This window comes from Primulina eburnea, chromosome 13, assembly GCF_022965805.1.
Source record: "Primulina eburnea isolate SZY01 chromosome 13, ASM2296580v1, whole genome shotgun sequence".
Taxonomy (NCBI): domain Eukaryota; kingdom Viridiplantae; phylum Streptophyta; class Magnoliopsida; order Lamiales; family Gesneriaceae; genus Primulina; species Primulina eburnea.
This window is the reverse complement of record NC_133113.1, coordinates 32564732-32823851: the sequence shown is the minus strand read 5'-3', so window position 1 is coordinate 32823851 and position 259120 is coordinate 32564732. Positions and strand designations below refer to the sequence as shown.

Sequence of the window (259120 nt, the reverse complement as noted above, 5' to 3'; positions counted from 1 at the left end):
GATTAATTTAGAATCATTATAAATTCAAAAACCGAGAAAATCCAGCAAAAAACAAAAACATTTTACTCGAATTCAATTTGAAATTTTGCCACATTATCTCAAACCTTTAATTATTAAAACCATTATTACCCTTGACAGATTGATTGGCAGATTGATTGGAAGCTGCCTGACCAATTTAATTTAAAATGGATGTTGATAAGGGTTTAGATACGATCATGAATTGATTGTGGTGGGGCAGTGGTTCCGGCCTCCGGGTGCGTTAGCTTGGTGCGTTTGACATCAAGGTTCGTTTAAAAGAGCGGAGTTAGCGACTACATGTCGTAGTATGGTTTTTTTTTTTTTTTTGAAGGGTTTTCCAATGTTTGTATATATTCGGACTCAATGGAAGCAGTGCAAGCTGTGCACAATCCTGGCTCTAGAAATCCAATGTATCCCGAACAAGCTCCATTTTTATCGCTCCATCACATGAAAAGGACGGAAAATGGGGCGGCTCATCTATTGGCAAGAAAAGCTCTTTCGTTGTCTTCTAATTTAGAATGGATGGATGGTCATTGCTCTGTGTGGCTTAATTCCATTGTAACTCGAGACTTATATTCCTAGTTCATCATGTGTTTTACTAAAAAGAATGAAAAATCTAACTAGCATTTCATTACTTGTAAAATATGAATAAAATTAACTAGACACGCACACTCCAAGCCACACGGTCATATATAGCCATTGTTCATCGCGTATTCACGTTTTTTTAAAAAACTATTCAATTTTTAGGCTATATTCACTCTGTATTAGCACATGCCGACAACTACCTGTTTTGAGAGGGTTTATCCTTTCAATTCAGAGCAGATAAATTGCTATATACGAGTCAAAACAGACAAACTATATACTGCTTCGCTCATGTATACTTGAACCAATAAATGTATATCATACTTATTATTTAGCATCTACTGTAAGATACAATGCCATGTAATGCTCATTAAAATTCACGAACAAGATACAGATCTTCACCTCGTAGCCCGAAATGAACTCAGAAATTAAGGGAAATATGTCAAAGAAAAGAAGATATGTTCGTCACAAGGAGAGTATAGGTGTGGCGGAGCTCATTCAGCAGCACCGTACATTGCATGTTATCAAAATTTCTCACCGTAGTAATAGGCTGTTCCCACCATTAGTGCGACTGTGGCACCTTGAGCAACCACACGAGCTCTCATTAGTTTCTGACCCAAATGAGAATTCCCCTGTCTGAAACTAATCAGACCAGCTGTAAGAACCCCTGCAGTTATAAATGCACCTGAAACACAAAAGCCCTCGATATTATAATGGATTGAAGAAAGTTCTGATATACGTTGAAAAAACAGTTCACAGGTTTAGTCATTAGTGTGTTCGCCTGTCAAAAGGCTTGCACCATTACCATGCTGGCAAATATGTACTTTCAGGCTATAAGGAAAGTTGATCCAAGAGATTGGTAAAATGATTGGGGGTTATTCGAAAATTGAACCCTTTGTTATTCTTTACACCCTTGGACCAAGCTTGCCACACGTGGCACCTTATAAGGCAGGTAACAAACACAATTCTGCATTAGTTCTTTCTTATTTCAACTTTCACTCCTGGGAAAGCTGTGAAACCAAGGATCCGTATAATCTCGTAGAGAGATGTGAGAAACCGCTTTTGCGGTTGAAGGAAGTTGTGTTGCTTGATTGCTTGAACCAGGTCACAGGGATGGATTTCTATTTAAAGCTAGTATGAGCTCAAAAAGAATGGAATCCGGATCCGGAGTCAATGTAGTTCGACTAAAGTAAAAGATCACAGAGGTATGAAGCCTAATGACAGAACAACCAAGCGCCTAATGGCACAGTATAATATTTTTTAAACAAAGAAGGTGGATAGCCCATCCATTTCACACCTAACTTCTTCTATCTACCACAAGGCTTGCATGATATACAACTTAATTTACAACTTAATTGCAGGAACAATTGTACTCCAAAAAAGCTATAACAAGCTGACACCGCTTTTCAAAAGGACATTTTACAACCACAATGACAGTAATAATTCGGCTTGCAGTGTATCAAGGTCACTTCATATGAAGACAAAAATAATTATCTAAAAACCATGTTCACCTCTCATCTGATTGCTAAGCAAAACATCTTATGCACATTCACAGCTCTTTCTCCATCTATAATAGTTAAAGTTCATCAGCAGTGTTCTTTGCAGGATTTATGAAATGGAATTTTACATGTACACACGGCTCCATAGCAAATCCTGGCGTGACATACAAGCTTGACAAATTAATACCTTGGGTTTGGATTCACCAATTAAACTATAGCTTAAATTTGATTTTCTATTAAGAATAGAATTACCAAAATGGATGAAACTACACAAAGCTATTAACAAATTAGAGTTGATGATGTGGTCTGCATTCTCAATATCAACTAGACCAAGATACATATATCAAATACCAATAGCGGCTTAAAGCTGTCGAGCGCTCCAAACAAACTATAAAGTGCTATATAAATGGGAATTTACCAATGGGGACAAAGGAGCATAAAGGACATCAACTTCACTTACTTACAGTTAACAAGTAAAGCTAATCGCATAATGAGAATGTTATGCATAAGCTCAAATGTACATATAAGCATAAACAAATTACAAAAGACTGACTGGAAGAGAAATTTACCAACTGGGACAAAGGGATTCCTAACACGCTTTTTCTCTTGGAACAGTTCTTCTAGTTCCGAATTGACTGTTCCCATCTGTTCAATATAGTTAGTTGAAAACTAGAGAAAAAAATGTCCAATCGACCAAAAAAGATGACATAAGGCGAAATTCCTATGAACTGTTCCAACCATGGAGCTAGAGAAAAAACATGTCCAATGGACCAACAAAATAGCATAAGGCGAAATGCCTATTAACTGTTCCAAGCACTGTACTTGGTGATATTTCTGCATTTCGATCTATCAACAAAATTCAACTAAACGTGATATTAACATCAGAATCCCTAATCCAAATTTAACTAAAGGGAATTCAATTAAAAGATAATAAACGCTAACCTAAAGAATATCTCGCTCTCCATTTTTTCTGCCTAACACAATTAACAAAATAAACTGAAACATCATACACTCACCTCGAAAGAAATAGCGCAAAATCTCAGGTGAAATTCGATTTCTAGAGAGAGTCGAAAGGGCAAAAATATATATTTCGGAAAATCTGGATTGTTATTGAGTTATTCAAAGCTGTAGCCTGTAGATGAAATTGAAACAGCTGTTTCGCATCGGAACCAGGCGAACCAAGAGAAATTGGGCTGGAACGATTTAATAACTTAATTAGACAGGATTTTCCGGCTGTTGAGCCCATTGTTTGTATTTGGGCTGTTGAGCCCATTGTTTGTCTTTGGGCTGTTGAGCCCATTGTTTGTTTCATTGTTACTTGTAACTCATTAGTCCATTTTAATGGAAAATATTATTTCCTCCATCCTCAGAAATGGAAAATATTATTTCCTAATTTGAAGCAAGTATTTCAAATTTCTACGGCACAAATTATATAATAATTATAATCTGGATAGAATCCTCGTATAATAAATATAAATTTTGACTATGTAATATGGTACTAGACGAATAAAATTTGAGAAATATTAAAAATTTCAATTTTAAATGATTTTCATATTAGATGAAGTTAACTTTTTTCACAAGTATTAATTTTTTTGAAGAAGTCATAAATTATTGATTTTAGTGGGGGTTAGCGTGTAAATGTAAATGTAAAATGCAACTTTTTCCTTATCGAATTTAATTGTTAAATTTATTTTTACATAAATATTTAGGGAACAAAATTTATGATATTTTGAAGATTATTTGAAAATTATAATATAAAGAGATCCCAAAAAGAAATGGGGAACGTTACGCCGCAGTGAAATGAGATAAACTCAAGAAAGATAAAAAGATAAATCTGCCGCGTACTAATGATATGGTCTCGTCAAAAAAAAATGATATATGCTAAAAACTGGCAGAATGCCACGTGTCGCATGAATATGACGAGTTATAGGTTACGTGGCATTTTTTTTATCTTCCCGCATTAATTAATTGCAGATTGAGATTTATAATGTCGATTCCAAAGATTTAAGATCTGCTCACAGAAAAAACTAATGAGAGAGCGAGGAAGGACAGTGATGAATATTTTGGCTTTGGGTCTTCTGATATTTGCGTCACAAGTAACATCAGCAGGGGTTCTTTCTCCAACTCGAGAGAAGCGGAATTCAGGAGAAGATGTTATAGTAAAAGAAGGGCATCGAGTAGTAGTTGTTGAATTTGAAAAGGATGCGGGAAATACCAAGATTTCGATATTACCTCATGCAATACACGACCAGGTTGATCATGAGAATTCGAAGGAGAAATTGTCCGGAACATCAATGGAGAATTCGAGAGAGAAACTAATGAAAGAAAACGGAGTACATCGTGGTCTTAGTCCGAAAGAGCTCGTGTGCGATGCTTATGGTAACTGCAAGCCCAAAATCGAGTGTGCCATGGGAAAAGCAAAGAAAGGGGTGGCGGGGAAGGTGCATGAGGCGGAGGTTATGTCTTGTGAGGTCGAGGAAGAGGCTAGAGAAGCGGCGAGTGAGGCCGTTTGCAAGATCGAAGATGCTGCTCACGAGGCCTATGATAAAGCACGGGAAGCAGCAGAAGGTACGAAGGATGCTGCAAGTGAAGCTACAAGTAAAGCAAAAGATATGTTACGTGAAAAGGCTGGTGGGGGAAAAGAAGGCGCAGAAGAAACGGTGGAAAACGCCTCGAAAAGAGCTAAGAAGGGTGCGCGAGAGGTCAAAGAAGAAGAGAAGAAAGAATTGAGCGACATTTCAAGGCGGGCCCGTGAAGTCGCTTTCGACATGTTTGAGTACGCGATGCCGCCTTTGAGTATGGTGTTCATTGCGCTGCATTTGCTGGGATTCGCGGTAGCCTATGGGACGAGTGTATGGGTCACATTTGCATCCAGTTATGTCTTGGCCTCTGCACTGCCTAGGAACCTGTTTGGTCTTGTGCAGAGCAAGATATATCCAGTGTATTTCAAGGCCATGGCATACAGCGTGGGGATGGCATTGCTGGGACATTTGATGAGTATTCAGACGAACGCGAAGGGCGTTGGGATTTTCCAAGCCTCAAATCTCATGATGTCTATCGTGATGATTTTGGTGAACTTGCTCTACTTGCAGCCTCGCGCGACCAAGGTAAAACTAATTCCTAAATTATGATTTGCATGTACGTAACACGAATGTAAAAGTTAACTAATTAATATTTAACGATAGGTGGTGTTGGAAAGAATGGAGGAGGAGAGGGAAGGAGGCGGCGGCGGAAAAGGAACAGCCGGAAGAAGCGTAACGAGGAAGAGCGAGATGCTGAATTCAACTTCGTCTTTCCTCAACTTTATGACTCTCATGTCCCTAACATGTCACCTCCTTCACTTAGGCCGGCGTATGCATACTACGACCTGTTAATTTCTGTTGTGATCTTTGTGTATCATTCAGTGTACAGTAAAACTAAAACATCTGTTTATAGGGTCGAGAGCTTGAAATTTATTTAAAAAGTTATTAATTAATCGATAAATTAATATTTTTTTATATTTTTATTAAGCAACACAAAATAAAAAAAAAAAAATTGATCTTACGAACAAACAATAATAAAATATGAGCAATGTAAATTAAATTACAAGATTGAAGTTGAAAAAAAAATTAATAATGTAATTATTTTATTAATCTTTAATGGTTATGTTCGTATTTTTATATAATTTATGGTATTGGCAGATTTTTATTTATATAAGTAGGTTTCTGAAAAATTATTATCTTATCAATTATATGAAAACTGTATTTTTAGTTATATATATTTTCAATTACTATCTATTAAGAATCATTCTAATAGAGATAAAAATATTGGTCTGTTTTTTTATTTCCCAAGTTTGCCCTTATTTTATATCACAATTACATTTTTCTTTTTATTTTTTTTAATTTCAAAAAACATTTATTTATTTTTTTTTTTAAATTACAACTATTCAAATAGCACTTAAGTCTTATGTCCCTCGATAATTTATCAAATTTCAGTTTAGTCTATAGATAATTATAAAAAAAAACTGTACACACACGCACCGCGTGTGCAAAGTATCTAGTATATATTTACAAATCTATGATTTTGATTATTTATATTATCAAATTTTATTAGTATATACATATTATCTTCACTGAGTACGGTAACAAGGTGCACTTCATCTATGAAGGATCCTTGACAAATTTATGAGCATTTGGTGTCCGGCTTCCCGAGCTTGATAAAATGGAAATCTTCGTGTGAGCTTTTTTCGGCTGGTTCTGGTGTTGCACTGAATAAGTTTACCTCCATAATGTTTTATCTGGACAAATAATCATTTTTTACTCATATTTCATGTACAACTTCTTCCATCTATCTTTTTTCCTTTAAGTTTTGATGTAACGTTAAAGCTCGGCTAAATGCATATCTTTTTATAAATTTTATAGATTAGTTGATGTTTTTTGTTTATTAGTTCAAGAATACCTAATAATTTTTTTACGTGTTCTGCACGCCATCTTTTATATATTTTAGGCTAAAATGTTGTTTCATGATCTTTTGGATCATATTGTGAGATATAGTTATTTGGATGAAGAAACCAGAAAAATATTCATGTGTTTCTTGTCGAAATATTTCTTATACAATTGTAATGTGTCTATGTGTCTCCATTATATATTTGTTGATTCGATACTTATTCTTTTTCATATATATTTTCGCCTAAAATAATATACTCAAACTGGTATATTTAAACTAGGTCTTGATAATAAATCGATTCTTCAATTTCTGGAATTGGTGCTAGGCGCCTTTGTAATAACTAAAATAAATATCACAATTTGTTGATTTAGTAATATGAAATTATTAAATAATTAATGGTTTTTAAAGAATGAAATATGACATATATTGGTCATGTAAAGTTCAAATGATTTGAAATTTGAATATAACATAGAAAACCCAAATATAGAAGTTTCATTTTTTGAGTTTTAGAAAATTTGATCGTTTGAACGATCCAAAAATATATATGAGTATTAAAATGTTAAATATTATATATTATATTACATTATATTATTAATAATATTTAAAAAAAGAAGATAAATTTGAAAACGTAGTTGAATTATTCAATTCATTCACATAAACTTTAAATAGAGAGGTGGAAAGAAAAAAGAGAACGAGATTTAGAATTTTTTTCGATCTTGTGATTTATTGGTTTATCTAATCGACGAACCAATTTTAATTTTGAGATTGCTGAAACAAGGTATTCGATTTGAGGTATAAATTTATATGTTAGTGATGTTTGAAATTCGTCGATTTCTGAAATAAATCCGATAAATTGTTAAATCATACCGAAATTAAAGCTTGTTGGATATTGTATGATTTTAACAAAGAATATATTATTATAGTGGTATTATTTGAATTATTTCTAATTTATTATAATTATGGATTTTATGATTTCAGCTATATTTTATGTTGTTAATATAACTGTTATATATTACGATGATGATTGTTGTGTATGCTCACCCTTTGGGGCTGTTTCTGTTAGATATGTTATAGGACTATGCTGTGAGACATGATAGAGTTAAAGGATTGGGTGTATCTAGTCAAACAGTCTTATAGTTGATAGTGTATAGAGACAATATATTATCTTGTTTGAGTTATGTGTATTTATTATACTCTTTCTGCTACACTAATGTAAATAGTGTGATGATTGCACTATTTTGTCGTATATGCATTATATTATTACGTCGTTGAAAAGAAAATTTTTATACATATGACGTCACATGTTGTATGATTACGTGACGAGGTTTGGAGCGCCACAGCCTATCTTTTTTGCTCGTTTTCTGTACAATTGGTTGAGATGTGTACTCTTGTTCCAATGTCTAATAATCGTAGTCTTTAAAACTTTCATCAGCTCTAAATTCTAATATGAGTTTTTCTGAAAATTTTTCTGGCTTGTGTTTGCTAATACTTAGAGATGAATTTGAGTCTTGAAATTAGATTGTATTTTTTAGTGATCCACTTTTTTGTTCAGATTTGTAAAGTCCATCCAATTCTTTGTTGAGAGAAAGAATTATTGCCATGATTTTCTTAACCAATGTTCAATCATATATTATATATTCTCTATTTTTTAAATCCAGTACATCAATGTACTAATTATGTAACCCCGTACAGATGTATTGGTTCTATTATTGTTTCGGAAAAATAACTATATATATAATATAATATATATATGTATATATATATATTAGGTAGTACACATTACGTAACCAACACAATTATTTAACATTTAATTAATGACAATGACTCATCGACAACAAATTTCAAACACAATTTCAATGCCAGTGACTCGCCAGTTGCTTGAAATTTCATAATCACATAATGTGAGCAGTCAGAAGTCTCGGCATATTTCTTCAACAACCCTCCCAAAAGAAAAATCTACCATTCCCACGTCAAATAAATGAAATAAAACAGAAGGCAGCCAACCGAGGCCAAAACATCAAGATTTACAGGTAAATCAAATTTCGCAGCAAAATCATGCCAAGAGGTATATAGGAGAAAGGCAAAATTGAGCCTTCTAGCCATTTTTGTTCCGTCCTTCGTTCATTTCTGTAAATAGATAAATTTTTTGGCGACTCTGCAGAACTGGCTGGCATTCCATGATCATGCAATGGGCAATTAACTTCCTGTAAAATAATGGCCAAACCCGAGTTCTCCTTTGCACATAACTAACATTAGTCACATTTGATGTTCCGGTAGATTCTCCTGACAAACAATCTAGAGCCCAGATATCCAACTGCGCCTGAAATTTCACAGCAGATAAAATACTTATTAACAAAGTCAAATACCAATAGGAAAGAACTTCTAACTGCAATGATAAAAGTAGCCCTTAATTTCATGCCTCGCAGAAGCGCGGGAAGAAGAGAACGAACAAACTTACCGCATAGTATTCCCAAACCAAGACAGAACATCAAAGTGTATCCGAAATAAAAGCTGGTCTGAAAGAAGCCGGACATCCTAGTCTTCACATGATAGTAATACACGGAATAGAGGTACACATAAAGAGCAGTAGAAGCAGCAGAAAAGAATGAGGTCCATTGCCAATGATAGTTCTCCGCATTCAGCAAGAAATAAGTCCCAACAATTGTAACACAAATAGTGACGATTATCAGAATTACAAACACAAGGAGCATGAAGCCATAGACATAATAAACCTGAAAACGAAACAGCAAAAAATTACACACGTTGCTCCCTCAATTACCAGATAGAGGATAATCCGTTTATGATCATCCTCAAGCTAAAACTCGACAATTCATGTCAAAAACTATAATTTTGTGACAGTTTATTCAAGAGTTAAATCTTCTAGCCACTCACTTCAAACGGCAACTCATATCCAATTGTCCAAATTTACCAAGAAATTCACTCGCTCAAGGCCAAAACTGATCACATTTTACAAATAATGTAACACAGCCCGTAACATTTGAGACTGTTTGGATCACCTTATAAATTGTTTCAAATATCTTATAAGATAGTTAATAACTTATAAGATGTTTGCAAGTGGTAGTTAATTTCTTTTAAAAAATCATATGGAAAATAAAAATAAGCTGTAAGGTCTCATTAAATCTTTTATAAAATATAAAACCCTGCCAATTTGTTTATGAAGATTACATATTTTTTGATCAAGATGACTTCAATACTCATCCCAAAATCCCAATTATTCTCTGAATTCTTTTCCCTCAGTATTTTCTTTCTTCTACTAACTTGATTTGTTGCAGTTCCCTCTCAATTTGTCTTCTTGAATGAAGGATTTTATCCAAACATTTTTAAGAGCTTACTTTTAAATAAACTATTAGAGCTTTATATGATCCATCAGTCTCAACCTATAAGAACTTACGACATCCAATTGTACTTTGTACTATAGATATGGAGCCAAAATAGATGCTCCGATGCATAATGAAACATAAATTACCTTGTAATTCCAGAAGGAAGTGAAGACAAAATACATTTCAATAAAAATGCTTCCAAATGGAAGCAGACCACCCATGAGAGAGATAACTGATGGCGTGAGATACCATTTCTTCTCAGGAATCGGACGAGGAATTGTCTTAACTCGGCAAGGGTTGTTTGGAGTACCACTCCAGTTTCTTCCAACAACAGTACCAAGAAGTGCCAATGGGAAAGAAATAAAACCCCATATGATGAAAACAACCACAATTGTACCAAAGGGTACGGCAGCTAGCGATCCATAAAATATGGCAACAGTATTCAAGAAAAACCCAATACCAAAGCACATGAAAGGAAACAGCGATGCAGTGAGGATCGTTGACTTTATCCATTTTTTACCTGAGTAATCATTTAGTTTTATAACATGTTAAAGGGGTGTAACAATTTATAGGTAAAGGAAAATTTAAGCTACATAAAACTATAGATGGCAAAGCCCCAAAGTTGTTAGGAGAGGAGAGTTGACAGTCAAAAAGAAACATACCCCCATTTCGAGAATACATGCCTCCACTCACATAACCAGCAATGAAAGAGGTGAATGCATAACAGATGATAAAGGTGGTGACAATTGCTCCTCTCCTGATATACAAGACAACAGCAGGTTATATCACTTGAAACAAGTCAGATTGAGTAAACAAAATAGTAAAATTCAGATTTCTTGGAGCAACTGACACCATGATAATGCTAAACATGGGAAGACGAATTTCATGTAGCCAAAAAAGAAGGAAAAACTGCTGACTCAAAACATAGGGAAAACGTAAAAAGTGTTTAAGAAACAGGAACTATGAGGCAATCATTGAGGGAGTTGAAAACTAATGAGCCTTACTAACATTTTGTAGGATCTGTAAATTACTAAAAATTATCTAGCTAGATAAAAATTTGTATTATAAAAATTTAGTCACTGCAAGTTGATGCAAAGTCATACAGAATGAAATCAACTATTTAATTCCCACTGTAGACAAAATAAAGGATAGATAACGCCACTGAAAATATATAAGTCACACAAGATTTCTATTGAACATGAAGAATTTTAATTTACAAATTCTTAATTTCATTATTTTCTTTCTTTCCCAAAAAGGTTAAGGAGGCACCGAAAGGAAAAATGTCAGACCACCCAAACTATAAGAAACTCACATAAACAAGAACGGACCCAATAACTTGGATTTGCCAACAAAGAATCAGATCCAAATTAAAAGCTACACTCGAAGAAACAGTTTGGATGTATATCAACTATTGTGTTTAGTTTAAATTTTCCAACCTCGGGTCGTTGTTAGATATGATCCCAATCGAAACATGCTAGATATACTGCTTAACTCATTTTAAAAGACTAGCGAGATCCAAAATCTCAAATATATGCCTTTGACATACCCTATGTATAACATCCCGATGATTGCCAAAATGATGACAAGAAGTACAAGATTTGCTAATTGAGCACCAGTGCCAACAACAGCTGAGAGAAGAGCCAGATTTTGGGGAGGCCGAAATACATCACCATGGACAAGTTTCCACCCGGACTCCTCACTCACATCCCGCTCCTATACAAGAAGAGTAAGAATTTAAAGGAAATTACTGCGTGGTGCAAGCAAATAAAGAGGCACGCAGCACAAAAAACCATTCAGCAACAAATTTCAGCATATTTTATGCAGGCAAAAAAATGTTCAGAAATCACTACCAGAGTCTCAAGATCATCATCTTCCCGAGCATATTTAGCGTAATCATTGCGAAGGGTGCGCATCAATATCATTGAAACAAGACCAGTAAGGAAAATCACCATCATGAAAGAATTAAAAACAGAGAACCAGTGAATCTGCAAAATGATCAATCTTGGATAAGATGACAAGGAGGAATAACATAAATCATTGGATCAACTGAATGGCTGTTATATGCTCCCCTATTTAATGGTATCTTCAAAGAAAAGTGATCAGTCATTGGGTAATACAATGTTACCAGAATAGTTGATATCATGTTTCAAGAAATAATTAAATACCTGATGCTCAAAAAAGGGGTAGTCTAGATAAACGTCAAAGCGGCGTGCAAACGTTATATTGGTTGCAACCCATTTGACAGAGTAAGTCATATCTAACACTCTTCCCTCTTCAAGTGGTTTAGGAACTTCTTGAGTGAGATTGACGTGAATGATCTGCAAGCACAAATATTCAATTTGAAATGTAAAATGTACTTGCACCAGGAACACAAAATAATTACTGTGTCAACAAGCAAAACATCTCATTGAAGCCACCTGGTTTTCATTGTATTTGATGATGAGATTCTTATGTGTAAAAAGCACATGCTTTATATCACGAGTTCTATCGGGAAGCACCTCACCGATAAAACCTTCACAGATGAAGTAAAGGTTAATCACAATATAACATAGCCAACCTATTATACGTATAAAGATATACAAACGTACCCCACAATGGCAAATCATCTTATTGCCAAAGAGCCATGCACACATACATAAACACAAGTTAGAAACAAAGAGTAAGAATGCAAAACAATAAAAACATTCAAAGATCTGAAAAAATAGAAAATAAAAAAAAAAATGCCTAGCCGCACCAGTGTGGTGTCATCTCATGTACAATCATGGGACACTTACCCATAAAAAATTCAAACCAGTATAAATTCTCTACAGCTTCTATGAATTGCTTAACCTTAACTGAGTCCAGTTCAATCTCACAAATTGTAGTCCTCTCTACATCTCCTGCAAAAAGATATTGTAGAATTAAATGTCCAAAATTCTGGGAGATAAAAATTGCAACTAGATAAAATTTGGTTAAAGAATATTACTCTTAAACTTTATATCAATTTGGCTATCTATAAGTTCATTCCCACCAAGAACCTCGCCAAGCCCACCCCACTTGTGAGCAGCATTTTCAGATGGCCGGCAAAATGGGAGGCTGTAATAATTGTAAGTTTCCTGGGGATTGTTAAATGGGCCGACCTTGTTTACCCATAGAGTGACGGGGTCACCTGCTTGATACTGCATATTTTACGATGTCAACGGTTAAAAAGGCATAACGTAAACAAATTAAGAAATTATATTTTCCAAAAATGAAACTCAAGAAAAAGGCAGAAACTTTATGATCAAATCGGACAGAGTATACATATGTGAGTGTTTGTATATAATATATAATCTAGCAATTTAAGAATCAAATTTACCAAAGAAAGCAATACAGTTAAACGTAAATCAACACAGAAATCAAAATTAGCAGAAAACTGCATGCATTCGAAGCACACTGAAGGAAACCTGTTGAACGTCAAGGTGACAACTAGCCCACGTCTCTTTACCCTAAAAAGGACAATTTTTTGGAAGAAAAAGGAGGAAAGGCTAATAGTCCGCTATTATTTATCAGTATTTAAAACTTTTTGTGCGACCTTCTCCACATTCATCGTGATTCTGGAGGTGGGGTGGGGGGAGACAACTCTGTTGCTTCCTTCTCCCGTACATACTAGATCAAATTCCTTTTCTCGCCGGATACATTACCAGTTGTACAGAACTACGAAACCCATCGACAATCAAATTCAACCAAAATCAGCATAGAAGTGATCAAAAACTACACACCCCCATAACCTAAAGAACAATTGTAGTAACAGGGTATGCAAACAGCAAAACAAATAAAGCTCATAAAACTAACATCTTCACCTTTCCAAGAGTGGAGGAAACAAGGAACGAGAACGAAATAAAAAAAATGCAGAGTGTTCGAACGGCGTCGCACATCGCTTGAATGAGATATTGCTGGATCTGAATCAATAATGCGCCAAGTGCGAAGATCAATTTTTCTTCAATTCTCAATTAAATTCCTGTGTAGAATTCAGATCTCAATAGGAACTGGATTTTCCGAGGATATATAACGCTTAGGATTAAACTTAATATCGCTACCCTTTTTTGGATCTGAGTAATATTCCCGTTATGTACACAACCGTGTCTAAAATAAATAAAGGCTAATATGTGAACATTTTAATTGTCACAACTCCTAATGTAAAATAAACAGGTTGATATGTCTTTTTTGATATTAGAACTTTTGTTCCATTTACTTTTGTAATGGATGTTGCGATAACACAAATATAATTATTTATCAATTTTTGGTTTTTTGTATGATTTAACTAAATTGTCTTTCTTTTCTCGAAAAAATATATTCATTCTACTTTGTCATTATTGAGATCGTTAAATTAAAGTAGTGGAGATACAAAAAACCAAACGTGAAGCACAACACTCGCCTCTATGTTTTTGCATTATTTCATCTAATATCCGAGTTGTGGTATCCATGAAAAAAAGTCGAAGGAAATACTTTACTATAGTTGTGTAAGGAACCAATGTGAGTTTTTCCATTGGTGCAAGCTTGTAAGCTACTGTTTGTTATCAAATGGAGGTGAATGGTGAATTAGTTGATGACATTAGTGCGAGTTACAACAGCTATGGTGGTGCGGAAAGATAACCTGAGAAGTGCGAGGTTATGTCGTACATCAGACAGAAAATGATTTAGTTGCAAACGAATATGTTTATGTAAGTTGGGTTGCTTGTGTATTTTTACTCTTGGTGCTCATGTTTTTGTTTTTGTTGTTCAAGTAAAGTTGATGTTTGTTTTTTGTGAACTTGGTTAGGCAGATGATCTTTTGTTATAATGTATATGTGATTCCTCTCATATTTTGTTGGTATGAATGAACAAGCTTTATCATGTTAATGAGTATTTTGGCAAAATACATAAGAAACAATATATTATATAAAAAATAAGTCAACAAATATTTAAAACAATTACATAAATAATAATCAGCTAGCTATTTTAAAGGGAAATATATATATCAAATTTGTATAATCCAGTTTTTGGATCGTTTTTTTGTCAATCAACAAAATGAGATAGTTAGCTCATTTAATCTATTTTGTGACATTATTGATCGAAAATAAGTGTTTATTAACTACAACTTCGATAAGCTTCTTTCGATAATCTTCTTTCTGCTTATGAACTATTACTAGGATAATTAACAAAATCTTATAGACAATATTGGTATTTGAGAATAAATTATTCAATTTTGTCAAACAATTAGCATATTAAAAAATTGTTGAAATTTTATACAATATTTCATCAAGCAAGTTAATGATTAATTCGTTAAATTCTTCAAACTTTTGTTCCTAGAGTTTTTTGATATTATTTAAATTATTCAAACTGAGCATGAGACAATGACCTCTTTCAGCTCGTAAAAAGTCCGGCCCCTACAGGCAGACAATCGATGCCCAAGGGACCCTCGCCCAGAAGCACCGGTAAGCTCGATTAACCCCTAAAGCATCATGGAACCATGCATCCATACAAGTGAAGCAAGCTGAGAGGACCCTTTCGTTGTGTAATGTAGATGGTTTATTATTTATAGAAATTTTACGAGTCAAGAACCCATAAAATTGATTTCCATTGATTCTCACCTGAACAAACAAACAAAATCTCGAAACCTTTTTCACATTTTAACCAAATTGTGTAGTGAAAAAGAAATACAGATAGCTGTGGAAATGGAAGTCAAATTTCATATGTTAAAACTCAATTAACAACACAATAACCACTCATTTTCTTTCACTGTCGTATTGTTGACTTTTTGTGTATTTACACATTAATTAATCAACACGGATTATCAAATGCCGTTGCATTTGAGTCCTCCGGCTATCCAAATATTCCACATTATCCCCATCAACACCGGCTTTCGTCCCCGCCAGCGTCTCCAAGTTGATGCACCGATCCAACCACTAGCAGGAGCTGGTCTTCCAGGTACCTCTGAAGCAAACCGACTTCATCCCCTCTTCCGTCAAGGCGGCGACGCCGACTTCGTCCTGCGTCCACCGTCACCTTCCGCCGCCTCTTGCGTATCCGGAAGCATACTTCCACAGCGCAAATAAAGGGACAGGTGGCGCAGAATAGGGGGAGAAGGAAAGGAAGAGCGATGATCAACAGCAAATACCTTGGTCTGCTGCGGCCGAGCCAAGAGCTCAAATCCATCGCTATGGCCGAGAAGGAAAAGGGTTGGTTGGAGAATATATCGTTATCTTCGTTTTGAACAGTCTTTCCGTTGTGATTTTGGTCGGCGAGTTGGAGTTTATCGGGGATGAGAGAGCGACACCAATGCGTGTGCGGGTCAGAACACATGAGGTTTCTGTTTATGATCGGGTTGTCTACTTTTCTTTTTGACTGTTCGCAGATGCGAGCGACGGTGACTCGGTTCTTTAAAAGAAAAATTTGAGAGCCAGCTGTCCTCTTCGGCCCTTTGCTACAAATCGGTTCGAATCGGTTTCGGTTTTTAATTACTCATATTCAGTGACAGTCCAACTCCAATCATCATTATTATATGGATTTATTCATTGGACTGTGAAGAAAATAACATTGAATGCACCATTTTCTTTAGGATTATTAATTTGTAATTAATTATGGATATTTTTGGCATAACCCAAACAAATGGGTGAAATTGGAATTGGAATTGCACCGAAACCATTAGTTACGATGAGAAATCCATAGTGATTATCTTTACGGTACAAGTGTACTTGATAAATTCATATAGCAGGTATTTTGTGAGGCGTTTTATCGGATCTTTATCTTTGAGACGGATCAATCATTGCTCCAAAAGATGAAATCGCTCACCTTAGGCGCCCCTCACCCCCGACCCGACAGGAATGTAAGAGGAGGTAAATCATGATGACTCAGCCAACCAGCTGCAGCTAGACCTTATGCTACGCCGCGTACAAGGAGCTCAGACGGATCAATCATGTTCAAATTTACAATTGTGAGTCATATTTTTTTTTTTTGCATAAAAAGTAATATTTTTTCATGAATGACTCAAATAAGATATCCATTTAACAAAATTGACCCGTGAAACCGTCTTATAATTTTTTTGGTAAAATCCAAATATATATAAATTTATTTCCTCTTAAAACAACTTGTTCCTAGGAAACAAGTTAAATCAATAACATGAAACACGAGGCGAAATGAAGGAACAGGGTAAATCAATAACATGAAACACGAGGCGAAATTTCATTTTCAATCATGTTAAATACCTGGAGAAATAGTGTTTTTTTATTAAATTCATTTTATCAATCAAACTTTTTACTTGTCCTTTTGCCAAAGTTTACTCGTCCTTTCTACATTTATCGTGATTTCAAGACATCTCAACTTTTTAAGATATTTTATTTATAAAATAAAAATAATTATTAATTTATTTTATCTATATAAATTGTATAAAATATAAAACTATTTTATTACTAGGTATTATATTTTTTATTTTTATAGTTTTATCAGTTAAATGTCAATCATTTGAACCGAGGGTGGCCCACACTACAATATTAATTTGGGTAAAGTAAAAAGGCCGCGAAGGGGAATTAGTTATCCAAAAAATCTCAACTACTTTTTAATGCTCAACGATCCGAATTTTTACCCCCAAATCCCAATCCCAAAAACCTTGTGGGAGAGAGAGAGAAAGTATGACCACCTCCACAGCCGCTGGGATCCATGTATCCGACGCCGAAGCTCCCCTGTTGAATGACGACGTCGATGGATCCGTTGACTACAAAGGCCGTCCCGCAACTCATTCCAAATCCGGTGGCTGGAAATCCGCTGCCTTCATCATTGGTATCTATGAATAATAGCTCTGCGAATTGTTTAACTAGCTGAAATTTTGTGTTATTTTAATGGTTTTTTGTTTTGCGTTTTAGGTGTGGAAGTGGCTGAGAGGTTTGCGTACTACGGAATAAGTTCGAATTTGATAAGCTTCTTGACGGGGCCCTTGGGGCAGTCCACCGCGAAAGCGGCGGAGAATGTGAACTTGTGGTCTGGAATGGCGTCGCTTTTGCCACTGTTGGGTGCCTTTATAGCCGACTCGTTTCTGGGTCGATACCGTATGATTATTGTCGCTTCTGGCCTCTATATTCTGGTATGCGCAAATTCTTCTTCATATTGATATCGTACAAGATTTTTTCGTTTCTTTTTATTTTCATGTTTCATCAATGTTGGTGTCTTTGTTCTCGTTTCTGCTAGTTTGTTTACTGAACTAACTGATCGTGGTTGCTTTTGGGCGGAGATGTTTAGGTTAATGTGATGTGACTGATGTAATGAAATCAAAGAGTGTTGATTATTGTTTAAGAATACAAATTTTATGTGTAACTAGAGAAATCTGACTTTGATTAGCATGAAGATATTTTGTTGACATACTTTTCTCGTATTCTTTTTCTTTGTCTGGAAAGGCTAATTATGTTATTTTCTCATTGGGATGGAATATAGGGACTTGGATTATTGTCTGCGTCGGCTTTCTTTTTTCCATTCGAAGATTCCGATTGCCAAAAAGCTTCAAATAACACAGCATGTTCTCCACCTCAGCTGCAAGTTATTCTATTTTTCTTCTCTTTGTATGTAGTAGCATTGGCCCAAGGTGGGCATAAACCATGTGTTCAAGCTTTCGGAGCTGACCAGTTTGATGAGCTAGATCCAATAGAGTGTAAAGCCAAAAGCTCATTCTTTAATTGGTGGTACTTTTCCTTTTGTGCTGGTGTTTTGGTGGCTCTCACCATTTTGAACTACATCCAAGACAATCTGGGCTGGGGCCTCGGCTTTGGGATCCCTTGTATTGTTATGTGCCTTGCCCTGATTATTTTTTTTCTGGGGACTAGGACATACCGATTTCGTACACCCAGTGATGATAGAAACCCATTTATCAGAATTGGTCAAGTATTTGTCAGAGCGGTAAGAAACTGGCATACTAAACCTGCAGCCATATCCACAGAGGAGGAAGCGCAGGGTGTTCTACCTCATGAGAGCATTCAGCAATTCAAGTGAGTAAAAAAATGTGTCCACTTAAATAATATTTTCACCAACACTAGAATGCAGGTGCTTTCTGCACATATTAACCTTTTAAAATTATGTCGATATGCAAAATGATAATGTGGATTATTTCAAGTTCTATAATTTAGTGGATTCCACTGCGTAACGGAAGAAATTCAAGAGTTGTAAGTTTATGTTACTCGTTATTGCCTTTTGTCATCTACCTTGAGTGAAAAAAATATAACGGGGGTTTCATCTTCAATGTTTTGAGTTTGTTGTAGATTTCTGAACAAAGCCTTGGTTATGCCTGATGGGTCAAAGAAAGATGACAGAGTTTGTAGCATTGATGACATTGAAGAGGCGAAGGCAGTTCTTAGGCTTTTTCCAATATGGGCAACATCTTTGGTCTATGCTATTGTGTTTTCACAGATGTCTACTTTATTTACCAAGCAAGGGGTTACAATGGACCGGAGAATCACTTCTAGCTTGCAAATACCAGCTGCTTCTCTTCAATCTTTTATAACCATAGCTATTCTCATTGTCCTTCCTATCTACGACCGTATATTGGTTCCAGTTGCTGGAGCCATAACCAGAAAACCTTCAGGCATATCGCTGCTTCAGCGCATCGGTATTGGAATATTTTTCGCAATGCTTTCCATGGTGGCTGCAGCCATAGTTGAAATTAAGCGTCTTGAAACTGCCATTGAACATGGGCTGATTGACACTCCAAAGGCCACAGTACCAATGAGTGTATGGTGGCTTATACCTCAATACTTATTTTTTGGAGTTGCTGATGTATTCACCATGGTTGGTCTCCAAGAGTTCTTCTACGACCAGGCTCCTGGGGAATTGAAAAGTGTGGGTCTTGCTCTATACCTGAGTATTTTTGGTATTGGGAGTTTCTTAAGTGGTTTTCTCATATCTGTGATTGAAAAGATCACGAGCAGAAATGGTCAGACTAGTTGGTTCGCGGACAACTTGAATCGGGCACACTTTGATTACTTCTATTGGCTACTGGCAGGGCTTACTGCTGCTTCACTCATTGCGTTTATCTACTTCTCGAGATCATATATTTACAACAGGAAACTTGTTATTTGATATGATCATATTGAAGGCTACAAGTTTCTTGGGAAAACAAACACAAATGCTATGCAGTTTGTTGAACTTGCTGCAAACTATACATTTTAGGATATATTCCAGTTTGGCCATTTGCATTTGCATTTGGGTGTTGGTTTGATGTAATTTTGTAACAAATCCTAAAGGACTGGTATACTGGTGATTAAGGAATTTCTGTGTCATGGCTTCGAGCTAGAAATATAATACTATGTTTGTACATTCATTGCGACCGGTACCGTTTCAGGTTTTACAATCACTGGATCATTTCATTGGGAAATATTTGCAAATTGAATAAAAAATTAATATGATTATTATTTTGTAATTTTACACTTTTTAGGTAACAACATTCAGCCGAGGTCACATTTTAATACCACAATTCAAATAATTTATATTTTCCATAGATAAGTGGAAAGACAAAAATGCATAATAAATAAATCTGTTATTTTTTCCAATGTCATTATATATAACGCACATTTACCCATTCTTTATCCAGTCTTAGGTGTATTTATTATTTTGCAATTTTGAATAGTATTTGCCCTTATGCGACAGGTACAATATGACCTTTATTAGATGTAACTGATTTAAAATTTAATGCCTAATTATTTAGAATAACGAATATTTTATAAGTCAATCTCACCGTCTATATGTATGAGATGGACTTGCTCGCTTCTTATTTGTATTGAAAAACAATACTTTTCGCCTAAAAAATATTATTTTCTCGTGATTTTGGTCGTCAGCTACTCGTCTCACAAAATTAACTCGTAAGATAATCTAACATGAGTTTTTTTTTTTTTTTTGAATTGTTAACTATTAGTATCTTAAAATAAACCAATTAAATGGGGATGTTACAACTATTGTTGTTTTCCCTAAATAATTTTACACAAAAATTCTTGCATGACATGTCTTCTATTTAGGTCACTAATGAAAAAATATAATTTTTTATGTAAAAAATATTACTTTTTATCTTAAATATAGACCGTTTTGACTCATATCACAAATAAAAATTCGTGAAATCTTCTAACAAGAGATATACTCATAATAGTATTGGTAGTCCTCCAAAAGAATTAATTCAATAATTAAACAAATAAAAAATACAACTATTAAGCATTTGTTCTCTAGGAAAATTTGTATTAGACTCGATTTATTATATTTAATATTAAAATATTTTGTTTGAAGTACAATATGTTAGATATATATTTAACTGAAGGGGATACTAATTAGAAAAAAAATACGAGATGAATTTTATTTGTCTAAACAAAGTGGCCAGCCTGTGACAAGTTGTTAATTAGCAATTAACAACTTTTTTGTTCGTTTCTTTTTTCAATGGTATTACACTTTTTTTTTTTAAAGTATGGTATTACATTATATATGTGAAAATGTTGTTTCTAATAATAATAAAAAAGGAGAAAGTTCTGCTCATAATGAATGACTATTTTTTTTAATAAAAAAAATTCAAACTAAATGATTGAATTCAAAAAATACTGCACTTACAAATTACAATTGAATGAAAGTCTTAAAATACTCCTAAATATATTTCACATAATATAACATAAATATGTCATAAATATTCAATCCATATGATTAACTTTTTAAAAATAACGAACGTAATTGTTGGAGTGGAGGAAAAATACAAATTATGTAATCCAAATATGACAAATTACAAGCTACGAAGAGCGGAATGTGACAAAAAATCCCATATATTTTTCTTTACATTTTTATATTTAGCATAATACGATGATATCTTTTCTTGTAAGTTTCTTTTCATATATTATACAATGATATTGAAGATAATTTAATTCTATAAAACTTAGTATAGTTTACATTTTTTTATATCATAATTTTTTTGTAGATAACGAGAATAAAAATATTATTGTTTCGATGGAAAGAAAAACCTGTGATTAGTTTTTTTTAATTAAGGTATTTTATGTCAATATGTAAAATAAAAAATGAAAGAAGTATGTAGGTTTTAAAAGGATATGTTATTTTAAAAACTTAATAATAAATATTTAATGATAATATCGTTTATTTATAAGATATTTTTTTTAAAAAATAAAACTGAAACGTGTATTATATATAATTTATTTAAGAATAATTATGAAAATAATAATGATTGGTCCAATGTGCATTGCAACAGCGGTAACGAGTTGGCAAATTCCAAGTATTTGACAGACTGTTCCTATTCACACACTAGTAGTAGTGACAATACATACATGAAATTTGCCACCCCATTTCTACGTATTCATCGCCTCCACGTTTAGGATTGCGAATCTTTTGCTTTCCTGATTTCCGTTCCATCTCTGGGCGATATCAATCAATGGCTGAGGAAACCAAGAATTCGATTCCAGAGTCGCCTTGTGCGGCGGCAGAAGAGGTCGCGCTGTCTGATGTTCCAGTAATTGAGAAGCCCGCAACCATGGTGGTGGATAAGCAGGTGGTGCAGCTACCTGAGCCTGAGAAAGTTGAAAACCCACTGGCGGAAGAGGTGGTAGAAGGGAAGAAGGAAAAAGACGAGGCGACGATTGAATCCGATTCGTTTAAAGAGGAAAGTAACAAAGTTGATGATCTAATTGACCCGCAGAAGAAAGCCTTGGATGAACTTAAACTGTTGATTCAGGAGGCACTCAACAAGCATGAATTTACCGCGCCGCAGCGTCCGGCAGAGGAGAAGAAAGAGGAAGAAAATAAAGCTGAAGAGAAGAAAGAAGAGCAAAAGACTGAAGCTTGCGAGGTATCTACTGAAGTTCCGCCGCCAGCTCCGCCAGCCAATGAGCCCGTTAAAACTGAACCCGAGGCTGCGGTCGAGAAGAAAAATGAAGAAGAAGAAACGATCCCACCTCTGCCTGTCGGAGAGAAAAAGGAAACGCCGTTTGAAACAGAGGTCGAAGAAGTCAAAGAAACTATAATTCATGAATTTAGCGCCCCTGCCCCGCCACCATGTGAGGGACTCACCATATCCCCGACAGAGGAGGCGAAGCCAAAGGAGGTACCTGTAACGGAGGAGGAAACAGTACCAGCGCTGCAGCCAGATGAAGTTTCTATATGGGGGATCCCACTTCTTGCTGATGAGAAGAGTGATGTAGTTCTCCTCAAATTCTTGAGGGCTCGAGATTTCAAGGTGAAAGATGCCTTCTCCATGCTGAAAAGTGTGGTGGCCTGGAGAAAAGAGTTCAAAATTGATGAGTTAATGGAAGATGAAGGAATGATTGAGGGACTTGAAAAGGTTGTTTACGTTCATGGAGTGGATAAAGAGGGGCACCCTGTTTGTTACAATGCTTTTGGAGAGTTTCAGGAAAAGGATTTGTACAGGAACACGTTTGCTGATTCCGAGAAGAGAACCAAATTCTTGAAGTGGTACATTCAGTTCTTGGAAAAGAATATCAGGAAACTTGATTTCAGCCCTGATGGAGCTTGCACTATCGTTCAGATCACTGATCTTCAGAATTCCCCTGGACTTAACTTGTTCAAGAAAGAAATGCGCCAAGCTACTAATCAAGCCCTTCAATTGCTGCAGGACAACTATCCAGAATATGTTGCGAAACAGGTATACAAACATTTCACGCACGTAAAACATTGATGATGCTAATTGGTAAAAATCCATCTATCCTTTTTTAGGTTTCTGCTTTTTTTTTTTTGGAGTAAAAGTTCCAATCTTTCCTCTTATAAACCACTTCTTCTAAAAGTTCAAGCTCATGACATTAACATTCCATCATGCCGGAGATCAGGAAATGGATATATTTCGGGAGGTGCAACTACACATGCATGTTGATCGCACATATAAAATATGTGAGGTGCACCACGGATTTTGAACTGTTATTCTGTAACTCCAGTATGATATAATGTTAGAGATCACTTTTTGGAGAACTTCGGCCGATACGGGTTGGCCCAACAAAATTATTCATACTTTTCGGTTCTAAGGGCTACATTTTTCTTCTTGTTAGTTTGAATTTTATGTTTTTCGGTTGGTTCTAATTAAATGTTCAGCATTATGTTCGCATTTCTTTTTATTGATTGTGCTGGTATTTAATGGTTGGTGCAAAGGTGTTCATCAATGTTCCATGGTGGTATGTGGCTTACAATAGGATGATCAGTCCGTTCCTGTCTCAAAGAACCAAGAGCAAGTTTGTCTTCGCAGGCCCTACCAAGACTACTGAGATCCTCTTCAAGTCGGTTATTTTTATGAGTTTTTTGTTCCATTATTTGCTAATAGTTTATAGTAATTAGGTGTCATCATTTTTTTTATCTAAATGTATCAGATACTTAGCACCTGAGCAAGTACCAGTTCAGTATGGTGGACTTAGCAAGGATGGTGAGCAGGACTTCGCCTCTGCTGATGTTGCAATCGAAGAAACTATTAAGCCCACAAGCAAGCACACTATCGAACTGCCAATCACCGAGGTGGACTCGTTTTTCTAATTTATCCATGAAAGAAAGAAGTGGGAGTTTGATATTTACAAATTATAAAGTTCTATTATGACGTGATTTTGCAGGCGTGCGTTTTGGTTTGGGAGTTGAGGGTGGTGGGCTGGGATGTTGCCTATGGAGCTGAGTTTGTGCCAAGTTCTGAGGGTGGATACACATGGATTGTACAAAAACCAAGAAAGATTGGACCAACTGATGAGCAAGTAATCAGCTACACCTTCAAAGTCGGTGAAGCGGGTAAGGTGGTTCTGACATTTCATAATCAAACTTCTAAGAAGAAGCAGCTTGTATACAGGTCCAAGATCAAGCCCTCTGATTGAAAATTATGATTACAAACAGATGCAGAATGCAAAAGGGTTTTCTTCTTGCACATCGATTTTGTATCTTATTTTTATCAAACTAATCTTTTGGATAAAGATGTGAGGGTGTTCTTGTTTCATAGTTTCTTTTTTTTTTTTTTTTTTGTTTTTTATTAAAGTTTTGTGGCTGGTGTGTTTAAATGTCTGGTGAACTTATCTTGTGTTTATTTGTGATAAAAACCATGTTCAGAGATTCTCTCAGTTTCTGTTTACAATCATTTTCCCTACATACTCAATCAAAAAAGTAGTTTATCACTCTCAGTCCACCATTAACTATCGCGTGAAGTTGCGGTACGGAGTAAAAACCCCACTAATAGTCTGTACCACAGATATAAGATTAGTATACGGTTTGCCAGATTCTTGAATTTATTTTGTCGTTTAAAAAAAGACGTAAATAAGAATATAGGTATGTCGCGGTCTCACGAATCTTTATCTGTGAGACGGATCAACTCTACCGATATTCACAATAAAAAGTAATACTCTTAATATAAAAAATAATACTTTTTTCATGAATGACCCAAATAAGAGATTTGTCTCATAAAATACGATATGTGATACCGTCTCACATAATTTTTATCATAAAATAAAACGAGTGATTAAAATATATCTCAATTACAATGCGGAAATTGTTGCTTGACCCATAATTGGAAAACTAATTTTGGGCAAACTGTCATCCCAAAAATAATAATAACTTATTAATCTCCACACGTTATGCGTTTGTGTACAATTTTTTTTTGTCATTAGTGATAGATTAAAGTGAGATTCGACAAATTATGGAAGCACTAAATTGATATTGAATTGTTGAAATAAATAAATAAAAATAAAATTGTGTGTTGAAATTTTTATTTTTAAAAAAATGTAAATTGATGTCATTTCTAAGTGGATATTGTTATGTTTTCGATTTTAATAAAATAATATAGATTAATTAAAAATAAATTTACTTGGAATTTTGAAGTATTAAAACTTATTGGGCGTCCAAGAGGCGAGTTTGGGCTTAGATCAAGATGGTTGTGGACTAATAAAGTAAAAGGCCCAAGCAAACAAAGAGGGACCAGAACTGAAAGTACAGAAGAATCTCCAAAAACGCCATTTATTTACAGGCGCAAAACGATTCACTCGGCTGAAGCAGGAGCAAGTTCCATAATCGATAGAGTTGGAAAACCTAATCAATCAGGCTAAACTTTTCGAGGTGATAAGCACAAAAAATGGCGGAAGAAAACAAGGCTGATATTCCAGCTCGATACGATTTGAATGCAAAATGGGACGCCTGCCTCGATTTGGGCCTTCGCCGCTTTGTTTACTCTTCGTTCGCCGGCGCTTTTACCGGGCTGCTGTTATTCCGTGAGTATTTCTTCTTTCCTATATTTCGTTGCCCCACTTTTTCCGGGATTCTAAGTATGGGTGATTAGATCGTAATGCTTGGTGTGTCCCTTTTTCTGTGTGTTATGAACTCGATATGAATTATCTTGTTTTGGATGATCGATCCGTTTTATTGTTTTCAGTTTATGTGTATTGGGCTTCTTAACAGCATGGCTAAATGCAATCCCTGCACTGTTACATGAGTATGGAAAAGGGGAACGTGGAGTTACTGCCCAAGAACGTTTTTACACTGAAAAGTGTATATCGTGTCCCTCGAAAAGGATGTGCTACAGTTGTGCTATGTCAGCGCTGGGTTGTTGATTGCCTGTCCTTGTATTTGCTTTCTTTCTTGCTGATTTTGAATTCCATTGTTATTATCCTTCTCATATGGAGATGGATGAGGATGGTAGCAGTTTTTATTGTCCTATTGAGTTCTTTCCATGTTATTGCATCTATTTTTGATGCGGTTTTCCTTTAGAAACACGATATTTTATGAAGAAAAGTATCAATCAAAGTTAAACTTGCATAGAACTCACAATTTACTCGCTCTGGGCTTTATGCCAAAGGTAATAGCTTCAAGCCTACTCTACAAATTTTTCTTCTGTCTGCGAAAAGGATGTAGTGTTTCTTAGATTTTCTGTCGCTGGCTATATTTTAGAGAATTAATTGTCATCATAGTTTTATGTCATTTCCATGAAAAGCATGTCAAAATTTGTTATATTCATGCTTTTCATGTATGCCACCATCCTAAGCTTTAAGTGTTGCTCTCATCAAGCCATTATATTAATCACTTATACTGTTTGTTGTGTTAGGGAGTCCAGTTACACGCTGGGCATCTGTAGCTTTTGGTGCTGGAGTCGGGATTGGCTCTGCATACTCGGAGTGCTCTTATAAATTTGATGGATCTCCACCAAAATTGACTCCCAGCCTTTCTGATTCCCCTCCATCTAAGGTAAATATGATCTTAGTAATACTTATTTTACTTCATTTATTGGTTATGGGATGAGTGTTATTAAGTATATTTTTGCCGTTTGTATTCTCCCAAACACGCATACGTTTGGTCTTACATGAATGAATATGAGAAGTATATGTGGTCTTTCTTGAAGTGTGAGTTTTAGAAGTTAACTTTATTTCTACCTCTGAATTTCTGGTGAAGGTCATTTAAAAATGTTATACTGGCTTTGCTTTTTGGAATAGTTATTTTGGCAATAAAGCCTAAAGGTTGTCTGGGTTCTGTAAAATATAGATCTCTCGGGGGCATTTCCCAGAACAGCTAGAGCTTCTGAGATTTGTCTCAAGTAAGAATTAGTTAGGAAGGAATTTGTGAAGTTCCATGTGAAAGAACAACATCCAGTAATCGAGATGCACTTTTATCTGGATGACCCCAACCAGTATTTCATAGGTATAAAAACTGAGTTGTCCGATGTTTGCATCATCTGTTGATTAGGAGGCTTCTATCTCGTGTTTGTATCAGTTTTGTGTCGTAGTTGTTATTTTAGGCATGTCTTCACCAGCCCTGTCTCTGTTGTCACCATTACATACGTCCCTAGAAAATCTGCCATGTGCTCAAGGATGTGATTTGTTGAAGATTATGTTTTGATACAATGCAGGCTGAGGAATGAAGCCATTATTGCTTGGCAAGTTTTACATAAGTCAGTTCTTTCATCTTGTTTGCAATTGTTTTTCCTCAAAGATGTAGTTTTGAACAGTTGATCACCAACTGCTATTGTATTTTCACAATTTTCATGAATACTATCGAGTTGGAGTTAAATAGGGAAAACAGATTCTGATCATTGTTTTTCGTTGGATGTGACTGATCCGTGGCTGCATGTGATGTGATGAGTTTCACTGATGCATGGTGAATGTTTGTTTATCTGCTGCACATTCCATATTTAACGGACTGGATTTAGGAACCGAAACAAATCGGGCTGATTGGGTGTCTACTATCGGGTCGAGATGACAAAAACTAACCCGGGTGAAAACCGGTTCGGATTATCCGTTTTATTATATCTTAAATGTTTTAATTTAAAAAATGATAAATGCTTTGAAAATTTTGAAAAACTGAATTATAAAAAAGTAATTTTAGTTCCGCTATATGAATGTATATATAAAAAAACCCAATAAAAAACCGAATGTTGAATATAGTAGAATGAGATTTCATATGTTTGGACTGAATTTTTGGGTTTCCAATATTGATTGCCAGTCCCATCTGAGTTAGTAATCATCTTAGGTTGTGAAATTGGAAAATAAAATAATTTTAAAAATTTAAGGTGAAAGTACATTTTCCTATATTAATGCAAGAAAAATCTATTAAAAAAAGTGTAGACATCAGATGGTGCTAACCAAACTTAGATCGCCAATATCTAATATTGTATATTCGTCCTGAAAAAATAAAATTGTATATTCCTTTAAACACGTGATAATCTCATCCTTTAAACGGATTTTTGTTATTTTTCCAACTGGTTAGCCCAGCAGTGGATCAGGATTTGTCAGAGGCCCAACTATAGATTTATTTTGGCCCGAAGAAAACAGAACTTTGAGACGAGCCCATTTTATAAGTCCACGACAATGAGCGCTTTTACACTACACTACACTACACTACACCAGGGTTTTACATTCAGGCTTACCAGTCACTGTAAGATCTCTCCCGAGTTCTCGCAAGCGAACGTTTTCAATGGCGACCAAAGCTCCGAGAGTGACCCGCAATCCGGAGCTGATCCGTGGGATCCAATAGGTTAACGTGTAAAAGCAAGTAGACGGAGGCGTAACGGCGTAAGGATATATGAAAAGTCGTCAATACGTCAAAAGAGAGTTTTCGAATGGCTGAAATATTAGAGTGATACCATAACATTTAAACAAGTACTGGTTCCGTACTTCATAAAGTTATAATACTCCATTAACATTAATTTCACAAACAGTGAGATTTCTACTTTTTTAGTCCAAACCATTAGAAATCATAACCGCATCTAAGTGGTTCGGTTCTGATTTTACTTTGCATTGAATAGGAACTATCAGTTCCAGAACTACAACAGTGGTATTTTAAATCGTGGTCAGGCTTATCAAGAAAAAATCTCTAATTGTAATAGTACATTAGTACTTGTAACAATATTTTTCTTTACGGATTGTTTGATATCTGGGCGAGACCTCCGTAGAGTAGGATAATTGTTCAAACCACAATCTTTATCTACTTCAATCAATCGCTTCATTTAAATTTCAATTACAACAAAATACGATATCTATGTTCTAAAATTTCTAAAAAAATAAATTACAATGATCTCATTTAGTATATTAATAGGAATTAATATTAACACTTCAAAGTATGTGCATGTGAAATGAAGAATTAGTCCAACCAATGATGTAAAGCTTGCAACATTGTTCGAAATAATTAATTTTCACCAAAACAAATTGCTTCCACGTACAACACACATATTTTTTTCTAGTTACAAAGAAAAATAAAATTTATAAATAATAAAAAGATTAAAGATGGAACAATTAAAGTAGTTAATAACAATTAAATTTGATCCAGATCAAGACCACTTATCTATTTATTGGTGTCGGAGAAAAATTGAAATATTTTACCTCTTTACCTTCCAAACTGGACCACAATATAACAGATACTGATTATAGGACTTAAAATGAATTCATCGTCCTCGTTGTAGCACATTATATTATCAATTGTAGGTCTCTTGTGATACCATCTCACGAATCTTTATTTGTGAGACGAGTTAACCCTATCGATATTCACAATAAAAAGTAATATTTTTTCATAGATGACTCAAATAAGAGATCCGTCTCATAAAATACCAACCGTGAGAATGTCTCACACAAATTTTTGTCTCTTATCAAATACTTTATTGTTTGTAGAATATAGAGGGTTAAATGTTTGTATCATCGTTTATAGTTTATTCTTACATGATTATTGCTCATTATGAATAACAAAGTGACAACAAAAGGTCTAAAGTGATCTCATCATTTTGCAATTTTTAATTTAGTAAACTGTAAGAAATGGGTTGGTCAGCCACCACACAAAATATTGAAATAAATCATTGACCTAATAAACAAGAATAATTATCCTAGAGTGACCTGTGATTGATTATTTTAACTGCTAAAGATACCATGCTCTTCTTAGATAAAAGGGAAATATATAATCATCTCTAGTTCCTAGAATGTAAAATCTATTAGATGAATGCAAAAAAATAAGCTTATTACTAACAATAGTATGCATTCAAAAAATTATTGGCTATCAAGTTGAAATACCTAATAAAATTCAAAATCATAAATAAAATAAATAACAGCACCAAGAAACCAACTTTTAGGTCCAGATGAAAAAAAACTCTCTTGATCAGCAGAAAAAAAGTATGCAAAAATATCATACAATAAAGATATGATTTCAAAAATGAATCTTCAAATGAGCTGCTTTAATTTTTCATCACGACCTTTGTGTTTAGATGCTTTTGCACCACCCGCAACCATAGTAGAATCAGACGTCTCAATTTTAGAAATCTTATGATTAATCATTCGAATCTTCCTCTCCAATAGGCAAAGCATCTCACGCAAATCATCTGAATTGGCCACATCCACCCCAACATTGTGTAGACACCTAGCTAAGAGTAGTTCCTTTTCCAAGGACTCAATTTTCTCACTCTCTTTGCCCAAATTTTTCTCTAGCCTAGCCAAGTTTTGCATAAGAAACCCTTCTTGATTTACCATGTTGGTTTTTTGTAAAGAAGAAGGTAAATTTTTGAACTTCTGAACTACACGGGATGCTTCATCAAGGGAGGGCCAAGTTTCGGGCTGAGTTCCATCTCCATTGTAGACAACTGCACAAGCTTCAATATCACATAGTGTTTTCAACTCATTTAGTTTTTTAAATAAACCCGGTTTCCTTTTCCTAAACGTCTCACGTCGGGCACGTTCATCAGCAATTAACTCGTATCTTATCTTTGAACGAACCATGCTGATATTCCTTAAACTACAAAAAAAATTGAAGGATAGTCAAGCTTATCTGGTGTAGAAAATGCACGAATGATAATTAATGGATTACACATGGTTTAATCTAAGTTATTATGGTAAAATTATAATTAGTGGATGCATGACAGTGAAACAAGAAACACTTGTTTATATCATGTAATTCTAATTCTATGCCGTCTTCACTTAAACAGATGGCCGATTAAAATTATTTTTGAGACTTTTAAGCGCAGTCCGCAACACATAATGTGAAGTTGCGTTTCCACATAAACCTGTACGAGAGTTGAATTCATCGCATTTGAAATCAATATTTCATGTTTGCGCCAAAGTTTTGATGATTGGCTATAATAATTGTGATCGTCAACACCAAGAGATGACCAACAAGATAATGTTTTGAAAATTTTTGAATTGACACTTGATTTGTGAGCACTGATTTTCTGGTAAAAACTTGCGGTCAAGTATTTCATACACAATTTTGTAAACTTCACTTTCTACACACTAATGATATTTTCTTCCTTTGCATCACACATTAATCAAGAAGATGACTTTGTTACTGAAAAAAGGTGGCAGCAAAGGAAGATGCTTTATCTGATCGATTGTATGTTTATTTGTAATTATAATTCTTTTTGTGCATAAACAATTCTTATTCTCAACATATAATGATCACAATTTTCAGTTGTTCTATCAAGAAACTCACTAATCTCACAAGAAACCACTCACAACACATGTCACCTCACATGAAAATGAAGGTGACTTACGTCATACAGGCATCCCTACTGCCAAAATTTTATAGCTTAACAAAGAGAAGCAGTATCTACTTTACCTTCAAGATTTTAGTTAACTGCAAGACCTCGCTTCCTGCAAACTAAGATCATAATTTTTACTTCATAGAAAAAGTTAAACTTAAGCATGGAAAAACACAACACGGCCATCAATGGATTTCAAAGACCCAAGTCAGTGTTTACAGAAGAAAATGTTTTAGAAGTTACTTGAGAACTCAACTCATCATGACACGTATTTAAGAATGCGAAATGATGACTTGTTTAAAACCCAATATTTTTACACGGCCTACACCCCTTATCGAGACTAAGGCTCCAATTTGGATTTGTTCAACCTATGATGCAAATAAGAGAGTATCAGCTAAGTGATAACTTAATACTAAGATACAAACTGCCAAGCAGAGAAGCTTAATTACTTTCTCTGTTAGGACCAAACAATCATATCTAGCAGCAAATGACCCTTCTATAGACGTGCCACCAAAAACAATTGGATCCAACACGAAGTGCACGAATACTTTGTTAAGCAAAGACTGCAACAATGTACATGACATGATAAAAATATAACGAAAATTGGAAAAAATAGGTCAATTCTACACAAACAAGAGAGAAAATTATAAATGCATCACTAAAAATGTTGGTGGTAGGCGGAATCAATTTCCCAAAAAACGATGAAAAAATTCAGGTTATATTTTCTCTCTTTTAATAAAAACGCATGCATTAAAAGATAAAAGAACTATTAGGCTTAGCAGTACTCTGTAGAATTGTAGTTGAAAATCTTCGACACCGAACAAGTTGGTATCATGCTTTGATTTCCAAGAGAGAATTTTCTTTTTAATATTTTTACAACTGACTGGTTCGTAAAATATCTAAAAATCAATTACTATAAGCTTGTGTTGAAATCAAATAATGCAAGGTGAACTAATTATTCTTGTTCCACCACTAATAGGTCCATGCCAAAGAATGCAGAGGGACAACAAAATTATGTGCAATTCCAAAAAGGCAAGCTAAGAAATTTTTCTACATCCTCTAGCAGCGCAAGCACCTATACATTGATGAACAGAAGTATAAAAAAAAACATAGTAAAGAATAGAAATTGTCCTTTGGTCCCTGATATGTGATGATTTAGGAAAACCACAGATGCATCCGTTGCCTAGCATAGGATTTGGTGTAATCCATTATCATGTTGAATAAACATGTAAACAAAAGGAAATAAATTCAATACATTCATCCTCTATGATGAAGTCTGAACGAGCGACATGCCACAACCCACAAAACTAAATGGATTTTCACACCAAAGAAATGTAGCCTTGATTCTTTTACACAATATGACCAATAATTCCCCTGTTTCTACACAACCATACTCCATACATCCTAATAATCAGATTACTTTTCCGAAATTCAAAAGGAAACTTTTTAAATGGAAAAAAAACGTCGAAATCATCATAAACTCAGCCATAGCATTAAACCTGTTGGATTGGAAGGGGAGGAGCGGAAGCACCCAAGAGGATGCTTGAATCCTGCGTCTCCGAGTGAATTTCACTCGAATTTTGGGGTAAATAGAGGATAGGGGATTGTTTATATATATATATATTGGTGAGATTACAGGAGAATTAAATGCTCCTGGTCTGGAGATTATATAAATCATATTCGATTATGTTAATCCTACTGGATTTCTCAGGCTGTAAATCTGAACGTAATCTCAATGGATTCTCAACTTAAATGCCATCTTTTAACGGTTACTTTCTGTAAAGAACTGAAGAAGTCGAGTGTAGCTCCCTGAGGGATTGTTTCACCTTGCTGCCTGCACGGCTGCCCGAATCACTCCACATGAGTGAATCAGGACCATCTCTCTGTAAAAAAAAAAAATTGACTCGGACGTTGGATCGACCCTTGCGGGTACTCCTGTAGGAGTAGGGATGAGTTAACCCTCACTGAGCTATAAATCATATTTCAGTTATTTAACCAATTGCTGTACAAAGCTTATACACAATATGTGAAAGTAGGCATGTTGAGTACAATTAGCACTTTCATCCTCGCAATAAATTATATTTACGAAGTGGGATTTCCAAAAATAAAAGGAGAGATGAATATAACTCTTTTTAATTATTATTTTTGGATTACTTATATTTTAAAATTGGAAATTTGGTGATAATAAAAAACTCTTCAATAATTTTCAAACATTTATTAAATTAACATCTTTCTAATTACATTTATGAATTATCGAATTTCAATTATATATAAATGGATATAAATATTTTTGTTCAAATATCAAATTAAACAAAGTCATGATTATTACTTTATGTAGAACATAAAATTGGGCTAGAAATTGGATTCGGGAATATTTTGCTGTTTATATATTTTTATTATAATAAATTTTTTATTTGATAAGATTAATTGAAATAATTTGAATTTTTAATTAAAAAATATAGAAAAATTATTAATAAATACATGTCAAGAAAGTTACAAATAAATATTATATTATAAATGATAAAATTGTAAAAAAATGTTTGATGCTATATTGATGTATTAACATGAGTTAATATGAGGTGGTCATGTATAATAATATAATATATGTTTACAAAATAGCTTTATTAAAGATAAAATTCAAAATAATGAAATTTACGGGTATAGATAAATTTAGGGAAATTGATAGACAAATTTTCTGATCGACCCCTGAAATTCCTGGAATTTGAGGGCATAAAATAAGATAAATTTAGGGAAATTGATAGACAAATTAAGTTCTCTGATCGAACCCTGAAATTCCTGGAATTCTACGATTACGAAATAATCCCACGAAATCGAGTATTACCAAATAGTCAACTGCTGAAAATCTAGCGAGCTAAGTTTTCCGCTGCTAGTGTCTCCCAAACTGCATAGAGAAGAGAAACGGAGAGGAGAAAGAAATGGATGGGCCACTGGAAAATGATATCTGCTCGATATGTCACTCCAATTTCAATACCCCTTGCCAAGCCAATTGCTCCCATTGGTTTTGCGGTGCGTTATTTTACGTACTCACACACATCACACCACCATGAATGCCAAGATTTTGGTGTAGGGTTTTATCTGGTTGATGGGCCCTTTCAATTTGGGAAATTTAGCATTATATTTATATGGGAGTCCGCTGTTATAGAATTTACCAGTTTCTGATTAATAGATTTCAAGTCTGCAGCGTAATGCAATTAAGGGAAATCACGAAATGATTTGCGATATTGACAAACAACAAATTTATGAATTCAGCTTTAAACTTGTTATTTGATAAAGTCTCGTTATAGGAATTGAATTTCCTCGTGCTTTATTGGCATAATGATTAAATATACATAATCAAAATATTTTGTTTGGGTGATGGGATTGGAGCTTTGGTTCAGGGCCCCGATCCTTTATTACCTAGTAAACCCTCAAAGTACTAATGCGAGGCGTGAGTATGACATTGTCATTGCGTCCATTCAGCAGAAATTTGAGGCCAGGAGTTTATGCTGTTTGTTCACCTTCTGTTACAGTTTATGCTAGTGATAAACTAGTTAACATTTAATTGGTTGTTTTCTATATTAGGTAGTTGTATATTACAAGTTTGGGATCATGGACCCGCCTTTCACCCCTGTAAATGTCCCCTATGCCGACGCGAAATCACCTTGCTGGTTCCCAGCGAAGCATCATCAAGGCAATGCAACACGGTCAACACCGCGGAGATCTTTCCAAGAATTGAAAGATATAACCGTCGATTTGGTGAACAGTCAAATGGTCTCATGCAGGTTGTAATTTTCTCCAATATTCCTGGCAAGATTTGATGGTCGATCTTTTGAATGATAATATCTGTATCTTTCTATTCATGTTAGAGTTTGCTTACTTTGTCTTTATCTATCTGTATAAGTTCTCCTGCTCCGGCAATCCTTTTTTTTCTCTTCCTGTTCTTTCTTTTTTCTTTTGATAACATACTCTGGAGTATATTTTTAGGACAAAATTAGAAGAGTACATGGAATATGTGCAACGCATTTCCGATTTGCATTCAAGTCTTCTCGTGGTATCCCTTATGGTTGCAATTCTGTGAAGCTGTGAAGGATTTATTTTGAACTGGCTGATTACATGAAACCGTTCTTTTTTTTTCCCCAGAGAATGCAAGACCTACCCTTTCTTCTCAGGAGACTGTTACGAGATATTAGAGATCCACAAAGAACACTTCCACTTTTTATCAGGGCACGTGTTTACTTGGCAGTTAAGTTCTCCTCCTCTTTGCCTCTGATGATACTAAAGGTCATGTTCTGCTGTTGTAATTGTACTATATGTTGCAGTAACTTGTGTTAAGCTTCCAATTAGATGCTATCGTCATGCATGTTACCAATTCTGCATGTCTTTCAATGTTCCAAATTGTCAAGCCATTGATTTCTGGAAAGTTTTTCAGAGCTAAAATTGTGATTTGCTACGATGCTGAAATGTTGTAACAACATGAATACGAAGTATTTGAACTATAATACTGGTAAAATGGGAACCTGAATTAACGTTTCTCGAAGAAAATGATCGTGCATTCCAGAAATCACCCCTTGTTTTCATTGAGAATTATAACTTCGATCTGAGCAGATGGCTCTCTTTCTACGGAAGAAGAGAGTTCCTCTCCCAACCCTTTGTTCATGGCTGAATTGTAAGTTTAATTGTTTAGCGAATAATTGGATGATGTGAAATATATCCCGTGAAATGTTGTATGCCTTCTTATATGCTGTTACTTCACAAAGTCAGGTAAAGAGAGCGTCATGGTTACGTTATTGTATTTTTGTACTCACATCATCTGCCCAATTTTTTGGAACTCTGAACAAAATTGTGTTTTTCCCGCCACATTCTATTTTATGCAGTGGCAGCTTCCGTAGTGCCATCTGAATAAAAATTTTGCAGCTCTCTGGATGGTTTTTAATTGCCTCATGTAGATTAATCGGCATCACTTATTAAACCTGATACTAATTGTGCTCCATGTCCATTAAGTAGTTGCATATTTTTTCAAGTCATTTTGCACGCTATTGGTTTTGGATTGATATTTCGATGTCTCTGATATGCAGATGGTTGCTAGTGCTATATATGTTCTTAGCCCAGTGGACATTATTCCTGAAGGTACTACTCTATCAATGTTATGATATTCTTAATTGTGTGTTGTGAGCTACTTTTTTGGTTTTAACATTTTCCATTTTTTCTCATAGGACTGCTAGGTATAATTGGCTTTGTGGATGATTTGATTATCATACTCATGTGCTTCCTGCATGTTGCTGCCCTGTATCGAGCTGTTCTCCTTTCTCGGCATGGAGGTTCATAAATTGAGGTGGATGTTTAGAGAACATCCGGAAGAAAGAAGCAAAATCTTTTTGTTGTTGTTGTCAAAATTTACTGCCTCACTGGCTTGCACTGAACTGAAAAGCGACTGATAGCCTACTTAGAATTCGTATCTTGTGTCTTTACTTCATATGGAAACTTGTACACGGTATTGTTGACCTCCTTCTGAATCTATGATCCAAATGAGTGTAATGTTGCTCCTTGGTGGCTGGGAGTTATGCAATCGTTTATCTTCCAATGACTGCAACTTAAATTTGTTTCTTGCTGGTTCTGGAAAAGAACGGATTTTCTATTCTTGTTTTTCATTGTTCTTAGAGGGCGTGATTGGTACTAGTTTTAAATTGAAAAGGAGACACCGGCTTAATAGCAGTTCACTTTTATGGCACACCAAGTAAGTGGATTGTACTAACACAGGCGGAGAGAGCGTGCTTCTTTTAATTGAATATAATCTTACGGCACTTGATCAATCTCGATCTATTATAATTTATAACGTTACATGAAACTTTTGATGTACTTCAGAATATGTACATCTGTGGAAACTCGTATATCCTTCTCAAGATGGAAACTATATAACACGATATTTTTAAATGTCTACTGAGCGTATTCTAAAGCAAAGTATGGAATCCGTAAGTCCAAATGGCTTCCAAGCAATATCATACTGTATCGTACTCTATTTATACAATAATATCATAACGTATGCTCATAATTCTGTATGGATGATATGTTCTCTGCTATTTTGGTGGCTGCTGTCAGTTTCTTTTTCCTGAAGGATACTTGTGTCCTTGTCTGAAGATGATAGGCATTCTGCTGAAGGCTGAACATATCCGTAACCAAAGCCTGCAGCAGAGTTGCAGTAGGTTTCCACAGTTCCATCCATGCTCTGTAAGTTGATGTTGTTTAGAACTATGTGGGTGCAGGGGACTGTGTCACTGCATGCAAATTTCATGGCCTTTTGGGTTTTTGAAGTCCCCGTAATATTCCGGTACATTACTTGGCTTATTTCCACAGCTGAAGTCTAAAATATTGAAGTAAAAACAAGCTTAAACATTATTGTTGTCACAGTGAAAGGCTTATGAAGTGTAAATAGATTCATACATTATAGAGTTGATGGGAAATGGGATGTTCTTTTGTTGCTTTACCTGATTTTGACAAGTAGTTGGTGAATCACAATAGAATTGGTCTATGATAATTGGATTGGAGACATTATCCATCCTCACATCTTGATAACGTATGGATCGCACATAACCAGAACCCCCCTACGAAAACAGGACTTTTCATTTTCATAGTCAACTGAACTAACATACCAAAATTATGCAAAAAATCTCTAGTGAAGTGATCAAATGTAACTTCTTTGCTGAATCTTCAGTTTTTATGCTTTGAGTATATTTATTATTTAAGAACATGAGAGTTCACCTGCCAAGTCTTGATCCTAAGGCCATTTGTTGTACCTCGAATGAATGCATTATCCAGTACAACCTGCTCGACTATACCGGTGGAGTTGTCTTTCCCAAGACTACCTATGCTGTGACGAGGGAACGAAAATGTAAGTATTCATTCAACAAATTCGAACTCAATCTCGATATATTTAATTCTTGGCTTTAAATTTTTGACTTCACTAGCAGCATGGTCTTACTCTGATGGCAATTTTTATATGTTTATACGTATATAGATTACCTAATTCCATGACCAGGTCCACAATATATATTCTTCATCTTGATTCTGGAGCTAGCGTTAACAATTGAGATGCAATCGTCACCTATTTGTCAACAAACAAATTCATAATGTTTGATTCTTTACGTTAAATTCCTCTAAGAGAAGTGCATCATCTTGCAAGTCTGACTGAAATTCAAACGATTGAATATATATTAAGAATAAAATTAAAGAACCTGTTCCGATTTTGCAGTTCTGCAAAACAACATTGGTGGATCCAGTGATATGGATTCCATCGGTATTGGGACTATCTTCAGGAGATGAAACTTTCACACCAGTCACACGGACCGAATCAGAACGTGAAATCACAAAGTTCATCTGTTGGCTGTTCTGAATGGTGAGTCCTTTGACTCTTACAGCGGAGCTTGAATCTATAGTTAAAGCCTGCAGCAGCGTTTATGCAATTTTTTCATATCTAAATTCTCCTTTTGGCTCATTTATCTTACAATTCGAGAAGTTTGGCGTGATAAGTTGACGAATTATAAACGTCGTAGAACCTCACCGTTGGTGCTCCTTTGCATGGCTGAGGGAGAAAGAGGATACAAGAAAACAAGTAAAAGATTACAGATTAGTAACACTATATCTTTTCGCTTACGATAAACTATGACGACACGATTTTGTTTAAGATTTACGTTGGACTTGTTCTTTTTGCAAGATTCAGCCCACCATTTGCTGCCTGATCCATCAATAACTCCATTTCCTTGGAAAATGGCCTTGTTTATATTGTAAAAATCAAGCCACATTCTGGGGTTCTTTGGATCCCAATTCTTTGGCTCATCGGGTGCTACAATAGTTCCTTCAATCTGCACACGGATCAAATCCCTTCATTGATGTGCATAACATATTCCATTTGATAGACTTCAAAATTTAGATAATCTTGTTCATCTTTCCTCTCTAAGTGTAGAACTAATTAACGCTATAATCATGTTCATATACTGTATATGAGATATGCATAAAGTATACCTGGATTACTATCTTATCAGCACAAGGCCCTCTAAATCTTGTGGCATTGACAAGATAGCGTCTCCCTTCAGGAACCAAAAAGACTGATTTTGTTGGTGAAGAACAAGCTTGCTTCCAAGCATTTACAAAGGCCTGATATTATACACCAGCAATTATTTTTAAAATAATAATAAACTAAATGAAATATTTTCTCAATATGCTCTTGAGGATCGAGGAAAATGTGATCAAGAAAGAGCATTGACAACATTTTCACCTGAGTATCATCCGATACTCCATCCCCAACCGCACCAAATGCGTCTACATTAACAAGAATCTTGTTCCGGCCATGCCCACTTCTCCAAGATGGAAACTCCAACATCTCATCAAATTCGTCGCCTTCATCTTCTTCCACCTCCCATTCCTCTATATCTTCAAAAATCGCAAACTTTTTTGGAAAAACCCCGTCTTCACATTTAATGGGCACTATAAGCAAAACAAGAAAGCAAAGATATGTTAACTTGTTCATTGTTTTTTAAGGGTACTTGATTAGATGCAGTTGATTTTCATAAATCAAACATAACACAATGGGGTATTAATTTATAATAAGCATGGATTCAGTTTTGAAAATGGAATATGGCTTGGCTTGAAAGGACATGAAGGTGTTGCATTTTTCTTCATATGCCTACACTTGAAGGGTAAGAATATATAATGTTTGAGAACTTTGCTTTACTCTTCAGTCTTCAAACTAGTGTCCCACACCACTATATCTCACCTTTCCTGCAAGTCAAAACTGATATCATGACCAAAATAAACAATTTTAGAGCCCCAAAAAAATAAAATACTGACATATAGCTCCACTTCCAGTTTTTACATGGGTCAGGTCAAACACTGTGTAAGGTTTATTTTAAATGTTTGGAGAGATGGCCTACACTTGGAAAGGGCAAGAAGTCCTTTGAAATATAACATAATTTCACTCATAATTTTATAGTTTCTTTGTGAGTACGTCAAGACCATGTTTGTCTCACTACATGTTGAAATACAATCATATACACAACCATATAACTGATGTAGCGATGTTTCTTGGATACATGGGCAGTTGTCAATGGTAGTAATTGTAATGATTTCCACTCCGTTGGGACGAAGAACATTCGATACAGACCTTTACGCATAATAGATACTTGTGATAATACACACGCACACACATAAGTGTGTGTACATTAATATACGTCTTGTATTGTTTATTTAAAATTAATTGAGCATATACAAGCTGTGAATCTTTTTAAATATATAAAAATATATATTTATTATACGATTATTCATGTAAGAAGTGTTTTTTTTTTTTGAAAAAAAAGACTAAAAAAGCGGCATGAGATTGAGGCACTTATGCAAGAAAGATTTTTTTTCTTGGAGTACTATACAAGAAAGATTTCACATCATTATTAGATGGTCGTCTATAAAATTATATATATATATATATAGTAAATGTAATTATATAGGCGCATAAAAGCATTATTCAATAAATTACTGTATAACAACAGTGTATTAAATAATTATTAACATATTTAAAATAAAAGAAATTATATTCAACACTCAAATTTATAGGAACACCACGAATATTAGTTTATTTAAAAATTGGAGGTTCAGAAAAAGTATAAAATTAAAGATAATTTAAAATGACACGAAATTCCACTTTTTAATTTTTTATTATCTTAAAAACCCATCAAGATAAATAAAATCTCTTGAAAAAAGCATTAATAAGTATCCAAATAATAGTATCTATTTTTAACTTTAAGATTGAAAAGATTATTCATAAGTATAAAAAAACTCCAATCTCATCACCATAGAAACTAAATATATCGTCCCCCTCATCAGCCCAAAGGCCCATTTACTCTTTTGTAGACAAATGCCAAATATATTAAAAATTTTGTAAGCTATATTAATATTTAATTATGAAACAAAATTACGTCCCAATTTGAGTTTCATAGTATACGGCAAACGAAGGCTGATGTGTGAGAGTATGTTTATCGTGAGACGATCTTATGAATTTTTATATACGAGATATGCCAATCCTATCGATATTCACAATAAAAATTAATTTTTTTAACATAAAAATAATATTTTTTTATAAATAACTCAAATAAAAAATCTTTCTCACAAAATACGAACTATGAAATCGTCTCACACATATTTATACGAGGTCTTTAATCCCTATTTCTATCATATGCCACGTGGTATATGGGTTGGGTGTTGGGGGTTAGGGGGAGGGGTGTTTTTATAGAGAATAGTAATGTTGTTTTCATAGATTTTGCTGAAGTACTATTGTGCCTTTTTTAATCGTTGTGGAGCATCGCCCTTTGTGGTTCATTGATGGATATGGAGCCTCCGAGGATTCACCGCCTTGATGAGGCGGTAGTGAACAGGATTTCCGCTGGAGAGGTTATTCAACGGCCACTTTCTGCCGTGAAAGAGCTCGTGGAGAACAGCCTCGACGCGGGTTCCACCTCTATCTCAGTAACTCTCAAGGACGGTGGCCTCAAACTTATCCAAGTCTCCGACGATGGACATGGCATTCGAGTACGTGTGATAAATTTTATATAGTGGTTTGTTTTTTGCTTCACATGCTGATAAAGTATTTGATTTTTGCTTTGCTCCTTCCTGTTTCTGCACAGTACGAAGATCTGCCGATTCTTTGTGAAAGGCACACAACCTCGAAACTGAGTAAATTTGAGGACTTACAGTGCATTAAGTCGATGGGGTTTAGAGGGGAGGCTTTGGCAAGTATGACCTATGTTGGTCATGTCACAGTTACGACTATTACCGAGGGTCAGTTGCACGGTTACAGGTGACGATGACGCACTGTCACTTTATTTCGTAAAAGTTAAAACGTAAAGTGCTTGGATTATTGTGATGTATACTTAACCTGTGCATGCATTTCTGAATCTAGTGTTTGGGTTAGGGCAGTTTAATAGGTTATTCTTAAATCTGCCAATTTGATTCAGTTTGATTCAGAGCTGGCGAGAAGCATTCTATTCTACAAAACCGTTCCCTTTGTGTGTCCGCATGTAAAATTGAATTCAAAGAAGCAACTGGTCCTACTCATTGTTCCTATCGTACTGAATATTCTTCCCTATTTTCTTTTGTTTTTCCTCATTCTTTTGTTTATCGTCTTCTTGTCATGGGCTATAAATTCACTAGTTTGTAAGTCTACAGGCAGCATCTCTGTCTCTTAGGCTCTCTGCTAGCTGTTGGAAATTAACTAATTCTTTTTCTGGTTTCCTTGACCCGCGCATTACATCTAGAAAATGAGAAGTTTTTTTTTTTATACAAGTCAATTTATTGACTAGGTTAATTTATATTATATATGCGGATGGTCAGGACTACATATAGAGATGGTTTGATGGAGCATGAACCCAAGCCTTGTGCAGCTGTTAAAGGTACCCAAATCATGGTATGTTTTCTAATGGTTTAGTCCTGTGCTCTTTAGTTATCCTTTGACTTAAAGCACGTATTTCACACCTCTCAGATTCAAGTTTAGGTACTGACTTAGAAAATGAAAACATAAAGAGAAAAATGTGAGACAAGAAATATTGAAATAATTTATCTCTTCACTTTAATGGAGAAGAAAGAGAAAACTGGGGATGCGATTTAGTTTTTGTGTCAAAGCTATGACAGTAGAGATGTACGATACTTTCTTGGCTTGTTTTGTCTGTTGATCTGTCTGAAATTAATCATCATTCATAATTTTGTTTGCCTGAAATTTTTATTTTATAAAATTTTCGATAACCTCATTGCTCTTTTGCTTGATTTGCATCTCTCGAAGATCGAAAATTTATTTTACAACATGACTGCCCGGAGGAAAACGCTACAGAATTCTGCTGATGACTATCCCAAAATAGTGGACTTAATCTGTAGGTTTGCAATCCATCACAAAAGTGTAAGCTTCTCTTGTAGAAAGGTTAGTCTGTTGTAAAAATTGAGATTATCTATGGCTGCTTACACTTCCCTTTCATCTGATTCCACCTCGACCAAGAGTTGTGTATTTTGGATTACAAGCGTTCTCTTTACTCAGCATGGAGCTGCTAGAGCTGATGTTCACTCAGTTGCTACATCTTCAAGGCTTGACGCAATCAGGTCTGTTTACGGGTTGTCAGTTGCTCAACAGCTGATGATTGTAGAAGCTTCTGATGACGATCCATCGAGTTCGATTTTCAAAATGGAAGGTTTGATATCAAATTTTAATTACATAGCAAAGAAGGCAACTGTGGTGCTTTTTATCAATGGTAAGTATACGTTCCTTGGTTTTTTAGTAAATAATCATAATGTCAAGAGGCACATTTGACTAAAGCGAGAAGTTTGAGTGTTATCCAATTGTAAAAGTCTTACATACTGCTTGTGTATTGTATTTTGTGTGCTAATCATTTACCTTTTTTAAATGTGGAAACGTTAGTTTTTTGTTTGATATTCTTTAATGATAAATAGTTGGAATTTTCCAGTTTCATCCCGCAATTACTATTTTCTAATTTATACCCCTTAGTCTCTTTCAATATACACGGGCATGAATGCTTCTTGTATTCTAGCAGGACTCAAGAACCAAATCTTATTTCAAAAGATTTCTGCATGTTGTCTGCTGTTAAATAGTGAGCCCTTGTTTCTCTCACCTATTCCTCTTGTGAGCAGATAGACTTGTGGAGTGTGGTGCTTTAAAGAGGGCAATTGAAATTGTTTATGCTGCAACATTGCCGAAAGCATCGAAACCATTCATTTACTTGTCAATCAAATTGCCGCCTGAGCACATTGATGTGAACGTGCATCCAACAAAGAAAGAGGTGCATACAAAAATTGGCAACTAGAAAAGCCATGTTGATCCTATTGAGGTTTTATTGCATTGATGATGTTGTATCATATGCAGGTAAGCCTACTGAAACAAGAAGTTATAATTGAGAAGATACAGTCTGTCATAGAATCCAAACTAAGGAACTCTAACGAGTCACGGACATTTCAAGAGCAGGTATTTAGGCAAACTTAGGCTTGACATTTGGCTGCTTGATTACTCATCGCGGTATCCAAATGTTGTTTTATACTTGCTAATTAATCTTATGCCCCAAATCTGTTACTGCATCAAAGGAAATGAATAGATGCTCTGATAGGTTGTCAACTCCAGTATCATGTTGAAGGAATGAAGATATGCTTTGACATGCCACAAACTCCATGTGGAGGATGCACTTTCTGACATCCCCTTTGATGTGATATGGAATTTGTGGGATGTCAAAGAATGTATTTGTCCCTTTGACAAGATTATTTCAAATGACTTTTGACGACAACTTCATATTCTTCCCTATGCTTTAGTTTCTTTATTTTTATTGTTTTGGTAACCTTTTAATACTTTTTGTTGTATTTTTCTAAAGTATCCTTGTGTTAAATGTTGTAAATACTTAAACCAATGCATCCCATAATTTTGCAAGCAATAACATTTTTCAGCCCTGTCCTTCAAATGTTGTGTTATCGCCATCAACCAAGTTATAATACCAGAAATTATTAGCTACCACATCTATTTTTGATTAAAGTCAAATTGTTTCCCGAGAAAGTTGTGCCTATAATGCTTATAGTTATGTCCCTTAAAAATTGTTCTTTTTTACTTGGAATTAATTGGGGTTATAAATTATTCATAGGTATGAAATTGAGGAATCCAAATCTTAACGCTTCTATGGTGTTGCTCTTGCATAATGTAAAGGAAGTAGATTAGTGGTTTTCGTTGTGAAAATTGAATCCTGCATACTTTTTGACTTTGAGATAATTTACTGAAAGTTTGGTCTGAAGCCAATTTTGAAAGAAATTTATTTTGGAGCCTCTGGATATAACTGAGATGAGAACAATTCTATTGTGATTTGATTTGTTGGATATCAATATGGAGTTTTCAATGCAGCAGAGAATGGATTCGACATCTTCTGTTTCTATGACTGAGAGCAAAGATTCTCCTAGTCACCCTTCACCTTCTGGTATGCTTAACAAAATTGTTCTTTGGCCTTTTGTAGGGTTCTCAAAGGTGTTGTGTTATTATTACTTTTTTCATTATTAAGCTGTCTTCTAAAGATTTAATTTTATACATTAGGTTCAAAGTCGCAAAAGGTTCCAGTGCACAAAATGGTACGGACGGATTCGCAGGATCCTGCTGGAAGGTTGCACGCATACTTGCAAATTAAACCTTGTAGCAATCTTGCAGGAAGTTCTCTCTTGACCTCTGTGAGGTTGTTGCCATTGGCTCTTTATCCATCCATATCTATAATATGTTTCATATGATACAGGAAACTCCATTCGCGAGCATTGTAATTAAAAAGATATATGATAAAGGCGCCATGGTTAAATGATTGGGGAAAAATTATTGGCATCTGTTCTGAACTTGTAGGATTTCTTTTGAATGTGGTTGAGTTTCTGATATCTTACCTTCTGTGCACTTTCAATATTATGATGTGGTGAATCTGTGCATTCTTGTTTAAAAAAAAAATTCGAATGGCTTTGTATATTGAGCCATGCATCTTTTCATTTCCTCATACTGTCCATATTTAATCTGTCACTTCAGGTCTTCTGTCAGGCAAAGGAGGAACCCCAGGGAAACTGCAGATCTTTCTAGCATTCAGGAACTTACTAAAGAGATTGATTCTGGTTGTCACTCTGGTACAAGTCAAATCCTATATAATTAGTTAACTCTCACCAAACTAATGAATGACGCCCTCCACTGACTAGTTGCCATAGAGTTGCAGGATATTGTTGGTCATTGTACATATATTGGGATGGCTGATGATGTATTTGCACTGCTTCAGCACAATACACACCTTTATCTCGTTAATGTGGTAAACTTGAGGTGATTTTCTTTCCTATTCATGTTGTTACTCAGAGGAAATGGTGAAAATTGTACTTAACTGAAACATATGCGCTGAGGAACTTTATCACACTGGACCTAACTTCTCATGCCCTGTGTTTGTTTGTTCCTTGTTATGCTAACAGAGGAATGCAGGCGGTTGGTTAAACCATTTCACCAAGCCATTCTAGATTATGATAAATAACTGTGGTTACACGTCCACTATATTTAGATGAAGATATCTTTCCCTCTTCAAGAACTTTTCCTAGCTTCTCATCTGCACACCTGAAAAGATGAGCCATTCACTTTTTGTGTTTTGCATCTTCTCCTGCTAAACCTTGACCTGTTGACTGCTCCCTGAACAGAAATGTTGGACTAATAGCATTCAGGCCCTTATAAAATTCCTATATAGCACAAAACCCCTTATAAAATATAAAATATTAATTAGCTGTTAAGTCTTCAAAAAATAAGCTAAAAAACCCTGCTCCAGAAGTTGTAGTAACATGTGCCTGAAATGCTGGTCATATTTTTTTGACTTTTTATTAATCCAAATGACATAAATGCCTACGAATTTTTAATATAATATTTGTTAATGGGTTTTTCCTTTACCAATTATTAAACATATTATTTTTGAGTTGTGTTATTTTAAAATTTTAAATATTATACAGTGGGAAAAGACAACTGAGAGTAATAAATTCACCAACTTGCTAACCAATATATAACTCACACACGTATAAATATATATTATATATATTTAAAACACTGTACAAAATAAGAGCATTAAATTAAAAATCAAATCAATTTGAGTAAAACCGATATATTAATAAAAAAATGTATAATTTTGAAATTGTTAGAAAGAAATTAAAATTTGTATTATTAAAAATAATTTTTTTTAGCTTACTTTTTTGGTTGGTTTAGAAGAGTTGGTGACTTAAACAAAAATTAACACTCTTTTTGGCAGCAAAGAAGGATCTAACAAGTAGTTGCTAGTAACCATGAATAAACCTAGTGCGGAAAGTTTTCCTTGGTTTCGTTACTGGAATTTATATTCAAGCATAGACTGCTTTAGCTTGTTTCTGAGAAGGTTGCATTTTAAAGATGTTTCAATTACTAGTAAGTGACAGAATTATAAGTGGATCAAAATATAGAGTAACCTAGGATGATTGTTGGCCAAATGTGGTTTAGGCAGACATAATTCAGCTTTTATGGCAAATGTTTGTTAGGTTGCAGGGTACTAATGGTTGTCCTTCACAAATATTGAAGCGGTTAACTTTCTATGTCCATAACCATGGAATGCCTTTATCAGTGCAGTGTAGCTCATATAAACAGTATTTGTGTTAGGTTTAATGATCCACTAACATGATTGATTGCAAAATTTCAATAAAACAGCATTGTATCATAATAAATATGGTGTTCTCCTTTTGCCACCTGAGATTCGTTGATATGCCCTGCAGCAAAGAACTTATTTACCAGCAAGTCTTACGGCGGTTTGCCCATTTTACTGCAATTCAACTGAGCAATCCGGCTCCATTGCCAGAACTGATAATGCTTGCACTGAAAGAGGAGGATTTGGATCCAGAAGGCAATGAAGATGCTGAACTAAAGGAAAAGATTGCTGAAGTAATGTGTCATATCACTTTTTGCATATTCTGTAAATTAGAAGGGTTATTTTACTTCGTCAATCCATTTTATCACCTTTTCAACTTTCCCTGCTCTTGCTCAACCCAAAGAAACTGTTTCGTCATGGCACTTTTACAGTTTTACCCAGTTCTTATGTTTCCTTTGTTAATTATTTACCTTTGTTGGCTCTGCATTGAGTTAGGACTTTTTTACAATGATTTGAAACATAATGCTTGTGTTATTTATGCACTCGTTAGATATATCTCCATGACTTGAGGTCTATAAACAATTAAAATCTCATGTCAAAATATTAGAAATCTTCTTTATGGTTTTCATTTTTAAATCTAAGACGGCAAAAAGTTCATTTTTTCTTTCCTTATTTTTCTTGTTTTAGACATCAACATATGAAGTTTTATACATTTTGGATTTTGAGCACGATGAGGTGACTTTTTACACCATGATTGGATGATCACCTGTGAGCAGATTGTCATCTTTTGGAGTTAACTGGATGAATTGCTCGACTTACTGATTCTTAATTCTAACATAGAGTTTCATATTGATAGCAAATATTTTTATTTGATTCTACCTTAGTGCACACTAAAAAAATGTGTACGGAATGCGTGACATAGGTTCAGTATCCACATCATGCTCTGTTCTCCATGTGTTGATATACTTGGATACCTCTATAACCCTGAATTAGAGGACTTCTACTGTGATCTGGTGGCAAGCTATTGTTTTGAGTTTGAGCAATATGTTTACAATGCTTGGGGCTTGAGATGGTACTGGTGAAAACCGTATCTTTCCACCTCTTAGTTCTTGAATGAAATTTTCTTTCATGCCATGCGCGGCTGTTCATTTTCCTTCCTAAGTTTTCATTTATTTTGCTTGCTAGATGAATACGGAACTACTTAAGCAAAAGGCTGAATTGCTGGAGGAGTATTTTGGCATTCATATTGATTCAAGTGGTAATTTGTCCAGGCTTCCAATTGTACTTGACCAGTACACTCCAGACATGGACCGTGTTCCGGAGTTCATTCTTTGTCTGGGCAATGATGTGAGTTTTATATGTTATATCATTTCCAGGTGTACACTCAGTTATTTAATCTTAACCTGATTTCCATGTGTGTATATATTATAGATGTAATTTATTCTCCACTTTCAGTTACTGTAGTCATTCACACCAGTTAGCCTCTCCCTGTCCTTTCCGTAGCTCTCTGACGTCGAAAGCAATTTAGAACATCAAGTGAGAGTTAGGAGTTGAAATTTTTTGAAATAAATTATCGAAAACCAGCAAAACAAAGCTGAAAATTTCATTCACTAAAAGCATTGATTGATTGAGTGGCTGGCAGGGTTTTGGTTTCGGTTTGGTTGTTTAATGTGTATTGTGATGGAATATGTGGAGTGACGATGTATGCATTTCTCTTTTGAAGGTAGAGGAAAGTTAAAAAAAAAAAAGAGTAAAAGCACATGGATGATGATGTGGTGAAACATGATGGGATGATTTCTGCATAAGAACTAAAAAATGAATAGGGGGCAAAGTTGTCGGAGAAATGTCAGTGTGGAAGAAAAGAGCATCCCACATAATAAGAATAATTGGTTGCTTTTCAAGGATATTCTTTTATTATAATCTCGTGAACAAGATGGTCAATGTCAAACATACAAGTATTAATATGAATTAAGCTAGAAACTTATTAAAATTTTAGCCATGCAGTATCGAGGTTCACTTCACAGAAGATATTTCTCTCTGATGTATTAAATTATGAAAAGAGTTGTAAATGGTGATGCAAATCAGTTGGAGCATTTCTTTATTCATGACCAAAACTTGAAGTACGGATTTAATATTGTTGTGTCAGACTGTATGTGCAACAATATTTTATAAATATTCTGATTTTCTCGTTTATGTAGGTTGAATGGGAAGACGAGAGAACTTGTTTTCAAACAATCGCTGCTGCTATTGGGAATTTCTATGCCTTTCATCCTCCGCTGTTGCCTAATCCATCAGACAATGGCTTGAAGTTTTACAAGAGAGATCCCTCTGATGGTCATGAAATGAGAGATACCGCAAAAAATTCTGGTATGACCAGTAATGCCAGCACGATGAAACTCTCACTTGAACTGTTCTTAGGCTGAAATCTGAATAATGTGCAAATGAAATGAGCTTTAATCTCCTTTTTCATTCCGAGAAACAAAAATGAGCAGGGTTCAATTTGATATAATCCACAGATTAGCTTATGTATCAGCAAATCATTAAGCGTAATGGTGGATTATCAATATCACCGGAGGCATAGGTCCTAGTTTGGGTTATGCTGGCTGTGCGCATGGGTGAAACTGAAAGAAAATATTCTTTGAGATTATTTAATCGATTAGGCTTAGGAAGAGGCAAAAGCGAGTTTACCATATAACCAGGACATCCTCATGCATGCATCATTTTTATTTTTTATGTAGAGTTGTGCTGCACTAAAAATGCGTGCTTCGATTTTCATGCTTGGTATATTTACTTGTGAATATTAAATCCTTGAGGCAATCCCATAGATAATCACATTTGACTCATAAATTGGTGTAAGAGTTAAATTGAGGAGCCTGTGGGGATTCCAAAAGACACCTTGCATTGATGTATTATTTGAATTTACGTCACAGAGGACATTGTCAGGTTTTTTGGATAAAGGTGGGGTTCTAAAAATTCGATGATTTGAGACAACAATTTATTTCCCTGAGAAACACGAAAGCTAAATATAAATCATAGAATGAACGCATCAAGACACTCGTATTAATGGTCATATGTTTGGTCTTTCTAGATACATTTATTCTCGATGTTACAATTTCTACGTATATCACAGAAATTTATATCTTTTGACACCTTTTTTTTGAGAAGAATATCTTTTGACACCTTTTCAATCTTCAAATTAACAATGCTATCTTTTAATCAGATAGTGTGAAGGAAGACATTGACCATGAACTACTTTCGGAGGCCGAGAACGCTTGGGCTCAGCGTGAATGGTCAATTCAACATGTTTTATTTCCCTCCATGAGACTTTTTCTGAAGCCTCCTACTTCAATGGCTACAAATGGAACATTTGTCAAGGTATTAAAACATTCTTTAGTAAATTTTTCCCAATTTTACTTCTGTTCGATGTTTCTTTTTTTTTAACTTCTGTTCGTTGTTGTAAGTTAATCCCGATGGCATCTGTCATAACATTTATGTCACTGTATATCAACTGCATATTCTTCAAAACCAATCACACTTTTTCCTTTCACGGGCAAGCGTTAGCAACTGGAGTGTTAATTTGTGATTCATAGAATTTTTTCCTGACTCACGCTTGAAAAGAAGTTCAAAATGTATCCATTAAAGTCAGTTGTCATCAATAGGACGAATGACTAATAATTTTAATGTTTGACTTTTGTCTTTTTTCCCTTGAAACTTAAGTCAAACCAGGTGGTAAATTTTTTTCCCTCTCCCCTTTTCCTTTCACACTTTTTTGTTCCCCCGGTTTTAATTTTACCATGCTTTTATACGTTAGGTACATACATACATTATGTGCATGTATGTATGTACCTTTCCAGCTGATCTTACTGATCAGATGTATAGGTATCATTCTGTTGTTTTGCGTGTAAGTATTCTTTTTCATTTTAATGCAATGTTAAAGTTTTATTTTATGTTGATCAGCATATAATTAATTTCCAGGTGGCTTCACTGGAGAAGCTTTATAAAATTTTTGAAAGATGCTAACAGCTAGCTAACCAGAACTGTAGTCTTTTCGCTACATGGAGATGTTTTTGGAATTTTGTTTTTGTGGATCCATTATGTCAGGCTATTATGGATATGGTCTCGTTTTAATCATGTAAATATTGATTCGAATGCGAAATATTGCGACTGTAATAACAGTTACGGAAATACTGTGGTTTCTAAAGCCCGTTCTTGATAAGATAGGAGTTTTTCTTGAAATTAAAAATAACTAGGTGTCTTTAAAATTTGTATTAGCAAATTATGATTAGCGTGTATATATATATATATACACACACACACACACACACACACATATATAAATATGTGTGTGTGTGTGTGCGCGTGCGCACGCGTGTTTCTGAATCCCTAGAGTTGTAACTATTTCACATTTATATTTATACAAATCTCATCTCCAACATATGAAGTATTTATAGACGTCCGTGTGCGTGTGTTTCTGAACCCCTAGAGTTGTAACTATTTAACGTTCATATTTATACAAACTTCATCTCCAACTCCAACACATGAAGGTCAATCTTTATAGAATATTTTTGGGACAATCCTTATTACATATTTTATTTACAACAAATGTTTTAATTCATTAAATATTTATATGTATTCAGTAACATATCAGATATTATTTTATATTTAAATAGTTTAAAGAATTATTTAGTTTTTAAATTGATTAATATAATATCACGTTATTTATAGGAATTAAATTAATTAATTGATTGAATATTATATTTATATACTTTGTTTAAGAATTGCGTGTTTGAGATAAATAGTTGAATAATATATTTTGCTGTTGAAATAATCTAAGGGCTCTAAGAAATAGTAATTTTATTTTTTACATTTTTTTAAATATGATTTTTTTACCAAATAGGATTTTTTAGAGGTGAAGTTTTTTATTAGGTAAGTGAAAATCCCCAAATTATCCTTTGATATCCTATATAAGCCCAACCTGTAACCCTAAAACTTCATCTTTATGTACATCACTTTCTCGTACTCTGCCGCGGAGTACCCGGATCTCTCTCTCTCAACCGGTAAACCAATTCACTCTTCCTGTCTTCTAACCCATTCGATCTATAATATAATTACGTTTTCTGTACAGTTTTACTGCTGTGGAGCTTTCCCATTCGGAAAATTTTCTGTTCGTTGAAAAGATTTATAATTGCTGTGTTTTCAGATTTTTTACTTATTTAAAGAGTGAAGAGTTTATCCAGTTTAATCCATGGCTCTGGTGAGTTGATTATTTGTTTATTTCATGTTTTTTCATAGACATTTGTTGCAGATCTTTTATTTCTTTCACGAGTACCCGATGTTTGCTTTTTTATTTCAGATATTCGGTATCATGTAGTTTTAGGGACCTTGATTTGCATGTATACCCTTTTTCCGTCAAAAAATATGAATTAGTGTATCTACACGACATTTTAATTGAAACTTGTGTTAATTGTGGCGTTTCAACATCTTATGGGTTCAGTCCTTATTTTTGTTCCACATATCCAATTTTTGACTCTGATGTATTGCGTCTTACACAATTTTTTACTTTGTTGTATTTGATGATACTGTGTCTTACATTGTAAATTCTAAGGTCCGCCAACTGAAATGGTTTTTTAAGAACGAAGCCTTTTTATTTTCCTGGGTGTTTTGATTGCATCAGTTTCGCAAGCAATTGTAAGGTGACATTAAAGCTTGAGGCTTTTCCTGGACTTATGGCCTAATGCTCATTGTTTAAGTTTTTGGGTCTTTGAATCCCTAGTAATGCAACTCATTTGCATGCTAACCCACGCCTTATTATTTATATAGCAAAAAATGTGATAGTAACACTTCTTTGCATGTTACATCCTCACTTTATTGGTCCCTCTTGGTAAAGCTGATAGTTTAAACACTTAATAAGCCACATATACTCAATATATTGACGATTTCTGGCATGGTTACTGGAAGTATGATCTACAAAGTCTTATTTATCCCCTTATCTCAGTTGACTGAATATCTTATTCTTTAGCTTAAATCTATTATGGATTAGTATTTGTTAGGACTTGATTCTGTTGGTCAACTTCTTTTGGTCTTCCATTCAGGTTTTGCATGCCACTAGCACAAACAAAAATGCCTTTAAGGCATTAATTGCGGCAGAGTATACTGGGGTGAAGGTGGAACTGGCAAAGGATTTTGAGATGGGTGTGTCTAATAAGACTTCCGAGTTTCTTAAGATGAATCCTATAGGAAAGGTATGCAAAGGGAAAGTGAATTTACCTTATACCTCAAGTGTGAAAGTCAGCAGTGTTTCTGATGTTCAAGTTCTTTTCTAGGTTCCTGTGCTTGAAACACCTGATGGAGCAATATTCGAAAGCAATGCAATTGCTCGCTATGGTGAGACTATTTTTGCATCTAAATTTGATACATTGATTGATACTGCCTTGGTTTGTATAACATGTTAATTAGTTTAATTTTGCAGTTGCTCGTTTGAAGCCTGATAACCCTTTGTGTGGCTCTTCTCTAATTGATTATGTAAGGACATAGTTTTTGTAGACAGAAATTTTATGTTGTGAGGTTAAAGTATTTGGAAAGATTTAGTAATGTCTTGGTTACACTTTTTTATCCTCTTATTTTTGCTTTTGGATTTGGTAGGGACACATTGAGCAGTGGATTGATTTTGCTGCTACCGAGATTGACGCGAATATTTCACGCTGGTTGTACCCAAGACTTGGTTTTGTACAGTATATTCCACCTGTAAGTTGAGCTCACTTAATTTCACACTCAAATATTATTTATTTAGCTGTTTCCCACCCCTCCAGCTCTACGACAGTCATTTTTTGAATCTAATTACTTTGCTTTTTACGCAGTCCGAGGAAATCGCAGTTTCAGCATTGAAAAGAGCTTTGGGAGCTCTGAACACCCATCTTGCCACTAATACCTACTTGGTTGGGCATGGTGTCACACTGGCTGACATTGTTGTGATATGTAACCTATTTTTGGGATTTAAGTTGATCATGACCAAGAGCTTTACCTCGGAATTCCCACATGTGGAAAGGCACTTTTGGACCTTGGTTAATCAGCAAAATTTTAAGAAGTTTTTGGGTGACGTGAAACAAGCTGAATCTATTCCACCGGTTACATCCAAAAAGCCTTCACAACCAAAGGAACCTGCAAAACCCAAGGCAAAGGAGGAACCAAAGAAGGAGATTAAGAGAGAAGAAGTGAAGCCTAAAGAAGTAGCCGAGGAAGAAGAAGCACCAAAGCCAAAACCAAAGAATCCTTTGGATCTTTTGCCTCCAAGTAAGATGATACTTGATGAATGGAAGAGGCTTTACTCAAACACCAAGACTAACTTCCGTGAGGTTGCCATCAAAGGTGATTTCTTTAATCTTTTTGATTTTTGATAAAAATAGCTTTTTTTTCGAAATGAACACCATCTTTCTTGCTCTATGTGTCTCTCTGTCATTTGGTATTGTTTCTTTTTCCGGATAATTGATTATTCAGCTCTGAAATCATTAATTTATGCTTGCATACTGTGTGTAAACTCTCTGATGGGCTGCATATTTCTTTGAGTTTTCAGCTTTAGCTAAAAAAAATTACCTTTTATGTTATCTCGTTATGATTGTTGAGTTGTGTTGGTCAACCATGATAACCGTAAGTTAATTGATTAATGTAGCTGCCCTAGATAGTAAGACCCCTCCTCCGCTGGGGAAAAAAATTGAATTGTAAAGTTGACAGGAAGTAAGAATGAAAGCTGGTATTTCTGTATTGATAGCGCAAAATTATCTTTGCATCCTTTTTAGCCATGCTTGTTAGTTTGAATTTAACAGTTCGTAACTTCCCATATTCTCCATCAGTTCATTTTAATTTCTGATAAAAAATTTACCTTCTTTCTTGTTATCGTCACATTGTCTTCTGGTGATAGTTCGTTGACATGAATACTTCACTTACTGTTCTGTGGTTGCTTGTGAACTTTGTTATGTCAACAATAATTAGCGAGCATCCCAGTACTAATCGATAGTGAGATCAAGGCATCCTCCCAATGCTAACTTTCAAATGTATAAACTAGCCTCCGACCTGCAACCTTGAACACTGCCTGCAATAGTATGCAACTGAAATTCTTTAGCTTTGTGGGCTCATATTTTTCATGGTCTGCAGGGTTTTGGGACATGTATGATCCAGAGGGATACTCTCTTTGGTTCTGTGACTACAAATACAACGATGAAAACACAGTCTCATTTGTTACGTTGAACAAGGTGAGTGGGTTTCTTCAGCGAATGGATTTGGCTCGCAAGTACGCCTTTGGGAAGATGTTAATCATTGGTTCCGGCGGCCCATTCAAGGTGAAGGGACTTTGGCTTTTCCGTGGTACAGAAATTCCTCAGTTTGTTCTGGATGAGTGTTATGATATGGAACTGTATGATTGGGCTAAGGTAGATATAAGCGATGAAGCTCAAAAGGAACGTGTGAGTCAGATGATTGAAGATGCCGAACCTTTTGAAGGCGAGCCTCTGTTGGATGCGAAGTGCTTCAAGTGAGAATCTTTTGCGGGAGTTGCAGTTTGAGGTTGTAGTCTCATCTTAATTTTGTTCTTCAACACAAGTGATCTTCTTGCTATCAGGACCTCAATCGAATTTTGCAGGTGTGTGTGACAATTTTGGGTTAATGTCGAGTTGTACTTTCTCACCATTTGGTCCTCTTCCGTTGCCTGATTTCTCTTCATGTTATTGTTCTTGTTTATCATGGATTCATACATTTATATACACTAGCATTCTCGATTTTGGCGTAATGTTGACAAAGATGGTGTACGTATCATGCATTTTACGGCTGAAACGAACAATTTAATATTTAAGGAAATGTTAAAAATTTCTGGGACCCTTGAATTGGTTTTTTATTTGGGTTAAATCTTTAGGTGGTTTCAACGTTAAGCTCCTATATTGATTCTGTTACCGTGCTTGATGAAAACTCAAATTTCTCTCAATGTAAAATTCAATGTCAATATTGTAATAGCGTCCCTCCAGTCGATTAAAAGCATGATTTTCTATTTCTATACATCGCTTTATATTTAGTTTTTTACTATTATTATTCATTTTATCATCCTGTTGTAATATAACACACCAAAATCTCTGTTATCTATTAAATAAATTATATGAGGCAAATAAATTTTTTTCCGCTAATTATTCAAATTTGAAATTTTGTTTCACTAAATTTCAAAGTTAGTTTTTGATGTATTAATGTTGCACGTGACGTCGGAAAATGTTGAAGACATCGTAATAGATATGATATCAAAAATTGTTTACTTGTTGAATTGAAATTTTAAATTGATTCAATACATAGTTTATGCTATTAATTTAATTAGATAAACATAAATTCTAAATAATTTTATATGAAAACCCAATATTTTTTTTTTTAATTATGGAATTTCGAGTTATGATGTGTGTGTGAATTCTATCTATCTTCATAATAATAGATCATATATCATGTAACATACTCTTAAGTACTTTTACATTTGAAGTTTTATATTCGTATCCAGCAACAACACAGGTAGGTGATTAAACTACATATACCACATGTACAGATATCAACGATGTCCGGTTCCATGAAACAAAAATTGTTTCAGAAAGAAATATGACCTGACCCAATTAATTTAAGCAGCAAGTTATAAATAAATCTGGACTTCGTGCCCAGGTCTAAATAAGAATCAGTTCAGGGTGTTTGAGATAGAATAAATGAAATCCAAGAAACCAGTTCCCTTGAGCAGACCTTTACCGGTTAATAGTTCAAAATCCAACAGTACCAAAAAGCCGACTATGGCCGCCTTTCCATTTATCAATTCGTTCTTCCCCGTGAAACCAAAACCCTCAAGATCTTCATCAATCACCATCCTCACCTATGGAGTAACACATTGTCATTAACATCTTATTCCTGCTTGCGAGCAGCAATTAGATCTTTCATTTAATATATAAGATCAAGTTGTGTTATTATACGCAAAAATAAAAACGACGTTAATGGTATAACTCAAATTCTTTCAAAAGTTGTGGCATATAGACAGGCACACGGAATAACAAAAATTATTACTGTTTCCTGATGTAATATGTAGGATCATCGATGACTGAATTACCTCATCGACATTGACATCTGTGGCAGTGAAACCAGGCTGAGCCTTCCCGCTGAATACAATCTCAGTAGATGCATCTGACTTAATTCCTCCTAAGCTTATGAAGATATTTTCACCATCAGTTTTCACAGGATACACAAATAGAGCTCTCAGGGGCGGAGTCAAGACTCTAAGTACAGGATTCTTCGGATACCAGTCTTTGATCTCACCGGTTCGCAAATCAAATGTGCTATCCGTCGTCGGGCAAACAATACATCCATCCTGCAATGCATTGAACAAAATGTGCTTTAAGAATGAAACATGCTTTTATATATGTTTTGAGAGCATAAAAGGACTAACTACAAATTTTAACCGGGCTGAGAGCTCAGCAGCATTGAAATTTATGAGTAAAATATACTAGTTTCATCTTACCCATTGGTGTTACTGGTAAAACCTCAACACGTAAACAGTCATGAAAAGGCTTGGGGAGTGTAGGAGCGAACAGCTCATTTTCTAAAATAAGCTGGTAAATGCAGGAAAATACAAATAGTATTCTTGATGGTATTTGCAGTAACTCAATACAAAGACATAATTCCCATCTGTATAAAAACAATTACAAGAACCCAAATGCATAGATGACCCAAAGAAAGGAAGATAATACAACAGTGTAAAAAATATCCATTTAGGTAAAAGTGAAGCCTTCTATTGAGCTCAGTGTCAGCATTTCAAGGAAACTCCTAACTTCATAACTAAATGTTCAAAGCTTTATAACTTTTTTATTAATAGGTATTTTTCAATGTCAGATTCCAAAATGGATGGGGTTAAGACTTCATCATATCTCATTACTTCCAGAACTCTGAGTTGTGGTGCCTTACAGCAGATAAAACTCAATTTGCTTGGTCCAAGCATTAAGTAATATTTGATAGCACTTAACCATCCATCTTTGTGTAATCTCATACCATACTCATGTTCTTGATAAATTCTACATTTGAAAGACGTTTACACATTTAAAAATTTCAGCATGGCAATATGCAATCATCAGTTGGATCCATTGTTGATGCTAGTTAATATGCAAGTCAAATGTCAATTTCATCAACCAGGAACACCAAAACAAATTAGCAAGAGAATATAGTGAACCTGGGTGAGCTTAGCATTGAGCAAGCCTTCAGAATAAGCACCCTCGGCAGGAGACCTATTCTCTATAGCAAAAACATCGTCTTTGTACCACAACAGAAGTATGGTTTCATTATCCTGTATTATCACACGTCGCTCTCCCTTGGGCAGCGCAGACAGTGGCACCACCGGTACCCAGTTCTTCCCATCTTCGCCGCTGGAGGCCGAAGCCAATGAGGATGGCTGTGACACCTCAGTCGCCTTGCACGTGATTATGTCAACACTTCGTTGAGAGGTTGTCAGAGGCATCTTAAACGTGGGTTTCGTGGTGAGAGGCGAAAGGATGTGGTGGTGATGGGGCGGTGATTGGCGCCGACGGGAGGGACGTGGAGCTGCGGAGAATGGGCTGTGGGCAGGTGTTGCACTGGCCATGGATAGAAAAGAGTGGTGTGTCCAATGTTTTGGATGGCCGTGAAGAGAGGTTGCGATTTCAATTACCACATACATAAAGTTGGATAAAGACAAGATGGATTTATGGAAATTGTAGTTTAAAAATCTCTCTTTCTTTATTTTATTTTTGATATTATTGACATTCAATTCGAGCTCTACCAATTATTTAATTTCTTTGACAGATCTTGGAAACCCTATCCTATTAACTTCATTTTTTTTATCAACCTTTTAAAAGGGAATCATGTACATACATGGGAAAAAGTGGTCTATTCTACATGTAGGGACACTACACACACCCACATGATAGAATCAAGGGTTCAAATTTAGCCACACATATACGGGATCTACTAATTTTTTTAAAATCACATATGTGTGTGAATCTTGTCCATCCAAATTATGTGGAGACAATGTGCCATATATAGCATCGATTTAACCGGAAAATGGGATATTATGCGGCATCCAAAGGCATAACGAATCACAACAGAGGAAGGGAATGTGCTGCCATCACGTGTATTACTAGTCAACGAAGATGAGAAGTTTTGGTTCAACAATGTATAGGATGACAAGAAGTTGAGAGGAAAGAACTGACAAATCGTAATAAACTTATGGCTGTTTTGAAATAATAATAATTAACCAAAATCATTAATGAGATTGAAATTTACGTTCTCGGTTATCTCAAACTAACAAAATACGTGTTTTGAAAAAAGACCTAACAAATATCACCATAGAACCACAATCCGCAAAACAAGAAAGAAGTTTCGCTAACAAAACATGAGAAACCAAAATAGTCTGAAAAGAAAAGCTCCATCCCAGACAAGCATATTGAGTATCCCTCAACGATTGGCCTTTGCCACTCTCTCGATCTCATCCTTCTTCTTGATTGCGTAGCTGCAAGTACACAAACTTGACGGCTAAGAAAAACGCTGAACCATATGTCAAACAATGGGAACAAGGATGATTTCCTGCTAATTGATCATTTTATTCAGGCAAGGGAATCATCCCGCTCTCACCTGTTAGATGACCCTTTGGCGGCATTGATGAGTTCATCAGCGAGGCATTCAGCTATGGTTTTAATATTCCTAAAAGCACTCTCCCTAGCACCAGTTGTAAGGAGATAAATGGCCTGATTAACACGACGGAGGGGTGAGATATCAACTGCTTGACGTCCGACGACACCAGCAGAACCAATCCTGGTCGCATCTTCTCTAGGTCCACTGCATCATGATAAAAATGACAATGTCAGAACCAAACGAGAATTTAGAAAAGCACAAGTTATGCCAATAACTATTCTGACAAGATGAGTTTGGCCCAACAAAAAAGCTTGAGTAAGATTCAATCAGTTTGGCCCAAAATTTTTCATCCAGCTGGTTCTATTATCCGCTTCATGAATGTATGCATATGGCTTGTATCAAAACGGGTTTGCAACTGCAACAGGTAGTCATTCAGCATGAAGCGGTGACATATTTTTGCAAGTCTTCCCTAGACAAGGCTAAAACATTTTCCTCCAAAAATAATATCAAATATCACATTAACACCGGGATACTGCAACTACAGTTGAAGCTCAAGTACCAAGATAATTAAGACAAGAAAGAAGTTATTTCAAATGCAACAAAAGAAAGTTTTTCTCCAAACCCGTTGATCACAGCATCAACAATAACTTGAATTGGGTTCTGATCTGTGAGCAAATGAATGATTTCCATGGTATGTTTCATGATTCTGACAGCCATTAGCTTCTTCCCATTATTACGCCCATGCATCATTAGTGAGTTGGTCAATCTTTCTACAATTGGGCACTGGGCCTTCCTGAATCGCTTAGCCTGGTACCTCCCAGCGGTATGAGGCATGTATGTAGGGTGCTTTGCAGCAGTGGCAGTGATATAATCTTCAACAGAAATGTCATTGATCTGCGAAGTTGTTAATTTAATTTCATTAATTAACATCTACTAGACAAGGATTCTAACAAATCCTACTAAAATCCGACATATAAATTGGTTATCATTTGTGAATAATATAATGACTTGACGCCTGTAAGTCTCTAATCACATGAGAACCACTTCCTCGATACAACTACGGGTTAGATTTGATAATAAACTTCAAAGTGAACCTACCCTGCCCCAGAAATAAAACCATCATAAAAATACATTGATGGAGGTATGTTGAAACGCTATCAAGTTGGTCAGTAAATTACAAAAGAAAAAAAAAATGAACTCACGATCAAGTGGCTAGAAATATCCTTATTCAAAGATGTAAATCACCTGGGATCTTTCAAACTTAAACCCCTAGTTCAAATTCATCACAGTACAAACAAGTTGAAAGAGCACAGAAATGTTAGCAAACTTCATGATTAGACGGGTAAGTGATGGACAAGCTGACTCTCTCATCGTCGTCTCAATAGTAGGAGAATGTACATCTCAACTTCTCAAATTTAAACATAGAAACCATCATAGGTAAAATTTAGAGATAAGAACTTTCTTTCAGACTAATATTTAATCTTCTGAAATGGCAATCAACCAAAGAAAGTAACGCATGGAAAATGTAAAATCTTAGACGAGAGCATGCAATGCTTATATGGACCTCCCAGATCCAATTTACCAAGATCAAAGAGAGAACCGTAATAAATTAAAGGCGACGAAGAATACATTAGCATGCTCCCGAGTTCATGACAGCGATTCAAATCAGTCGAAATTAAGAGGAAAAAAACCTGCACTTCAGCGTAGGACCATTAGTCGAAGAGCATGACATCATTGCGGAGCTTGTCTTGTTGCTGATCCTCGGTCGCCATTTTTGCTAGCTTACGGATGGGACGAGTTGCTGCGCAGAACTCCAACGATTCCTGGCCCGAAGGGATACGGAGAATAAAACACCCTAGCCTTTTCTTTAACCAAATTACTTCTCTGCCCCTCACCCAATTAATGGATCACATATTATTCTATGTTACATCTACAGTAATTCTCTGCTTATAATTGTAAAATGTTAATATTTGAATTATTAATATATATGTCAATTTTCATAAAAACGTGAGAGACTCACCTAATCTAATGTTATTAAAATATGAAAGAAACACTCCCGATGTAGAAGTTTGACTGAATCAAAATTTTGTTAATCACGAACTAATTTTGTTTCTTTTTAAGAATAAACTGTAAATATAATTATCATAAAGTAATTAATATTTTGTGATTAAGATAATTATAAGGTGCAAATTATGATTAATCTTACTATTATCTAATTTATTTGATCATAATTAGTTTTAAAAAAAATAATATTCCAACACAGTTCAGAACACTGCACTTTTTTATTATAACTTTGGTGAGGGAGTTTTGTTATCGCATTGATAACATTTAGCAACTTCAGCCTCGCGCCAATACGAAGCCGCTCTTGTCTATATTCATTCGTACGGAATGTCAAGATGTTGCGTCTTCAGGATGTTGTTTCCCCTCCACAAATTCCACAAATATCAACTGTCCACCCACAATCTGAGAAGGCGTGAAATTTCGAAGATTAGAGAAATCGAGACATGACATTATCAAACACTCGTGGAATTGCAGTGAAGCAGAGTGTGATTTTGGTAAGAACTACAAAATTCTGGCACAAATCCATGTCTCTTAGTGGTCTCAACCGTCACCAACAACTTCTCTCGAAAGCGCTTCGAGTATGCATGCATGCAATAAATAAGTCACACTTGTAATAATCACCAGTGAAGCATAATTAAAGTGTAGTAAGCCACAGTTGGTACTCTGCCATTCATGGCCTTCAACGCATTCTGAGCTTCGATTTCTGACCCAAATTCAACGAAGCCAAAGCCTTTTATGGCCCTGAGTTCTTGGGTCTTTGGTAAGCCTCGCTGTATCAATCACCGATACACACAACGTTAGTATGGGTATTCCACAGTCCTGTTTCTGTATCCGTCAGTATGAAATCATGTGCCTCTTCTTCACATCGAATGTCAAGACTGGATTACAGAATGAGCTCCCCCTATTTTTATTTGAATAAAATTAAAGATGGTAAACCTACTTTGGAGCGGAGATGTATGAGGGTTTCGGTCGACCCGAAAATACCATCCTATTCTAATTTTATTGGGAAGAAATAGTACACTTGCTTGAGCACAATTGAGTAGGATATTTGTGTATTCGTATTTAATTTTACTTGCTAAAAATAGTTGATCGATTTGGAAACTGGTTGATAAAAAATGTATGGGATTAAATGTTAATAAATATTTCGAGCAAGGTTCGAGAAGTATATCTAGATACTCGAACTTGATGAAATATGACTCCGGTGGGGCTTTAACCAAATAATTCACAAACCGAGCTTTATAGTCTACCTAGCATATATGCAATTAATATTTAATCACAGAAATGGCTTTTAAGATTATGATATAGTTTTTAATTCGACTTTAAGACAATATTATACCAAATGAGACACTTGCAAACATTCGTAAAGCCATTTATCATATAAACTAGATTCATATATATTACTACCCTATGTTTTAATTCAGGCGTTTAATTAATTAAAATTAATTTTTTTTTAAATGTGAAATTGAAGAAATGATTTTGCCGTCCCTAGGTTAATGTTCCAGTGACCTAGGGTGGCAAGTATTTGATGAAAATAAAGCTTTACTCAGGAAGAGCGACTAGTGTTGGCAGACTAGGTACTCAACAAAACATTTAACACAGCGCAAGAACTAAAGCAGTATATCCTACAAAGTGTTTTAGGCCTACCGAGTTGGGAATACAAAGCTTAACAGGGAAAAAAGTTGCTACAAGTCAATAAGCAACGATCTCCAGCCCATCTCCCTCGATAATTGGTCTTATTTTGCACAATAAATTCTAACGATGCTGCGCAACATACGGCTGACTAGAGTCATATTGCTGTGGATATGCAGCTGCAGCTTGAGGTGACGTATTTTTGGCATAAGCAGCAGCCACAGGTGCAGTTCCATAACCACCTGACTGATCATAGGTGGGCTGAGTTTGAGATGGTTGAGCATAAGCGCCTACTTGCCCACCATAAGCAGCATCTGCTTGCCCTTGATATCCGTAACCGGTATTACTAACAGCAGGTTGTTCGGCATAACCAGTTTGAGCAACTGGATAAGAACCATAGCCTCCAGTAGGTCCTGTCTGAGGATATGCAGGAGGTTGTTGACCATACCCTGCAACAGGCTGCCCCCCTTGTGCAGGATAACCAGAAGCAGGTGCCATGGCAGGGGGTGCATGACTGTATCCATCACTAGAGACTGTAGAACCATAGGAAGGATAGTTTTGCTGCATTTGTCCACTTGACGGATACTGGTATGACTGTTGAGTTGGCACATTTTGACCATATGATTGGGCACCTTGATGAGGTATGGCTCCAGGTTGACTAGGCCTGGGTTGACCATATTGTGGAAGGGTTCCTTGGGGTGGCATGCCATAAATTGATGGCTTGCCGTATTGGTCTTGTGGACCATACCCCGATTGTGCGCCACCTTGAGCATATGGTGTTTGCTGTGGACCCATGTGCCCAAAATGCTGTGAAGCAGAATGATGATCGTATTTAACTTCATTGTACCCATGACCATAGGGTTGGGCAGGTGTTTGAGAATAAGATGGTGGATGACCGTAGTCAGGACCTTGTCCATAGTTGTAATTGCCCTGGCAAAGAAGGAATGGTTCAAAATAAAAGGGCCCAAATCAGGAGCAAATCGTGTGAACTAACCCTTGGCCATTGGCACAAAAAAATTAAACAAAACACCAACCTGGGGCGACGGCCCTCGTATTGATGCTTGGGGCCTTTGTTCCCAACTTGAACCAAAGTTGTTTCGAGGATCCTGTTGGGGTGGATAATTACCATATGCCTGAGGGGGATATTGTGAACTCTGAGATGGATATTGTCCTCGTTGTGGATATTCATAACCCGAGAATGGTCCATGCTGAGGACCACGAGATCCCCATTGTGAAGCAGCAGGTCCACGTGGACGAGAACTTTGCTGACCGTACCCACTAGAGTGAGGCGAGGGCCTTGAAGCCTGAACCAAGTAAATGAATTATATGAAAGGATTCAATATCCAGTACTAACAAAGACTCTGAATTAATAAACTGCAGGATCCAATGTTCAATCTGTAGTCAAATGCACCTCAGTGCACAAGATACCTGACCAAAAAAACATAGTTGAATACATCCCACAGCTACTATGTATTAATCAACATAGAACAAACAGCAGATATAAGTACAGAGCAAAAATATACTTCAAAGAATTCTGAAGCATGATGTGACATCACATATAATCAGTCAAAAATGTCTGCACCAAAAACATAAATCACAAAGATGTAACGAGAATACAGCTAGAAAAGCACATCTCAGTTTTGAACAAACATAAAATAAAAGCCAAAAGTCAAGAAACATCTCCAAGATCAAAACACAATCATAATGTTTAATATGTCAAAAATGAATCAGCGACAATCTGCCTATTCAGTTAAAAAAACAAAGCCCACAAAGTATGAGAGTTAACAGCAAATTCCAGAAGGAAACATCATATAAGTGCTATTAGAGAGAGAACTCTAGGCAAACAAAAGATACATTGTCTTCAGAAGAGCCATGTAGCAATTCCTCAATCATTTCACATCTAAAAATGATCCACTAGATTGGAGTTCTAAAAATCTTTTGCCTTATTCTGATAATTTCCTGCTGACTGGATGAAGGTTAATACACAGTAACTGGTTATTAAACTGTTAGATTATGTTTTCCACATATCTAGAAACATATTTCCAAAAATAGAATCGGAGAATATTAAATACGGCAGGTTAGATTTTTAGAATAAAATTTCTACTGAAAACGTCATTTCATGTCATGTAGTAAAGTTTTTGAACATTCAATTTTTCAATATTATGTGGTTACTTAAATTTTCAAAAAAAAATCATACATTCGTAAGAATATAAAATTATAACAGAATCATTCACTCCAAAGTTGAATTACAGTGATTCTAAGAGAACATCAACGTTGATATGAATATGAATTTTTTGGAAGAAAATGAACTCATACAGGGGTATTTTTTCGTGTTTCTGGAAATAAAAGAATATAGACAAATAAATCATTGGATAAGTCTTGTGTAACCTATATTTTCTGTTGTAAACAATATGGCCATGACAGTAGTGGCACTGCACGAATCAGTTATATGTGTCAAACAGTCTTGAAGTACTGAGGTAAAATACAGAAAAGAACATTCTATGACCTCACATAAAAATTTAAAAATCATGAATTCGTCAGAAAATAAAATTATAACAGAATAATTCACTCTAAAGTTGAATAATAATGATTCTAAGAGAACATCCACGTTGACATTAATATGTATTTTTTGGAAGAATTATGATATCATATAGGTGTATATTTTCGTGTTTCTGGAAATAAAATAATATAGACAAATAAACCATTGGATAAGTCTTGTGTGACCTGTACTTTTGTCGTAAACAATATGGCCATGTGGTGGCATTGCACGAATCGGTTATATGCGTCGAACAATCTTGAAGTACTAAGGTAAAATACAGAAAAGTAAAAATTTGCAGATGTTAAAAGTAACTGAATCAATCATTGAGTATTTTAAAGCCACCCCCTCTTGGCTTCAAAAGGAAAAGCACACAAATCGAACTTCAGAGCATAGAAAAATTATATCTACTTTATTCTCCGACCATGGCATGACATTAAATGATTTTGGGCATATAGAGCCAAACTACTTGTGTATAGATGATTTGACTAGACATGGCACCGCTTTCTAAAACGTCTCAAAGATATGATATCAGGCATGCCAGAGCCTTATTACTATTATCAGTTTCCAAGTCTTGAAGCAATCTTACCAACCATTAACATCCTGCACGGTCGAGGTCTAATGCTTGATACATCTCTTCTGTGGATGAGATTGAATAGTAGTTGTCTATTGATACACGAACAAGGCAATGCGAACCAGATGTGAAAGGTAAAGCCAAATCTGCATTTTTAAAGCCAACCAATTCGAAATCGGCACCTTCAAGATAAACAAATCATGCCAACCGACATTTCATTTGCATTTCAGATCTTCCTAACAGCATTCAAGATTCTTGATAGGCATGCGTAATCATTGGTATTCAGTTAAATATATCTGATCATGGGTCGCCATAAATAGGTGTTCTAGACTCAGAGAAGGCATCAGATGTTTGTATAACCCCACTATCATATTAGGTTAACCATGTTTAGATAAGGACAATGTGTCGTTGCTTCCACATATGAAGGTTGGCCGTTGAGTAAGCCATAGATCATCAGTACATAAATCAAAGAGCTACAGTAAACAAATTATTTATGATAAACAAAATTCATCAAACAACATGATCTTTAAATGTCATAATGGCATGGCATCAGAAATAACAAATATTCAAGAAAACCAGTAACTACTAATGCAGGTGGCAATATTTTTGTCATTAGTTAATATAACATCAAGAGGTATTCAAGTAACCGTATAAACCATGTCCTAATAAAAGCCAACAATCATCAATTCCTCAAGCTAACAGCAGATTTTATAGCTTAGCTGCACTGCAATGTTCAAGCTAATACATGATAACGAGTGTGCTTGTTAACAAGAGATAAGAGAGACAAAAGTTACAGAAATCAACAATATCAAGAAGAGTCAGAAAAAACAAGAATGTGAGTTTAACACCTAATTACACAAAGATCCTAGAGCAGGTGCTTTCAAACAAAATTTAAAAGTAAAAACTTGTAGAATACCATACATATGCTAACTAAAGGAGAAAAACCGGACAAACCTGATTCATTACGTCTTTTATCATATCCGTTGCAGTCTCAATCTGCTTTTTATTGCCAGAAACACGGACAGTTCTCTCCGTAGTTTGGTTTCCTTCAGAAAGATTTTGCTGTATCAGCTAGAAATATAAGATGAGCAAAATTGTCAGTACATTAGTGTTTAAAAACTTGGTTGTATTCATCTGAAGGCACGGTGACACGAATCTGCTACCTGAATGCGAGCACCAGATCTTGTCTGCAGGTTCCTAATTGTTTCCCCACCCTTTCCAATTATTATACCAACCTAAATCACTCGTTGAAATTCAAAATCCACAATGAGACCAAAGAAAATCTATACAACCAAAAAATAAAAAGACAACCAAAAAGAAGAGGTGCAGAGATAAAAAGATATTTTCTTAAAAAAAATTAAAAAAACCTTCTCAATTGGGACTTGTATTTCGAGTTGTTCTCCACCTCCAGCAGCCTGCACAGTGTTAAATCCCCGCGCAACAAGGGATGGAGAACCTCCAGCATCAGCCTAGAATACAGTACACCAGCAATTTCAATCAAAGCATACACATACCATGTGCAACAGGACAATAAATAACAGCTCGGTGAAGATAAAAGAAAAAGAATCTACTTCAGCAATTACGGCCTTTATCAACTTCTCAGCCCTGGTAATGTTTTCCAGGGTTCCAATCAGCTCCAAAGGCCGTGTGGTGGACTGTGGGTCCGCTTCAGCATCCTTCATGATCTGAATTTTGGCGCCAGAATTATCTTGGAGGGAGCGAATGGTATCTCCTGCCTTGCCAATCAGAACACCGACCTATAACAATGAAGAACAAAACAAGTAGTTATGATAAAATCTAGAGGGAAAAAGGAACCGTAGGATGTAGTTAGTTCAGTTTTCCATAAGCTGAGATAACGGGAGGAAGAGGAGCCTTTCCACCAAACCAGGAGTTTGTAGTTCACATGTAAAACAAATAAGAAGGGTCCTTATTAATTTAAACAAGTTGGGACAACATAGAAGTTGGAAATGGCTTTATCAATCCCTTTTTTAATTCACCTTGTCATTCGGAACCTCCATTTGGCGTGAAATAATTTGTGTCCCAGAGACTAACTGCAGCTCATCAGAAGGAACATCGTTCTCTTCAGGAACTTCCTTGGAAGATTCTTCGACATCAGCCTTTGATTGCTCAGGTTCCTCTGCATTTTCAGTCTCAGCATCCTCATTGATGACCCGTTCATCAGTTACAATCTCCAAGGATTCTTCGACAATCTCCAAGGATTCTTCGACAGGTTCGTGGGTATTCACAGTTACAATCTCCAAGGATTCTTCGATAGGTTCGTGGGCATTCACAGTTACAATCTCTGAGGATTCTTCGACAATCTCTGAGGATTCTTCGACAATCTCCAAGGATTCTTCGACAATCTCCAAGGATTCTTCGACAGGTTCGTGGGTATTCAACACCGACTCACCATTGCCAATTGCAGTCTCCGATTGCTCAATTTCGTCATCTTTCAGTTCACCACCCTTCTCCTCTTGGTGTCCATTCTGTGAAACTGCCACAAAAGCTAATTAGCAGCTTCAAAAAAAATTCATATCCTTTTTTCACGTTTTAAAAGTAAAAATCCAACAACACTCAGAACACCACATCCAAGGAAAATTAGATCAACTCCATACAGAATAATTATACAGCACCCAAAGACCTTCAAATTAATTGTTGCATCAGTCTTTAGCTAAAAAGAATCATTTCTCGTGCAAATACTGAGTGCTATGTAAAGTGCAAACGGTCAATAGGTAACATAAACTTTCTAACGAGGGTCACATAAATGAGAATACATATTATAAATTTTGATACATCCATTAACGCAAAACCTGTATAACCAAACAGAGCGGTAATGAATTCAAAATACCAAGGCCATCTGGCCCGTTGACATTACCCTCCAAACGCGGCCTCTTTGGCTCCAACTCATCGGCGCCGCCATTCTCTTCTTCCTCCGCGTCGTTCTTAGACGAATCAGAATCCGATACGGCTTTGGAAGGAGACTGAGCAGTTGATTCTGGCGCGGGCGCCTCCAAATCTTCTAGCTTTCTTTTGTGGTGATCGGTGAGTGTGGGGCTAGGTACGGATGACGTCACCAATTCCTCCTCCGCCATAGCTTTTCCGGATCAGATGAGTAACTAGGGTTTCCCAACAGGGTTACTATTCTCGTGTGCGCGTATGATTCTTTCAGGATGGGAAGAGATTGCAAATCAAATGGGATATTTATTTGTGTTAGGTTAACTGAGGGCGTGAAATGGCAAGCGGGCTAATATAGGTTTTTAAATTTATACATTTGCAACATAAGGCCCAAATGTAGTAAAATCCGTAGCCCAATCAATTTACAGGAGGAAACCCAACTAACACTAGAATAAAAAATCTGATTTTGATTTGGATTCGGAATGCAATGGATGGTGTTTTGATAAAAATCTAAAAATAATATGGATTTACATAAAAATTATATTACATGAAAAAAATTGAAGTGTAGGCTAAAAATGTAGAGTAGGTCTCTTGTGAGACGGTTTTACGAATCTTTATTTGTGAGACCGGTCAGCCCTACCGATATTCACAATAAAAAGTAATACTCTTAGCATAAAAAATAATATTTTTTCATGGATGACCCAAATAAGAGATGAGTCTCACAAAATACGACCCGTGAAACCGTCTCACACAAGTTTTTATCTAAAATGTATAAGTTATATAGATTTAACATTTGAAAAAATTATTTTGTCCATAACCTAAATCCCACGAAATCCTTTCGAGTTAATTTCATGGACTTCATTAAGTTAAATCTAATCCAATAAAAATTTCTCTTTTTTGTATGAATTTTCTGTAAGTCAAGTTCGGATTCGACATGCATAATAAACTATATTTATTATATACAATGTTAATTCAACCGAATAAGTGAATAATTTCGATCAAGAATATTTTCTTTGAAATAATTTCTATCTATTGTTATTATTATTATCAAAAAAATATTATTATTGGTGCTAACGGAATTAGAAATACCATTTTAAGCCATTGAATTATTTGACTTAATTTAATATAGAAGCATAAAAAACTAAATTAAGTTATATCCTTTATTTTTCATTAGCGAGCCTAATGAAGATTTATATTATCTAAATTATATCTTTATTATTCTATACTATACGATTCTATAAAAGGGAGTACCTTAGAATAATCACCTCGGCACGACACTTAAAAATTGCAACTGCCACCCGTATTTTATTTAGTTTACTGATTAAATTTTCCCGCTAAAAAAAATAATTATACAAGTATGCAACACGTGATCAATGTGTGTGTGTATATATATATATTGTGTGAAGGGGAACAAGATGATAGGTCGGGGACGTTGGTTCATACAGATAGTGTCTATTCTTGAAAAGGGACATACAGCTATAATTTTCACTAAAGATTTGCTCCTCAACGAGCCCCGTCTGTAGGCAAATGACGTGTGTGGAAAATGCCATTTAGGATGAATCAAGTTCACGTGGGATGCCTATCCACCCATGCCTTCGCATTCGTATTTTAGGGACCTTTTTTAACCCCCAGAATCAATTCTCTCCCGTAAATCGAATAGAATTGAGAAAGTTTTCAAATATTAATGTAGTGTGTGTGTAAATATGGTAGCTAGGAAAAACACTCTGCGTGAACTATTCAAGGTACTATACATTTCACATGCACGACATTTTCACTTATGGCATGCACCTGTAGACTATGATTAGGGATACTTATATACATAATATTGGCAGAATCGATCTACAATATGCCTACGATCGGATTTTATTTAGCAGTCTTTGTTAATGTACATATATACCTTTCTAGATAAGTACTCCAATCCATATTACTTTCAAACCAACAACAAAAGAAATAAAGAAAGAACCAACTCGTAGTACAAACAGCGCTTACAACTCATGCATGTTCTCTGAAACATAAAACTAATTACAAATTATACAAAACCACACTCATTTATGCATGTACATGATACATAATTCAACTCCTGCAGCTGGGAAATTTAGATGATGTCACGAACATGGAAGATATTAGGGTTCTTGATGACGATATCGTACATGTAGACAGAATTGAACTTGGAGAAGTCCCATGGCAAAGATATGAGATCTATGGAAGAACGCTTGTGGAACTGGAAGAGGTCGGGATCCCCGTCGTAGTATCTCTCCCAACCTAAACCAATCAGAATCTGCTCAAGAAAACCGTATGATGACACCATTTGGCCTGTCGGCAAGTGAACCAACACCTTCTTTTTCGAGCCGCGCCTCCCATCTGAATCATACTGATGATCTGATGCATTTTCGACTAGTTGTATTACTCCGTTGTTTTTGAATAACCAAACACCAGACATGATGATTAACTTTCTTGATATATAATTGGGGGAAATATGAAATCTATAATCAAGGAAGGAAAGGGATAAATATATTGGAAATGAGCTAGATTGTGTTTGTGGAGGAGATGGAGGAAGGCTGGAGGGGTATTTATATGAGTAATGGGGACAGAAAGAACAGAGTAAGAATACTCTTGCAATCACTATTGGTATAATCGCTAGTGGATAAAAAGAGAGCTATAGTATGATCATAATATTTATTTAAAATAAAATAAAACTTAAATCTTAATGTGTGGTTTAATTATAAACAAAAACTTGTGTGAGACGGTCTCACGGATCGTATTTTGTGATACATCTCTTTTATTTGGGTCATTCATGAAATTGTATTACTTTTTATGCTAAGAATGTTACTTTTTATTGTAAATATAGGTATGGTTGACTTGTCTCACAGATAAAAATTCGTGAGACTGTCTCACAAGAGACATATTCTTAATTATATTAAATAAATTTAAGTTTCATTCGTAGAATACATTGAAGCGTCTCTTTCTTCATCTCATCTCGCCAAATTTTCGATTGGTCCGTCCATTGGAATGTTTTTATGGATAGGACTAGGAATGGATAATTTTGTTCATATTTTTTTGTTAGATATAAGTATAAATAGATATCGTGGGATCCATTTGACATTTTCAATAATAGTAGTAATTCTTTCTTCTTCTTCTTTTTTTTAAAAAAATTTAAGTGGGCGACGATGAAAAGGGAGATGACGAAGAATCTCTGTGTTTTTAAACTTGATTTTCAATATGGGAGAATCTTGAGCTGTCTCGAGTACATATAATCTTTTAAAAAAATTATATGTTGAAAAGTCAAATATCTTAGATCACGTGCTCCCACGCTTCATGACAAATGATACATCGGACGAGAAGCTGGAAAGATGCAAAAATTGTCCATGAGGGGATCTTCATTGATGTTACGTACTCTTTATATTCACTTTATGCATCTAAAAATTAAATAATATTATAGAAACAATTGATTAATCAACCTGATATTTTTTTTAAAAAAATTTGTAATTATATATGATTGAATCTAGCCAACCATGCATAGCAAAGAATATAATGTAAATTATAACGTGGATTTATATATTATATAATAATTGAAACTTGCATACAAATAGATTCACGGGCAGCGGGAAATGTGAATCAAGATAACCAATTCCACCATTAAATGGACCACACCCTTAATTCGTAGCACTCTCTTTTCTTCTTCTTTTTCTGAAAATAAGTAGGCAGTATATATGAATATTGAGGAGAACAATCACATGCCATCACATGGAAAATGTGTGTTCTAATTCTAATGGTCCAATGTCTATAGCCTACGTCTCAAATTAAAAAAAAAAATTAAGAAAAAATAAATATTTTTAGATCTCTAATCAATAAAATTAAAATATTAAGAGGACCGCACCCAACCGCCCCGCCACCCTAGGCTTCGTCATGGACTAAAACTCAAACAATATTCAATATATACTCGTATACATATTAGTATTGCAAGCAGCCGATGGCGTGGGTGCACAAAATAGTAAATTTAATTTCTACAATCTAAACTAAATCGATTACAAAAATAGATATATTACGTGTAAATAAAATAAAATAACAAATTATGGATTATTATAAATAATTTCAAAAATAATTATAAAATTTACTTCAATACAGGATAGATAGCATGCAAGTAGAAGTCGTAGAAATTAATTTGACATGTGTACGCAAAAATTGCGTCCATTCGTCACAAGGGTGTATGTACATATTTCAGAGTTAGAAGAAAAAACAGTACATAAACCAACATGGGCTTTTCCCTTTAACTAAGTTTTTATTGTAGATAAATATAAGAGAGGCAGTGGAAATTTCCTTGATCAATTGAACTTTGATATGCATACAACCATCTAACTAACAATACCAGTACAAGGTATCTGCGATATACAATGAATTATGGTTTCGCCTCCATCCTTCACTCTATGTCTTTTATGGCATCCTGGATTCATATTGTACATTGAATAGAAGAGGAATCAGTCAACATATTTTTAGCTTCAAACGTTCTATGCATCAAAACTGTGTCCAGCCATTTATGTGTGAATACGTACCTTAGCTAGGCGTGTAACGTAGGTAGCAGCAATTGCTGTTGCTAACAGCCCTAATCCAAGCGTCAATAGCTGACCATTCCCTACACTCCCTAAACCGATTCCAGATTCTTCTTGCTGCAAATCAATCAAATCCGATACAAAAAAAAAGGGAACGTTAAGTACTACTCTGACTGCTGCTCAAAACTTTCAAGAATATCAGAATCTTTAATCGACGAAATTCTTCAGAGGAACAAGTGAAGTGAACTGACAATAACTGCTCTGCCAAATGCACCGGCACTCACATACGCCCATGTTCCTGGAAGCATACCTAACCAACTGCAAATACAAAACAACATCACGGAATCCAAATCATCTTATTTAATATTTACTGAAATGCGTGTACCATGTTCGTCGGCCATACAACTTCAATATGCTACATTTGTTTTCACACAAAGTAGAAACCTCAGGTTTTTTCTTTGAAAGAGAAAAATAGAGATATATGGTACTCGATGACATGCAACATACAAGGTTATGAAAAACAATAATAATCAGCTGGAGAACAAGTTCCAATTGAATATCATGTGCTTGCTACAACTGCAGCTTAGCTTGAGTACATAGGACAAATTCAGACAAGTTAAACGACAAGAAATATGTTCTACTGTCAAGGCATATGTGCTCTAGTAATTAAATGAATAGAGCATTCAAACTTATTATTGCTCAAATAACTATGTTGCAGCTTCGAAAAAATAAAAATAGAATTAATAAAAGAAAAAAGAAACTCTACTCACGATAATGAAAATCACAACAATTTAGATGTTCGTACAATCAACCCAATTGTTTAACTGGAACAGAACGAAAATTATAGAAAGAAAAGAGGATGATGCCAACCTTCCAAGCACATAGGGTACAAATCGGACAGATGTAAGTCCGTATAGATAATTCCCAAGAGAAAAAGGAAGCAACGGGCTCAATCGAAGAAGAGTAACAACCCTGAAACTATTTTCCCCAATAGCTTTGTCTATTGCAAGGAATTTTGGGTTTTCTTCAACTAGCTTAAGAATACGCTCGCGTGCAAAATATCTGGCAATAAGAAACGCGACACTTGCAGCAATCTGAAAGCGGAAGGAATGCAACATTAGCTATCTATTGCTATTATTATGGAAGATCGCCATATATATATATATATATATATATATATATATATATATATATATATATCACGAAAAAAAGCATACATAAATGTTTTTGATGAAACAAAGATATACAAACACAATATATTTTACAAAAAATAAAGTAACAGAACATACACGCATCGCCTGCAAGAATTGCTAGTAGATAGATTTTTTTTCACGCCGTTCTAGAATTGTAGATTGCAGACTTACCGTGCCACTGATTGAAACGATAATAGTCCCAGTAAAAGAACCAAACAGAAGACCAGCCGACAAAGTTAAGGGGATGGCTGGTATTGCCAGTATCTGCAAGGAAAAATAACATATTACTACATGATAGATTTGTAGTAGTGTTACACATACGAGAAAATTAAAAGGGTTACACCATTCAACTGAAGAAAGGGGCCTTTGGAAGCAATTCAACAAGAACTATGTCACAATCACAAGATGGCAGCTAATGCCATTTTGTGCATGGATCAAGTACAGGACTTGAAAGTGGAAATCTGTCGGTTATAGTAATTCAAACCAGTTTTCATGTTTTCACTTTCCAAATTAAACCCATCAAATCCAAATAAATGTGTTCCACACTGTTCTGCTATTATTGTCAACCAATTAAAAGTTCTTAGATAGAAACCGTGTTTGATGAAGAAAGATAAAGTAGCCAAAGATAGAAACTAAAAATAGAAATTATGGTAGGAATTCAATTCCCTAACAAGCAATTTTGAGCAGGCTGTAGGGATGAAGTGGGTGCATAACAGACTACTTCCAACTACATGATATGCCCAATAAGAGGAGTAGATTCTTACTTCTAATCCAGAATACACTGCAACAAAAAGAGCGTATCCAGCTGGCCCATAACCTGCAATAGAACAGTCCTACAGAAATTTGAGGACAGTTTTTCTTTCCACATTAACATATGAAAGAAACATATGTTTGTTCTTGTATTTCAAAGATGTGATTATCCAGAAGCTAATAAAAAAAAAGATACAGACTCGATCTAAGCAATGACTTCTGGTTGTGATTCATAAATGATTTCGAATAGATTCATTCATAAAACAAGTAGGAAGCATTTTATTTACTCCCGCAACTGACCATTCCCACTGAAAAATTAGATGAAGCAACTGAAGTTGGCAGTGATATTTCATCATCAGGTATTTAATACAAAGAAAAAGGACCTAGAAGTTGTGTACACTGGACCATGACTGTGAATTCCGATACAAAAGGATCAAAACCTTGGTTTGGTGGATTGAAGTTAGTTAGAACACCAAGCAGCATGCAAAATAAAATTAAAATAGACTCAAATTTCAAACTACAATTATCAAACAAAGATTTGCCAATTAAACCGGTATATATTTTTCTGTTATAATCTAGACTTGAGTTGTCTTTTTGTTTTTGCCATTAAAGATGCCAAATTGTGGAACAGAATTACCCCACCAAACAATGATATTGGCAGCTTGTTCGCCAATTTTATAAGTTAATTAAAACAAATTATGAAATATTCAACTTGTTTTTTAAGTCCATATAAGTTAAATTCAAATAATCTCAGTACTTATTTTTTTTGTGGGAGAACAAATATACTTATTCTAATATCATAAATTATTTACAAATCCATTTTTCTTCTCTATTTTCTTTCAACGATTAGATCATTTGATTTTTTTCACTACCCTCTCGTTTTATTTCATTCTAAGTAAACTTATCTTATCATCGTCTTTAAAGGCTTAGTTTTATGATATCTACAATGATACAAGCTTCAAAAGATACAGTTTTTGCTAGATTTAGCAATATTTTGTTTCCAAACAGAACAGCAATATTTTGTTTCGATATTCTCCCAAATTTCATCACTACAACAGGAATTGAAGCAAAAGTTAACTAATTTAGATACCCAGCAGAAGTGAATAAATAAATCAATCAGTTGCTGAAGGATATAGAGTGAACAAAGCAATCCACCAGTAATAGTTTTTCATCAATTCAGTAACATAAATATCCGAACCAAATGATCAAGCATAACCATAAAAAAAGACACAGTGAACAAAGCAAAAACCTTACCATCAATGATGCTAGAAAACTGGGTCAAGAAAGCATTGATCTGATCCTTGTAAATGTATCCCACAGCCCCAAATCCACCAACCACTCCCACAAGCAGGAGTCCTGCCAAGATTGTGCCTTTAACAGCAGCGCCTTCTCCGTCCGCGGTATCACCATTATTTTCTCCTTTTGGGTTAAAATTCAAGATTTTCCCCGGATTATCTGGAGGCTTCGAGTGGGTCTGTTGCCGTTTCTTGATCTGTTTGAGGGCGGAGTATGGCTTCAAGAAATGGAATCGACTGGGTTTGAGTCGGAACAATGGGAAGTATAGGCACAGGCTTTGTTGGAGAGTGATGGACGGAGAAAAGGAGGAAGAAGGGAAGGCGTGGCACGGTGGAAACGATGGTGCTGATGCAGTTCTAACTGAAGGGACGCTGAGCATTTTACACCGATCAGTGTGGAAGGATAAAGTCGCTTGTTGTTTGTCTAGTTTTCTCCTATCTAATACTTTTATTTTTATATTACCATGTTTTTTAAGTTGATTTTTTTGGATAGTTTTGAGCGGGTGTCATTTTAGTTTTATTTAAACACTAATGATCCCCCTATAAAGATCTTGGTCATTGATGACCCGAGTACCACGACTTTTCTCGAGTAATCACCAAGTAGACCGATCTCCCACTCGATCATCCGGACATTTCTCCTCTTCTCGGACAGTCATCATAACCCAAACTCTCATACAAATATCCTGGTAACCAACTACTCGGGTCACTTCGAGAATTGAACCACACTCGAGTATGATTGATACATGCAGTCTAATCTGTCAGAACAACTTAGGCTTAGAATGTCCTAAAAGTCATCAGAAGCTAGAGTATGGGCAACCGACTTGCCATACTTAGTAGGTGTCACTGGAATCGAGGTACCTACCCAATTTTTTTACTATAAATAGCAGGTATACTTCTCATTTAATGATTCTGAAATCTTTTAACTCTCAAGCATTACACATATTTTCTCTCAAATATTGTTTGTGTTCGCTTGAAAAACCTGCTGACTTAAGCATCAGAGTGGCTATACCGGACACCCCTCCAGCGCTCATTCACGAGTTACTTTCTTGTCTGCAGGTACTAATCTCAGCCATTATCTTCACTCAAAATTCTCAAACACTATAAATTGTTGAGTTGATCCGTCGGAGCTCCTTACTCGGCTCACCTGTTTCAGCGTGATCGCATCAACTAACATCATATATTCATCAAATCTTTGTTTAAAAACGAGTTGATAAAAATAAAAATCAGATGCGAAAAATAAAAAAATATACGACTGCATATATTATATCGAGCCAATTCATTTGCTACTTAGTTTGCAGTATTTGAATAATGTTGGATTGATACTTGGAGCCAAGAACCGAGCTTGTTCGATTATGGCTTGAACTACCTGGATTACATCTGTCTCAATAATCAGTTTGGATCATCCCTAGTTGATGGCCCTCTTCAACCTTTCCTCAACATCAATAAATTCTGCAATATGGGTAGATAAAGCTCCATGCAGAAACCATCCTTCAGCAAATATTAAAAGGTCATTGGTGTCGAGTCCCACAATCCCCATCCCGAAATGGCTCGTTGATTTAATCATTGTTGCGTCAACATTCACCTTATGAACTCCAGTAGGTGTTGGTTGCCAATATGTTTGTGAATTGGGTTGTATCCCATATCAGTTTGGTATCGTCGATAATAGACTATAGTTTTCTCCAATTCTTTGGGTCTTGCAAGAACATCATCCTAATCTTTAGATTTTTCTTGGAACAAAATTTGATTTTGTCCAGCGCATAAACTCCAACATATCAATACGAGGCTTTCAAAATCATTGCAATGGTCGTGGTCAACTACCCACTGAAATAAGTCCACAAACATGCTCTGTTGAAAACCAATCAATTGTGGACATAAATCTGACATCCTCCAAATTTTTCGAGTAAAGCTATAATACCATAAAGTGTGTGTGATGAGTTACAGGTTAGACATTTCACATCAACTACAACTCCTTTAACGATGAGATTGGCACGCACCGATATGGCATTGAAGAGCAAACACCAAACATGTATTTTGAAGAATCCGGTAGGAAAAACCTCATCTCGATACCTTACTATTCTCCTTAGTTGTCAATCCCAAGTTAATATAATTCTTTTAAATATCATTTGAGGGTTTTACACTAGTTAGTACTAGTAATAGGTGTTCGAATATTTTAAAACTCATTTTTGTACAAAGCTTATACCGGAAAGTTTCGATTTACACTTTAAAAATTCATAAAAATTAAAATACATGTCCAAATATCATCAAACTTTTCAAAAATTCCTAAAAATAGCGCAGAATCGTTTGGAAGTTGGACATTCATGAAAATCGTGGGTGCGTGGCCGAGCTCAAGCTTTCACACGCAACCAAAATTTTTATAGGAGATGAGTCTTGTATTCCTTTTTTTACAATTTTTGTGTTGAACACTTTTCAAAATTCGAAACAGATCAATAATAGATCTGGAAAAACAAGAATGAATGTCAAGCTTGTTTCGGATGGCCGAAAATAGTACTTGCGACGATTGTCAGGATGATCGACTGACACATATTTAAACTAGAAAACATTTTAAACAACTTTCATGTGAAACTGAAGTGAAAAACATAAAAAGAAGAAAGAGTAAATCGAGTTAAAAGTGGAAATTTATATGTTGGCTACGCCATCAAATGTTGAATAAGATTTGTCGGGGTTGAGATTCCCAAAATATCTGTAGAGGACTAACACTTCTGAATGATATATAGAAAATTTCTCACTAATTACCAAACAGGTTCAAAGCGAAAGGATTTCCATCGATGACCAAAGATCAAGTATTAACACTCGATCATCACATCCATAGAAATAATGATGTATAACTGTGTACTCTTTAAATAGAGATTTTTATGAGAAAGTGATCACTAATATATGGTCGCTTTTGTATATTAGAAAAATTTCTCATATTACTGACATGTTTGTATTATTTATATAAATTTTAATATCGAACATAATTTTCATATTTATTGTGAAGTATAATTATATTTGGAATAAATTTTAAAATTGTAAAATTTCAATTTATTTTTCTTAAAAGAAAAAGTATTATCGGGAATGAGATATGTTTTATGTGTTAGAAAAATTTGGTTTCAAAACATTTATAAGGCAAAGTACAGAACCACTTCGTCGCCCTTTACTAAACATAAGCCAGCGCGGTTTCATATCACGGAGAATGAGCGCAAGCGCGGGAAACCACTACAGAGAATCGGCGCATTCAAATTTATCGAATTCAGGTATGTTGCTGTTAATTCTTCGATTTGATTCTGTTTCTTTTTTGGCTATAATTTTATTTTGAAAGCTATCGATTATTTCTCTAGATCGATCTTCATCAAATATTGCCGTGACGTTTAATTTAGGATCGAGTCCTTTTGTTTTACGTTCATTGATTTCTATATGATAATGTGTTATCCAGTATGTATGTGAGTGCGTGGTACGTTCATGCACATACGATCGGGTGCGGAAACATTGTTTGAACTGAAAGTTATGTGAAATCTGATAGTTTCTATCGAATCATTTTCTACGAATTGTGAAATTTTTCGCTTGCCTGGAAATTATACTTCTCCCTAGCTTGCATGTGAATTATCGCTAACATAAGCTGTAATCAATTTTCAAGCTTATTGTTTTTCTTATATAATTCTAAAATAAAACCAAATCACTGTCTTTTATCTAGCAGCAAGCAACTCGCTATTTGTATATGAAATTTAAAGCGTGACTAAACGCAAAATGTAATTTTTTTGCAAATTTATAGTAGTTCAGCTTCCCATTTTATTATTACCTTTTAAGCTACAAAACAAAACATAATTTTAAGGATCATTTAATTCACAGTTCTTCTAACGGACTCTCTTGGTCCTGTCCATTTATTTTTTCTTGGTAGCAGAATTTGGCATACTGTTTGATAACATGGACAATGTATGTTGTCTAAAGTTAATGATGTAGGTGGAAGTTGATACAATTTTTACATTCTATCACTTTCTTATTTCGATTTGCAATTTGTTACTAATGCTCTACCGGTGTAAGAATGTTCTTGAAAATGATCATGTTTGGAAATTGACTGGGGCAGGAATTTGAATATGGTGTAGGTTGCAATGGGGTTTGCATCATGAGCACCACGTGGAAAGATGAGCAACACCCTTCCTTCATCAACTTTATCTCCTGCTTCCTCAATGAAAATTCTTGCCGTCTAAATTTTGTTTCAATTGATCCAGTAGCCACCCTTCCTATACAATATTCATTTCCAGTATGACATCCTTTTTAACTTTTAAAATATTATTCTTCGCAGGACTTCATTTTTAACTGTGGAGGTGTGTCTGCGGCTTTCATATTTGTGAGTAATTGGGATTCTAATGACAATGCGTCTATCTTCAGCCGGTAAATGCTGCATATCCACCCTTCACATTTCTGTTGCTGATATTTTTTCATCTTTATTTGTATGTTCTTTCATTCTTTGGTTCAGAGTTCAGAAGTTGAGGGGACAGTTTGCGAACTTGTACTTGGTTGTTACCCTCCCAACAAAGGATCAAAATGATTCTTTCGTTCGCTCTTATTTCAAGTGAGATAGGCCATTTATCCCTAACGATGCATTACTCCTAGCGTCATGCTTCATGAACTGAGTACTGGTTAACACGTGCCTTTCCAAAGATATGGCATGGAGCTTGGCAGGCCAGCATTCATGCCTGTAAAAGACTTGGAGATGGGATTTGAGAAAATTGTCAAGGTAGCACTTGCTCGAGGAGGTAAGATTACATTTCTCAAATCTAAAATTTATGAGGATCCTTGAACCATTTTTTTCGTATGGATTTACTGCAGCATGTAAGAAGCAGGATGTCGCAGCAAAATTGAGAGCAGAGGTTTTTTAGTTGAACCTTTTCTACATGTTTCGGTTATGTAGTTTTTCTTTGCAATTCATGACTAACAAATGTTAATGTGCTTATAGAGGGAAATGTCTGTGCAATCATTGAACCTCTATATCAAAGTGGTTACATCTATTCCTGGGATTGATAACCATGACGCCCATGCGGTAATAAGATATTTTCTGTTTCAGAAATCACACATTGACTGACTGACACACCTACATATTTTAATTTTTTAAAACGTTTTCTGGTGTTGAAACTTGACCACTTGATGTTGGTATTCTTCTTTTGTTAAAGTGCAACTTGCATGCTTTGAGCATGTTGAGCTCAATGTTGAAATTTACTAGTCAATTTTGAGCTCTACATTTTAATCAGGCCAAGATCGAGTAGTACACAATTTGGGCCCAACTCCATCATATGAATCTAATATGCAGGCTGCGCTGCCTACCTCCATGCAAGATGTAGCGGCATTGCTAAATACCAGCTGATTTTTTTATGATATAAAATTAAAATCTCAAAAAAAATACTCACATGTCAGGCTTCTTCGTTTCAGCTTAATCAAGCGATTGGTTCCATTGAAGCAATAGCAAAGGCTTCCAAGGAGTACATCATGGATAACACTGATCTTTCGGCTGAAAAAGCTGAACTGATTGCAAGGTTCTTCGGAGATCCGAAGTATTACCTTGGTCCCAAAATCAAATGAGTAATGACTTTTATGCTATTACATGTGGCTATCTCGTGTAACTTTGAACCTTACTAATGTTGCACCTTTTAGCGAACATTTCCCGTAGCATACCAAAACTGATTACTGCCAGGAAATCTTATGTTTGCTGCTGTTTCTGTTCTTCAAAACTAGCCAGTCATATCTTTTCGATTATTATTGCACATTCACGTCATATCATATCTAAAAACCAGGTAACAATTTCAAAAAACCCACAGGAAACGCTTTGAAGACTAAATGCAAGTCTAAGAATGTCGTGATTGCTGCTATGGACACCACACACACAGATTAATGTTGAAGAGTTGATTAGCGCACCCAGTTACACACCATTCAAACAATCGTTTGCAGTTGATAGCATAGCTGAAAAATGAAGGCTTTCTGTTTATTTTAACGATTTATTATTCTCTACTTCTTAGTGAAAAACCATAATCTGATAAATGGATGAATTTAAGTTGCAGGATCCAAAAAACTTGTAATCTAGGAAGAATGTACGAGCATTGTGTAGTTACATAATCACCAAAACTGCAAAATTCAAGGGGAACCTAGATACCTAGATAAATCGACGATAAAATTATCTCAAACTTGGACAGAGCAAGGCACACACGTAAGTGTTGAAAATTGACCCTTATGATGGGGGGCCAAGATAAGAGGCGAGACGCAAAATGTCACTGAATACTCCACCAGCCGTGACTTCAGCCCCAGCACCCGGACCACGCACAATCAGAGGTTGCTTAGCATACCTCTGTGTCGAGAATGCAATTATATTATCGAACCCAGATAGTTGTGCAAATGGATGTTCTTTCTTGTATCTTCGAAGTTCCACTGTTCCTTTCTGGTTCACAACATCCACTACCCCGACATATCTCAACACCTTTTTCATAATTCAACATGTTAGAAAATCAATAAACAGAAAATATAACTCTAGTGAAGTTCAAATTCAGCACTAAGGCCTGAAGGACACCGACTTCACCAGCATCTTCAGCCTCCTATCTTTGTTTTGCCCAGTCTACATTAAACTGAGACAGTTCCTGAAGGAACAACTTAGGTGATGCACTATCCTGAAATAAAAAAACATAGGAAATATCATTATCAAAGATTAAGCAGTGCCTCAGTCAAACAGCCTACTGGCTCGTCAATTTTTGACTTGCCTTTAATGGTTCTGGCACGAGGCTCTGAACTGGAATATCCGACAATTCCAGATTTAGTCCAAACTCTCTGGCTAGGATTATCACCTCTGCCACACAAACCATTCAACAGGTAAATTTGTTCCCCTTAGGAAAAATAAGGACTCAAAAAACAAAATCTGGGCTTCTTGTATGCCTGGTAAACAATTTCAGCCATGCCATGGTAACTGGCATTCTACCAACATGGATGCTAAAGGAAGAATAATGATGAAAACAAACTCCAGTCACACAAACTTTAGCCGGGAATAGGCATGCCCACAAGCTGACCATAATGCAAAGGAAAATGAACAATTATCAAGTCGCTTTTCAGAACAATCTCAGGGCAGCAAGAGAATTTCATTAAACCAATTTTCTTGCACAAAACGGCTAGGCGGACAGATCATAACACAAAATTATGAGACAATACCTTCCTGGCAACATCCATTCCAGACAAATCATCCCTCGGATCTGGTTCAGTGAAGCCTGCCTCTTTTGCCTCTTTCACCACTTCACTGAAAGCTCGGGCACCCACGAAGTTGTTAAATATATAGCTTAAGGTCCCACTGAATCAACACATACACTTGGTGAGCAGATAGATGAGTTATAACGTCCTGAAGCTTTTTTATTTTTGCCTATTCAGTTGGCAGCAGAACCTAAACTTATATTTTTAAAATTACACATAAAACATCCAAGATTGGGGTGGAGACATATTACCCCCTGGGTCCTCCCCTCCCCCGTGCATAATGATTCAAGGCAAAGAAAAAGAGCTAGTCATATTTCCTAAACGTGTGACTGAAGAGAAACACCAACCTAAAAATGCCTTCAATTCGCAGAATTTTATCCCCAGTCTCGAGAAGCCCTTGCAAAGTGCTAGTGATCGGTAAACCAGCTCCGACAGTTGCTTCGTAGAAATAATGTGTATAGGATTGACGTTTAAGAGTTCTCAATTTCAAGTACTGCACACATGACAATGTAAAAATCCAATCAAGCATGAAATATAGTTTAGACATTTTCACCAACTATGCATATAAAGCAGGTATTTTCCTAGCAGAACAAACACTTACATGCAGACATCAACACATAACATACATTTATGATGGGAGAGATGTAGCATTTAAATAAGCATATGGGAAAAGAGACAATTCATAACAAAAATCGACAATAATCAACTACTTTGGGTGTCACGTGTATGCATTTCTTTGTTACCTGATCAAGGGGACCTGAATTAGCTTTCTTATTTGGAGTGATCACATGTATGCCTCTGCACAACCAATCATGGTAATGGCTCGCCACATAAGAATCTGCGGTGCAATCTACTTCCCGTGCACATGCTGAACAAATTTCTGAATATCAGCCTTGTCTTTTTGAAGATCTCTCCATATTGACAAGTCAATCCCCCTAATTACCGTCGTGACATGTTAGGCTATTCAAATTCTAAAATTCAAGACACTTTGAATTTAAGGGCGTTTATTGATTTTGAGCGTCAATAGAATTAGGGAGCCAATAATATACAAATTATTTCATTAGTTATTTAAAATTAATTATTAGCATCCAAAATAAGAAGTCACGAGGTTAGAAGCTCTTTTAAGAAAAGAAGAGAAATTGTTTCAAGATCTTAGACTTCTTTTGTTTAGTGCATGAGATCACAGATCAATATCATATAGGCTCTAGTAGCTTTTCTCTTGAAAAGTAAAAAAAAAAAAATCTAAACTTCTCATGACTTCCAAAACAACTTATAGTATATAGGGGATCATAAAACTTTAAAGTTAGCTAATACCAAACAACACACTTGTTTTGAAAAATGAAAATGGATGAAAAAAAGATTATCTAACACCTAAAAGGATCTTTAGTCAACATAACCCCATTTTCTTTTTGCTTCATCCGTCAATTAAAAAAAATCATTCGATAATGGAAAACAACTGGTCATTTTTGTCGGATACGATCATAATGGCAACAGGTTGAATGAAGAAGCTTTCTTAAAACTCCCGAAACTTACGTATCACTTAATAGCATAGTCCTTGATCCCGCAATCCAATGTTGAACTTTTCCTTGAGGACTGCTGCCTGTACAGAGAATTGACAGACACATTAAACAAAATATAAAACATAATATGAAAATTACAATACTAAAAACGAATTGTTTCAAATGTACCGTAAGGAACCAAAACGTTGATCCCTGTTTAAGATTTCTTACACTACATATACTAAAACCACTTGAAAACTCTAGTAAGGATAACTTTGGCCAAATAACATAAAATCATACACCTGAACTACTGGAAAGTTGTGTTACTGTTGGAGTGGAACTTCACATCCAGAAAGGCCCTCACTCCAGAAGACATGATCCAATACAAAAGAAAGTCCAGAAATTCTTGCGCTGTGGAAAATAAATTTGAAACATCATTTGTACCTGGTCCCTAAGTTGGTCAAGCAATGTGCCACCAATCAATCCTGGTCCAATAATACCCATTGATATCGTAGTTCTTGATAGATAAAAACTCGAGTGCACAGCACGTAAAGCCTTTATGCAATCGTCTCTCTTGAGAACTACAGTAATATTATATTCAGAACAACCTTGAGCTATGGCGCGCACATTGATATTAGCCTGAAAATCGGTCCACTGAGTCAGGAAATATATGCTTACAACAAAAAAAGGTAAAAGGAGAATATTATTCTCTTGCAGATGGAAATACAATACTACGAGGGTGTTTATCAAGGACATTTCCAACATTTAATAATCTCATTAGATTTTAGGATGTTAGATCATAAAAATAAGTTGGAGCTTCATCAATGTCCTTCTCCAACCTATTTTTAAGGATCTTATAAGCTCCTACCATCTTATATTTTGGAGCACACCTGCTCCCATGCTAATTTTTTGCTATCTTTCAAATCGGAAACATCGTATTTCATGTTTGAAAGATCTTAGCTTTGTCAAACCTTATACTAGAAAAGGTTATGAATTCCTTTAATCCACATTATTGAACAGCAGACCAACTTGATTTTGCAGGAGTAATAGTTGAGTACTTTGTTAGAGTAGGTGCACGTCGAGCCAAGTGTTGGCCGACTGTTCACAATGAAACTCTTTGTATAAACGATCTTTATTTTAATAATATTTCAATTTATTAATTTGGCGCATCTTTATCTTTATACCCATGCTTGTTGCATAGATAAAGTCCTTGAATATACAAATAGTAGAAAGAATATGAGATGCTCATATGATGAGTATCATGAAACTCATATTTGGAATACTGTATATTCTAAACCGTTCCTAGTCGATTCAGCCGCCACTAAGAAGGATAAAGGCCGCTCGAGTTAGAGACTAGTATCTGCGATGTGAGTACCATGTTTCATTGGTAGGGGACATTGTGATGTCCGAGCATGCAGATAGGTGCTCCTGGTAGAGTGCACTGAACAACCCTCTAGAAAGGACTTTCCAAGTGGTTCTCACTTATCGAGTGGAAAAGTCCTAGTTTATGGTTGTACACCATTAGTCCTTATGACCCGGGACAACATTGAGACTCTATATGCTAGCGTTTCACTTTGACTTGTTTACCGACTCTTATGGGGTCATCAGGTGGCAAGGTTGGGTGTTACGGCGAAACATATAGGAGTCGATGCATTGTAGCCGGGGATTCACCGCTTACCTACGGGTATGGATATCCTATGTGTTTTTCATGTATGTGTGGGTTGAAATCTCTGATCAGAGTATGGTGGTAATTATGAAAGGGGTTTCATAGATTACACCATCGATGCAACCACAACATGACACATAGTATCGATTCATTGACAACTCTCGATAGACCAATAGTTGTCGAATCGGTCGGGATATATGAGTTGAAGGGACCGTACTGTACGCTAACCATAATTGAATGGTTCTTGCAGGCACTATCATGTGATACCTAGGGAATCACGTAAGCGATGCTGCTAGGCGTTTAACGTGATTGGTTGGGTACTATCAGACTTGAGTTCTGACGTTCTTACTATCAAGGAGTTGATAAGTAAGAATGGAGCAATTGGGGTATGCTCGAATAAGGACATGTTTAGTCCGAATCACATAGAGATGTGAACCCACGGCTAGTTGTATCAATGAACCATTGAGGGCCACACAAGTACTTGCTTTGTAAATCCCGATGAGAAGTAAAATAGTTCAATGTGTTGAACGGCTTATAAATGTGTTTATAAGCGTAAAGAAAATTAGAAGTATGACTTCTATGAGAGAAATATAAATTTTAATTTATGGAAGTGTTCCTAAGATTAAAATTTGGCCAAGTAAATAATGTAGTTGAAAATTGTGATTTTCATAAACATTGTTGTGGACTAAATTAAATTAATTCAAGTGTTGAATTAATTAAACACTAGTGGACCTAGTAGAGTCTAAATAATTAAATTAATTCAAGTGTTGAATTAATTAAATAATATTGAGTCTTGTAGAGCTCAATTTAAATAATTATTTAACTAGTGGGACTTGAGTAAATTCAAGTAGTATTTAATTAATCTCAAATGTGTTTGAGATAATTAAAATTTAGTCTATGGTTTTTAATGTGTTAAAAACTATATTATATGCATGTCATTCTAGGGTTTGCATGCTTTGGGGAGGTGAAGGGTTGGAGACTAGGCATGCAACTTTTTGTTGCTTTTGAGAGTTGCTTTTCTCACTACTTAGACTCAACTTCTCTCCCTCATTCTTACTCTCACCTTGGCCGAAACTCTAAGCTTTTCTCTCCTAAAAAAATTTTTCTTGTTTTGTTCTTCAATTTGTTGAGAACAAAATTTCTCTTTGAAAAATCTTCTTGCTTTTCTAGTGCAAAGTAAGAAGGGATTTACATAGCTAAGTGGTGGGCCTTATTCTTGAAGAGGAAGAAGGTGTGCTTGTAGATTTGTCTACCAAGAAGAGCTAAAGTATTCATACTTTAGTTGGAGCCATTACATCAACCTCAAGAGGTTGATAGGTAATTTTCTAAAACATCCTATGCATGTGTTTTTGTTTGATTTCGAAAATATTACACAAAGATTCCATGGTGGCCGAAATTTTCTTCATAAAAATTCGATTTTTGTGCTTCCGTTGCGTTTCCGGCCACCGTAACCGGTCCGCTTTCAAGTGGTATCCGAGCTATGGTTACGGTTTTTGTGTAATATTTGCATAATATTATGTTGAGATCGATTTCTAACCGTTTGAGATTTTTTTGTGCAATAAAACATCAAGGCCGAAATTTACAAAACAAAAAAAAAAAAAAATGTTTTTCGGGGCTGCCCGAAGGGGCTGCCCGAAAATTTCGGGCAGCCGAGGGGCAGCCCAAGGGGCTGCCCGAAATGTACAGTTTTTAAAATAAAAAAAAAAATTTTTGTTGCCGGAATCCGGCGACGGAGCTCCGGCGACGGCGATGACGGCTAGGGTTTCCAAAAGTGTTTTGGACAATCTTAGTGTCATGGGCCTTGAGTTGTTGGGCCATTAGATGGTCAACATAATTTTGTGAAATTTAAATGGGCCAAGCTATTTTTGGTGAAAAATGAGTTTTGGGCCCTTAAGTTTAAATTTACAATTGTTGCACATATTTTCTCATAAAATAAATAATTGAAGTAGGACTTTAATTATTTATAGTAAATTGTGATTTACAAGAAATTCGATTATAAATAAATTAATTTGAAAGTACACAAAGGTGTTTGTATACTTTGTTGATTTAATTTATAATTGTGGCGGTTAGTGATTGGATCAAGATATATAATATTGGATCAATTAATTATAGTGATAATTGATTGATGGTGTATGATATGTGATATTATGCATGAAGGATGATCAAAAGCCCAAGCCCAATTTGCTAGGTGTATGCTAGGATATTTGTGTTGTATGATTATAATAATTATCAATTTATAAAGTGGGCTTGGTTTATGGCCCGTTCCCACCCCATGAGATGTATCCCTATGTGCCATGGATATTTAATTGTAAATATTAGAATAGGGGAAGATCAAGATTGGAAGATGGTGGCCTTGGTGATTATGAAGATCGAAGACATGTAATATTGGATGCTAATGTAATAATTTAGTTGCATTGCATCCCTGCATTTACCCTAGGATTGGACCTAGGCCCGTGTTTGGCTCACACGGGCCATTAGTTTTGGGGCGATTGATCATCCTTGTACTGTTTTCTATTTATAATATATGCATGATATGTTATAAATAATGAGTATGTGCGTTATTATTATTATAATAACAAAGTTGCATGAATCCGGCAAACATACGATCAAACATGGCGAGCTTTTAAAATAAAATTAATGATGAGACCTTTCAAAATTAAAAACCCTCATTTTGAATAAGATTCAAAATTAATATCAAGTCCGAAAAGGGGAATTATAAATTTGTTTATAATTTCCTTGTCTTCCATCGACAATGGATGCATGATGAACGCTACCCGTACTCGGGGCTCGGCTCATATTATTGAGGGGGCCCTGGGTGCCGGAAAGTTGTGACATCCATTGACATGGTGATGTGAACTACGTGGAACTCCCATGATTTCGGCTCATATTATTGAGGGAACTCATGGCGACCGTCCATTAAGGTTCAATATCGATGGGTTAGGCTTGACACGTAAAGATGAACGACGTCATATTATTGGGTCCTAATCAAACGTGAGACAAAAGAATACGTAGAGGGTTGCATGGCGATGCAATTGGAAACTACCTTTTAGGAGTTGTGATGGCCGATATTATTCGGGATCACAATTCGCTAATTGGACCTTACGTACCTACTGAGGAAAGTGTTTCCCGTTTTCACTAGAGGGTAGTGAAAATGTCAAAACAGTGGGAGCGATTATTTATAAAGTAAAAGTCCAAACTTTATATCTTATTAAATATTTTAAAATAGTCATTAACATTTATCTGTTTTACTTTTCAGTACAATCTTTGACATGTCATCAATTCGCAACCCGTTTTCCGTCATTCTCGAAAAACACATTCTAACCGGACCAAACTATATCACTTGGCTAAGAAATTTAAAGATTGTCCTAAACTCGGAGAAGATCGCGTATACACTGACTGAGGCGCCCCCTGCTGAGGCTCCTATAGGCTGCACTCCTGAGGAATTGCAGACCTACAAGGAATGGTGTGACCATGACTTGAAGGCGAAGTGTTATATGCAGGCTTCAATGAACGATGAGCTGCAAAGGCGATTCGAGGATGCAAAGAATGCTGCTGACATTCATATGCACCTCAAGGAGCTCTTCGGAGAGCAGACTCGGCCTTTGAGGCATGCCACAGTAAAGGAGCTCATCACTTTACGCATGCGAGATGGGACTTCGGTCCATGAGCATGGCCTAAAGTTGATTGGGCTCGTGGACAAGCTCGTAGGCATGGATTTGGTGTTGCCTTCGGAGTTGACCACTGATGTGTTGCTGCTATCGCTGCCTAGCTCTTTCGATCCTTTCGTTGTGAACTTCAATATGAACAAGCTCGAGCCCAGCCTTGAAGAGTTGGTGAACATGCTTGTGACCTTTGAGTCCACAATCAAAAAGGAGAAGCAGGTTCTTTATGTGGGCTCTTCATCTGGCACGAAGACCGGTCCACCTGGGAAGGGAAAGAAGCGTTCTTTCCAGCGTACCAAGAAGAGCGTGCCCTTGAAGAGGCAGAGTCCGAGTCCCGTTGTGGCAGCCGCGCCAGTGAAGGCTGAAAAGACTGTTGACATCTGTCACCACTGCAAGAAGCCTGGACATTGGAGGCGTAACTGCAGGGAATATCTTGCGCAGAAGGGTTCTGGCAAAGGTATGTTCTTTATTGAAGTAAATATCTCGATTAACTCTACTTCTTGGGTATTGGATACCGGCTGTGGCTCACATCTCTGTAATGACTTGCAGGCGATGGGAAGAAGTAGGAGGCTCCGAGAGGGTGAGACCTTCTTAAGGATGGGCAATGGAGCAAGAGTTGCTGCCAAAGCCGTAGGAGATATTTGTTTAATTTTGAACAATGATTTTAAGTTTGTATTAAGAGATGTTTTGTTCGTACCAGACTTGATTAAAAACATTATTTCCATTCCTATGCTTGATATTGATGGATATTCTTGTTTATTTGGCAAAGGTGTTTGCAATATTTACAAGAATGAATGTTTAGTTGGTACCGGTGAACTTGAAAACAATCTCTACACCTTAAAATTAAAAGATATTCCACTTAACAATGTCCAAACGATAACAACGACAAATAAGCGCAAACAAGATACTCTTAATTCGGCACAATTATGGCATGCTCGATTAGGTCATATATCCCTAAGAAGGATGAACAAGTTAGTGGGAGTTGGCATGTTTGATATGTCCGATATTAATGCTCTCACGACTTGTGAATCCTGTCTAAAAGGAAAGATGACCAAAATTCCCTTTAAGGGCCATGCGGAGCGAGCCAAAGGGTTATTGGATTTGATCCATACCGATGTGTGCGGTCCGCTTAGCATCACCACTAAGCATGGACATGCCTACTTCATCACCTTTACCGATGACCATTCGAGGTATGGGTATGTGTATTTGATGAAATACAAGTCTGAAGCCTTTGAAAGGTTCAAAGAATTCAGAAGTGAAGTAGAGAAGCAATTGGGACGAAGCATCAAGACACTTCGATCGGATCGAGGTGGTGAGTACTTGAGTGCCGAGTTCCAAGAGTATCTTAGAGAGAATGGGATTCTCTCGCAGTGGACTCCGCCCGCTACACCACAGTTAAATGGTGTTTCGGAGCGTCGTAACCGGACTTTGATGGACATGGTTCGGTCTATGATGGGGTTCACGGAGTTGCCGCCATCCTTTTGGGGATATGCGCTTGAAACAGCGGCACTGTTGTTGAACAATGTCCATACAAAGGCAGTTGACAAGACTCCATATGAGATATGGATGGGTAAGCCTCCCAAGTATTCTTATCTTAGAATATGGGGGTGTCCTGCTTATGTGAAGCAGACAGTGGGAGATAAATTGGATAGTCGATCCATTTTATGCTACTTTGTGGGATACCCAAGAAATTCCATTGGATATTATTTCTATCATCCCCAAGAAACAAAGGTGTTTGTTTCTAGGAACGCAACCTTTTTGGAAAAGGAATTTCTATTAGATAGAAAAGGCGAGATGATAGAACTCGAAGAGGTTCGAGAGACACCCACAGTTATAGAACCCACACCCGAGAAGCCAAGTGAGGAGATACAAGCTCCTAGAAGAACCGAGAGAGTCTCGAGACCACCTGTGAGGTATGGTCTGCTTCTTGAAGAGGGCCATGATGAGCCTAACCTTGGATGTGATCCAAGGACTTTCAAGGAAGCGTTATCGGATGCCGATTCATCCAAGTGGCTTGAAGCAATGGAATCTGAGATGAATTCCATGCATTCGAACCAAGTGTGGAATCTCGTGGATCCACCTGAGGGAATTGTTCCCATAGGGTGTAAATGGATTTACAAGAGGAAACTTGGGGCGGATGGGAAGGTATTGACCTTCAAGGCGCGATTGGTAGCAAAAGGGTATACCCAAAGGCAAGGTGTTGACTATGAGGAAACCTTTTCTCCAGTTGCGATGTTCAAGTCCATTAGGATATTGCTAGCCATAGCTGCATGCTATGACTATGAGATATGGCAGATGGATGTTAAGACAGCCTTCCTTAATGGGGATATTAAGGAAGAAATTTACATGTCTCAACCTGAGGGTTTCACATCTATCGGAAGTGAGCATATGGTATGCAAACTTCAAAGATCTATTTATGGTCTTAAGCAGGCATCGAGGAGTTGGAACCTCAGATTCGATAGTACAATCAAAGAGTTTGGTTTTACTAAGAATCCTGAGGAACCCTGTGTGTATAAGAAGGTCAGTGGGAGTGCTGTGACATTCCTAGTTCTTTATGTTGATGACATTCTACTCATTGGGAATGATGTAGGAATGTTGCAATCAACTAAGATATGGTTAGCAAGTAAGTTCTCAATGCAGGACTTGGGTGAAGCATCTTTTGTATTGGGAATACAGATCTATAGAGATAGATCAAAAAGATTGCTTGGTCTCACCCAGTCCACATACATTGATACCATCGTGAAGCGGTTCTCGATGGATGAGTCCAAGAGAGGACATCTACCAATGTGTCATGGCGTGTCCCTATCCAAGTCTATGTCTCCCAAGACTGATGCAGAGATAACGGCGATGACACGAATTCCGTATGCTTCAGCCATTGGTAGTATCATGTATGGGATGATATCTACACGTCCTGACGTGGCATTTGCACTAAGTGTAGTGAGTAGATATCAATCCAACCCCGGTCTTCCACACTGGAAAGCTATGAAAGACATCCTCAAGTATTTGAGAAGGACCAATAAGTTGTTCTTGGTCTATGGGGGTAGAGAACTGAAATTGGAAGGCTATACCGACTCTAGCTTCCAAAGCGATGTTGATGACTCGAAGTCAACCTCCGGATTCATATTCATGCTCAATGGTGGTGCTGTCTCTTGGAAGAGTTCCAAGCAAGACAGTACTGCGGATTCCACCACTGAGGCAGAATACATTGCTGCATCGGCTGCAGCAAAGGAGGCTGTTTGGATTAGGAATTTCATCCAAGAGTTGGGCGTCATTCCAAATGGAGTTGCTCCTATCCCGGTGATGTGCGACAACACGGGAGCCATAGCTCAGGCGAAGGAGCCAAGGTCTCATCAGAAGTCCAAACACGTATTGAGAAAGTACCACATCCTCAGAGAGATCGTGGAAAGAGGAGATGTCGTGATTGACAAAGTCGGCTCCGCAGATAATGTTGCTGATCCACTAACTAAGCCTTTACCAGGACCATCGTTCGAGAAGCATCGCGAATCAATGGGTCTAAAGCATATAGGTAGTTGGCTCTAGTGCAAGTGGGAGATTGTTAGAGTAGGTGCACGTCGAGCCAAGTGTTGGCCGACTGTTCACAATGAAACTCTTTGTATAAACGATCTTTATTTTAATAATATTTCAATTTATTAATTTGGCGCATCTTTATCTTTATACCCATGCTTGTTGCATAGATAAAGTCCTTGAATATACAAATAGTAGAAAGAATATGAGATGCTCATATGATGAGTATCATGAAACTCATATTTGGAATACTGTATATTCTAAACCGTTCCTAGTCGATTCAGCCGCCACTAAGAAGGATAAAGGCCGCTCGAGTTAGAGACTAGTATCTGCGATGTGAGTACCATGTTTCATTGGTAGGGGACATTGTGATGTCCGAGCATGCAGATAGGTGCTCCTGGTAGAGTGCACTGAACAACCCTCTAGAAAGGACTTTCCAAGTGGTTCTCACTTATCGAGTGGAAAAGTCCTAGTTTATGGTTGTACACCATTAGTCCTTATGACCCGGGACAACATTGAGACTCTATATGCTAGCGTTTCACTTTGACTTGTTTACCGACTCTTATGGGGTCATCAGGTGGCAAGGTTGGGTGTTACGGCGAAACATATAGGAGTCGATGCATTGTAGCCGGGGATTCACCGCTTACCTACGGGTATGGATATCCTATGTGTTTTTCATGTATGTGTGGGTTGAAATCTCTGATCAGAGTATGGTGGTAATTATGAAAGGGGTTTCATAGATTACACCATCGATGCAACCACAACATGACACATAGTATCGATTCATTGACAACTCTCGATAGACCAATAGTTGTCGAATCGGTCGGGATATATGAGTTGAAGGGACCGTACTGTACGCTAACCATAATTGAATGGTTCTTGCAGGCACTATCATGTGATACCTAGGGAATCACGTAAGCGATGCTGCTAGGCGTTTAACGTGATTGGTTGGGTACTATCAGACTTGAGTTCTGACGTTCTTACTATCAAGGAGTTGATAAGTAAGAATGGAGCAATTGGGGTATGCTCGAATAAGGACATGTTTAGTCCGAATCACATAGAGATGTGAACCACGGCTAGTTGTATCAATGAACCATTGAGGGCCACACAAGTACTTGCTTTGTAAATCCCGATGAGAAGTAAAATAGTTCAATGTGTTGAACGGCTTATAAATGTGTTTATAAGCGTAAAGAAAATTAGAAGTATGACTTCTATGAGAGAAATATAAATTTTAATTTATGGAAGTGTTCCTAAGATTAAAATTTGGCCAAGTAAATAATGTAGTTGAAAATTGTGATTTTCATAAACATTGTTGTGGACTAAATTAAATTAATTCAAGTGTTGAATTAATTAAACACTAGTGGACCTAGTAGAGTCTAAATAATTAAATTAATTCAAGTGTTGAATTAATTAAATAATATTGAGTCTTGTAGAGCTCAATTTAAATAATTATTTAACTAGTGGGACTTGAGTAAATTCAAGTAGTATTTAATTAATCTCAAATGTGTTTGAGATAATTAAAATTTAGTCTATGGTTTTTAATGTGTTAAAAACTATATTATATGCATGTCATTCTAGGGTTTGCATGCTTTAGGGAGGTGAAGGGTTGGAGACTAGGCATGCAACTTTTTGTTGCTTTTGAGAGTTGCTTTTCTCACTACTTAGACTCAACTTCTCTCCCTCATTCTTACTCTCACCTTGGCCGAAACTCTAAGCTTTTCTCTCCTAAAAAAAATTTTTCTTGTTTTGTTCTTCAATTTGTTGAGAACAAAATTTCTCTTTGAAAAATCTTCTTGCTTTTCTAGTGCAAAGTAAGAAGGGATTTACATAGCTAAGTGGTGGGCCTTATTCTTGAAGAGGAAGAAGGTGTGCTTGTAGATTTGTCTACCAAGAAGAGCTAAAGTATTCATACTTTAGTTGGAGCCATTACATCAACCTCAAGAGGTTGATAGGTAATTTTCTAAAACATCCTATGCATGTGTTTTTGTTTGATTTCGAAAATATTACACAAAGATTCCATGGTGGCCGAAATTTTCTTCATAAAAATTCGATTTTTGTGCTTCCGTTGCGTTTCCGGCCACCGTAACCGGTCCGCTTTCATACTTGTGATTGTATGGAAGACATTAGAAAAATTATTCAACAGTTGTAAGTGTATTAACCTTGGCAAGAGCATTAAAGAGCGTCGCACTAACTCCAGGAGTACTTGCCATTTTTTGACCAACCGCTGCCAGAATGCTACAACTGGGAATAACAGAATCTGCAAACATTCAATAAGAATAACATAACACCACAAATCTCTTAGAAAAATGAGCAACATTGTTGTCAAACAGCAAACGCCAGTGGAAGAATAAATGATCAAGATACAGAGGCCATCAATTTTAATAAATTAGGTTTTAAATTATGCACTTGAGTAATATTCAAGTAGATCTTGTCTGCAAGGGAATAAGCTTGTATCTAAAGTTGTATTGGACCACTAACTCTTATAAGCGATAGGATGGCAGCTAGTATGCATGGGTAAATGAATTAAGAGTAATGGGTAGTCATATTGGTAATTGGATGGCTTAATAATAAGTTAAAATTATCAAGAAGGTTGAAGACAGAGTTATATCAGACAACATTGAAATCATGTTCTGATAAAGTAGCATCCCCTTCTTTTTGTTACAAAACAGTTCTAACATGCACATCATCCACAAATAAATGTCCTTAAAAAGCCCTCGGAGAGGCAGATTATCAAACCTACTGCATTGGCTAATTCTTTTCACCGTAAACTAAAGGGAAATTGTAGTTTGGAAGTAAATGGTTATTCAGAAAGTACAATCTGCAAGTAATCTTCATGGAAGCAACTCGCACAGTCAAATTCTCACATACTTCATATAGTATACTCTCACCGAAAAATGCTGATTTACTTCATCATACATATATACATATATGTGTGTGTGCATACAGAAAGCTCAGTCATGACTTGGCATGATAGCTCCAAAAACTTGGTTAAAGGCAAACAATCTGAGAGAGACGGCCAGCATCCAACGCCTGATGAAACCTAATTTCTAAAGCAGCAGCTACAGCCTTAACCTCCTTCTCAGGAACAGCAAAACAGAGTGCTCGCTACTAGCCTGCATTGAAATAAATAAAGTAAGAATCCCTATGAAAGTGATTATAAATTATAGTCAGAGAAGAAAACAGGTATACCTGGGATATCATGATTACATTAGCTCCAACATCCTTCACGGCTCTGAAAATGTCACTAGCAGTACCAGGAACACCAGCCATTCCAGTTCTGGAAAGAAAAAAATGTGAGCAATAGCTCAACCATGAGATTGGAAGAAAAAAACAAACACTGAATCACGCACCATAACTATTGTCATAATATAAATTGAAATCTCACCCTTCAACATTTACAAGGGCTAAATTGTCGATTGTAGCAAATCCTTTAACTGGAGAATCCACCCTATGGCAATCTTCAAATTCAAAATCAGCAGGACGACAGATTACTGTACCAGGTGCAGCCAGGTTGAAGATGTTCCTTATAACAATTGGAATGTCGTATTTCATGACAGGAATAATTGTACGAGGGTGTAAAACATTTGCTCCAAAGTATGACTGCGCATCTCCATAATGATCACTAATAAGCGAAATGTAAAGACATATTACCAAAGACATAGGAAATATAGAAAAGTTACCATTTCCCAAGCCTCCTGATATGACAACTGCTTCAATATCACAGCCTCGCTAACTGCCAAAAGAAAACATAAAGGTGAAAAATAGCAGAATGAATTGTCAATAATATCCCGAATGCTCACGGGATTGCTAAAAGAATAGATTAAGGAAAATAATCCTCAGTATTATTATTCAAAAGAATCAGGATAATTGAATAATATACAAAAAGAAGTTTTGATACCTTCCAACTGACACAGCACGAGAATGAGAGCAACAAACCTTTTCTGGGGTCCGCGCTGTATACACCATCAACGTCAGTCCAAATAGTGACTTGACGTGCTTTAAATAAAGCACCCATAATTGCAGCTGAAAAGTCACTTCCATCTCTTTTTAAAGTCGTAGGTATATTCTGAGGCGTACTGGCAATAAACCAAGTTGCGACAACTGTTTTAGCCAAATTTTGAGAGTACCACTTCAGCACTTCTCAAGCCTTCGGCCAGACTCCAAATAATCTGGATCAACTTGATTAGAACCCGTAGGATTTACAATAAGTACATCTCGCGTGTCCATAAAAGTGCACTCCACACCACTCTACAATGCCAGGTAAAGAAATGCTATGATCAAATTGTTTCACAAAACTAGATAAGTCGACATATTCATGCCCCTAAAACAAAAATGCGTCAAGATATCAAACACCTTTCTAACAACAGCTGACAGCAGTTGGGCGGACCATAGCTCACCATGTCCCACAACAAAGTCTGAAAAAGATTCTGTTGCATGACCAGCTGCAGTTCACGATGAATTTTGTAGGTCATTACAAAATAAAACAACATGCTTGTCACTCAACAAAGTATACTTTGTTGAGAAAGAAAAGAAAATCAATAGTTCATGTTCATGAGATTAATTTCAGGATACAAATATTAATAAGCGTATGTATTTGCTCACGGAAATGGTCTCAATAGATCCATTTTCTTTTTATAAATCCAGTTTATTGATTGTGAAACAATTAATTACTTGAATGTAACATAATTATTATTTTATTATTTCTCCTAATGACTATAATCAAAATCCGTTTTTAGGACAAAACATGAATACATTGGATAACGGACAAGTCCATAGGTACATAAGGAAGAATTAATAGGTTAGTCAAACTGAAGTCGGAATAGATAATCTTAGTAGAAACAGACTCCTGTCCGGAAACTGAGCTGGCGGTCAGTGCCATCATAGTGTAGGAACAGAAATTAAAGCCTACGGGGAATGATGTCCTTCGTTTTGGAGTCATTGGACAAAATTCACAGAAAAATGGATATGAAATACAGTTAAAGGTAGGTTTTGCCGATCCATTTACTCTTTCCGTTACTTGCTTAAGCAGATGTTCATGCCATATGGTAAGGATAATATTTCTTTTAAAAAACTTATTAAGCATTTCACATGCATGACATACCGATGTGTATTGCACGTAACATTGCCTTAAGGTTATTAATATCCTCATGCAATCGAACTAAGAAATTAGCCAGTTCATCCCCTTCCAGTAGATCAACAGCCGTCAACTTGTGTATTTGCAAAACAGCTTCTAATGCAATTACATAGGAATCATCCCGAGATTGTGCCTTGTATATGAGATCATACATCATGTCGGTCACCTTTGACATAGCAGACACGACAACTAATTTTCTCTCTGACTCTTCCTTAACAATAATGTTAGCAACATTTTGGATTCTTTCAGAATTTCCCACGCACGTGCCACCAATTTATGGATAGACCAAATGTCACCCTTCGGAAGTTGAGCTTTTCCAACAGCTTCATCCAGTAAAATATCTAGAAATATCATCACCATCCAGGAAAAATATAGTTTATTAGTGGCACTAAATTCAGCTATGAGTTTGAATCCATATGTAAAGATGGGGTAAAAACCTGCACTAGTAACTGATGCAAGTATATTGAGCTTATACGAATCCCTCCCTTGTAACCGCAAAAAATGACCTGTTCTGTAGATAAAAATAACATGAATCTTCAGCTAAGGCGTAAGAGAGAGTATAAATAGTTTAACAAACGTCCATAAAAAGAACTGCAATCCTACAGCTTCCAAAATAAAACTCTTTACAGATAAACAATGACATTAGATGTCTATTCTGGATGTAGCAATAAATGTCAAATGATGGACGCGGTAAAACTAGAAAATATAATGCAGCAAAACTAGATAAGCTATGACGATTCCAAAAGTAACTTTCGAGAGTTAAGTCAACGCTTTGCTAGTTCCAAAAGGTGGTTGTAGAAAATATGGATTTGCTCATTTTTTCCCGTGTCTGAAATGATAAAGGGATAGACGGAGAACAAAAATTTATTGTGAATAAGTGAATTATTTCAACCAACAAATGGTTCGACTCTCTAGCTAAAACAGAAACCTTCAATTGTGGCAGCCTAAATAAACCCAGTGGCAGGATGGGGTACACAGCACGGTTCTGGGCCAAGTAAATTTTGGACAAGATGTAACTTGTAATGTTCTATGAACTGGAAAATGAAGAAACAACCATTACAGAGAAGCAACTTACAGTCACGAGAAAGAGCGAAAAGCAAAGAAACTGGTATTCTAGGCAATTCAAGAAATCATCGATGAAAAGACGGGATATATCTTTCTACAAGCTCTGTCCGTGCCATTCACAGCAAAAATATTCGCTTCATCTAAACTAATGAATTGCATGATCGCATTCATCAAAATCAAATCTTTGGCCGTGCAATTCACAGTAAAAATATTCACTTAGTCTAAAATAATTAATTGCATGACCACATTAACCAAAATAAAATATTTTCTCGAGTATAAATGCGCATTTCGTACAAACATTATTTAACTTGGTGATCCAGTAGAGCCAAACCAATACATAGATAAAAATTAGTTCTGTAAAGATTGTAAACTTAATCGCTATGATTGGATTCCAAAAACATGCAATTGGGAGAAAAGAAACCGTCCCAGGTGGTTATGCGTACACTGAATCTCTTGATAAATCTATATATTTACTACTTTCAAACCGCAGAACACAAACTGAAATCTTTAAGCACCCTCCATGTGAGAAACCGAAAAGAAATGAAAAAACAACAGAAACGAAATGCCCCAGTATTTTCCAGCCAAGAGACCAAGGAGTTGGCTACCTGGAGAGTGGAAGGCGTTGCAGCAGAGTAAAAGGATGGATCTTTGTCGATGGAGCCAATAATTTGTTGGGTTTGAAGAACGGGAAAGGGGGACACGTGCATGAAGAAAGATTTTGTAAAGAAGAAGAACACAAGGAAGAAGCGAGTGCCATCTCCCTTCTCCTCCGTGGTTGATGGGCGTTTTTAATTTTGCGGCTGCGTGTGCGTACAGTAAATGCATACAAGTGATCACTGATGGTGGATTTTGTGTGTGAGTGCGTGTTATTATTTAAATATATATATAAAGCAAACTCTCTAAATTCTAAGTCATGTTTTTTGCATCCAAAATACTGGAAGAAAAATAAATTATCCCACAAATTTATCCATAAATTTTCCATGTAATAAAAAAATTCATTTGATCAAAATATAGTCATCCTTGAGTGCAACTGAATTTTTTTTTCGTAATTTTAATTACATAATTTTTTTTTTTGAGATGATACTTACATAAAATAGGTTTTTAAAATTAAAAATATTTAACATGTTGTAAGTTATAATGTAAAGTATTTTAACTTAAATTTAAAAAGTGAAAGCATAAATTAAACATCATCAACAAAGTGACCATGCTCATTGAATTTTATTTTATATCAATTTAAATACACACACATATATATACATATAATATAATTATGTGCTTCATATTGAATATAAAAAAAAAAATCAAAAGGCGCAATACAATATGTAAGCTAAGTGCATCAACTCAGACGATGATGACAAAGAATACCAGCATGTTTTGATTTTATCAAGGTTTGTAATTTTTCTAAATATAATTTTAAAATTTTACATTTCGACTCAATATTTAGATCAAATAGTTTTTTCACGTGTTACTGAAAAAAGAACATATTTTTACGTAGATGAATTTTTTATTTTTTCAAATAACATATCAAGGAAAACAACATGGATATTTTCATATCCATAATATGTTTTTCCTTAATATTTACGTGATGAATTAAATGACATCATCAGTTCAATCAATGTTTTTTTTAAATATTATTTGAGTATCCAAATTCTCTTCAGTACTGAAATATGATATAGGCATGCCAAATCGCCAAAAGCAGTATAAATAAATTAATTTCTCGACGCGTTGCCACTCAAAAGTTTAATCCATGCGATCATCCTTGTTCCATTATCTAGTTATTCGTGTTAAGATTGGAACTTAGACCTAACTCAACCTCAAAAACTAGTTCAAGAAGAAAGATTGTCCAAGCTCATATATACAACTCCCAGGTTATTTATCCAACTGATGTGAGACAATTAACAATTCGAATGAGCTACAGTTCCACTTCTGGAAGTTTAGTAGCATGACTTGATTCCGAGCTTCTTCAACAGTCTAATTTTCATTACACACACACACACACATATAAGCTTTAACAGTGGTAGGCAGGTATAATGTTGTGGTGCATATATGTTATTAAAGCTTAAGGAAGCTAGTCATCAATCTTTTAGCAAATTTCCTTCTTTTCTTTAGAAAAAGATCCCGACATAAACCATGATAAGGTTTGGCCGAGGTGGCTATTACCCGACGGCCGACCTGCGGGTTAGAGAGTTGGCATGCGATAAGAGGGCCAACATCAAGGTGGCCGAGTCGAGGGGTTATGACTAGACTAGATATAAACGGCGGGAAACTGTTGTTTGAAGTCACAATCAAATATTGCAGAGAAATAAAATTTATGCAACTTATTCTTACTATCCATTGCAACTTATTCATCATTGTGCGACACTCTCCTTCCAGTTCCTGTGCTCACAACGCTTTATTTACTTTTAACTAATACAAATAACCACAAAACTCAGTTAAACAGTGCAGTGCTAGCTAGCTAGCTAGCTGGTTCTATCCACAATTCAAACTTCATTTGCATTTGGGCAATGGAGAACCACAGAGGCAATCGTTCCCGACAAACGATTCTGCCGGGAACTTTGTCGTCGGTAGCTGACCACACAAGTGATTGTAACTAACATTCAATTTTGTGAGCCCTGAAACCGCGGGAGGCACCTTCCCAAACACCAAATTGTGTGACAAATCCAAGTGCTTCAAGGTCTTGACAATTCTCACACTCTCCAGGTTAAATTTTAACTTGTTTCCAGAAGCATAGAACCCCACCAAGTAATCAGTTCTGTTCAAAATCTTTACTGGACTACCGGTTATTTCGTTCTCGGAAAGATCGATGTAATCATAGAAGTATGTCTCCGCAGGCTTCCAGTCATCCAAATTAATCTTGAGCCCACATTTTGCTAACTTCAAAGAAAATATTATAGGAGAGGCAGTAACCCATTGAGGAATGCTCTTCAAATGGAATCGATTATAAGATAAATCCAACGACTCTATACCTTTCACCTGCATATCCGGAAACGGGTCCACCAGAGAATTACGGGACAAGTCCAAGTTAAAGATCTTGGTGAGATTAACGAAACTTTTGGGCACAGTCCCTGAAAATCGGTTCCAAGACAGATCCAATGTGTCCATGGCATGGAATTTTCCCAGAAAATCAGGGATTTTCCCCGTCAGGGAGTTGTGTCCGAGCTCAAGGTAACGTAGAAATGGCGCTAAGACAGAAATGCTTTCTGGGATTTTTCCAGTGAACGTGTTGTGAGAAAGCCTTATACTTCTGAGGTCCGAAAAGCCCGAAAAGAAATCCGGTATCGTCCCAGATAATTGGTTCCGCTCCAAATGTAGTAGGGTCAGGTTCCTCAGCCGCTGAATGCTAACAGGAACCGTGCCGGTCAGAAGATTACCACCGAGTTTCAGCTGCGTCAACCGAACCAAATTACCGATCGAACTCGGTATAGACCCCGAGAATCGGTTTCCTTCCAAGCTTAGCACGTCCAGTCGGGTCAATTTACTAATGTTGTGAGGTATAGGACCCGATAGTTTATTGTTTTCGATATAAACATACAGAAGTTTTGGGAGGCTAAACAGAAAAGAAGGGAAAGGGCCACTTAAGTTTTTAAGATCCGTGAGATAGACTCCATCCAGAAACTGTAGTTTCGAAAGCGAAGGCGAAATGGTACCAGATAAAGTAGTGGTGGCATTGTTGGGCTGGCCAGCAACGGACATGGCCGTGACCCGTTGGCCGCTGAGGCAGGTGACGCCTAACCATGTGCAGCAGTATGTTCCTTTCTTCCATGAGGAAAGCAAACCAGACGGGTCGGCCCGAATTCCCGACTTGAAATCCAGCAACCCGATCTCATCGTCCACGTGGCATCTTGCTGCTGAGGCTGTGAGTGTGAGGCTGAGTATCAGAGTTAGAGTAGCGAATAATTTGAAGAGAGGTGAAAGAGAAGGCATATTGGTCGTACACGGAGAGACGAGGGTATTGGCAAAATAGCTGTTTTTAAAGGAGATCTTAAAATATCATACGTTCACTTTTACTTCTTTGACTCGTTCAAAAAACCATGTGCTGTTATCGAGTTTTCAGAATTGGATTGCACCAATCGGCTCGACTCGACTAGACTCGATTGAGAACAGATCATTTTTCTCGTCCAGACCATAACCAAAAAACCATTATACCGGTCAGACCAAAGTTTGGCAAAAAAATCGAATTTTTTACTTCGTTTATTAATGATTTGAAGATCGGAAAACTGGAGCTTGTTTCCACAAATAGTGAAGCTAATTATTATTGTTTTTTTTACAGGTGGGAGGCTCAAATAGTCGAAGGCCACTCAGGAGTTTGGACCAATTAATGCACTGCAACTCAATAGATGTAGGAAAAAATCCTTCATATAATTTCTTTGAATTAATTTTATTTTTGAAAACTATTTGTTTGCTGGCTGGTGCCTGTTGGTTTTTATTTTTTTCTACGTGGACACTTGATCCCCGTGGCGTGAATGAGTTTTGAGTTGTCAAATAAATACGTTAGAAATGGGACTTTTTGCTAATGCACTACATAAAAGGAAAAAATTGATGTCTAGCTTTCTTAATCTTTGACGATAATGGTAGGTAGTGCGCGATTAAAGCAGATCCAATATATTTAGGTATAGTTTGGATTTTGATATACTTGATAAATGAATAATTAATAACTTTTCATGTTTCGTACATTTTTTAAAAGCCAACTAAACTCGCATGCATCCTTGATAAATGTTGTTTAGACAGAAAAGTTAACTACTCGATATCCGAACCTAAACATTCACCCCTCTCTGCATGTGCAAAAAAATCTTGGTAATCATGAAATAATAAAAATTTATCATGATAAATATAATATTGACATTATAATCCAACAGACAAACCAAAAGATTCAATGTTTTATCATAACATCTTACTTATCCTCACTTTATCATTTTACTATATATCACACACTTGTCATATCCTATGAATAAAACTATGCTTAGTTATTAAACTAATATTCTAATGATAAAAATTTAACAAGTTATAAAAAAAACTAACGGTTATTGTAATACTTGATTAAATAAAAGACAAATGTGATGGAAGTTGTAGGAAAAACATAAGAATAAAGTATACAGTAAGTTTTTACATCTTTCTTATTTTTAGGGTTAGTTTTGAAAATACACTTCAAAACTACCTTTAATTTTGAAAATCCAGTTTATTATATATGATCAGTGTGCCACTTTTCATTGAATACCATATCTATCCATGTAAAAAAAAGTGAAGGGCAGGTGGAGTGACCATTTTGATGACTACTGGATCGTGGCCAATTAGAAACATATTCCAAACTGGTTTGAAAATAAAAATTTATATACATTTGTGTAGGTCCCTCCAACACCAACAGCTGAAGAAGATGAGTACAGATTAAATTAAAGCAGCTAAAACACAACAAAAGTTGTCCAAAATTTGCTTCAACTAGCATAAAATAGGTAGGTATATCACAGATTTCATCTCATGTTACCCTCCCGCAGAACGTCTATCATGTTGAATATCCTCTTGTCTGAATTTGATTCAACCTGTATACACGAAACACTCTAGATTTGAACATACCCACAGGAGAACAAAACTGCTTGCAATAAAGAAAAGTTAAAGCTCTGATGAGTATTTTGCCGATAACACCGTATAACAAAACAAGCTACTAAGTGCAGAAGTTAAATGAGTGAGTGGTTGTGTGCTGATTAAATTAGAAATGAGCATGCTAAGAGAGTTCGAATGACATTGATAGAGAAGAAAATTAAGGCTAGACATTCGAGTTGGTTTAGTTGTGTTCAATGTTGGTACCGAGATGCACGTATAACTGAATGATGAAAGCAGATACAGATCGCAGAACCATTAGGAAGATGGAGTTGCTAAGAATGGAGTAATTGATTTGGGATCAGTAGTTAACGGATATGATACAAGTTCATCAAATCAAACACTAGCTAAAGAAATTTTAAGAATTACCTTCTTGGCAAGAAAAAGAATTGCATCCACAGTACCTTCTGCATAAATTGATCTACCACAAACATTGTGCTGAAACTCAAAGGAAACACTTTTCCCCACGTATGTATTTTTTTCAAAAAGGGGGAAAAACCAAAAACAGTAAATAAGAGAGTGAATGGAGAATATATAATATTACACTTGAAAGTAGATGAGATCAAATAGATAGTGACGAGTCAACTGAAGATATTTACGTGCCGTCAGGTGATGACAGATGATACATGTGAAATGCATGACCAGATAAATGCTCTTCCGGGACTCCCACCATCTCGGTTTGTAGCTTGGGATCTCGAATTTGCAATACCTGATAGGACCAGAAAATAAGAATTGTTTATGAAAACACATTCACTTCCCTATCGAGAGGAGACAGCTGCCAACCGTGGTTTTCCACGGTAATAAGATAATGCTAACTAGTTTTTAAGTAAACAGAGTACAAGGATCTTGAGCAACAACGAAATTCGCTAATCAACAACTCTACGGGTAAGGAAAGAGGTTGGATCATGAAGGATGGATTCCACACTTCTTTCTACTCATACCTCTCCAAGTATGGCTCTTCTTTTTTTCTTGTTTTTTGTACAACTCCAAGTATGGTTCTTCGATATGCTTCTTGTTCACTTAAAGATCTCCTATTACACTTCATTCCTCAACTTACACCGTGATATCTTCCTATTGGTTTCAGTTTGTAGTGATTAAATATATCAAACAATAAATCAATCTTTCTACCGAAAAAAGAAAGAGAAAGGATAGAAAAGGTACAGGTATGCCAGCCAGCTGCCTATGAATTATCTAGGTCACAATTATTGGATCTTTGAACTTGATAACGCAAAGAGTTGCAAAAAGATTTTTTTGCCACAAATATGTTAGCTTCATTCTACGTAATATTATACCTCAAGACAAACTTCACGCAAAAGCAAAAAGTCACCAAATCCAAACCAGAACACAGTGAAGCAACAAAAAGACTAAACATGCAAGACTTTTCTTTACATGCTGAATTTAATTTGTGTCAAAGGGATAACTAGGTGCTAATTTCCTCAATGACTTGGCCTCCATTTCCATAAAAAAAACAATAATAATTATTATATCTCCATAACTTCTCACCTGATCTAGTTCGTAGGAAACTCCAAGTTTCTGAAAGCAAGAGATAACATCCTTGGCAGTTCCAGAAATGTCCAATTTACTTGCTTGATGGGACTCCATCACCTTTTATAAAATTTGAGTGTAAGAATATATGTTAATTTCAACTAGAAAATAGATTACAAGGTAAAAGACTGAGAAAAAGTAAGACCATTAAGTTGAGGTAAATACGTATTAACAGGAAAGATGGTAAAACAAAGATCTAAAGATCAATGGTGACACGATGAAAGGCTTCAGATTGCTTATGCACCAACCCTATACGACTCGAATCTTATCATTGAGAGTACAGAAAATATGCCTCTAACTTATACCCAGAAAATGCTCCAGAAAATTGTTCTGCCATAATTTTCATGGCTGAAAGAAATGCTACCATGAAAACTTATGCACCAACCCTATACTACTAAAATCTCATCATTGAAAGTACAGAAAATATACCTCTAACTTATACCCAGAAAATGCTCCAGGAAATTGTTCTGCCATAATTTTAATGGCTGCAATAAATGCTACCACCTACGAAAGGTCAGGTAAACAAGTTTTAAAATGCAATAAAAGTATACGAGTCCGAAGTCAAATAAATTCTTAGCACCTGTTTTCCCATTTGAGGTGAGATCACAGCATAAACCTTTGAGTCCTCCACAGTCTTATAGAGCAGCTCCCTGTCTCCTCCAGTGGTTCCTATCACAAAGGGTACCCCGACTTTGCAATATAGAGCAGCATTTTCTGTTTACCGCATCAAGATAACACAAAATTATCAGATTTCAGGATAACAGCAAGAGCAGCAAAATCAGTAAAATTTCAAATTTATTGATCACCCTAAGCTTCCTTTAGGTCTACAAACCCAATGTTGTAGAAAAAGCCAGCGCTAGTGATAAAGATAATGAACACGTTAAGACACTGCTGCAGGTAGCGTTAACAACTGAGTCAGTATTGCGTAAAAGTTTTATAAAGCATTCCCCATTGATTAATCTAATCTTTGGCGACATACACTGATTTTATGTAAAACACAAAACTTTCAACTCAACCATCTCCAAATCGAAAGTATAAACACTAAACGAAATCTATGAAAAGAAATAAGAGTGTTTACCATTAACAGCAGTCGGAACAGTGTAGTCTACGACGATCAAATTCGGGTAATCATCAAATGTAGAAGCCAGAATCTTTTCTCTATCCGTATGACCATGCACTTCAATCTGTTTTCCACCGGCATCCACAATTTTTCCAGCGTCATCCGGACCTCCTAATGCCACAGGCACAGGATCAAGTCCAGCAGAGATAGCTGCCTCAAGAACAGCCCTTCCCATTTTTCCTGTACAACCGTTCACCTGCAACAAACATTGTGTGGACCCACTTATATGCTAAATGTGAATAACGTTCTTCGACGCAACAAGGATTTACCATGACAGGAATCCCAACATTTTTTGACACAGCCGACTGAGACAATTCCACAGATTGAACTGAGGCGCCTGACATTGTCACGAAAAGCTTTCGACTGTGGCCAGACCTAATTCCTACTGAGCTTTCAAGCCGCGAGAAAGAAGACGGAAGGGGTAGATTACTGAGCTGCGAAATTGCAGAGGTGATATTTAGAGAATATATCAGCCGAGAAAGCCATTAACGACCTGGGTGGCGGACTGCGTGGAGTTTGGAGAGGAAGGAGAACAAGGGCAGCACAGCAGCGTTTTGTGTGCGTACGAAGGGCGACCAGCAATTTCTGTACAGTTACTCAATTATATATAGCAGCGGTTTGGGTGTAACATAACAATTAATAATGATTGTATATACCACAAAAAATTTATTTTTCTATTAAATTTATTTTCATTAAAGATAATAATAATATTAAAGTAGAAAAAAAATTTTTTATGTTAAAATACTAACGGTGAAATTTGTGGTACGGTTAGGGCTTCCATTTTTTAAGAATTTTTCTAAAATGGTTTTTTGTGTTAAAAATATTAACTTTAAATAATTTTTTTAACTCACTCACACTTAATAATATAATATATATATAACAATTTTTCTAACTTACCCACGCTAAATAATATAACAATTTTTCTAACTCACTCATGTTTAATAATATAATATATATATTTATTTTTTATACTCAATTTTTTTTATGCTATCTTGTTTTTTCGGTCGCCTTGAGTCCTTGACTTGTAAGCTTTTTATTTTTTAATTAATAATTAATACTAATCTTGATTAAAAATAAAATTTTATTATATCAATAGTCCAAACTTTATTGTACTTACTAATATTCTACAAATTTAATGATCGCAATGTTGAAATTTGATGGGTAAACAAATAATTATTTTTACTTTTAAATAGTTTGAAAGGTTACGTTGTTTGTTGAATTATGGGAAGCTCCTGGGTTTTACTAAACCGCGGCTTCGAATTACTAGATATTTTTTATGATATGAAAACATACAACTGTTATATTTTGATACACAATGGTTAACTTACATACTAATGTATGAGTCTCTGTAAAACCATGCTACATAGATAAAACACATTTGACAAAATATGTACAACATGCTCGTCCAATAAAAAATGTAAGAAAAATCAAATTTATCGCCACTAACCAAAAACTAACTTTAACTCGTTCCCTTTAGGGGGATTCGAACGCTAAGCATATGAACGAACACATACAAATGAGAGAAATACGTTGGATAGCGAGAATCTGAACATATTTGGCTGCCAAAAGCAACAGCTGCACCATTTCACGGCAAAGTATGCTACACCAGGTGAAAACCCTTCATTCGCCATGGGGCGACCACAATCCACCGGATTTATTTTAGTTCCCTCATTTCACAGAGAGAGTTTAGGCCTCTAGACTTTGTTAACCAAATCTTTAATAGAATCATCGAGAAGGGTAATAATTAATAGTCACGCATATCATGTCGTCGTGACCTAGAACGACTGAGGTTATCCAATGTGGATAAATAAAATCTGTGGCTGCGGCTGTAGTCGATATCATCGTTGTACATGGTTGGGTGGGGGTGGCGTTCAGATACATCAAAGGGAACTGGAAAATCAGAAAAAAAAAACTTACAAATGTAAGCAATCATTACAGATCTATAAAGAATCCAATAAAACAAGCAAATCAATGAGGGGAAAAATTATTCATCACCTCGCCCATGATTACTTTTGTGCTCCGGAAAATGGCGTGATGTTGGTAATCCCATAGATTGTGGTGAGAATTCCCCATGATTACCTGGTAGAGGATGTGGCCTCGGTTTGAAAGAAGAATTAATAGTGGGTGACGTGGGTATTTGTAAACTCACAGATGGCTTGTCTTGGCCAGAAATCTGTCGTACAAAAATGGAATTTGTCACTGCTGCTCATTATAAAGCAACTATTAGTAATTAGGCTACCGGTTGTCCTCGTGCCCCCAACGAGTGTGGCATCTAAATATGTGCAAGCTTCTTTATGTCATTTAGAAGTAAAAACTTGTACTTGTGGAATCAAAAGAAAAGCCAGATACCAATCTTGAAGAACAAATAAATGAAAGGAATATTCAGAATTTTCCAAACTCTTGCCAAGAGGCTTACCCCAAACTTCAATGTTTTTTTGTAGAGTGTCACTAGACCGGAGAAAAGCTTGACAGCATACTCTGCAATCTCTTCTGTCTCATATTCAGCAAATGCAAAGCCTTTTGGCTTGCCAGTTTCCTTGTCTCGGGGGATATGCAACTCCACAACACGGCCAGCTTGAATGAGAATATCATACAGTACCCTTTCACCCACTCTATCATCAATGTTTCCTGGACAAGCACTTCAATGACTATTATTAGTTTTCAAACAAGACCAACTTCAACCCAACTTCAACCAAGAAAGCGGAAATCAAAAATTTAAAGGTGTGAATTGTTCTAAATGTAAGTCTATTCTTTCTCCCAACGCATCAATGAAAACACGGATTTCTATTAGCCGTATTCTCATCGAAATCAAACAAAGTGGGTGGGACGATATGGGAAGGAAAGTGCATCAGCATCGAAAATATGATCTGTACTCATGCCCATGCCAATTATTAGGGGATGAATAATGATCAACCCAGAGCAAGGTAACACGGCCATATGGTGGTCTTTTCAGGGGGTGGACAACTTACAATATATCCATTGGCAACAGTGGGTTGAATTAAGCTCTCATGCACTGGTCTTTCACTACTTCTTCGGCTTTACGGCCTAACCCCACTTGGCGTGTAAGATTAAAAATAAAAAGGAAAAGACTCCCCTTTCTAAAGTTCAACATGAATTGAAACTTTACTAGATAAAAATTTCAGTTCGTTTTCTTTTTCAGAATTAGAACAAACAAAAGATAGAGCATCAGTCACAATTACAAAGGCAACGAAAGGGTTTCAATCTACGAATGCCCTAATAATTGTTTCCAGCCAAACCAAATTGAAAACACAATCGATCGGGTCATAACTCACCAATATATATGGAGGAACTCGAGTTGCTAGCCATGATTTGTGGAAGAAACAACAGCAATTTCTGGATGTTAATTGGATGAGGCCTGAGGAGTGAGGAGCGTGGTGTGCGATCCGACAACGTATTATGGATTGGAGTGGATTGGATAATGAAGACAAGCGGGCCATTTGGTAATGTAGAGCACGGGCCTATCATTAGGCCTTTTGGGTTTAGTATAGTCCATAAGGTCCCAATTATGCGTTGGGTTTCCTCGAAATTCAATAAAAGCTTCATATATATATATATATATATATATATATATATATATATATATATATATATATATATATATATATATATATCAAGCAACGAGAAACAATTAAAATAATTTATTGCTGATTTTTTTAATTAAAAATAATATAAATAGAATGTTTTATCTGTTATTTATTGTATTTTGATTGTTTTTTTTAATTCAAATTAATTTTGTATTATTTATAGATGGAAACTCACAAACCTAATCATCACCGAAGGTAGAAAAGTTCCACGTCCCAAGAAACCAGCAGGTTCAGACATACAATATATATATATTTTATGAAGCTTACACGTATATATATAGATTTAAAATATATTACGTTCCATTTTGTTTGCAATTCTAAAAAAAATTATAATTCCTTAAATAAATGATGTAATAGTTTTCCAAGTCGGCAAAAATAATATAGATTATATAAATTTGATCCTTAATTTATGGAACTTATGATATAATAAGAAAGAAATAAATCTGAACCGAATTCATTGCAAATCAGCGACGCCGATTTCTTGTGTTCGTCTCCAGTTTTCCGGCAAGAAAGTGGGCTCTTTTCGTCTTTGTATTTTCCCTCTTCGTTGTTACTGTCTTTTCCTTTCACCTGAATGAAGCCATTTGCTGCGTGGCGAATGCGGTAAAATTTCAAATTCGAGGACAATCAGACCCCTACTACAACTACAACATCCGGGGTTTTAATTTTTATTATATAGTAATTGATAAAGGCGTAACTTTCAGTGGAGGCCATCCCTCAATTCCGTTACAGTTCGCGGAAGCAACAAGATTTTTCTCTCTTCTATTCAGTTGATTCAGATACAGCTTTCGAGTGTGGACATCTGATTGGCGATTTTGAGTTTCAATAATTTCCAGGACCTGATTTGGAATCAGGCTGATTTGGAATCAGGGAATTTAGGTGAAACAAATTGTTTTATTCTTATTCAGATCGTTTCCTTTCAATCTTCCAGCTCTATCTTGCCTATCTGGATCGCTAAATCAAACCCTTTTGTTTTGTCGGTCAATTCGTTTCCCTCGATTTGATTCTAGAAATCAAGACTATTACAAGATTTTTCTTGAACATCATAGTTGTTGAGCTCCGATAGATTTTGGTTTCATATGTAGTGGTTTAAACTGTTCCACACACATGATCTGGCATCAGCCTCTTGTGAAAGTTATTCGTGGTTCATAAAGTATCCTTGATAGAATCCATAGCAGTATGAAGAAAATTATAGTTCCTGGTTATGCACATGCGGGGACTTGCTTAATTTGTTTTATCAGTGCATGGAAATTTTGATCTTAATCTTACGATGATCTATTTTCATTTCCATTGGTTTATTTTATTCATTATCACGGCTGATTTTACCTTTGAAATACATGGTGTTTGATTTCCACGCAAGCAATTGAATCTTAGAACTTATGTTGTGTAATTCAACGTTTTCATTGTCCAGGCCAGGAAATTGAGACTTTTTTCTCGGTGTCCACCTTTCAAACCCCTTTTTGACCCGGGTGACAGGGCTATTGTCTCCCCCGATTGATTTTTTTTTTTTTTGGCAATTCTTCATGTAGTTTTCATCAATTCAAGTTTAACCCCCAAAAATGTTTCACACTGCCCCCTTTCCTGCCCTGGTTAACTTCACTGGAATTCCTACGTTCAACTTTCCCTGTTTAGTTTAAATTATCTTTATCATTACGAATAAAATAGCTCCTTTGACTTTCGTTGTAGGTATTCCTGGTGTTTTTTTTATGGTAGGAGGGTTCTCTGATAGCAGCACTTGGACTTGATGTGCAATGCAGAGGTCACGCAGAGCTCTTCTACAAAGAAGAGCTTTGGAGAAGGCTATTTATGGACGAAACCAATTATATAAGGTTTCTCTTTCTTTTGTAATTGTTCTATGGGGTCTTGTGTTCCTCTTGAATATATGGATTGGACATGGTGATGGTCGAAAAGGTCAGTATCCCTCTTGAGGAACTCTTTTACTGATTACAAGTACGAACATTTTCAATTCACGGGTTTGAAGCTGATAGTTACTTGTTGTGGAGCAACTATTGTTCGGTTATTTGTATGGTCAGCTATGTGTCACAAGAGTCTAAATGTAACGCTTGATATGTTATTCTGGTTTGACTAATTTGAGTTTTACCATTACTATCAGTTATAATTTTAATAGTAGTGGTAAATGCTTGCTTTCACACATCATACAAGTTGTATGTTGTCTAACTTCAAAGTTTGTTGCCGTGGTTGTATTGATTTTTTTATCAAGATTGTTGAAATTGTTATTGTATGCATGATGTATTTGTTTTCAACAACTGAACTTTGCTTGCCTTCTGGTGGATGTAGATGAATATCTAGAACTTTCTTTTGATACAAGAACAAGGAATGAAGACAAAGGGGCGTGTGACGGGGATTCAAATTCTGTATTACATGAGAATAGGGCATTACTCGGAGGGAACTGAATCTGAAGTTTGCTTTGTTAAGTCATCCGTTGGTGATACGGAAACAGTTTTCAGTAATGTTGAAAAACAGGGTACATGGGAAAGTATAAGCCCCGAGTCTGAATCTGCACTAAATTTAAATTTACCCGCATATTCAGAAAAGGAAAAACTTAAAAACGATCGGTCATTACATACAGCAACAATTGGCCTCGATGAATTTAGGAACAAAGCGTTGAGTTCTAGAAGTAGATATCTTAGTGACGAGTCTGGAAGCATTATGCATAAAGTAGAGCCTGGGGGAACAGAATACAATTATGCTTTGGCATCAAGAGGAGCAAAGGTCTTGTCTTACAACAAGGAAGCTAAGGGTGCTTCAAATATCTTAAGTAGTGATAAGGACAAGTACCTTCGAAATCCGTGCTCTACCGATGAGAAGTTTGTTGTGATAGAACTTTCCGAAGAAACCTTGGTGGATACTATTGAACTAGCAAATTTCGAGCATCATTCCTCCAATCTAAAAGATTTCGAGCTACTAGGCAGTGCTGTTTATCCTACAGATTCATGGGCTGAGCTTGGAAATTTTACTGCTGCAAATGTGAAGCTTGCTCAAAGATTCGTTCTTCCAGACCCAAAATGGGTGAGATATCTTAAGCTAAATCTTCTTACTCATCATGGTTCAGAGTTCTACTGCACACTCAGTGTTCTTGAGGTATATGGAGTTGATGCTGTTGAGAAAATGCTCGAAGACCTCATTTCAGTTCAAGATAAGCTATCAGTATCTGAAGAAACATCAAGTGAACAAAAGCCCGTGTCAAGCATGCATAACCCACGCGAAGATTTAATTGATAAACCCGAAGCCTCTATTGGAACAACTGACCGTGAAAGTTGGAAGTGTTCCCGACCTAGTTGAAGAAATCAAGGGACAACAGGTTAACAGGATCCATGGAGACAGTGTTCTTAAAATTTTAATGAAAAAAGTTAGATCTTTGGATTTGAATGTAGCTGTTCTGGAGCGATATTCAGAGGAGCTGAACTCCAGATATTCTGAAATATTCAAACAATTCGATAAAGAAATCAGAGACAAAGGTCTCCTGCTAGACAACATCTTGTTGGACACCCAAGGATTCTCGAAAAGCAAGGACGACATGGTATGGGAACTTTACTTCTGTGTTCATGGAGACCATGCAATATTGTATCATAAGCTATTATTTTAATGGCTGTTTCAGATTAAGGAGATTGATGATATTCTGTCCTGGAAAGCTCTAGTTTCCATGCAGCTGGACTTCATAATCAAAGAAAACTCCCGTCTTAGGTTGCATAAATTTGATTTTCAATTTGCAATGTATATAGTTTGTTGGTCTTTATATGGTTTGTTGGTCTTTACATTTTTTCTTGCATCTTATTTGCAGTCTGGAGGTGGAAAGAGTTGGGAGGAATCAGTTGCATTTGGAGAATAAGGGGATCATTGTTTTTGTTGTATGTTTATGTTTCGGATTCGTAGCTCTCATGAGGTTAATGATAGAGATGATATGGCCACCCGGGCAACTGAATGTGGAGAAGTCCCGGGAACTTTTGTGTGGGAGGTCTTCTTCTCCTTCTCCTACTCCTCCTCCTTCTCCTTCTCCTCTCTCCTTCTCCTTGGTTTTGTCTATTGCTCTCGACGACGCTTACTATGATCATCCTCTCCTTATAGTTCTTGCAAATATTAACTCAAAACTTCATACCACCATCATTTCAGTCCATGGATAACCTTACATGGCACCGGCTGCTTAATGATCGATCCCGATCAGTCATGTGGTTTGACCATATTGACGGTTTTGCCCAAGAACAAGAATCCCATTAATCATCAAACTTGCATGTATTCTTGTATATTCAAACGAACAAAGAAGATTGTGTCTTTTTTTATATCAAGTTAATTTATTTCCTAAATAAGTTCTTATTAAGGGCCCACTATTTATTATAAAATGTGTATTAAGTTACTTGTTCAAATTTTATTTTATTTTTTCTCCAAAAAATTTATTTACAAGCTTAACTTGTGCTACATCATCAATTTGTTTTCTAAAAATATGGTGATTATGTTATTTAATGTTAAATTATTAAATTTTCATTATACTATACATTATTAAGGAAAAAGTATTTTTCACGTGATAAGACTTTGGATCACGCAACCAGCAATTTGAATTATTTATTGAACGGCAAAAACTTGTGTGAGACGATCTCACGGGTCGTAGTTGTGAGACGGATCTCTTATTTGGGTCATCCATGAAAAAGTATTACTTTTTATGCTAAGAGTATTACTTTTTATTGTGAATATGGGTAGGGTTGACCCGTCTCACGGATTATGATCCGTGAGACGGTCTCACATGAGACTCACTCTTATTGAACGATGTGTTATTTTAGAGTGATTTCCTTTCTCTGTAATTCGGGAGAAACTTTCATGCTTACAATACCTCAAGGAATTATTCAAGAATGAATATTTACTCATATAGGACAATACATGAAAAATTTATTCAAGAAAGAACATTTATCATCACGTGAGATTCACTAAAAAAAAATTATGGATCACGTGATGGGATAAACATTCAAACTTTATACCCTTGAAATAAATTGTGGATCACGTGATGGGATTAACATTCAAACTTGATACCCTTAGATAGCATCTCATTAGCTTTAATGGAGATCATATGTTGGATCATGTAAAAAAGTTGCACTGATAATATTCTTAAAAGATCATAAATTTCATGAAATATATGCATTTTTAACAATTTTTTTTTCTATTTCAAACTTGTAAAAAAATTTATATATTATTTTGAACGATATGGAAGCGGGTGAGTCTATGTTACTCCTGGAGTATTACTCCCCCTTCCCTTAACAATGAACACAACAATGAATACGTGTCTTATTCTATTATATTTTTCTCTCTTTTTTATATTTTCTTTCTGCTGTAATCTTTTATTCTTTCTTTTCTTATTTATCTTTTTCATATATCCTTGGGGAAATTGCTCATAAATCCCTAAACCCAAACTTAACTTGTCCCTAGCTCCCTAGCCATCAAAAACTCTCTTTTAACTCCCTAAACCTATAAAATTGACAAAACTACCCTTATTCTCTATTTTCTTTTAATTGATCCTCCGCGCTTCAAAAATGGTATCAGAGCATGGTTAATTTATTTCAAACACGAAAATTTTATTATTACTAGTAACTAAATGTATGAAAAGGAGAATTTCGAAAAAATTATGAATCCGAACTTTAGTTCAAGGAGAATAATTTACAAGAACTATTCCAATATTTTGGAATATACACAAGTTTATCTAACTATCGTTAGATATCAGAAACAGGAGAACAGAGGTATGTCCCAATGGTGACCACCAAGTTATGGTACAGATCTGATGGAAACATCAGACAAATGACGGTATATGTCATGTATCAAGAAATGAAAGGATTTAGGAATCCCCGAAATCATTTCAATCTCTATTCTAGAAACATTAGTTTCCGAATAGAGCTATTCAGATGTTCTATAAAGCATCTGAAACAACTCATTGAATCAGGAAATTTATCTCCTGATGAAAGACAGCAGTGTTTGCAAAACCTTGCATACACAAAAGGTAGACTCTTACAGGCCGAAAAGACCAGATCTTCAATGATCTGTTAAATATGCCAGGGACTACCATCCAGTTCGAAATTGAACTTATTTCCCTGGAAATAAATCAATTAGAACAAGAATTACAGCGAAGTACATGCTCCACTGAACTCAGAACAAAAGGTATGCGTTTACAAGGTTTAAAGAACCGTAAAAACATACTTCAATATCTACTCAGAAGAAATTCTTCAGAGAACAATGGATCTGTATAGACAGAGGATCTACGAAGGGAAGCAACAGCACCCTCAGGGAAAAATTTATGATTCAGAATAATAAATTTCTGGAGATAGTACCAGACTCCTCTAAGCTCTCTCTGGATCTTAGAGAAATACAGAAAACGGTACAAAATTATGGCAATATGCTATATTATGTACCTCAAAGGATTGAAAAGGTCCTAGAAAAACAAGAAGAAATTCTTGAAATCTTAAAGGATATTCAAACAAGAATACAGAAACTAGAACAACAGCCAAGTTCTAGTAGAAGAACTTCAGGAGGTTGGTTACCACCATCCTTTGGTACCGAACCTTTGTTACATCAACAAGGGAAGGCCAGAGTGGTGTCAAAACCTTTAACTGAAGAAGAAAAGATGATCAATCTAATCAAATCTGTCTCAGAAAAGAAATTGATCTGATGACAACTTTAGAAAGGATTGGTTTGGAGGATCTACAAGAGCTTGCGGAATCTTTCGCAAATCTCAAAGTAGTAGATCTAAAGATGAATACAGCAGTAGGTGAAACACCACCTGCAATAACCTGGTCATCTTCTCAGGAACCACCAAGGGAAAGTATGGGATCTCATAATGTAAATATGAGAGAATCTCAGACTGATTTCCATACCGGTGGAGGATCACACCCAGCGGGAACAAGGGCAAGGAGAACTCAAATTCCTTTGCACCAAACACCCTATGGGAAAACTGTTTTAGATCCTATACATCCTTACGGGGTTATGCTTAACCTTGATGTATTGGACTTCAAAAACAGAGAAGATCTCATAGACGATTGGACATCTGCTATGAGAATTGCAGCAGGAACACTTGATCTCAACAAAGAAGGATTCATTAAACTTTTGGAAATGAGTCTTATGGGATCAGTAAAAATTGCTTGGGACATGACTTCAGCAGACATGAAAGAGTCAGTCCTAGTTGGGGAATCTCTCAGTGAGATCGCTGGAAAGATGGCTACCCTATTCAAAGCACACTTTATAGGGGTAGACTATTTCAACAGTCAAGATACAGAGAAGAAGAAAAAATATACTCAAGCTCTGTATAGTCTTGAATTACATGATATATGTTTGGTAGATGAATACATTATGTTATTCACCAAATATAGATGGAATTCAGGAGTCGAAGAAGATATAGCTATGCAGCTTTTCTTCGCAAAAATGCCAAGCCCTTGGAGAGAAATGCTCATAAGGGAATACGTACCTGGTAATCCAGATACATTGGCAAGAAGAGCCTCTTTCCTTAAAGGTAAATTAGCAGAATGGTGTCACATGGCAGCATTACAAAAGAATTACAAACGACTAAGGGGTATCAACAAAAGAACTCCTTTGTGTTGTAAGGAGAATGATCTTCCAACAATTATTGGAAGTAAACCACAGAAGCATAAAAGGAAAAGTTTTAGGACTCATCCTTATGCACGAAGTGGAAGAAGTTCTTGGAAACCAAGAACCGTATGGTCTAGACAGAAAGCCAGATCTTATAAATCTGGACAAAGAAGTGGACCATCAAGAAGTAGGATATCATCCCAAGCATCGAGCTCATCTCGAAGCACGGGAAGAACACCTACAAAGAAAACTTTCAGAAGAGCTCATACTAGAGCCAATGAAAGTTTCAAGGATTGTAATTGCTGGACATGTGGAGCAAGAGGTCATATCTCGACCAATTGTCCAGAGAATGAGAAAAGAGGTATTAAACGTTTTGATCCTACTCCGGATATTGAAGAAGCAGTTTATTACCAAGATCTTATTCAAGTATACCGATTTGAGGATATCGCCTCAGATGAAAGTATATATGAAGAAGAAGTCGTCTTAAGTCAAGAAGAATCTGATGGAACAGAATCGGAATCTGACTGAAGACGAGGTGTTTCGACACGAAACACATGAAGATTTGTCTGGGTTTTTTAGCCAGACAACAATATCTCATAACATGGTTCAAAGAATCATGAGAGAAAATCCGAGTTTACAGAGATACCAAGGTTTCTCTGCAGGACAGGTAGAAAAGTTCTTAGGAAGTCTTGGCCTAAGAAACAGAAAGCATCATCTAATCTATAAAGTTTCTAGAATGGAAATGGCAATCCCAATGGAACTTACAGGAAATAGAATGGAGATGCAGTTAATTCCTTCCGAAGAAATAAAGGAGGAATTACAAAAACTCAAGATAGAAGTAGCAAGGACTATGTCCTGGATTCATATAGGAGCAATCCAGATTATGATAAAGGCTACTTTCAAAGAAGGGATAGATTCACCAATTGATATCGCCATATGCGATAAAAGAATGGGGAATCTACAAGATTCAGTACTGGGAACAATCTCAGGAAACCTCTGTGCAGGGAAAATTGTAGGAGTAATCTATCCAAGGATAGCCTACAACCTGGCAGATCGAGATTTCAGCCGAGCCTTGACATTACATCAGAATTTTAAGGAAAAAAGGTTGATGAAAGAAGGCAATAGACCATATTCTATTACCTATCAGATTTCATATGCTCTATCTAATACACATCATTCTGAGTTGTTTATTAGAAACGAATTTATTGAAATCCCTGAGATATTTGGAAAAGTTGCGCAGGCAATTTATCCAGAAAGAATTGAGTTTCCTTTAATACAGGAAACAGATATCCAGATCCAAGACAAACCGATTCTACAGAGGAATCAAAGTCTTAGATTGGAACCAAGAAGACTATCTTTTCAAGGAGATAGAATTACAAGTTACAGATGGGATAAAAAGCCTGTCATAGAAACCCAACAGGAGCTGAAAAGTTTTTCTACAATAGGAAAGCTCAGATGCCCAGAAGGTTGGAAGGAAGTAGAAATAGTATTTGATATTACAAAACAAAGGAATCAATTTCCTTGTAATTCAATATACTATTTGGAACAACCGATGATAGGAACTTACCAAGGACTGATTAATATCGGAGAATTGGAGGTTCATATTCAAGGAATTCCAGGAAAAGAATCAGAACGATTGATTCTTGGGCTAGAGTTTCTCGAGGAACATAAACCTTGGAAACGTCTAGAGTATGGAATGGAGTTTATGGCAGAAGATAAAATGTGGAAAATCCAATGACCACAAGTCCATTCTCCATATACATTCCAGTAGGAATGTTGTATGAACAATATAAGGCAGAATACTTTGCTGCATATATTGATTCAGGTGCTGGAATATGTACAGCAAAACGAGGAGTTTTTCCAAATAATTTGGAAGAAGAGTTACCCAAGATTGCTGGAAGAGATTTTTCCAGAAGAATCTTAATCTTATGTAAAGGGATTAAGATGACTGAAATCATGATTGGCGGTGCTGGACAAACACCTTGGTACAAGGTAAAGACACCACCAATTTATTTTCATGATACAGGAGCTGACATATTGTTAGGAAATAATTTCCTACAAATGTTCAAGTCCTATACACAAGAAAATGAGACTAGAAGATTAGTGTTCACAACACCATGTGCCCACAAAATCATAGTCCAGAGACTTAGGGAGGCATTTTACAGAAAATTGCCAATCCAGTTTCGCAGCAAGCGTGGTGATTCAGGAAAACTTCTGAACCCAAAAATGAAGGATTCAAGACGGTTTGGAGAAACAATGCTCCAGTTAAGAGCAGATAAGGAACTCCAACCAGAAGATATAGAATGCCTTAAGATAACTCTACACACAAATGAAGTAGAGTTTGAATCTAAGGTATCACTGGAAGATGTCAAGAAGAGGATCAAAGAAAATTATAACGAAGATCCCTTGGCATGGTGTGACAGAAATCAACTCAGGGCTTGCCTTAAGATCAAGGAAGGCAAAGAGTATGAATTTGTCCGTTGTAAACCCATCCCAATGAACATCATTGATCAGAGGGATATGCAGATTATAATCAAGGAACATTTGGACCTTGGATTAATCAAAGCAGGTATGTCACCATATAGCAGTCCAGGTTTTCTGGTAAGAAACCATGGTGAAATTAAACGAGGAAAACCCAGATTGGTTATTAATTATCAAGAAATTAATAAGATTCTGGAGTTTGATGGGTATTTTATACCTAGTAGAGAACACTTGATTAGTTGCATTCGCAATGCCAAGATATTCTCTAAATTTGATTGCAAGTCTGGATTCTATCAGATTCGGATGCAGGAAGAAAGCAAGAAATTCACAGCTTTCTCCACACCTCAAGGACATTATATTTGGGAAGTATTACCAATGGGATTGGCTAACTCACCCCAAATATTTCAAAGAAAGATGGATAATCTTTTCAAAGATTATTTCAAGTTTATGTTTGTTTACATCGACGATGTTTTAATAGCATCCAAAGATATGAATGAACATGTTAAACATTTGGAGATTTTCTCTAATGTTTGCAAGAAAGAAGGACTGGTTTTATCTGAAAAGAAAGCAGTCATTGCTACAAGAAAGATTGAATTCCTCGGAATTGAAATCGATGAATCAGGAATAATTCTGCAAGAACACATAGTAGAAAAGGTGCAGAATTTTCCAGAGAATCTCAAAGACAAGAAACAACTTCAAAGTTTTTTAGGGGTTGTTAATTTTGCTAAAAACCTAGCAAAACACAGGAAGGTGTTCAGTCCATTATTGAAAAAGGATGCTAGATTTATATGGACAGACGAACACACAAAGGGACTTATCCATTTAAAGAAGGTTTGCAAAAATCTTCCAAAGATGGCTATTCCTCAAGACGAGGATGATCTGGTATTATATACCGATGTCAGTGATCATTGGTGGGCTGCAGTATTAACAAAGCTCACACCAGATGGAGAACAACCATGCAGATATTGTAGTGGGTTATTCTCAGACGCAGAAGCCATAAGATGGCATATCAACGAAAAGGAATTTTATGCAGTAAAAAGGGCTTTTGAAAAATGGCCGTTATTTTTACTTGCAAAGAAATTCACTTTGAAAGTTGATAACACTCAAGTTAAAGCCTTTTTGAGGAATAGAATTGAGTCTAAACCGGAGAAGGCTAGATTATTACGATGGCAAGCTTTATGTCAAAATTATATTTTTGATATTATGATAATAAAATCTCATGAAAATATTCTTGCAGATTTTTTAACAAGAGATGGACAGCATTGACATTGATGCTATTATCAAGATGCAGAGGCATTTGAGGGAACACCTTGAAATGCTTCAAACCGAGTTCAACAAGTTAGCTGTTAACGCAGAAGTTGCGGGAAGGCTACAACAAGCTGATAAGAGAATTGTCTCTGATCGAATTACAGGATGTTTACAGGCATATACTCAGTTATGGTCTGTAACGCAAAGGCCTATCCTCCAGGGCATTGAGAGACCACTGGTTTCTCAAATGGAGAGTTTTCGAGTACAGGACTCTATACCTGTAGCGGGGGATTCAAATACCCCTTGCACAAGTGTTAAGTCGGGATCATCACGAGATGAGTCGGCTGAAACAAAAATTGAGACTCCTGATCCTTATCTTGAGTCCTCAAGTCAACCCTTCACCTCGGGGATTGAAGAGGGAGAGATCAACCTTAGGCCTCGTATTGACAAAGGCAAAGCTAAGGTTGGTACTAATGAAGGTGTAATTTCTCCATTCCATGTTTATCAGCAGAATTGGGAGAAATTAAAAACACGTATTGGCATTAACCCAGCTACAAATAGGGTTGATGTTTCAGGAAAATATCCAAGGGTATGGATGAAACCTAATTCATATCCCAAGGAGGTTAAAGCTTGGTATGAATTTGGGGCTCTTGCCTCAGTTTATACTACATCACCCAGCTTTCCGGAAATCTCAGGTTTACCAAAGTGGATCCAGGAAGCTGTTCACGAGACTTGGGCAAACAATGATTATTTGTCCAGAGGAGATGTTTTGGAGCTATACTTCTTTAGTGCAGCACCAGAACCAGCAGGGAAAGGTTCTCACGAAGCCTTTCATTTCATCAAGCTAAGGAGGCCAGATTCAAATATCCAGAAATTTATCAAGGACCCTCCGACAGAAGAAACACCCCTAGTGTCTTCAATGACTGAAGATGACATTTCTACCAGAAGAGCTTGGGGTATTTGGGTCTGTCTCACTGAGATGGACAAAGTCAAGTTTCCGTTCAAATTCTACAATCATTCAGGGAACGGATCATTCCTGTTAAATACCATGACAGGAAAAACAACAAGTTTTGCAGAAGATCTATTTGAAAAGAAAAGAAATCTTTTGTGGAATAGCAAGCTGTTGCCAAGTAAAGAAACTCGTCGGAAATTCTGTAATATGGCACATGTAGGAAGATGGTCTGAAAACATCTGTCCAGAATGCCAAAACCAGAAGGAACCGGAATTTGGTAAAGGATTCAAGCCGAGATCTGATCGGAAACACTTTACCGATACCAGTACAAGTGGGGATGGACCACATTCACGATTTCCTCGAGGAAGCCGAAAGCCAAAGATTCCTCGACAAAATTAAAAGGGACATGTGACCCTCCACTACAAAAGCAGGACCACTACCATGTGAGTGGAAGAAACAAGACAACCACTAATTAGTGGTAAAGGACAAATAGACCATCAATAACAAATGGTGGATGACTCAGCAAGCATTGGACACCAATCTAAAAGGAATCCAATGAATAAAAGTAAATTAACTGGTCCCGAAAATTCATCCATAAATAAGGACAGAAAGGAAACCAGTTAACACACCAGAACCAAAACTTAAAATGTATCGTGTATATTTGAAAGTTTTGAAAAGAAGAATAACATACAAGAGGAAAGAGGCAGAAGCTCTTAAATGGTTAGTAAATCATTTCAAAGAGTATAAAAAAGATGAAATTACTGCCGATATCCTGGAAACTCATCGTCAATGGTATCTAAAAGAGATAAAGGAGGATGAGAAGTTGATGTCAAGATTAATAATCTAGACAGGGACCCCTCAACCACCAAATGGTCCCCAATGCAAGCTGTAAAGGCTTATGAAGATTTGAAATCCGAAGTTCAAATCCGAAGAAGCCTTCTATAAATAAGGCAGAAAGAAGGAAGTGAAGATCATCAAATATTTTCTCCATTTCTTTCATACAAGGTTGTAATATTTTCTTTCAAGTTTTATGTGTGTTAAGAATTCCGCTACGATAAGTAGCTAAAACAAGTTTCTCCTCCTCTACAGGAGGTTACTATGTAATAAATAAATGTTTGTGTTTGAATAAAAGAGATCTTTGCTCTTAGCCCCTATCATGTATTATTTTCAAAAATTTGATCTTTTGCTGTACGCTCTAAGGTAGGAAACGAATTAGAGCTGTGCTAAGTATTGCTGAAGGAATCTGCTTAGTAACCATCGGTTGCGATCGTGTGGTTGGACTGTGAGGAGCAGTTCGTAAAAAACGGTGGATACAACCCGGTGGTACTCTAGTCAAAAAGGTAAAAGATTCAATTTATTTTACGGAAGCATGATGGGCCTTTTACTACAAAAAAGAAAATCAATTATTTAAAATAAAGATATAAGGGCAAACTTGGAAATTTGAAGGATATGGGGAGTTGAAACAAAGTTTTAATGGGGTAGGGAGTAAAGAGGAAGTTGAGAATGGAAATAGGGAGTTTTTGACAAAATCCCCTATATCCTTTTTGTTTTTTTTTTCTCATTTTCTCCTCCTTTTTTATTTTTGTTTTTTAAGAATCTAATTTTATTATTCACTCTTACCTCTGATAATATTTTTTTTTTCATTTTTTGCCCATTAATATTATTATATATATTAGTAAAAATTATCAAAATCTAAATGCTATAATTTAAATATTCCAAGAAATTCTTCATATATTTTTATTTTTCATTATCTAAACTAAATTGAAAACAATTATTACTAAAAAGAGAAATAAAATAAAATTATGAATTGTTTTAAATAATTTTAAAAATTAATATTAATTTTTACTCCTTTAAAATAATTAAATAAATTTGCATTATTTTGTAATATTAATGCATACAAATATATTATCACTATTAATTTTAAAATATCAGCTTTTAAAATTCTGAATTTTAATAAACAAATTATAAAATTTGAAAAAAACGATAGCCATTTTTTGTGGATGGTTATAATTTATGAAATTAATGATGAGTTAGAATTTTTTTCTAATAAATATAAATTCATTGTAATTTTTAAAGTTTATTGTAATGTTTTTTTTATTTAAAAAAGACACATGTCAATTTATGAGATGGGAGAGTAAAACTCCAGGAGGAGCATAGACTCCCCTGTATGGAAGCATATAACACAACATGGCAGTTTGCAAGTGCGTGGGGTACTAACATTTCTTTTTATACACAAAAGCTGATGAAATTACAGATACGAACTTGGCATATAATTGAATTTGAACTTATGAAAAAATGTACAATTCGAATAAATAAATTAAAAGATGCGTCAAGTTAAAGGAGAGAGAGTAATAGCAAAAAGCAGAAAGAGAGAGGATACTCCTCATCGTATCTCTTTGTACGTCTTTGCCCAAGACCTACCACCATATGTGCTGGGAATGTTGTATTTCCATAACATTATCCGATTAATACATTGCATGAGTCATGAATCTCATCACTAATACTACCAATTAGTACTATGGTTGATAAATCAACGTCATAATAATCACAACCAGTGAATCATTTAAGTAAGGGGAGATACTGTTAAAGATATCAATGTCCTTAAATTAGCCACTTCATGAAACAATTTGCATGTTTAGTTAGATATCGCAATTCGCAAGTACATAAATAAAGTCAGTCGGTAGAGACAAAATGCAGTTCTTAAATAGATTAAAGAGAAAAAAGTAACAGTGTGTTCACCAACATCGACTGGACGATTCTGATACATTTTCCTACTTACATTACAAACCATAGCAGACTTGATAAAACAAAATGATAATAAAGTTGCATGCTCGCTGTCCATATAGAGAGAGTGCAATGGTCTAAAGACAAAGATGGCCTGCCTGAATCCTAACCATGGTTGATGCATGAGCTAGTGTAGTAGTCAAAACCCGAGACACCAAAAACATTTTGGGCTAACTTTTGATGCAATTGAAACTCCACAACCATTTCATGGAGTTCCAAACAAGAAGATTTAAAGTTCGAAAAAAAAAGTATCCATCCTAATTAACGGTTATGTTGCAGGGCTAAACTCCACAAGTTTAGCCCATTCTAATGGTTATACATATATATATATATATATATATATAATATATGTATATATATATACATACACACATACATAGAAAAAAAAAACGAGGTGGGATGGATAATCTCTCTTTTTCCTAAGAAGAGATGATCCATTTCTCCAACCGTGAACCGACAGATAAATTAAGCAGAGTTCGAAATAGATCGGTGGGAAAAAAATAAAAATCTTTTAACCTAATTTGATTAAAAATATTTAAATTTACAAAATCCTGAGACTACGCATATTAAAACAAAATCAGGGACCCTAATTTCCTGATCTGCAGAAATATCCAGGGAAGGTGATGTTGAAGTGTTCAACCATCTCAAGATCAACATTTTGAAACTAATTGTTAAACATTAGTAAAAAGACTGGTTTGAAATGTAGCCTTTTGAAAATGATACTTTCTAAGCCTTTCCAGGGCTGAAAGCAATGTATTAACTGGATGTAACCACTTTGCCTACTGACTCGCATGCCAAGAGGCCAGTGTTGGTATGAATGAGATGCACGTGTATGTTGTGATTCTCTGTTGCAGAAACCTTTTCTACAGCCAGAGATATGTGAGAAATCATGAAGAGATGGAGAAAGGATGATCCAAATTTGGATGCAACCCCTATGAAGGGCTGGATTTCCATGTGTGGATTAGCAAAATGCCACGGTCAGGGCGGCATGGGCCTCCACAGAGGGAAATGGAAAGAGATTAACCATGGTTAGGCCAAACGGGTTTTGGAGGAGAGTGAATCTGAATCTTTCGTGATCATTTTTGCATGAATCTCTCAACGATGCAGAGCCATGGTTACCCCTGTGTCACAACAAAGCCCACTGTCAAAGATACTAGCAGTTCCTAGTTCCACAATTGAATACAGAGTAAATCAACGAAGCAGAAATGGCTATATTAGTTAGGGGAAAAAATCAATTTTTGTCAAACTCCATCCACAGAATTGTGTCATTTTTAGTCCTTACGATTATCAATTTTGATTCTCTTCCTATTTTCCGTCAATTAATTTTACTAAACTTCACTGCTGCTTGATAATAACATGTAACGGCTAAAATGCCACATCCCCATTGTTATAGAACCAAAAATGACAATTTTCCCTTAATTGGGTGATCACTGGAATGGACAATTTACCAACATACCTGATTGCAGTGGACTCGGCGGGGCTATAGATAAAGGGGTGCCATAATGGTGGGGATAAAGGGCCGCAGCTGAGCTAATTGCTGGATACTGAAAGAGGTGTTGAGGAAACTGAATGCTGCCATGACCCTGGTTGGAGGTGTATCCAGTTATTCCTTCGCACCCCTCGCTGAAATTGAGATTATAAGGATAGTAGGCAGCAGCAGCGCCTGACACCATTCCACCAGTCCCAGATCCGTACAAGGGATACTGACCTCCATTGGCTCCTCCATACACACCATAATAGCTCTAAACAAATATTATGACATTGAATTAATCAGTGCAGTCTCTATCACATAGTAAATGCAATGTTTTCATCCTACATTTGGACGAATAATTTAGATTGCATTTTCCATATTATCCAAGACCTATTTTTGATTTCACGCCTAGATATCGAGAACCAAGAAATGTTTTGCACTTGTTAGAACTAAAAATATACACGGGAATGATCTTTTCAGCGTATATGTCACGATCATGTTGAGTAAAACCATACTATCAACCCCGGTAATTTTGAATGTGGATTTTTTTTAAAAAAAAGGTAATTTAAAAGGTAAGTGAAGATAATTCGAAATCCTGATTAAAAAAAACCCACTCTTTGATTTATCATGTGAGATTGAGAGAGTATAAATGGTGTGCTTCAAACGTTTAGAGTACTTTACAAAACCAAACTTCGCTTGTTTGAAGCCATTTTTTACTGAAAAGGTGGCTTAAATGTCGGCCATGTAGTTTTCTTTAACTAGCTTTTTATAGCAAATTACTAATTAGTGCAGGGATTAGTTTTGCGCAAACATACCGCAGGGTAAGCATATTCAGCAGAGAATGGAGCGTACCTGCATGAAAATGTTCGTCAAGGATGATTAGAAGAGTTGTAGTTGGAGATATAAATCATTAATGTTCATTTAGTCTGTTATTTATCAAGCACATGTATTGCAAATCACTAAATTAGACCACAGGTGGTGGCAGACCCAGCAAGAAAGAGGGGGTGTTGGCCGTTGCATCTAAAACAAATTTTGAGATCCATATACCGATTTAAAGTTAACGAGGCTTTTTACACACAGGCATAAATATCCAGAGGACAGAGAATCAGTAAAAAAAGTACTTGCATGTAGCTGATTTTGGAATCTATTCTACACCCAGTTTCTTATTTACTATAGCAACTCAAAAAAAACTTCTCATGAATATTGAAGTGTAAGAAACGGACGTTCCTGAGTCAGAACATTATCGTTCAAAAGAGAAAAAGATGAAAGAATTATATTACAGGTATTATTTGTCGGTAGGTTGTCTTTGTTAACAGTGTGTGTGAGAAAGAGAAGAAAGAGGAGAGAGAGATGTGATTTGGTGGAAATGATGATGGAGGATGGTGGAATATCAGGAAGCATGCGTGAATAGAACAGAACCAAACAATTATCTAGCCAGCTAATATAATGAGATTGGGTGTGAATGAGTTGGCAATGCACGTGTGTGCAGCCTTACATCACAAACATAAGGAGGAAAAGCGAACAATATGCGCAATAAAGTATGCGTCCCATCTCGAGACGGTCCCAGAATTTTTAATTCAATTTAGGAAGGGCAAATAAATGGAAAAATGAATCGAGCCGGTACGACTGTAGGCCCGATCCGAATTCTGTTCCAGATATTCTTGGAAGTAATGTTCCGAGCTTATTTCGAATATGTTCGAATACATTTTTGGAACCGAAGTGAAGCCAAAATTTAATACTAAGCATTATAAACTCAAACCTAGAGATCGATCTGGTAATGGGGCGAAACTAGAATTTTTGAAAATGCACAACTAATTATTTATAACGCCAGACTGGTGATTGCCAGCCACCATCACCTTCGGTGGATCCGCCTATGTCCACACGCATTCGCGAAATTTACCAACATTATTAACCGTGTACATACCCATAGAGAAAATTGTAGCTAGGAATCCCTTGTTGGACAGAATAATGAGAGAAGCTGTTTCCGGCGGCCTGATTGAATACTGCGGCGGCCTGAATGTGATGATGAAAACCCCCCATCACCCTTGTGTTCCTTATCCCACCTGCATCCACAACAACATAAACAATGCCCATTATTGACTAAAATCTAGAGCTTTGATTCACACATAATTCTTTATGACATAAGGAAATTAAATTTTACATTTCAGTACCGACCGGACAGCGACCTTTTACTTTATGTGAAGAAAATTTACACGCAAATAAAGTAGAAAGTGCCCTCACCTTGGAATGAAAAAACAGCCCGTCATATATTGTGCCAACTAAGCTGTGGTTGTAAAGCATTTCTCAACAATTCATACATTCAAACCAATAACAAAGACCAGAGGGCCCTAACTTAAAGCTAAAGGCATATTGGCTTCAATCCCACGTTTATAAAACTCTCCATGATAACCCAACAATTTAATTACCATCTCGTAAGTTGTGATAACACTGCACTGTGTATGCATCAAAGAACTGTGAAGTCATTCATTCGTAGATACGGCCATACGAGAGTCATAAACAGAATAATCTATTCTAATTAGCCTTGAAAGAAAAATAAAAGGAAAATAAGACATACACAGACGCACCAAATTTACCGTTGTTATTATGATTTTTGGTGTTGAGGGTAGAAGAAGTCTTAGATTTTTGAACACCCAAGGACGCGAGATTACAGTTAGCCCTCCTTCCGTCGATCACAGGATTCGCATCAACACAAGCTCTCACAGCGGCATCCGCGTCACGAAAAGTAACCTACATAGCAATCAATCATAGACATCCCCCATTATTAACCAAAAAAACAGATTAGCGAGTAAAAGTAAAGAGATGAGAGAGCCGTACAAATCCATAGCCTTTGGATCTACCAGTAGCCTTATCCGTGATGACAACAGCCTCCATGATCTCACCAAACTGCTGGAAGTAAGTTGTCATGGTGTCCTTCTGTGTCTCCCATGCCAACCCACCCACAAAAATCTTAGTGTAAGTGGTATCTCCGAACTGTCCGGCGGGCGTCATCTCGATTGGTGACCCGTGATCTGATCGGATCCGATATATCTACAAATTCAGCGAGTAATTTGCCGGATCAAACTGATAACAAACGAGAAACGAAGAAATTAATCTCGATCAAGTGAGTAGAAGAGTAACTAGAAGAAGAAGAAGAAGAGCGAGGAAAGAGGGTTGGTGGGTGGGTGGATGTGGAGACAGAGACAATTGGGTCAGAGTTGCAGATGAAGAAGAGGTTAGAGAGAGAAAAATGGGAGGGAAGAGAAAGGGTTAAAAGAAAAGAATCTTCAACTTGATGTATTACTTATCATATTCACACCCAGCCCCGCCCCACTTCTTTATTTTTTTATTTTAATTTAATATTTACGCTGATGATATCGATTGTACAGAATCCCCATTGTTTTTTTTTTTTTTTAGTTTTCGATATATTTTGGGATAAATAACGTTTATATATATTAATATATATAGTTGAATTAGAGAGGAGGGAGAGCAGTCCATCCTCCATACAGGTAGATTGACAAGATTCACGATATTTTAAAAAATTTAGTGGACTTCATGTATGTGTGATTAAATTTGAGCTCTTGATTCTATTATGGGATAATGGCCCTACATGTAGGATGGAATGAACCGTTCATATATATTTATATATATATATATATATATATATATATTTATATATATATATATATATTCAATTTTTCTCAATCTGATTTTTTTTAAATAAATAAATTAGTTTCTTCTTTTCCTTTATACAGAACAAACTTATGTATCTTTCCCTTTTTCTCCGTACAAAGAAATAAATAGCCCACTTGATAGAGAAGAGAATTTAACTTTACAAAAACGATATATATATTTTTAATCAAAATTTGTTTTAAGATTTTTTTTTGGTAGAAGTTTGTTTATAAGTAAAAAATATAAAAGTCAGAATCCAAACCATTGAACCAACATCCACGATCTTCCAGAGCTATATTATACTGATCAATGGTGATGAAATACTATGTCAATTTGTTAGTTTTATAACATGCCAATTGTTATATATCATTAAAATATCAACATAAGATTTATATGAACAAAAAATAAAACCAACATGCATCAGTATATCATATTTGAGTAATACTCTTGTGAGACGATCTCACGAATCTTTATATGTGAGACGCGTCAACACTACCGATATTAACAATAAAAGAAATATTCTTAGCATAAAAATTAATAATTTTTCATAGACTACCCAAATAAAATATTCGTTTCACAAAATACGACCCGTGAAACCGTATCACACAAGTTTTTTCCATCATATTTAATGTAATCATCTGTATTCACTGTCTTCAAAACAACATAATATTATATACAACGCACCGAGTCCAATAAGTTTCACGATTTTGAAAGGCTCATCATTACAAAATAAGAAAAAATCCCAACGAATAACATTTGACAAAATCCTTACTGAAATCGAATATATATTTTCGAAAGCGAGATCAAATAATTTTGTTTGCCAACCGACCAGATAGTTTACGTCTCCAGGGAAAAAAAAGGGTAAAGCCTGGCTTTTTCACGTCTCTTAGACAGAAGAAAATTAGACATTTGTACTGGATCAGAATTTAAGTAATGCTCGTTTATTGAATTGCGATGGTATGTTGCAAATTAATATTTTGAAATGGGTTTATGTAATTTAAATGATTAGAAAATTTGAAAGGGTTTAATAAGTTGGTGGTATAAATTACTATACAAAAACGTAATCGATGTAATGAATGGAATATTATAGCATTTGGAATTTCCCATGAAATGAAAAAACATGGCCTTAATCATTTCAAGCAGCTTCTTGAATTATACAACAGTCAAAAGATGTCTCTTCACTATCCAATTTTTTATTTGACTGATGACAATCGCCACTCTCTTACTTTGACCGATGAGCCAACCATTGGATTCTCCACAGGTAAGAGTTGCCACGTCATCTAATATGTAAGAGGATCCACATTTGGTTCAAATAAGTGTAACTGGGTGTTACAACACTCACCTACCTTATCTTGAAATAAGATGAAATAATTTTAAGTAATATAAAATTAAAACATAATATTATTATTTATATTAAATAATACTAATAATCATTTAAATAGTATAAATAAAATTGAGAAAGTAACGTAGAGTAAAAATAAAGATGGATGTATAAACAATGGAACCTACAAATAACGAGTAATAATGTTAAAATGTGTGGAAGAATTAAAGTGTCAATATAAAATATAATATGTATTTGACAAATGAAGTTGGTACTTTTTTGAGGTGGTGGTGAGTGTCCCTTCAATCATTGAATGCTCTAAATAGATAATCAAGAATTTAAATGTAAACTACACAAAGGATATTTCATTCGATTATATACATTTGGTCATTTAGAATGCCTAATTAACTATGAACTTGTGAAGATCCATCGCATGGTTCTGAAGTCGGACTGTCACCTCACATTTCACACCAGATTTTCTGGATAATTCCTCTAATCCAATAAAGCTAATGCAGGAACATCACAAATGGAAGCAACAACAGAACCCGTACTATCGAGAACAAAAGCTCCGTTGATATGATATCCATGGTTTGCTGGAACGGGAATAGCCTTCACCGAGTCCAAGTTTCGGACAAAAACGTAACATTGGATGTTTTATAACACTGTTTTTCGCAATATATCGATGATATATCGGTGGAACAGAACGGAGAAACATAACAGTTTCTATCTGATTTTTTTATATTTTATGAGACCTATTTTAAGTATTTACATTTTTATGTTTTCGTTGTTTTTAACTTTCCTAATTTATTCATTTTTCTTCATCTAAATTTAGAACATAAAATTAAAATTATGACAACGTCTACTTAAAAATAGTAAACTATTTAATTAAGAGTGAGTCTCATGTGAGACCGTCTCACGGATCATAATCTGTGAGACGGGTCAACAATACCCATATTCACAATAAAAAATAGTACTCTTAGCATAAAAAGTAATACTCTTTTATGGGTGACCCAAATAAGAGATCCGTCTCACAAATAATACCCGTGAGACCGTCTCACATAAGTTTTTGCCTTTAATTAATTTATTCATGTATATTTTTGATAGAATATTATTAATGCTAGTAATATTTGTGATATTTTTACTTATTTCTGAAATTTTTAATTTTTTTTATAAATTCTTGACCGTTCCGAAACCGTTCCGCGACATAACATTAGAACTGAAACGGTGGTTACCGCGACGAACACCGCTACCATTCCGACAAACCATGATGCTGTCGATAACAAAAGCTCCATGGATATGCTATAGTCAATAGGTATTTATAATTTATACATAAACATGTATTTCACAAGACTATGCACTGAAATCCAGAATACTATTACATTACAAAATGTAAATGCACTATATACCAAGTTCTCTGCGACTATCTTTTCCACTTGTCCACTTCTCTGGAAGTTGCTTGGATTAGCTTTTTAGTGTTCAAGACAAGCTCATCAACGAGGCCACCAATGTCATCCCTGACATCAAGCATCCACTTAAACCATACAAGAGGAAAAATAACTATTATGGCTAGAAAAGCATGCAAATATCTAACTACTTTCAAGATGTATTAGTACTTCGGTGAATCCATGAGCACAAAGACCCTCCAATAAGTTTGTTGGTACTGGCTTAAGCCTTTAGTGCTCCATATCACATACATTTGAACTTTATATAAGTTCCTCAGTCATGGTCTTTGGAATAAAATAAACTTTACTGATGCTTCTCCATCCACAAAATTGATTTTCAAGGTAACTGATGCTTCCACCATATATAATTCAATGATTGAATATTAACTGAGTCGTTGGAAAGCACAACACGGAAAAGCCATAAGGAGAACTTGAATTATATGTAGTCTCGTTCATGTCAAAAGGCCCGGGCATGCTATCCTTCTGGGATGCTTATAGAATCATTGGAGTGGAAGGAGAGGAGGGAAAGAATCAAGGACCAGATTACCCATTTGTATTGATATTACCTTGATTTTTTTTTTCTTTTGGTTCTGGTCCAGACCCCAATTTTTGGAGCAAGATCATGTCAATATTAATCCACAGAGTCAGGTTCAACAGGAGAAGCTCTCTCGTATCTCCAATAAGCTCTTTCATTACTCATATGTCTCAATTCGCATGATTAGCAATAGAGACCTTCAATTCTTGCCATTGGAAGCAACAAATTTTTGTTGCTATTACCTAGTTAAACACTCCTCGCCTCTGTGACTTAAAAAGTTCAATTTTTTTCCCTACACGTTCATTTTTCTCTAAATCCCCTCACCATTTTCAACTTCCTGTATGCACGTTATACTAATTCAAAGTTCACAAGTGATGTACAAGGGGTTCGTTCGATCCTACCTGTGGGGGCAATGCCCCCACGGGATTTAGATGGTCCAGATTTAACCACATTTGTGATTTAAAAAAATAAATAGTGAACCCCGTGTACTTGTGGCTAAATCTGAACCCTAGATCTACACATGAGCCACTGTACCATATGTAGGGTGAAACATTCCTGTACAAGGGTTCAAACATATTTAGCTTCCAGTAATTTAATAATCCCTACAGATAAATCGTAAAAGAATCAGAGACTCACTGAATAGGAACATTTCCTCTGCCGTTCAAGAATTTACCAATATTAGAGAATCTTCCATTTTCATCATAAACAACACCCCTTCCCAAGCCGTACCCAAATCCCATCCCAACCCCACATCCAGCTCCAATTCCAAACCCTAGCTGTAAACCCGGAAGACCCGGACCAAAACCGGCACCTTAACAGATCAACGAAAAGAAAAAATCAGAAGTAAGCGATTTGAAAGTTTGATTCACTGATTAGTCATTTGAGAACACAGTAAAAGGAGTGAGAGTGGTGGCATACCTCCAAAGAATCCAATTGCGAAACCCAAACCACAGCCTGCGCCGATTCCGAAAGCTGGTCCAAGCTTGCCCAACTGCCTCGACTTAACCGCCGGTAGCTTCCACAAAATGCCTTTCTCATCTTCGTCCCTCCCACTCATATTTGCCCAAACGATAAAATGGCTTTGTCCCTCAGTCGCTGATCGTATGTAGGCTAAGACACTCTAGACGAGAATCTTGTGACGCGTGCCAATTATTTTGGTATCCATTGAAAAATGTCGCGTTTGACATTATGCGTGACGATATTATTGTATTTTTTAAATTCAACAGGATTTTTTATTTTATTGTCCATTGCCCATTTTAAATATATAAATAAAACCAAAAACAAAATTTCTACCTTCTAAAAAACACTTTTTAAAATCGTTTTCTTAAACAACTTTTATAAGCAAATATTCTATTTTTTAAAAACAATTTTTAAAAAAATATTTTTAGTCCATTAATTGATTACGAAACAAGATATTTTACATCCGTCCAATAAAATATTAATAAATCAACCATCGAGCCGATTTTATCAAATTTTGCGTACACATGCATAACAGTTCTAAGAATATATTTTTTTACATGTCACAAAGCTTAAACTGTTTCAAAATTTTGAGACTACAAATACTGGTAAGTTCGAATATTCATGTTGAACTATAGTGCCTAGTAGTTATCTGAATGTATGGCCTGCAATTCATACAATACAAAAGAAGATATGGTTAAGGAAAGCGAAACAAGAAGTAACTTATAATACTTAAATTATTAAAGGGTAATAATTCCAGTAGATTATATTAAACCTTTCCCCGTGCCTAAACTAAAGAAAATGGCTTCTACACTGCTGTACTGATTAGTAAGACGGCTTAAATAAACCCCGAACTTTTGTTGTCCTATATGAGGCCTCTCCTCGACCATCTCTACATTCTGTTGAAAGCAAATGATAAAACTACAAATACATGAATGAAAAAAAATTCACAAAATAAATTAGAGGAAGAGAAAGACAAATCTTTCCCCAAGTGAAAAGGGACCGATGCAATTCCGGCTACAAGCTTATTGCTCTTGACGACACCTCCAACTCGCCTTCCTGCAACTCCATTTCAGCTTCCTTCTGAAGAACAGGTCATAGATATTGTTAGTTTACCAAGAAAGCCTGATTAAAAAAAAATCCACATAGAGACGTCAACTAGACACAAAGGCGGTGCCAGACGAGTAGTGAAGAATGGGCAAACTAAAATTTTAAAAATTTATGGACGTGAAGTCATTTTTTTATACAGATCATATAGAATAAACTTGAAAGAGGAGAGAAAATATAGCTCTAGCCAATCTCCCTGGCTCCGCCACTGATATATAGACCATACTACCTTATCATTCAACTTGGCATTGGCCTCTGCGAGGTATCTCTCCAAAGCACCATCTCCACGAAGCACTTTCGCTCCATAACCAGGTGTATTTGTGGTCCCTATGGATTCAACATCAACCACCACAGCATCTATTCTATCTTTAGCGGTCCTCAAATCAGGAATCTAAAACCAAAAGAGCAATGTCTTCTTAAGATAAAAGTTGCCTAGAAGTTTACAGAGCAGGTGGTCTACCATAAAGATCAATCAAACATCAAATTGCATAAACCAAAAAGGATAAACTGCTACCAGATTACCTCGTACATAGCATCCATTAGAAGGCTTTCTAGTATGGCTCTTAAACCTCGGGCACCAGTATTCTTAATTCTTGCTTTATTAGCAATCAATCTTAAGGCTTTTTCGGCAAAATGAAGCTTAACCTGGAAATAGCATACGAGCAAACATTTTACCCATCTATTTCATGCTTGAATTCCCAAGGGACAAGGACATTTCTAGCTGCATGATAAAAAAAATGCTTACGTTATTCATGTTAAATAACTTTTTGTACTGCTTACCAAGAGCATTTTTGGGCTCGGTCAAGACCTGAAACAGAAATTAAGACATCAGAAAACAAGAACAATCATAGTTGACACTGCATAAGATAATTAATTCCATCTTAAAAGTGTAAAATTCCAGAAAAAGGAAATTCAATAATACAAGTTAAAAGCGGAAATCAATACATCGATAAGAAAGGGAAATACCATAAAGGGTTAATTCACAGTAGTTATTGTGAGCCCTTTAGCCTAATCAATGTCTCCTTTGGAAATCAAAGTGATATTTTATTCTGTTGATTGTTCCCAAAATACATGTTCATGCATCGTGATCATCCAAATCAACACAAAATCACATCTCCGCCAGAAAAAAGGTAAATTTCAATTTAATATACTACGGTTTTTTTACCAATCAGATAAATACAGAAAAATTCTAGTTAAATCATAACTACAATTAACACCTGAACAAGTTGGTCTTCTGTGAGAGCTGACAAGCTGACCAAAATAGGGAAGCGCCCAACAAATTCAGGTATCAGGCCATATGCTATAAGATCACTACTCTCAGCCTGAGAATTTGAAAGTTTCCAGACTATAAAATGAAGAGCTAATTGCAATAATTCTCTCAGATTTGAAGCAATGTAATCTTACAGATTCCAATAGAGATGATGTGACAGCGGTATCAACCACTCCATCTACTCTCATATTAGCACGAACAGGAGCTCCAAATCCAATTGACGAATCCTGCCGTCTGGAAAAACATAATTAGATCTGATTGTTGATATTATTTGAATGAAGAATTTGACAGAGTATTATCAAATCACCTTTCGGAAATAGTTTTTTCCAAATCAACAAATGCTCCCCCACATATAAATAGGATGTCTTTAGTATCTATCTGAAGCAAAAAAGACATAATTACATAATTGGGAAAAAGCAATGAACAGAAATTTGCAAAGGAAGCCTCTATATTGAAGCCAAAAAAGAAAGAAAGGAAAACACCTCCTCACTCGAAATAAAACATGGAGAGCGATACCAATCAGGTGATAATGTGCATGTGTATGGAAGAGCGAAAGCGCAGGTTCACAGATACATGTGATTCTATCAAGCTTTCACCAAATTGACCATATGTACTAACAAATTGGAGTTTCACTTAAAACTAATGTCGATCACTTCTTCAACATGACGTGAATACCAAGAAATGATTCTGAAAGAAGTGACAATTAAAATCCAAATAATTCACCGCATTAAGACGTGTTACTCCAGATTTCACAATATCAGAGTCCACTATGAGTCTTGCTTCTGCCATTCTATTTCAATTTTTGTACGGAGTTTTTTCACTTCACAGTCCGGGAAAATCAACAAGAGTAACCTATCATTACATAACTAAATTCATCCAGCAAAATTTTGAAAAATAAATAAAATAAAAATGCAACCACCTGAGGGAAATCTACTGGAGTATCGTAGTATTGTCATTTTGGTAAGCAAGAAAAAATTTGGCAACTATTTAGTTCAACATAATCGGAGTGTCACTTACACGAGAATTCCCTCAGAACACAAAAAAACCACCTCTTACGATTTTAGTTTTGCCCATTAACATGCCTACATCTAGGGGCGTAAATATCGAACTTGATCCAACAAAATCTAGAAGAAAGATAGGAGAAGATAAACAGTCCATTCATTCAATTTTATTTTCTCTACAAGATTCTTTGTCTGCACATACTTGTAACAAATTCAATAGAATACAAGTGAACCTTAGGGTCTAGATATATAATGGTAGATTCGTCACCTAGTAAAATGGAAGGAGAAAAAACAGGAAAAGGAGATTAAATATATTACAAAATTCTAAAGAAGAGAGGGTAACAAGTCCCAAAGTACCTGTATATTATCACCTCGAGGGTGCTTCCTTGACCCCTTTTCTGGAACATTTACTATCTGCATAAATAGGGAGACCACATTTTACTTGAAAACTTCACATAGTAAAATAAACCGGGACATTTTTAAGCTAGTTAGCAATGAAGTACATGAAGCATGAACTGCAACTATGCCAAGAAATCGCCTTCTAAATTGGTCAAACTATAGTAAAAACAACGCATTTATCAACTCCTACCATCCAATTCTACCAGGAAATTTTCAAGGATTAAGGAGATCCTTACTTAACAAGAACATCATGGTTTATTAGACAACTCATGATCATTTGTTACTTGTAAAAGCCGCTAGAATTAGACTGCTGTACCAAATCCAACATAAAATTGCAATTCTAGCATACCCATGGAATGAAAGCAATAAGAAAACATCTTTAGAAGCTAAAAGTTTTTCCTACAAAGGAACTTATATTCTTCCGTTATTATTCGGTTGTAACTTTTGGTGGTTATTTGATCATTTAGTCTACCACGTCAAAAGTGCCATATCCTTCTTTCCAACTAATGATTATTTATAGAATGGTTAAACAACAAGGATCATGAACAAAATGGAAAACAAACCTTTCTTAAGGGTTTATGTGCATCGCCCATTTTTAATAAAATAAATAATTCTTTTTCTCATGGATGTGGGAAGGTGATCGCAATAACTATATATGTGTAAACATATTCAAATGAAAACTAGATTGCACAAGTAAGGCACATGTTACTCACAGTCCCTTCCAGCATTTTCAACAACGCCTGCTGAACACCCTCACCTGAAACATCCCTGCTGATGTTTAAGCTCTCAGCCTAAAAACAACACAATAAATCACAAGGATTATGGCAAGGTGGAACCACATTAAAAAAATAAATAAAACTTAAAAAGGATAAGAAAGATCAGAACCTTCTTAGTTATCTTGTCAACTTCATCAATGTACACCATCCCTTGTTGTGCTGCTTGAACATTAAACTCAGCAGCCTTTCAGCGGATTTGAAAAGATGAAAGGATCAATTTAGTAGGTACATAATATGTTATAAAGATATAGCAAAGTCTTGGAGAGCCTTCAATGATATTCTACTATAATGCCTATGGGACGGCCTATATTTTCTCCAAAATGTCTGGCTAACAATGGAAATAAATGAAATAGCTAAACCAGTTTTATTTTCTCAGTAATTATTCCAGGAATAGAAAGATATCAGCCTTCTACAAAGCATGTAGTAGACTCAATACCCATAGAACCATATGTCTCATACTTATCAACATAGATATCAAAAGTGCTACATCTGGATGAGGTTTCAAATGCAGTATCATATTGCACTACAATTGCTATTTTTCATTTTTGCTTCACCCTATTTGCCACCCAGGTTTTTTTAGTTACACTATCACTTGAACAGAACCAAAAGCCATCCAGTAATAATAGGAAATAAATTACATACCATCAGCAATTTGTACAGTATTGATTCAACGTCTTCACCAACATAGCCAGCCTGAACGTAAATACACATAATTAATTATTTTATTTTTGTGCAAGGCACAAGGAAACTGATATATAATGCAAAATAGAAGCACAATATTGGAAAGAAAAGTCACTAAAATTAGTAGTTAATGGTTCTAGGACGAAATGTCTTCATGTTTCCTTTGGAGTTTACAGTAATCCAGAATCACATTCTTGCGAAAACAATGAATCAAATGATTGATAAAAAAATTGATGACAATAGTCCATCAATTCAACAAAAAAAATTCTTTAATGTCGGTGCTCAAATAGATTAAGACTCGGAACTCAACAAATTGTGTTCAATACATCTCTATATGATTATTATCAACAAAAGAAACAAATTTTTTTGCAGTCTTGCAATTGATAGTGCCACCAATAAAACATAATATGCTTTCCCCAGCCATGTTTTCAGACACTTGGAAGAGTGAATAAATGGATCTCCTTAGAGAAAAATGCCATAACAGAAAAATGATTGCTTACCTGTGTTAGAGTTGTTGCATCAGCAATCACAAAAGGTACATTCACGAATCGAGCAAGAGTTTTTGCTAGCAGTGTTTTTCCTGTTCAACAAACATATGTCAGAAAACAATACCATGTCGCGTAATACATCCATCAATTTAAAGACATCAAGGCAAGCTTACTTTCGACCAAAGGCAAATACAAAGGTTTTATTTGGAATTTTTCCATCATACCTGAGCCAGTAGGACCCATCAAAAGCACATTGCTTTTTTCCAACTCAACATTTTCGTCACCATCTAAGCGGGGGGATTCAGTTTCTGACCTAGCATCCACACATCAAAAAGCAGATGACAAAATGAGAGAATAAAACAAGCAGTAGGATTTAAATGCTTGGAAAATGTGATGCCAAGAAGTGAAACATATGTCCACTGATCTTTCTCCTGCCTCAAAATATACAATTAGACAGAGTACAAGGAGCACTAACCCCTTTTGTAAGGAGGCATGATTTATCCTTTTGTAGTGATTATGTACAGCGACTGAAAGAACCTGCCAACATTTAAAATAAGCAAGTTATATAATAAGATTATATAGGTGGAGCAAGACGGAGAAAACATATACTTCAGAGTTCATACAAGCTGCACCCTTGATGACACTAAATCAATTTAAATAGAAATGGATTAGTCCAAGCACTTCTCTTCAGTTTATGATATTGAAAGCTAGAGTCGAAAAAAGGTTGAATTTTCAGCACGCAAGAGTAAACAATTTGAATGTGCATGGTAATTGAGAAATGATTCAATCAGTGAAATCATAGAGTATCGATGATGAAAGGAGCAACAAATAAGTAGAACCTTCTTTGCTCGTTCCTGGCCAATAACAAACTTGTCAAGCCCCTTACAGATCTCCTTTGGGGTGGGTAAATTCTTACCCATATTAGACCCACCCCAACTGTTCTTTTGTGCATTTTTACCACCATTCCGGCCGATACCGTCAGCTGTTGTGCGAATGAGGTTGACACCAGGTAAAAAAGGTGGCCCAGGTGGTGTATGCACCGCCAGATCATTCCCGCTCATGGGTGGGGGTGGATGTGGAGGCCAGTTCTCCGGAGGCTCGCTGCCATACGACCTCAAGGTCTCCCAGAAGGATGGCCGGAGCTGAGGATCGGTTGATTTCTTGGCAGAATTCGAATTCCTGCTTTTCACCCTGCCAATTTCAATGAAACTCCCTTGCAGAGGAGACATCTTGAAAGGCCTGAAGTAGTAGGCCGTCTTACAGTTGGGGCATAGATTCACTGCCTGGAGAGCATTGCCCCCGTTATTTCCATCTTCAGTGGAGCAGTTATTGCCACCGTGAGAATGATAGGCGGCATTAATTGAGTTGTTATTGCCATTGTTATTATCAATATCGTTATTGTCGAGGTTGGGAGCATCTGCATTCTGATCATGATTGGAAGAGAAGGGAGGAATAAGTTGGTGTGGGCGGTTGGTGAAGAGGAGATCCATCTGCTTGGAACAGCGAGGGCAATTCGACTCGGCCCTGATTTTCCTAGTAATCTGGTGCTCATCCCCTCCACCGACCCGATCCCATTTGTACCTCTTCTGCACTCCAATTAACGGCTGATCCCTCTTCCTGTCGTAAGACCCCAGGTGCAGGAAATTCACCAAACACCAGGGGAGCGGCCGCGGATGGCTCGAACCCCACAAGCTGTTACCTTTCCTTGATGCCTCCAATATCATCACGTCTCTCAACTTTCTCCATCTCAAGCACCCCGACATTTCAAATGACAATTCTTGACCGTCGAATCGCCCTCCCCCTCTCTCCACCCACACAAACAAGCAAATATCATTCACTCTACTAGTTACTTTGAAATTCGAGCAGATACCCAATATTCAATGATCTAGATAGATTAAAAATAAAAGAATAAAAAGAGCTGGGAAAGTGAATAAACAAATATAGTAAAAACGAATTTGTTGATGTCTCCTCCAACCTAATCTTCTTTTTTATATATGCAAGAATTCTTGCGCGGAGGAAAGATAGGAAGACGCAAAAAAACCAACAAACACCAGACCGGAGCGAAGATACAGTAGAGAGCGTTTGTAGGAGAAGTAAAAGCCAATCAAAGCTTACTCTTTTTCCCCTTTCTTTGATGATTCATATTATTTGACTGCGTCTCCCACTACTCGAATTGACCGCGTATTCATCGCAGGTTTACTAGTGATGCTTATTTTCTAGTTACATGTAATTCTAGTTCCATTTTTCAGAAACCGAGACCCCCACATAAAGCATCTAATCCGAACAAAAACAAAAGATGGTTTTGATTATGGTTTTCCACTACTTATTCCAATTGTTTTTCATGGATCCTTGAACATAGTGGAGAAAAAGGCAAAATCATTTGGAAAATTTGTAATAAATTGAAAAATAGATGGTTGATAAATATATTGTGAAAGAGAATAATGTGTTTATAGTTTTTTATATTTATATTTTTAATTTTTTATAATTGGATTTTTGCGATTATTTATTTTTAGTTTCTTTTTGTTTTTTAATCGTAATTTTATTATTAATTTAATATGGTTATTAATATGATGTTGCGTAGTATTGATGTGGTGTTCTGCGCCCGATTTTAAAAAATAATAAAAAGTTTCTTGATTTGATGACAAAAGTGAACTCAAAAGTTCTATTATCTTGGTTCAATTGGAGATAATTAGTAAAATAATATTGATCAAATGTTTTTTTCCAATAATATTTTTATTATATTTTTAAAAATAAAATTTGATTAAAATTATTCTGAACACTTGGATTTAGATTAAAAGATTAGAAGATAGACTCCATATCTCCTTGCCATTATTTTATTTTATTCATTCCGGGAGCTGAAGATTTGTACAACACGTGGCAAGATGCAGTTGTGTTTCTCCCAACGAGGGCTATCTTAGAAGTATGTAATTTATGGTCCTTAACAGTCTTCTTGCCATGTAGGTACTTCAATCTTCTTGTTGGCTAGTTGAAACCCAATGATCTATACGATTATTCTAGTCTAGCCTGAAGTGTCTATGTTTATCGCAAGGCGAAATAAATGGCCACCGGCTCCTTTGGCACTTCAGCTTCGTCAATTGCACGCGTAGCCCTCGAACAGAGGTCTCACGCCGAGCGCTCCTGCTCCATTCTCGGTAACGATCTATAGCTTACGATGAAATTTGTGAAAGCCACTGTCTTTGCGTGTTAATCTGATTGGAAATCCTTATCAGTGTATTTTAGGTGCAAAAGATATAATTTTAGAAACAATAGTGATGTTAAAGCAGAACTCCGCAGCTGGAGGAAGAGGAAGAGCTTCTGCGTGTCACTGACAACTGCGTCATCTTCGATCAAGTCGCTGGAGCATCCTGGAGGGAAGATGGTGGTGGAGCTGGTGGGGGCTTTCAATCAGCTGACGGAGAGAATCACGAGTCGGGGTCAGACAACTGTGCTGTCTAGCAGCTCCTCTCGGTTGCTGTTTAAGGCCCTTAAACTTTGCATTCCTCTACTCCACACGTTGCCAGTGCTGCCCGATGGCCGCTCTCCCCTCACCAGAGCCCTCTCTCTCGCCCTCATTCTGGCCGATCTTCAGGTTTTTAACTTGCCTAATCCATCCATTTTGCTCTACTCCTTTTAGGAATAAATCTCAGTTGATTGTGAAGTTTAGATGAACAATCTTCAACTGAAGATAGAAGAAAAGGGATTTTTATCATTAATTTTCATTTCAATAAAATAATCGGTTGTGATGCAATTCCAAGTGAAAATTCTTTAATTGTTATATAAATTAGAGATTACATTATGAAAATGGTGTCTTATGCCATTATGATCTTAACGTCACTGGATCGTTAATTCTTAGATGAGCATGCTTGTCAAAAGAAATGACGAAATATTCGTTCTTTCAAGGTCTCTCAGTCTTTTATACTGGCTGCAGATGGACGCAGAGGTTATTTGTGCTGGAATTCTGAGAGAAGTTCTAGAGGGAGGTGCCATATCCATGTCCGAAGTGAGGGATCGTATTGGCTTAGGCACTGGTCATTTGTTACATGAAAGCTTGCGTTTGAAGAATATTTCTTCAATGGTGGAGACATTGGACGATGAGAGTGCTTCTGCATTGAGGAAATTCTGCCTCACCTACTATGATGTCAGGGCTATAATCCTAGATCTGGCTCGGAATCTTGACATGATGAGGCATCTAGATCATCTTCCAAGGTACAAGCAACAAGTTATATCTCTTGAAGTCATGAAGATATATGCCCCACTAGCACATGCCGTTGGTACCAACCTTTTATCACTAGAATTAGAGGATCTCTCATTCCAGTACTTGTTTCCCTTTTCATACCTCTATGTAGATACATGGTTGAGGAGCCATGAGACTGGAAGTACGCCTTTCATTGACATATACAAGGATCAGCTACTTCAGACCCTAAGAACCGATCCTTCTCTGGCTAGAATGGTAAATGACATCTCTGTCGAAGGCCGTTATAAAAGTCGTTACAGTACCATGAAGAAATTATTGAGAGATGGCCGCAAAGCTGAGGAGGTAAATGACATCTTAGGACTTAGAGTAATATTGAATCCTGCGTCTGGAGTTTCTTTGTCTGAAATCGGAGAGAAGGCATGTTATAGAGCTTGTGAGATCATCCGATCTTTATGGAAAGAAATACCGAGCAGGTCTAAAGATTACATCTTGAATCCCAAGGCAAATGGATACAGGAGTTTACATATGGCTGTTGACATCAGTGATGATGGTAGGACAAGACCACTGATGGAAATACAAATAAGGACAGCAGAGATGGATAAGTTAGCAGCTGGCGGAACTGCATCTCATGCTTTGTATAAAGGCGGTCTCACTGATCCAGATGAGGTAAGCACTATTGGTTGTGAAAAATGAAATGTGATCTTCTCTTAAAGTCGGTTATGAATGGTTTACTTTTTTCAATTCAACTTTCCTCCTAGGTTAGTCTAGATTTCAGAATTCTCTATGACAGTATATGATTACCCAAATTATATAGGCGAGATCCAAAATTAATATGCAAAGTCTACAAATGAAGTTCTTTTTTCTAATGGATTCTGATAACTTTTCAGGCAAATCGTCTCAAGGTGATAATGATGGCTGCAGCTGAACTAGCAGCATTACGCCTTAAAGATTTTCCATCCACAAAGCATATAGGTCTAGAGATTGATAACAGAAATCGGGTTTTCCGCTTAATAGACAAAAACGGAGATGGTAAAATTAGCATCGAGGAACTAATGGAAGTAATGGAGGAGCTGGGTGCTCATGGAGATGATGCTCGGGAGATGATGCAACTTCTTGATTCAAATAATGATGGTTTCCTTAGTTCAGATGAATTTGATTTGTTTCAGAAGCAGGTATGTTATCAGTAGCTATCAATAAGAGTTCTAACTTATGTTGTATATTCATCTAACTCGTCCAAACTTGTGTATCATCTTGTTGAAGCCTCACAGGATGAAATGCATTAAGTCTGTATAAAATTTGAGTTTCCAATTTGATGATCAGAAGTATCAGATCGACAAGGTCTTTGTAGTTATGGTTTTCAATCTGATTCTTCTGATCAAAAGCAACACACTAAGTATGTTGTCGTTGTCCTTGTGCCACCAGACCAGACAGGATGAATATGCTTCCTTAAAAAGATTACTTATATTTTTTCCTTTGTTTTAGTGAGACCCACAAATGCGAAAATATCAATTTTACATACTTTTATTTCTGCTCTTGTCGAACAGTTATAATTGTTGATATCTATTATTTCTGCTGTAGGTTGAAATCTTGCAAAATTTAGATGACAGAGATGCTCGATGCAAGACAATGTTGAGCAAGAAGCTTCAAATGGCAGTTAACAGTGGTTTGATTCCCGTGTACAGTAATGAACTCGGTGACAAGCTTATAGTAAACTAGTGTCTTATTTATCTTGTGCGTACACTTGGAGGAACCTATAGTATTTAGTATATTTATGATTCAAATGAAAAAGAAGTTAGTATAATATAGGCTAGTATTGTCATTGGATGGGATGTCATGTGGTTAGTTGTCCACATCGGTTGGATAAAATTCCTGGGACTTGTATATACGGGCTTGGACAATCTTTCTCTCTTGAGCTAGCTTTTGAAGTTGAGTTAAGTCCAAGTCTCAATCTTAATGCATGTCTTACAAGTAACAATACGACGGTGTCATCGTGCATGGTTGTCAATTGGATGCTCTAACTTTGGATAATCTGTCTGTTGTTTGACAGGTTATTGGGTTTATTCTGGAAGTCAATAGCTTTAGATTTTGATCATTTTATTATGGAGATTCTTGTATGTTAACGCTAGAGATGAGTTTTTCTGTTTGTAGAACTTATATTTTATTCTCCAAGAAAAAGAAGTCACGAATAATTTATTATTATATTTAAGAAATCTTAGTTTGAGAAATCAAATGTCTCTATGTGATGATTTATTTTTATTTTTATTTTTTTTAAAGTCTCTTTGTGATAGATATAAATGCTTTCAGCCTGGTAACAAATGTCTGGAATAAAAAAATACTATTGAAATCTAAATCTAAAGAAGGTAATTAACTAATATATATAAATTTCTCAATGACAATTTAAAATATAATTTCACCTTATTATTTTGTAGATGATCATAAATTGTAAATTAATTAAATAATTATAATATTTATGATAATTGATTTCATAGACGTTGGAGCCACCGAGGCAGTCCACTCAGTTAATTATCAAAAACTTTCTCTAATTGCAACACGTGCCAAAATATCGTTGGCATGTTACGGATGACGGGCTTTCTTTGTGACCTGTGGTTTGTGGTTCACGTGCGAGTGTAGATATTTTCGAGGTACCTATGTCGTTTAGGAGCCCAAGTTGGGATTTTGAGGCTGCAGATCAAATTTACGAAAGGAAATCAGACGATTGAGGATCAGAATTCAGTTTCTGTTTCGCATACTAACTTCCTCCGCTTGATTATTTGGCGGAGGAACACTGATTGTGGAGGCCATTTCAATCTCCTTGCGTTTCGTTGATCTATTGTTGCAACATTGTGGGATCTGCTCGAGTGAAATGCGATGATTGAAGGGTGCTGCTGATAGTTAACTCTTAAAAGCTAAATAAATCTAAACGAGTTCGTTTGTTTGATCGATTCCTTAGTTCAATTTCAAAGTAGTGAATTGATGGCGCAATTTTCGTCAGTGAAGCGCCTCTTCAGTGGTGATGCTTTGTCGGTTTCGGGGTTCGAATCCAAAAAGGACCCATTTCACCACCACTGTAAAGTTAAAGATTTTGGTGGCTGCGGTGGTGCAGGATTAAGATTCACCACCTACTCACCATCAGTCAAACGAGGAAATCACAAGTTCAAGCTCGGCTTCTTCTATAGTTTCACAGTGCATGCTTCCTCTTCAGCAGATCCTCGTAATAACTCCGATGACATTTCGTACGAAATCTTATTGGAGGAGCATGTGGAGCTTGAGAGGGATTATCTTTCTGGTTTTAGAGGCTTGGTCTTGGACATTTCCTACAGGTCTGCCTTCCGTTCTCTTGTTTCCACACACTCACTTTGTGCTGATTGTTATGGGCACTCCACATTCCAAAGAGCATTCAAATTACATCCAAATGCTGGGCTTAAATAACCCTTCCCGAACTGTACTAAAAAGAAAAAAAGAATCTTTTTTTCCGATTCTTGTAGCGTTTACATGATGCAGAATTCATATCAGCATACCACGGGACAAGCTAGATTATAAAAACTGGAATGCTGAGTTTTCTTTGTAAAAATGATATACATGAATTGCCCCTGATGCTAGGCCTGTCAATGTTGTCTGCTGGAAGCGTGCAATTTGTTTGGAATTCATGGATAAGGTAAGAGTTTTTGCTTGCGTGCTTCGATTCATGTGTAAGAATATTTTGTGATATATATAAAGAGAAGAAAGATTAACAAGTTGACAAATTTTCCTTCTCATCCATGCATCTTTCCAGTGTGCAGCCCAGAACAATATTTGATCTTTACTTGCCCTTCTCATTTCATCTGTACTTATGAACCAAATTTGTTCAAATTGCAACCTTGCAATTTCATCTTCTAATTGCAGGCTGATGTTTTAGAATATTATGATCAAACTGTAAATTCTCCCAGCGGTTCCTTCTATATCCCTGCAGTCTTGAGGGTAAGATGTGATCAGGGATTTTATTGTAGTTATCTTTTTGCCATTAATAATTTTATTTTTCGAATTTCCTGCTGATTAAATTTCTTTAATTTTCGGATTATTCCCGATTTTTCATTCAAACTAATCAATGATACTTTGTTGCATTCAAAATAATCAATGATACTTTGTGGCATCCACTCTCCCAGGTTCCTCGTTTACTACAAGTTCTAAAGAGGAGGAAAGTCAGAAGAAGCCTTAGTCGTAAAAATATTTTATGCCGTGACTACTTCACGTGTCAGTGAGTTCTTGAACCATAGAATCCAACTTTGAATATCCGGGCATTGATTACTGTCATTAGCTTGAATTTTTTTCATTGAACTGGATCCTCTTTCCTCGCACCCAAGGATTAACAAGGAAAGAAAGTTTACCATTTTACACTAATGGCAACATCTTATGATTTCTTTTATCTTACTTTAAGGTCCAGCTATATAACTTTTCATTAAAATGGGGCTTGGTGTTTTTGCTGAGCCAAAGCCTCTTTCCAAGAAGAGATTTTTCGTCTTTTGTTTGCATTCTATCAAGACTCTAAGACCAAGTTACTTGGTACTAGTAAGTGTGCAAGTTTCTTGATTGTGGTTCACCAAATTCCCTTGTGTGTGACTACACAGAATGAAAGAATTTTATGGTTCTTCAGAATATTGGTTACGCAACTATGTCTGTTTATTAACTGATGTTTTGTAATGATAATGCCAATAAGTGTCATTGAACTGCATAGCTGTCAACGGTCTCTTCAGCTACAGTCAATAATATAAGCACCTAGATGGTCCCACTAAATTTGCTAAAGGCGCAGTAATAGCAATCTATAATCCTTGAGTAATTGCGAGATGATTTTATTTTCCTCAGCTTTTTCAATATCATTCTCATTTGTATCAGCTTTTCGCAGGATGACACATAACATGAACAAGCCTTTAATCATTCAGTACTTATTTGTTTTTACCGTTGATATATATATTTTTACTTTCCAGATACTGTGATTCTGCTGAGAATTTGACCATTGATCATGTTCTTCCAATTGCACGGGGAGGAGAGTGGACATGGGAGAATCTGGTAAGCAAAGCCTATATTGGTTCTATTCTTTAGTGTTAGCTGTTTGGGATATTCGAAAATCAAAAGTGCGTACTTTCACTGATGTTTTTAACAGGTTACTGCCTGTGTCAAATGCAATTCCAATAAAGGTCAGAAGACCTTGGAGGAAGCAAATATGAAATTGGTGAAAGTTCCCAAGGTGAGCCCAACATATACATGATATTACCTAGAATCAAGAGGTTCAGAGTGAGAAGAAGCAGAGTTTGCCGATGCTTATTGCCTGGATTAGGGGGTGTAAATGGGTCGGGCTTACATAAAATCACCGTGCTAACTCGAGCCAACATTCAAATATCTGTTTTTGCTATGTCTAGTAGACCCTTTAGTAAAATTCCAACCCTAATGAAGTTTCGACCATCTATCCTAAGGAAAAGGACAGTCGTTTTAGCAGTACAATGGCCCGCATATCATATTTTGTTACCTGAATGTTATACATACAATTAATCTATGTTTTGTTGCAGGCCCCCAAGGACTATGATATCCTTGCCATACCACTAACAAACAGTGCTATAAAAGTGCTTAAAATGCGGAAAGGTATGCCAGAAGAGTGGCGGCAGTACCTCTCGAAGCCATATGCAGCCCCCTGATGGCATCATCGTCGATATAAAAGTAAGGTGATTCGTGTAAACTAAGCTTTTATTGACTTTGTCAGGCCTTGTAATATAACTAATCAACTCTTTCCAATATAGTAGAATGTGTAATTAAATGGATTATGGCTGCATGAATTATCCATTTTCATGCCAATCAACATAAGTTGATCGGAGATCCCATCCCACATTGGAGTTTGTCTCGCAGCATATTCCAGTATTGATTTTTTCTAATGCAAACCAGAGAAGTATAATTCAACATTCAATTTAAAGTATAGTATCTATAAATCTAGAACAATGAAAAACAAACACGCTGCAAAATCCAATTTTTGAATAAAAGAAATGCTCATCAATGAAAAATACAAAAATTAAATACAGTTCAACTAACTAAAATAGGTTGGAATTCCAGTAAAGAAAACACCAAATACAATGTCATCACTTCGAAATCAAGAACGAAGAATTAACACAAAGTAAACAACGCGTGCAATCCATCGTCAAAGCAACGTGTGAAAAAACAACCATTAATTTTATCAGAGGGAAGCTAAAATTAGCAAACAAGTTAAAAAATAATCAACAATACCACAACGTGATTAGTAAAGAATTCACTCCACACATAACACGAACAATAAATTACGTTTAGGCGCGAAAGGTGACCTGTTCCAGTTGATGTCAGTGTCAGCGAGAGCCAGTTGAGGGGTGGAGGCATCTGCAGTTTCAAGAGCCGTGGCTCACCAACTTTTTTGCAGCAAAAGACTACGATCGAGGTATATCAAAAGAACCCAGTTCCTTGTACTGGCGAATTTAGCTACTTCGGGATTGGCTGCAATTGATTATGAAAAAGAAGCATAAAATTCGAGAATGCCCGAGCGGTTGTCTCCAACGGCATGAGCTTTGGACAACGGAGAAAAACATATAGAAAAACAAGGCGTGGTTTGGTTTGGTAGCCGCTTTGTATTTGTAGCTCAAGCCGCCAGAGGAAATATTTTTATTTCTATTTTCATTTTTATATAGGAAATGGTCAAATTATTTACAAAAAAATACATGAATAAAATAATTTAAAAAATCAAACACGAGAAAGCTTGAAGAAATCCATTTCATCTTCTAACATTCGCTCAATTTCTTTTTTCTTAGTTATTAATCTTAAGATTGATAAATTTGAGACTAAATAGTTCAAATCCATGCATTGTTTAAATCAGTTGTCCTTATTAGAAAATCTAAAGGATTTTTATTTCATATTCTTTCAACATTTAAAATTACAGCTCAAAAATCAATCCAGGCTAACTTGTAGAAGGCTGAGGATCGATTTATAATGCTTAATTGGCGCTGTGGATAGGCTTGTGTGACTGGATTGACTACACCAAAAAAGGAAGAAATTGGGCTTCGAATATAGCTTGTTTGGTTCTGAAAATAAATTAAGAGACTTGGGGTCGATGGAAAAACCCCTTTTTTTGCGCATAAATATATCAAATATGGTAATGTAAATTCTCTCTTTTTTTGGTCTTTCCAGTACCCATATTTTTTGAGTCTCGGAAAGCAATCAGCCGGGAAATGTCTCGATAGCCTTTATGCTCTTTGTTCCTATCATAGGCCGTTTTTCGATCGGACAATTGCGAGGCGGCTATAATCGAATAACCCTTCTTTTATATATAATTACAAGATAATTGACTCAAAATAGAAACAATAATAACAGGTTCTATATATCTTACTTTTTGATAGTACGTACATCATGATGCGAATTGAGTAGGGTACGTTTACACATGTTATAAAATGGTTGTCTTAATTGGTAAGAGATGAATGCTATAAAATACATGAACTACTGCATCGACACTTCTTCCTTTAATTTGCATGCTTGCATCGTTTTTAAACATTTTGGTCTCAGCTGGTGCCAATGATGCCCTGATATATGTCTTTGATTTTCTGTAGAAAGGCTTCCCTGAAATTTTAGCACCACATGCATCTTCGTTAATCACTTCAAAACCGAGGCCTGGATCGAACTTATAAGATTTTCTATTTTGAGGAGTGTTTGCATCATCTAAAAAAAATGATTATGAATTTTTTCTTGAGGAAAAATCTATAATTTTTTTTAGAAGTTGCAAACACTAACTTAAATACGTTCAATCGAGGAGAATTAAAGATTACCTGTCGGACCTGAAAGCCAGGTTTTTGTATGCAAACCACTGCAGTTAAGTACAAGACAAAATATTGATCCATCAATTGTCGATTTTATTGGATCCATTTATTTTGTTAAAATATGGGTTTGAATGCGTATTATAGTGATTAGATAAATTCAATACATGTGTATATTTAGATTTTTAAAGAATAACCCATTCGAATTTTCCAAAATTTGGTTCTTTTTTAATATAAAAAAATTATAAGTTATTTGGTCTTAAAAGGGCTGAGAAAAACTTACACCAGTATATCCGATTCCTACCAGCTCAAGAAGACCTGGTACCACTGGAAGCTTGTCAATAGCCTGCATTCAAGTTTAATTTAAGAAGAGAAAGTGGTTAAATATGAAATTAGAGAATTAGTGAGAACGATTAGTGAAATTATATACAACTAATTATTGCATACGGATATCATTCCAGCAGAAGCCCACAGTCCAACGACTCCAGCCACTCCTAGAGAAGTCACTGCATACTTATCTTCAACTTTGTCCCACTGTACCAAATAATTTACCACAATATTATTACAACTTTAAAATGTGTAAAATAATTAGAGTTTGTTTGATTAAATTTGTCGTGAATGTTTGTCCTAGAGGTGATTTTTGTAACTCATGATCAGATATTCTTAATTACAGCTTCTTGAATAGTTTTTATAATCTCTGGAGTCTCGGCCAGCATCACGGCATCGGCCGGAGGATCTCCCGTGGCCATGGCAACTACGTTCCTGGCGATCTTTCGACCTGAATCATGCGAAACAAAATTTATGATAATCCTGAACTGGAAGTCACATATGAGCCATGCATGCGTGGAGGTACTTACAAGAAGCACCGGTCTTGGAAAGGCGTGTGGGGGAGTGGACAACGGCAGGGAGTGCATGCAGATTGGGCAAATTCACGCATTGCGACGAAGACGCGGCGGTGGCGGATGAATGGCGAGGTGGGTCGATGAGGGTGGATGACGAAGGAATAGAGAGTGGGGTTGATGTTGTTGACGCCATTGCTTCACACTAGAGTTCCGAGCCACCCTCCCCTTAAAAAAATAAGATAAGTTGGGAATAATATTCGACAAATTTATGACAGTACGCCGTAATTATGTAGAACTACTTCATATATTTGTCTCCTTTTTTAACAGCTTATACGTGAAGAAATTTAAAGGAAGTGTAGGATTCGGGAAAGCCACTCGTTCCTATCAATCTGGATAATGTGGATCGATGGCCCGAAACTTGGATGACCATTTTATGGTGTCCAATATATTGGATAAAATGCTTGGGAACAAATTATATTGTGAAAATACAATATTAATGCTAAAAAAATCCATATATAGCAGAGACAAAATAATTTAATTGAGCTCGTCGCAAAGTATCAATGCGACGGACCCAGCAGCAAATTGAGATCTAAAAGTTTCCAAATTCTCTGTAACCATCACCTTAGACTTAAACCACACAAATGTCGCCATGATGCTCCAGCCTTACTAGATTTTTCAAAAAATTAAATTTGGAATCTCATACATCGAAAGAAATTGAATTTGCATTGAATAATACTTATTTAATTTATTTATCCTTCGTTTAGAAGATTAACCCGTATGTCGATGACTAATTATATTTTTCTCATTTTGATTGAAAGATTTGGATATGAGGAAGCATTTGAGGAAATGATTTGAAATGACTTCACGTTGAGATAAATTTGAAATTCACACACTCAAAACATTACTATTTAGAATTTGAAATCTTTTGTCAAGAATTATTATTATGAATTTGTAATCCCTAGTTTTAAATCCACCCACCCATCCATCCATATGGAATGCAACCTAAATGTTTCTACCCACGCAAAGAAAATCGAACTTGGAATTCAAAAGGGTTCGATGATATTAATTAGTAGATTCCATACCAAAAATTAAGGGAGTAAATAAACTTGGTTTAAATAAATGTCTACCAACGAACCTAGTATATATAGACATTGGATACATCATCATCGTTATCATAATCATTATTATTTTCGTGGTTTCTTAATATCGACTTTTACTTACTAATCTTTTTATTAGCCATGCGTCAAACTCTAATGAACTGGACCAATTAAATTCAATTTTGTGCAATTACATCAGCCATCCTCAGATTTATTATATGATATCATAAAAAATATTGTTTTAGATGATTAATTTACGTTTATGGTATTTATCTTGTACTCTATATTTCATATTCATGTGCAACAGTGACATATCCACTGCTTTTTCTTCCATTTTCTCAAGCAAATAATTAAAGGGTTCGTCACATACAAGATATCACTTAATTTTGTGGGACTTTTCAACGTCAGCACACAATATTGTTCTCTTCATTGAATTAATTCTTTGCCGAATCCTCAGTTAAAAAATATTGCTTTGAAACATCTCGATCATATTTGGCTTTAATTTAATGGACTTTGTATGATTTATATCTTTAGGTTTATAATATATATGTCAAGCACGCAAGGAGTGCTTTCCCATATCTATCATAAATCAATTACCATTGTTTTTATATATACGTACGTTGTAAAAATTACTAGTCATGCCCAAAAACAGCAAAATATATGTTCAGATTGTTGGACTTAGATGCCTATTAGGCTTGTTCTTTTTGAATGGGAAATTGGACAAGTAAGCAAGACCTAGTAGATGCTAAGTGGGAAATGTCCCACATTGAAAAATGAACATAGCATTGGTGATTTTATATTGTGTTACACTTTATAGAGGTGTAACAATGATTGGTAAAGAGGCTCTCTTTCGCGCACACAGGCGCAAGGGGGTGCAAATCATGGGCCCGATTTGCATGGTTTTTGCTATTTTATTTTCGAAAAAATTATATTATGGACTGACCTTTGGTGTTTCAGCTGAAATGACCTTTGGTGCTCCAGCTAGACTGATCTTTAGTGATCCAGCTGGACTGACCTTTGGCATTTCGGATGGCCAGTCGTGACTGTCCATATGGAACCGAAGTGCCTATATACAGAGGCATCATCAGGTCCTTCAAAAAACCAACACACTCTCCTGCACTCTCGTATTTTTGAAGCTTCATTTCGTTGTCTCGGCTGCTGTTGCTTCCACCGGCTGCTGTTCATCTGCCGTTACTCTGTCCTCATGATAAAGTTCAGGTCTTTTCAGTTCGCCATAGTAGTGCTTCGTGCTAGGGTACTGCTGGTTGTTCCGTTGTATCCTGGAAAACAGACGTCTAAGTTCATCCTCGAAGCACATACCCGGAGGGGACGAATATGTTTTAAGGACACTGTATTTCATACAATCCTCGGTTTGATTTATTTAAGAATTATACTACTGTTCTCATTTGCTAGTTTTTCACATAGCTATCTATCTTGTTCCATGCGCTATATTTTGAACAACACAGATTTCATCCATCAACGCTGCAGCCGAGATAATTGGATCCAACAAGAGGTATTGACCCCGTCACCCCGAGAATCCTTTCTTCAGTGCCACGAAAAAGTCACACCTCACATAGACTCGATGATGCTATTGATTATGGTTCCAGCCTTGTACTCCAGCTTCCTCGTCAGAACCAGGCTCAGACCCACCACCCCGTAAGCCTCGTCCATCGACAGCCCGTTGACCACCTTCGCCGCCATAGGCACCTGTTGTGCGCCTCCTAGCACGGGGGGGAAGAGCCACCGTGCTGTTGGGTTCTTGAAACAATGGTGGCAGCGTTACTTGCGGAGTGATGGCCTGGTTTTTATAGGAAACAAACGCAGAAAATTGGTTGTGAAAAATGGAGAGCCGCTTGTTGGGGTTTCTGGCGGCCACAGTGAACTGCATGGCGCTGTGGAGATGAAAGGTGGAGAGGTTGCGTTGAGTTCATACACAGCTGCACTAACGACTCTGAACTTGGGTTTTCGGGGTCGATAAACTAGCCAAACCGTGAGAACCGCAATTCCAGCTAGTACTAAAACGATGGCGATGAATTAGCAGATAATCCGGCTCTGCCTCCTTTGTGTATAATCTTCTCTTTTTTTCATTTGTATATAACAATTGAGTTACATCATTCCTGTCCGTTATAATTTTTAATAAAGCGATAAATGATCGTTTTTGCTCGTTCTATCCCAACAAACAGGCCCCTTGTCTAATCAAAATAAACAAATCAAAACTATATTTTAAAAATAAAGTGTGGGTAATTTTCCAAGCAATTCTCATGTAATTAATGAATTGTTTTTATTTTTAATTACACTAGGAATGCATGCTTGGTTTTTTCTCTCCCCTGCTAGGAGAGGTTTCTTCATGATGAACATGCTAAACCAATTCTTAACCAATTTAAATATAGTCCATGTAATTAGCCAATTAATTTGTTGTTAATGATTAGGCATCATGCTTCCCCAATTGTGTTTTTATTCCGTATACAAGTATACCTTTTAGATTTTGATATATTAATGCGTGAAAAATATTGAGGCAATGATTTATGACTTTTTTAAACACATGAATTTATTCTATCAAAATTAAAATAAGCATATTACATTATCCAATATTTTTTTTTACAAATATTTTATTTAATTTTTTCCATCCTAAAAAATTACATATAATTAATATGACAATTGGTTGGTCGAAAATCTTTAAAAAAACATGTAAAAATTTCTCCATCCAAAATCAAGCATTAATAAATTATAGGAAAAATTACAATTTTAATATTCTAAATGGACCTATTTTGGATTTTAATCATGTAACTTAACAATAATTGGTTTCCATATAGTAACTTAATGGAAACGATCAACCTATGCTAATTTCGTTTAGTCGCTACACAATGAAAGCTTTTACAAATCATAGATTTTATCAACTAAATTTTACGACGATGTGATTTATCAAGATAGCTAGCTGCTCTCATGATATGATCTAATCATCCTTTTCTGTTAATGGTTTTAAGACTTTCCAAAAAAGATGGCAAACTTGAAAAGAAGACAATATATGTTCGAAGAAGAAAGAAAAGAAAGAGTAGGTCTCATGTGAGACCGTCTCACGGATATCAATCTGTGAGACGGGTCAACCCTATCCATATTCACCAAAAAAAATAGTACTCTTAGCATAAAAAGCAATACTATTTCATGGATTACCCAAATAAAGATCCGTCTCACAAAATTTGACCCGTGAGACCGTCTCACACAAGTTTTTGCCGAAAAGAAAAAGGGACAGCGTGATTTTCTCATCAATTAATGAAATCTCAAAAAATCAATATCTCCAACCCTATCGTATATCTTGGTTTCTCTTCGTACTATGCACGTTTTTTTTACGATTATGAATTTCGAATTCCAGGGCGGAGCATGTACTAATTATTCGGAAGGAATTTAAACATCACCTTACTGTTTAGTTGATCTACGAACTTACTCGAACAATTCGATTTTTCTTGAAATTGTTTCTACCATATTTCAGTCCATCCAAATATATTAACGGTGAAGGTAACAAGAATGAGACCAAAAATGTTAAGAGCAGCACGTATCTATTGCATATGTACTATATGATATTAGTTCGGAACACCAGGGGACCGTGCCCAACCACATCAATGTAATTCACCTTTCTCTATCTTTATTTGCCATTATGGGCTTTAGGTGGCTCGGTGGTTGATTGCATCGTCTTAATCATAGTAAGATATTAATTCACTGCCCCCACCATATATTATATCACAACCGCCATGAAATAAGACCCACCACCAATTTATATGCACATATACCCCACTAGTTGCAAGCTTCACTAGATATATATCTAATGCAACAGACTTTTAATTTACAGTCTAGGTAGTTAGATCTTCTATCCAAAGAAATAATAAGTACACACCACACATATAGGGACTATATTGTTTTCTAGAACTAAATTAAGCTAATGATCGTCTCGGCTGGACAGCATGAGCATAAGCGTTAATGGGCAATCTCAAGTCCCACCAGGCTTCAGATTTCATCCCACAGAAGAGGAGCTGTTACAGTATTACTTGAGGAAGAAAGTCGCGTTAGACAAGATCGATTTGGATGTGATCCAAGATGTCGATCTTAACAAGCTTGAGCCCTGGGACATACAAGGTTTATCGATTATTATGAACACATTTAGGTTTTTTATTATGAAAAAATATATATATCTGTGTATGTATATATTTGTTGGTGTAGAGAAGTGTAAAATCGGATCCACTCCTCAGAATGACTGGTACTTCTTCAGTCACAAGGACAAAAAGTACCCAACTGGCACGCGCACGAATCGTGCCACGGCTGCTGGATTCTGGAAGGCTACTGGCCGTGACAAAGTAATCTATGGCAACTCGAGACGAATTGGGATGAGGAAGACTCTTGTTTTCTACAAGGGCCGTGCCCCCAATGGTCAAAAATCCGATTGGATCATGCATGAATATAGACTCGATGACAGCAGTACTAGTACCTCAATCACTACTAGTTGTGATAAAAATCATGTGGAGTATGTAAGTGAAAATCAATTTTATAATCTGCAGGATTCTAAACTAGTGAGTGCTCATAAACGTGTATTCACGATATAAAAAAATGATATTGAAGGTGACCATTGATGACGTACTGAAAGAAGAAGGCTGGGTGATTTGTCGAGTGTTTAAGAAGAAAAATCACTGCCACAAGGCATCAGCTGGGAGCCGTATGCTTAACACTGCAGCAATAAATGATTTATCATGCGACTATGACGATGAAGAAAGTTTAGAGAAAATGCTCCCACCACACTCATTCAACCCAAGAAATCAAGTGGTGCCCAATGATATGATGAATTTAAGCCGACGATTCTTGAAACTACCAAGCCTGAGAGATATTTCCAGTGAAGAAGAAATTGCGGATCAGTCTCAAGGATCCATTAACTATGAAAGTTACTCAGAAATATTAGAAAGCAATGGGCTTCAAGATTGGGTAACTCTAGAGAAACAGACACATGATCAGCTATCATGTTTCATAAATCAAGATCATGATCCCGGATTATTATCGACTACGTTTGTTAATAATTATAATTATGGTAATAATAACCATAGTCATTATACTGATCGATTAATGCCTCAATTAAACGAGCAACAGAGGACCGCACTACTGTACCCTACTGCCAATCCGCTGGATTCTCAGAATGACTGCTATCTGTGGAGAGATCATGGGCTATTTCCCTTGTCTTCTTAATTACTACAAGTAATTAATACAAACATATTTTAATGCACATGATATAGTCAATAATACTGATGTGCAGGGACTATATATATATTGGAAAACTAATAAATATCTAATGCTCTAGATGTTCTACCGTTGATATAGTAATAGTTTTGATATCCTACATTTATAATACGACATCCTGGCTATATAAGGGTGCCAACAAATAATCTCACACATCCAATTGGAGATTTTTAATCAGAACGGAATCATGCATACATAATTTTTTCGAAGTGACAATCTCCTATGTTTTCTAGTATTGGCTAAAGGATTTGGTGTGAAGCTTATTTGATCAGCACAAATGACTTGACACCTAATTTGTGATATCATATACAAGTATCTATAATAAAAGTGTAATCTAGGAATTATGTGCTTAGGAATTCCCACTACCATAATTTCGTCGATATATCTTTGATCCCAAGTTTAATGTGTGTGGCCTATATAGGATAGGTCCAAACCATCATTCTTTATGCCATACAGCACAGAGTTTAGGTGAAGGAGAAAGAGCAGGTTACTCTGTGAAAATCATGTGATTAAAGGTTTTACATGTTGAGTGCCAAGTCTATGTGGATGTTCGGGGCCCTAAATTGCAGAATGAATTCAACACTCAGATGAACAAATGGTTGAATTTTACATGAAAAAACATTCAAACATGGCAGCAAGAAGTGGAGCAAGGTACTTAAAGAAGAAGAAGAGTTTAACTTTAATGCTTACCAATTTACAATTAAATTATCTAAAGCAACAAAAGTGACAAACGTCATCAAGAAGAAAAACAAGAGGAAAAAATCTCATACTCCTGATAATGCTCTTTTGAAGATCTAACCACCTAGCTAATGACAAATTGTGATTCGTGACATAAAAAGATATGTCCATCTTTAACGATTTTTTACAAAAAAGACATCCAGTTAAGATTGGAAAAAGTAAAGCAAATGTCAGAAAATAAAAAATTACCATACTGCCATATTATTTGCATCTGCGGGCATAAATAGAACGTTCAACTTGTCTCTTCTTTATTCGAATCAGAGGTCCAGACAATATCTTTCAACCCAGATGAGAAGGTTTTGTAGAACTGCCTCATGATAAGTAATTGCAAAAAGAATTAAGGTAGTCCATACGCATAAAAATATAAAAATGATAACTACTAATTAGATATTGGCATGCCTTGTGGAACTCCAATGTGTCCCCACCAGTTTTACGGAGCTCAACCATGTGCAATGAAGGAGCCACCTCAAAAACCTGAAGTGAACAGCAGCCAGCTTGATGTTGATGAAAACCAGAAGGTAAAATCACATCATGCCGAAAAAAAAAACTTGTGAAATAGTTTACACTATTGTCCTTACTCCCATAATCAACATCCATGAGCTCTCTTTAAATTAAGCTTTAAGCAATTATATATTGAAATAATTTAATTAATCCACTATCTTTGACATGCCACTTCATTTCAAGAATATGGTTTCTTATTAGAAACATAAATATAGTTTTCTATGAGCCAGGAGCATGCATGAGACATAAAGTTCCCTTCCCTTTGTGCAAAGTTTCACCTCAATAAAGTATGATTTCTTGGACTAGTATCCGATCCCGGGAAGTATCTTGCCTCATTACACTATTATTTCTAACTGTAAGCAAGTTGATCATCGAATAGATACACAGAATGCAACAAAAAAACAAAATTAATTCACCCAAACCAAGTTAATACCTCTGTAGCTACAGCAAGCTGCCCTTTCCTTCCACTCTTGTCACCTTGTAACTTCATCTGAATATGGTTAGGAAAATTTCAGATAACTATTGCGCAAGTTAATATTATCCTTCGGTTTAGGTACGAAAGAATTGTATTATCACCTTATAGTTTCTTTTGTGAACATTAAACCCCAAAGGTTTAGCTGCTTCCTCAATTTTTGACATTATTTCATTTGCTGGACATGTAGATGTAAAGCGAGTTTCTCTCTTCACCAGGCCCTGCTGTTTTTTTTAAACCAACGCAAAAGAGATAAAGATTAGGAACAAGATATTTGAATTCAGTTATTCACAGATAATGGTGGAAGTTTTCTCGATAACTAGAATATAGCTAGAGCCATAAAACGTTGCAACTACAAATAATCTGAATAGGAAATTCGCCTATATCAAAGAAGGAGAAGTGGATGGTATGTTCCCAAACCGACTTTAACAATAAAATACACGTCAACCACCACCACCAAAAGAAGGAAGAAGAAAAGACACTCGAGATAACATACCATCTGCTTATCAAACAAATTTTCGAGGCTGAAACCCTGAGACCTAGATATAAGCTCAAAGGCATTCATGGAGACAGGTTTTTCTTTTCTTTCTGAGACAAGATGGTCCTGCAATCGAATATGGAATCAGACCGAACCAGATGTAGTCATGCAGCGTCAGCAGGTTATTCCAAACCAAACACCATTTGAGTTTAAAGCTTAAATACGGATAAAAAAATGTAAAGTTTACTTCAGAGTCATTAAAGACAGCATCAACATCGTCGAGATTGACATCCTCTTCCTGCCTAAAACAGGGTTGCTTGTAATCTTTCTTGAACCAATCATTTTCTAGAATCTCAGGAATGGTAATCCGCTGGAACATAAAATAAATACAAAATTAAGAACTCAAATATCTTTCAATTAAAGCATATGCATATGTTAGGTTGTTAAAATGGTGAAATATTTGCTTTGGTGATAACAAAAAGGTAGTTGTATTGCTAACATATTTTCACTGCTTGATGTGGCATAAAGAGTAAACAACTGATTAAGGTATTTCAGCAAATACACTTGAAGCAATATTAAAATACAACAGGAAATGTTACCCAAATAAATGACAGACTCATCTGACAGAGCCAACCAGATGAAGTATACGGAAAAATTTGTAACAGCTAGTTTATAAATGTCAACATTTTTAAGGACTAGTTTTCTGCGCAGGCGGAAGTAAGCAGCCTATCTACAGCATTCAAGAACAAATTCAGGTGGAGTTAAGCAGCCTAACCAAGAGAGACATCGAGCCAAAGAAAACAAATAGGGTTGAGAGCTTTTCTCTTACGATTAAAGAAAAACCTGTTCAAATTTAAAGCTTCAGAATTCAATTAAGTGAAGAGTCAAATCACTCAACATAACTGATTAGACTAGTACACTAAGGTCGTAGCATGTGAACATTAAACGATATGTAAAACTAGTTTGTACTTAGCCGACAGTGTAAAGCTATTCAATTCTTAAAATTAACGTGTAAAAGTATTCAATGATTAATTGAGGGTAGTAGTAGATGTAAAATTGAGTGAGAGGTAATCTTGCTGCTTGTACAAGGAATAATTCGGAAATTCTATGATCCACCCGGTGTAAAAAACTTGGTGTAGTATCCACCATTCATTTGGTGTGGCACCAGTATACCATTCATTTGGTGTGGCACCATACTACACATATTTAGTATAGATGTGAACTTATAATCTGTATAAAAATAAATCAAATAACTCAATCATATAATGTAAAATATATTTAATTTGACATTTCATCAACTCACCCTCATTCGTATAAAATATTTTTTTAAAAATTTATCAAATTTCATTTACAAGAAAAATAAATATTAATTTACAGCCAATAACTTTGGCAAGTAAATAATAAATATTCTTCAATCATAATTGCACATCTCAATATTATGATGTGAAACAAACAACATAATATTATCTACTGTAATTAAAGGACAAAACTATAAATAATTGTCTAATCTTAATCCACAGTCGATATTCCACATTCTGTCCAATCATTTAAATAATCACAATATATTTATCTATATATAATCTCAATCTCCAATGCAGAAGCAACCATAACAAATGGAAGATCCAAAAATAAAGAATAATTTAATGGTCGAGCAACAGGAAAGTGTCGAACAAATAAGAAGATGATGTTTATAGTTTTGGAGTTTACAGTGAGTGGATTTGGATCCAGAATACGCTTAATCAGCCTTTTAGCATTGGATGAAAACCATGGTGGAAATGAGAAATCAGCCTTGTAAATCTGAAAGAACACAGAGTTGTGAAGACACTCCAACATAACTCAGAACACAAAACAACACTCACTTAGAAACTTACTTTCCTGTACAGAGCCATGAGGTTGGGCTCCTCGAAAGGCAAATATCCAGCCATTAAAACAAAGAGAATAACTCCACAAGACCATACATCTGATGTGGTACCATCATACCCTTTATCATTGAGCACCTAATGAAAGACATTTTAAATAATAGTAACCAAAATGTGCTTTTGACATCATGGTTCCATAAACCGCAAGTGGTACCTCTGGTGCTACATAATTTGGTGTGCCACAAGCCGTGTGAAGCAGCCCATCTTCCTACAGTAAGAATATGCATCATGAGATTTTCTATACGGAATCCTCAATATAGGAAAACCAAATACTTCAAATGAATGAAAAAAGAGTTTCGATTCCCAGACTATTTATGAAGTACTCATGCAAATCATAGATATGTGATACAGGGAATTCAGCAAATTATTAAAATCTCCACAGTGATGGATATTTGCAATTTGAGCTACAGAAACCGCATATACCTACCCGGACCTGCTTTGAAAATGCACTCAATCCAAAATCTGAAACTTTAAGAACTCCATGAGAATCCAGCAACAGATTCTCTGGCTGAAAAGATAATAAGACAGATCACTTCTTCATGAAAGAAGACGATTAAAGATTCTGAAATTTTAGCTTAATAAATAGCTTATGAACCACCAGACAGAGAATGGACTTTCTTCAACCTTCAAATCTCTGTGGTACACACCTCGACTGTGGCAATAATCCACAGCATTGATGAGTTGTTGAAAGTATCTCCTAGCTACGCCTTCTTTAAGTTTCCCTTGTCTAGCCTATAAATCAACGACAGATGTAATCATTCCAATTGTTACTGCCACATCAATCCAGAACAAACTCAAGCATCTAATAACCAGTGAAGCAATGTCACGTTAACATGGTTTTAAATGCCGAATATGGGGCCAATTGATTTAAAAAGCACAATAAATCGAAACTTACTATTTTATCAAATAGTTCTCCTCCACCAACATATTCAAGAACAATGTAGATCTTTGTTTTGCTTGCCATAACCTAGCATAGGTACGAAACAAGGTATAGACAGCAGTTGTATGTACCAATGAGAGTTGGCAAACAGAGACAAATCTAAACATTCAATCGTTGAAACAGGTCACTAGATACCAACTAAAGCAACTATAGGAAAAGTTGCAAAACAGAAATATAAATAATTTTTGTGAAATATCTTCGGGAGTACATTAAAATTTTTAAGAGTAAATGACAGCACAATCACTCTGTCAACAGGCATTAGGCATGGTGAAACAGAAGTACAGCCATACTCCTCCTGTCCTACATTCAGAAATAAGCCCTTCTATAGGTCACTTTTACTAACCATTTGCTATGTTTACAGGTGCTTAAAAAAGGCATACAAGAAGAAGAAGAGGGAGAGGGCATGAATGAGAAAAATGAAACCTCTAATATATTTAAGACATTGGGATGCTTGATCATCTTCATCGTTGAAATTTCTCTTTTTATCTGCAAAAAAAACTCATGCAATTTATGGGTGAAAAAAAGAAAGAAATATATACATCATTGGACAAGTAATTGGTTACAACTGGTATTTTGGTATTGTTAGTTTAAAAATTTTAAGGAGACATGAAATAATTTCCGTCTGCGTAATTTTTTCAGCCGATTTCTGCAATTTTTATTATTTATCGTATGTTTTCTACATGTAACTGAAATTTCATGACTTTACACCAGGAAATCCAAAACAAACAATTACATAAACAAACGTGATGAAGATTGGCGTGCGTATTGAATCAATAATATATCAACAGAATACCGTAAGAAGTGTATAAGTGAAGAAAAACGTTTATTTTCTTCTAATCATACAGATTTATACATTATACACGGCAAGAAAGCGATACGATACATATATTAAGAACACCTGTTCAACCATATGACTGCTGAGCACTCGCTGACGATCGATGATTTTGATGGCGACGGCGCATTCCCCAGTGCTTTTAGTGTTTCTGGCGAACTTGACCTTGCCGAAGCTGCCTTCTCCGAGGGTCCTTCCCAGCTCGTACTTTCCCACGAGCGTCCGGCTCCCCATCGCCGCCGACGCTCTGCTCATTTCTCCAGTCGTAAACTAAAATCCAAATAACCAATAATTTTCTATTGATGTTGACGGAAGAGAAGAAGTAGGCGTACGAGATTCATTTTATGATAGAAATGGGAAATAAGGAAGGTATGTAGGAAAGGAGCAGATGAGCGCTCATCATTCATAATTACCAGTTTAACGTACGTTCCTTTAATTTTTATTTTTAAAAATAAATATAAAACTTTCCTATAATTGTGCACTATATTCATCAAGGAATCTAATTCCTAAACGTTAAATAACCCGACTCGATTCAATTAAATCTTTGAAAATTGTACATATGAAATTAGAAAATTCTCTTTTTGTCGGAGTTAGTCTCAAGTTCATGAACTTAACACAATATCGGAGTTTAGGTTCGTTGTTATGTATGGGACTGTTCTATGGGTCACCTGATAATATAAATTTAATGCTTCAGTTGTTTATTACTGGGCATGATGAATATAATAGATGTGTCACATCGACTAAATTTAATTCTAATTGGGAGTTGTATATATGGATTTGAACAATAATCCCCTCTCATGAACTATTTCTATTGAGCTAGTTTTTTGGTGGGGTTGATTTGCTGAAGCCATATTTAAAATTACAATTATACCTTAATTATGTAACTTTAGTAATAAAACTAATTTTTTACCACAAAACTTGTACATTTATGGAGAAAAATCATTCGTTACAAGATTTTTTAGTCACGAGATGAACTCTCCATTCACCCACATAAATGGTGAAAGGTAGTAAAAAGAAAAACGAGCAATTCTTTGAGCAACATTATTAGCCAATACATACTAATGAATAAAATTTGAAACTATCGGCTCTATCACTAGCTCATTGATTTCTTAAGCACAGAGACTTACATAGTCCAATGTTATTTTTAGAGGTCGTGACTGCTTGTGCCGTCAATAAAAAAAAAAACTGTCGCAACTTGAGTATCACGGAATTGCTTGTCATAGAGTATCTTGATGCCAAAAGGAACATGCCTTAGTTATCTATCCCGGAGCACCCCGCCCGTGCAGTAGCGATTCAAAATCTCATTGACACGTGCATCGACATTCAGCTTAAGGGCACTGTTATCTGGTTGCTTCCACTTATTAACCCAGAGTTGCTCCTTATTATTGACCGAAGGTTGCTCCTTAATTGTAGTCCTATCAGCCAAAAGAACAGCTTGGAAATCAGAAAGGAAGGCCTTGCTTCAACTGATATTCACTTCGTTCAAGGCCTGCCATTCCATGGAGGTAGGGAAAGGCTCCAAAGGCCATCATTTTTGCATTGTATGCTCTGACTGGTCATCCGGTGATTAAAAGAGTCGTCTTCCTGGTCGATATCCATCTCGCACCGAGTATTTCGCCTGCAATAAAAGGGTTGAAATTGTTATTTATTAAGTTGAGATTCCAAGTGCCTTCCTTGATCAAGGAGTCCACAGTCATTTCTCGTAATCATGATCCGTTCAGAATACTGATTTTCGATGTCAAGCTTAGTACCCAGTTATCCTCAAAAAGTTAAATCGATTTTCCATCCCCAACACGTAGAAGTAATCCCCTTTCAAGAATTACCTTGCTCCAGATAAAGTGTCACCAAATAAATAATGGATTATTACCTAGCCTCGCATCCATGATTTTCCCATGCCTAAAGTAAAGGCCCTTAAGAATATGGGCCCCTAGTTTCTTCATTTATTTATATTTTCAAAATTCACCATAAATATAAAATTTAAAGCGAGCATTAATTTTTTCTACTTTTCTTCTTAATCATTATGCTAGCTCACCTTTTTATGGATCTTCAATTTTATAACCACACATAAATTCAAAATTTCGTTGAAATTCTATCTTTAGCCTTTTGTCTTTACTCAAAACTTTAGAATTGAGATTAACGATGATCAAAGCTCGAAGATGTTGAAAGTTGATGTGTGAGATGGTTATAATAATTGGCTTAAATAAACTATATGCAATAATCAGGCAGGCTGGTGTTTTGAAAATACAGAACAACGAGAAAAGGCCAATCCATTTACAGGCCATCCAATGGCATGCAGTGATTCAACTAAATTTATTAGTTTCTACTGTGAAGCTGATTTTCTTTTTCTTTTTTCTGTGGTCTGCACTTGTTTTTTATTTTGTTTTGAGTTTTGCATATACTTTTGTCCCACTTGTTATCCCAGCCTGCTTGTTTGTCTACAAAGGCTAAATTTTAAAAGGAAATAGAACTACAAGGAAAAAAAGAAAATGGGTTTGCATAAGTAGTATGCAATTACTAGATTGATATCGTATTCCACCATATTTAGAATTTTAATTTGCAAACTATAGCTTAACTCTTGCAAGCCACGTCCCATGTGTAACCAGTTCAATAAATGCTCGACTTTTCTACTTAAGTTGAGAAATAATAAGATTGATATTTACTTTAAAAGTTAGTTCAATCGAAGATTATTTAAGTCTCAATTTTTAATATGATATCAAAGTAATTATTACAGTTATATATGGATTGTCTTACGATACCAAGTTAAATATCATATTAGATTAGAGAACGTCTTCTTTGGAGATCAAATCGTCATTTCTTGACAAGACGGTGAAGTTCATAACAATTTTTCGGGGTTCTAAATAGTTATAAATATCTTCAATCTTTTTAGTGAGTTTAAACTATTTGCTATTACACATATTTTTATTCACCTAAACAATGACTGAACTTTACCATATTTATGTTCTTTCTAAAAATATAACTTCCTTACTATATAATAAATTTGTAAAAAAAAACAAAACAAAATTTGAAAAGGCCATTTGGGGATAATAAAACGATATTATCTTAATTATGTTTTCTAAATCTATAAATATAAATAAACAAAGTCTTGGTCTTTGCTTCTATGAATTTATCAGTGGAGCTGGATGTCGATTTGATCAATGGCGAATAGTTGTATGTATAAATAAGAAAAAATCAATTTGAATCAGTATATATTTTGAAAATTTGGCAAGACTTTTTCTTTCCTAACATTTTGATGTATACAATGTTCACATTTGAGAATATTCTCCTATCTTGTTTATATTTTTCCTACGAATTAAATGGGCTAAATGCGTAATACATACGTGAAACAAATAAAAAAAAGGAAAAAACAATGTAAAATTAATAATATTTTAAATCATGTATTTTGAAAAATCAGACATAAACTCCCTACCGAAAAGATAAATATGTTTTGAGTTTTATAAAATAAATTTTATTTTTTAAAAAATAAAGTATTTAAAATTTTAGAAAGTAGTCTCAACTACAAATTAAAAGTAAAGGAATACAGAGAATTAATTTAAATATCATATAATATTCTTTTTATTTATTATTAAGAAAAAAAATTATATTTGAATATTCTCCGGTTTATAAATAAATATATTTTTATCGATGTATTAGGTTGACACGGGTCTTAGGAACTCAATCAAGCCAAGCTTAAATAGTACAGATGGTTTGAAATTTGTAACCGGCCTCGGTCAAACAGGAAAAAAAAAAGCCCCACTTTTCTCTCGGTAGACTAGCCATAATAACAGGCAATCTAATCTAAGACAGATCAATATGAAAACTGCGGGTTCGCCGGAGACACCTCCTTCAAACCACCGACACCGGACACAACAGAGAAGGTTTTTGAGTCTCGCCTTCCAAAAGGTCGCCACACCCACCAGATTCTGTATCCTCCTCTGCTTATCCTTCATCCTCGGTTATTTATGGCATTCACAGCCACTCTTGTCCCAATCTGCCGCAGATTTACTCGACCACAGCATCTTCCCGCCTGATAAGTGCGGGGACCCAGTGGCGGCGGAAAACATCCGGCAAACAATCATCGACCGAGTTTTCAATCACACCTCTCCCTGGGAAGGGTTCCCCCCCAAGCACGTTAGCTCCGGTGGTCTGATCTTGGAAGAGTGGACAAAAGGATGGGGCTCAAACGCGCCGGTTTTCGAGCACTTGATTCAGAAGGTGAAGCCCAAGACCATCATAGAAGTGGGAACGTTTCTCGGAGCATCCGCGATTCACATGGTGGGGCTGACTCGGAAAATGGGCCTGGACACTCAGGTATTGTGCATCGACGATTTCAGGGGGTGGCCCGGATACTACGATGAAGGAAAAGGGATGAAGATGGTGAACGGAGATGTAATGATGTTGTACCAGTTCATGCAGAACGTGGTGCGGGAGAACGCCTCCGATTCAATCATGTTCCTGCCGTTCTCGACGAACACCGCTCTGGGCGGGCTGTGCGACTGGGGCGTGTACGGTGACCTGGTTGAGGTGGATGCGGCGCATGACTTTCAGTCGGCGTGGGTGGACATCAACAATGCCTACAAGGTGTTGAAGCCTGGCGGAATTTTATTCGGGCACGACATTGTGTGGGTTGGTGTTCAAAAGGCCGTGAACATATTCGCCCGACTCCACGGTTTCAAAGTTGCAATCGACGGTGAGCATTGGGTTCTTTACTGATACTATTTACACAAATCCATTTTCGATCAGCTAGCTACTCGTCTCTCGTCTATTGGGAATTCTTTCTTTTTGTTGAATCAAGCCGTGATTTTGATATATTTATATACATCTTACAATTAAACTGCGGATCCATCCACAACATTCATCCATCAACAAAATGATATTTTAACATTCAAGATCCATCTCCGTTGCCTGATCGAATTTTTTTTTATAGGAAAAGCAGGTTAATTTATAATAAATTAATTAATTTATATAGAAAAATAAAAGTGATATTTGAAAAAAAAAAAAAAAATCACATCGATGTTCGTCCGTATCCATTCCACTAGGCGGATTACGGGTTTCCTTTAATTTCATCTGGTTAAATATCAATATTAAATCATAACATAGACAGCTGCAATCTTCAAAAAATATAAAATAATAATAATAATAATAATAATAATAATAATTGAGATGTGTATGGTACGATTATTTAATATATAATTTATTTCAGCCAACTACATGGTAAGAGAATAGGTCTGGGTCTGGGTTTGATTTTTGTGGACTAGAATATTTCAAAACAAATATATTATTTATTTTACAAGGTATATTGAGATACTGATTTTATGTATTTTTATTAAGATGGGTCAATCATGTTTATATTTACAATCATAAAAAAATATTTTTGTTTATGGATAATTCAAATATAATATTTATATCATAAAATTGATTAGCGAGATGTTTTATAAAAAAAATTTGCTAATTTATTTTGGGCAAAAACTTGTGTGAGACGGTCTCACGGGTTGTATTTGTGAGACGGATCTCTTATTTGGTACACCCATTAAAAAATATTACTTTTTATGTTAAGAGTATTACTTTTTATTGTGAATATTAGTAGGGTTGATCCGTTTCACAGATTATGACCCGTGAGATGGTCTGACATGAGACTCACTCTTTATTTTGAGTGGTGGATCCCACATTAAAGGAACATTTTGACAATGTAATCACTAGCTGTCGATTTATGTATGGAAAAAATGTGGAGGATAAGTAACCAACGGTTAATGAGATCCTACCCATGTGGGCATTGTCTCCATGAGAGGATGGATGGCCAAGATCTTGCCAAACATACAATTTCAAAAAAAAAAAATGGGTCCTACATATGCATGGTCAAAGAGAAAACATATATTCTTTAAATCATAGTTTTTTTAGTTTCAATATTAACATCATGAAAATCTAATATTTTATTTAATAAAATGAAATATTAAAACTGGAAGATTGTCTTTAAATAATTTGAAATTCTTCTTACAAATAATTGCTGGCTACATCCTTTTTTCTCCAAAGAAGCCCGGTGAAAAATGAATCTATCTGGATAATATATCAGACGAGTTAGATCGAGTGGATAAGGTTGGATCACAGTCCAATAATATTCTAGCTGTGATATATTTGTGAAAAACTGTTAGTTTAGACACTTTTAATTTTTAGAATTAAAGTCATACATTTGTGTTTAGATTTATTATATTTGTATATTATTTCATCTATTATTTTGTTGAATATAATCCGAATTATATTAAAAGTTAGAAAAAAATTGTTTATATTTAATCTCAGATTAATCATATTTAAGCATGTAATGGCTAGCTCTCGATTCTAACGCATGGGAGATAAACTTTGAAAATTTTTACTTTCTTTATCATTTTCAAAAGCTTATTTTTATTGTTGTTATTTTAAAAAAAAAATTATATAGCGTTGGATATTTATTATATTTATTTGACTCAATTATGACATTTATTGTTTGGTTTAAGGATCATTAGGTTTTTTACAACTTGTTATTATCTACGTATATAAGGGGGTCTTGATTTTGATACATGATAATATGATGTTCTCATTTATTTCTAAACACTTTGAAAAATACTTCCCAAAAGACATTTTCGTGTTTTCGCAACTTGATTAAGGATTGGTAATAATCTTTCTGTGGTTGCAAAACAACAAGGTTTAATTTCGATCAACCGCTAAAATTTATATGTAGAAGGCAATCATAACTTTAAGATAACCTCACGTTGCGTGACTCTGTGTAAATTCAGTCTCAATCTTTTATATTTAGTTTTTTTAGGTTTTTCAAACACAAATCACAAATTCCCGCGACATAATATTTTCTAGAACCATTATATAACTAAAGATTCATGGGATAATTTTTGAATTTATATTTTATTTGTCATCGAATTAATATTGAAAATTGTTTTAAGACTATGTTAATAGAAATATGTATAAGGTATCATGATTCATGACAGAATGTATAATATTGATCTAGACTAAGACTCTAATATCACTTGTTGTGCAATGAAAGTCACATATTTCCAAAACTTATATGATATTTTTGACTCTGGGATAAACTCGCATTAATGTGTTTTTTGAATTCACCCAAAATTCTCATATCAATGAAGATATCATTTCATCTTTTTAACTCTTTTTTTTTTTGTATTTTCAATGTGAGAATTTGGTTGAATTTCCAACAAACAGCATGTATGAATTAAGGTTGTTGGAAAACCAAGCCTAAGTGAGTTGAAAAAACTGGGTTTTCTAAAATTATTTTTTTGCAAAAAAAATTAATTGCAAAAATAAGGTAAACGTTGGATTTTTGCAAAACTAAAACAAAATGCCACCATCAATTAATGGTGGACATTGCAATATATTTTATTATCATAGCGTCCAAACTGTTATGTGCAACTGCTTCAACATGACAGCGGCTGCCCTTTTTTATAATTTTTTCATTATAATTATATTTTAAAATTTTGGACCATATTAATATCCTATTAATAAAATAGGGCTTGAGACTAAATATATAAAAGACAAATGATATTAATAATAATATATAAAAAAAAAAGACTATATATGGTGTCATGTATTGCTCATGTTGGATGAGAACACAACAGCTTGGACATTGCAATTTTTGTAGCATCCTCTGCTGTTAGTGGCGGACGCTGCTAACCATCGTTGATGGTGATGTTTTGTCATAATTTTGTAAAAAACTTCACATTCTATCTTATCTTTTAAATTTAATTTTTTTAAAAAAATTAATTTAAAAGAAAAGGAGGTGATATAGAAATATTGTGTTTATTTTACCGTCGGAGCTTAGATTCTGTCTTTGCCATCTCCATACATCATAGGAGAATACCCGTACATCATTTTTATCCTTCAGTCGAGTTCTTAATAGTTTTGCACATACTTAAATCATCTTGCCACTGGTTTGGTAGAATGTCGCTACTTTTTTTAATCAAACCTGATCCCCCAAACTCATAGAAATTTATAAAATGATCAGTACAACGTTGTTTTAATGGCAGAATTTCGCCAGACATCTATCAAAATGCTACTTCCATTTGTGTGACATATATTGGGAAATATGCTATAGGCTGGTAGCACATGCAAAAGGTGAAAAATTATATAAATAATTAATACCTGCTTCGCAACTTTTAAAATACTACCGACTCAAGCATGATTGGACGAAATTGCAGTACCGCAGTCTGGATTTGCTTTTTATCAACGAAAGTGAAAGGTATGACAAATGATCTCCGCGCATTACCCAAAAGTCCAGCCATGCTTGTACATCAAGGGAGCGTTTGGTTCGAATGATAAAGTGAGATAGATTATTTTATCTCATTTTATCCGACGTTTGGTACGCATGATTATTTAACCAAGTCAATCCCTCCTATGAATGATTAGATTATATTAGGTAGGTTAAAATAATACCTCCTCACCTCTAAGATTATTTATCCTACTCTTAATCCATCATATTTTTCTAATTTTACCCTTCTCCTAAATTCAAACTCACCACCATTTCCCGCCACCAACCGCTGCCGTCGCCACGACCACCGCCGGCCGACCTCCGAGCACCGGCCGACCGCCGACAGACCGCCAGCCGACGACCGACCGCCGGCGTCGGTGCCGCTCATTTCGGCGCCGGCCGAAATTTCCGGCCGCCGTCCCCCGCCGGCCGTTTTCGGCCGTCGCCGTCGCCGCCGAGAAGGGGAAGGGCAATTTTGTCTTTTCATCAAAAAATTCAAAATTATCCTACACTTAAAAATTTTACCAAACATAATATTATTTTACACCATATATTACAATCTTACCACAATCATTTTCTTTATCATTTATATACTAATCATTAGTTTATCCTATTCTTCCAACCAAACGTAGCCCAAATAACATCCAAATCAAGCAAAGTTAGCCAAACATATATTTTAATTACCGCATTGATGAGTGAAGCTATACGCGCCTGCGTATGAGTAGGCATCGCATCAGCACGGTTGACTAAAAGTTTGTTTATTTATTTATTTAATTTCAATATATAATATATAGTGCTTGCGTATATATGTTAAAGGTCGTGACTATATTTAAGAAAATGCGAGGAAAATATTTAACACGTGTTCGAGGAAAAAAATAGTTCAGGCCGGACAAAAAAAGAGGTAAATCTTTCACGTGGTAGGGGCACCATGTAACCTTCAAGCCATGTGTGTTCTAAACTCCATTATTATTCTCGTACATATGTACAGACATACAGTATATAATAATATTAAAATGAAAAGAACCTTAATTATTCCAGTCCAAGACTTTCTCATCCACTTGAATTCGCAGGGAAGCACAAACGTGATTGGATATTTCAGGTGAATCAACATACATGCATGCATGGTTGTAACATACATATGTATTAAAAAAATGCTGATGGATTAATTGATAAACGATATTATTACGCCATGGATGGGAAACAACTAGTGATGAAACGGATATATGATATCCTATCTATGTAGACACTACTCTTATTTCATTTCAACCGATAAGATTTTATCACACATACAATTTCAAAAAAAAAAAATGAATCCTATATATGCATGAACAAATCTTGGTCACTCATTTTATCATGGAGATAATGTCTACATATATAGGTTGAATGAAATAAACAGATGAAACGAGTAGTCCTGCTCATACATATATACATTATTATTGTTAATGGAAAGATCAATTAATTAAGTTTAACATTTAATAATGATAGTGATTAATTTGGCCTAATTACTGCTCCAATCTCACAACAAGAGCGTTTTTCAACGCATCCTCGCATCTGAATCCGTCGGGAACCCTAACGACGACATCTTGAAGCATCAAATCATTCACACGCGACATGCTGGCGTGGTGGACCTGCAGCTCCAGCTCTCTGACGGCGTTCATCAATCTTGTGGCCGGGTAATTGGCGTTGTCGGCCTGAACCCGAATCATTGCATCAACCCCAACAATCTTCACTTCAACTTCCAGTGAAGTAGAATTGATATTGGTGGTGCTGGGCCTGATTTGATCCACCGACGTGGTGCAGGTGCTCTGGTTGTCCATTGTATCCGCTGTTTCGACTTTCACTTTCTTGGTTTCTCGTTCAAGCTCCTCTATCTTGGACTTGAGCTCTTTGATGTAGGAAACGGCATCGGATAGAAGTGAGGCCTTGTCCATCCTCGACACGTTAGGAACCACCGACCGGAGGGCGTAGAAGCGGTGGTTCAGCTTCTCCCTCCTCTGCCGCTCCGCTTCCACGTGGTTCAGTGACACGTCGTACCCCATGCTTGGCTTTCTGCCCCTCTTCTTGGCTGGAGTACTGTTGGTACTACTCTTGGTTTCAACGTTAGTGCTAGTCTCTAGTAAGAAATGGCAATCGGAAATTGAATCTGAGTGGTCCGAATCTTGCAGATAAGAAGAAAACGGTAACTCAGGTTTGTTAACCAGTGTCTTGTTCATATTGACTTCTTGTTTGCTGGGAAATACTGCTGCAGCCTCTCCGTCCTCATGAAAATCATCCATCGCCCCGACATCTGCAAACGAAATGATTTTTTCTACGAACTGGTCGGCTGGGTTTGAAGAAGAAGATTCAAAGAGCGATTTCACCTGTTGAACTAAGCTCCAGTTCTCGGAGATGACAGCATCAGATCCCAGCTCAACAACACCATTGGAAGTAGGGATACAGACCATGGTTTGCATCCCATGGATCTGCGCTTCTTTTACTCGTTGACAGTTGTAAGACCTGAGCTGATTCTCACCGCTCAACCAAATCAGACACCCAGAATTAAAGGCCTTGCCCACGATGCCGTCACCGAGGGAGAAGGACTGAGCGAGGGACATAACATAAAGCCACTCAGCATCCGTGACCTCACCGTCCACTGGACCCGTGGCATCAGCAATGAGAGCCTGAATTTCTATCATGATTTTCTTTCTCTCAGGCTGAGGAGAGACGGATTTGGCAGACCTTTGCTTGGTCCCCTGAAAATGACCTTCTCCCCATGTGAGAAAAATGCGTCCATTATTATCATCTCTGGAGCTCTTCCAGAAAATGGCATACGCCCACCCACCTTGCTCGTTCTGTAGTATGTATTGAAGCTTCTTTTGAAGCACAGTAGGCTGTTGTTGTTCCAGTATGGGAGAAGATAAAGGTTGAGAGGAGATGATAAAGTCATCATCCATGCTTCAGGTAAGCTCGAGCTTAAAAAAACCGAATTTATTATGTGTTTGGCTAAAAAGAGGAGAGGATGGAGGGGAAACAGTGGCCTTTTCTTTTCTTTCGTGAGGTGGAAACCAACAGTGTGATCGGAGGCGTTTCCTAGAGTAGCGGACCAACAATAAATAATACTATATAATATATATTTAATTTTTTGAAACCATATAATATAGTATTAATACTATTTTGATAAAAAAATATTCATATCTCATCGCATTATTAATATTAGATAATTAAAATATTTGGCAAGTGGCATAGTACGTACTGTAGCATGTTAAAGGAAACATTTATTAATCGTGTCACCAATGAAAAAGACGAGTTTTTTTTTCCTTTTAACAAACCCAAAAAAAAAAAGGAATTCCATTAGTGTAGAACTGTTAGGTAGGGCATGCTGCGAATTCATTGTTTGAAATTTTGTAATGACATGTTACGTGAAATTTTTATCATAAATATATATATTTCAGTTTTTATATATTACTACTTTTTTGTGTTGTTTTCGTATCCATCGATAAAGTGATATTCATTTACAATTTAGATATATTTAATAGAACACTTCTTACATAATTATTTTTGTTGGATACTTCTCAAATTTTTTTTTTATCATTATATGTAATTTAATTTTACTTCATAGAACACTTCTTACTCCATAATTTAATCTATTAAGTATTGATTCTTTATTATTATTGTTATTATTATTCAACACGCGCTAATTGCGTGCAGTGCAATATATAACTAGCTAATCATATAATTATTAATGAAGACCCACTTAAATAAATTATATATAAAGTTTTGTATTGATAATTCATTAGGTATAAATTTTTATTTCAAGATTATTTAATTTAATTTATTAATTTAAATAAAATTAGTTCTTAATTTTTCAAAATCTAGTATTGATTTGTGAAAATTATTGATCATTAAAATACAAATTTTAGAGAAAAAAATTGATGGTACATGGCGACCGAAACACCAATACAACATCCCATGAAAATCTGACTCATTCTCGATTAATGCAACTTCGGTGACGGAAAGTTTTCCTACTTGATTTAAGCATTTTGGTAATTTTAATGACTTTCTGACTTATAATTTATATTAAATATAAATAACATGATATTTATTTTAATACATTTTTATGATGTGTATATAATTTGTTTATTTACAATATGTATCAATTTATCGATAGTTGTGCATCAATTAAGTCATTTACATCAATTAATTGGCGTATCAATTTGTGATATAAATTTTACTCTTTAAAAGAAAGCAATTTATTGTCTTTAAATATCGATGGAAGCTAGGTAGTCTGGAAAAACATACTTCTATCGTTCTCCATTAATTATGGAGAACTCAACTAATATTGATTATTTTCACATAATATATATATATGAGTGAGTCTCATATGAGACCGTCTCACGGGTCATAATCCGTGAGACGGGTCAACCCTACCCATATTCACAATAAAAAGTAATACTCTTAGCATAAAAAGTAATACTTTTTCATGGGTGACCCAAATAAGAGACCCGTCTCACGAATTTGACCCGTGAGACCGTCTCACACAAGTTTTTGCCTATATATATATATATATATTTTCGATGTCTGCAAGGTTTTGTAAGCACTCTCCCACTGGTGCATATCCTTATTATCAACTACTGTACACGACAATTTGATAAAGGTGTTTTTCCAAGCAAAGGACCACAAGAATTTCTTCCTCGCTTTCTTCTATTTAATTCCCTCTAAAAAAATTAAATAAATCTTGGAGACATAATGTCACGTTTATGATCTTTTTAAATTTTAAAATTTCCTCCTTTCGATTTTAATTTCGTTTCGTATAAATTAACGCTTAAATGAATTAAAATTTCGTGAATCAAATTTTTTTTCAATACATTCAAGAATAACATAAATGTATGAATTATATAAGTATACAATCCAACATAATTAGTCATACCAATAAATAACAATCAGCTATTATATATGAACTTCAAATTGTTTCTAAAATAGTTTAATTTTTTTTTTTTTATTTGCTCACACAAATACACACACACGCACGTGTACGTGTATGTGTGTGATAATATGCCATCGGTGGTTGCTTATAAAGTCTAAAGATTCAAGAAGTGTGAAAATGGGTTGATGTTTTTGTGAATCAACACACAAGTTGATATTTACTAGATATCTGAAATAATTTCTTTATAATTAAGTTTATAAATAAATAAAGCTGATTTGTTAAAAAAAAAAAAAGGAAAGAAGGATTTGTTAAATCAAAGAATGTGTTGCACATTTCTCAACTTTGGTGTTAGAGTTGTTCAAAATTCAAAGTGTGTTCCTTTGATTGTTTCTCTTGCTATTTAATAAAATAAATTAAACAGACTTTCGAAATTAACCCTACAAATGAAAATAGCTTATATTAGATCATGTTGTAATTTTCCTTTTTCAAAATTTTTTTTTTTACATAACTTCCTTCGAATTTATCCTTTATTTAGTTATTTTAATTTAATCGCCATTAATTTCTTTTAAAAATTATTGAAATATTATTATTATCATTTTAATTATTAAATATATTATGTACATGTATTCATTTTTAATGACATAACTGTGACATAATGCATATATTACTTTGAATTTAATTGAAGTCAAATAATTTGAAATAAATTTTCAATCCGATTTTATGTTTTAGTTTTTATATATTGATGAATCGTATTTTGGAAAATAAAAAAAAATTGAAAATATGATTCTTAGGAATTATATTTAATTTAAAAAAGCAAAAGTATTTTTAAAACTAATTAATTGAACATTCTGACTCATCAATATAATGATAGAAGAGTGAGTCTCATGTGAGACCGTCTCACGGATCATAATCTGTGAGACGGGTCAACCCTACCCATATTCACAATAAAAAGTAATACTCTTAGCATAAAAAGTGATACTTTTTCATGGGTGACCCAAATAAGAGACCCGTCTCACAAATAATACCCGTGAGACCGTCTCACACAAATTTTTGTCATGATAGAATTGGATCATTCACCTAAAAATTTGCTTAAGTATTCACGAGAAACTACACATATTCATTACGTAATTGTATATTGAAAATTATAATAAATTCAGTGTATCTATTTAAATGGAAACATTGAAATTTTTGTTTTTGTTTTGTTTTGTTTTTTTGGCAAATCAAATCGAGGAACATCGCATGCATGTATGTGATATCAATGAAAAAAATGCGCAGCTCCCACATCACATCTAATTCACAAGCTTGGTTGTAATGGATTTATTTGTTAAGATTGAAACTTGGACTTAATTCAACCCCAAAAACTAGCTCAAGGGGGGAGGATTGTCCAAGCCAATATATACAACTCCCAAGTTATTTATCCAACCGATGTGGGACAATTAACACACCCCTCTCACGCCCAGGAATGAACATCTGGAGCGTGGAGTTTACAAATGACCCAATTATGGGCAGAACGGGTGACCTAATTATAGGCAGTCCAACACATAACGGTAGAACCCCGGGCTCTGATACCATGTTAAGATTGAAACTTGGACCTAACTCAACCCCAAAAGCTAGCTCAAGGGGGGAGGATTGTCCAAGCCAATATATACAACTCCAAAGTTATTTATCCAACCGATGTGGGACAATTAACATTACTGTCATTTTTCATTTGTTCAAAAAAATGTGTACCACGTTTTTAATTTCAAAACCTTAATTATACATTTCATGTCCAAATTTTGTTCCGATCCCATTAATTTTCATAATTAATAATAATTAAAATATTTATTTTAAATTTTAATACATGCACTATATATGGCTTGGTGAAGCACGTACGTAATACTTGGAAACGAAGTGAATTAATAATTAATGGGATGATAATTAAAAGGGAAGTTATTGAAAAATCTCCAATCAAAAAATTTCTTTGGCTTCACTCCCTACCCACAAAATTGTGGTACTATGTCATACAAAATGTGGTACACTTCATGTGGAAATGTGGTACATTTCATGTGGAAATGTGATACTAAAAAAGTACCTAGGGACTGAACACAAAAAAAAAATGACGGCTGGGGACTGAACCCAAATTTCCCGATAATTAAACTCATGAATGAAAAGTCCAGAAACCTAGCTACTATTATTTTTCACAAATTGAGATAAATTTAAGCTCCAGCTGCCCAATTTATAGCCTCGTACCAAGACCTAATGATTTTCTTCGGCGCACAGCCAAATTCGTTGAATGGAGTGCTTCTAGCTACAGGTTGCGGGTACATGTATTAATAATTATAATTAAGACTATCGACAGAAATATATATATATATATATATATATATATATATATATATATATATATATATATATAGATCTGTGTGTGTGAACTAATTAAATTTCTTTAATTATTTTGCATTAAATTTACTGGACAAATTTTGGTGGTTGGGATGTTTGGGTTATAGAGTAGTTGAACTTGATTTTTAAGAGTTGCTGAAAGAATAAAACTGAAGGAGCAGCCAGAGATTATAGTACGATACAAACTTACATGGTTTAATGTTTAATTTATTAGTAATCTTCATATTTAACTGATTTTAACATCAAGTATAAGTGATTTTCAATTTAAGTTTTACTAATTGTGTTTTCGAAACAAGCTTTAGCTAGTATAATAGTAGGTACAAATCAAAATAGGGTAATAAAAAATGGTCGACTCGAAATAACCTGAAATGCTAACGAAATAACTATATCATAGATTTGCAGAGAAAACCAAAATTTTTGACCTATTTTACACGCTGTATTGGCTGTCACTCAAATTCAAATGCTCGTTCCACTATATTTGAATATTCAACAATTCAACGAATCTTCAATATTCGCAAAGCATGCGATAATTAAACTTAATATCTGAACACAATAAAGGCAAGTTTATGTTGGGGGAATTTCGAGTAATCACTTGTTATTCATAGTTCAAATCCATTTCCAAATGCATTTCAAATCAAATCTTTCCACAAGCACAACCTAAATGATTTTTTTTTTAAAAAAAACAAAATACCCTCATAAACCCTACTATATATTTATTAAAAAACGAGCAAGACTACAAAATGAAGGTAATCCCGATTCAATATAAAAAAAGATAATGAATGTAATACTTCAACAAACCAATAAATAAAAAGCCTGCCACCATTCAAACAATTAGGTTTCTGGCCCAACGCAGCAGCATCCCAGTGCGACATTTGCCCACGTCTTTCTTCAATAATAATAATAATTCTTCTCCTCCTTTTCGACAGAATAGTTGATACCCCTGTAAGAGCCCGGGTCATGGATGACCCGGAATATCAAATGGATTCCCAAATCCGAGTGAGTCTGCAGATGGATTCTTCTGGAGCCGGGCAGGCGCAAGTCCATGCTCTACTCTCCGGGCAGTCATAGGCCCGGGCTCTTGTATAAATCTCCAGGGAGGCATTCTACCCGGCCACCTCGATATGAGCACCGCACTCGAGTATACTAGCAGAATAGGATGTGGGCGACTGTCCCATCTCTGACACCGTGCCGATGAGTTGACATGTCAGAATATAGGGTGTGCTCAGCCGTCCTACTATAATTAGTAGCTAGGTAGCACGGAGAACGAGGTCATCATTACTTTTTCTACTATAAATATCAGGTTCTCTCTTTACATTCATTCATTCATTCACACCAATATCACAGCCATCACTTGGCTACATTGGTTTTCTTGCTTGAGTACCCTGCTGACTTAAGCATCGGAGTGGTCACGCCGGACACCCCTCCGGCGCCCATTCACGAGTTCCTTTCATTGTGTGCAGGTTACAGCTGAAGCCATATTACGGAGATATATCTCATTGCTCTTATTCCCATCATTATATTGATAGCAGATCCGGTGGAGCTCCCGACCCGGCTCGTCCATTTCACCCGGATCGCATCATTGGCGCCGTCTGTGGGAACTTGAGCTCAAGACGTAGATATGGTTTCCATTCGAAGCAAGTCCGACCTTGCTCGGCACCACAGTAAGCCCAACTCTCCTTGGCAAACATAGAAGTCCGACCAGCTCGGCATTCAGATCTTATATGTGGATTTTATATGAGCTCGAAGCTCAGCAGCTATTCCGGATTGACGTGGAAGAGTATTTGCTATGTACTCAGTAGCATACAGCTGTAGTCTAGCTCAACTAGAGAATTTCACTCTACCGAAAATGAATTCGGATTCAGTATTTCCAGGTTAGTGATTTGGTTTTTAATAAAACTAATATAGCAGGAGAAACAAAATCTTTTAAGTCCGGGAGATACGAGGCCCCGGCACATTCTCTTAAGTCCGGGAGATACGAGGCCCCGGCACATTCTCTTAAGTCCGGGAGATACGAGGCCCCGGCATATTCTCTTAAGTCTCGGAGGTACGAAGGCCAGGGCTCCGCACCCTGGTTATCTATTAAGTCCAGGGATCCGTACCCTAGCTCGGGGCTCCGTACCCCGACCATTCATGAAGGCCAGGGCTCCACACCCTGGTTATCTATTAAGTCCAGGGATCCGTACCCTGGCTCGGGGCTCCGTACCTCGACCATTTATGAAGGCCAGGGCTCCGCACCCTGGTTATCTATTAAGTCCAGGGATCCGTACCCTGGCTCGGGGCTCCGTACCCCGACCATTCATGAAGGCCAGGGCTCCACACCCTGGTTATCTATTAAGTCCAGGGATCCGTACCCTGGCTCGGGGCTCCGTACCCCGACCATTCATGAAGGCCCAGGCTCCGCGCCTTGGTTATTTATAAGCCCAGGGTTCTCAAACCTGGCTCGGGGCTCCGTACCCCGACCATTCATGAAGGCCCAGGCTCCGCGCCTTGGTTATTTATAAGCCCAGGGTTCTCAAACCTGGCTCGGGGCTTCGTACCTCGACCATTGATGAAGGCCAGGGCTCCGCACCCTGGTTATCTATTAAGTCCAGGGATCTGTACCCTGGCTCGGGGCTCCGTACCCCGACCATTCATGAAGGCCCAAGGCTCCGCGCCTTGGTTATTTATAAGCCCAGGGTTCTCAAACCTGGCTCGGGGCTCCGCACCTCGACCATTCCCAAGTCTCGGGACATGCTCCCCGGCCCAAGGCTCCGCGCCTTGGTTATTTATAAGCCCAGGGTTCTCAAACCTGGCTCGGGGCTTCGTACCTCGACCATTGATGAAGGCCAGGGCTCCGCACCCTGGTTATCTATTAAGTCCAGGGATCCGTACCCTGACTCGGGGCTCCGTACCCCGACCATTCATGAAGGCCCAGGCTCCGCGCCTTGGTTATTTATAAGCCCAGGGTTCTCAAACCTGGATCGGGGCTTCGTACCTCGACCATTGATGAAGGCCAGGGCTCCGCACCCTGGTTATCTATTAAGTCCAGGGATCCGTACCCTGGCTCGGGGCTCCGTACCTCGACCATTTATGAAGGCCAGGGCACCACACCTTGGTTATCTATTAAGTCCAGGGATCCGTACCCTGGCTCGGGGCTCCGTACCTCGACCATTTATGAAGGCCAGGGCTCCGCACCCTGGTTATCTATTAAGTCCAGGGATCCGTACCCTGGCTCGGGGCTCCGTACCTCGACCATTCATGAAGCTCAGGCTCCGCACCTTGGTTATTCAGTAAGTCCGAGAGACAAAAGGCCCCGGCATCTTATCTCAAGTCCATGAGACACGAGACTCCGGCATTTCATCTCATTTCTGGGAGACATGAAGCCCCCGATGCTTTTATAGAACAAAATCGATTGTCTCTTTGGGAATCCAAGCATGACTGATCGGGACAGCGAGTATGACTCTAGCCCGACTATTTAAGGGATGTGTGATGATACCCCTGTAAGAGCCCGGGTCATGGATGACCCGGAATATCAAATGGATTCCCAAATCCGAGTGAGTCTGCAGATGGATTCTTCTGGAGCCGGGCAGGCGCAAGTCCATGCTCTACTCTCCGGGCAGTCATAGGCCCGGGCTCTTGTATAAATCTCCAGGGAGGCATTCTACCCGGCCACCTCGATATGAGCACCGCACTCGAGTATACTAGCAGAATAGGATGTGGGCGACTGTCCCATCTCTGACACCGTGCCGATGAGTTGACATGTCAGAATATAGGGTGTGCTCAGCCGTCCTACTATAATTAGTAGCTAGGTAGCACGGAGAACGAGGTCATCATTACTTTTTCTACTATAAATATCAGGTTCTCTCTTTACATTCATTCATTCATTCACACCAATATCACAGCCATCACTTGGCTACATTGGTTTTCTTGCTTGAGTACCCTGCTGACTTAAGCATCGGAGTGGTCACGCCGGACACCCCTCCGGCGCCCATTCACGAGTTCCTTTCATTGTGTGCAGGTTACAGCTGAAGCCATATTACGGAGATATATCTCATTGCTCTTATTCCCATCATTATATTGATAGCAGATCCGGTGGAGCTCCCGACCCGGCTCGTCCATTTCACCCGGATCGCATCAATAGTCATTCAATTCTAACCTTTCTCAAATATTTCCAACACTTTTAACACACAATGACGCAATTCTTTTTATACCTGGAAATATGAAGAATCGTACGTAATCTTTCTGTATAAACTTAGCCAATGTGAGATACGTTATCCGAAGTTTCGTGCACATTTTGTTGCAGCATCTAAATGTTTAAGCTTGATTCTTGATTGTCAAACACGAGTCACTTTCTTGTGACTTCGGTTGATGGAAGTTCAATAAAAAGTGTGCCTAATTAATCGCGATTTCGATTTTAGAACTGATAGGTCGAGTACCAAATTCCAATGAAAACTATATAGAAACTGAATCGAATCACTCGGATACGATTTCGGCACCGGATCTAGTTTTTGATATGGTTGTGGCTTGAACTTTGAATTAAGATTTCTTTATTTAGATTTCAATGGTAGGGAAAACAATAACGGTAGAACGTGTATGATAACCAAATCAAGAAAGTTAATTATTTAACAACTATATTACAAAATCTTATGAATATTTAATCTCTATTAAAAAATATGAGTTTAATTTACTTTATGTAACTGAATTGTCTATAAGTATTACAAAATTTTTATGAAATTATTTTATAGTTAGCGACTTTCTTTAACTAGAGAATCATTAGATGTGCACCGAATAATTTTAAAATTAGGCAATTTTAGTCATCTTTCATGATGAGTGCCGGTAATCTCAACATTGTGTTAATATCGTATTGACGTTATATAAGCATCGAGTATGAAAAAATGATCAAAATTGAAGAAAGATACAAAGATAACGGATTAATAGATAAATTTAACAAGTAAAACTGTAAATTTTCTATACAAATAAGTGACAAAATTGGGTAGTGTGAATTCAAGAGTAACATTGAATCTAATGAAGAAATTTATTAAATGTTGCATCGAAAACACTTTATTGGAATAAGCGACTAGTGATAAATGATATTGTTTGAAGGATCGTTTGAGCGTTAGTGTACCATTTGATCACCAAAAACAGGGGGTGGGCATAAATTTTGGTAATATTTTGTCCAACTGCCAAACTCAACTACTCTGCCTCTAATGTCAAATATTAGCACAATCGTGCCGATTTGATCTAGAAAAAAATGGTACTTACAATTCATCCATACATGCTTTAATCTGACAAAATATTTGATAATTAACCAAACAAATTACAAAAAATGGACCCTAAATGAATTAATATCTTCATTCCTTTCACAAAATATAACAGGGGACACAGCCTAGCTAGTATTACCAACGAATGTAGTATTTACAGTTCCAAGCCACCATTCTTCTTCACTGTTTTGCTCAACTGAAACACGGGATGCCGGCACAGCTTTCGCATACCTCTGCGCAAACTTAGACGATTCAGTATGCCCTCCGCTTCCATGTCGTATTCCTCTTTAAAGCTACCAGCCAATGTACGCCTTTTAGTGGCACTCCATGAGGGGTTATTATTATCGGGAGCTTGTATGAGGGTATAATCATCAGCAGATTGCTCCTTTACCACCAGTTGATGATCCCTTTCGTTTGAAGCGGTAGCTGATCGAGAATGATTCTCTCTTTCATGGAGGGTTTTCACGATCAGCGTCTTAAGAAAGTTCATGACTTGCACGGCATGGATCAATGCCGTCAGGGGATCAGCCATTTGGGTCATATTAGGAGCAAATACCATTGCGATGTTCCTTGAATTCATCTTGTTCTGATGCTCATGCTGCGCCACGTCTGCCATCAAATTTATCGCCCAGTCGAGTAATGCTGCTTCGGTATGAGGAAGTAGCTTCACAAGTTGGGTGCACTCTTCTTCAGTGTTGCAGTGCATCACCTGTTCGGGCGTCAGAGAGTCGAGAACTCCCGAGGGAAGCTCTCTAAACCATGCCTGTTTCAAGATCACCTCTTCGTCGGTCATGAATATATGAATGTTTATGTTTATCTAATAATATCTACCTTATTCATACTAACTAGAAATCAAATAAAAATTCTGGAACCAGATGTGGTAGAGGTACTACTAAAATCATGTTGCGAAAAAAACGTACCTTTATCAGTCCGGATAGGCAGTGGACATCAATTCCATGTGGCACAAAACCTCTATTGAGTTGCTTCCTAACATTTTCTTCTTGACTATTCTCGGCGTTTATTCGAAAAATTCCTTCTGCCTTCAGTAAGTAAGACGCGCAACACATTATTTCATGAAGCGTATATAGATTAACAAGAGTAGAGACGACATATATATACACATACTTGGAGGCCGCCTTCTGAATACAAACGATTCTGCATCCGAAGAAGTATTACGGGCACACTGTTTCCTCTATGATCATAGGAACACTGCATTGACTGTGGGGAGACTCCAAACACACTTGTACTGTAATCATGATTGGTACAAATCAGAATAGGGTAATAAAAAATCAACACTAAGACGAGCTGTTTAAATGTTGATGTGCAGATACCGATTCCTAATCAGTGTGTTAAAAGAATGTCATCTTTGCATTTATAAAATGACCCGCCAGCCATGGTTTTTTAGAACAGAAAAAGTTGGTCAGACAAGTGTATTCTAAGGCCGCGTTTGGTTCGGATGATTAGTCGGGATAGATTATTTTATCCTACCTAGTCAGCTGTTTGGTACGCGTGATTATTTAACCAAGTCAATCCCTCCTATGAATGATTAGGTTATATTAGGTAGGTTAAAATAATACTTCCTCACCCCCTAGGATTATTTATCAAACTCTTAATACCTCCTATTTTTTCAATTTTACCCTTCTTTTATGTTCAAACTCACCACCACTTCCCGCCGCCGCCGCCACCACGATTGCCGCCGGCCGACCACCGCCGCCGCCGACTATTTCCGACGCCGGTCGACATTTCCGGCCGACCGTTTCTGGCCGCAGCCTCCCGCCTGCCGTCTCCGGCCGCCCTGCCGTCGCGAAGGGGAAGGGCAATTTTGTCTTTTCATCAAAAAATTCAAAATTATCTTATACTTAAAAATCTTACCAAACATAATACTATTTTACACCATATATTACAATCCTACCACAATCATTTTTTTTATCATTTTCCATATTAATCATTAGTTTATCTTATCCTTCCAACCAAACGCAATCTAACAACCTTATCTGGAAATTAACTTATATTATGTGCACCTGCTGCACAACTTGTTAATGCATATATCGAATCACAGATGCTTTACCAAATTGCAGGGCCGGAAAAATTAATCACATTTTCAAATCTATATATATATATATATATTTGCATTTCATTTTTCGATAATGACTCTTCACTTGTTTTCGTAAAATGATATATTTTTTTATAAATAAAATCTATATAATCAAATTGTAATGTAAAAACACATATATATAGTTTCAAATCTATCCTCAATAGTAAGAAAAAAAATTATGTCAACGGGGATACAGGAAGTTTCTCTTCTTTTTTTTTTCCTATTTAATAATAATAATAAATTCCTTACTTCCTTGTAAAACTTAGATTTGAATGAAAATTGGAATCAGAAAATATATATTCAAAATTTATTTTTAAAAAACCATATCTAATTAAACATTAATTTGTAGAAAGTAATCTTGCGTCGGAATTTATCTATTTATTTTGTCTAACTAAAAAAAACTAATTTAAATTATGAAATCATTAACTTTTCGACATTTGTATGGTGTGAGTGCGTAGTGAAACCTGGCGCTGGGGGGTTTACGGGGTACTTCCCGCTGGAGCTCGACGGGGATTCCAAGAAATCCATTGAACCGATCGAACGTGACATGGGACACGTGGCGTACGTCGGTGGGCCATCCAATGTCTACGTCCGACTCGACGTCGTCTTCCTCCAAGCTGCACGTGACCAGCGACCTGCGAAGCGCCGAAGCAACCACCGCGAGAACTGAAAACTGCTGCTGCTGATTGAGATTACAAGAAACTTTCGAGGGACTGATAAATGGGGTAGTAGCCGGATTCTCGGAATCGTAGTCGACTTCATCATCGCTGTTGAAATCCCCGAAATATCCCTCCTCTTCTTCTTCTTCTTCTGGTTCTTCTTCTTCTTCTTCTTCTTCTTCTTCTTCTTCCTGGTTGTACGTATACGCAGAGGGCGGCGTTGGAGAAGAAGAGTTGAATGGCATCGAGAGCGTGCAAGACTTGGATCTGAAAAGCCGCCGCGTCATAACAAACAGCTACAGCAGTAGTAAAATTTAGTCTACTAATATTAATAATTGATAGATACGCGGTGCCGGCGGAAGAAGTAAATGAGAGGTAAAAACAAATGCATTAATGATGATGATAACGAGATTGTTGGTATAATAAAAGGCAAATGAATGAAAGAGTGGTCGTCCTTGGATCTCAAGAGATATGGTTATGAAAGTGAGATTAATGGCTGCATCATCTCTCTCATTTATTAAATTACATAAAAGATAAAAAGATCCTTTCTTTTAATTCAACCATTATTTACTGTACACACACATTTTAATTACATACAACGTCGTCTACTGCAGTTTAGCTGTAATAGAAATCCAACTGCGCATCGTATAAGCCAAAATCAAATCGCATAATTTAGTGATCCGACAGCATGTTATGGTCATAAGGCAAACTCAAATCAACTCCCAAAATACTATATAATAATGAGATTCCATAAAATATTAAATATATGCCAAAAAATAGATACAAAGATGGAATTCGACGCAGTCAACCATCGTGTAACCCCAACCAATCCCCAAGTCTGGGAAATCCATCTCTAGGTGGCATGATCGCTACTTTCGTCTAATTTAATTTAGGGGACAGTTATATATAATAATGAGGAAAAAATACTAATTAATATATAAGTCTAGCTAGTGTGATCTGGAGTAGTTTATTGATTTAGAAATGGGATCTTCGTCTTTTTTTCATTGAAAGTGATACAAGGAGAAAGCTGTGAGGAGGCAAGCCCCAATTATTGTCTGGAGCTGGAGAGTGACAGACATTGACGTATGATCTAGGGGGGGATAAGGGAGTGTTGAAAAATATTGAAATATTTCGGCCTTATATAATTTGATTATACTGAAAATATTTTGAATATTATGTATTGTTATATTCTCTAGGCCAAGTACCAACAAACAAACATGATCTGGCATTGGAATATTATTTGTATTTTAAAGTAAAAAAAATTATTTATTTTTCCCATTTTGTTTTGTTCGTAATTTGTTGACGAAGGCTTATCATCCAAAATTAGATAAATATATTCCCCCAAAATATAATACGACGGAGTTTCCATCCAAAATTATATACATATATTCCCCCAAAATATAATACGACGGAGTATCCGATTGAAAAATACTATGGTCACATGTATGCACATGGCATGTTCCTTTCCTTCTCCATCAGTCCCACTCAGCTTCTAACATTTCAAATCCATCGCATGATTTGTGTTTGCTCAATAATCGACCGTTGTAAAATAAAATCAAGTGACAAATAATTCCTTCATAATTTATTGATCGCGGCTATCAATATTATTATCTCAAATTATTGATTTATAATAAGTTGGCTTGCACTACCGCGAATAATCTAAATCGCATTATTATATATTATATCTGTATCAATTATATGACATGTTTTTTTTCTACACCTATTTTAAAAATTGTTTGAAAACATGTTAAACAAATAACTTTCCATATTTACTCTTATCTGATGAATATTTATATAAATAATTTGCTATCTTTCTAATAGTTAATTAATTACAACACCCAAACTAAACAAGGGTATATTCTAAAAATAGTAGAAAAAAATGTCTAAATTATTATGGACACATGCTTATATATTTGAGACAGATGAAAATGAAAGATTGTCTGTCGTATATCGATTGTCGTAAATAAATTTATATCAAAACATGCCAAATTTGATTGATATAAATTGAATTTATAAACACACACTAACAAATAATTCTAACAAATAATTCTAACATTATTTTACATATATATTATGATGGAACTAAAAAGCTGGCATTCTTCGAAGGGAAAAAAATTAGAAAGAGAGATGCCCGTATACCTAATTTTTTGGGCGAAACGTATAAATTGTGGTACCAAAAATATAGATGACCTAATTTTGTAAAATTAATTTCCGTGAGAGAGAGAGAGAGAGCGAGCAAGTGGAAAAATGAATACAGGCATTTAAAGTGGTATATGGCAACTGTTTGGACACTTACAGTTGGTCCAGTGGTCATATATCCAATCCAACCATGCAAGCATATTGTGGAAAAAAAAAACTTGTTTTAAATATAAATTTCAACAATTGATGCATCATGCTATAGTAGGTATGTTTTATAGGAATAAATCTAATATCAATGCTTTTCTAAAAAAAATTAATGTTTCGTCATTTGCTAGTCAATAATGTGGTTGTTGCATAGATCGGGCTAATGGTCTCACCCCGTCAGATTAACTGGCTCTCTTTCTCAGGTTCGATCCTCCATCTCTGTGTGTGTTGTAATAAAAAAAAAATTGATTGTTGCTTATATTATAGTATCGTATAATATAATATAATATAATATGAACGGTCTCCACTTCATTATGGACATGGATAAAAAATTTGTATATTTAGTAAAACAAAATCCATTTAGATAGAATTGACTACCAGTTTGTAATATATGTATTGACACACAATTTGTTAAGATGCTGATTAATCCGAAGGTAAAAGGTTTTTTTTAAAAAAAACAAGGGTTATTTTGCAATTAACAATTTAATTTGTGGCTTCGTCCAAAAGAAAGATATGTAAATGCAACGGAATAAATTTTCAATAAATAATAATTAAAATTTAGAGGATTTTTCTCTCTGCAATAAGATCGGCAGGAAAATTTAAGAGAGAAGAGAGCCAGAAGTCCAATGGGCCTGTACTTGGGGTCGAAGTCTGTATTGGGCCGTTTTATCAGGCCTTGGATCTTTAAATACCTCGACTCATTTTGTGACCCGATTTCTTCCCATTAAAATAATAGCACTAGTAATTCATCAAGTAAAATATACTGAAAATAAATTGAAAAGAGAGTATTTAAAGTTTCAATAGTTATTTGTTCACATACATAAATAATTAGAGTGGATCTCATGTGAGACCGTGTCACATATCTTAATCTGTGAGACGGGTCAACCCTACGGATATTCACAATAAAAAATAATACTTTTATCATAAAAAATTATACTTTTTCATGGATGACCCAAATAAGAGATTCGTCTCACAAATACGACTCGTGAGACCGTCTGAAACAAGTTTTTGCCAAATAATTATTTAACTATCCGTTTTTAGTATTTCAAAATTTTATATCTCCACCAATCACAATGCTCAATCTCGTATTGTATTGGATAAACTTAAACATGCATCATTCTATTCTAGTTGATGGCAGACGGAGACTTCTTGTTTGTGAGTGTATAATTTCATAAATAAGGAGAAAGCAAACAAACGAAAGAAACTGTCTGAGATTTTCATTTTATTCTTTTGTTTTAACGTTTTTTCGCCGTAATGTGGTATTAGTTGCCCAAAAGTAAAGATCCGCACCGTTGATTGCTTTGACTTTTCTCTCCCATCCAATTACCAGATTTGTGCGTGTGTGTGTGTATATATAATCCTAACAGTTGTGTGTGTGTGTGAGAGAGAGAGAGAGGCGTGTCGAGTTGATGCATTCTGCTGATGGGGCAGTGCTATGGTAAGACGATCCCCACCAGCGAAAACCATGGCTGCACAACTACTATTACTGTTACCGACGGAGGGGATCGCCACTCCCAGACGCCTCCTCGGAACGGCACCCCCTCCGTTAAGAACACTCCGTCGAGATCCTCCGCCGCAAGCAGCCCCTGGCCCAGCCCGTATCCCTTTGGTGTCGGTGACGCCACTCCGGCGGGTGTCTCGCCTTCTCCGTCAAGGTCCACACCGAGGAGATTTTTCAAACGTCCGTTTCCTCCGCCGTCCCCGGCGAAGCATATCCGGTCTTCTCTGAGGAAGTTGGGGGCCCATGGGAAGAAGCCGCCCAGGGAGGGCACCATTCCCGAGGAAGCTGCCACCACTGTGGCGGAAGGGGCGGAACCGATCCACAACGCCCTGGATAAAAATTTTGGCTATAATAAGAATTTTGGAGCCAAGTTTGAGCTGGGGAAAGAGGTGGGGAGAGGCCATTTTGGACATACTTGCTATGCTAAAGCGCGGAGAGGGGAGCTCAAGGACATACCTCTTGCTGTCAAAATCATCTCCAAGGCTAAGGTTTGTTTGTTGCTAATCGATCGTATCCTCCTTGCCTGTGGAAATTCAAATTTGATTAAAATCAAATATATAACAGTAGATTGTGCTCATGTTTTTGTCTGCTCGGGTGGTAACTCAACCACATGCTTTGTGAGGGAGTATATTTGGCTTCTAGAACAGAAATAAAATTGCAAATGTGATATGGAATTGGTGGGTTCGTCCAATATCGGAGTTCTAGTGTTGGCTTGGCATTGCTTTAGAAAATTGATCATGTAAAATAAATGCTCGAGTCACGTTGATAGTATGGTTGTCTCTTAGCAGATAGCCTCTGTCTTTCATGTGCACTTGTTTAAACAACCAGATAGGCGATCAAATTTTGCAGCTTTTGGTAAAAGCCGTCTGGCTGATTTTGGGAGTTCAATTAGAATTAGTAGAGGGCAAAAGGATAATTTTGTGAGGATCAGGGAATGTTGAGCCATTGTGCTGCCAAATTGGTTGATGGCAACTCTGAGTTTGGCCAATATATTGTATTACCTGAATATGTGAATGTGAGGGAATGAAAGCTCTTCTGGTTTAGGTGAGATAGGGATATCTAGCAAGAAAGAGAGACTAGTTTGATCTACATGGCATTCCTAATTATATGCATAAATGACTTGTTTTTCGTTTGTGATTGGAATGGAGGAGATATTAATTATGAGATTTCAACATTAAATATTTTAATCTTATTCAACATTATTGATGCTTCTATGTCAGAGGTGACATTTGGTCAACTGTTGAAATAGTACCATTCTCTATTGGTCAGATTCATTTCCAGTTTTAGTTTTTAAATGGAACAGCATGATTTATTTTCTAGAAAATTCACATTAAAATTTCCTCTGAGCCCTTACAGTTTAAGATTTGAGATCTACAATGTTTTAATGAAAGCATGTGCATTTAAGATTTTATACGTGCAAAAAATGACTAAATGCCTATCAGGGATTTCATTGTAAAGATAACTGTTTTATCTCAGATGAAAGGAGTGCTTAAAAGCTGCCTATTGTTGAACTTAATTAACTAGTGGCTTGGAGTCAATCATTTGGATTATATATATAATCATATTACTTGGATGTATGGGTTTGCTGCTTGGGATCCTTTTCTTTCTGAAATGAATGTAGTTTTTGTGAGTAAAAATATCGTTCCAAATTTTCAAATGTATATGGAGATGAACAAAAGTGTAAAGCATCAGACATCTTTTCTTATAGAGTATAAAATGAAATGAAATATTTCTACGATACCAGAAGTCTTTTATTTATGCCAATTGACTATTCAATATTGGTGTAGGCTGGTATCTTATTTATCCTGATATCTTTCCTTCCCCATATCAGTTTAACTTACAATTTATGATTGTATGAACTGTATGTATCTCTTAACAAACTTATTTTGGCAGATGACAACTGCAATATCCATTGAAGATGTTCGCAGAGAAGTGAAAATCTTAAAAGCTCTTTCAGGCCACAAGCATCTAGTTAGATATTATGATGCATGTGAAGATGCCAATAACGTGTACATAATAATGGAGTATGTAATTCCTTATGCTCTATGCTTCTCTCCAAGACTTGTACATATTTATAATCCTGACCTATGAAGTGCAGCATCAATGGGCCATAGTTTTGCGAAAAAAATCTCTGATAAACAAAATAATTTTAAGAAAAAGTCAAATGTATGTAAAAAATTTGTATCAAAAGCATACCTGTAGCCTTCTAGGAGCATCAAAGGTATGTGCTCCAAGCTTCAAGATGTATCCGTTGTTACAGGCTTTGTCTTGGTCCTGTGTGCACCATGTTTGCTTTACTGTTCATAAGACTGCTTTTAAGTGATGGTTTTGAAGTAGCAAAAGGGCCTCTATTTAGACCAGCCATCAGTGCACACACGATCCATGTGCGTGACACATTACTGATTTTAAACATTAGAAATTAGTGTATTGTAACTAGAATTTAGAAGAAACGAGTATTTTAAAGAAATTGACAAAAAAACATAAACATGTCAATATAATAGTTAGTCTGATAGTGATGGTTACCTGAGGAAATTGGTATGGCCATATGGAATGCACCCCATGAGATCAAAGAGGTGTTTGACATGTCTCTCATTTGATAATGTTATATTATTTATTCTTGCGTTCGTTTCCTACTCAAGGTTTCGTCGGTACAACCTATGTTTTTCGTTCTTTTGAAGGATTTAAGCTTCTGTAATACCCTTTTCAATGTAATAATGCTCTTGTTCTTTTGTCAATCAACCTTGTTAAATTTTTTTCCTAGCTCTAGGATTTGAAAGTTTTTCACTTGCACTAAAGAATTGCTATATATGTGTGTAAGTTACGGTCCAAACTTGTTTTGACAGTTGGGTGCATAACTATTATGAAGTAAAATATGCAAAAGAAGTTTATAAAGTCTCTTTCCGTGCAAAACTTTGCGCCTTTCTATATCATTTATCTAATGGAGTGTGCTTTTCCAAGTTCTAGAATTTTAGATTCGATAAAAATGCAATAAGCCTTATCATATGTTGATTTTAGTGGGTTTCATTTTTCCTTTTAACTCGTTTTCTGGAGATGATCTGCCACTCTTAGTTATTGAATTGCTGGTAAATAAATTCCTGCATGAATGAATGCAATTTACCTAATTTTTCCTTTTATTGCATCTTTCTACTCTCTTTTGCCTGTGAACATAGTTTTAATTTTTTCCCTCATCTCCCAGGTTGTGTGAAGGTGGAGAACTACTGGACAGAATACTGTCGAAGTAAGTGAGTTAACATATATTGTATACCCTATAATCTTCCCACATAAAAGTCCAACTCTCATATCTGGATTTTAATTATACATGTTAATGTTAGTCAATCCATGTAGGTCATACTTTCTTTTAAATTAGATTATCTATTACTTATCACTTTTGTATGGAACCTTAACAGCAAGGTTTTATTGTCTTTATAATGCTGGCTTTATCATACTTATTAATTGACACAGAGACTCAAAATTTACACACATCATCACTTTGTCATTTCTGTGGTTGAAGAAAACTCATAGTTGCTGTCCATTTCAGAGGTGGTAGGTATACAGAGGAGGAAGCAAAACTAATTGTTGTTCAAATTCTTAGCGTCGTATCGTTTTGTCACCTTCAAGGTGTTGTTCACCGGGACTTAAAACCCGAGGTATTTTAGCAAGATTTTTTGTCCAAGTCTCTTTAACAGTGATTAAATGTCAAGTCTTAATGCTGGTGTTAACTTGCAATTACTTGCGTCACAGAATTTTCTTTTCACCTCTAGAAATGAAGATGCGGATATGAAGCTTATTGATTTTGGTCTTTCTGATTTCATCAAGCCAGGTAACAGTTGAGCTACCTAATTCTTTAAATTTTTTTGTCCACTGAGTGTGCTGTAAATGATCTAGTGCATGTTGATTTTTTATGTAACCTCACCAATCAGCTTCCATCAAGTAGCGGTATTGCGACGGGAACATCCAAGTACTATCAAGTCTGATGGATACTGCTACTGAGACTTGGGTATACTTGAAGGCTCGTAACATAAATACAAGCCAAGTAGATCACAATTTTCTTGTTTCTCATTTGAACCTGAAGCCACACTATTTTTTATAGAGATTTGCAGTTCGTCACTATAATCCCAAGTTATACTTTAGTTATTTGATGCTATCTATAGTTCATAATAACTGTCTGTTTGCTTTTCAAGCGGCGGGCACTTGGAATATTCCCATGTGCACATGCCATCTGAAATCTTTTAGCTGTCCTTTAGGATATTCTTGTTCACTTGATTTATTTATTTCTTTTTGTGCCTACTTGTCATGGGAATTTTGCTTGATATACTTCCTATTTTTTCCCCATCTTTTTTTTGTACATATCAACTCTCTCCATCTCAAAAGATTTTTACTTGTACCAAAAGGTTGTTTGTTTGACATAGATACACAATTTTATAAATCTCCAGACATGGGGAGTTTATGTCATCATGTCACTAGTAACTGCTGCTATTGTTGTTCCAATTTTGATTAAACTAATCTTGATGTGCCTGAAACTTGTTATCGTCATGGTTTAGAATCTTTTATGGGTGCATTAAATTGTTAGCTTTTGTTCCTACTGAGTATTCTTTGCAGTTGCTAAAGTTTTAGCTCTTCTCCCCTTCTGTGTCTTGGTATCAGCAGATGAAAGGCTAAATGATATTGTTGGAAGTGCCTATTACGTGGCACCAGAAGTTCTCCATAGATCGTACAGCGTGGAAGCTGATATTTGGAGTATTGGTGTCATTACCTACATTTTGCTATGTGGAAGCAGACCTTTTTGGGCACGTACAGAGTCCGGGATATTTCGTTCGGTTTTGAGAGCTGACCCAAATTTTGAGGACATGCCTTGGCCATCTATCTCACCTCATGCCAAGGACTTTGTAAAACGACTTTTGAACAAGGACTATCGGAAAAGAATGACTGCTGCTCAAGCTTTGAGTTAGTTTCTACTCCATGAGTCAATTATGTGTGTTTCTTGAAAGTGACAAAACTGTGTGGGTGTCATCGCCATACTTGACTAGAAATTTACTTTTTCACCTTCTGGCTTTAAAGATAATACTTTTTCCTTGTGAATCCTTCTTCCTCTCGTCATATGAATTAAATGAACCTAGTCACGATCCACTCGACGTGATCAGAAGAGGTGAACATGAATAGGATCAGGATCTACAGCAAACTCAATCTATTCGTTGAACTTTTCTTTGTTACATTTTTATTTACATCTTTTCAAAATTCTTTTCACGTGAAACAGTTCATTTTGTCTGTCTTTATTTTTATTTGTTGTTGCTGGAGGTCGGAAATTATATTCCTATTTCGTAGCAATTTCAGAGTCATTACCGAAATAACCTTAGTTTCTTTTATTTAATCTTCAGACTAAAAATATTTCTTTTACAACAACTATGTGTGAACGTCGATGCATATACACAGTGTTTTTTTTGCAAATGCAGCTCATCCATGGTTGCGGAGTGAGAGCCATCCTATTCCATTTGACATACTAATCTATAAGTTGGTAAATTCATATGTGCACGCAACTCCTTTCAAGCGCGCAGCACTGAAGGTAATACTTGTATATCGACTAAAAGTTGACTGCTTGTTCTGTTGTTATCATTGCACGTTCAACTATTTTGAATGCAATTAGTATTTGGTTGGCCATTGATTTCTCCATCAACTTCTTTTCTTGATTAACTTTAACAAAGTTGACATATTATTTATTAATAAGGTTTCAATTAGTCAAACTGTTCCCACATCAATTTTCAGATAAATTATAGCAGTATCCGTCCTAAACAATTACCGGCAACGTTGTTGACTCCCATTATTGTTTCACATCGATGTATTTCCCTATGGACATTCTGTGACATGCTCGTGGATAAACTGATACAAACTTCTTTCTGAGAAAACAAAACTAGAAGTGTTTTTCAATAATCACACTTACAGAAATGTTTCAAACCTCTAAAGATTGAATCACGTTTTCTTTTTACCTTGACCTATGAATAATATTTAATTGATTTCATTGGATGCTGGTAGGCTCTTTCAAAAGCCCTGACCGAGGATGAGTTATTGTATCTTAGAGCACAATTCATGCTTTTGGAGCCTGGTGACGATGGGCGTGTCTCTCTTGACAACTTCAGAAAGGTCGATCTTAATTTCTTCTAGTGTGCTTACTCACACCCCGTGTGAAATTCATTGAAGGACTCTATAATGTACAAACGGTGATTTTAGTGTCGGTTGAATTTTCAGGCTCTTGCATACAATGCTACTGATGCTATGCAGGTGTCTAGGGTCCCAGATATTCTACATATGGTCAGCCCTCAAAGTTTATACCTTACTGAATAAGTTTGATTTCTTTACGTCTGAATAAATTATCTTTACTTTGACATTTAGTTTCCTCGTATATTCTAAATGTAGGTGTTTTGATGTTGCAGATGTCCCCATTGGCTTACAGAAAATTGGACTTTGACGAGTTCTGTGCAGCTGCAATCAGCACATATCAATTGGAAGCACTTGAAAATTGGGAGCAAATTGCATTCACGGCATTTGAGCATTTTGAACAAGAGGGCAACCGAGTCATATCAGTAGAGGAATTGGCTCGGGTAAAATACTAGCTACTTATCATCGTATTCGTACAGCTTAATCTTTTTGTTCTGTGAAGCGTTAAGTGGCGTGACACATACAAAGCTTGTTGGTATGTTGATTTGATGGTGGATAATGTTTGACACATGCATGCAGGAGCTAAATGTTGGGCAAACTGCACATTATATGCTCAGAGATTGGATGAAGAGCGATGGGAAACTGAGTTTGCTTGGATATACCAAATTTTTGCACGGTTTGACTCTTCGGAGCTCAAACACTAGACAACGCTAGGATTATACTCTTCTATTTCTGTTCCTTTTTTAAAAAAAAATATTATTATTGGTGTTTGATGATCAGTTATAGAAAGTATTCAACAATTTGAACATTTGGAGGAGCCTATTTCATGTAGAGAGGGAGGGAGAATTGGATGTACAAATTAAATTTAACTTGGTGAAAATTGGAATACATTTTCAATTGAGAATGTTCAACTAGGAGTAGAATTTGTCATCCTCGGGTTTTCTTCAGTTATTTACCGAATCGAAATGGTGACCATATATATTGCCACCACCAATTTCTCTATTGATTTTTGGGTAAGGGAGTTCAAAGAGTAGACGTTGATTGGTGAAAAACTTCCTTCTTCTCCCAGAAGATAGAGCTGCCAGTAAAATTAGTGTAGTTTCTTCTCTTCAAATTTTCATTATCTGATTATTGAAATTAATTATAAAGTCATGAAAATGACGCAGCATATTATGTATTAGCATCACTGCATATGCCATATTATAATATTAATGATATATATATATATATGGATCATATAATATTATGTGTTTTTTACGAATATTTTTTAAATAAGATAAATAAATTTAAAACCGAATGATCCTCATATATAAAAGTTAGTTCATAAAAATGTGGAAGAAACTATTAAGAAAATATTATGACATTTACATATCATATATAATGTCGGGCAAAAAATGTAAAATATTTTGGTGTTTAACGCGACATCAAAAATAGTTTCTTTACTTGTTTACAGTTCATATAACATCAAGAATCAAGATCTCAAGTATTTAGAATTTTGTATAATGATTTATTTTTCAAATTATGGGAAGATCGGATAATGATTTTATGCGGCATCCGGCACTACAATGAGAAAATGTAGAATAGCATTTCTCCCAATGCAAACTGGACGATTACTTATGCCACTAATACCTTTACGAATTGGCTTGCTGTAAGAACGATCGATTTACATCTAGCAAACATTGTGCCCTGATGTATTATGGAGGAAGCCTATGGAAGGGTTTGTCAATTGTAATGTAGATCCTTTCTTGTTGGTATGGTTGTTCGATACTCAAATGACTTGATCTTTATAACATTGAAAACAAATTATCACAAAGGAGCATGTGATCTACTCCGATCATGCATCAAACCTCACTTAGTTTCGTCTCACTATCTCAGCTTGTTGTTAATTTATTTGGAACAAGAGCTAGCTCAGTAAAAAAATTGAACATATTAGAAGACAGATAAATAGAGACGTTCATACTTTGTTTAAGACGGCTTTTCACCATGCTTGTTTTGGTATTTTTAATATAATCCTTAATTCTATTAGTAACATCATTATGGATGATCGTAACTCCACTATTGAAATATTTCATAAAGGTTTGATTATCAAAAATAAACTGAAAATATCTCAACAGTATAATATATTATAGATAATATGTGTACATAAATTAAACATTCGAATCCATTAACAAGTTATGTTATTGCCTTATCTTGAGACTGTCTTCTGCAAGAACAAATCAGTGTTTTAAGAATGGGACTAGACCGGTCTGTTTGATCGGGAATCGATCACATGTTCGATCCAGACTATAGCTAAAAACCATTTTAATGGCCAAATCGATAAGAACTAGTCATGAACCAGTGAACCGGTTGAATCAATTCACCTTTTTTTATTATTATTTTTGTTCAGAAATTTTTTTATTTTTATGGTAACCTTTTTTAGAATCTAATTATTTTTACATGTAAAATCTTAAATTTTATTTATATATATATATATATATATTATTATTTGGATTTGGAATTTTGTTAAAAATATTATTTTAATAGTATTAGAGTTTATTTGATTTTTTTTAAAAAAATATATATATAATTATTATTGATATTTTGATTATGTGTAAGTTTTTGTTTAGATTATTAAATGTTTTTAAAATGTACAATATATTATTTATTATATTATAATTTCATTATATATTATATAATATAACTGTTTTTCGGTCCAATATGTTGAATTTATATTTTAAGGTTAACAAATTGGATTACGGGTCCGATGAAAACATGTGAACAAATAATGCACCTAGAATACAAAGAGAAACTACTCTGCCTATACAAAACCATCAACGCCATGGCCATCTATCTAAAAAGGTGCTGGTTCCTTTTTTTTTTTTTTTAAAAAGTGCTGGCTGCTCCAACAATATAAATGGAACTAGACTAATTTATAAGTACGTACATTTACTAAATTAAATTGGAAATGCGAGCTGCACCTTTTTAGAATTAGTAATTTTAATTAGTGCAACTGCAATCTTTCAATATATAAAATCTCCGTGGATGAAACAAGAAGTTCTGGCTTTCAGTCAAATCTAATGTACATGCATGGATACTTCGAGTCATCCATAAACTTGCCCGACAATTATCAGGAGTCGTGGTCACCTTCTACACTTGCAACGATCCCATGTACCCGTATAACCACGACGAGATAGATTTCGTGATTTTCAGTACCAAACAGTTGCTCATTGATCTAATTAAGCCCTGGCATGTCCGATGTATTAACATAGAGTGGATCTAAATTCAGATCGAAGACGCAACCTGGCACTATGACACCATGTTGACAAACAAAGAGGTAACAAAGTTGCACAACCAGAATAAGGCGGGGGAAATCTTCTCCCATTTGCTAGAAATATATATTGAATAAAATCTACTGTACAAACAGACACCTCTAGCCTATTTATACTACGAGAAAGAATCGCAAGATACTGGAGACACGCTTTTGATTTATAACTTATAAATCACAATTTTAAGACTTGGGACACATCCATGGTCAAGAATGGCTGGTGCAGACAAATTTCTTTGGAGATGGGAGTACTAGTAGAGGGAGAGGAGATGTACGTGTTATGGATCGACCCTTTGAAGGACTTTCATCATTATGGGATTCTGTGTACTGATGATAGAATCACATATTACGTGGATGTTGTTCCGATCAGGCGTGTGAGAAGATTGGAAGCCATGCGGGGTGATTTCCCATCTGAAGAAATGGGATTGTATGGAACGGGTCGGATTGGGCCACAAGTGGTGAACAACACAAATTGGATCTTAGTTATGGACCCTATGTAGCCAAGTACTCGAGCTTCGTCCTAAATGGATGTGCATTTAACCCGACCCAAAAACCGTATCGGTGCAAATTTTGGAAAGAATTGACAAACATGAGACGGCCCGAATGCAGGGGTTTAGAAGAAAATATACGACTTATTGGTATTGTCACAATAAAAGACGTTACGCCGTTCCATTGCCGGAATGTGTGGTGGATTTCAAGGAAGTTGAACATCTTCGGAAGTTTGATCGTTTGACTTTCGGGGCGTTTTAGATTTGTTTGTGTACTGTGTTTATCATCATGATGAGTTATATATCCAGAGAAAAGTAAAGCTTAAACTTTGAGCGTCATTTCATATGTAATTTTATGTTTCTTTTTTTTTTTAAAAAAGTACTAGGCTATTCGAGCAACGCCTAAACTCGATCGGATCTCGTCCTACAACAAACTATTTCGGGTCAAAATAAAGTGTACCGCACATAATTTCTATGTAGAAATTGGTTAGCCAAATCAAAATATCCAATGCCCGAGTATATATTAACAGAGAACCTCTATAAATAATACATAAGTAAATGTAAGGAAGTGCCAACATGTGGTGGTTCGGAAACTAGCTCCAGTACCATATAAAGATAAGAGTTAATTTCAACACTAAATGTCTTGGATCCCACACCTAGCTAGCTTTTTTGTTTTGAACCACCACACCGCTCTAATTAAGATTTTTCTTTTACATTTTTTTGTTGGATAATCACGAAACATTCTGTATTTAAAAAGAACATTAATGCAAAATCAATTATAACGAGCAAATGATTTGGGGAAGGCGACTAGTGGACTCATTTATTTTCCAATCAAGAAAGCATGCAGCATTCTGATTCTATTCTCCCTTTTGCAAAACCAATGCTCTATTTCACTCAGATTCATCTACCAAAAAAAACTATGAGTACTTTTTATGGAATCCTATGGATTATTTTAATTTCTTTCAAGTCTTAGAAACCAAGCTAGGTAGTTCTTGCATGTGCGTGTGGAAATTCAATATGCGTGCATTGTTAGTACAAGTTGTTGAACAAAGTATTCATAGCCATTAAATAGAAGATCGAAGAAGCAGACGAGGATGATGATTAGATTAATCAAAGGCATTAATTAATGAGAAAGATTAATTAAATGGGTATAGATCTAGAAATTACAGAAACAGGCAGATAGATCTGAAATCCAAAAGCCATCCATCATGAACAAATATAACTCACGAGGGAATTAATCGAATCTGACTAAAGGGTGGGAATCATCTGACACAGAAACGCCATCATAACCTGTTGGAAAAAAAAACAACAGAAATCGAAAAGGTTGTAATGATGATGAAACCTTTTTTCCATCGACAAACAAAAGAATCATTCGAAACCTCAAAGTCAAGATCCTCATCATTACACCAATCAGCAGAGCCCGTCTCTCCTTATTTATTCCCCAAACAGCCAATAAAAGTCTGAAAATTTGACCGAATCCGTTACCTTTCCATAAACGTCGGTGGGGAAGCAATATCTAGGGGGGGAATGAAGCCTGGTCCGATGACAGCAGCCAGAGATCTATAAATTTACGTGTTATTACGGAGTCATAAAACATTAAATCCCGATCGAGCAAGAGTCCTCGAGCCAGACAACATTCCCCTCGAAAATAAGCTCCATCTTTCTCCGTAAGCTGAAACCTAAACAACCCTTTTTGTTGTATAAGTAGCGATGGAGTCGGGTGTCTCCCTCTCATCCCTTTATCCCCCAAAACTTTCGCCTTCTTTCAAGGGAAGATGGAGACAGAGAGAGAGATGAATTGAAGAATGTGAGTGAATGTGTGGAGTAGAGCTGGAACCAGCTGACGTGAAATGAATGGAGACCCAAAATAAAAGATAAAAACCCTCAACATCACCGCCGTACATTTTCAGTAGGTTTATTTAATGTTATGTAAAAGTAGTGTACATCTTGGACATTTGAATTTTCAGTCATATTCCAAGTCAATGTCTTCAACAACTGTGTATATATTTATATTATATATTATTTGTTGCTTATGTATAATAATATTTTTTATTTTGGCAAAAACTTGTGTGAGACGGTCTCACGGGTCATATTTGTGAGACGGATCTCTTATTTGGGTCATCCATGAAAAAATATTACTTTTTATGCTAAGAATATTACTTTTATTGTGAATCTGGGTAGGGTTGACCCGTCTCACAGATTAAGATCCGTGAAACGGTCCCACATGAGACCCCACTCATTTATTTTAATGCTAATTTTTTGTTCAATACATTTTATTAAAACACATTATTCTACATTATAAATCACTCAAAATCTCCTCTCTACTATCTCCATTATCTTAAATTAATTTTTAATATTTATTTCTTGAATCTTATTTTTTTAACATAAATTGATGAAAATAACAGATAATTTTTTAATGATATGCAAGTGTGATTTTTTTCCCATATATTGTACTTCTTCATTTCAAAATTATAATAAAATTTAATATTAAATAAATTACACTCATAAAATAAGATGAAATAATTTTATGTATAAAAAAATTTAAATATATTATTATTTATTTTAATTAATAATCATTTAAAATGTGTAAATAAAATTTGAGATGTAATTATTTAATGTAATGTAGGAATATAAATAGATGATTTGACAGATATAACATATAAATAACGATTGTGTTGTAGAATGAATGTGTTGTCAAAATAATGTGTATATGACATGTGGACACCAAGTTTTTTGATAGGTTATACTAACGTGGTTACTCTAATAAACTCAAATTTTATGATATCGCATAGATAGAGTGTGTGTCTATATATATATATATATATATATATATATATATAAGATTTTGTGTGATTTAGTGTATTTGTTCTCCCCTATGTAACAAATTATTATCTCATTTTTACATCTCAACTTGGAGGATTCAAAGTTAACACCCCCTCATTTTAAAAAATAAAGGGCAGTAAAATAAGAAGGAGTATTTATTAACGGGGAAATAATATAAAATTTAAAATCATAATATTTTAGATAATAATCAAGAATATCTTCCCATCTTTTATTTACATATGAACAGTCGCTAACAATGGCACGGGTTTTTGTGTTTGTAAATGCTAGGGCGACATTACATTCCATACAAGTCATTGATAAAGGTGGAGACCACTTGGTTTCACAATTTAATGCTTTACAATTGTAGGAATCTGTGCATATATATATACATATATATATATATATATATATATATATGTATATATATATATATTTGGAACAAGTAAATGTCAAATCCTCAACCCTACCATCTTTTTCCTAGTTTCCTCGTTTTTTCTTGCCACAGCCCTACAACTTTAAAGTGTGTGCAAATATTTAAAAAAAAAATAAAAATTAAAAAAAGTCTTCACTTTTAGGTTGAATCGATGATAATTATAGTTAATTAAGTCACTGTGACGTGCGGGACTAATCATTAAAACATTGAATATTTTATCAAATAATTGTTGGCCTAACTAATTATTTCAAGAGTTGATTACCAAATAAAGATTTCGGGTACTTGAGGCACGAATTTCTTTTTAAAAATAAAGAAGTTTGGCACACGTTGCATTCTTGTACAATAATTTTTATGATTAATTTAATTTATATTTAAATGATGATCATATCATAATTTAAAAAATATCAAGAGAATAAACTGTAATTTTAAAATAATGAATTAAAAAAAAAAGAAGAAAACAAAAACAAATGTTGTTGCCTAGGAATGAACCAAATTTCAGTGTCTTAACAAATACTCTGTTCACTAAGTTATCAATATATTCAAGTTTAAAAACAGACAATTAAATCAAATTTTTTGGGGAAGAAATTTAATAGATAGTAATATATTATATAAGCTTGAACCTTAATTTATTGTTTTGGTGTGATAGTATACTTGTAAATTGTTTTATTAGTGAATTTAATTGTACTGAGAAAAACATTAATTTTAATTTCAAAAAAACCATTACCAATTGGCCTAGTTACATTATAACCCCACTGAGTCACCCAGATTATTATTTTTTAAAAAAAGGTAGTTTGGGTTCGTATAACGAGAGGCCCAGCCCATATAAAAGGCACTGTGCCACATACCCATTATGTCAGAGAAGGAAACTAAGGAGGCCCATAGTTTGAGAGTTTTATACATTCAGGCCCATTAATACATATTATCAGTCCCGAAATTAATGAATGCTTGAATTATAAATATGTAAACAATTAATTATCAAATAATGTTATCAAAGAGAGAGTAGGTCTTATGTGAGACCGTCTCACGGATCATAATCTGTGATACGGGTCAACCCTACCCATATTCACAATAAAAAATAATACTTTTAGCATAAAAAGTAATACTTTTGCATGGGTGACCCAAATAAGAGATCCGTCTCACAGATACGACCCGTGAGACCGTCTCACACAAGTTTTTGCCTCAAAGAGAACCCATAATCTTTTCATTTGGTAGGAAATTAACCTGAGTAAAGGGTAGTTTTTGAAAAACCATCTTCAAATTTATAATACAAAAATCGAAATGCATTTTTCTTTATATTTTGGTTTTGAAATATAATAAATTTTCCGACGATTTAATCTGGTAGTTGATTCAGAAGTTATCGTTATCGAATAGAAGTTTTTCATACTTTGTTTGGTATGATATGGTTCGGCAAAAGGACTGTCGGTATCTGTCTGTCTATTTGCATAATACACTTGTCCAAAATCTCTCTCCATTCCGATCATGTGTTATTTTCCGACCTTCAAATAATCATTCACAGGAAATCCAAATTGAAAAACTAAAATATAAATAGTCTTTGTCATATTTGTTTTACTACGAAATACATATATACATATATATATATATATATATTTTGTTTCTATATTTCAATAGGTTTTTATAGAACGGGTATCGATTTGAATAATTTTGTACGGACTAATAAAACTCCATGCTTTCACGAGTAAAACGAGTTTTTGAAGGTGAAAACATAGTGACGTGCAGATCGAGAACACCATATACAAATAAAGAAAGTGACACTGAGCCGCGACATTTGACTTTACATTACAAAGACAAGTGTGTGTTTCCACTTTCCATCACTTGATTTGTACATCGTAATAATTAATACAATATGTAAATTACCCTTCCAGCCTTGATTTTTTCTTGTAATATATGTCAATATTCCTTTAAGCATGAATATTTTTAAATATATTTCCTAGTTTTAAATAAATGAAATTATAAATTTAAAGACATATTTCAAATTCATCTAATAACACAGACAATTAAACTAACGCGTAAATAAATGAGATGTGAATTTAAGAAACCATCTATTATTTCAATTTAACAATAAAACTATAATCCAAATCACCTACTTTTTTTCCATATATGTATGAACAGATTTTTACGCATCATTTATAGTATGTACAGGTTTAATGTGATCCACGTTGCCAAATTACTGACGACGAAAAGGAGACAGGGACCGGTCTTTGCATTAATTTCATTATATAACTAGTAACAGATCACTAGATTCAGCAGCTTATATTATATGGCTAACTGGAACTCATCAGTCAAGAATCCCAAAACCGAAAACCCACAGATACAATTTCTAAACATTCTATATATATCTCGACATTTCTACTTACGGCCATGCATCGCACTAGATCCCTGGAATTTTAAAGATTTTATCGATTCTGCGATCAAATATGTTCAAGTGTGACGCATCTGATAAGAAGCAGAAGTGGAAGAAGGAGAGAAGATTCAACGATGAACAAATACGAACTCTAGAAGCCATGTTCGAGTCAGAGACCAAACTGGAGCCAGGAGAGAAGGTGAAACTGGCAAAACAATTGGGATTGCAGCCTCGACAGATTGCAGTATGGTTTCAAAACAAGAGAGCGCGATGGAAATCGAAGACCATCGAGAAAGATTACAGCCTCTTATTGGCTGATTACAAAAATTTGTCTTCCCAGTTTGAAGCTTTAAAGAAAGAGAAGCGGTCCTTGCTTTTTCAGGTACTCTCTGTCTATACTCTACACATCCAGTATAGTAAGACGTGTAGTAGTAGTATCCCAGGTCTAATAATCGATATCCTTCTTAAACAGCTGGAGAAGCTGAGGAATGAGACGGTGGGAAAGTCTGAAGAGAATTTATATCAAACTCAAATTCAAGAAACGGCACCAGGGAACCGGAACACCCACATCGATTACCTGGAGAAAAATATTCCAAGTGAATATATGGAGGGAATTGTATCAGATGATCATTATAGCAGCAGCGTGGAAAAGGTTGATCCATTGGGGTTTGAGGAAGAAAAAGCTTACCAGTTTCTGGATTCTGCAATGGCTGAGGTACTGGATGTTTCCTCTGCATGGCCACTCGAATATTTGGGCAGTCTCAAGTCTGATGATATGATGAATCAGGCTACTGAAAGTGCCGATCAATGGTGGTTCTGCTCTTGATTAAATAAAATCAAGTTACATATATGGAAGATGATTAATACGAATTAGAATAAGCAGATTCTGCTAGTTAATGTATATTTATTAATACTTGAAACGCTGGAAAAATAAATAAAGCATTTTACAGGCACGGTGTCATAATTCACTAGAAGTGGTGATATGGTTGCCACCAGTTGGAAGTATAAATGATTCCGCATAGTTTTTGTGTTTGAAAGAATACTCTGCGATTTAGTTTTTGGACTCTATTATAAGCACACTGCTTCAATAGAGGGATAAAAATGGTGTCATTATCAAGCACACGACTCGGCCAAAGCTCCCTTCTTTTCGTTTTTGTTGCGAGTGAAGCACAAACACATTATCAGGCACACGAGTCGGCCAAAGCACATTGCTACCTCTCCACTTATTACTTTTGCAATAAAACTTCAAAATCCGAACTTTACTATTACACAATGGATAATGGTAATGTCGATGCTACCTGTGGAGGTAGTGCCCTCACAAGATCTCAGCCATTGATTTAACATGGTGATTAAATTTAGGTCTTTGATCACTTCATGGGGTGTATGTGTGTGTAAATCTGGGCCTTTGATCACCTCATGGGGACAGTGCCTCACAAGGTAGGGTGAAATGAACCATGGATAATAGAGCCCCCTATATGTGCATATTTTCAGCATTTCTGAAGATTTGGTTGAATACTTCGCTCTTCCTTTGTTTCTTGATGCCTTGATATCCAGGTTTAGCAGTTAGCACCCTTGCGTTGTTTGTACATACTATTATGTCATCCCAGTGCTGCATAAATGAGAAGAATCATGGATAAAACAAAATTGGGTGTTTTATATTATGTAAAGCATCCAATCATTTTTATGTCTGCGTATTAAAACACTGATATGATAAAATAAAATTCTTTTTCATATCATTATTAAAAAGTGATATATCTGCTATGTTGTACGAGCGTACCCATGTTGTGGTATTGGAACTCCCATGGAGACTGGCTTTTATTCAAAGGTATTTTGCTTTACGCACCTCCTCGGGTTCTCATATTCGAAAAATGCAATCTATGTTTCATATTTTCCCATTTCTAAATTCCGGCAGAGGCTTTCAACTGATTTCTCCACAACTGACCTAAAGTCTAGAATCAGAGCTTTTTGTGAAAGCTGACCCTGATTCTAAACCTATTGATCTGTGAGAGTAGAGCAGTTCAAACAACCCGAAAATGCAGAAATCCGTCCTCCAGCTTAGTAAAGTGGTTAAGAGATGAATTTATCAGGTGAAACTCGTTTACTACGCTTGGAAGAAGGGTAAAGCCTCCACTGTTGTCTAGCTCTTTTCTTCCTAGGAAATACACTCGTATATACTAATGCCATTTAAATCTAGAACCTAATTCTCGACAAGTTTTCTGTCAATGGGCTAATAGATTGGCTGTCGACTACGATATACTCACATTTGGTATATATGTGAAAGATCGTAACAAAGTGAGCATCATGTGAATGCTTGGCAGAAACAATTATGTCCCGATGATTGTTCCACCGCAGGACATATTCTCCACAGGACGTCTGGCGCCAAAACTACTTCCCGTGGATATGGAAGGCCTCAAAATTGGAATCCCCAAAACAGGAAGTTCTCAGGGGAGGAGTACAGTTGGCCGATAAAACCATCATTTTTAAAGTTTTTGTAAAACTGTAGCTGTGTAGAAACATGTCTTATTTTCAAGTCTCCAGTTTTTCTTCCAAAGAAGAAAAGATAGGGAAAGAAAAAAGATATACAGAACACTTGAGCTTTAAGAAAATAATCATAATCAATGAGCGATTGTATAATGATCAGTCCAAAATTTTCCCGAGAAGAAAGAAATAACTATTGGTCCATGTAGGTGCAAAACAAACGGTTCAAACAGTTATAAATCCTTGTAGCTAGACAGCAGGCAGCGGCATGAATATTCACATGCCATCCCCTTGCAAAAACCAAATGCATAAGCATGTCTACTTGATCTTCTTCTTTGGCCTCAACTGCATAGTAAAATGAAATCTCTCTCAAACAAAAGATGCTATCAATTCAATGGACGTCTAATTGATAAAAAAATAATAATAGCTTACGGAATCAATGCATCAGAACTTACCTGGTTGCTATGTCCACACTTCTTTTTTCTGCAATTAACAGCCCGGGGGTGCAAGCGAGCATAACATCTGAAACAAATAATCCCAAGAATCTCAGGTTAATGTTAAAGAACTTTACCGAAAAGTGATGCCTGCTCCGCAGCGTTTTGACACATCATGGCATGAAATACTCAGCAGCACGCATTGACTAACAGATCCTAATTTGAAATAGCTCAAATGTAAAATAATGATTTTAAAAAGTCTATACAATTGATGATGAAATTTATATACTATCTCTAGACAGAAGTGGCCGGAACGAATTGTTTCACTGCTCCAGAACTTTGACACAATGTGGAAACTTTAGACGAGTGCATAGCCTTCGCTTGATTCAGGAATCAAGGTATGTAGCATATGCATACAGAAGACGGGTAACGTTTAATCCCACCCTCCAAGGAAGAGAGAATCAGCTATCCAGATTCAGCATCATAGATGCAAGGCACAAATAAATAATTTGAGATCTTTAGTAATTGACTTGAATGAGGGTTGGCAGAGACGAAATGAAATGTACGACAAGACTTTGCCATTTTCAGTTATAAATTATATATTAGTTGAACATAAAGTAAGATTCTTGTTGACAGATGTGTAATGAACTCTTCTCCAGGTATGTACTCTAGATTCGTATCTCTTCGTCAGCCTACATGCAGCATGACGCGTGCTTTTGCTTATGTTTACACTTAGGCTCTATAATACACATGCGCCGAATGAGACCAATAACTACGGTCTGAGCTCCAATTTAAGCAACAATTATTAAAATTAAATACTTTCAAATTAGCTAATTTGGGTTTCTCATTACGTCCTTTGGTTATATAATTTTAGCACTACACATATATTTTTGCTCCTACATTTGTCCTCTCTTGAAAGGGTTGCCATTTTAAGTTGTTTTGCGAGGGAGAACAAAAAGGTTCTATAAAGCAAGCAAATGTTCATGAAACATTAATAACAACAAAATGCAAAAAAATAATTAAATGTTAAGAAAGAAAACATGAGTTCCGTGAGCAGATGAGAGAATCCACTGTATCAACCACAAACCCCAAAAATTCTCATAATTAAAACTGTGCCCAACACTTTTCGGGCCACACTCACCAGCAATAATTACCTCAAAATACAATGTTTAATATGTCACGCAAAACATAACGAATTTCACAATCATCATATAGCATCATTCAGGCAACTCATATGAAAAGACGTGGAAACCGTTTGCCACTGTTCTAAATGCAGTAATGCACTCTGGAATTAATGAATCGGTCTAACATATATTATCACAAGTAAAACCGAGTAAAAGGCCCCTCTCATTTCCGAGTACAGTAACAGAATCACATTTCATTATCTACCTTGAAAACAAATGATGATAAAATTAATGCATCCTAGAAGTTAAACAATTAAATCAACATCATCGATCGGAATACCTTACAGGCCAAAAAATCCATCGCATTTACTATGAATTCAATATAATCACAAGGTTATCTAAAAAATATGTAATTGTTAAACCAGAGAAGTAATGAGTTACACGAGTTACAATAAGAAAATAAAGAACACATTCATAATCTTACTTGCGGCAAATCATCTTGTCCTGATTGTACTTCCTCGCCAAAGCCATCAACGACGGTTCGATAATCCCCCCACGGAGCCTCAAAACCAAATGCAATGTCGATTCTGACCAAATAAAAAAATTTCAATCCAGCGACAAATCACATAGCAAGTATAAAGTCCAAAAAGAGAAGATGACAGACAAAGCTAATTAACCACCTTTCTGAATATTGTAATCAGCAAGCGTGCGGCCATCTTCCAACTGCTTTCCGGCAAAAATCAACCTCTGCTGATCCGGCGGAATCCCTAAAAAATATCGGGCCCAATCACCAACAGTCCATAAAATAGAAAATCCTTGGGACTACATAAGCGACATAAAGAAAGAGTGATCAATACCTTCCTTGTCCTGAATCTTAGCCTTCACATTATCGATGGTGTCACTCGATTCAACCTCTAGCGTTATTGTTTTCCCGGTTAGGGTCTTGACGAAGATCTGCATTATCTCAGATGAGCAAGCGCCGCCGCGAAATGGAATTTAATAAACGGATGATTTGCAATTACGAAATTTATATACATGGGCTAGGGTTTTGAATATTGGGCCACTTAAATGTATGGAGTTTCTTAGTGGGCTTCTAAACAAGAGGCTTCTTCAACTTATTTGTTTGGGCTTTCCTCGAACAATTGTCACAACGCAAAAGAGTATATATTTTTCATTTTAATTAATTAGCAATAACCTCAGTAAAGAGTTGGTTTTTATTTGATGGTCTCACGGATTTATATTTATGAGATTCGTCAACTCGGTCTTTATTATTGTATGAGAAATGAAATATATCTTTAATTCATATATAACTAATCAATATCTAATATCACATATACACGTATTTCTTCCAAAATGTAAATCATTAAATTCAATCGGATTCGATAATCTATTTATTTTTTCAGGCATTTTGTTTTGTAAATTTTTTTCTTCCTCCCATTTTCGTTATCACAATTCCAACCGAATACAATATAATCTAAATGAAAAAAAAAAAATTAAATTGAAATTGATTAGGTCCAACATTAGATAGAAATATCAATATTTGATTGTTCCAAGTTCACGCAATTTATTATTTTGTTTATTAATATAATTTTTTCTATTGGTCAATTGTCAATAAAATGAACCGTAAAGTAGAATAGATTCTCTAGTAAAAATTAATATTTTAGTATAAAAAGTAATATTTTTATTATGAAATTTGAAATAATTAACAAACTATTAGTTAATTATAAATTAAAATTGTATTATTTCGAAATAATATCGGATTGACTTAATAAATATTTAATAAATTAATATTCATGCATGTTTTATCAATGTGGTAAATTAAATGTAAATTAATCCAACAACATGATAGAAATAATTCGAAATAATTATAAATAAATAAATCAAAAAAAATATTAAGAGAAATGAAGAAAATTATATTATTTTTTTAGTAATATAATAAGATTGTGTGCCTATATAACTTTTTTCATTAAAGAGCAAATCAAGTTGAATGAATATGACATAGAACCAAATCGGTCAATATTGAGAGCATATTTTTACACGAACAATGCAACAAAATCATATCTTTATTTAGAGCAAGTGGAGGAAGGTAAATACTCATTTTTATTCCTTTCCCGATTAATTAATTGTATATGTGACCAGCCAGATGTCCATATTAATTTTAAATTTTTATTAGTTCAACTATTTATTAATTTTCTTGATGACATGGTCCATTCTTGTTTTTTCTTTTCCCTTAATTCATTATTTCAAATAATACTTTACTCACACATCAATTTTAACAAATATAATATGATCAGCGCTTAAATATAAATCAAATTAATTATTAAAAATATTGTACAAGCACACAACGTATATCAAACATCACTAATAAATATATTAAAGATATGGGTGGTAGATAGAATTTTTGGTTCGTTGGTGTGACCTCTTTGTTTTTTATTAGAAAAAACAGACTGTACAAATACGCAACGCATCGTACACTAAATCTGTCAGTTGGCATGGACTCTTTGTAAAAAAAAAAAGTTATGTTATTAGAAAAACGGACTGTAACGCGTGCAATCGGGTACTAGTTGGAAATTATGTGTGGCCCAAGACTTTCAAATCTACCTTAAATCTTGTCAACAAAGTTTAGTCTACTAAACTAGATCTCAATTATTTTGCTTTTATTCTTAATGGGTTAGGCCTTTCCTTAATTTTTACTCTTATAATTATAGATTATGTCTTCGACCATTTTACCTACCTACAATAATCAGACCAATTTCGATTGACGTGGTTTGTACTATTTGAAGATTTACCCAGTGTAGTCGAAAGAATAACGATCGTGGTTCTCGTCAAATATCATTATACCAACAAACCTAACACTGTCCAATAATCATGGATGGATCAACGATGTACTAAATCAAAGTTGACTTCCTTTGTTTTATTTGTTGACTTCCTAATCAGCAGTACGTAGATATCTCGGCTTAAGACCTTTCCAAAAAAAATAAAAAATCGCAAAATATTTTATTATCTATATTGCATCTATGTATGATAGAATTTTTAAAAATTAAATTATGGATTTTCATTGACATTATTGTACATAATAGAATTCATTTGGATGCTGCTTTTTGCGAGTAGGGTTGATTAAAATTAAAACAAATTACTGAAAATTAACGTAATTTTTTTTCTAATCATTGCTTAATTTAATTTGTATTTATTGATGCCTGTGACTGTGACTCACTGCGGATTTATGCTTGTGAATACATTAACATATATAAATTTGACATCAGCGATATATATATAAATATCTAGATTGAATCGATGAGACAGTAATGAATATGCTCAAACATCTAATTTGAAGTTGAATTTCTTGAATCATTAATAATTTTTATTAATAATAGTATATGAAGGGTTTTTTTTTAGAAAAATGAAAATATGTGGAGGAATTTAGATACAAAACATGTGTTTCAAAATATAATTCGGTGATCATAATTTTTTGATTATTTTTTTTTTAATTACACAAAAACGGATTACATCTGGATACATCGGTCAAAAGAATATGTTTTTTTTTATATTACAAGAAAACACAAAGATTTTTTTTTTAAAAGTCATAGTTTAATTTTATTAGCCAAATATTTTTTCCCCAATAAAACTGGTTTCAAAACATGGTTTGGATACAAAAAATTAAAAACAGTGACATTTACTTCAAAGTGATGATTCTAAACGTCGAACCCTCGGCTTTAAAAAAATCGAAAATGTACAAAAAAATATTCTATTGTTTTATGCAAACATATAACTGACTTCGTTTTATAAAAAATTTCGGAAATATTAAATAATGTAACACATTAGCAACGAGCTCGAATCAAATCTCCAAGAACATGAAGACATAGATACACTTTTTTTATGCTTTCTGCATAAGAATATTCTCTATATATCTATGTTATGCTCTTATTGAATTAAATTCATTAAATATATATGAAATCGAACTCACACATCTTTCTTATTCAGAGTGGTTAAGGTGTTCGCTCCAAGAAATAATATCGGTAAAAGTGTAGAAACAAAGCGCCAAAATGCGTAATTCAAAATAAATAATTGAACTGCAATTTTATGTGTGACCTTATTGTACGCGACTTACATCATGCATATATTGACTTACATCATGCATATATTGTTAGCCAAATAGCTAATAAGTAATAACAGAAGCAAACTTGGAAATACAAAGTTGTAATCGAAATAAGTATATTGTTTACAATAGACTTATCGTGTATGAAAAAACAAAATCAAACCGAGACATGTATCAAATACAGTTTCTTTAAAACAAACATGTCTCCTCTGGTGTAGTTTAATTTCAAGTATTTAACTAGACGTCCGTTTCCCAGGATACATTAATGGGCAGACCCGAAAAAGTCTAATTTGTAGGCACATAATATATATTGTTTGTCTGTGATGTCATTTTTTAAAACATTATAAATTTATGATTTTAATATAAGATTTTTGGTTTATAAATCCTTACAGTACTCCCAGCAATGGATAAAATCTTCTTATTTTAAAACTATTTAAGTCAAAGAATGATGATAAAGTATAAAAACAAAGCTATTTTAGTCAAAGAATAATATGCCAATAATAGATCTTGCATATCTTGCATTAATTTGTAACGTCCTCAAATACTAGCTAATTACAATATTTAAAACAGAAAAAAAAAATTGTGTTCTTAAATTCAAAGGACCACGGAAGAGAACTCGAATCTATTCCTCAGCATAATCTTCAATTAAAAGATTCAAAAATGGAGAAGGAATACTTTGAGTCAAGTATCTTTGAGACCCTCTCCCCACCCACCCAAGAAATCAGCCATAAAGAGAACTTTTTCAGATTATGGCATCAAATCCAATCATCCTTCGATTTGATCTTTTTTCTAAAAAAAAATAAAAAATCAAACAGTGGGTTAGGCGACAACTGGCCTACAGTGTATACATATAAAAAATGAAATATGTTTCTTAGCCTGAACAAATGGACAATGCGAAATACGTAATCCAATTATAATCTGTAATAATATATTGTTAATCTATCCAAATGTTTGGTACAAAAAAAAAAAAAAAAAAAAAAACCGATTTGTTTGTTCAACTTGCGAAATATATATATGTATAGGTGCATGGAACTGATGCCCAAAATACATTACATATATCCTAAGCATGGTTTTGTTTATATGTAAGAAGAACACGTCCACATGCACGCGCAGAAAGTTTATCCATATCGTTAATTAAACAATAAGATTTCAAACTATGTATGTATAATACATAACAATTCACAAATATATAAAATTTCAATATTCGATTCCTTTGTTTTTTTGTTTTTTAGTTATATCCCACTATTAATCAATCATTGACAGTGGTCAGATCCACGTAAATATATTGATTATTGTTTAATGAGTGAGTCTCATATGAGACCGTCTCACGGATCATAATCTGTGAGACGGGTCAACTCTACCCATATTCACAATAAAAAGTAATACTCTTAGTATAAAAAGTGATATTTTTTCATGGGTGACCCAAATAAGAGATCCGTCTCACAAATAATACCCGTGAGACCGTCTCACACAAGTTTTTGCCTTGTCTAATATATATATAGGACATGGTGACACGCTAGTAATAAGTCGTTCGGTATAAATCAATTCATTCAACCAAAATCCAAAGTTGTAATTGGATACATTACGAGCAAGAATGATGCATGATCCAGACAATCTGTCTATTAGAAGTCGGCATTGCCTTTTATCAAATCGACAAGCTAAAAAAAGTTGCCCATCACACGGATTTCGTTTGTCATGATATTTAGGTTAAGCCTCGACCATTTCAGTTAATTGAAAATTTATTTTATATTTTAAAATAAAAAATCATATTATATACATATGTATTATGTAAATATGTGTGTGTATATCGGCATACATACATACGTTCAAACAAGGAAAAAATTGTCTTTTAATATTATCTGAATTTTGGGGTAGATTAAATGTGTGCTGCATGGGATGATTTAATGGAAGGACCGATTGAGCAGTGGATATATAGAGAATGCTTATTTATTTATTTGGTTTAGATTCCTGATTTAATTAATCCGTGAGATAGAATTTATATTCAGAAATTATTCCCAACTTGTTCTGTTCATTATATTCAAAGCCAAAAGTTTCGCCCGAGGGGATTAAACCACACTTTAATAATTTGGATCAATGAACGTATTATTGATCATGCTACATATAATGATCCAGGCCTACCTAAACATGTGGGGTCTAATCGTTATAAACATACCCTATCATTTTTGGGTGTATGCGTATGATGGCTCAAACGGATTGGATGCTTCATACTTTAATGAAACCAAATTATAAAATAAAATGCCATTTTATTTAAGTAGAAAGTGACCTTTAGAGAAGTTGATTTCTATATTACTCGATGCAAAGTTTTTTTTTTTTTTTGCCCCCGCACTACTTTGAAAACCAATCTTTGGTTAATTATTGGATGATAATTCTATAGCATACGAATTTAAAAGATACCGTTCCCGGTTGAGAATCGTTATTCGACTTTTAGAAGAACACATTCCGGTCATAGATGTGAAAAGTTGGGGTTTCAAATTCTCAAGAAGAAATCTGAAATGCGATATAATAGAAAAAAGGTCTAAATTATATGCTGAATAGAGTAAAATATAAATCAAGAATGATTTATATTTTTAAAATAAATTATTTATTTTTAAAATCGAGGGAAAAAAAGAGTATAAATCAAGAAGACTATTTCAGTCTTTTTTTTTTCCAGTAATTATATACCACATTGGAAAAATGATTAAACTGTATAAAAATATCGAAGATAAACGGCTAAAAATGAAATTCGATAATATAGAATGATAACTCATGGATGGGGCCCACTATCCCTGGCCCATCCCTATCCCGAACGGAAGGCAGGCCCATGACGCGTCCAGGTATTTCTTTATAAATACCTGGTTTGAGTGTTTAATTCATTCATTCAATATATTATTTTTCAGCAGCACCTTTAGATGCTCCACAATTATATAATCAGTCGCTGACTTGATCGTCGGAGGGGCTACGCTGGGACACCCTCCTGGCTTCCTTCTAACGGTCTTATTCGTGGTTTTAGGCTCAAGACAAATTCGAAACCTGCGTTTGATATAGTGACACTTACTGGAATCGGAATTTAAATTTCCCGTGAGTATCATATATAGAAGATCAAAAGCGCCTATAGACAACCATGCAAAAAAACCAAAATTGTATTGTTTTTTTGTTTTTGTTTTCGATTGCAGTTCATCTCCATGATGATGAAATTGCCATGTAGCTTCCTCAACCTTGCTTGCGTACAAACTTTTGACCATTAAATTTAAATATGAATTACTACGTCAAGAAAGAAGAAAATTTAGTCAAGGTTCATTTATTTGCAAAGGTTACTCCAAAACTAGCGGATTTATTAAATCTTCTTCTTCCTTTCAACATCATATTATCAAGAAGAACTTGGTACAGATTTATACATATTTTAAATTAAACTGAGTTTCCAGGAACCAACTTGCTAAAATTCATGAATTTGGGTCGAAGTCGGATGCCATTCCACCCCCTAAGACTACAGCCTAGAGACAAATTCAAGTGACCTCACAGATTTAATATAATTTGACCCCAACAATCATGGTTATTCCGACCCCACACGACGTAATTAACATCATTACCATTATTTTAATCACTCGAACACACAACGAGCACGCAATTTATTGTCATTGGGTCGTGCTTTAATTTAATCACTCGTTTTTTTTTATGGATTATGCCAAATTAGTTTACAAACTATATTTGAAATTATAAAACTATATTAAATGCACTTTTGAAAATATTTTTTCCAAATAAATTTCAGAGATACTTTTGTAATAAAATGCATTTTGTAACTCAATTTATAATTCAATTTGTGGTCATAACTTTTTTGTACAATAATTAACTTATAACTAACTTATAGCAAAAAAACAGTGTTGTTGCATTTGTTCCCATGGCAAAGTATATTGGGATAGGTGCGTTAGTCTGTTTAATAATTAATTTTCATTTTTGTGCCAATCAAATGAAATGCCCAAATAATTACCTGATGTCAACATGTGTAATTAATTAGCTGTTTTGTATAATTTAGTTGTTCCATCAAGGTTTTTTTATTATCGCATCCAGCGGCCAACTTAATTAATGTTTTTCCGACACATTGATCAAGTGTTGAGAATAATCAACTTCCACTACAAGTTTTTCAGGTGGATTGTTCCTGTTTGTAATACAAGATTACTTTTTTTGGATCGAGATTTGTTTTACTAAAAATTATAGTTGATTATAACGGTGTAAATTAAATCTTTTTTAAGTTTTTTGGCTGGTAAGTCGCTACGTGTTGCGTCGCTCTCTTAACAAAGACGGTTGTTGGACGCACCACAACAATTTTGATCCAAATGTTTTGAATAACAATATGGAAATTTAATACAGAAAAGATTTGTAATTTTCAAATTTAATTCAGAATATACTCGAACACGGTAAATTCTAAACGTAACAATTTTTCACCGTCGCTCCCTATATAAACCAGGATATGCATAGCCATTTTCAAGCCCTCAAAACCAATTTGCTGAGCTTTCTCCTCGGCTTTAAAACTCATAATTTATAATTTACACTATCAAACTCCGCGCGGTACTGTATTCAAACCATAATGATGAAATCAGATGTCGAAAACCTCTGGCTCTTCGCTTTCGCGGCCTCAAAATGCGAATCCCTCGCCCCCTCCACTGCCATAATCTTGACATTTCTCTTCCTTCTTTCCTGCCTGATCCTGAACCTTGTTTTCTGGGCTCACCCCGGAGGTCCCGCATGGGGAAAATACAAATGGAGGAATCCCACAACATCAAAATCTCGATCCATTCCTGGCCCAAAAGGGGTTCCTGTTATAGGCAGCATCAGTCTGATGACAGGTCTAGCCCACCATAAATTAGCTGCTGCAGCTGAAGCCTGTGGAGGCAAACGGCTCATGGCTTTCAGCCTCGGCGGGACGCGGGCGATAGTCACCTGCAATCATGAGGTCGCAAAAGAAATTTTAAACAGCGCAACGTTCGTCGAACGCCCGGTGAATGAAACGGCATATAACTTGATGTTCAGCCGCTCCATCGGCTTCGCGCCTTACGGCGTTTATTGGCAGACCCTACGGAAAATAGCCTCGGCCCATCTTTTCTCCCCTAAACAAATCAAAGCGTCTGAGTATCAACGTCTGGAAATAGCGAGCGAGATGGTATCGGTATTTGCTTCAAGTAAAGACGGTTTTCGCGTTAGGAATGTACTGAAACTCGCTTCGCTTAACAACATGATGTGCTCTGTATTTGGACGGAGGTACGGCCTCAGTTCACTCAACTCGGAGACGGAGGAATTGAGGTTTTTGGTTGATGAAGGATACGATTTACTAGGAGAAGTGAACTGGGGCGATCACTTATCCTTCTTAACTGATTTCGACTTACAAAAAATCCGGTTGAGGTGCTCCCGGCTCGTGCCACGTGTGAGCAAGTTCGTCGGTCGGATTGTGGCTGAGCACAAGGCAGAAACTGGCAAGCTTAACGGTGATCTCGTAGATGTTTTGCTTTCTCTTGAGGGGAGGGAAAGATTGTCGGAGGCAGACATGATCGCCGTTCTTTGGGTAAGATACACGAGGAACTTATACTTACTAAAATTTAATTTGATCGCCACGTCATCAACTATTTATTTTTTAAAAAAAATTATAAGATGGAATTAAAATTTATACTTTATTTTTTCTCATATGTATTTGAACTTCCTTAAAACTTACTAATTTGTTTTTGAATGTATCAATTTGATTGGTTTTATAATACAAACAATAACTAAAGTAGATAAATGAGTCATATTATAGCACACACATGGCTTATACTATATCGATCGTATTCTATTATATTACGGTACTTTATACAGTAGTCATTTTCGTAAATTCCTAATCTATACGTTAGTCATTTTCGTAATTCCAAATTTAATTTTTTCATGGGTGATAAAAATATGTCCTGTTTGGGGTTAGTTACCATGATGATGTTATATCTTATTAGCCGCAAATGAAGCATTTTCATGAGCATATCTTCCTATTCTGGCTTGAAAGCAACCGTTGCTTTGTTTCATGTGCTCAAAAAGTAACCTATGAGCAGTTAAATATATTTAGTACCATAAAAAAAGAAAAGAAATCACGTATAAATAATTTACTTGACCAACCACTCTATTTTCAAAAAGGCACTTGCTTAATTGGTAACTTTGTTAAGGTAAACTTTGAGAAAAATTTCTACTTTTGGCTAGTTTTAATTTCAATATCTTTTCACCTTTTATTATCTCTGTTATTTATGTTTTCACGGTGTTAAATTTTTTTTATACGTGAAACGAAGTATAAACTCTTTAATTATTTCCTACTGGATGCAGGAAATGATATTTAGGGGAACTGATACTGTTGCAGTGTTGATAGAATGGATATTAGCAAGATTGGTGTTGCACCCTGACGTGCAATCAAAGGTTCATGATGAGCTGGACAAGGTCGTGGGCAGGTCTCGCGCGGTAACGGAGTCTGACTTAACCGAGTTCGTGTACTTAACAGCGGTCATCAAGGAAGTCTTAAGGTTTCACCCGCCAGGCCCACTTCTTTCTTGGTCCCGTTTGTCCATAAGGGATTCCGCGGTGGATGGATATCATGTGCCCGCGGGAACCACAGCGATGGTTAATATGTGGGCCATTACGAGGGATCCAACTGTTTGGGATGATCCCTTGAACTTTAAGCCCGAGAGATTTATGGACCGGGAATCGAATATGGAGTTCTCGGTTATGGGATCCGATTTGAGGTTAGCGCCTTTTGGGTCTGGCCGGAGGTCGTGCCCGGGAAAAACATTTGGCATGACTACGGTGAATTTCTGGGTGGCTACGCTCTTGCATGAATTCGAGTTTCTGCCTTGTGGTCCAAGTGTAGATTTGTCGGAAGTGTTAAAGTTGTCTTGTGAGATGGTTCACCCACTCGAGACTAGAGTCAAGCTCAGGCGTTGAACATGGCAGGCCATGATTCGAATTTGTATAAAACGTACCTAGTTATATAATAGAACTGCTATATTCAAAATATATATTAGTTTATGAACAGAAAACAAAAGAGGCCAGCGCGAAGAAGACAAGATCAAGAATATTGGATGGTGGCCTCGTTGATGTCTACATATGACTATAGTTGTATCAATCTCTACAAGCTTAATTTTCTTTATGTGAATCTTGTTTGTAGGTTTTGTGATCTTCCAATTGTCTTCGAAGAAATTCAGAGTTGATTTTAATTCGATAATGTAGTGTGTTTTATATATTGTATAATGCTAGACTTGTATATACGTACGTAGGCATAAAATTATTAAGCATATATTGGTATTGTGGGAGCTATGACTTAGATTTGTTGGGAAACGTCCACAACAGATATGGCACTCGGAACAGGAGGATGGAGAGGGACATTTACGTTAATTAATTAACGGATCATTCTTAAATCAAAACGATATATCATACATACGTAGTGAAACGATGAGGATCAATGCTATCAATCTCAACAAGATTTTTTCTTATCAACTGTAACTCTTTTTTTTTTTTTTTAAATTTCTTTGTTCCCATCATTTAGTAATCTATTTTAAATAATACTGAACAAAACGTGTCAAGATTATAAAATTTTATTTTGGAAAATTGTCATCACATAAGAGACTAAAAAATTTGGAGATATTTAAGCAATTTTATGATTAGGAAATAATAAGTCGCGATCTCCGTGCAACAGATTCGCAAATATATAAAAATTTGGAGATGCGGTATTACCCTAGGCGGAGTGCGAGGGTGGAGCCCCCCAAGTGGATCCTTCTTTTCTTAAAAAATAATAAAAAATAGAAAGTGGATCCTTAGTTAATAGTTAAAAATTGACCCTAGAATTAAGGATTTGTTTAATATAATGAGTAGGTCTCATGTGAGACCGTCTCACGGATCTTAATCCGTGAGACGGGTCAACCCTACCCATATTCACAATAAAAAGTAATACTCTTAGCATAATAAGTAATACTTTTTCATGGATTACCCAAATAAGAGATCCGTCTCACAAATATAACCCGTGAGACCGTCTCACACAAGTTTTTGCCTAATAATATAATTTAGCTGCAGATGTTAATTACTGTGTCGATTGAATGCATGTGCGAACAAATTGCAGGATTTAAAGGAATATATATATATATACAATGTTGATGGAACGAGCAGGCAGTGTAGGTGCACCGTCAGTGCTGATTGACGAAAGTCTTAATTGTTTTCATCTGATTAATCCCCTTTCCTTGTCTTTTCATTGCAAGGATTTTTTACAAAGCACGGGCTAAATTATTATCGGATAATCAAAATACATTTCCACCCATATTTTTTTAATCGAAAAAAGACTCTTAAAATTATAAAACAACGCTGATTAGCGACGGTTTTTCGAGCTAATCAAATTATCGATGGTTTTAGTGATGGTTTTAACAACGTCGCTAAAGTCATCGTCGTTAAATATTCCGACGGTTTCTCAAAACTGTCTTTTGAAAATGATATAAAGTTGAAAAAGATAATGTGTGTGTATAGATATATTTTGTAACGGAGCTGGCGACTGCTATTCATATGTGCATATTGGATGTGTTGAACGCAGTGTCTTACAAATCATGACAATCAAATAAACTACATCATGTAAGTCTTGTACGACATACTCGTCCAAAAAATCTTAGTAGGGAATAGAATTGTGATTAATTAGTCACAAGTACACCTACTCCAGCAACTTGATGCTTTGAATAAATGTATTTTTTTATGACGCGAGAACCCACATCGATTTTTTTTATGTGCATCGAGTAAACTTTCATGTAAGTCATACTGGACAAACTCTGTGTGACAAGCTCGTCCGAGAAAGTATCAGTGATAATAATCGAATTCCTGATCATTAACTAAAAATATATTTACTCCACCAACTCTGACAATATTATGAGCCCGAAAGTGTACGTTGATCATATTGGAAAGTTGTAAGAGTTGGTGAAATTTATTTTTGAGAAAGTGTTGAAAATGAGGCGAATATTTATCTTTGATTTATAAACAAAATAAATGCATTCTAGAAAATAAAATCAAATATAAATTTTTAAGAAATATATGTCCCTGAAATGACGTATATTTCTTAAAAAATTATAAGTTCTACGGCTGCTTGGTGACATTCGATCCTGCCAATTAAGAGTGTGTGTATATATATGAAATGGCGGGGAAGACACTTGGAAAGGGACTTCCCACCTCTCCCCGAGGCTCTGTCTTTTAACCCTGAACTCCGATGGGGACATCTAAATGTTTAAACAAGAAATTGGCATTCAGTCTTCAGTCGTCGTTTTTTTTTGTGTTCAGTCTCTAGGTATTTTTTTAGTACCACATTTTCACATGAAATGTATCACATTTCCACATGAAGTGTACCATATTTTGTATGACATAGTACCATAAATTTGTAGATAGGGAGTGAACCCAAAGATATATTATGATTGAGGATTTTTCACCAACTTCCCCATATTTAAAATACATACATACATATATATATATATATATAGACTAAAATTTTCTGTGTTATTATATATATTTGGATAAGTCCATGATCTATAATTATTAACTTATAGAACAACTATTTCTCCTTAAAAAGACCTTATACAAACTATTTATGTCGGTTTCAATCCCCTTCATGGATTGGAGGCTACATTTTAAACCATTTGTTTTCATTCGCACGCTATGTCGGTTTCAATCCCCTTCATATATATATATATATATATATATATATATATATATATATATATAGTTATGTAGATTTGGTTAATTTATTTTTTTTTTACAAGAAACTCTTCACGTATATTAAAATAAACTAAGAATTGTCATTTCTAAAAATGAAAAATTGACAATGTCTAAATAACTAAATGTTCTTACGCAGATTATATAAATAACCACGTACGAACGATTCTTACATATATACAGTAAACGTTCATGCTTGGCCAAATCTTATACATTAAGTAAACATTCGTATGTGTGTAATCAGCAGACAAAAACATTTAGTAATTTAGACATTGTCAACTTTTAATTACTAAAAAATAACAATTCAATGGGAACACAATTAGATATCCTGATAGTCCATGCTGCAATCGATCGATGAATGTTCGCCCATGGAAGATCCCCTTCCATTCGAATTCACACGTGAAGGGAATGTTCATTATTTTTACCCAAATCTAATGTAATCAAATAAATAAACATCTCAAATAACTTTGCTGTCCTAGTAAGATGGTGCAATAAATACTCACTGACATGTAGTACGTTGTTCGAATGGGTGAACGTACAATTAACTTTATCGATGGGATTTTTATGGTTGTATGGAGGTGGGCATATCCCAAGAATCTAGCAGGTTGAAATTTTGAAATGTACTAATTGCAGCAGTGAAAAGGACTAGTGCCCCCAGCATTCAATTAATTAATTAATGCTTTCATTTTCAACTATGGATCCATGTATATGGACAATATTGACCAGTTATTAATTTTTTATTTTTTTAAGGAATATTGACCAGGTTTTTTTTTTTGTTTTTTAGGAATATTGACCAGTTATTTCGCCCCCCTAAGGAATTGCATTATTGATGTATGTGTTTATATAACATATACCGGTACTGACTCGTCCACTGATTAATTAATATGGACGAATTCAATCAAGAACGGAACCACAAATATGAGTTTGGAGTTTGAACTCAATATAATAAGATATATATTATTAAAAAAATTACATTATATTGTTGAACGAAGTCGTATTCTACAAGATTTTAATACGTAAAATTCATCTATAATAGAATTTACATCTATATGTTTAGCTAAATTTCGTTTAATATAGAGTGTCAAACAATCGGCAAGAAAGTCATTCTCCATTTTATTGCGAAGTGTCGACTTTACATGCTTCACAAAAATCCCAATTATTAATAGCAGATTAATGTTCCATTTTGAAATAGTTCAACTTATAATCCTAAACAACTAATAAAATAATTATCAAACAAATAAATAACTAATAGTCAATCAATGACTCATTAACAAAGAAAAAGAACAATAAGATGTACATATATGTTATGGTTGTGAATGTACGTGGACGGATTAATTAAATAAAATAAATACGCAATTTAATTAATTTTCATGCACGTGGTTTACGTGGACGGATTTTTCGGACATTACAGAAAAGGAAGAAACAAAAAGAGTGAATTAAGTCGGTGTCTATGCTTGCAATGACCCACAGACCACAACTTTTGACTTAAAAAACAGATCAATTATTTGAGCTGGCCTTGGGCTGGGCATAGGGGTGCAAACGAACCGAATCGAGCCGAATAATAGTAAAAAAGTCAGGCTCGAATTCGGCTCGAAATAGGTATATTCGAGTTCGAGCTCGATTCGAAGTTCGATAATTTCAAATATTTGGGCTCGAGCTCGGCTCAAAATGAAGTTCGAATTCGAGTTCGGCTCGAAATATTCGAATATATTCGTGAACTATTCGAATTATTGCTCGGATATTAAGGTTTGAAAGCTCGAAATGCTCGAAATATTCGAAATGTATATATATATATATATATATAATTATATTATATTAATAAAATATTAAGGTTCGCGAACTATTCGCGAGCTATCGAACAAAATAATTTGGGCTCGAGTTCGGCTCGAAAAAAAGTTCGAACGTGTTCGAGTTCGGCTCAAATTCGATAAGTTCGAATACGAATCGAATATTTATCGAGCCGGCTCGAAAAACTCGCGAACATATTCGGTTCGTTTGCAGCCCTAGCTGGGCACATAGGAAGAGGTTTTTTTACTTAGGTAAACTAAAAAGATGGGCTGGGCTACGGTCCAGTACAGCCCTTCAATAAACCCGTCTTCGAATTCAATATAATAAACTATGCATATTATTTTCTGATTTGCTCTATTTTAATGGAAGAGAAACTCAGGCCGAATACTTCAATCTATGAATTTATATTGTCTATCTAGCTGTATAATGATTATGATTTAACTGAAAATGCATTGTATATTTCAAAATAATTCCAATACTATTTTTTTTTGTTGGCTGTTGCGAAACATATACGATGAGACTGAATAAATTTTCCGGCGCGGACTACTTGTAACCAAATTGTTACTGCAAATGGAAAATAACATTGAAAAAAATGGAACACAAATGCTACACTGATTATTAATATATAACGTCGACGGCAAGATATACAGATATATAATGGTCGAATCGCCCAGAGTTTGTTGTTTTGCTGCCCTCGAATGAGGGGCGTATTGTTGTTGTCGCTGTTGCTCATCAATATTCTCCCCAACATAGAATAAAAAAAAAAAAAAAAAAAAAAAAAAACTCCCCAACATAGAATAACTTGTTTCATCTTAATTTCATGTCACCGGGATATTCTACAAGAAATGGTGTCACACTGTAACCTAGCATATATCATGTGAGGGTGTTGTCAATAAATGTATATTCTCTCGTGGGGCAAAAGAGAAAAAGATCAATATACAAGAATCTGCTTATATCGCAAGCACTGCATTGCATGTGTTCGGACTTCCTTGGAAAAGAATCGTGAGATATTCTATTGTAGTTATCCCCCCCGTTCTCTCTGGCCGCCTTCAGATTTTCAAATGCAGAAGATCAAAACCCTTTACATATAACATCTTGCGTGCAAGAATTTTTTCAATGACAATTTGAACATCGATCAAGACTCTTTTGATACTACATGAAGCCCAAGCAAGAATACTACTGCAAATCTCCCCGTGGATAAAGTTCAAAATTAGATTTTGATAATTATTATAAAATGTGAGAGAAGTAAGAGTTTGTGATAATCTTCTTGTGACCAGAGTTTTCTTGACTGATGTGAATCGAAAATTATACTGTTAAAACATACATTTTGAAATATTTATGTATCATCATCATGATTTTTGATATAGATCATAAGATCGTGTATCAATAAATTTCACATTATTTTCTATTACAAATATAAACATCTAGACTATGCGTTTATGTCTATTTCATAGATTAAGGCCAAATTTGACGAAATTGCGGTTATGGTTTTTTAGTAAGGTTGAGAAAAAATATTGAAATTTTGGTATACCGTACATACATATCGAAATATACAGCATATATTGATATTACCGGTATACCGAAAATTTCGGTACGATATTATACCGTACTTTTTTGGGCCAAACTTTCAATTGTTGTTTTATTATGTGTTGGAAATGTTGTTTCTCGATGTTACCGGTATTTTCTCGAGGTTAGTTGGAAATAGAACTCAACAGTTTTTTTTTAAAAAATAAGTTCAATGTAGATGGTACGTATTACCGATAACGTATCAAAAAATCGGTATACCGAATATATTGGTAAAAACGATATGAATTATAAATCATGCCGAAATTTCGGTTATTTCGGCACAATATCGGTATCACTTTTTCCGGTACCGAAATTCAAAAAATTCGTATACCGTACCAAATCAACCCTAGTAACCAACCCTAGTTTTCAGGTTTCACCGAATAAGTAGAGTGTCAACTTATGCTATTTTTTAAATTAATTTTCTACAGATTAATAGATTTCATCTTATTTTCTTAAACGATCCTCCATATTATCTGTCATCTTAATTTTTGAACTAGAGTCGACAAACGACTCTATTATCCATTAAAAATTTTCGAATCCAAAAAAAAATCAAATATTTGTTGCTTTAAGTCGAAGATCTATACCATTAATCATATATTTCATCATCCTCCAACTAATAAAAACTAATTCGTCTAAGATTAGGATTTTTCTTCCCAAAAAAATTCCATATACTTATTTATTAAATAAATACACTGCTACATTTATAAATATATTTATTATTGGCAAAAACTTGTGTGAGACGGTCTCACGTGTCGTATTTGTGATACGGGTCTTTTATTTGGGTTACCCATAAAAAAGTATTATTTTTTATGCTAAAAATTTTACTTTTTATAGTGAATATGAGTAGGGTTGACCCGTCTCACAGATTATGATCCGTGAGACGGTCTCAAATGAGACTCACTCTTATTATTATATAAATAGCGTTTTTTCGGAAAATTTCTAAAAAAAAGAAAATTTTTATGTGTAGAAGCATATGATCTAATAAATGTTTAAACAAGTCTAAAGTAACTAAAAAATAATTATTAAATATGAAAACATAAATATTTGTAAATTACTACCGATAAATAATATTACTATGAAAATCATTTTGCTTATTTTAAATTAATTATGTTTTAGTTTTAAAAAATTTGTTAAATTTTGAAATAAAATTAATTATCTTAAATGACTCTATTCATTGATTCACATACAAACAGTTTAGTTAAGATTAATTATTAAGACAATATTTAAAAATATACAATAAAATCAGAATTAGAAAAATGATTGTTTTGTAATCAAGTCGATCAAGTGCAATTTATAGGTATTTGGTAAAAAGTATAATGAACTTTTTTGAGAAGAATCGAAAAATACAATGATCTCGATTTTTCATCATTCTTTTTAATTTTGGTATAAAATATTATTCACCATCATAAAGTAACTCAAAATTCGAGTAACGGAGGCGAAAAATACAGTTGGGTATAAAAGTTAATACAACCAAACTTAGATAAAATGGGGAGACGTCGATATCGACTTTGGGTGGATGTCACTCTAACTGGACATTATTAGTATTGTTTTTAATGATAGGAAAATGACTTTATGATCCACCAATTTTCTTATTTTTAGTTTTGATCAATTAAATTTTTAAAGTTTTGATGCACCAATATTGATTTTTTTTTTTTTGGTTTCCAATTTTATTTCGTCAAAATGCTTGATGTGATTCTAGAAAATATAGATGTGTCATCGAAAAAAATACTAATGTAAAATCGAAACATGTTGAAATGACATAGTAAATTGCCGACTTATCTGACACGAATTCATTAATATGATCAAAATAGTGAAAAAACTAAAAGTTTTTTTTCTAAAACTAAACTTTAAAACTTTATTGAACAAAACTCAAATTGGACGAATTAATGGACCATTTAAAAATATTTTTCCTTAATTATATATTAAAGATCAAAATAAAATATACTAGCTCATTCACGTGGATGTACATTACCTTATAAAGTCTCGGTGCTCATGTGAATCAAAATCAGGCGTGTAGCATATTGTGATGCATGGTAGGGAGCAGAAGATCCGCAGCCCCGGTGGTAATATTTGCTCATGGTCATGGATTTAATTTCTCGTGAAGGTCATAAATATGGTAACATGATTGAAATTTTATCAGAAAAGAGAGAAAATATGTGATCCAATAGTTTGGAAACGGTATGAATAACAAGTTATCAACTTTGTCAGATATATATTATTATACATGTACATAATGTTAGTTATCTTACATTGATTGAATAAAATTCTCGGGAGTTGTATATATGGATTTGGACAATCCTCTCACTTGATATAGTTTTTGGAGTTGAGTTAGATCCAAGTCTCGATCTAAATATGTTATCAGAACCCATGTTTCATCGTTATCTGTTGGACTGCTCATAGCTAGCTATAGGCTATCTGTTCTGCACATAGTTGAGGCAACTTGTAAACTTCATACTTCAGATATTCATTCTGGAGCGTGAGATGAGTGTGTTAGTTGTCTCACATCGATTGGACAAAATATCCGAGAGTTATATTATGAACTTTAACAATGCTCCATCCTTAAACTAGTTTCTAGTGTTGAATTAGGTCCAAGTTTTAATCTTAATATAGAGTCCATAAAAAAAAATAAAAATCTGGACGTAACTATTGTAATCGATTTTAAGTAATATACAACACTAAAATGAGGAAAATAAATTAACATCACATACGAGACATTGGGAAATAAAATTCATATCCATTAATACATGATCATTGATCGGTAAGTACGTTCACGCCAAAGAGATATTTAAGTTTGCAGAGTTTAACAAGTACAAAACTCTAATGATTTAAGGACAATAATATTACCTTACAAATCCACTTCACTAAAATAAAATTGTTCAGCACACACAAATGGAGACCAACTTCGATCCAAACGTACATATATTACTCAAACACCAGTGCCATCTGCAACCCAATAAGAAAATAAATGTAGTTATTGAAACTATACAGACAATTGGACCTGAATTTGATACAATCTCATAAATATAAAAAAAAATAAAATCTACAAATTAAAAAATATATAAACATAGGAAAAACAATAGAATGTCTGATCCATTCCATAATAGGGACATATGAAAGAAAACGTGAAGCACATGACCCGTGCCCCGCCATTGTCCATCTTCTTTATACCAAAGATCGTATTCATTTTCCACAAAAAAATTTCGAGATGTGGCCGATTCATTATCACAAAAGAATATAAAAATATTTAAATACTTGACCACAGTTAGCTATTTATTCTTACTCTAGTATATGTTATTTAAATAATTTTATTTCTTCGAATATAAGCCACATATTCAACTTTTATCGATCATGGTTTGAAACCCGACTAAGAATTATTTTAGCAGTGGCCTCACTAGGTTCTATTTGGAATCATATCCTTTATGCTTATTCCGGGGGGGGGGGGGGGGGGGGGGGGACCCAATAGATATTCCATTTTTCGGGGGGGATCGATTTAATTATTAAAAATTCCATTTTGGATCGATTTAATATATCATAATAATGTGTCAGGAAATAAATTAGATTTGACGATGGAGGCAAGCTCAATTTGGATTGAAAAGGAAAGAGCTAATACGTACATACACTACTTTCAAAGCATCACACATATGTGTGATGCTGGGGAAATAAGAGGCAAACCTAGCTATGACAACGTATACAATTATGGCAATCTAATAAAGCTCGTGTAAATGGGATTGTTAAAAGATTAAAAATCCGTCATTGTTTTGTACGTGTTATATCATGAAATAAAACCATAAAGCTTTTTTTTTTAAATCCTCATGACGATGGAATTTGCGGTTGTCATTATTCGATACACATTGTGTAAACTATCAGTCTAACTTAATAGAAAATGCAAACAACGTTATTCAGGTAAATCGCATCGTGGGAACTTAACCATGTGTGATAGATTTGTCCGAGAAACTGTTAGTAGGGAGAATTGAACTTATAATAACTATTGGTCAAACGTTTACCTACTCAACCATCTCGGACAGTGTCTGGAAGGGGTCGTAATTTTTTTATATAACTATAATATGGAAAGTCGCACCTTGAGAAATTGGAAGGAGTGGGACTGATTCATTAACCTTGGGGATGTACTTGATGTTGCTCTCGTTAACTTCCTTGTCGAGGAGTCCAAGCTCTGGATGGATCTTTCTCTTCAACATTCTCCTCACCAACTAATTACACATGCAAACACGATCAAAATTATATTAAAACCCACCAAATCCAATAAATAAAGGTCAACTGCCATAAAATATAGTATCATTGATTGTGTTTTTGTTTTCTAATTTTTGAGGTAAACGTTCGGCTTCAAATGATTATGTATTTTATATATTTAACCATGCATGCAAAGAAGCAAGTGATGATATATAAATTTATCAATTTACTCGATGCAATTTGTGAATAGGGCGAGCATTCTTGGAGTCTCCAGTTCCTCCAGCAAGCAGCAGCTTCTTTGCGAATGCGAGGCGGCCATATCCATGTTTCTTTGAGCTTGCCTTCTCTTTCATTAATTCCTGCAATTTCTTCTTGTTCTTCTTTTTCTGCAACTTATCATCATCAGCATCCCAATGATCAGCGGAGAACAGGTCTGCAAGTGTGATCCTCTCCTTCTTCATGTCCACATCCACGTCCCGATCATTCTCCTTCATCACCATCACAACCTGATCAAAATCCTTGTTTCCATTCATCTTAATGTAATCCGACGCTGGATCATACTGCTGGATCAACGCCTCGTAATCATGTGCATAAACTGCGTACACTTGCGGATTCGCCTCTTCTTCTTCGTCGTAGACTTCTTCCTCTTCGGAATCTGTAATAGCCTCATCGTTTTCAGTCGATTCGAGTTCTTCGGATTCTTGGTCTTGATCATTATCCAGAAATTCAAGATCATGATCGTCGTCTTGTTCATCAACTTCATCAGCAGCATCTTTCGTTAATGGATCGTATCCAAATGTTCCTATAGTTAAGATCCCTCCTTTCCAGCAACCAAACACAGAATCACCAAATGTAGTGTTATCAACCAGAAACTGATTAGCGTCACCACTTTCATCTAGAATAACACCATTTTTCTTTGAATTTTGCGCTGCAGACCCATCTGTCGATTTTTCAAATTAAAATAAACCATTTTTCATTCATCATGTATCAATGGATCCAAGAAAGCAAAAAATTAAACAGGGTCTGACCATATATAATACCTTTAAGCTTGCGGTGAACCCAGTTGAAGATCTACATTAATGTGTAAAGTAAAAACATTAAATTTGAAAAGAAACACACGAGGAATAACAAACTTAAATTAATCAAGAACACTTGTGTTGTTTTCGTGCCATCAAATGAAATAGGAAAAAATTAACTTGTTACGATAGAAATATTGTCTGTGAAGAACTAAAGAAAAGTACTTGCCTTCATTTTTTCTTGGGAGATTTTGGGAAGTTAAATGAAACTGAAGCTTTGATGAAGGTTGTGGCGTAGCATATTAAAGAGATGAAGTGGGGCCCGAACAGGAAGAAGGGTACAAATTGCTGCCACGTGTCAGAAATAGATGGCCAATAGCTTTGTTTGGGAGACTCTTGTTGGCTGCTCTCTCTGTCACCTTCGTTGCAGCCAAAATAGTGCGAGTTCACAAACATGCCCTCATGTTATGTATCGTCCTTAAATTGGGTCACTTCCTTCCATATCCATGCAACTGTTTTCTTTGTTTTTGAATGAATGTATTTTCTGTTAATATATAATTTAAAAAGTCATATTAAAACCATATCATCATAGGATTATTATAATAAATTTTGGTGTGACAGATGTTGGAAGTTGAGTAGAGGTGACGAGTGAAACACATAAGCCAGTCAACCTATAAAAATCATGTCAGTCAAGGTTAATTTGTACACACAGAATACATATATATGTAAATAGACTGATCGAGTGATAGTGGTATGTTTGGTTACTGAATATGCTAAAACCAAAGGAGACGAGCTAGGGTGATAGAATGTGTGTTTTCATGGGGCCAGCTTGTACAAAATACATGCTAAAAGTAGCTTGGAATCTTCCTTCTTCGTTTTCCATTGTTTGGCCTCACAAATTTGTATTCAACATGTTGTACGCTAGTCTCCTGTAGGTCATGCATGCATCCCACTTTATTATTACATATCGATCATCATTTCGTCGGCAAAGTTTGATTTTCATCTACTCAACTAGTGTTCTTCTTCATTTTTTCATTCACAAGCGACCTCTTTATTTCAAGTGTTTTTTTAGATGGAATTAAAATCTAAATGGAAAGGTATAAAGTTTCTACAAAAAAGAAATTGGAACCGAAAACAAAACTACCAACCCTCGTGTTAAGTCTTGAGAAGTTAATTTACATCACTTTAATTATTTGATTTGTGCCGGACAAAGCTCGACTCCAATATCATTTTGTTAACAAAAATCCAAAAATTAAGTTCAACGTTTGTTTTATTGTTAAGTTCGACGCAGGTCTTAAAATGTTGAATTAAGTTTAATTGTTGTACATATTTCATAAGAAAATGTTTTTTAGAATAAAAGTTCTTTAATTTTTTTTTAAAGAAAAAAACTGTTCTCATTTTATTTCAAAGGAACAAATAGTTGAAAAATAAAAATATGGCATGTGCGTCTATTCCACCTAGGGGTGTTTATCGGTCGGTTCGGTTCGGTTTTCGGTTTTTTATTTCGATTTTTTCGGTTTTACAAATATATAATCCGATATCCGAACCATTTTTCTTTGGTTCGGTTCGGTTTTCTACCAAAATGATTCGGTTATTTCGGTCGGTTATTTCGGTTTTGATACAATTATTTAAATTAATAATATAAATATACTATAAAATATAATATGTTATTTTTTAAAATAATTTCTTAGTAAAATATTTAAATATAAAATACAAATGAATTACATAAACAACAATCAACTAAGTATTATTCAAAATAATTCTTTATTCACTAATATCATATCAATAAATAATATGAAATAAAAATAACATTATTGATTTAATTATATTTCGGTTTTTTTGTCGGTTCGGTTTTGACATTTATAATCCGAAACCGAACTAAATTAATTTCGGTTTTAATATTTATATCCGAATTATAAAATTCGGTTTTCGGTTCGGTTTAGTGTTCGGTTTTCCCGATTTGGATTTTCAGTTTTTTCGGTTCGTCCTCTCTTACGTGCAAATTACGTTAGGATCGTTTTCTTGCAAAAAAAATAAAAAAAAAATAAATAAAAAAAAAAATACGTGATTTTCTTATAGATGTGGCGCTTGTGGTTATTAGGTTCAATACACGTTCAAATTTCTGTACATGCCCTAATCCCTGGTTTTGAAAAGTTTAATTTCCGAGGTTGTATCTGAAATCAAACAGTGGATTTGGCAGTAGATACAGATACGCGTTTTCATAATTTGCAATGTTTGTTGACAATTACCGAACACCAATGTGCTCTGTATCATGATAAAGTCGTGTTCGGCCTTATCGTGAATGTAAGGTAATGTACTTGTGTTCGCTTGATATTTTTCATTTTCAGCTTGTGGGACATTGTTTTGGTTCATATTTTTAATTGATTGCTGTTTGTTTTTTAATTGATTGTTGCTTTTAGTGAATGATAACAGACATATGCTTTTATGCTCTCTGTTTCTTGTAATGAAACTTTTAGGGTGGTGTTTGTTTACTGTCATAAGATTTTTTGCTTAGCCGTGCTTTACAGATTGAGGGATCCCAATGATCTCTGTTACTTTGTGTCCTGGGATGAATTTTCATTCCTGGCTGTGATGTCCTGAACTTAAAACTTCTTAAATCTAACTTAGAATGATATGAAATGAATGTGCAAGCCTTTTTGTGCTTCGAGTAATACGTAATTATAGGAATAGGGGGTGTTAATCTATATCACCTGACCGTGAATCCAGTGATGTGGGATTGGAAAATGAACATTACGACGACTTGCCATTATAGATATTTGAGTTTAGAAAAGCTTCAAGTATGATTCATTGTAGAGTCGTTGATTTACTGTTTTAAAACTAAATTTAGAAGTTGGAACTATCATTCAATCTTCTTAAAGCATATGTTTTTGTGGTAGCGAGCGCTTACCGTTTTACCAAAAGTTATAGCTGGTAGTAATGATGCAACTCAAATCTTTTAAACCATACATCAGTTCAAGCATCACGGTTCGATTGCTCTAGAGATATTGCACCCAACAATCTCCCTTCCAATAGTTGCAGTCATTGCAATAAATGTGAATCGAACCCGTAACATTGGCTCTGATATCAATTTTAGGACTCAGCTTTTGTCGCTTTAACAAAAGCTATAGCTGGTGGTAATGGCGCAACTCAAATATTTTAAACAGCACAGCAACTCAAGTACCACGGTTCGATCGTTCTAATAAGCAGTGACAATTATTGCGTCCAACAATTTCGATTATCGAGTTTAATAAGAAAGTTTTGTCTGTTGTTTTCTTCGAACCACTCTGTCTATCTCAAGCAGTGGAGGCTGCAGCCTCAAGTTTTTATACGTGAACTTTGGTATTAGGATAACAAAAGGTGTAATTATTGATCTGCTTTCATTTGAATTCCTGATGAGCTTTGAGTTCCAAGTAATAACTCGAAGTTCTCCCTCGCATAACCTCCAAATAAACCAAACTTAAGAAATGAAATTGTAATCGTTAATCAGCCAGAGACTAGATACTGGTGTTAGAATTTTGAACTAGAATTTTTTTTTCCCGCAAAATACAGAGGCATATGATTACTCTTTGATTCAATGGACTCATTCATCTCTGTTCTTCATATTTTATAATAAACAGTACCATCACCATTCTGTCACTTTCATCCGTAACTAGCAAAGATTATGTTTCTTTTTCTTGCCATTGCGAGCATGATACCGATTTTTTATTGTGTTGTCACGTATGGGGATTCTTCCTTCCAAAGGGATTCCATACGTGTACACAGGAACAAGGAATTTGTATGCAAATGCAGGCATATATACCAGCTGTTCTTGTGAATACTACAGACAAATTTGGTTTGTCTGAGGAAATTACCGCGTGAAACAAAAAAAATGATTAACATGTAACTATATTTAGTTGATCGATTAGTGTCTTGAATATGTCATAGTCCGTGGTTAAGCTTGGGCTAGTTTTAGAAATAATTCAACAAAAAACTTGATTTATGCTTGCTAGTAGCTAGTGGCTACAGGTCAATGAAAAGAGGTTTTATTAAATCAAGGATGAGGTACATCCACTCGTTAATTAAACTGGACAGAATGTATGCTTTCCCTTTAGCCGCCTTCCACTGGAGCTGGATTTCAATATGAAGTATGATAATCCATCCACTGTTCGGCTTAAAAACAATCACAAGTGATCGGATTTGTTATTCAGTGAGCTACTGCACCAAGTTTATGATTAATGAAACACACACACAAAGAAAAATACCTCACAAGCATTTTAGTTAATTGTTTTTCCACGATGGTCCTTCTGGCGGCTGCCATTTACCTTTTTTGTAAGAGAAATATGGACACCAGGATCATTGTGACGATGATTGCAATTGTAAAGGATCGAATTGTTTACTCCCTGGACATTGCTATTCAAGAATACTGATGTTGGCGAAGACTGCATTTCCATTCCCCTGCTAGTTTTGCCCTCCTTATTTGATTTTCCTTCTTCACCACTTTCACTGCTTGACTTATCAATGTTACTTCCATTGTAATTGTTTTTATTTTTGTATATGAGCTGAGGGTTTCCCGGTGGGTAACCTTTCCTCTGGTTAGGACTCAATTCCATTATGGCACCTTTGTTCTCCCCTGCTAGTGTTATCACCTTCATGCCCAACTCATCAGAATCTGAATTTTTTTTGCTAGTGCCTTTAGTGTTCATCACATGGTCTCTCCTTCCACTGGAATCAGCGCGTTTGTTATGAGAATTAGTCATTTCCTTTGGTTTTTCAATGGTTTCTTGCACTAGCACTGTCTTTTGTTCAACTTCAGCAGGGAACTCTGGCTTACTCTCATCTTCAGTCTTCTGAGTAGGTGGCAAAGTGAAAGGAGATGGAGGGTTTGATAAAGGGTTGATTTTGGGAGATTGTTCTGGGGTTCTCTCCGAAGGTTTTACTGGTGTTGCAGCCTTGAGCCCTGTTGTGGCTCTATTAGTTACCGGACTTGCAACAGGTCTTGAGGCTGGAGCAGTCGGCATTGAGGAGGATGGTGGATTTGTTTTTATTTTAGGAGATGCAGGTATGGGAGATGATGATATTAGTGCATTTCTTGAAGCTGTTATTGGTACTTTTGGGACAGGAGAAGTTGCATGCGGAGCAATGGTCGGGGAAGGTGCTGGTGGAGTCTGGGGTGCCAGTGAAGTGGCTGGTACACTTGGTCGAGTAGGTTGAAAAGTAGATGGTACAACTGGGGAACTCGGTGGAGCTTGAACTTGTGCTGGTGGAGAAGGTGGGGGAGCAGCAGTTTCAGATGGTCTAATTGGAGATTTTGGTACAGTTGCAACCTGTACTGGGTTTGTAGTTGGAGACCTTCCTGGAGCTGTTTCTGGTGTTGCGGTTACGATTGGAGACCTTGGTTGAGCTGCAGCTGTTGTAGGGCTTGGCTTTGGAGAACTTCGGGGAGCAGGTGGTGGTGGTGGTGGTGATGGTGGTGGAACTGCAGTGCTAGGTGGAGGTGCTGGCTCTTGACTTTGAGTTGGTACCACAGGTGGCATAATTGGGATCGTAGGAATTATTGGGCGTGTTATAGCTGGCATCGGTGGGGGTGGACGGATGGGAACTGGCTGTGCAACTGGAGGGGGAGGTGGAGGAGCAGGATCGGGAGTGGGTGTTGGAGCTGGTGCAGCCGGACGATTACCTAATGCAGGGAACCGAAACCATGCTGGACGAGGCTGTTGGCTAGCCATTTCAAAATACGGGATAGCCTAAAATGCTGTATCTTTGTGTTTTAACAAATTATGAAAAGGATACTGGAAATGGTAAGGATTAACCATCTGGTTATACTCCTATGTATATATACTTGAAAACAAGCATGAAACACGCTCCTTCCACATTTGTAGAAAAGAAAGGAAAGACGATTGTTGAGGAAAGTATCGATTCCGAAAAAAGAAACCGATAATAGCTCGGAGTAGTCATAGTTAAGGTTGGTATCACCTCTTGGATGGGGCCATTGACATAAAAAGTGTAAAAGTGCTGCATTCGTCTGTACCGCAAGGATTCTTAACATCTACTTCTACATCACGCATGTTCCATCAGACTTTTGATGGGCATCAATATAAATTAATCTCACCAATTCAAGCATTTAATTTATATCCGCCGAAATTTTCTGTGAAATACTTCTAACATTGTAAACTATGTGCCTGTTGTCGGATTCAATGCTCAAATTGCGGCTGCTGATGCTACTTGAATTGTCAATGTTCCTGCATCATATATTATATGCTGATGGTAACGAATAAATCACAGGAAATGTAATTTTATTAAAACTACAGAAGTGTGGTATGGGTAATTCGGTAGCTTGAGATTGGTTGAACTTTGTGGTTCACAGCTGGATGTGCGTTGCCTTGACTTTGCTTGTGGGTACGACGATTCTTGATGTTGTCTTACCTTTATGTTTTAAGAGTAGTATAATGAACTGGATGGCTTCATGAGGGGGGTTTCCAAAATTCAGGTGGCTTTTGTTGCCTTATAACCCCTCCTCTAGAGAGAGTCTTCGCATGTGATAGATGCTGTACGGATTAGATCAGCAGCCTACCTAGAATGTCATGCCCGATTTTATTCTGTTTCTGATGATTTCCTGTCATGTATTCTCGCCTATTCAGACTTGTGTCGCCTGAATTTTTCTTATGTTACATGTTCTTTTGTCTGTTAGAACTGAGCAGGTTATCCCTATGTATCTTTTTTTATCACCTTAGTTAATTACAATTGGAAGGTTAACAATAAAGTCTGGTGGAATTTATTCTCGATGTTGAAAGTGGCTTCTTTGTCTTCAAAGTTTATGCCTTGTAGAGAAGCCTAATTCTGTGTACCCACTTTTAACGACACAAAATAAAACGAATTCTACCACCTTTGTTTATTTATTATAGTTTTGGACGATGTGGAGAGTCCACATCTCACATTTTTATTCAATTACGATTTTTATTTAAGCTTAAAAACGTGTTTAAGCTATTCGTTTTTTTTTCATTCCGTGTGAAATAGTATTGCATAGGGCGAGCATATGTTTTTGATAAAAATAAAAAACATATCCAACCAAACTATTAATAATTAAAAACCAGACCAAATCGAGCCTATGGTTTTGGTGTAGTTTAGTTTGGATTGTGTGTTTTAAAATTTACCATATTTCCAACTGAAATATTTGGATTATTTTTACATTTAATTTTATTTTTTATACCTAATTATTATAAATAAAAAATAGCAATAAACAGACAGACGATAAAATATTTAAAAACGTAATGTATAATAATCAAATTAATATTTGACATAAAAATATATAAATCCTCAAAATAAATTGCTTCACCTTCAAAAGAACTAATATCTTTTAAAAGTTATTAATTTTAATAATTGGAAATATTATAGTAAATCAAGTTTTAAAAAGAATCTATAGGGATGATTTTTTTTTTTTCCGCGGAAAAAACCCGAAAACCGGACGAGGTTGGGGACTATCAAGTTCGGGTTTGAGTTTGAGTATTTTTTTTTTAATCTCCGCAATAGCTGAGGACGAGTATGAAGATACTATTTTCACCCTTCAACTTGTCTCGATAATAATAATAAATTAGTATATACATATTCACGTACCGTAAGGGCCCGTTTGGTATCATGGATTAGCCCATGATAAGTTAACAATCATGGGCCAATCCAATGTTTGGTTGTTTTTTATCAAATATATGGGCCCGTGACAATAGGAAAAAGCCCGCACTGTAGCTACAATTTGTTGGACAAATAATACTGATAATTTAGGTGTGATAACTTATCCCACTCTTAATACCTCCTACTTTTCCAATTTTACCCTTCTCCTAAATTCAAACTCACCACCACTTACCGCCACGACCGCCGCCGGCCGACCACCGAAGGACCGCCGACCGCGGCGGAGCACCGGCCAACCGTTTACCGACGGTTTGTAAAAATCCGTCGCAAATCGCGACGGTTGTCTCAAAAACCGTCGCTAAGAGCGACGGTTTTTCAGAAACTGTCGCCGATCTAAACAAGATCGACGACGGTTTCTCAGAAACCGTCGCTATTAGCGACGGATGTTGATCAACCGTCGCCGATTTTCCGGCAATCGTTTCAGGCCCTTTCACCCGCCGACCTTTTCCGGCAGACCATTTCCCACTGTCGCCGTCGCGAATGAGAAGGACAAATTCGTCTTTTCATCAAAAAATTCAAAATTATCCTACACTTAAAAATCTTACCAAACATAATATTATTTTACACCATATATTACAATCCTATCACAATCATTTTCTTTATCATTTACGTACTAATCATTAGTTTACTCTATCCTTCCAACCAAACGTAGCCTAAATGTTTATAATATCTTGTCTCCTCACCCATCGGCCAAAACTCTCATTTTATTTTCACTTCACCATTTCAGCTACTTTAAGCAACCGTATTGCCTCTGTTGAGCACCAAAAATAGAAAGTATATACTTTTTCGGGAAGCTATCGATGATGTCTATCTTTCTATACCACTTTTGTCAAGAAATATTTCGACTTCCTCGGTTCCTAATTCTCGCCAGCCTTCCATTTGAGGTTGTCGACCGCTGGGCAACCTCTCCAAGGTGTTGGGGAAGATTGGAGCTCGATTTCGGATCCAAGTCGGTTTTTTTGTTCACTTATGGATAAAATTTGAATCTAATGTTCGAATTTATGCATTTGAGTTCACTTTTTTTTTTTTGGTAAAATGGTCGATATATATTTTATTATTGATTGTAGGTCAATGATTCAGCCGATCGGGGTATATTTAAATTTTTCTGAAATTATTGGAGAAATAATTTGAATTTTCCATATTTATATTTTTGGGAATTCAAATTTTAGTGTTGAATAATTCTATATTGGATGTTTAATGATTTTCAAATTTAATACCTATGAGCTCGGGGTCGGGGTCAAAGATTCCTCGGTTAGATACAACCAAAATGGGGTGGGATATAATTCGAAGACGAGGATGATAATGACAAACGCACTCCTGTCTCCCAACCCTTACTATTTTAGAAACTGAGATGAGATATGAGATCATCTCCAAGCATTATGTTATTTTGATATAACACCAACTTCAAGATAATGTAATTCATATACAAAATACAAAACGTATCTCAATCTATCAACTCTGAACTCTACACTAAAAAAAATATTCTCATTTATTTTATTCAATACAACTAATTTATTCTACAAAATATTTATTAACAAGTTAATTAAAATATCAACACATTAATATTATATTAATTAATCTATACATAGATATATTTTTTAAAAATAATTAATTTAAATTATAATGACATAAGTTTATATAATTAAATCATATTTATATATATATATATTTATTCAAATAAATATAACATTATAAAATAATAAATAATGTAAATATTGGTAAACTAAATATTTTTTAAAGTTTATAAATATTTACATTGTTTATTATTTTACAATGTTATATTTTTTTGAATAAAAATATAACATTGTAAAATAATAAATAATGTAAATATTTATAAACTATTTTTTTTAATTTTTTATTCAAATAAACATAACACTATAAAATAATAAATAATGTAAATATTTATAAACTAAATATATTTTATAAAAAATATACAAGTTTATTAAATTTAATAACCACAAAAATAAACAAACAAATATGACGAAAAAGTTCAATTTTTTTTATTTTATATCTTTCTACAATGTTGCACCAAATTTGGTGCAACACTGTAGCTCTCCTCTGACATAGCAAGTAAGATAGTGCGTTGAAGTAGAGAAAAAGATGCTATTTTAATATCAAATGTTAAGATAGCGTCGGTTTGGAGATGACATGAATGAGGATTTAATCCTCTCAGGCTGGGTAGAATTTCCTGATTAGATATAATCTGGTATGAGAGTATATATATGATTCAGGAGCGAGGATGGGATGCTCGTTCACGCCGCCCCATTGCCATTTCTGATAATTTATTATGATAATTTAATATATTTTTTTTAAAGGTAAACAGCTTCACTAACATGTCAAAGATGGATCATGTTCTACAGTTTTCAACAACTAACTAGGAAAACCTCCTGGTACTCAATCTAAATTAGACAACCAAATCAAAGCCTTGCAGACTAAAAGATGAGTTACTTCATTGACAGATCTCTTCATATGGTGAATCGATAGGAAATTATGCTCATGAAGCATAAATTGAATCTCCAAAGCTAAAGCACCGACTGATCCCAATTCTTCTTCAGGTTTGGTTACTGCATGAACCGCCTGTAGAGAATCTGAAAATATACAAACATTAGCAAAATGTTGGGCCACAAATAAATCCATTCCCAATCTTATAGCTTCTAATTCAACACCCTTAATCGACCCCTTGTTTCGGACCAATTTTGCCTTAGCTCCTAAAAGAAGCGATCATTCTTTGCATTTGTGGTGGAAGGTTATCTGGCAACTTCATGTATCTCCTAAAATCCGGGTATTTATGTGGCGGGTGTCATGGAACTTCTTACCTACGGCACCGAACTTGCAATCACATCATGTACTGACTGATGGTAGGTGTCCTTTATGCAATTTTAGTTATGTTTCGACTAACCATTGTCTACTGTTTTCATCTTTTGTGAAAAAAGTTTGGAAAAAGACAATCTTTTGGAGTTATTTGTGCAAACTCAAGGAGTGTTACTTTATTGATTGTGGTTTACTAATATTAAAAACTTGTGACAAGGAAGAATTTGAAGTGTTTGTCATTGTGTCTTGAGCTATTTGGAGTGATTTATGTAAGCGTATGCGTGCCCCTAAGCTGTTACCGGTTGCAATCGACGTGGGATGATAATTTAATAATTATAACAGGAGTGAACCAATTATTACGATTTGGGTCGATTTGCTCCAGTCGTCCGTTTCTACCAAATATGGAGCTCCACATTATTCAGTGGGCCTTGGGCATCATAATTATGCACCAGCATTGCTTTCGCATAGCCCTTTGTGGCAACTAGGCCATATAGCAAAGCACGAAAGTAACGTCGTAACCCAAGATTCACTTTTCCAACAGGCCCATAAATTGGATGATATGGGTTAAATTTTAATCGCAGTTGTAAATTAGAGAGCAGCATCGATCTAATTCTCCAGTTTTTAAGACACAAACAACTAAACAATCTAGGTAAAGGAACCAATAATAAACAGAAACTCAAATAAAAAGAATAATAAAGTATATCCCTCGTGTGTGTCGGTGTTAGGAGATGATTAAGATGCATTGGAGGGTCTTTGTTTTGCCACATTACTTAATTCTCACCAATCATACACAAGCAATTTGAGAACAAAATGTCGCGTATTTTTGTCTTTGATAGATTTTTTATATATAGCATAGATATAGATGGTGATAATGATACATGTTGAACTTAATTGGGTGCATATTAACATTTCGCCTAATAAAACTTTCTCGTCTTATTCATAAATTGTTCGTATGGCCACAGATCATATCGCGTTCTTAGGATACACAAACGAAGTATCGAGATATTTTATTTTTCTATTTGAGGTAATATTTGATCAATATTATTCGTTGGATCTGCGATAAAGACATCACATTGTTTATTTCTGCTATTCTTTACCACTTTTATTTTTCTATTTGAGGTGATTAATTATTGCATATAGTTTATTGAAAAGGAAGTAGTTGCAAGGGTACCTTGAACGCTAGCTAACAAAATTGAATTCTAAAATTCTACCGAATTTCAAAGATCGGGGCATGCCATCATTAAAATTCCAGAGGAAAGTTTCCGATCCGATGAGAATAAAGTGGCACACCCAATAGAATCTTATTCACCAATCATTTTTACGAAATAAAACTATATAATATATGACAAAAACTTGTGAGACGATCTCACGGGTCGTATTTGTGAGACGGATCTCTTATTTAGATCGTCCATTAAAAAATATTACTTTTTATGCTAAGAGTATTACTTTTTATTGTGAATATCGGTAGGATTGATCCGTCTCACAGATTAAGATCCGTGAGACGGTCTCACATAATATCCACTCATAATATATTAGATATAAAAATATAGACATGTATATGAGTTGTCCGTTTGGGAGATTCATTTTAAAAAATTAACGATGCGGCAATAATTTCTATGCATTTTATTGATAGAGCACATTCGTGTACGATTTAATAATCATCTTGCATTTTGTTTTCCTTGACTTTACGGCTAGCTGTCGTGATTGCTTTTCTTTTCTTTTTAAATTTGTTTATACATGCTCAAGATTTGAGAAAATCCCGAATTCAAGATTAATTGTAACAATTTTTTTTCACATTAAAACAAGATTGATACTTAAGCTCTCACAATTAATCAAAGACTTATTCAAACTCTCACCTTTCCCTAAATATTATTATTATTATTTTAAATTTTTTTTTGAGATATTTTAAAGATCATTAATCCCCCATAAATCGACTCGTCCCTGATGACATCTCCATATTAAATAAAATTAGGTCCAAGAAAGAAGGCCCGATTAACTACGCAATAAACATTTACATAGTACTAGAGTTCTTATCATGATAGAATTTTTTATTTTATCAAATAAGTTATTTAGTTTCAACTCTATAAATATGAGGTACCGAACTTTCATTCATTACTTACACGAGCACTATTATATTCATATTATTAAGTTTACTTTCAGAACCGACTTAAGCATCGGAGGGTCTACATCGAAAACACTTCAGGTGCCATTTAACATTTGTTTGTCCCCGCAGGATCTAGCTCTGTTACAGTTAGCTCGGTCACATCCTGACCTAGAAGTTTCTGTTCGGATATCAGTAAAATTGTAAAATAATATTGAAGTATTTGGCTTACCAAATCGAACTCAAATTAGATGAAATATTTTATGTGTAGAGTATTAAGTTGTATTTATATTCAGATACATTTTTAATCTAATATCTAGTCATAAAGATTTGTCACCATTTTAATTGTAAAAGATTCTATGAATCTCTTTCATTTAATTAAAAATCCCAAATATTCAGATGAATCAATTATATCTGTAAATATATATCGATTAAATAATTGAACGGAAGAAGTAATCATCTACTGAGCAGACCAAATCCACCGCCAGTCTACTTTGACAATTAATTGTTCTTATATTTAATAATTAAATACACGTTAACCCCGATTAGAAGCGTTTGCAAACACGCTTTAGTTTTACTTGGAAAATCTTGCTAAGAATTACTCTTGATTGGTAAGGCCTAATGTATAGTTTCATTCATAATAACAAACACGAGCAAACCAAGACTAATTATTAGGATATTAATCTAATTAGTATAATTATAACACGGATCAACTATATCCATATTTACAATAATAAGTAATATTTTGATATAAAAAAATAAAATTTTTATATAAATGAACCAAATATTATATCATTACGAAAAAATTGACCTGTGAGAGTGTGTCGCAAAAATATTTGTATTATGATTAATAATAACAAGGACCTCTATTTTATTCTATTGGTTATTTCCGCCGCAGGTTATTAACTTATAATAATGCATGAATGCCGTAGCCCTTGTATTGATTCACCAAACAAACTAAAACACAAAAGTCGTCGAGATTACCACCCTCGGATAAATTGATTCTTTTTGTTCCATCTGTAAATTTAACTATCAATCTTTATCATTATTATTTTTTAATAAAAAAAGTGCTCCTTTATTTGCAACAGATCTCCTCGTATATATTAAATTTGAAGTTTACAAAATAGATAATTAGTTTCCACAAAGAATCAATTTCTGAAAACCTTGTTCTTCTTTTTATTACATATACATATAAAAGAGAAACAAAGAAGAGGCAAACAGGATTTTACAATTTTCATCGGATCAATACCTTTTCCCTCAGCATCAGATGTTTTTTCCCACAACAGTCTCGTCTGTTCTTCAGTAATCCCATACATATATACAACGTATATGTGTGTGTGTTCCCTCTCGGGAATCATTCGTGAATTGAAATTAGCCTCAAACAGTCTCTATTGCTGTTACAGATGATGGTCATGTTAATATTATCGATGATTTTGTCGGTTCTATGCTCACTATTTATCTTCCGATGGTTTCTGCATCACACCGGTCTCATATACGCGGCGAGGAAATTTGTCGACTGGGTCAGCGACGGGATTCACGTCCATCTACTCCTCAAGGTTCCCGAGTTCAACGATTCCACTCACCAAGAAAACCAGTTTTTTCGCCGGGTTTTTCTGTATGTCAATTCTTTGGCTTCCTTGGAAGACTCCGACTTCACCAATCTCTTGGCCGGTAAAAAGCCCAACGATATCGTTTTGTCCATCGACGATGATCAGGTCATACACGACTCGTTTCTCGGAGCCAGGGTTTCGTGGCACTACAGAGTCCAAAGGGATTGTGAAAACCAGGTGGTTGCGCGAAGTTTCGTGTTGACAATCAAGAAAAAGGATAAGCGTTGGATTCTGAAGCCTTATCTTCAACACGTACATACTGTTTCTGATGATATCGATCAGAGAAGAAAAGAATTGAAGATTCACATTAACATCAACGATAGGTGGAAATCGCTTCCATTCCATCATCCCGCTACTTTCGATTCGGTCGTTATGGACCCGGATTTGAAGAGCAAAATCCGGTGCGATCTGGAGACTTATCTCAAGTCCAAGCAGTATTACCACAAGATAGGCCGTGTTTGGAAACGCAGCTACCTGCTGTATGGCCCTTCTGGCACCGGAAAATCTAGCTTCATTGCCGCCGTCTCGAATTTGCTTGGTTACGACGTGTACACCGTTAATTTAACACAGGTGGCAAATGATTCTGATCTCAACACGCTTCTGTTGCAGACCGCGTGCAAATCTTTGATCGTGGTCGAACATTTGGATCGTTACATTTCGGAAAAAGCCACGGCGAAGATCACGGCATCCGGTTTCTTGAATTTTATTGATGGACTTTCGAATTTCCAAGACGAAAAGATCATGATTTTCACGATGAACAGCAAAGAGGGGATTGATTCCGCCATGTTAAGGCCTGGAAGAATCGATGTTCACATCCACTTTCCCAATTGCGATTTTAATTCTTTCAAAAGTTTGGCATGCAATTATCTAGGTGTTAAGGAGCACAAATTGTTCCCACAAGTGGAGGAAATCTTTCAGAGCGGCGCCACCATGAGCCCCGCCGAGATTGGCGAATTAATGTTAGTGAACCGGAGCTCGCCAAGTCGAGCGTTGAAATCGGTGATTACTGCCTTGCAGTCGAATGCCGCCGTAAAGGCTGGACCACAGCTGTACAACAGTGCCTCGTCGTCGCCGGTGCCTCCGTATGTGGCGGAGGAAGCTGGGGGCGTGCTCTGGAAGGACACAGTGCCGAAAGAGTTCCGGAAGTTGTATGGACTTTTGAGGTTGAAGAGCTGCAAGAAACCTGGATCTTCGGATCATGATGACGAAATTATCGACCGATAACATTTCTCCAGCGGTATGGTATACATATTTTTTTTTAATTCGGGACTAAAAAATTAAGTTTATTTTACGATAAAGTGTTGTTCTTTTTCCATTCGACTCTGCAATTTGTGGCGTAGATTAATAGGTGACTGGGTTACTTAGACACTAAAGTCTACGAAACATATTAATATTCTTGTTGATATTAATGAGTAGGTTGTGTATTTGTGATGTTTCAATGTCCAAAATACGGCTGCATTCAATGGTTGTGCATGATACATATGTCCGCCAATTACCCAAGAAAACACTAACAAAAATATATATAAATTATAACTTATCATATTATTGGACATAGCCTTCAATTACGCCTCGGTGTGGCAAACAACATCATTACATCACTTTGTACTTGATCATTCATCACACGCCTCAGTGTGGATTTTTAGATGTCGAATTTCGTTCCTTCAATTCCCGCTTAGAAAAGGAACCGTAGCATGCAAATTTCAGCTTTATTGAATAAAAGTGTAGGTATCTGAGAAATGGGATTTGGAGGGAGGCCGTCGTGTATTTGTCACATAAAAAGACCAAATGAACAAAAAAAAGTAAAAGATATACCATGGTTTGTGCTTTGCTTAAAGTTTAAAGATTTACCTTCTTTAAGAATACTTACCAAAATATACATATGATATGTGTTTATGACCCCATTATACAGAAAGTTAGGAGTAAATCAATAGAAGGAAATGGAAAAAGAATATATAACTGGCTATTAAATGTAGGAAGAATAACCAAAAAAGAAAATAAACTACATACGGAGTCTTTTGTATTGGGCGCAAGCAGGCTTTTTCCGGGGCCAAGTCGTGAGAAATTCACGCGCAACCAACTTCTTCTACTGGAACATCAAATCATTCGAGTATTGTACATAAATTATTATTTAATAGAACCTAATTTGCATTCATGTTGCCAACCTAATTGAAGCAAACATGGACGCCACCAAAAGTGGCGACGCTATGATTGTATTGTGTTTCCTTTTTTATGTGGATGGATGCTTGTAGAGTAAAATAAAGTCACTCAGCAATCACGGTGAAATTACTTTCACAACAATATATATATATATATATATATATATATATATATATATATTATCAAACGGACGCCATTTTGTTCAGTTTTATTGTCAACTTAATCTAATATTTTATACGAAACAATTTATTTATTTTTTTGTTTGGGGTAGAAGTTTTTTATAATTGATTCTCATCTAGAAAATTCATAAATATTTGGGATGTTAACAATATCTATATATTTAATAATATAAATTGAAATAAAAATTAATTTGGTCATATTTTTAGGTGAAAGGGGAAGAATCCGAGTACAAGTCACAAGTATAGCACCTTTGAATTTGAAGAATGGGCTCTGTTGACCAAAACTTGATTTTACTGTTGGTATCACGAGCTTGTAATGGGCCTTAGTCCGTTTGGTTATAAAATAAGCCATAGCCCATGGGCTTTAGCATGCGAAGTCCGTCAACGGATCACTTTGCTCCACGTGCGTCGGGCCATACTAGGGCTCCGTTCTCGTGGCTATATAATTTTATTGTTTTTCATTATTTATTTGTAAGATAAAACATATTACCTTTCCAAACCTGTTCTCGTTTAAAAGGTGGGTTCGCGAGGCTAGGGTTCTTCAGTCTGTGCTTGTGTTTACGAAGGCGGAGGTAATCTTCGTTTTCTATATTCTGATAAAATCTGTTGGGCAATCTCTTATTTTTCTTGCGTTCGAGATATTTATTATACTGTTTATTAAGATTTTTCGTATTTACGTCTTATTTTCCCCAGGTCAGATCTGAAAGCTAAGATGAGGCCTATTTTCTGTGGAAATTTTGAGTACGAGACTAGGCAATCGGACTTGGAGCGATTGTTTTCCAAATATGGAAGGGTTGACCGCGTCGACATGAAATCGGGTACCCGAAGAAGCTTTAGTTTGTGTTGTGGATCGATTTATTAAAATTCGAGGCTTTGTCTGTTTAGTTGTTGTTATTCGCGTGGATACATTATTTTCTGTTTGATGTAGTCTTTGAAGTTATTTATTCTTTTTATGGACCCGTTGAATTGTTGTTTCTGTTCTTTGTAGCACCCGCTGGTAGATAGGGTAGCTGTATCTTTATTGAGGAGATGAAGTGATTAGTACAACGCTTTTTTGGTGTATGGTTATTGATACATATTTGAACGCGTTTTTTTCCTTGTTTTTCCTGAATTTAATCCTCAGTAATTAGAATAGAGCCCATAACCTTATTTCTTTTTGGATTTGTTTGAACTTTGTGGAACTTGTATGGTAGTTGGTATGGTGCTCTTAACCGTTCAACACCTGCAGTCTCTTAGGCCAACAAACTTGTCTAATGACATTTGTTCCTTCTACACCTGAAACCTTAATGAAATCACCCCTCCAAATGTGAGAGTAAATTCATTGACTTGAAAAATTGAAAATGAAATGGCAGGGCAGTAGAATATTTGTCGGGGAAGATCTCCATGTTTAAGTGTTTGTTTTGACGCAGGAACATTTGCTAAAGGAAAATGAGCTTCTATACCGGCTTGCAGTCTTCTCTGCAATAAAAACTTCCAATGCCAAGGCTACCTAACTGCTTATCTGCTCTCCTTATGGTCGACGGAAACATTCTACATATCTATCACCCAATCTCCCCTTTGATTTTCTTGAATGCTTAAAGTTGCTCTCTCACCAGAATGGTAATGGTGAGGTCTATGAATTCATCATGTCATGCCTACCTATAATGATAAGGGTTCAATATGTCAAGTTCATCATCTCATGCCTACCATCACTAATGATAAGGCGATCAATGAGGTCTAGCTTGCCATTTCTTCAATGTACTGAGCTCTGTGCTCTGAAAATGATGAAGCATGCTTAGCAATGACTACTGAGGCCTGACACAATGGATCTTGCCTTTACTTACTTGCCTACATCATAATACGTCTTGCTTTAGTTCTTCATGCAATGCCTCTACATCCTAACTTTCATCAGAACCTTCCCATATTTGCAGGTGTTGTATGTTATTTTATTCTCCGCCAGGATAATTATCCTGACTTAACTGTTGCAAGTTTTCAGTGCAAGGCCTCCGTGCGATGGTTTATTCTTGTATCTGCTTCTCATACTTTCCCCCTTTTCAGGATTTGCTTTTGTGTATTTTGAGGACGAACGTGATGCTGATGATGCCATCCGTGGTCTTGACAACATCCCCTTTGGGCATGATAGGCGCCGCTTGTCAGTAGAATGGGCAAGGGTATGCTTACTTCCGAATAGGTTTATAATTTTTTGTTCACATATGCAACATGGATACATTCAGCATGAAAACTTGCCGGTTTGTTTTTTTTTGTTTGGGCTATGTTTCTTTGTAATGGTTAAGAATGTCTTAATGTTATTATTGTTTCAAAAGGGTGAACGAGGCAGGCATCGTGATGGGAGAGCAGCAAATCAGAGACCTACTAAAACACTGTTTGTTATCAACTTTGATCCTGTGCGTACTAGGGACCGGGATATAGAAAGGCACTTTGAGCCTTATGGGAAGGTTCTTAATGTTCGCGTCCGTCGGAATTTTGCATTTGTGCAGTTTGAAACACTGGAAGAAGCCACAAAGGCTTTAGAATGCACACATATGAGGTATGTTTGACAGTTGATTGGTTTGTGGTTCTATTCCATATCGTGTAGCATGACTGACAAATTGTATTGTGAATTTGCAGCAAGGTACTCGACAGGGTGGTTTCTGTTGAATATGCTTTGAGAGATGACGATGAGAAGGGTCCGGGAAAATTCAATAGCCCCAGAAAGGATTATGGGAGACGTGGAGGTAGCCCTTACCAGAGATCGCCAAGTCCAGGGCTTCGCCGGGGTCGACCGAGCCCTGATTATGAGCGAGCTAGAAGCCCAATTTATGATAGGTATAATGGTCCTTCATTTGACAGAGCCAGGAGTCCAGAATATGCAAGATACCGAAGGTAAATGAATTTCAGGAAATGCCTACTTTGTTGCTGGTATTTCTTTGGCTTGTTCTCTTCATAAAAATGAATTCCTCGAATGCTTATCAGAGGACGAAAGATTTTTTTTCCGAAAATGGTGTGAACCTTTTGCTACACCACTAGCTATTTTATAAAGCATTTCACGCAACTACTCGTGAGTTTACTCGTTTCATGTTCCTTCTACAGTAGGTCACCTGTTCGAAGGTAAACGGCAGGGTTGTGCTAGGCAAATGGAGGTTGATTTTCTATTTTGATGTGGTAAGTCTGTAATATTCTACTTCCTTAAAAGTACCGGAGACCTTACTTGGACCTAATTCCTCCATTTGTATTTTTAATTCGATTGATTCTGATGGTCTGGTCTGCCAGGATCTTATAATTGGAAACAGTGGTAATGGACCATGTGATGGAGTTTCTATTATTCATATTATTCATATGGTACTGTAGTTTTACTGGAATCCCATATTTGATGAATTTTGTGTCATCTGAGTAGAAGGATAGAATCATAACGAAAGTATACTTCGAATATGAAGCTGAGTAGAGCATGAAATGTTGAATCTGAGTCCATGAGGATTTGAGACCCGAAAATGTTAAATTTTTTGAAGTACTTGACTTTAACATGAACATGAAGTTCGATGGGTTAAATCTGTTAGATCCGTCAATCAATTATATTATAGTATTTTTGAAGTACTTGACTTTAACACGAACATGAAGTTTGATGGGTTAAATCTGTTAGATCCGTCAATCAATTATATTATAGTATTTTTTTGACATCTTTTTACTTTAAACTAATACGTGTGTGTGTGTGTGTATATATATATATATAATTAAAATAATTAAATTAGAGTCCTATAACAAAATCAATTCAATCTAAATAACTGGTCAAAGTGTCAAACATATTAGGACAGGTTGATACAACGTACGCTCTTTAATAGTTACTTTTAAATAAGCAATGATGTAAAATTTTTCCAGAGTGATGTAGCTTGCTATATTATTATAAAAGTAGAGTTAAAAGCATATCTATCAATATTCGTAACCAATGATGAACGCTATATTTCTAGAATCATAAATATAATATATATTATTAATATTTAAATTAAAATAAGTCAAGTCTGGTAGCTGACTCGTACCATCGTACCCTGGCCTGGTGAGTGGTGATGTCGACAGCGTTCCGTGTAAAATTGCTAGGAAAATAAGCCCATGCTATGTTATTCATCTCGATATGACGAAGTGCACTTATTGTGCCATGATTGATGAACGGCCCGTGTAAAAATAATGAAAAGTCGATTATTTGAAGGAATTACTTAATGATGTAGTTGATCATATAATATTTATGATCTTACATAAGTTAAGTTCTATATGAAATGTATAATTCATTGATAACCGAACAAAG

The 259120-nt window shown here is 35.5% G+C and overlaps 35 protein-coding genes, 3 long non-coding RNA genes and 5 pseudogenes across 63 annotated transcripts; 21 read left to right on the top strand and 22 right to left on the bottom strand.

Moving 5' to 3' along the window:
- The first annotated feature begins 4126 nt into the window (after window positions 1-4126).
- Window positions 4127-5548, top strand: LOC140810098 (uncharacterized). Its single transcript, XM_073167905.1, has 2 exons — window positions 4127-5206; window positions 5285-5548. The coding sequence occupies exons 1-2, from the start codon at window positions 4130-4132 to the stop codon at window positions 5471-5473; spliced, it is 1266 nt and encodes a 421-aa protein (XP_073024006.1). The 5' UTR covers window positions 4127-4129; the 3' UTR covers window positions 5474-5548.
- Window positions 5549-8308: 2760 nt separating this feature from the next.
- LOC140809097 (transmembrane 9 superfamily member 1-like) lies at window positions 8309-13943 on the bottom strand. Its single transcript, XM_073166581.1, has 12 exons — window positions 13687-13943; window positions 12831-13023; window positions 12640-12744; window positions 12454-12471; window positions 12283-12377; window positions 12031-12183; window positions 11716-11850; window positions 11412-11578; window positions 10528-10622; window positions 10012-10385; window positions 8983-9256; window positions 8309-8844 (listed from the first exon to the last, which is right to left on the bottom strand). The coding sequence occupies exons 1-12, from the start codon at window positions 13759-13761 to the stop codon at window positions 8777-8779; spliced, it is 1752 nt and encodes a 583-aa protein (XP_073022682.1). The 5' UTR covers window positions 13762-13943; the 3' UTR covers window positions 8309-8776.
- A 3448-nt stretch (window positions 13944-17391) lies between these two features.
- On the top strand, window positions 17392-20161 carry LOC140809323 (protein NRT1/ PTR FAMILY 5.10-like). The gene is made up of 4 exons (XM_073166911.1): window positions 17392-17641; window positions 17725-17942; window positions 18290-18837; window positions 19108-20161. Exons 1-4 carry the CDS (start codon window positions 17494-17496, stop codon window positions 19922-19924), a joined length of 1731 nt encoding a protein of 576 aa, XP_073023012.1. The 5' UTR covers window positions 17392-17493; the 3' UTR covers window positions 19925-20161.
- Window positions 20162-22119: 1958 nt separating this feature from the next.
- LOC140810121 (patellin-3-like) lies at window positions 22120-24911 on the top strand. The gene is made up of 4 exons (XM_073167940.1): window positions 22120-23483; window positions 23981-24105; window positions 24196-24337; window positions 24430-24911. Exons 1-4 carry the CDS (start codon window positions 22257-22259, stop codon window positions 24679-24681), a joined length of 1746 nt encoding a protein of 581 aa, XP_073024041.1. The 5' UTR covers window positions 22120-22256; the 3' UTR covers window positions 24682-24911.
- An 860-nt stretch (window positions 24912-25771) lies between these two features.
- On the top strand, window positions 25772-27880 carry LOC140810733 (MICOS complex subunit MIC10-like). 2 transcript variants are annotated; one of them, XM_073168617.1, is made up of 3 exons: window positions 25772-26061; window positions 26901-27031; window positions 27690-27880. In XM_073168617.1, the coding sequence occupies exons 1-3, from the start codon at window positions 25926-25928 to the stop codon at window positions 27699-27701; spliced, it is 279 nt and encodes a 92-aa protein (XP_073024718.1). In that variant the 5' UTR covers window positions 25772-25925; the 3' UTR covers window positions 27702-27880. The 2 variants fall into 2 exon arrangements, with proteins under 2 accessions (XP_073024718.1, XP_073024717.1); XM_073168616.1 differs by having other exon boundaries at window positions 25782-26061; window positions 26892-27031.
- A 2603-nt stretch (window positions 27881-30483) lies between these two features.
- LOC140810504 (agamous-like MADS-box protein AGL80) lies at window positions 30484-31035 on the bottom strand. Its single transcript, XM_073168347.1, has one exon. It carries the CDS (start codon window positions 31033-31035, stop codon window positions 30484-30486), a length of 552 nt encoding a protein of 183 aa, XP_073024448.1.
- A 3478-nt stretch (window positions 31036-34513) lies between these two features.
- LOC140810133 (uncharacterized) lies at window positions 34514-37335 on the top strand. The gene is made up of 5 exons (XM_073167958.1): window positions 34514-34820; window positions 35376-35575; window positions 35934-36035; window positions 36869-36920; window positions 37007-37335. Exons 1-5 carry the CDS (start codon window positions 34730-34732, stop codon window positions 37117-37119), a joined length of 558 nt encoding a protein of 185 aa, XP_073024059.1. The 5' UTR covers window positions 34514-34729; the 3' UTR covers window positions 37120-37335.
- Window positions 37336-37595: 260 nt separating this feature from the next.
- Window positions 37596-40496, bottom strand: LOC140810132 (probable polygalacturonase At1g80170). Its single transcript, XM_073167957.1, has 9 exons — window positions 40063-40496; window positions 39810-39941; window positions 39479-39649; window positions 39349-39369; window positions 39023-39230; window positions 38811-38892; window positions 38550-38658; window positions 38276-38392; window positions 37596-38151 (listed from the first exon to the last, which is right to left on the bottom strand). Exons 1-9 carry the CDS (start codon window positions 40312-40314, stop codon window positions 37837-37839), a joined length of 1407 nt encoding a protein of 468 aa, XP_073024058.1. The 5' UTR covers window positions 40315-40496; the 3' UTR covers window positions 37596-37836.
- A 1565-nt stretch (window positions 40497-42061) lies between these two features.
- On the top strand, window positions 42062-52195 carry LOC140810131 (DNA mismatch repair protein MLH1). 4 transcript variants are annotated; one of them, XM_073167954.1, is made up of 16 exons: window positions 42062-42362; window positions 42458-42630; window positions 43164-43236; window positions 43609-43743; window positions 43858-44068; window positions 44466-44614; window positions 44698-44796; window positions 45715-45784; window positions 45898-46033; window positions 46366-46460; window positions 46539-46647; window positions 48099-48264; window positions 49157-49318; window positions 50170-50338; window positions 51192-51346; window positions 51947-52195. In XM_073167954.1, exons 1-16 carry the CDS (start codon window positions 42156-42158, stop codon window positions 51989-51991), a joined length of 2154 nt encoding a protein of 717 aa, XP_073024055.1. In that variant the 5' UTR covers window positions 42062-42155; the 3' UTR covers window positions 51992-52195. The 4 variants fall into 4 exon arrangements, with proteins under 4 accessions (XP_073024055.1, XP_073024054.1, XP_073024056.1 ...); XM_073167953.1 differs by having other exon boundaries at window positions 45712-45784; XM_073167955.1 differs by lacking the exon at window positions 42062-42362 and having other exon boundaries at window positions 43164-43222; window positions 45712-45784.
- Window positions 52196-52948: 753 nt separating this feature from the next.
- LOC140809315 (elongation factor 1-gamma 2-like) lies at window positions 52949-83811 on the top strand. 4 transcript variants are annotated; one of them, XM_073166902.1, is made up of 11 exons: window positions 52949-53028; window positions 53172-53225; window positions 54064-54213; window positions 54295-54355; window positions 82212-82336; window positions 82412-82500; window positions 82586-82681; window positions 82771-82865; window positions 82939-82979; window positions 83066-83149; window positions 83536-83811. In XM_073166902.1, exons 2-11 carry the CDS (start codon window positions 53217-53219, stop codon window positions 83683-83685), a joined length of 900 nt encoding a protein of 299 aa, XP_073023003.1. In that variant the 5' UTR covers window positions 52949-53028; window positions 53172-53216; the 3' UTR covers window positions 83686-83811. The 4 variants fall into 4 exon arrangements, with proteins under 4 accessions (XP_073023003.1, XP_073023001.1, XP_073023002.1 ...); XM_073166900.1 differs by lacking the exons at window positions 82212-82336; window positions 82412-82500; window positions 82586-82681; ... (2 more) ...; window positions 83066-83149; window positions 83536-83811 and adding exons at window positions 54441-54493; window positions 54614-54715; window positions 54829-55336; window positions 56120-56760; XM_073166904.1 differs by lacking the exons at window positions 52949-53028; window positions 53172-53225; window positions 54064-54213; window positions 54295-54355 and adding an exon at window positions 81218-81365.
- Window positions 57415-59645, bottom strand: LOC140810126 (uncharacterized). Its single transcript, XM_073167948.1, has 3 exons — window positions 59196-59645; window positions 58083-58340; window positions 57415-57851 (listed from the first exon to the last, which is right to left on the bottom strand). The coding sequence occupies exons 1-3, from the start codon at window positions 59601-59603 to the stop codon at window positions 57663-57665; spliced, it is 855 nt and encodes a 284-aa protein (XP_073024049.1). The 5' UTR covers window positions 59604-59645; the 3' UTR covers window positions 57415-57662.
- Window positions 60222-62503, bottom strand: LOC140810834 (small ribosomal subunit protein uS7-like; annotated as a pseudogene).
- LOC140809651 (uncharacterized) lies at window positions 64268-70631 on the bottom strand. Of its 3 annotated transcripts, none has more exons than XM_073167350.1 (8): window positions 70280-70631; window positions 69429-69937; window positions 69003-69188; window positions 68799-68900; window positions 68595-68666; window positions 68386-68502; window positions 65356-65625; window positions 64268-65251 (listed from the first exon to the last, which is right to left on the bottom strand). In XM_073167350.1, the coding sequence occupies exons 1-8, from the start codon at window positions 70521-70523 to the stop codon at window positions 64445-64447; spliced, it is 2307 nt and encodes a 768-aa protein (XP_073023451.1). In that variant the 5' UTR covers window positions 70524-70631; the 3' UTR covers window positions 64268-64444. The 3 variants fall into 3 exon arrangements, with proteins under 3 accessions (XP_073023451.1, XP_073023452.1, XP_073023453.1); XM_073167351.1 differs by having other exon boundaries at window positions 69429-69925; XM_073167352.1 differs by having other exon boundaries at window positions 69429-69925; window positions 70307-70631.
- Window positions 72179-72876, bottom strand: LOC140809700 (flowering-promoting factor 1-like). The gene has a single exon (XM_073167413.1). It carries the CDS (start codon window positions 72764-72766, stop codon window positions 72422-72424), a length of 345 nt encoding a protein of 114 aa, XP_073023514.1. The 5' UTR covers window positions 72767-72876; the 3' UTR covers window positions 72179-72421.
- On the bottom strand, window positions 74573-78562 carry LOC140809627 (uncharacterized). Its single transcript, XM_073167315.1, has 7 exons — window positions 78071-78562; window positions 76831-76883; window positions 76238-76330; window positions 75744-75967; window positions 75125-75191; window positions 74877-74990; window positions 74573-74767 (listed from the first exon to the last, which is right to left on the bottom strand). The coding sequence occupies exons 1-7, from the start codon at window positions 78489-78491 to the stop codon at window positions 74744-74746; spliced, it is 996 nt and encodes a 331-aa protein (XP_073023416.1). The 5' UTR covers window positions 78492-78562; the 3' UTR covers window positions 74573-74743.
- Window positions 83812-84040: 229 nt separating the features above from the next.
- Window positions 84041-102728, bottom strand: LOC140809314 (bifunctional aspartokinase/homoserine dehydrogenase, chloroplastic-like; annotated as a pseudogene).
- A 1442-nt stretch (window positions 102729-104170) lies between these two features.
- Window positions 104171-105990, bottom strand: LOC140809670 (uncharacterized). The gene has a single exon (XM_073167368.1). The coding sequence runs from the start codon at window positions 105802-105804 to the stop codon at window positions 104368-104370; it is 1437 nt and encodes a 478-aa protein (XP_073023469.1). The 5' UTR covers window positions 105805-105990; the 3' UTR covers window positions 104171-104367.
- A 1178-nt stretch (window positions 105991-107168) lies between these two features.
- LOC140809993 (4-hydroxy-tetrahydrodipicolinate reductase 2, chloroplastic-like) lies at window positions 107169-110734 on the bottom strand. Its single transcript, XM_073167782.1, has 8 exons — window positions 110407-110734; window positions 110096-110333; window positions 109598-109731; window positions 109447-109521; window positions 108976-109077; window positions 108072-108181; window positions 107842-107929; window positions 107169-107414 (listed from the first exon to the last, which is right to left on the bottom strand). Exons 1-8 carry the CDS (start codon window positions 110479-110481, stop codon window positions 107346-107348), a joined length of 891 nt encoding a protein of 296 aa, XP_073023883.1. The 5' UTR covers window positions 110482-110734; the 3' UTR covers window positions 107169-107345.
- Window positions 110735-111474: 740 nt separating this feature from the next.
- On the bottom strand, window positions 111475-113557 carry LOC140809277 (uncharacterized). 2 transcript variants are annotated; one of them, XM_073166855.1, is made up of 4 exons: window positions 113431-113557; window positions 112554-112765; window positions 112133-112310; window positions 111475-112027 (listed from the first exon to the last, which is right to left on the bottom strand). In XM_073166855.1, the coding sequence occupies exons 1-4, from the start codon at window positions 113462-113464 to the stop codon at window positions 111882-111884; spliced, it is 570 nt and encodes a 189-aa protein (XP_073022956.1). In that variant the 5' UTR covers window positions 113465-113557; the 3' UTR covers window positions 111475-111881. The 2 variants fall into 2 exon arrangements, with proteins under 2 accessions (XP_073022956.1, XP_073022957.1); XM_073166856.1 differs by lacking the exon at window positions 113431-113557 and adding an exon at window positions 113107-113325 and having other exon boundaries at window positions 112554-112776.
- Window positions 113558-114185: 628 nt separating this feature from the next.
- On the top strand, window positions 114186-118099 carry LOC140809233 (SUN domain-containing protein 4-like; annotated as a pseudogene).
- A 10128-nt stretch (window positions 118100-128227) lies between these two features.
- Window positions 128228-129327, top strand: LOC140808732 (uncharacterized). Its single transcript, XR_012112997.1, has 2 exons — window positions 128228-129135; window positions 129166-129327. It is a non-coding gene; the product is annotated as an uncharacterized lncRNA (long non-coding RNA).
- On the bottom strand, window positions 128683-133541 carry LOC140808731 (uncharacterized). Of its 2 annotated transcripts, none has more exons than XM_073165934.1 (6): window positions 133092-133541; window positions 132842-133004; window positions 132181-132319; window positions 131072-131108; window positions 130242-130527; window positions 128683-129906 (listed from the first exon to the last, which is right to left on the bottom strand). In XM_073165934.1, the coding sequence occupies exons 1-6, from the start codon at window positions 133263-133265 to the stop codon at window positions 129881-129883; spliced, it is 825 nt and encodes a 274-aa protein (XP_073022035.1). In that variant the 5' UTR covers window positions 133266-133541; the 3' UTR covers window positions 128683-129880. The 2 variants fall into 2 exon arrangements, with proteins under 2 accessions (XP_073022035.1, XP_073022036.1); XM_073165935.1 differs by having other exon boundaries at window positions 132851-133004.
- A 2982-nt stretch (window positions 133542-136523) lies between these two features.
- On the bottom strand, window positions 136524-138380 carry LOC140809959 (uncharacterized). Its single transcript, XM_073167750.1, has 3 exons — window positions 138142-138380; window positions 137860-138034; window positions 136524-136760 (listed from the first exon to the last, which is right to left on the bottom strand). The coding sequence occupies exons 1-3, from the start codon at window positions 138278-138280 to the stop codon at window positions 136667-136669; spliced, it is 408 nt and encodes a 135-aa protein (XP_073023851.1). The 5' UTR covers window positions 138281-138380; the 3' UTR covers window positions 136524-136666.
- Window positions 136524-146239, bottom strand: LOC140809958 (CLP protease regulatory subunit CLPX1, mitochondrial). 4 transcript variants are annotated; one of them, XR_012113206.1, is made up of 18 exons: window positions 144742-146233; window positions 144378-144439; window positions 144127-144215; window positions 143915-143994; window positions 143376-143426; window positions 142843-142917; window positions 142671-142748; window positions 141916-141972; window positions 140865-140935; window positions 140692-140791; window positions 140505-140609; window positions 140033-140095; window positions 139810-139932; window positions 139517-139678; window positions 139158-139263; window positions 138956-139070; window positions 138142-138845; window positions 136524-136760 (listed from the first exon to the last, which is right to left on the bottom strand). XR_012113206.1 is itself a non-coding variant. In XM_073167749.1 (15 exons), exons 1-15 carry the CDS (start codon window positions 145663-145665, stop codon window positions 139198-139200), a joined length of 2106 nt encoding a protein of 701 aa, XP_073023850.1. In that variant the 5' UTR covers window positions 145666-146233; the 3' UTR covers window positions 138890-139197. The 4 variants fall into 4 exon arrangements, 1 of the variants encoding a protein (XP_073023850.1); XR_012113205.1 differs by having other exon boundaries at window positions 138956-139263; XM_073167749.1 differs by lacking the exons at window positions 136524-136760; window positions 138142-138845 and having other exon boundaries at window positions 138890-139263.
- Window positions 146240-146757: 518 nt separating this feature from the next.
- LOC140809342 (probable GTP diphosphokinase CRSH, chloroplastic) lies at window positions 146758-150274 on the top strand. 2 transcript variants are annotated; one of them, XR_012113098.1, is made up of 6 exons: window positions 146758-147054; window positions 147133-147491; window positions 147831-148763; window positions 148985-149269; window positions 149676-149935; window positions 150067-150274. XR_012113098.1 is itself a non-coding variant. In XM_073166934.1 (5 exons), the coding sequence occupies exons 1-5, from the start codon at window positions 146961-146963 to the stop codon at window positions 149811-149813; spliced, it is 1809 nt and encodes a 602-aa protein (XP_073023035.1). In that variant the 5' UTR covers window positions 146758-146960; the 3' UTR covers window positions 149814-150021. The 2 variants fall into 2 exon arrangements, 1 of the variants encoding a protein (XP_073023035.1); XM_073166934.1 differs by lacking the exon at window positions 150067-150274 and having other exon boundaries at window positions 149676-150021.
- Window positions 150275-150698: 424 nt separating this feature from the next.
- Window positions 150699-154774, top strand: LOC140808836 (uncharacterized). Of its 3 annotated transcripts, none has more exons than XM_073166134.1 (8): window positions 150699-151417; window positions 151698-151752; window positions 151980-152054; window positions 152240-152331; window positions 153059-153140; window positions 153235-153318; window positions 153638-153785; window positions 154437-154774. In XM_073166134.1, exons 1-7 carry the CDS (start codon window positions 151071-151073, stop codon window positions 153761-153763), a joined length of 861 nt encoding a protein of 286 aa, XP_073022235.1. In that variant the 5' UTR covers window positions 150699-151070; the 3' UTR covers window positions 153764-153785; window positions 154437-154774. The 3 variants fall into 3 exon arrangements, with proteins under 3 accessions (XP_073022235.1, XP_073022234.1, XP_073022233.1); XM_073166133.1 differs by having other exon boundaries at window positions 154510-154770; XM_073166132.1 differs by lacking the exon at window positions 154437-154774 and having other exon boundaries at window positions 153638-153939.
- A 668-nt stretch (window positions 154775-155442) lies between these two features.
- Window positions 155443-157068, bottom strand: LOC140808838 (protein CURVATURE THYLAKOID 1B, chloroplastic). Its single transcript, XM_073166135.1, has 6 exons — window positions 156748-157068; window positions 156562-156668; window positions 156338-156424; window positions 156174-156236; window positions 155903-155940; window positions 155443-155696 (listed from the first exon to the last, which is right to left on the bottom strand). The coding sequence occupies exons 1-6, from the start codon at window positions 156923-156925 to the stop codon at window positions 155639-155641; spliced, it is 531 nt and encodes a 176-aa protein (XP_073022236.1). The 5' UTR covers window positions 156926-157068; the 3' UTR covers window positions 155443-155638.
- Window positions 157069-159298: 2230 nt separating this feature from the next.
- On the bottom strand, window positions 159299-159860 carry LOC140810503 (NDR1/HIN1-like protein 12; annotated as a pseudogene).
- A 1716-nt stretch (window positions 159861-161576) lies between these two features.
- Window positions 161577-169390, bottom strand: LOC140808835 (CBL-interacting serine/threonine-protein kinase 9-like). 4 transcript variants are annotated; one of them, XR_012113024.1, is made up of 16 exons: window positions 169050-169389; window positions 168575-168637; window positions 168107-168178; window positions 167836-167943; window positions 167639-167719; window positions 167366-167419; window positions 167164-167289; window positions 167000-167089; window positions 165540-165662; window positions 165311-165418; window positions 164919-165038; window positions 164776-164832; window positions 164241-164315; window positions 164031-164148; window positions 162457-162543; window positions 161577-161943 (listed from the first exon to the last, which is right to left on the bottom strand). XR_012113024.1 is itself a non-coding variant. In XM_073166129.1 (15 exons), the coding sequence occupies exons 1-14, from the start codon at window positions 169236-169238 to the stop codon at window positions 164074-164076; spliced, it is 1341 nt and encodes a 446-aa protein (XP_073022230.1). In that variant the 5' UTR covers window positions 169239-169389; the 3' UTR covers window positions 161577-161943; window positions 164031-164073. The 4 variants fall into 4 exon arrangements, 3 of the variants coding, with proteins under 3 accessions (XP_073022230.1, XP_073022231.1, XP_073022232.1); XM_073166129.1 differs by lacking the exon at window positions 162457-162543; XM_073166130.1 differs by lacking the exons at window positions 161577-161943; window positions 162457-162543 and having other exon boundaries at window positions 163828-164148; window positions 164919-165035; window positions 169050-169390.
- On the top strand, window positions 161731-162925 carry LOC140810502 (NAC domain-containing protein 66-like). The gene is made up of 4 exons (XM_073168346.1): window positions 161731-161957; window positions 162042-162346; window positions 162438-162794; window positions 162914-162925. The coding sequence occupies exons 1-4, from the start codon at window positions 161786-161788 to the stop codon at window positions 162923-162925; spliced, it is 846 nt and encodes a 281-aa protein (XP_073024447.1). The 5' UTR covers window positions 161731-161785.
- Window positions 163049-163702, top strand: LOC140808839 (uncharacterized). The gene is made up of 2 exons (XR_012113025.1): window positions 163049-163430; window positions 163641-163702. It is a non-coding gene; the product is annotated as an uncharacterized lncRNA (long non-coding RNA).
- Window positions 169391-172694: 3304 nt separating the features above from the next.
- LOC140809919 (uncharacterized) lies at window positions 172695-173814 on the top strand. Its single transcript, XM_073167699.1, has one exon. The coding sequence runs from the start codon at window positions 172794-172796 to the stop codon at window positions 173691-173693; it is 900 nt and encodes a 299-aa protein (XP_073023800.1). The 5' UTR covers window positions 172695-172793; the 3' UTR covers window positions 173694-173814.
- A 4427-nt stretch (window positions 173815-178241) lies between these two features.
- LOC140809614 (transcription factor bHLH14-like) lies at window positions 178242-180314 on the bottom strand. The gene has a single exon (XM_073167301.1). The coding sequence runs from the start codon at window positions 180156-180158 to the stop codon at window positions 178728-178730; it is 1431 nt and encodes a 476-aa protein (XP_073023402.1). The 5' UTR covers window positions 180159-180314; the 3' UTR covers window positions 178242-178727.
- A 9378-nt stretch (window positions 180315-189692) lies between these two features.
- Window positions 189693-192933, bottom strand: LOC140810613 (rho GTPase-activating protein 5-like). Its single transcript, XM_073168462.1, has 4 exons — window positions 192307-192933; window positions 190873-190993; window positions 190668-190787; window positions 189693-190510 (listed from the first exon to the last, which is right to left on the bottom strand). The coding sequence occupies exons 1-4, from the start codon at window positions 192786-192788 to the stop codon at window positions 189902-189904; spliced, it is 1332 nt and encodes a 443-aa protein (XP_073024563.1). The 5' UTR covers window positions 192789-192933; the 3' UTR covers window positions 189693-189901.
- Window positions 192934-196116: 3183 nt separating this feature from the next.
- On the top strand, window positions 196117-203392 carry LOC140810612 (CDPK-related kinase 3-like). The gene is made up of 11 exons (XM_073168461.1): window positions 196117-196833; window positions 198239-198369; window positions 199542-199583; window positions 199884-199992; window positions 200087-200165; window positions 200993-201289; window positions 201796-201905; window positions 202373-202480; window positions 202586-202648; window positions 202771-202938; window positions 203075-203392. The coding sequence occupies exons 1-11, from the start codon at window positions 196267-196269 to the stop codon at window positions 203207-203209; spliced, it is 1809 nt and encodes a 602-aa protein (XP_073024562.1). The 5' UTR covers window positions 196117-196266; the 3' UTR covers window positions 203210-203392.
- Window positions 203393-205557: 2165 nt separating this feature from the next.
- Window positions 205558-207677, top strand: LOC140810501 (probable xyloglucan endotransglucosylase/hydrolase protein 28; annotated as a pseudogene).
- A 4129-nt stretch (window positions 207678-211806) lies between these two features.
- LOC140809649 (homeobox-leucine zipper protein HOX5-like) lies at window positions 211807-212854 on the top strand. Its single transcript, XM_073167348.1, has 2 exons — window positions 211807-212287; window positions 212378-212854. Exons 1-2 carry the CDS (start codon window positions 211979-211981, stop codon window positions 212729-212731), a joined length of 663 nt encoding a protein of 220 aa, XP_073023449.1. The 5' UTR covers window positions 211807-211978; the 3' UTR covers window positions 212732-212854.
- Window positions 212375-216962, bottom strand: LOC140809650 (ubiquitin-ribosomal protein eL40 fusion protein). Of its 2 annotated transcripts, XR_012113145.1 has the most exons (6): window positions 216799-216962; window positions 216622-216708; window positions 216426-216528; window positions 214839-214905; window positions 213683-214728; window positions 212375-213514 (listed from the first exon to the last, which is right to left on the bottom strand). XR_012113145.1 is itself a non-coding variant. In XM_073167349.1 (5 exons), the coding sequence occupies exons 1-5, from the start codon at window positions 216899-216901 to the stop codon at window positions 214702-214704; spliced, it is 387 nt and encodes a 128-aa protein (XP_073023450.1). In that variant the 5' UTR covers window positions 216902-216962; the 3' UTR covers window positions 212375-214701. The 2 variants fall into 2 exon arrangements, 1 of the variants encoding a protein (XP_073023450.1); XM_073167349.1 differs by having other exon boundaries at window positions 212375-214728.
- Window positions 216963-224501: 7539 nt separating this feature from the next.
- LOC140810055 (cytochrome P450 78A3-like) lies at window positions 224502-227285 on the top strand. Its single transcript, XM_073167864.1, has 2 exons — window positions 224502-225591; window positions 226368-227285. The coding sequence occupies exons 1-2, from the start codon at window positions 224620-224622 to the stop codon at window positions 226977-226979; spliced, it is 1584 nt and encodes a 527-aa protein (XP_073023965.1). The 5' UTR covers window positions 224502-224619; the 3' UTR covers window positions 226980-227285.
- Window positions 227286-235885: 8600 nt separating this feature from the next.
- Window positions 235886-238617, bottom strand: LOC140810762 (protein TILLER ANGLE CONTROL 1-like). Of its 2 annotated transcripts, none has more exons than XM_073168646.1 (5): window positions 238560-238617; window positions 238355-238385; window positions 237545-238254; window positions 237242-237334; window positions 235886-236069 (listed from the first exon to the last, which is right to left on the bottom strand). In XM_073168646.1, exons 1-5 carry the CDS (start codon window positions 238563-238565, stop codon window positions 236049-236051), a joined length of 861 nt encoding a protein of 286 aa, XP_073024747.1. In that variant the 5' UTR covers window positions 238566-238617; the 3' UTR covers window positions 235886-236048. The 2 variants fall into 2 exon arrangements, with proteins under 2 accessions (XP_073024747.1, XP_073024746.1); XM_073168645.1 differs by having other exon boundaries at window positions 237205-237334; window positions 238560-238616.
- Window positions 238618-240388: 1771 nt separating this feature from the next.
- On the top strand, window positions 240389-245017 carry LOC140809513 (uncharacterized). The gene is made up of 2 exons (XR_012113120.1): window positions 240389-240639; window positions 244592-245017. It is a non-coding gene; the product is annotated as an uncharacterized lncRNA (long non-coding RNA).
- A 7032-nt stretch (window positions 245018-252049) lies between these two features.
- On the top strand, window positions 252050-253942 carry LOC140810617 (AAA-ATPase At2g46620-like). The gene has a single exon (XM_073168467.1). The coding sequence runs from the start codon at window positions 252305-252307 to the stop codon at window positions 253733-253735; it is 1431 nt and encodes a 476-aa protein (XP_073024568.1). The 5' UTR covers window positions 252050-252304; the 3' UTR covers window positions 253736-253942.
- Window positions 253943-255282: 1340 nt separating this feature from the next.
- LOC140809833 (serine/arginine-rich splicing factor RS31-like) lies at window positions 255283-258201 on the top strand. Of its 4 annotated transcripts, none has more exons than XM_073167579.1 (6): window positions 255283-255419; window positions 255546-255665; window positions 256885-256997; window positions 257151-257374; window positions 257455-257709; window positions 257917-258201. In XM_073167579.1, exons 2-6 carry the CDS (start codon window positions 255560-255562, stop codon window positions 257936-257938), a joined length of 720 nt encoding a protein of 239 aa, XP_073023680.1. In that variant the 5' UTR covers window positions 255283-255419; window positions 255546-255559; the 3' UTR covers window positions 257939-258201. The 4 variants fall into 4 exon arrangements, with proteins under 4 accessions (XP_073023680.1, XP_073023681.1, XP_073023679.1 ...); XM_073167580.1 differs by having other exon boundaries at window positions 255286-255419; window positions 255541-255665; window positions 257920-258201; XM_073167578.1 differs by having other exon boundaries at window positions 255286-255419; window positions 255541-255665.
- The last annotated feature ends 919 nt before the right edge of the window (window positions 258202-259120 follow it).

What these genes read in the sequence shown, in the direction of transcription:
- LOC140810098 (XM_073167905.1), top strand. Translation starts at nt 4,130, where the DNA reads ATGAGAGAGCGAGGAAGGACAGTGATGAATATTTTGGCTTTGGGTCTT. An exon ending in TGCAGCCTCGCGCGACCAAG is followed by an intron (nt 5,207 to 5,284) that starts GTAAAACTAATT and finishes ATTTAACGATAG; the next exon opens with GTGGTGTTGGAAAGAATGGA.
- LOC140809097 (XM_073166581.1), bottom strand. Translation starts at nt 13,761, where the DNA reads ATGTGCGACGCCGTTCGAACACTCTGCATTTTTTTTATTTCGTTCTCG. An exon ending in ATGATGATCTTGAGACTCTG is followed by an intron (nt 11,579 to 11,715) that starts GTAGTGATTTCT and finishes CTTCTTGTATAG; the next exon opens with GAGCGGGATGTGAGTGAGGA. An exon ending in CATGTATTCTCGAAATGGGG is followed by an intron (nt 10,386 to 10,527) that starts GTATGTTTCTTT and finishes ATGATTACTCAG; the next exon opens with GTAAAAAATGGATAAAGTCA.
- LOC140809323 (XM_073166911.1), top strand. Translation starts at nt 17,494, where the DNA reads ATGACCACCTCCACAGCCGCTGGGATCCATGTATCCGACGCCGAAGCT. An exon ending in ATCCGCTGCCTTCATCATTG is followed by an intron (nt 17,642 to 17,724) that starts GTATCTATGAAT and finishes TTTGCGTTTTAG; the next exon opens with GTGTGGAAGTGGCTGAGAGG. An exon ending in GAGAGCATTCAGCAATTCAA is followed by an intron (nt 18,838 to 19,107) that starts GTGAGTAAAAAA and finishes AGTTTGTTGTAG; the next exon opens with ATTTCTGAACAAAGCCTTGG.
- LOC140810121 (XM_073167940.1), top strand. Translation starts at nt 22,257, where the DNA reads ATGGCTGAGGAAACCAAGAATTCGATTCCAGAGTCGCCTTGTGCGGCG. An exon ending in CAGAATATGTTGCGAAACAG is followed by an intron (nt 23,484 to 23,980) that starts GTATACAAACAT and finishes GTTGGTGCAAAG; the next exon opens with GTGTTCATCAATGTTCCATG. An exon ending in ACTACTGAGATCCTCTTCAA is followed by an intron (nt 24,106 to 24,195) that starts GTCGGTTATTTT and finishes TAAATGTATCAG; the next exon opens with ATACTTAGCACCTGAGCAAG.
- LOC140810733 (XM_073168616.1), top strand. Translation starts at nt 25,926, where the DNA reads ATGGCGGAAGAAAACAAGGCTGATATTCCAGCTCGATACGATTTGAAT. An exon ending in TACCGGGCTGCTGTTATTCC is followed by an intron (nt 26,062 to 26,891) that starts GTGAGTATTTCT and finishes TTGTTGTGTTAG; the next exon opens with GGAGTCCAGTTACACGCTGG.
- LOC140810504 (XM_073168347.1), bottom strand. Translation starts at nt 31,035, where the DNA reads ATGGTTCGTTCAAAGATAAGATACGAGTTAATTGCTGATGAACGTGCC.
- LOC140810133 (XM_073167958.1), top strand. Translation starts at nt 34,730, where the DNA reads ATGGATGGGCCACTGGAAAATGATATCTGCTCGATATGTCACTCCAAT. An exon ending in TTGCTCCCATTGGTTTTGCG is followed by an intron (nt 34,821 to 35,375) that starts GTGCGTTATTTT and finishes TTTCTATATTAG; the next exon opens with GTAGTTGTATATTACAAGTT. An exon ending in GGGCACGTGTTTACTTGGCA is followed by an intron (nt 36,036 to 36,868) that starts GTTAAGTTCTCC and finishes TCTGATATGCAG; the next exon opens with ATGGTTGCTAGTGCTATATA.
- LOC140810132 (XM_073167957.1), bottom strand. Translation starts at nt 40,314, where the DNA reads ATGAACAAGTTAACATATCTTTGCTTTCTTGTTTTGCTTATAGTGCCC. An exon ending in GCAAAAAGAACAAGTCCAAC is followed by an intron (nt 39,370 to 39,478) that starts GTAAATCTTAAA and finishes TTTCTCCCTCAG; the next exon opens with CCATGCAAAGGAGCACCAAC. An exon ending in CAACTACTTGTCAAAATCAG is followed by an intron (nt 38,152 to 38,275) that starts GTAAAGCAACAA and finishes TCAATATTTTAG; the next exon opens with ACTTCAGCTGTGGAAATAAG.
- LOC140810131 (XM_073167953.1), top strand. Translation starts at nt 42,156, where the DNA reads ATGGATATGGAGCCTCCGAGGATTCACCGCCTTGATGAGGCGGTAGTG. An exon ending in TGCATCCAACAAAGAAAGAG is followed by an intron (nt 44,615 to 44,697) that starts GTGCATACAAAA and finishes TATCATATGCAG; the next exon opens with GTAAGCCTACTGAAACAAGA. An exon ending in TGATTCTGGTTGTCACTCTG is followed by an intron (nt 46,461 to 46,538) that starts GTACAAGTCAAA and finishes TAGTTGCCATAG; the next exon opens with AGTTGCAGGATATTGTTGGT.
- LOC140809315 (XM_073166900.1), top strand. An exon ending in AGATGAATCCTATAGGAAAG is followed by an intron (nt 54,214 to 54,294) that starts GTATGCAAAGGG and finishes GTTCTTTTCTAG; the next exon opens with GTTCCTGTGCTTGAAACACC. An exon ending in GCTCTTCTCTAATTGATTAT is followed by an intron (nt 54,494 to 54,613) that starts GTAAGGACATAG and finishes TGGATTTGGTAG; the next exon opens with GGACACATTGAGCAGTGGAT.
- LOC140810126 (XM_073167948.1), bottom strand. Translation starts at nt 59,603, where the DNA reads ATGGCCAGTGCAACACCTGCCCACAGCCCATTCTCCGCAGCTCCACGT. An exon ending in TCAATGCTAAGCTCACCCAG is followed by an intron (nt 58,341 to 59,195) that starts GTTCACTATATT and finishes AATGCATTGCAG; the next exon opens with GATGGATGTATTGTTTGCCC. An exon ending in CAGATGTCAATGTCGATGAG is followed by an intron (nt 57,852 to 58,082) that starts GTAATTCAGTCA and finishes GTTACTCCATAG; the next exon opens with GTGAGGATGGTGATTGATGA.
- LOC140809651 (XM_073167350.1), bottom strand. Translation starts at nt 70,523, where the DNA reads ATGGCGGAGGAGGAATTGGTGACGTCATCCGTACCTAGCCCCACACTC. An exon ending in TGGAGGTTCCGAATGACAAG is followed by an intron (nt 69,189 to 69,428) that starts GTGAATTAAAAA and finishes TCATTGTTATAG; the next exon opens with GTCGGTGTTCTGATTGGCAA. An exon ending in TACGAGGGCCGTCGCCCCAG is followed by an intron (nt 65,252 to 65,355) that starts GTTGGTGTTTTG and finishes CTTCTTTGCCAG; the next exon opens with GGCAATTACAACTATGGACA.
- LOC140809700 (XM_073167413.1), bottom strand. Translation starts at nt 72,766, where the DNA reads ATGTCTGGTGTTTGGTTATTCAAAAACAACGGAGTAATACAACTAGTC.
- LOC140809627 (XM_073167315.1), bottom strand. Translation starts at nt 78,491, where the DNA reads ATGCTCAGCGTCCCTTCAGTTAGAACTGCATCAGCACCATCGTTTCCA. An exon ending in TCGTTTCAATCAGTGGCACG is followed by an intron (nt 75,968 to 76,237) that starts GTAAGTCTGCAA and finishes TTCCGCTTTCAG; the next exon opens with ATTGCTGCAAGTGTCGCGTT. An exon ending in CATTTGGCAGAGCAGTTATT is followed by an intron (nt 74,991 to 75,124) that starts GTCAGTTCACTT and finishes ATTGATTTGCAG; the next exon opens with CAAGAAGAATCTGGAATCGG.
- LOC140809670 (XM_073167368.1), bottom strand. Translation starts at nt 105,804, where the DNA reads ATGCCTTCTCTTTCACCTCTCTTCAAATTATTCGCTACTCTAACTCTG.
- LOC140809993 (XM_073167782.1), bottom strand. Translation starts at nt 110,481, where the DNA reads ATGTCAGGCGCCTCAGTTCAATCTGTGGAATTGTCTCAGTCGGCTGTG. An exon ending in ATGTTGGGATTCCTGTCATG is followed by an intron (nt 110,334 to 110,406) that starts GTAAATCCTTGT and finishes TGTTTGTTGCAG; the next exon opens with GTGAACGGTTGTACAGGAAA. An exon ending in TTCTTTTTCTTGCCAAGAAG is followed by an intron (nt 107,415 to 107,841) that starts GTAATTCTTAAA and finishes TCGTGTATACAG; the next exon opens with GTTGAATCAAATTCAGACAA.
- LOC140809277 (XM_073166855.1), bottom strand. Translation starts at nt 113,464, where the DNA reads ATGGCTAGCAACTCGAGTTCCTCCATATATATTG. An exon ending in AAAAAACATTGAAGTTTGGG is followed by an intron (nt 112,311 to 112,553) that starts GTAAGCCTCTTG and finishes TTTGTACGACAG; the next exon opens with ATTTCTGGCCAAGACAAGCC. An exon ending in CAAAAGTAATCATGGGCGAG is followed by an intron (nt 112,028 to 112,132) that starts GTGATGAATAAT and finishes CTGATTTTCCAG; the next exon opens with TTCCCTTTGATGTATCTGAA.
- LOC140808731 (XM_073165934.1), bottom strand. Translation starts at nt 133,265, where the DNA reads ATGACGCCCGCCGGACAGTTCGGAGATACCACTTACACTAAGATTTTT. An exon ending in TAATAACAACGGTAAATTTG is followed by an intron (nt 132,320 to 132,841) that starts GTGCGTCTGTGT and finishes TTGTGGATGCAG; the next exon opens with GTGGGATAAGGAACACAAGG. An exon ending in GCCGAGTCCACTGCAATCAG is followed by an intron (nt 129,907 to 130,241) that starts GTATGTTGGTAA and finishes GTTGTGACACAG; the next exon opens with GGGTAACCATGGCTCTGCAT.
- LOC140809959 (XM_073167750.1), bottom strand. Translation starts at nt 138,280, where the DNA reads ATGAGTGGGAGGGACGAAGATGAGAAAGGCATTTTGTGGAAGCTACCG. An exon ending in CGCAATTGGATTCTTTGGAG is followed by an intron (nt 138,035 to 138,141) that starts GTATGCCACCAC and finishes TGATCTGTTAAG; the next exon opens with GTGCCGGTTTTGGTCCGGGT. An exon ending in AGAGGAAATGTTCCTATTCA is followed by an intron (nt 136,761 to 137,859) that starts GTGAGTCTCTGA and finishes GCTTGATGTCAG; the next exon opens with GGATGACATTGGTGGCCTCG.
- LOC140809958 (XM_073167749.1), bottom strand. Translation starts at nt 145,665, where the DNA reads ATGTCGGGGTGCTTGAGATGGAGAAAGTTGAGAGACGTGATGATATTG. An exon ending in TTGACAAGATAACTAAGAAG is followed by an intron (nt 142,749 to 142,842) that starts GTTCTGATCTTT and finishes TGTTGTTTTTAG; the next exon opens with GCTGAGAGCTTAAACATCAG. An exon ending in CATCATCTCTATTGGAATCT is followed by an intron (nt 140,610 to 140,691) that starts GTAAGATTACAT and finishes TCAAATTCTCAG; the next exon opens with GCTGAGAGTAGTGATCTTAT.
- LOC140809342 (XM_073166934.1), top strand. Translation starts at nt 146,961, where the DNA reads ATGGCCACCGGCTCCTTTGGCACTTCAGCTTCGTCAATTGCACGCGTA. An exon ending in GCGCTCCTGCTCCATTCTCG is followed by an intron (nt 147,055 to 147,132) that starts GTAACGATCTAT and finishes AATCCTTATCAG; the next exon opens with TGTATTTTAGGTGCAAAAGA. An exon ending in GTCTCACTGATCCAGATGAG is followed by an intron (nt 148,764 to 148,984) that starts GTAAGCACTATT and finishes ATAACTTTTCAG; the next exon opens with GCAAATCGTCTCAAGGTGAT.
- LOC140808836 (XM_073166134.1), top strand. Translation starts at nt 151,071, where the DNA reads ATGGCGCAATTTTCGTCAGTGAAGCGCCTCTTCAGTGGTGATGCTTTG. An exon ending in GTTTGGAATTCATGGATAAG is followed by an intron (nt 151,753 to 151,979) that starts GTAAGAGTTTTT and finishes TTCTAATTGCAG; the next exon opens with GCTGATGTTTTAGAATATTA. An exon ending in AGTGGACATGGGAGAATCTG is followed by an intron (nt 153,141 to 153,234) that starts GTAAGCAAAGCC and finishes TGTTTTTAACAG; the next exon opens with GTTACTGCCTGTGTCAAATG.
- LOC140808838 (XM_073166135.1), bottom strand. Translation starts at nt 156,925, where the DNA reads ATGGCGTCAACAACATCAACCCCACTCTCTATTCCTTCGTCATCCACC. An exon ending in TTCCAAGACCGGTGCTTCTT is followed by an intron (nt 156,669 to 156,747) that starts GTAAGTACCTCC and finishes CGCATGATTCAG; the next exon opens with GTCGAAAGATCGCCAGGAAC. An exon ending in CTGGCTTTCAGGTCCGACAG is followed by an intron (nt 155,697 to 155,902) that starts GTAATCTTTAAT and finishes CTAAAATTTCAG; the next exon opens with GGAAGCCTTTCTACAGAAAA.
- LOC140810502 (XM_073168346.1), top strand. Translation starts at nt 161,786, where the DNA reads ATGAGCATAAGCGTTAATGGGCAATCTCAAGTCCCACCAGGCTTCAGA. An exon ending in TGAGCCCTGGGACATACAAG is followed by an intron (nt 161,958 to 162,041) that starts GTTTATCGATTA and finishes TTGTTGGTGTAG; the next exon opens with AGAAGTGTAAAATCGGATCC. An exon ending in ATAAAAATCATGTGGAGTAT is followed by an intron (nt 162,347 to 162,437) that starts GTAAGTGAAAAT and finishes ATGATATTGAAG; the next exon opens with GTGACCATTGATGACGTACT.
- LOC140808835 (XM_073166129.1), bottom strand. Translation starts at nt 169,238, where the DNA reads ATGAGCAGAGCGTCGGCGGCGATGGGGAGCCGGACGCTCGTGGGAAAG. An exon ending in TCATGGCTCTGTACAGGAAA is followed by an intron (nt 167,090 to 167,163) that starts GTAAGTTTCTAA and finishes GTGTTCTTTCAG; the next exon opens with ATTTACAAGGCTGATTTCTC. An exon ending in ACACATTGGAGTTCCACAAG is followed by an intron (nt 164,149 to 164,240) that starts GCATGCCAATAT and finishes ATCATGAGGCAG; the next exon opens with TTCTACAAAACCTTCTCATC.
- LOC140809919 (XM_073167699.1), top strand. Translation starts at nt 172,794, where the DNA reads ATGAAAACTGCGGGTTCGCCGGAGACACCTCCTTCAAACCACCGACAC.
- LOC140809614 (XM_073167301.1), bottom strand. Translation starts at nt 180,158, where the DNA reads ATGGATGATGACTTTATCATCTCCTCTCAACCTTTATCTTCTCCCATA.
- LOC140810613 (XM_073168462.1), bottom strand. Translation starts at nt 192,788, where the DNA reads ATGACGCGGCGGCTTTTCAGATCCAAGTCTTGCACGCTCTCGATGCCA. An exon ending in CGTAAACCCCCCAGCGCCAG is followed by an intron (nt 190,994 to 192,306) that starts GTTTCACTACGC and finishes TCATGATTACAG; the next exon opens with TACAAGTGTGTTTGGAGTCT. An exon ending in GCCTATCCGGACTGATAAAG is followed by an intron (nt 190,511 to 190,667) that starts GTACGTTTTTTT and finishes ATCTTGAAACAG; the next exon opens with GCATGGTTTAGAGAGCTTCC.
- LOC140810612 (XM_073168461.1), top strand. Translation starts at nt 196,267, where the DNA reads ATGGGGCAGTGCTATGGTAAGACGATCCCCACCAGCGAAAACCATGGC. An exon ending in AACGTGTACATAATAATGGA is followed by an intron (nt 198,370 to 199,541) that starts GTATGTAATTCC and finishes CTCATCTCCCAG; the next exon opens with GTTGTGTGAAGGTGGAGAAC. An exon ending in TCCCAGATATTCTACATATG is followed by an intron (nt 202,649 to 202,770) that starts GTCAGCCCTCAA and finishes TTGATGTTGCAG; the next exon opens with ATGTCCCCATTGGCTTACAG.
- LOC140809649 (XM_073167348.1), top strand. Translation starts at nt 211,979, where the DNA reads ATGTTCAAGTGTGACGCATCTGATAAGAAGCAGAAGTGGAAGAAGGAG. An exon ending in AGCGGTCCTTGCTTTTTCAG is followed by an intron (nt 212,288 to 212,377) that starts GTACTCTCTGTC and finishes CTTCTTAAACAG; the next exon opens with CTGGAGAAGCTGAGGAATGA.
- LOC140809650 (XM_073167349.1), bottom strand. Translation starts at nt 216,901, where the DNA reads ATGCAGATCTTCGTCAAGACCCTAACCGGGAAAACAATAACGCTAGAG. An exon ending in GACAAGATGATTTGCCGCAA is followed by an intron (nt 214,906 to 216,425) that starts GTAAGATTATGA and finishes TATTTGTTTCAG; the next exon opens with ATGTTATGCTCGCTTGCACC. An exon ending in AGTGTGGACATAGCAACCAG is followed by an intron (nt 214,729 to 214,838) that starts GTAAGTTCTGAT and finishes TTTACTATGCAG; the next exon opens with TTGAGGCCAAAGAAGAAGAT.
- LOC140810055 (XM_073167864.1), top strand. Translation starts at nt 224,620, where the DNA reads ATGATGAAATCAGATGTCGAAAACCTCTGGCTCTTCGCTTTCGCGGCC. An exon ending in ACATGATCGCCGTTCTTTGG is followed by an intron (nt 225,592 to 226,367) that starts GTAAGATACACG and finishes TACTGGATGCAG; the next exon opens with GAAATGATATTTAGGGGAAC.
- LOC140810762 (XM_073168645.1), bottom strand. An exon ending in GGTTCACCGCAAGCTTAAAG is followed by an intron (nt 238,255 to 238,354) that starts GTATTATATATG and finishes AAAAATCGACAG; the next exon opens with ATGGGTCTGCAGCGCAAAAT. An exon ending in CTATTCACAAATTGCATCGA is followed by an intron (nt 237,335 to 237,544) that starts GTAAATTGATAA and finishes ATGTGTAATTAG; the next exon opens with TTGGTGAGGAGAATGTTGAA.
- LOC140810617 (XM_073168467.1), top strand. Translation starts at nt 252,305, where the DNA reads ATGATGGTCATGTTAATATTATCGATGATTTTGTCGGTTCTATGCTCA.
- LOC140809833 (XM_073167579.1), top strand. Translation starts at nt 255,560, where the DNA reads ATGAGGCCTATTTTCTGTGGAAATTTTGAGTACGAGACTAGGCAATCG. An exon ending in CCGCGTCGACATGAAATCGG is followed by an intron (nt 255,666 to 256,884) that starts GTACCCGAAGAA and finishes CCCCCTTTTCAG; the next exon opens with GATTTGCTTTTGTGTATTTT. An exon ending in GAATATGCAAGATACCGAAG is followed by an intron (nt 257,710 to 257,916) that starts GTAAATGAATTT and finishes TTCCTTCTACAG; the next exon opens with TAGGTCACCTGTTCGAAGGT.